The following is a 287480-nucleotide window of genomic DNA, read 5'->3' as shown; positions in this document are numbered from 1 at the left end:
ATGTGTTTAGACAAATTGAATACTTGTTATTGACTACATCATAACATTTAAATGGTTGATCGCTCTAAATACCTTGGATTCTGAAATAACTACCCACAAGTGAATGTCAACACATCCACAATTCCAAAATCTTTTGATAAGTATTTATTCACGTTCACTTAATTTTCCCTCTCCTTTCATACTGTTTATGAAACAACAACAGCCATGAACAGTTTCAGTATGACCAGAATACACCTAACCCGCAGTGCCCTGCCAACACATTTATCTAATATCCACATTCCTGTGTTGTCCCTGGATCAAGAGAAAAATGTTGGTCTAGGATCAACATTGCAACAGACAAATCAATGCCAAAACTTTGAGATTTTTGCTGAATTTGAATAAACTTAGAGTGGCGTTGGGCAGAAATACTGTGGGACTGGGCAAAAGTGACAGAAACGGGAGCGAGCAGTAGTGGTCACAAATTCAGTGGCGCTGGGATTTTAAAAATTGTTTTGCAAAGGACCAATAAAAAGATAAATTGACACAAACCATTACCTTTGCCTGCATCATATGTAGAAATAATGTGTAATTTGTACTATACAGAGACTATGGTGTAGCTTATGAAAGCGGCCAGCAAAGTTCTCTATTCAAGTTCATCCATTCCCTTGCAGTCAATTTAGAAAATGGCAGCAGTAAAAGAAGTAGCTGGAAATGCCTAGGAAATGACAGTACTGATCGAGCCAATCACAGTCATTGTAGACTGCATCCACTCAGTGTTTAATTTAATTTCAATGGAGGTGCAGGCTCAGTTACTGAATTATGGCATTGGGTTTCAGGGAGGTTTGAAGTTATGCTGTACATTACCTGTGGTGCAGATTTAACACAGAAGCATGAATCTCACTTAAAATCAGACAAATGTGGTAGTTGTGTGATATGATTTTTGCACTTTTATCAGGCACTATACATTTATCTTCTGCTGGTACAAAAGTACTTTTCATGGTTACATTTTTTAAGATATTGTCAAAATAGTCCTTATATTAGAGTTTTGTTTTCTAAAAATCAAGAGAATGTAATTGAGGTATTTCAGAATACAGGGTGAGAGATATTTGTAATAAATTCAATTCAATTTTATTTATATAGCGCAAAATCACAACATAAGTCGCCTCAAGGCGCTTCATAGATACAGAGAAAAACCCAACAATCATATGACCCCCTATGAGCAAGCACTTTGGCAACAGTGGGAAGGAAAAACTCCCTTTTAACAGGAAGAAACCTCCGGCAGAACCAGGCTCAGGGAGGGGCGGCCATCTGCTGCGACCGGTTGGGGTGAGAGAAGGAAGACAGGATAAAAGACACGCTGTGGAAAGCACTAAAATGTACAGAGCAATGGCCTTATGAAGGCAAAAAAGTTACTGGATTCATCCTGAGGCTATAGAGAAGGCATTTGACTCTGTACTTTGCTTCTGTGCTGTTGTCTATCCCTGGGAACTATTTTTTATCTGATTTACAGTCTCCCAGGTGAAGCCTGAGTACCCCTTCAGTGTGCAGCTGCAACAAGTGTTCAAACTCAGCCGGCATTGCGTGAAAAAACGTTTTAACCGGTACGTCATCATAGTAGTGGTTAGTCAGGGTATAGAGGTCATATGGGTGATTACTAAAGGGCCAGAATCCATACAGATGTACATTTTCACACAATTCCAGGGCCATGCTAACCATAATGAATCCAGTGCTGAGCCGCCTTTCTTTCAGGCCTTCAGAGCTCCAGAATTGATCCAGACTGTGGAGGTACTGAGCGTTGGAGAAAACAGGTCGAATAGGGCTTTCAAAGTCCTCTATTGTATATGCAGCCCGCTGACACATAGCAGTATTCCTGCCAAAGGAGAAGGCAGGAAGGAGCAGCAGAGAGTTGCCGTACTTGTGCAGACTCTCCACAAATGGAAGGCGACGTCCAGTCAGCGCACCATATCTGTGCAAAAGAAACAGCTGACTTTGAGCAACAACGCATACATAATGTGAGGTGACAAGTAGGGATAGGAATCAAGAGCTGGTTCTCTAAAAGAACTAGTTCCCAGTGTTTGCCTATCAGTCACATTTGTTGTACTTGTCATCAGCTGTTTTAAGTTCATGTGCCAGAGGAGAAAAAAATAGCGGTGTGGCCTACAGTGTAGATTTGGACATTTAATTATTTTTTATTTAATTATTTTTGTTTTTATTGGGAAATACCTCAAATATATACAAAAATTTTAACAACAGCATGCGATTAAGTTGCAGAATGTAATGTCTTTGACATGCTGCTTAGCGGTGATGGTGACTCAGTGCGAAAACAATGAGGACCCAACGAGCCTCAATAAGAGAGTTGATAAGAAATCAAATTGGAAAGTGATTCTGATAATAGAATCAGAATCGTTAAATTCTTATCAGTTCCCTTCCCTAGTGACAAGGAATTATTTCTTTTGCTCACTTTTGGAAAATGATGCTTGGATTTGCTGTCACAAGGCTAGTTTTGCTGCCAACATCTTTCTCATATCCATTTTCCAAAGGAGGTAAGTTGCACCTGAACAAACAAAAAAGTAGACACAGAAATGGTTACGTGGAATTTCCACTCTGGATTTGGTCTACATTGGACACTTTTCTCACCTGATAACAAAGTCAGCAGAATCAATCATTTTTCCACAGCCACTGTCAAACAGGATCCCACCATTCCCAACAACCGAACAAGTGTCCCATTGTTTATTTGAGAAAGGATTCTCCTGGAATAGACAGCGAAAGATAAGGCATTATGAAAACACATTTACATTGTTGCTGATTTCACATGTTGAAGGAAAAAGGATTTTAAAAAGACATTTTATTCTAGTTTTATAGTCTGATGCTTTTTATGCTTGCTATTGCTAATGATAGGTCTGTCGTTTTTATAGATTACAACCATGGGAATATTATATCCAAAAGAATAATGATCACAAAAGTGTATATAAATAGTCATAATTATTAGAAATTATTAAAAAAAAAAAGACAAATAATTGTTTATTGTGTGGGTTTTTTTCTCTTTTGGAAAAAAAAATTACACACAAAAGTAAATAGAGCTGAAACAGACTATATAAATACAGCGTCTTATAAATGCAATAGCTCCTCTAATGGACAGTGTATCAATTGGGATATGCTCCGATATTAAGCATCTCCAAATAAGATCATATTTAAGCTGTTTGGCCTTTTTAGCAGAGATGCAAAATGCTCCAGGCTTTTAATAACAATTTTGCTTAAATATGTTAACGGTACAGATTTTCAGACAGTTTCTCTCTTGTATGGCTCTGCAGACCGGTCAAGTTTGAGGCTTGGGGCAGACCAGACTACAAAACGTGTATAATTATATAATCACAAATGATGAATTATATTTGAGTTTCTTTCTGTGCAGCTATAAATTGATACAGAAAATGGTTCATCATAAAAATGTATGTTGTCATTGAGGCTGTACAATGTTGCTTTTCAGTTTCATAACCATTTTGATTTTGAGGTTGAAAAAATTTCAATGCTAGGGACGATCGTGGCTCAAGAGTTGGGAGTTTGCCTTGTAATCGGAAGGTTGCCGGTTCGAGCCCCGGCTTGGACAGTCTCGTCGTTGTGTCCTTGGGCAAGACACTTCACCCGTTGCCTACTGGTGGTGGTCAGAGGGCCCGGTGGCGCCAGTGTTCAGCAGCCTCGCCTCTGTCAGTGCGCCCCAGGGTGGCTGTGGCTACAATGTAGCTTGCCATCACCAGTGTGTGAATGTGTGTGTGAATGGGTGGATGACAGGTTGTGTAAAGCGCTTTGGGGTCCTTAGGGGCTAGAAAAGCGCTACACAAATACAGACCATTTACATTTCAGTAAATTGCAGATTGCAGTCACTTCAATTCTGTTTTCTTATTCCTCCTAGTTTGAGTGCATAATCCTTGTTATAACGGCTGCTATACAACAAACAAACTGCTGTTTGTGTAAAAATCTGTATATTTTAACCTATTTGAACCGAGAAGGCTGACAGAGAAAGTTCTATTTGCCAAATAAGACTGAAACCAATTAAGTGCAGTGCCACCAATACCCACTACATCATTTAATCGAGAAATTAGAATATTGTGGTCTACTGTGTCAAAGGCAGCAGTTAAGTCAAGCAAGACCAGAACATTGTGGTTACCAGAATCAAATGCCAGTAGGATGTCATTAAAAACCCTTAATAATGCAGATTCTGTGCTATGTATTTAGTTATAAATACTATATACACCATATACACATGCAGAACCCAAGAAAATCAATTGAGATTAAAAAAAAAAATAAAAAAAAATACTGTTCACACTTTTTCAGGTTAGAACAGCACAAACAAAATTATCTCCAAAAGCTCATTTCAAAAGCAAAAGAGAGTTCAGTTGAAGATACAAAAAAATAGAAAAGTTGCAAAATAATCACTGTGTCAGTCAAATAAAACATAAGAGAACCAATGAAGATATCAAAGAAGCAGCACAAACAGAGTTTCCATGAATGAAAATGAACCTACCTTCAAAAACAAGTCGAATAAGTCCTTGTTCACCTGAAGAGTCCTCTTTTCCCCACTGTAAACAATATTCGATCCTATAGGAGTATTGTTCTGTGTCACAATGGCATTGTCAAAGCCATTGCATGCAACTCTCAGATTAGTTCTGTAAAACAACAAACACTCAGTTAACACTGACTGACTTTTTACCAGATGAGTAGGTTCATACACTTCTGATGTTGCTGCATGTTTAACTTATGTTAGTAGTTATTGCCAACAAAAGGAAAGGTCAGTAATCTGTTTCTGAATGTCATGGCAAGGAACAATATTTTTTTCTGTTTATCATGTTCAATGGAAAGATAACACTCGACAGAGAGATAACATGGAAGGACACCTACAGAGAAGGGTGAGCAAACAAGGTTATTTGCTCACCTGTTGTTTGATCTTAACTATCCAACACTATCTTGTTAAGATAGTTAAGATCCACAGTTAAACAAGGGAAGATGAAAAAAGGAGCAAACAAAACAGTTAGATCCAGTAAAAATAATAGCATAAAAAAGTTAACCCCATATGTTACTAGAATTTTCTCATTTTATTTTTTAGGGTTTAGATTAGTGACTACCACCACTGCGAGTGTTGACTCCAAAAGCTGTAAGCAATAAAGACAAATGCAACTCCTGATAATGTTTTATCCAGCTCAAAACCTCTCCATTATATACTTATAACATCATTTGTCCATATGGCAAATATCTCTCTGCTCTTTGTTGTGCCATCAGTTTTCTTACAGTTCCTCTGTCCTAAACCCCTTGTGCGTCTTTACTCTTTCTTTCTTGTCTGTAGTTGATTCAGTTCATATAAAAGCAAACAAATCACACTGTCAGGGCTCTGTGTGCGGGCAGGCGGAGAGGAGGATCCAAGCGCAGGACTCGAACACAGAATTGTAAATCAAAACCTCAGCTTTATTGCTGACATGAAAACCAAACGTGAAGTGCCGTGAATACAGAAACCAAAAAACACACAGGCATAATCTGATGGTATGACGCGACACTGGGTTGAGGACACAGGGCTAATATACACAGGGTGGTAATCAGGGAATGTGTAACAGAAGGGAGACACAGCTGGGGGAGATCAGGGCTAACGAGATGGGGGAGCTAAGCTGCACACTAACATAAGACAAAGACTTTCACAATAAGACAGGAAACAAGAAACCACTAAACAAAGATGCAGACATGACACAGAGACAGACTAGACACTGAACAGAAACTGCAATACACATGAGAACCCAAAACCTAAGAACTGATACCTCACCAAGAATAACTGAAACAGATCTATAATGATAATAATAAACAAAGCACCAGAACATCAGAAAATAATCCATAATGCAAAAATAGACCAAAATATAAGAAACTCAAAATGCTGGGTCAACACTGACCCAGAACCGTGACACACACAGCAATTTCACAGCAGTTATTTTTCTACATGTTAGTTTCATCTATTGTGAAAGAAAAATATATATTACACACACACACACACACACACATATGTACATATGTATATGTACATATGTATGTATATATATATATATATATATATATATATATATATATATATATATATATATATATGTATGTACATTAGGGGTGCAACGATACACAAAATTCACGGTTCGGTTCGATACTTTGGTGTCACGGTTCGATATTTTTTCGATACAAAAAAATGTTCACGCCTTTTTAATTTGTCATTTATTAAAATTATAAATATATATTTTAACTCAAAAGTACAGTTTTTAAATTTAACCCTAACCCTTGTGGTGTTTTTTATTTTGACAGCGAATGCGCACCTGCGGACCACTTATGTGCAGCCCTGGTTATTTAGCTCATCATATTGCAGCCACAGAAATTCTTTTGTCCATGAAACCATAAAGCTGCACTTTCTTTTTGCCTTATAGTCTAATTTGTCATAACTTCTCCGTTTTGTGGTAAGCTTTTCTTTGGCTGTCACTTCTTCACCCTGACCTGTCTTATTTGGCTCAGCAGAACTAAAATATATATGCTGCTGGTTTTACACGCTCACTCACATAAGCTCAGCGATTCTCTGCGCGATCAACCTCTCACATGTTTAAGCTTGCTGCGGGAGATTTCACTTGTCATGTTTGCATAGTAAGCTAACGATTAATAAGACGATGTCAGAGGAATTGGTGCACAAATTATCATCACTCACAGATCAGTACTGTCGCTCTCTATACACAGTTCGCACGATTGCAAAGTGAAAGCAAAAAAACAAGCGCAAATTCAAACGCGATTTCAATATGTCACATATTGACAGTGGCTCACCGATGCCAATGACATAATTACCCAGCTACATTTCTGAAAGAATGCAAAAGCATTGACATATATTTTTCCTTCCTACAATAGCCCGACGGGCAGGGAAGAGATAGATTTTGGTAGCCCGACTGAAAAAATCGCTAGCTCCAGGACGTCGGGCTAGCGATATTGCAAGCCCTGTATCTGATTGAGGAATCACTCATCTTTGGAAAAGAGAGTTTATTACAGAGAAATGTCTCTTTCCAAAATAAAAGCTATACTATCCGCTTCTTCTGGGCTATATTCTCAGCAGCATAAGGAGAATCATGTGCTAACAGCTGTCTAAATGACTCGGCTAAAGTTAGTAGCATGCTTGTTGTTTTTGTCTTTGCACTAGGATGATGTCGGCGTAAATGTGCAGTCATATTCATTGTGTTCCCACTAGTGCTTTCAGGTTAATCTCGTTGAAATGACCTTAACGCCACAACATGGCAAATCTCCGTTAACGAGCTACCGCCGATCGCCCCGTGCATGGGGCTAGACGGCCAACACGTTAACGAGCTAACTGCACTAACACACTAGTTCCCACTAGTAATTGAGCATTGCATGGCACATCCAACATACTGTTTTACTTTAGTCCATGACTCGCTTACCTTCAGGGTCATACGTCACATGAAAACCAAAATAATTCCAAACGCCAGATCTGAATGAGAGTGGGGGAGGTCCATGTTGCAAGGAGAGCTTAACTTCTGTCTTGCTAGCTTGCCCTGCGCTCTTCCTTCTGACTATGCTGTCTGTGTTGAGCGCTCAGTGGATCTGCGCTCGACAGTGCAGCCTAGGCGGAGTAGTCGAACGCAGATTCACTGAGCGTTCAACACAGACAGCATCATCAGAAGGAAAGTTGATAAAATAAATTACAAATGTTGTATTGTTCGATACATATGCGTACCGAACCGAAAGCACTGTATCGAACGGTTCAATATCGATACGAATATCGTTGCACCCCTAATGTACATATATATATATATATATATATATATATATATATATATATATATATATATATGTTCATATGTACATATGTATATATACATATGTAGACATATTAAATATATATGTATACATATATATATATATGTATATGTATATATACATATATATATATACATATACATATACATACATACATATATGTATATATGTATGTATGTATATGTATATATGTATGTATAAACCAGCCCATCATTATCATTTCCCCTCCGGTTGATATACTGGATATCATAGCATTACATCTCATATGCATGACTAGGCTCCTGTTTGCTGTATGGTAATCTTTTTACATCCAATTCGTACTCTTCATAGAAGAAATATTAAGCATTAGTACTTACCTGAATTTTAAGTAATTTTTCTCGTTCTTCTTCCAGGTTTGATTGTAACGCTGATGTACTTTGTCAATGATTTCCCTGTGACACACACACATGTCCAAACACAGTCAGCAGATCATACCTGTACAGCTGACATGACTTCATTTTTGATGATGGCATAAACAAAGAGGTTTCTCAGGGAAACAGTGTGACAAATTATGCTTTTTCTCACTTGCAGGGTTTGCAAATTTCTGACAGCTTTGGGGCATGTTTCTTTTGAGGAGGTGGTTGGAAAGGTTCCTCACAACTGCAAAAGAAAATATTTTGTTGACAGATCAGACAGTTGAAAAATGCAGATACTGCAGTTAGATCTGCACAACAGCTAAGATTACATATTACAACAGCATTTTTTTTTTACTATGGTCGGTTGAGCATGATGTCAAAGTGCTGTTTAAAATTCAACATTGTTGTGCGTTTCTTCATTTTTTCATTTTTTGTTTCGTATGTATTAAAACACGATTCTTTGATCCCCATGATAGAACAGAGAAAACCCGACTCATAGTGTCCAAAATATTTATAATTCTTTTTTTTCAATCATCTTCCGGAAGAAAGAGCCCTGCACAGCCCCAAAAGCCAGTTGCAGAAACTCTAACATTAGAATTTAAAAACGTCTCACATATAGGTGTTATTTTGGTACTTTACATGTCACACAGTTTCGATACAAACACTCCTTATGTGGTACAAGTTCCTCTTTTCTGTCTGGCTTCCTGTATTTATTAATATACTTGTATAGCTCTACACTAACTTCCTGTTTTTCAGTCTGGCTGAGCACTTAGTTTATGAGTCAAAAGTGGCCTTGCTTTACAAACCTTCATTATTAAAGTACATAAAACAATATAATAAGAAAATAAGCACTAAGGATATATTAATTACATGACAGTTCTCCCCCTTTTTGTGTTTCCTAAGAAACACGACATAATTCCTAATTTATCCCATTAAGTTTACTTGCATGTTAAAAAGCTAAAATATAACAAAAGAGATTATGCTAAACAAAACGAAACCTTTGAATTGCCCAACCCTGTCTGTCCCCTCAAAGGGTTGTATGTTTTCAATGTTTCCTTATTATTTTGTCATAATTACTTCTATCCACAACAAATAAATCAAGCTCTAAGACAGCACCTGTGAAATGTGAAATATCCTAAATCTACTTCCTACCCCCCCTTTTTACCCAGAATCCCAATTTAAACCCACTTCTGACTTCCCTCAGTGCTCACTGTAAACTCCAAAAAGATACAATTAGCTTTTTCTGGTAAAAGGTCCTAGATTATTTTGTCAATCTTTGGAAAACATCCTCTATAGAGTTAACCCGTTTCATCTTTAAAACTTAGTCCTGGTTTCTTCGCCCCCTTTAACAGGTCGCGCATATCCGGACTGAACACTGTGTTTGGGCAATTTACATAACATAGAAATCCTACAAACTATTCAATCTACACAACAAATTGTCTGAAACTGGGCGATTCTCTGTGCTCTGTGCTTCTTTTGAGACCCCTTTCTCTGGTTGGTTCTGTTCAGTCTGGGGCTTCCAGGATTCTCGCCACCCCTGTGGTTGCTGTGGTCCTGAAATCTTCTCCTGTAAAGGATAGAAAACAAAACGCCTCTCTCTGCTACACCTCAATAACCTACTGTGTTCATCTATTGTTCCCTTAATTATTCAAAGTTGGTTACAAATATCATGTTCTGGGCTCTATCCTTTATATTAACTTTACTTAATCTTTACTTAATCTTAATTTACTTACTCTCAATGTTCTTTATGTGTGTTAGCAACACTTATAATTTTATTAAACACACCCAGAGTAAGATATACACCATAACCATATCAGCATAAAAACAGACAGAGACGTTCCTCTTTCTGTCACATTCTTCCATACATGGCAATTTGTTTCACCTCCCTTATGATTCCTTGGGACTTACAATTTCTTGACTCTTCTAGGCAGCTCAAATGCAGTTAGAAGCTAAATGAATTCCAGGCCCTCCGCCTGGCCTAAGTTTAAATCATTTGTGTTTGTAAGCATGTATGCGGTTTAACTTTCTATTGCTCCAAGTCACTTACACAATAGATCGTCGGGTCATCGCTCCAAACGAAGCTTAAGACCTTGAATAGACTGAGCAACAACTCTTTCATGAGCACGATCTGCAATGTGTGTATACAATGATTATAGCTGCACCTTTAATAAAAGTTTTAGTCTAATGCCAGTAGCTTTAAAAAACATTTTAATGCAATGTTAAAGCCTATATTGCAGCAGTAAAATATTTTCTTTATTCCCAGGATTATCCTTCCCTCTCTTGACCTTTCAAAAAGAAAGGTCACCGCACTTTGTGTCGTGTCACTCCTCGGCCCATTCGGTCCATCAATGGCATCATGGCCACCGGAACTACCGCTCCGGGGTCCACTGCCCTCGTTATTACCTTTTCCAGCAGTCCTCTGGCACAAGGAATGAGACAACAACCGCGGGTGACCAGTATCCCTAAAAAAAAGCGGCAGTAGAAAACATTGCAGACATGAAAAACCCCTTCCATTTCCCAAACACGGAGGTCATCCAGCTGTCCAGCGGATTGTCGATTCCCGAGTGTTCATGCATGGTTTTAGACAGAGTTTTCAGCCCCTCCAGAACTCGGGTTACTGAGCCATCTGGAGCAGTATTGTTTGGGATGAAGGTACAACACACGTCTCCCTCTAGTACCAGCTCTTTTAATAATTTACTTTTTTAAAGGGAAATAACCTTGGTCACTTGGACAAGTCTTTGTTATTCTATAACTGCATTTTTATATGAAAAGTCTAGCGATCCCCTATTTGACTCATAAATATTACTTGGGTTGTAATTATTTTCCTCTATCAAATTTAATTTACTGCTACAGTGGCCTGCTTTTGTTAATAGTAACATGAGTAACATCCAACATTTTCTCCCCTTTAACATTTGGTATTTCCCCACTATATAATGTACTACCATAATCTACACCCAGTCAATAAAACAGAATTTTCTCAAAGCAAACATCAGCAACCCAAAATCAGCAGCCCCAGAATTAAGTCTTCCGCTCCTCCTGCTCATGGCAAAAGCAAAACAAAGCAAAGCAAAGCAAAGCAAAGCAAAACAAAGCAAAGCAAAGCATCCCCTTTCTCTTGCCAGCGTGGTGAATTGTTTGTCAACATTTATTCATCCCACCCTTGGTCCAGTCTTTATCTCAGTGTCCAGTCAGTCCAACCTTTAGTCCACATCATCAGTCCAGTCACAGTCCATTCACACACATTCACTCAGATATTGCTGATAGTGGAGACTCCGCGCAAATAATCAGATTCTCCACCCTCAGCAACATGAGCTCATTCATTTTTTTTATTTTGTTTGGTTTTTTGTTTTTTAGGAAAAGAGTTCTTTATGCTCTTGGACTGGATTGACTCACTGCAATCCTTTTAGACAGGGACTTACAACCTGATCAGGTCCCCACAGGTAGCCTTTTCCTCGGCCCATTGTAATCTGGAAAAGCTCCCCTTAAATTTATTCTCCCGAAAATTTTTACAGCGCTGTTAATTCAATCTTTCAGGCCTGCTTAGAACAAAAATGAGAAAAAGAGAGCTGATTATTAGCTCATCAAAGCACAAAACATAATCACCTGACAGGATTTCTCTTAAGTGCACTATTACAATTTTAAAGGGCCCAGTTCTAACCATGTCCATGATTAATAAAACTCCCCCTATTAAAATAAGAAAACAACCCCTCTGGCACAAAGAATGAGACAACAACCGCAGGTGACCAGTATCCCTAAATCAACCGACAGAATCAACCCATCACTAAAACAACAACCCCAAAAAATCTTAATCACAGCAAAGTTTTGCTTACTAATTTAACCATATGTTGGCCTCAGGTTCTTCAGCGTCCTGACAGTCTGAGGTCAACTGACATAATTTCACCTGCTAAATACACAGAAAATCTTGTTAAAAGCCGCACAGTTTTGCACACCATTGATATTCTCATTAAGCCCTTTCTAAAGACGTTATAACAATCTATCATCACTAAATACTAAATTTCCTTTCCAAATCTGGACTACTGCACTTAGTCACAGACCTGACCACTTTATTTAATTATCCTGTATGTTACCAAGCCATTCTTTTCACACAGTCACAGTGTGTCTTTCAGTGCAAGCTTCACTCATCCAGTCAGACAGGAAACCCAGGTTCTCCGTTTTCATTTCCCGTCCCCAGTCATTCAACTAATTTGCATACTGAGTCAAATCTCAAGAAGTTGCGGTTTTGATAAATCTGTGCAGCAGCACTTCTAATTCACTATTCTAAAAACGACTTTAAGCTTTAATCACTTTTTCCTTTTCACAAAAATCACTCTATTGTCATTGAACTTCCCTGAGTTATTCCTCAACTTCAGGCTTTAAGTGTGTTAAATTGACACTATTTTAACACTAATGAAAGATAGCAAGTTGATTTTCATTCCATGTGTGTGTGTTATTAATCAGGTTTAATCAATGTCTGTGCAGTGGAGCTGCAGATCCACCAGGGCATGTTCTCAAAGCTGCCTTTCCTACACATTTCTCTGCTATAATTGGATCATTTTCTAACTACTTTGCTATTAGTCCACTGGTCTTTGCATCACTTTTCATCACACTAAGCGACTTGGACAATATGATAAACAGACTCACATGCTCAAGATGCTGTCTAATCTTCATGAGCTCTCTTGTATTTGTAAGTGTTAGTAAGGTTAATACATTTTCTGTTTGTGTGTGTGATTTTGTATATGTTTCTTTTTGCAGTGTTTCAGGCTCCTTCACAATTTTCCCACTTAAGCAGTCAGTTTTCTTTTTCCCAGGTTTGCTAACCCAAATTTTGATTTCCCACATTAAATAACAGCATTCCAACAGTCCAATACCAGGCAGTTCTCTTTCCGCTTTGTCCTGCATTCTCAACTGTTTCTCTTTAACTGCCATGTTATTGCTCTTTGGAACTGCATTCCTTGTCTTCAGTTAGGAGCGAGAGCTCGCTTGTCAGGTTTAGTGACACATGTGTGTTTTCTATTCATTCATGTAATTAGTAGCTTATGTATTTCTTTCTCTCTCTCCTTTTTTCTGGACATTTCTAAACCTCCACCAGTTCAGCCTCAATTTTCAATCCAATTCCCCATACGCTCTCACTCCAACTCGTCTGGGCTTGACCTCTGGGCTTGACACATGGCGCTGTAAACAATTCAACCAGAAACTTGGCCTGAGCGTTTCCAGTGATCTTAACCTATAACTTTCTTCCGACTGCCGACTGCTGTGGAAAATTGATCCAGGTCTGCTTTGCACCTAAAACTGACAAAACTAAGACATTTTCATTATTATCATCACTGCTTAAACAACACACTTCTCTCTCTCTGGCCAGAAACACCAATTTATGTCATGTATTCATATTCATAAGTGTAAGCGTGTCTTCATTGCATCTATGTATTTGTATTCATATTAAGATTGAGTGTAAGCTGATCTTCATTGCCTGTATGTGTTTTTATAATCAGGTTGAATTCATGCATCTTTGCACTGAGCTGTGGATTCAAACTGTCTCACTTCTGATTCTCTCCAAAAAAAATTTCACATGTAACAGTTTGTGTATGTGTGTTTTCTATTCATTCATGTAATTATTAGTTTATGCATTTCTTTCTCTCTCTCCTTTTTTTTTTTTTAATTTACCTTTCTGTTATGATGCTCTGGACATTTCTAAACCTCAGGGACAGGGACCAGTGAGAGGTCAAATGATTTAAACTTAGGCCAGGCCGAGGGCCTGGAATTCATTTAGCTTCTAACTGCATTTGAGTTGCCTAGAAGAGTCAAGAAATTGTAAGTCCCCAGGAATCACAAGGGAGGTGAAACAAATTGCCATGTATGGAAGAATGTGACAGAAAGAGGAACGTCTCTGTCTGTTTTTATGCTGATATGGTGATGGTGTATATCTTACCCTGGGTGTGTTTAATAAAATTATAAGTGTTGCTAACACACATAAAGAACATTGAGAGTAAGTAAATTAAGATTAAGTAAAGATTAAGTAAAGTAAAGGATAGAGCCCAGAACATGATATTTGTAACCAACTTTGAATAATTAAGGGAACAATAGATGAACACAGTAGGTTATTGAGGTGTAGCAGAGAGAGGTGTTTTGTTTTCTATCCTTTACAGGAGAAGATTTCAGGACCACAGCGACCACAGGGGTGGCGAGAATCCTGGAAGCCCCAGACTGAACAGAACCAACCAGAGAAAGCGGGACTCAAAAGAAGCACAGAGCAGAGAGAATCGCCCAGTTTCAGACAATTTGTTGTGTAGATTGAATAGTTTGTAGGATTTCTATGTTATGTAAATTGCCCAAACACAGTGTTCAGTCCGGATATGCGCTACCTGTTAAAGGGGGCGAAGAAACCAGGACTAAGTTTTAAAGATGAAACGGGCTAACTCTATAGAGGATGTTTTTCCAAGATTGACAAAATAATCTAGGACCTTTTACCAGAAAAAGCTAATTGTATCTTTTTGGAGTTTACAGTGAGCACTGAGGGAAGTCAGAAGTGGGTTTAAATTGGGATTCTGGGTAAAAAGGGGGTGTGGGAAGTAGATTTAGGATATTTCACATTTCACAGGTGCTGTCTTAGAGCTTGATTTATTTGTCGTGGATAGAAGTAATTATGACAAAATAATAAGGAAACATTGAAAACATACAACCCTTTGAGGGGACAGACAGGGTTGGGCAATTGAAAGGTTTCGTTTTGTTTAGCATAATCTCTTTTGTTATATTTTAGCTTTTTAACATGCAAGTAAACTTAATGGAATAAATTAGGAATTATGTCGTGTTTCTTAGGAAACACAAAAAGGGGGAGAACTGTCATGTAATTAATATATCCTTAGTGCTTATTTACTTATTATATTGTTTTATGTACTTTAATAATGAAGGTTTGTAAAGCAAGGCCACTTTTGACTCATAAACTAAGTGCTCAGCCATACTGAAAAACAGGAAGTTAGTGTAGAGCTATACAAGTATATTAATAAATACAGGAAGCCAGACAGAAAAGAGGAACTTGTACCATATAAGGAGTGTTTGTATCAAAACTGTGTGACATGTAAAGTACCAAAATAACACCTATATGTGAGACGTTTTAAATTCTAATGTTAGAGTTTCTGCAACTGGCTTTTGGGGCTGTGCAGGGCTCTTTCTTCCGGAAGATGATTGAATAAAAAGAATTATAAATATTTTGGACACTATGAGTCGGGTTTTCTCTGTTCTATCATGGGGATCAAAGAATCGTGTTTTAATATTTAGTGTTTCCGCCCGGTTCCCTTTGCAACAGAGAGAACAAATGTGGCCGAAGGTTGGATCTGATATGAGGCGAACAGGAGACCGGTCTAAAAAGATTTAAAGGTAGGCACAAACCTGTTCAAAGAAAAAGCAAATTTGTGCACATTGGATGAATTCTAAATTATCTTTTCGCTGAGTTGACGATCTTAACTATTAAATTGGCTCAGTAGTGGTAAAACTAAATTCTTGAGAATAAAGTAAAGCTTTGAAGTAATGAGAAACTTTGAAGTAATAAGAAACTTTGAAGTAATGGTAATGAAACTTGGAGAATGACAGTACTGATTTAAAGGTTACAGGTTATTTCATGGTAAAAGATAAAGAGAATAAGGTGTGTTTGAGAAAATATAGGTAACTGGTCATTTGTTTGTGGGATTTAAGTCCCTATTGAGTATAAAGCCAGGCTTAGACATCAATAAAATTGCTTGTGTGGTTTTGTGTGGTGTTTTCTAAGTGAATAAATTGTGTAGAACTGGGATGGGGACCCCTAAGAAGCGCATTTGCTCAGAAGGTTACGCTTCAACTCTGTGCCCGGACGCGTGTCAGAGTCCTCCGGAGGAGGATTAGTTCGGTTAGCCACCGCGAAAACATACATAAACAACATAAACATAAAGGTCGGGGGGGGGGGGATTTCATCACCCCCACCCGAGATTGGGTACATAGCCCCAAGTGCGATAGGAAAAGGATCGTTGAGTGCGAGAGGAACTGTCCTGAAAAATAGGATCATGGCTAAGCTTGAAACCTGGATCCCCCCCCCCCAAAGATTACGTGAAGTACCCTCAGAAGGTCTGCTAGGTCGTATCTGTAACCGGAAGGTCGCCGGTTCGATCCCTGGGCTCTCTGTCCTGGTCGTTGTGTCCCTGGGCAAGACACTTTACCCTACTTGCCTACTGGTGTTGGCCAGAGGGGCCGATGGCGCGATATGGCAGCCTCGCTTCTGTCAGTCTGCCCCAGGGCAGCTGTGGCTACAACTGTAGCTGCCTCCACCAGTGTATGAATGTGAGAGTGAATGAATAGTGGTATTGTAAAGTGCTTTGGGTGCCTTGAAAAGCGCTATATAAATCCAATCCATTATTATTATTATTATTATTATTATTATAGATGATGTTAATGCAGCACTACGACCACGATTACCGACACTAACAAGAAAGGCCTTGGGGTCCGGTCCCCTCCAACTACCAACCAATAACCTGCCTCAGTACTACATGGAAGCTCCTGTCAGGCATCATATCGGCTAAGATGAACAGGCACATGGGTCAATACATGAGTGGGGCACAGAAAGGGATTACCAGAGGCGCAAAACACCAGCTACTGGTAGACAGAACAGTCAGCCGAGACTGCAAGACCAGACTGACCAACCTGTGCACTGCCTGGATTGATTACAAGAAGGCCTATGACTCAATGCCCCACAGCTGGATACTGGAATGCCTTAGAATTGTACAAGATCAACAGGACCCTAAGAGCCTTCATCAGGAACTCAATGGGGATGTGGCGTACAACACTAGAGGCCAACTCCAAGCCCATAGCACAAGTCACCATCAAGTGCGGGATCTACCAAGGAGATGCTCTGTCCTCACTGCTGTTCTGCATAGGCCTGAACCCCCTCAGTGAGATCATTAACAAGACTGGCTACGGATACCGACTACGGATACCGACTACGGATACCGACTACGGAACGGAGCAGTTGTCAGCCACCTCCTATACATGGATGACATCAAGCTGTATGCCAAGAGTGAACGAGACATCAATTCACTGATCCACACTACCAGGCTATACAGCAATAACATTGGAATGTCGTTCGGACTGGAGAAGTGTAGTCGAATGGTAACAAAGAGAGGGAAGGTAGTCAGAACTGAGGGGATTGAACTACCAGAAGGCAACATTGCAGACATAGAGGACAGTTACAAGTACCTGGGGATCCCGCAGGCGAATGGGAACCATGAAGAGGCCGCTAGAAAGGCTGCAACCGCCAAGTACCTGCAGAGGGTCAGGCAAGTCCTGAGGAGTCAGCTGAACGGTAAGAACAAGATCCGGGCCATCAACACCTATGCCCTGCCCGTGATCAGGTACCCTGCTGGGGTAATAGGCTGGCCAAAGGAGGAGATAGAAGCCACTGACATAAAGACAAGAAAGCTCCTTACCATGCATGGAGGGTTTCACCCCAAGTCCAGCACCCTGAGGCTGTACGCTAAGCGGAAGGAAGGGGGCCGGAGACTGGTGAGTGTCAGCACCACAGTCCAGGATGAGACAACGAACATCCAAGAATACATTGGGAAGATGGCCCCAACTGACCGAGTGCTCAGTGAATACCTCAGGCAGCAGAAACTCAAGAAAGAGGAGGGAGACGAGGAACCATCATGGAAGGACAGGCCCCTGCACGGTATGTACCACCGGCAGATAGAGGAGGTGGCTGATATCCAGAAATCCTACCAGTGGCTGGACAAAGCTGGACTGAAAGACAGCACAGAGGGACTAATCATGGCAGCACAAGAACAAGCTCTGAGTACAAGATCCATAGAGGCTGGGGTCTATCACACCAGGCAAGACCCCAGGTGCAGGCTGTGTAAAGATGCCCCAGAGACAATCCAGCACATAACAGCAGGCTGCAAGATGCTAGCAGGCAAGGCATACATGGAACGCCATAACCAAGTGGCCGGCATAGTGTACAGGAACATCTGTGCCGAGTATAACCTGGAAGTCCCGAGGTCAAAATGGGAGATGCCCCTAAGGGTGGTGGAGAATGACCGAGCTAAGATCCTGTGGGACTTCCAGATACAGACGGACAAAATGGTGGTGGCTAACCAACCGGACATAGTGGTGGTGGACAAACAGAAGAAGACGGCCGTAGTGATCGATGTAGCGGTTCCGAATGACAGCAATATCAGGAAGAAGGAACACGAGAAGCTGGAGAAATACCAAGGGCTCAGAGAAGAGCTCGAGAGGATGTGGAGGGTGAAGGTAACGGTGGTCCCCGTGGTAATCGGAGCACTAGGTGCGGTGACTCCCAAGCTAGGCAAGTGGCTCTAGCAGATCCCGGGAATAACATCGGAGATCTCTGTCCAGAAGAGCGCAGTCCTGGGAACAGCTAAGATACTGCGCAGGACCCTCAAGCTCCCAGGCCTCTGGTAGAGGACCCGAGCTTGAAGGATAAACCGCCCGCAGGGGCGTGCTGGGTGGGTTTTTTTTGTGTGTGTGTATATATCAATCATGTTTAACCTGAGTAGCAAAAGACTGCAGGGGGTTGAAAACAATGCTCGCAGACTCTATCGAGCCTTGACCTCCCGGTCAGCTATCGCGCTGGTGGATAACAGAGCTCTCCGAAAACGTGGAAGCACTTTTGCAAATATGTAATATTTTGATAAATTAAAAAAACTAGCTGGCTCTGTCTCTCTCTTAGTTCAACATTCCGAAATCCCGATTTTTAAATAAAATGATCGCATCAACCCGTGAAAAAAAACCCCAGTAGATGCGTAAAAACTAGTTAGATTAAAAACTAGTGGTTTGATTAAATGAAACGCTTGTGAACAGGCTGACATTGCCCATTCAGAAGAAATTCCCATTTGTGCCATTTTTAAAATAAAATGCTTGCATCGCTGCATGCTGAGACATTGTCAGAATCACAAAATTAGTGTGATTAAAACACTTACCAACACTTTTGACTAGATGTAAATAAAAAGCATTCCAGCTTTGTTAATGCACACTGTGAAGCAAAACGGCTTCCACCCCTCCATACAAAAACAAAGAATTGCTCTTAAGAACACATATGTCTGCATAACTGAATGTTGAGACACGCCAAAGCCATAAAATAGTTTAATTAAAAACCCTATGGTTTGTTTAAATTAAAACCCAGTTAAAAACACATAAACTCATATAACCTCTCTGACGCCCTGTGTGTTTCCACACCTGAACGCGCACACGCACGAAACCGTCAAACAGGTTGTCAAACCGGTTTGGTTGGCCGTCATATTGGACTAGTGCCATCGTATTACTACTAACACTGAAGAAGCGCTTTACTTTTGACACTTTAATTAATTTAATGATACTATGTTTACTTCTTCAAGAGCCTCTTTAGTTTTTGCTCTTTGAGCACAAAGGTAGTTATGTACTTACTTGCTGTCCAACACGTACCAGATAAGGGTGGTTATCACGGTCCCCAAACTGAGGAAAGTGAACATGAAAGACAAGAAAGACTTCATATGATGTCCTCTCATACCTCTCCCCTCCTGTTAGTCTTACACTTCAGTCTGTCCAAATTTTCTCTCTCCCTCTTCCTCCTTCTCCCGCTTTTACCTTTCACAAAACTCACTTTTTTTTTTATCTGCCCTATTCCAGTTGCTTAGGTTTTCCCACTCCTACTCAGATTGCTCTACCTCAAGCATTACATGCCAGCTCAATGAATACTATGAATCCCACTATGAACCCTAACCTGTTTGGCGCCCTGGGCGAACACTCCCCCTGCCACAGACACAGGTATGAAGAGAGAGAGAGAGAGAGTATGCATAGTATGCAAACGGCTACCAAACAACCATCAGAATTCGTCATACAATGAGAACAGGACAAATCAACAATTGACAATGACTAATTAATACTAAAATCTGTAGCATATTGTATTGTTTTTGGAGTTTAGTCTGTTACTGTTGCTAGTTTTACCATTTCTTCTTGGAGCAACTGTAACCCACATAATTTCCTTAGGGATTAATAAAGTATTCTGATTCTGATTGTTTCAGGATACATGACCTGCCATTATCCAATCACACATCTGCTTACCTGTATCTTTTGCTCGTTTCTCCTTCTCCTCTTTTCTATTTTTTTCTAAACTGAGCACCTGATGGCTTTGAACTTTTCTTGTCCATCTTCCATTGATTTTCATTTTGCACTCCAATATGAACACCCATCTCTCAACCCGAGGATCACCACAACATAACCTAACAGACCTACACCTTAGTTCACAGATTCACTTTGTCTAGGGTGCATTTCTGAGATTTCACACAACCCAGGATTCAAATCATGAATACATAATGGTCTTGGATTTACAACATTATAAATGAAATGTGCTCTATTTGGAAGCAGACGGGTTGTGTGTGAGACTTTAAATCATCAAACTGTAAATTTTAAATTGTTATTGATCCCTTTACCTCTAGTCCTAAAGCGTATATTTATTTTCTTACTCTTCTTATATATATTGTTTGTTTACTTGCACTGCTGTAACTGGAGCCTCGTCGTCTTGTCTCTCTATATATTGGATTGTATGTAGCGGAGATGACAATAAAGTTTACTTTGACTTCGGCAGCAAGCAGGCGCACCGAGGGCTCTCGCGCTCACTTTTCGCGTATAGAATTTCGAAAAAACATCAGTGCAAATTATAAGTCTGTATTATAATGTCTGGTGTTTTCGTGTTTGTTGTTTTGTTTTTATTTTGTTTTATTTTGCGAGTTGGTTATTAGATGCTGCTCCAGCCGGTCAGTGAATCCCCCGCCGCCCCGCCCTCTCCTCCCTGCGCCGCAAGCAGCAGGCGCACCTCGCAAACGAAGGGCGCCCTTACTCCCCGCAAATGGGCGATAGAAAACCGATCGGTGCGTATGCCATTCCCAATATGTGCTGGCTGACGTTGGTGGAGCTTGAGTACGAGCATTTTTTATTTTTTTTGGCCAATGCCGCCCAATCAATCAGATGAACTCTTAATACCAACCAAACGCTTATGAACACATAAAAGCTTTCAGCTGGTGTTTCTCTAAGTAACGAACAGCTGGAAAAATGAGAGAAGTGGGAAGTGATGATTTACTTGCTCTCTGTTGCCAAATGACTAATGTTAGCAGAATTAAATTCTTGCAGTGATTAGATTAATACTGGCAAAGCCCTTTTTTCAAAATTAACTTAAAAAAAGCATGCCTTTAAAAACACATCTGATAATGTATTAATATTTTAAAATTGTATTTAATCTTATATTTTACTTAAAACTACATTATACAAGCATTTCACATATCAGTACATGCAAGTGTCCACTTTGTGGCAGCATTTCTTCATCACTATGTTGTCACTGTCACATATATATTATACCTGCACATTGTTTTTTGAAACAGATGCCTCCCAAAACAAATATTTTTAATCAACTATTTGCTCAAATTGCCACAGATATTCAGGTATTCTTGTGTATTATGCTTTTGCTCCCTACCAAGAACTAACGCCCCAGTTCTTGACTGTTGTTTATTTTTGTTCATTTTTATTCTGACAGCTTGGTCCTTCAAGCTGGATCTCAACATTTCCCCCACTCACCTCGGGAACATGACCGAGACCATGCATAGGGGAGTCTGGGGCTCCACCCCAGTATTGTTTAGAAGTGCTGTTTCAGAATGTAGAGAGCGGGAGCTAGAGGCAACTGAAAGAGTGACGAGAATCATAAACCAGAGGAGCAACTAGAATTGGGAGCAAGTGGCCTGGGACCGCGAAAAGGAAACCTCACATGGAAAATAAGATAGGCCTACTACTAGAATCCGGGACTCCGACTTTTCTAGACTTTTCTAAGAGAGACTAGTCATTTAAAAGGGTGTGATCAAAGCCCAATGATCAAACACCACTGATCAAAGCCCACTGATCAATGGCCATGAGCACCATTCACAGAGAGTTGGGGAATGGCTGCAATCACAGCATTGTAAGATGGCGAAAGATGTACCCTTAGGCCCCCTCCTCGATTCAGAGATGGTCTTTCCCTTTTCACGTAAATAGCCTCCTTGAGCCTCCAGGGGAACCAGTGTTCCTCTGGTTTGAGCGCTGGCCTGTAGGTGTAAATACACTGTGGACTCCTAGCCTGACGAGTTAGCTCTTCTGTGTTGTGCCATCTGCTTCACCAGAGGTTGTTTGGTTTCCCCGATCTATAAATTTTGGCAATCCTCCTGGCACTAAACAGCGTACACTATGTTACTCTGTTTGTATCGGGTGACCCGATCCTTGGGGTGGACCAGTTTTTGGTGCAGCGTGTTTTGGGGTTTAAAAGTCACAGAGACATGGTGTTTAGAAAAAATGCATCTCAGCTGGTCCGATACTCCTGACACGTACGGGATCACTAAGGGTTTTCCCTTAGGCAGCAGTTGTCCTTCTCTCCTGGATCAGCTGGAGCTTTCTTTTGGTGCCTTACCAGTTTTGATACATGTCCAGCAGGGATAACTACATTTACGAGGGGGCTTCTTGATCTGATGTTCTTCTGCTTCCCTGGCTGCTGTGGCTGTGGGGATGGTGTTCGCTCTATGTTGTAGTGTCCTGATGACACCCAGTTTGTACTCCAGTGGATGATGAAAGTCAAACCTTAAATATTTATCCGTATGCATAGGTTTACGGTACACGTCAGCTTTTAAATGTATCCCTTTACTGATGGAAATCTCACAGTCTAAGAAGGCTAACCTGCCACTTTTCATATCCTCCCTGGTGAATTTGATCTGTTGGTCCACCGAGTTAATGTGATCTGTGAATTGTGGTACGTCCTGAGATTTGCATATTAATGATCAAGGAACTGACCTCACAGTCACCTGCAGTCAGCTGAGACTGAAGAAGTCACTTGGATGAGTTGAAAACGCTACATCCAGACAAACAGAATCAATCTTTTGGGATTTACTTACCTGGATGATTGAGCATGCATCAAGACATGTCATTTAAGGGAATGAAACACATGAAAAAAATGTTGAATAACAAAACTGTGATTTCCTCAAATTCTGTTCCACAGCAGGAACCAGGACCTTCAACAGAAAAGGGTGAAGCCAGGAGACTGGGTGTTCCTTAAAGTCATTAAGAGCAGTGAAAATAGTGGAGAGAAGAACCTGGATGTGTCTAAGCCATTGTAAGTCTGCCACACACGTCAACCACAAAGACAACAAATAAAGCTGAGGTAAAGCAACACTTTCAAATGCACTTTAAAACTATCTATGCAATGGAACCTGTACCTGTGCCCTAGTTTATCTGGTTATATCTTTTACTGTGGTTTTAGGCCTAAAGGCAAACACTTTGGCATCAGAAAGTAAACTTTCTCACAAATTCTATAAAAGAGACCTACCCACATTTGAATGGCACGTGTATATATATATATATATATATATATATATATATATATATATATATATATATATATATATAGACCCCATGGGGGTTCCAAGAGGACTCCCAGATGAGTTTAAAGCACATAACCAGATAGCTGCAGGGTTTTAATCCATGTTCTGGTAGCTAACTATTATTAAAATGTTGATTGGATAAATTAACTGTATTACAAACAACAAAGATTCTTGAATTACTTTAGAGTTGCAAATAAGAGACTTTTGGAAGAGCAGAAAGATAATATACTTTAAAGGCATGTTGAAAGTCTTATCTTCAAAAATAATAAAAATAAATAGAAGCTTAGCAAGAGAAAGAACTCTTACTCTTCCCAAAGAGCCTGAAACAAGAAAAGTGGAGAAAATGAGGAGGAAAATCTTGTCCTAAAGGAATTGCTAGACAATATAAACCCTTGTTTTAAGGGGGGGAAAAGACAACATAATTCCAAACTTATTAGACTATAGTGGGCGGGATGCAGATGTTGAATTCATCTATCACAGGGGTGGGGAACGCCAGGCCTCAAGGGCCAGTGTCCTGCAGGTTTTAGATGTGTCCTTGAACACAGCTGATTTAAATGGATAAATGACCTCCCCAACATGTCTTGAAGTTTCCCAGAGGCCTTGTAATGAACTACTCATTACTACTGATTCAGGTGTGTTGACCCAGGGTGATATCTCGAACCTGCAGGACACCAGCCCTCGGGGCCTGGAGTTCCCCCACCCCTGATCTATCAGAATAACTCTGTGACAGGATGTCACATGTTGGATTTGATTAAATATTTGTAGGTTTCACATAAGACCAAACAAAGTCACAGTGTAGGATGATTTGTTTTCCACCTTCAGTAGCAGGTAATTCAATTGCACATCAGCAGATTCTGCTGATCGACGCCATGCAGGACACCACAACATGACACCACAACATGACACATCAACAGGAGACGAGCATTTTAATAACCTGATCTTTATTAAGCGAATTAATTTAATGTTAAACAGACTTCCTTCATAACAATATCATGCACATCAGTTATATCGTTTTACAAAAATTGACATCATGGCATAATTTTACTGGCAGCTAACCCACGCTGGTTTTGTTTTCCAGAATTGTCAAGATGATTTTAGCGTAACATATTCAGGTGGAAATCTAAAAAGAAAAATATAAATAAATAAAAAGGTCCCATTCCCAGAGTTAAAGATGACTATTCTACTTCAGGTTTATGTCTTGCAAAAATGAGCCAACATTCCCTTCTCTAAGCAATCTTGCCAAGAAACATCTGGAACTTATTACATCATCTGTACCTTCAGTTAGGTTTTTCTCAAAGACAAAGTTAGTGAGCTAGAAAAGAAGTACAAGAAAACATTTATTTTCCATTAATAATTTGTACACTTTATTTTAAAAAGACAAGTGCAATAACAGGGAAAATGTCTTGTTATTATATTATTGTTTCTGAACAAAAAAGTGGAGTGTGCCATGTGAGATTTAGAGCAACAAATACTTCCCTAGCAGTCTGTCTAATTAAATATCCAGGCCTAGTGTGTGGTTTCCCCTCATTACAGGCTACAACTTGGCATGCCAACGCACTCAGTACACTCTGACAGCGCCTCAGACAGCAGCTCCATTACAGACTACGGGAACCTGGACACCCGTATCTCATAAGGGTGGGAGTACAATACTGTACAATAGAATACAATAAAATTTTCAAAATAAGATCCCACAGGTTTCAAAGTGTCCGTGATGGGGTTGAATTAGGATTGTGATTTCATGCATGAGGTGGGAAGTTGTAATATCTAAAATATTTGACCAATAATATTTAAGAAATCTACTGTCAGATCAATTTATTAGACATGCAGTCCTTTAAGGTAATCAAAAATGCACCTCTCTGAGAGAATCATACATTGTCGTGGTCCCTCGGTCCTACCTGGCTGACATATCAGGGTTTATTTTGTCTCTCTCTAGGCTTCCGTTTCTTTCTCCTCTCTTCTGTCTGTTATTGTTTGTTGTTGTCTGTGCTGTGAGGCAGTACTCATTCGTGTTCCTACCCTTGAGTCTACACACCTGAAGATAATCAACCCCCTCTGGCCTCTGATCTCATCATCAGCCATTACTTAAGGTAGTCATTACTGGATTGTTGAACTACCTTGTTAGTTAAGCACCGGCTCCTAGCTTGTATTTTGCTCGTGTGTGTTTGCCTCAAAGGATCCGACATTGTCTTCTCCCTCTGCACAGACCTTCCCTGGATTCCCCTTCCTGGAGTGTGGTGAGTGTGCCTATTTTGAGAGAGTATTGTACTGGAGAGACAACTGAATGTTTTCGGATGCAGTTTCACCATGGACCCCTGGAGACCCATTTTTCCACCTGCACTGTTATTTATAGCATATTCTGGTGAAAACGCTGTAAATAGAATGCACTAAACTTTTAAATCATAAAACATCAATTATCTGTCTGCATCACTAACAGCTTTAAGCATAAGAAAATTAAGTTGTTGTGAACCCATGCTTTCATTTAGTGTGAAACATGTTTAACAACCATTTAGTAAATACAATAACTGAGGCCTTGGTTATAAATTCCACGTTACTTTCCATGTCCGCAGGTCTGCTGGACTCTACTTGAGTCAGAGTGACTTAACTTCAGGAACAGCTATGAGGGTGTGTGCATGGCATCATGGGCCTGCCAGTTTTTTGTCACTAATTGCACATTCACCCCAGATGGCAAACTTCAGATAAGTATGACAGGAACAGCTACTCAGCCATGGTGTCTCCAGCTCTCTGCACCAAGGTTTAAGTGACTAAGCTCCCTTAACCTTATAGTTAGAAGAGAAGGTTGTATGTTACTTTTCTCTGGTAGGGTGTCCCTAGGCAAATTAGACCATTTTGATTTCTTCCTATGTTTCATTGGCAACCTAAAGGTTGAATGCATAGCCATCTATCATGAAATCTTCTATCTATTAGGAAGTATCTCCAATGGTTTTAAGTCAAGTGTCTTAGTGCCCTAGTGGTCAGTATATTGTTAGGAGTTCCACAGAGATATATTTTAAGAGCTCTATTATTTACCATTTATATAAAGAATAAATCTGTCATGTATATCTTTACACTATTTTATATGCCACTTGAGAGCTTTTTCTTTTATCTGGACATTGCAAAACTGTTGTCTTCTTTTGCTATATTTCAAATCTACCAAGAAGAGGCCAAGAAATCTATCAAGAAATGGAATGCTCATCATTGCTACAGTAATTACAATCGCTGGTCATAGGACTTTCTAATATTAGCTGTGCTTCTTATTGAAATCTGTATTTAAAAACACAAAACAGGATTATAAAAATAATAAAAGGGAAACAATGCATATAAATATATGTATATATACACTAACCACAAAAATGCCCAAAAGACAGCAAGTTTTTAAGCACTTGAGATACTAAATCTTCCAACTGAGACATCCAGATAAATCTTTCCCCACCTGGTTAGAGAAGTGAAAGGCGCCACACTTTTTGATATTTATGTATTCATTTGAATTTCATTTTCCTTTTATAACATACTGTTAAAAACAAAATATACAAATGTTCACAATATGTTGCCGTTGCTACAAGAGATGTCAGGTGTGATAATTCACAGCTTTATAATGCAGTGTTATGCTAAGAAACCTTGCATAATACTCCACGTAACTTGGCATGCACCTCACAAAACATGTAACTACACATCAGCGCCAATGTGTAGTTACACCAGAGGATACCCACAAAGGTCCAATGTCTCTTGTGGAAGCAAAAGCGGGACCTTAATGGCAGGAGGCATGTCATTTTAACATCGTGGCTTATTAGGGGCATTTCTGCATGACAAAAATCAATGCTAATACTTTAAAAATACCAGCCTAAAAGGCAACATTCTCACCTACATCAGACACACCTAAATACTGGTACAAATATTGCATAAGAAATTGTTCTGAACAGAGGTTTTCACTCTAAGTGCAAATTTTACAATTACATTTTTACATTTACAATTAACAATGAGATAAAAAGAACTTACACAACTAACATTTTACCAATAAATGTATGTTGCCACTTTGTGGCAGTAAGTTTTTTATCACCGTCTGGTCACTGCAGTGACGAAGCATAACACACATTTGTGTGATTTTATCAGGCACTACACATTCATTACCAGCTGGTACTAAAATACAAAGTGGTTAATAGTTTAAAAAATGTCAAAATAGGCCTTACATTCAGTGTATTCGTTTTCTTTCTAAAAAGCTTTTCAGCACGAAGGTCTTCATGTAATGGAGGTATTTCAGAATATAAGGTGAGATCAATCTTTCATGAGGCACTAGACTGAGAGCAACTGCCTTACACAGGCATCAAACTGCATTAAAATCATTCCAGACTCCAAATGGAACATCTGTTTAATAAATAGGGTTAAAGAGGCACTCATCAGTGCAAATGTCTTGGTTGCTGGAAGGTAAGGAAGGTGTCTATGTGGCCATTTTCCATCTTTCCACTAACCAAAAATAATGTCTAAATTTTCTCAAACACATATGAAATGAATTGAGTGTCTAACTTCATCCTGAGGCTATAGAGAAGGCACTTAATTCTGCACTTTGCTTCTGTGCTGTTGTCTATCCCTGGGAACTATTTTTCATCTGATTCACAGTCTCCCAGGTGAAGCCTGAGTACCCCTTCAGTGTGCAGCTGCAACAAGCGGTTAAATTCAGCTGGCATTGCATGAAAACTCGCTTTAGCTGGTTTGTCATCATAGTAGTGGTTAGTCAGGGTATAGAGGCCATATGGGTGATTACTAAAGGGCCAGAATCCATACAGATGCACATTTTCACACAATTCCAGGGCCATGCTAACCATAATTAATCCAGTGCTGAGCCGCCTTTCTTTCAGGCCTTCAGAGCTCCAGAATTGAGCCAGACTGTCAAGGTACTGAGGGTTAAAGAAAACAGGTCGAATAGGGCTTTTAAAGTCCTCTATTGTATATGCAACTCGCTGACACACAGGAGTATTTATACCAAAGGAGAAGGCAGGAAGGAGCAGCAGAGAGTTGCCGTACTTGCGAAGACTCTCCACGAATGGAAGGCGGCGTCCCACCAGGGAGCCATACCTGTGCAAAAGAAACAGCTGACTTTGAGCAGCAACTCATAAGTAATGTGAGGTGACAGCAACTTTTTTTCTTGCTTACCTCTGTGTGAAGATGCTTGGGTTTGCTGTCACAAGGCTAGTTTTGCTGCCAACATCTTTCTCATATCCATTTTCCAAAGGAGGTAAGTTGCACCTGAACAAACAAAAAAGTAGACACAGGAATGGTTATGTGGAATTTCCAGTCTGAATTTGGTCTACATTGGACACTTTTCTCACCTGATAACAAAGTCAGCAGAATCAATCATTTTTCCACAGCTGCTCTCAGACAGGATCCCACCATTCCCAACTACTGAACAAGTGTCCCATCTCTTATTTGAAAAAGGATTCTCCTGGAATAGACAGCGACAAATAAGGCATTATAAAAAAAAACATTTACCGTAATTGTCGGGCTATAAGCCGCTACTTTTTGCACAAGCTTTGAACCCTGCGGCTTTTAGTCAGGTGCGGCTTTTCTATGGATTGCCCATGATTTTTGTGATATCGTAAGACGATTTGTTTTATTTGTTCCGCTGTTGTACGGCACTACGTTGCCTGGCGGAAGGGCATGTGATCAGACACACAGTATCGGGGTTCAAGAGTGGTATGTTGGTCACATGTCCATCCGCCAGGAAACATAGTGCCGTACAAGTAGCGCGAAAAACAAACTTCAAAGTAGCGCTACGCGTTCAGCGGGAGGCGTGGATGACGAGCGGCGATAAACTTGCGAAAAGCAAGTTATGCTCAACTCCACCAGTGGAATCTGACAGCGTGGACAAGTGTGAAAACATCCATGATCACCAACAGATTTTGAAGGGCTGGACTACTGCATGATGGAGAAGAGGACACCTCCACGGCCCTTCTGAGGGTGTTTGACTCTGACACTGACAACGAGGATTTCTTTGGTTTTGAAAGTGACAACGAAGGAAAGGAGCTGAGAGTGGATGAGTAGCCACCCTGAGCCTGTTCGTTTCCGACACTGGAGAAGAGGACTTTGGTGGTTTTAGTGCGCAGGAAGAAGAGAAAGATGGTGGTGAATGACTGACTTTTCTTTTTGTTAAAGCCGTGTCGCTGCACCTGAGCCTAAAAGGTAGTGAGAATCTATTTTTCTGGTGTACTGTAGGTTATTGTTATGTACTACATTTGTTACTCATTTATGAAGCACAGTACATGTTTCGTACTTGTAATTACCGCTACTTGTACATATACCTAAAAAGTTATGCAAATATGTACCCATAACTTGTTTTTCAAAATATTAATAAAAGGGGCGTGTCTCCAAACAGCCATCTCTTTCCTGACAATTCCCTTTGTGCATATTCTCTTACATATGATAAGTCAACATTGAAACACCTGCGGCTTTTAGTCAGGTGCGGCTAATGTATGTACAAAACAGGATTTTCCCCTGATTTTAGCTTGTGCGGCTAATATTCAGGTGCGCTTTGTAGTCCGGGAAATACGGTACATTGTTGCTGATGTCAAATGTTGAAGCAAAAAGGATTTATATATAATCTTTCCTCTTCAATTCACACATGTTTTCTGTCAATTTAAACTGATACTGAACTAAATCAGCATTTGTTGCTTTGCTGGTTGAGATGCTACTATATCACCTTAGCTTTTGTGGTTTGGTAGCTTACATATTTTTATATCGCTCATTCTGGATTTGACTTTATTTTTGAAACACTTCAAAACAACATAACAACTGACCGAATTGCAGTCGAAACAGAGTAATTCAAATGTTTAAAAAAATAAGATAACAAGAACAGAAGAATAAATCAGTACAGGTACAAACAAAGAGCGAGAGGTTAAACACAGATAACAACTCACACTGGGTTAAAAGCCAAGGAGAAAAGCTGTGTTCTTAAATGATTTTTAAAAACAGCAAGAGATGGAGCCTGCCTGGCAGCTCATTCCACATTTTAGGAGGCAAAACTGCGAAGGCTGTTTCTCCTCTGGATTTACAAAATGTCTACGGGACAATCAAAAGCATTTGGTTATCTGATGTAAGAGCATGTGAAGGCATGTAAAGGTGAAGCAGCTCAGACAAATAAGAAGGGGCAAGACCATTAAGACACTTAAAAACAAATAAAAGAATTTGAAATGGATGAAATGACTGCATGTATATATTTATGATTAAGATGGCGCCGGTGAGGTCGGCTGCCCTCACGACTGCTCCAATACTTGTACAGCTGCTGTTATTGTGTATATATTTATTTATATTTCTTCATACATTCTTATATAGTTCTATATTGTGTATTTTGTTGTACAGTTATTTTATTTTCAACTTTAATTTATATATTTTATCTTATTCTTTCCCAGTTAAATTTACCCTTCATTCTAATTTGTGTTGTACAGTTATTTCATTTTTAACCTTAATTTATATTTTATTCCTTCCTAGTTAAATTTACCCTTTTTAATTTTTCATATTTATTTCCTATCTTATTCATAGCCTTTTCCTTTTTTGTTTTCTTTAGGTCACGAGCAGTTGTCCAAGCATTTCACTACATATCGTACTGTGTATGACTGTGTACGTGACAAATAAAATTTGAATTTGAATTTGAATTTGAACTTACATATGGCTGTGTATGTATTTACATAAGCAACCCCCGGGCCCTCCCGCCACACACACACACACACACACAAACAAAAACAAAAAACCCTACCTTTGTAAAAATGCTGAACAGCTCTTTGTTCACCTGTAGAGTCCTCTTCTTTTCCCCATCATAAACAAGCTTCAACCCCACTGGAGTGTTATTCTTGGTAATGATGGCTTTGTCAATGCCATTGCACTTACGTCTCAGATCAGTTCTGGGGAACATAAAAACACTTTGTTGACACAGGCTAGCTATTTACCAGACAAACCGGTTCGCAGTTATTAACTGGGAACAGAAATATTGCTTTTCTCAAAATACAAGCTATCTGGATTGTCATATAATTCCATATTATGCAGTAAATTAGAAAAAGATTTTATGAAATAACATTAGTTTATTAAAAACATGACAATGGTGGGATCTCGAATAAAAAGAAATGTTAATGCCATTATAAGAAATGCATATTAGCCATGTGTCTGAAAGCCTGTGTGACATCTAAGAAAACTGTCAATCGGGCTCGCTCGGGCCACTTTGGAGGTGGGGTGCCCCCGGCCTCTAGGCCTGGGGCTCGGTCACTCAGGCACAGCTGGCTGCCGGCGGAGCTCACGGGCGCGTCACTGCAACTCCCCCTGGCTTCTGCTCCGCGGCTGCTGAGTGACCCCTCATCTGGGACTCTCCTCAGCTCTTTCTGGGACAGTGGCGCGGCTGCCCCTCTGTTGGTCTTCCTTGGTCTCTTGTGTTCTGGGGGCCTCTGGATGTCTGGAGTTTTGATCTCCTCCATACCTGCTTCATGCCCTGGAGGATGGGGCTGTGGCCCCCCCACACCCTCTAGCAGATCATTACATGAAGGAACCTTTTAAAAAAAACAAGCGCGTCCATGCTCACAGGTGTACACACGGGTGATCACACCCACAAACTACACCCTTTTTGGCTCCTACCTCAAAGCACACTGTGTTCTGTTGATCTTATGTGCTGCACAATAATGTTTAATATTTAGTATTTACTGTCATATTCCCATATATCATTGTGATGTTGTTTATTCTATTACTCTTGTTCTCTTCTGCTTGTTTTCTCTCTTTTTTTTCTCAGCAGGTGATCCAGGTGATCGATATATGCATTTTCTTTTTCTTTCTTTTTTTTCTGCCCATTCTGTTGGTTTTTGTTTTTTGCCCTTCTCCCCCGTCCCTCTTCTCAGCTGTTTCTCTTTCCCTCTTTCTTTCTCCCTTTCTTTCCCCCAGTCAAGTCTGTCCCGTATTCAGCAAGTGAAAATAAAATAAACAATAAAAGGTGAATCAAATGGACCATTATGGCAAGGCTGGGATGGTCAATTTGGTAAAGTAAATCCGTTGGGCATCTTTCTTTGCCTTTAGACAACAATTCTGATGGCAAAAGAGCCAAACGGGACAGGCAAAAAAAAAAAAAAAAAAAAAAGAAAACTGTCAATATTTAAAGTTGATGCTTGTTTAATTTATACTAACAGACATTGCCAATCTAAATGAAACCACTGCTATCGGTCCCTTAACATAATGCCAAGGAATACCATTTCTTTAATGCTTTTGATTCTCTTCATGTTCATTGAAGTGTTCAGTGAAATAGTTCAGTGTGAATAAATAGACAGAGAGAGATGAGACATCAGTACACCCACAGGGCAGGAGAGCATACAACAGGTGAGTGAGGGGAGGAACAAACATTGATCAATATAAAGTTAAACAGGAAAAGGTTAAAAATAAAATAAAAGAGCAGTGTATTACAACACAGTTAGCTTTAGTAATCGGTATAAAAAAAATCTTTCTTTCAGCTGTAGGTAACAAATACAACAACAACTCCTGTTAATGTTTTATGCAGCTCGAGCTAATAGAAAGTCTCAGTCACATAGTCTTAAAGAGATATTTACCCACATGGTAAATATCTCAAGTATTCTTTGTTGTGCCTACAGAGATATTCTGTCAAAGTCATCGTCCCTCATTGCAGGGCTCCTTTGGTTTAAGCTACTGGCTCACTGACTCCTACATGAGGCTGATGACACCTGATACCTGATAGGCTGATACCTCAATCAAATCTTTGCATTAAAAAAATCCCGTTATCGATACACTATTTGAATATATTGTGGTAGGGATCATATTATACTCATCTGTGACTTTAATTGTATTTTATTTTTAATGAAAAAATTTACTCGAGCAGACACACACACACTCCTATTTAGTAAAACGTTTTACTTTGATTTGTAATTTCTATAGAAAAAAATTGGAAGTGTTTGCAAATTGGTTCTTACCTGAATTTTAAGTAATTCTCCTCCTGCTTCTTCCAGGTTTGATTGTAACGCTCTTGTACCTTGCTAATGATTTCCCTGTGAAACACACAAACACACAGTCAACAGAATCATATCTGCACAGCTGACTTTGCACAGCTCATTTTTGACGATGGCATAAACAAAGAGGTTTCTCAGGGAAATTCTGAGACTGTTATGTTTTCTCTCACTTGCAGCCTTTGCAAATTTCTGAGGGCTTTGCGGCATGTTTCTTTTGAGAAGCTGGTTGGTGAGGCTTCACATGTCTGCAAAACAACACAAACAAACAACAAAAACAAAGAAAACTGGTCAGATTAAGTAATACAGATCAGGAAAATGCAGAAAAAAGAGATGACATATTATAACAGCATTTCATTGTTGTTGTCAGTTGTTCACACATCCTGGGTGGAAAAGGTGTGATTCAGAGTGACGTATTGTTCCAGTCAGTGTCAAGCACTGTACTTAAAACTTGCTTGTTGTCCTTTTTTTCCAGTTTGTGATACTAAATAATTATAATACGTAATATAATATAATTATATTACATCATATCACAGCAACTGTTCCTACTTTTTACTCAACTAAACTGATCCGACAACTTAAGTAATTATTTACAAAGGACAGTTGGACTGAATGATATGTTATCCTGGCTGTTATCCTTCCAACCTCCATAAAGATTAAATAATCTTGCATGCAATTGGTGTTCATGACTTAAACACTTCTTCGTGCAAATGATAGCCTCAGTTACCTGTTCCTAGCTGGCAGCAGTGACAGTGTGTGGTCACCTGCTGCTGTAGCCCACCTGCTTCAAGGTTCAATATGCTGTAAGGAACCTTGGAGTCATTTTTGACCAAGACATGTCCTTCAATGCACATATTAAACAAATATGTAAATATGTAATATGCTTTCTTCCATTTGCACAACATCTCTAAAATTAGAAATATCCTGTCTCAGAGTGACGCTGAAAAACTAGTTTCGTGCATTTATTACTTCCAGGCTGGACGACTGCAATTCATTATTATCAGGATGTCCTAAAACCTTCCTGAAAAGCCTTCAGCTAATCCAAAATGCTGCAGCAAGAGTTACTGACAGGAACTAGAAAGAGAGAGCATATTTCTCCTATATTGGCTTCCCTTCATTGGCTCCCTGTTAAATCCAGAATTGAATTCAAAATCCTGCTCCTCACATACAAGGTCTTAAATAATCAGGCACCATCTTATCTTAATGACATTGTGGTACCATATCACCCCAGTAGAGCACTTCGTTCTTGCACTGCAGGCTTACTTGTTGTTCCTAGAGTATTTAAAAGTAGACACCATCTCTACTTTCAAGATTAGGCTTAAAACTTTCCTTTTTGTTAAAGCATATAGTTAGGGCTGGACCAGGTGACCCTGAATCCTCCCTTAGTTATGCTGCAATAGGCATAAGCTGTCGGGGGATTCCCATGATGCATTGAGTTTTTCCTTTTCAGTCACCTTTTTCACTCACTATGTGTTAACAGACCTCTCTGCATTGAATCGTACTTGTTATTAATCTCTGGCTCTCTTCCACAGCATGTTTTTATCCTGTTTTCCTTCTCTCACCCCAACCAGTCACACCAGATGGCCCCGCCCCTCCCTCATCCTGGTTCTGCCGGAGGTTTCTTCCTGTTAAAAGGGAGTTTTTCCTTCCCACTGTCCCCAAAGTGCTTGCTCATAGGGGGTCATATGATTGTTGGGTTTTTCTATGTATGTATTATTGTAGGGTCTACCTTAAAATATAAAGCGCCTTGTGTGTTATACTTGTATAACTATGCATGTGACAAATAAAGAACCTTGAACCTTGAACCTTGAGGCGAGTGTTGTTGTGATTTGGCGCTATATAAATAAAATTTAATTTAATTTAATCTTCAGTGTACCCTTTCAAATAAAGATGTCTATAGCAAATACTTCAGCTTCTACACCTCTTTTCAGAAGATAGTTCTGCTTCTTCTGCTTTTTTCAGCAGAAAATTTCCGCTACACAACATTCTCACTGCATTCTCACAGGAAATGCAACTTTTTCTAGTTTTTACTATTACTATTGTTGTTGTTGTTGTTGTTGTTAAATAATGATAAAAAGAAACATTTTATTGCTATTAATAGTAGCTATGTGATATTATATCAAGACTTATGTTTGGATAGGGTTTAAAATATTTAGTTTAATGAATCAAAACTAATTCAGTCCTACCTAAGTGGTAAAACGGAATATACACAATAATGCAACAGCCATCATACACAGCACACCATATCTATGTCAATCTTTGACAGGGGTGCGTTGGTCTAAATAAGGCTTGCTATTCAAATAATAAATAAATAAAGCAATGCATATTTACATTTACAAATTTAGCCACAGTTATAAAACTATAGAATTATCTGTCTTAGATTGCAGAAAATTTGTTTTGCAAGCTGATCGATGAATATCTTTCATTTCATAGAGACTTGGGGGGTATTTCTCAAAGTCTGTCCTGCTTAAGCTCAATGTATGTCTCAGTCCGGGGGTTACGACTGCTGCAGAAGGATCGAACTAGAGTGAAACGAATTAAACTGAGCAATGAATACAAAACTGTATGAATTAGTGTAACTTACAGTTTAAGTGTATCAGCAGAATTCAGCTAAAGGGCCACAGTAACTTTCCTGGGCGAGCCTGGACTCCCGAGGCCCTTAACCCTTACGCTGTCTCACTCAACAGCCTAATATCTAAATGTAGCTTAAATACAAGAATTTTATCATGTCTTTTTCAACACTTAACACCTTTTCTTTTTCATATTTCAAAAGGTTATTACATTTTCATATTTCAGATTTGAGGTATATTTCTTCAGCTCCAAAAAGGCTGAATATATTATTTAAATATCTAGGCTACAGGTCCATATGTCCCCAAACCTTGACCCCAAGACGCTGGCAGTCGCATTATTTATCAGAAAACATCATAACAGAAATACTGAAAAAGTCCTTTACTTTTGACACTTTAGCTTCACTTTAAGGAAATGTGCTTAAGTGTGCCTATGTCACACTTATTACTATTTGGCAGATTTATTATTGTTATTATTATTATTACCATTATTCCCACCCCATGCAGCAGACTGTGACAGCACTGAGCAGCTCCTTCAGTGGGAGACTGCGGCACCCACGGTGTGGGACGGAGAGATTTCGCAGGTCTTTCCTCCCCACTGCTGTCAGACTCCACAATAAAGACTTTAACTGATCAAACGCACACATCCACACATGTGCAATAACACTAAGTGCAATAATCTTTTCTGGCATCGTTGTATTTTTACTCAGTTGTATATAGCATTTGTATTCTATTTTTATCTTATTGTATATTTTTTTCTACTGTATATAATATTTTATTTTATTCTATTCTGTACAGTTGTGTACTGTATTTATTCTTATTGTATTCTAATTTTTGCTTCATAACTTTTGCACTGTCCACTTCCTGCTGTGACAAAACAAATTTCCCACATGTGGGAATAATAAAGGTTATCTTATCTTATCTTATTCCGCCTAAAATTTTGATCACGCCCCACAGCTTTGAGACAACCCCCAAATTTGTTATACCATTTCATATGGCTCGATAGGGAATGGTGTGCTATGGGAAAGGGCCTGAAAAAAGGTCCCAACCCAGGCCACTTTGAAGGTCCACCGCTCGGCCATACTTTGTCACAGAAACATCATTTAAACTTCTACAGGTCACAAGACTATGGACTTTTATTGACCAAATCCATGTTGTGAGTCTGGAGAATAATTTGAAAAAAAGGTCTTTCTCTTCCTTTCCCACCCAAACCGTTTGCCCTACATGTATAATTTATATATCAAAACGTAGCTATCGTTGTCTACTTTCATCCAGTGTCTTCCTCACTGAGATCATATTTACGTTTTTCACACAAATGCCATCAAAGCGCAGCCTCCTCCCTCTCTGTCCCCATAGACGGCCATTCTAAACCTGCTCTCAATTTTCGGTTCAAATTTAACATCAGAGCGTGTCTTTACACTGTCACCACGTCAGTATAATACACTTTACAGGCATGGAAATTTAATATGTTGTAGTCTGGAAGTTCCTACCACTCACAGTGAAAGAATCTTTGTGATCGGACCTACAGTTTTCTCTTGGGAATAATTTGTTTCAGAGTTTAATTCCTGTTTGCCGTTCTCTGTGTTTGACCCCAAATGCAGTGTGTGTGTGTCCCAGCCCCTCCTGCCACTCACACGAGTTACTATAGCAACCAGCCTTAACAGCTATGAACTGATGACTGTTTAAAACTCAACAGTTTTTTCCTCCAACCACATACATCCTGTCTTCTGACAACTACCTTTGTTAATATGAGCTCAAAACATACTCTGACGAGTAAAATTAAGTGCAAAACCGTCCTACCATTGTGAATGTAACCTACAAGCATACTTTAACAGCTACAATTAAGTGGCTAATCGTCCTACCTTTATGAATATGAGCTAGAAGCATACTTTAACAGCAAAAATTAAGTGGCAGATCACCCTACCTTTGTTAATAAGCGCTAGAAACACACTCTGACGGGTACAATTAAGTTCCAAGCCATGCTACTTTTGTGAATGTGACCTACAAGCATACTTTAACCGGTAAAATGAAGTGGCAAACCGTCCTGGCTTTATGGATATGAGCTACAAGCATACTCTGATGGCCAAAAGTGGCAAACCGTCATACCTACTTAAATTTATGCTGGAATTACTCTGTGACAGCAGAAATGTGCATAAACTACTTACGGTAGGACGTTTCGCCAAAGTAGGATGGTTTATCAGAACACCGGCATAGGCACAATTAAAGTTTCTTCAGAAATGTTCGCTTTCTAGTTTCACATTGTTGTTGCTACTTTTATAAGGTGAGCACAATCGTTCTTCCACAGCCTCTTTAGTTTTTGCTCTCTAGGCACAAATGTAGTTATGCACTCACTTGCCGTCCGACTTGTACCAGATGAGAGTGGTCATCAGGCTCCCCAGACAGACGAGAGTGATCATGAGAGACAAGAAAGACTTCGGGAGCTGTCCCCTCATACCTCTCCCCTCCTGTTAGTCTTTCCCTTTAGAGGCCCACCTTTGTCTGTCTCTCTCCCTCTCTTCCTCCTTGTCCTGCTTTTACCTTGCACAACACGCGCTTGTTTTATCTACCCTGTCCCGTTGCCTATGTTCTCATATTTCCAAACTCGGTTTGCACTGCCACGAAGTACTTCACAAGCACACACGCCGGCTCAGTGAAGGCTGTTAATCTTTTTCCTCATGCCTGTCTGCTGTTTTACGCACTCATCACTCCCGCCTCCCTCGCTCACTCTCTTCCTGTCTCATTTGCCTCTGTGGTTCAAATCCCTCCTCGATAAATTAAGCACCAGAAATGCAGTCATTTCTGTCTGTCTAGTATGATTTCTTTTCCGCCAGACTGGTCGAGACAAGTTTGAGCCCCTGTGCGCACTTCTGTTACTCTTGTTTCCTCTCGTTACACTTTGGTGGCAGTCAGCCGAGATGAAACCGATAGAACATTCCTCCACATCCCTCTTAAATTCTCGCCACTTCTGCTTTGCTCGTCCGTTTCTTTATGTTGTCGCGCACCTTTTTTGTCATTTGCTCACACGAGGAAAGTCCGCCATTTCTTCTCAACTACAGCTCTGTTTTATCCCCATTCTCTCGGGCTTCTGTGTGTACTTTCCCCTCCCTCTGCCCACATTGGCTAAACCCCTCTCCCCTCTGCACTAAAAGCACGTAGTAACATGAGTGCCCTGTACTGAATTAGCTCACAGTTGTCTCTTGACTCGACTGGTTCGTGTGTGGGTGAGTGTGTGTGTGTGAGAAGAAACACGTTCAAAATCAATGAGAGTCAGAGGAGGCAGGAGCCTATGATCGCCCCTCCAATCAGAGGGGCTCTTAAAACCTACCAAACTCTTATTAACGCACACAAAAGCTTCTTTGATTCGCGTGTGAAACTTTGCAAGCTTACAGCTGGTCTTTCTCTATGTAACTAACAGCTGGAAAAAATGAGAGAAAGAGGAAGCCATAATTTCTAACTTTTTTCTATGTTGCCAATTGTGTGGTGGAAGTGGAATTAAATTCTTGGAGTAAATCATAATGAGGATTATGTTAAACTAGTTGCATTTATGGGAATTTTTTTTCACAATGAATAACCATAAACAGATGGTTACTCCCACACTAACTCCAGTTGTCAGTGGTAAATTTCTTTCTCTCTCTCTCTCTTTCTCTTTGCAATAAAGGCATAATTCCTACATGCTATGGGATACCAGTTGTATATCACAGCAACTTCACTTTAAGTTTTTTAAGTTCTTTGGAGTTTTGCATCCATGTTTATTATAAGGCGTTTTCTGTTTGGTTTCAGCTGCAGCTCATAGGAGATGATGTCATTTCCACTCAAACACCCCATTAGCTATTTAAGCACATTAAACATTCATAATGTTTTAACAGAGGAACTTTCCTCAGCCTTATGCAGTCCTGTGCGTGTAAGAAGCCTCAAGTCTCTCTAATGATGGAGGATTGTGTTGTTAACTTTTTATTGTACACCTGTCATGAGTAGTAATGAACAGGGTTGTAGCTGTGAATGTCTATATGTTCCCAAAGCTGCTCTGTTGGATTAAAATCTGATAATTTTGGAGGCCATTTGAGTACAGTGAACTCATTGTCATGTTCGAGAAACCATTTGTGAAACGGCATGTTATCCTACTGAACATATTGGCAGATAATGTACACTGGAACATGGTTAGCACAAACAGGGTGGGGATTTGAGACTTTGCTCAGTTGGAACTAAAGGAGCCAAAGTGTGCCAAGAAAATATCCCTCACATTGATACACCCCGACAGCAGCAGTCTGAACTGTTATACCGTTGATACAAGACGGGTTGAATCCATGTTTTCATGTTGTTTACACAAATTCTGACTCTACCATCTTAATGTCACAGTAGAGATCAAGATTTTTCCAATCTTCTTGTCCAATTTTGCTGTTCCTATGTGAATAGTAGCTGCAGTTTTACATTCTTTGGCCATGATTATACTCAGCTGCAGACACTGACGCAAACAGCTGGAGGCTCCAAGTCTGAGTAGTCAATGGCGATGTCAGCGTCAACCTCAATTTTATTTCTCTAGGACATTGCATTGTATGCAGACATAAAGATAGAAGCATGAAAATCAGGTCTACAATGGCTTAAGGCAATAAAATAACAACAAAATAAAACTTTACACAGATAAAATACAATTTAGTGTTCACATACACGCACAGATACACACAATTTTTGACAGTAGCCCCAACGTGTGAGAATAAAAAGTGTTTGAATATGTTTTTTTTAAATGTAGATAAAGTTCTAAGTCAGTGGGCAGATTGTTTTTGAGAAACAGTAACTGAAAGCACCCTGAGAAGAGTTTTGCACCTGATGACCTGAGGGTCCAACTGGGTTATAAACACTAAACAGTCAGAGATGCACTCTGAGAGCAAACCACTGAGTTCTCTATAAACTAATACAGCTCTTCCTGTTGTATTTCTTTGAATTCCACTGCCTGAGGCGAATGCATAGTTCATGCATGGTTCATGGTGCTGTTTTGTTTGCTTTAAAGAACAGTAACTAATAACATGAGTGCATCATCTTATCTTTTTAATGATTGTTTGAATTTTTGTTTTTTATTTACACTGCAGGACTTAATAAAACTAAATAACTCTTCAAGTCATTCAGCTTTATGAGATTCATGATTCCTTTGATTTCTTTATTCTAAGAATGAGTTTGATTTCTTGTGACTAAAATGTTGTTTCCCAGTCATGTTTTCACAGTTATTGTAGAAAGATGACCGCAGCACTGCAGTTTTGTTTCCTGTCAGGTTTTATGGCATTTGAGATGGTTTCTGTTTAACTTTTAGTTCAGAATTGCTGTTTTTCAACTCCTAGAGTTTATTTGTGTTTAACTTCTTTAGTCTGTCTTGTCTTCCTATGGTTATACTTAGGGGTGTGAGTGTGTGTAAAAATGATAAGGCATGCGTCACTGGGTGAATGAGACTTGATTTTTATTTAGTTTAGTTCTTTTTTTTTTGTCGTGCATTTGGTTCTTCCTGCACACACTCCAAACCCATGATTGGGAAGTAAAAGCAACATTTAACCCAATTTGTACATCAAATACACAGTGATTTCTTCACTGATGGACAGATCATGTGACCCCGGACTCCAGTAAGCAGCTGTAATGTGTTTGTCCAACACGTTCTCACTCCCAACTCGTCAAACGTGTGACGCATGGTCAGGCTCCCTCTGCTTCACTTATGGACGCGCAGGGTACCCCTCTCGCGTCGGGAATTGACGTGAAGGGTCCTCCGATTGAAGAGATTGCCGCGGAAGTGCCTGTTGTCGGTATATTTAGACATTTTCCAAATCACATTGTAGTGACGTATACAGAACACAATAAATTATATAATGTAAAGAACTACCTGAAAAACAGGTAGAACGATACTTTTGTATCGTTTATTGCTTTTACGGAGGGAGTGATGTATGCTGGGTAATGGCACAGCTAGCTACTGGGTGACTTTATTCACCCTGCTTCGGCTGTTATCAGTCCATACAATGGGCGTTATTAGCACAAATCAGTCTCATAGATATGGACCATCTCCTGCTAGATTGTTTAGAAGGTTGTTATCATCCATCCAGATGGAGGATCACTAACAGGAGCGTGGAAGACTCCAGAATCCACTCTGGCTGGAATCCGGTGGATATGCAGTGTGTACAGGTAAGACCATTTAAACGGACAGCATTTATAGAATGACTATTAAAAGTCAGCGAGTGTCAGTAATGTTAATGTGGTTATGTTAGTAATACACAGAGTGCTAATATAACAGCTTTAAGATGCATTTGTAGATATTATTACGTGTTTTACCGTCTTTATGGTGCTAGCTTAAAGTTACGGTGTGAACGTTAGCTTATATTGGAGTAAAGCTGTTACTGTTTAAACGATGTTAGCACAGAAATATTAGCTTCTGTCATGACTGATGAAGTTACTAGTTAATAAAGTTTTCAGTAAAGTGTTTAATCGCAGCCACAGATTGACAGCAAATATCTCGATTAGCTTCAGTGCATCTATAATAAATATGTGCAAGTTTCAGTGCTTCGTTTAAACTGTATGATACTTATACTGACCCAGGGTCAGTGTAAAATACAATCCTAGCTGTGTGAACAAAGCCTGGCTCCTTTAATCATGCATGACAAACCTCAGGATGCAGGTTATTATTACTCTTTCCTGCTGGCACACCTGTCACACCTGAGAGTCAGCTAGAAACTTACAGTGACGTGGACATCATGCAAAGACGGCCAGACTCTGGAATACTGCAAATGATCAGTGACTCAGGTTAACACTAAACTTTAAACAGTACCTCTGTGTCTCTGTGTGCTGAACATTTAGGATTGAGTCAGGCTGCATCAGCTGAAGCTGTTATTTGTATATATCCGTATTTTTTATTCAGGTGTGGGGAAAATACGTAAGACTGCAGTGAAGCGATGCACCAGATTAATCCCTGGCCAAAGGTATCGTACTTAAATCAGACTACTGATCCAGCCACATCAGCCTTTTGTGAGGTCTGTTTAAAGTAGACTAAAAATGAACTGCAGGTTCCTGAGAGGTGGACTGTGAGCACAGAAACACATGTTCATACATACAGCTGCAGCAAACTTACATTAATTTTAAATAGCTTTGTTACTCTGATGTCTGTCTCTGTGTTAGTCCTCTGACAGACTGGTGACCTGTCCAGGTGTGCTCTACCTATGACTACTGGGACAGGCTCTAGCCTTTTTAATAGAAATTTTCTGTTATTCTCATTTAAAGTATTTAAGTGCTTATGCATATGCTTAGTTGTGACACTGTTATGGACTGTTCAGTGAAAGTTTCTAAAACTAGATGAACTTACTTCAGCGTCAGCAGTTTGAGAAAACAACTCCCTTTACAGGTGCTGATAAGGCCAAGAGCACAAAACAGCATAATCATTGATCTGTTGAAGTGTGGTAGGATCACTTTGTAACTTCCTCCCTCTTCCTTGGAATGCATAAAGGAGTAGGAGCACCACTTCTGTGGCAGCGCTGACATGACTGAACTGTGATGTTTGATGTGTGTTGGCGCAGTAATAAATAGCTTGATCACAGCTCTTTCTGCGTTGCAGACTTTATTTTAAAAATTCCACGACACCCCCCACCCTCCCACTGTGAACATGAATTGAATATTCAGAAGACATTTGTTTAAATAGTTCTACAAATCTGAGCTGTTGTGTCCTTGGATTGTGTGGTAATAATATTAGAGCCTGCAATCTTTCTTACTGAATCTCTACTATGAGTCATGTTACCTGAGATTAATTCTATGTTTACCTGTCAGCCTGGACGAATGTGCTGTGTGAAGGAAATTAAATTAAATCAGATCTGAACTGCGTACATTTAAGGAACCTGTTCATATTTAATTGAAATATGAACCAGTGATTTTCTGATTGCTGATTCCAAGAGAGTCTTTGTGGAAATCCTCTTTGGCTTTTTGTTATTTTAATTCTCTTTTCTGTTTTCCAGAACAGTTCTCCACAGTCACTGTCCACATGGGTCAGTGGGACCAAGAAGCACTCTGCTAATGTGTGGACTCTGACCAGCAACATCCAGCAAGACCCAGACAGCGTTTTCTATCTCCCAGGTGGAGTTTTTTGTTTGTCTGTGACTGGAGAGTCAGATTTTTGTTGAGCTTCACACTTGCAGAGGTAAGTCAGTTTGCAGAGATCCCTCCCACCCTGGCTTTTATGTGCTAGATTTCTTATCTGAAACAGTAATATTTCAGTGACTGCTGCTTATACCACAGGTTAATACACTCTACTGATCCCTGATAGGAGAATCATCAATTTTGCCAACAAAGAAGCCTGGTGGATGTTTGTTTACAGTCTGATGATGGGACATCATGCTCTGCATCTTTAAAGTTTGTCTCTTGATTATTATTCATACCCAGTACAGGGCTCGCAAAATCGCTAGCCCGACGTCCCGGGGCTAGCGATTTTTCCAGTCGGGCTACCAAAATCTATCTCTGCCCTGCCCGTCGGGCTATTGTAGGAAGGAAAAATATATGTCAATGCTTTTGCATTCTTTCGGAAATGTAGCTGGGTAATTATGTCATTGGCATCGGTGAGCCACTGTCAATATGTGACATATTGAAATCGCGTTTGAATTTGCGCTTGTTTTTTGCTTTCACTTTGCAATCGTGCGAACTGTGTATAGAGAGCGACAGTACTGATTGGTGAGTGATGATAATTTGCGCACCAATTCCTCTGACATCGTCTTATCAATCGTTAGCTTACTATGCAAACATGACAAGTGAAATCTCCCGCAGCAAGCTTAAACATGTGAGAGGTTGATCGCGCAGAGAATCGCTGAGCGTTATGTGAGTGCGTGTGTAAAAGCAGCAGGATATATATTTTAGTTCTGCTGAGCCAAATAAGACAGGTCAGGGTGAAGAAGTGACAGCCAAAGAAAAGCTTACCACAAAACGGAAAAGTTATGACAAATCAGACTATAAGGCAAAAAGAAAGTGCAGCTTTATGGTTTCATGGACAAAATAATTTCTGTGGCTGCAATATGACGAGCTATATAACCGGGGCTGCACATAAGTGGTCCGCAGGTGCGCATTCGCTGTCAAAAAAAAAAACAAAAAACTGCGCACAAGATATGAAGTTGCAACGCGTGTTTGCATACATAAGATTTTCTGGAGGAGGACAGACATTTGTTTAAAACTCTTAAAGAAGCTCCTTTAAGCAATTACTTTGGTCTTCCTCCACCTCCAAACAAATGTCAGAAGGAGTCCGAACCACAAAAGAAGCGCGTATTCTCGGAAAAGTGGTTGCAGGAGGTGAGCTGGCTTCAAACAAATGATGAACGCACAGAGATGTGGTGCGGAATGTGCCGTGAAAATCCCACTCTAGCGGACAAAAACAGTGCTTTTTATATGGACGCAAACGCGCGTTGCAACTTCTTATCTGGTGCGCGTCTTTTATTTTGACAGCGAATGCGCACATGCGGACCACTTATGTGCACCCGTGTAAATAACATAATGTTCTGCCGGGTGTGTTGTTGGTTTTCTCTCGATTTCTGAGTCGACAAGCGCCTTTGTTACTGGGACCAGTCATTTTAAGAAAGGCCCCCATTAGAACCCATGAGAAATGCAAGAAATGCATTATTGCTCAGTCTGCAATATCTTTCCCAGAACAAACACCAATTGCAAATAACATACTAAAAATAAACCTGAAAAATCTGTTTAGAACAGCGTACTATGTTGCAAAGAGTGAACTACCACTGGCAAAATTTAGCAGTCTTTGCAAACTTCAAAAAGCAAACGGCCTAGATCTTGGTTCCACTTGCCTCTTACCCGTGACTTCAGTGGAAATTTTAAATTCAGGATCTGACACAGACTGATTCATGTCCTACACAGTTCTTACAAGTTCATAGAAATTTCTGTTCAATTAGAACCAAGTATTTGAGTTGATGATTGTAATTTTTATACAATGTTGTAATTTGTTTTTCAACAATTTTTTGATTAATGTTTCGTTTCCTTTACAATATTATACATTAAAGTATAATATTGTAAAGGAAACAAAACAGGAAACAAAACATCAATCAAAAAATTGCTCTCTTTTTTATTCGGGCTACTTACATTTATTTTGGGCTACCAAAAACTGAAGAGTCCCTGCCCAGAGGGCTACCAGGGATTTTGAAATTTTGAGAGCCCTGCAGTAATGTGAAGTATGCTCATATCTACTATAACTTAACAAACCTGGTGCTCTTCATTTATGGAGGCTGTTGAGTCTGAATGTTGGATATTGTGTATCTCGTGTTCTCTGGGCTTTGTTGTCCTCAGTCTTTTTGCAGGATCAGAAAACAAAACCAGGAGGCGTGTAAATGTTTCTTCTCCATGATGTTTCTTCAAATGTTTCTTCTGGATGATGATAAGACTGTGACACGGGATGCCACCTTTGGTCTTGTGATGAAGCAAAGCTCAGGAAGAAGTGTGATTAAATGGTACCCACATGTGTGCTGCTGAGAAGGATGTACAGGGGCACCTGCAGCCAAATCCAAGCTTCAGGTTAGTTGTAGTTGCAGAACACTATAGGACTGAGACAGCTGAGGCATCAAATGTTTGATTAAACGGATGAAAAAGAGAAGTTTCTTCCCTATAATTATCACTTCTTAAAATCTGTAGCAACTTCAAGTCTGTCAACATGCTGAGCATGCTCAGAATGTGACAATATATTTTTGTTCAATATTTAATTTCTTTCAGTTGCAATTGTTAAATGAAAAAAATATAGATATTCTTATAATTTAGCAAACTAATTTATCAAAAAATATATATATATACATATATCTGTATTAGTTTTAATAAATTAATTTGAAAATACCATATTGTATTCATACAGAATCAGTTTGGTATCATTGTTTGTCTGATTGCTGAAACTAAGAGCTACTTTGATCTGTTTAGATCTAAAGTATCCAAAGTTGAGCTCTAATGTTTCTTCACCCCTGTGTGTGTGATATGTGATTCCTACATGCTGGCAGAGCAGCAGTTTGTGCTCACAGATGGTGACGGTGTGGAGAGACGGTGGTGTTTCCTCAGAAGAACCAGCAGAGTCACTTGCTGACTGATGCTCGTCTGCACTGCACAGAGGAAATCAACTGACCGAGGTTTGTCCAGTGACGTGTTATGAAATGTATATTTGTTTTATGCTTACAGATATGTTTTTCTTGACAGAGGCTCTGCAGAGGTTAGACAAAGCAGAGAAAACATGTGCTTTACATTTTACTGTGATTTATTGAGATATTTGTTGCCTGATGTTCAGCAGGAATGGAGAAATAGAATCAAAGGGAGATGTTTTTCCTGTTTTTGTAATGATGTAAGTAAATCTTCAATATTATTTATTTGCTTGGTTATATTAGGAGTGTTTCTGAGTGAGGGGGAGAGGAGTCATCATCCAGGTAAAGTGACGTGGATCAGTGGATACACTTGTCTCCCCTTTAAAGGAGACGATCCAAGTCATCCTTAAATGTTAGCGCTTTCAAATACACAAACATTTTTAAAGGACAAAAATGAACATCCAACTTTGACTGTAATACAAAATAAATCTTTGCATGTGTGTTTTCAAACTCTCAGATGGGCAGTATATCAGTCTTGGACTGTCTAACCTGCCGGAGCAGCACTGAATGACCACCACACATGAGCATGTTCCTGCAACATTCAGCATCTGATCCTTCATCTGTGTGCTTCTGCTTTTGGTAAGTAGAGTTACCCAACTCCAGTAACTCTAAACACATGCCATCCATTTCTAACGGCCTGGTTATTCCTGTCAGTTACTTTAGAAATCATGTGTTTTCTTCTTCTTCCCCTTAATGTTCAAGTGTCACAATCCTAAATGTTCAGCACACAGAGACACAGAGGTACTGTTTAAAGTTTAGTGTTAACCTGAGTCACTGATCATTTGCAGTATTCCAGAGTCTGGCAGTCTTTGCATGATGTCCACGTCACTGTAAGTTTCTAGCTGACTCTCAGGTGTGACAGGTGTGCCAGCAGGAAAGAGTAATAATAACCTGCATCCTGAGGTTTGTCATGCAGGATTAAAGGAGCCAGGCTTTGTTCACACAGCTAGGATTGTATTTTACACTGACCCTGGGTCAGTATGAGTATCATACAGTTTAAACGAAGCACTGAAACTTGCACATATTTATTATAGATGCACTGAAGCTAATCGAGATATTTGCTGTCAATCTGTGGCTGCGATTAAACACTTTACTGAAAACTTTATTAACTAGTAACTTCATCAGTCATGACAGAAGCTAATATTTCTGTGCTAACATCGTTTAAACAGTAACAGCTTTACTCCAATATAAGCTAACGTTCACACCGTAACTTTAAGCTAGCACCATAAAGACGGTAAAACACGTAATAATATCTACAAATGCATCTTAAAGCTGTTATATTAGCACTCTGTGTATTACTAACATAACCACATTAACATTACTGACACACGCTGACTTTTAATAGTCATTCTATAAATGCTGTCCGTTTAAATGGTCTTACCTGTACACACTGCATATCCACCGGATTCCAGCCAGAGTGGATTCTGGAGTCTTCCCACGCTCCTGTTAGTGATCCTCCATCTGGATGGATGATAACAACCTTCTAAACAATCTAGCAGGAGATGGCCCATATCTATGGGACTGATTTGTGCTAATAACGCCCATTGTATGGACTGATAACAGCCGAAGCAGGTGAATAAAGTCACCCAGTAGCTAGCTGTGCCATTACCCAGCATACATCACTCCCTCCGTAAAAGCAATAACGATACAAAAGTATCGTTCTACCTGTTTTTCAGGTAGTTCTTTACATTATATAATTTATTGTGTTCTGTATACGTCACTACAATGTGATTTGGAAAATGTCTAAATATACCGACAACAGGCACTTCCGCGGCAATCTCTTCAATCGGAGGACCCTTCACGTCAATTCCCGACGCGAGAGGGGTACCCTGCGCGTCCATAAGTGAAGCAGAGGGAGCCTGACCATGCGTCACACGTTTGACGAGTTGGGAGTGAGAACGTGTTGGTTTGTCACAGTATGTAAAACTTCCAAGTGTCAAGTGTTTTGCAGATAGCTAAAGTCCTGGGAAGATAATGTGCATTTACACTTGGCATACATCATGAGGCACTAGCAGAAACATAGGTAAAATGTTGTTGTTGTTTTCCATTTGCATGGAATAACCACAATAAGGACTAGGCCACGACTAGAAAAGGGGAAGCCAGTGTCACGTCACTAGTGTATCATAGGGCAGTCAGACAAACACGTTGCTTCAGTTGCTGTCTGATTATTCAATAACCCAGACGTCTGGTTTTCCATCATTACAGGCTGCCCTGCTGCCTCCCACAGCGGTCATTAGCTTGTTACAGACAATGCCAATTCCATCCAAAGACTCCATTAGCTATTTAACCACATTAAAGGCAAAGAAGTAACTTTTCATAATGACATTCATAATCTTGTAAAACAACAGAGTTCCTCACCACCGTGTAACCCTGTGCCTGTGTGAAGCCCTCAGGCTTTCTAATGACATAAGATCGTGTTATTAACTTTTAATTATACATATGTCAGGAGTAGAAGGAGAAATTGGCAAATAAATAAATAAAAATAAAAAAGTTCTGTGCAAATTTTTCACATGTCTAAATTGGCTTACACAGGATCAGCTGTGAAGGTCTGTATGTTCTTAAAAATTGGTAAACACAGTTAAAATGTGCATGTGAGAGGACAAAAGCAAATTTATTACAGTTTATTGCAGCAGGGAGGGTGACAGTGGATGAGCGATGGGTTGGAGGAAGCAAAGGATGGAAGGTGTGCAAAGTGCTTCCTCCATAAAGTCATGCTATATGCAAATGTAACAAGACAGAGATTCTTTGTTGTGCAACAAGTCACCTTTTAATAACAAATAACTTGCTGGTTATCTGATTCCTCTGTAAAACTGTGTCATTAATGGTGTAATAAAAGACCAAATGTAAGCCTGTTCCTCCATGTCTATACAAGGTGGGAGTTTTGCTGAAAGTACACTGAGCTTCATTTCAGGCTTTTAAGGTCAAGAGGCCGCATGCTGCAAACATCACCAATCTGCATGTTTCCTGCCAGCTTGCATGTTATTCTTTGCAGTGCATTCTCCTTCACGATGCTTTAATAGACAGCAGAATCCATGGCTCCATTTAACACAGCAAGTCTGTCAGGTCCCAAGGCATATAAACAGCCCCAGACCATCACACCTCCACCACCATATTTTACTGTTGCTATGATGTTCCTTTTCTGAAATGCTGTGTTACTTTTACACCAGGCCTCAAACTTTCCAAAGAGTTCAGCTATTTTCTCATCAGTTCACAAAATATTTTCCCAAAAGTTTCGAGTTTCAAATGTGAGATGAGCCTTTGTTCTTTTTGGTCAGCAGTGGTTTTCTCCTTGAAATCTCCCATGGATGCCATTTTTGCTCAGTCTGTTTCTTATTGTTGTATCACGAACTCTGACCTTAACTGAGACAAGTGAAGCCTGCGGTTCTTTAATGTTGTTCTGGGTTCTTTTATGTCCTCCTGGATGAGTTGTCGATGTGTTCTTGAAGTAACTTTAGTAGGCTGATCACTCCTGGGAAGGTTCACCACTGTGCCAAGTTTTCTCCACTGTGGTTCACTGGAGCCTTAGAAATAACTTTGTAACTCTTTCCAGGCTGATAAATGTCAGTGACTTTGTTTCTCGGGTGTTTCTTTAGATCATGACGTAATGTGTTGCTTTTTAAACTCTTTTGGCCTGGTTCACTTTGTATTTACTCAGGCTATCTTTGTCTAATATTTACAATTTGTTTAATGATCTGAAACATGTAAATGTGACAAATATCCGAAACTCTAGGAAATCAGGAAGGGGGCAAACACTTTTTCACACCACTGTATACATCAAATGGGGACACAATATATTTCCAGAGTTTCAGAAACACAACCAAAACACCAAAATAAACAAAACAAAGAAATAATCTTTATGTCCAAGCAAATTAATCATCATCAAAATTAATCATCTTACTTATCAACAATTACACGACATGCATGAAATATTACTTATCTTATCAACACAAGGAGAAGTCCCAGTGATTCTGGTGTTGGTGGTGGTGATAAGCGTGCAGTAGTAGTAGCCAAATTAGTTATTAGATATTCTGGTTCCAGCTTCTTGTATGTAAAGATTTTTCCATCTTTGTTATAAGCAGTATTTACGTGGGTTGTTGTTTACAAATTCAGGCCATTCCTGCTTATTGTTACTTTTTCTTTTTACTAAATTTTATTCTATTTATTGAAGACCTAAATGCAGGATGTTGATAACACAATTAACCTAAGGCAAGCTTTTAATGCTAATGACACAAAGTCCAGCAGGAATCCAGGAAACTCAGGACTCAGGAAGACAGAATGAATGTAAACACCCAGGCAAGACTAGAAAACCAGACATTGGAAACACAAAGCTGGAAACAAACAGCAAGCATCAGGAAACAAGTAAAGAGAGGGATGACTCAACAAAGGATGAGGGGAGACAGAGACAACAGACACTAACATGCAAACTTGGCACAGAAGTGCAGAAAGGGGAAAGCTAAGAAAACAATAACAGAGTGTACAAAATAAATCTGAGGCAGAGAACCAAAAACTGACAAAAAAGACTGGATACTTAGAATGAATAATAATTATCAAACTAAAAACCAAAAGGAATGTTAAATAATAAAAAAAGAATTCAAGCCCTCTTGAAAAACTCTCTGTCCAACGCCCAGGACCACGACATTCATAATTAATTTAGGTTTGGAACAACTAAACCTTATTTATTATTTTGATTGTGCTTTTTTTCTCCCTAATTGGTTCCATCTGCCGAGGCTTGGCTCAAAACTTTCTCTTGGATGTCATTATGGCCTTTGGGACTTCTTGGTCACTTTATGGAATATTTGGTGAATTTTCTCAAGCTGCAATCCTTTAAATTTAAATTGTCAACTTCCACGGCTGTGACTATCAATGTCTCCGCATGGGAGTGTTGCAGAAGACATGGGCCTTAGGGAGGGAATATTGGGGTCGTGTGGTTTGAAACAGCTGATCCTTGTGCATTCCAAGGCTGTTTAGTGGTTGGTATTTTTATGCCTCAGTGATCTATTGCCTCCCTGTACAGCTCAGAAAAATCACAACCAAAACACAAAATAGTCAAATGATATCAACAGGCAAGCACATCTTGAAAAGGAACCTATAAGCGACAGGGAGTGGAAGTGCATAATTTACACTTCCCCCAACATGAGAGACATGAGTCTCTGTTCCAGAGTATTAGGAGTTCATCATTAATTTTTGTGTGTTAAACAAAAACCTTAAGCATAAGAACATATAATGGCAAATCAAAATATTGAAATCAATCTACAAACACAGATTCCGAGAAACAGTAGTTCACTGTGCAACGCAGTGCAACTGCAGATGCTGTTCATTTAACTGTGACTAAAAGTTGCAAGAGTGAAACATCTCTGGCAGGTGGTTCAAATCAAACTTTTGAGAAATCCCATGCTGCAACCACTAGATGGCAACAAACCTTGAAAATTAACAAAGTTTATTTGCCCATTTATGGATCAAAATTATGTACACGTTTGACAGGTTCATTGAGAACACATGGAAAATCCATCAGTTTGAGCTGGTTTGGGTTGTGGGTCAGTAGAAGTCATAACAGCGGCCTAAGAGAGTTCACTGAAGGATTACTGTTCTTCAGAAAGCAGGAAATAAAATTAATCACAACAGGATTAGTCATGGGGGACAAGGCATAGGGGATGAAGTTAAATTGTATAGCCACATGGAAAACTAATTTAGAGAGAAACATGACTAAGCAAGTTCCAAAGGATGTGAGACCCATGATCCAAACATGGATCCACAAAAAACAAGCACATTCATACACATTCAGTCAGTGACAATTTTCTGCTTCTTAAGACTTACAAGTATTACAGCTTTTATTTACCTTTGTGACTTTTCTCATTTTAATTTTTCTAACACAAACAACTGTAAAAATGAAAAAAAAAACCCATCTTTGTAGAATGCAGTTTCTATACTGAATAAATAAAACCTCTCCTTCAGATAGATAGATGGATGGATAGATATGTTGAATTGAATTTAAGGGGTAATTTGCTGGTTCACAGTCATGTCCTTGCTCACAAGATAGATATTTGCCCTGTGTATGCATATCAGTGTGTAGGTATGAACATACTTGTGTTTGTGTAGATGGGCGACTGACAGGACAGCTACAAGTAAGATGAATATTGCTTTCAATTATTAGACAGAATGCACTGGACCCCCCGGCCATGAAAATGAATGCTTGTTTACTTTGGAAACATCAGTTTGACAAAACAATCAATTTAAAGGCTTACTTTTTTTTAAATTTTTTTATCTTTTAATAACATTTTCTTTTCATCATTAAAATGATAAGCTGATTTTGATTTAATTCTGTTCAACCAAAGTTACCCAAGATGATAAAGGAGGTGAAAATTCAGTGGATAATAAGTGTGCGACAGTCATTGAGAGTACTTCTTGCTCTTCTGTGGACTCTACTCTACATTTTGTAGTCAACACTGTCATATATAACTTTCAGTGTAAAGCACGGTGCAACTTTCAAGTACAATCTAGAATAATACAAAAACAGTAAGCACTGGCTGATAGAAAGAAAAGGAGCAGTAGTAGATTCTTGTTTCACTACTTAATATACTACTTTTGTAAAATAACTGGGTATAAAATATTGTTATTAAATTCCCTATACAATTATTACAAACACACAAGCCTTATATAAACTGCATAGACCACCTCACAATTAACTTTATCCATCCAGGTCCAGAGCTGCATCGTCCTCCACCAACAAACTGCAGTATGGACAAACAACTCAAAGGTTGACTTTGAGTTGTGTCAGTAATATTTCTATTTCTGGTAAAAATGCAGAGCTGTCTTTCACAGTGTATGGCTGCGTATACAAATTGATAATGTTAAACATTTTAAATTGCATTACAAGCATCAAGCAAACATGCTGCTTAAACATGTTCACCACTATGCTGTTTATTTTTATAACCCTGTATCCTTCCCACTCACGTATCACAGCAGTCTACTGAGTGCCTACTAAACACAGAGCTAAAGCAAATTTTTAGCTCTGTTTCTGAAATTAATTTCCGATTTCATTCGACCCTTTATACCCCCTTGTTTTTTTAAAAATGTCCCCTGGAGACAAGAGAATACAGATGCTTTCTTATTTTTTCATGTATTATCCACAATTCATGTGTAGGACTGTAGATCAGCCAGTAAATCAACAGTTTTGTTACTATTTTTACTTTGTGAACCAGGACAAAAAGCAGTACGTTGTCACTGCAGAGTTCATCTTTATAACCACATAAATTTATTAGAAAAAAAAAACAAAAACAGTGTGGGTCAGGGGGCCCAATGACCAAACGGTGGTTAAACAAAAGAAATGGTTTGTTCAAGCTTTTCTGTGATAATTAGGCAGTGCGGGTTTTAGGAAATGTATAAACTTTAAAAAATGTATTTTTATTACATAGAGTACTAAGTTATTCAGTCATGCAACTCAAAGAATGACTCAAGAGGTTTAGGAAAACAAGGCCATCCATCAACTTTCTGTGGTCTAACAGAGGCCCCGCACTCCCTCTTTCTAGTGTCCTCTGGTGAACTTGTCAAAACAGAATTACATGTGAGGCTCAATCACTTAAATGTTTATATGGTAAACCTTTTATCAGCAAGCAGTTCATTTTGCTTCTAATGTAAACTCCACCTATACTGTTTTATCACTGGTGTAACTCTGTTGCAGAGTAAATTAGGATTAAGGCCATATTGTTACAGCTTCGGGAGCCTATTATCACTTTGTGGAAGCTAGAGTAACTTAAATAATACAAGAACTTCTTTCATTGCCACTCTGGTAACTACTGATAGCAGTGGTTAACTTTGGGACCAGCAATGTTGTGCCACCCTGCTGGGTTTTGCTTTTTTTTTTTTTTTTTTTTTTTTTAAAATCAACAGATCCAACATATTTTTATATACACTGAACCAGCACTAAATTAAGTGGAGAAATGCTAAACATGAACTTTCAGCAAAAGAATGTAACCACTTGGCACACATACTTGATAACAGGTGTTAAGTATATGCGTTTGGTTTTTATTGCCTATTTATTGAATGTACGTGCACACAGACAGATGGATATTTGGTCGCATGTAATAAAACATGTCACAGTGTGTTAAGCCTTAAGGTTTTCTCAATTAAAAGATATTGCTAATGCATTAGTGCAGGGGTGGGCAATTCCAGGCCCCGAGAGCCAGTGTCCTGCAGGTTTTAGATCTCACCTTGGGTCAACACACCTGAATCGCAAGATTAGCTCGTTACCAGGCCTCTGGAGAACTTCAGGACATGTTGAGGAGCTAATTTAGCCATTTAAATCAGCTGTGTTGGTTCAAGGACACATCTAAAACCTGCAGGGACACCGGCCGTCGAGGCCTGGAGTTGCCCACCCCTGCATTAGTGTCATCATGATGGAAGTAAACACACAAGACTACTGTTGTGTTTATGTACACTTTTATTATCAGCACTTGACAGGTGGCAGTCAGGCAGGACATAAAAAGCCAGATTACTTCTTTGTCTCCTCCTCCTTGGACAAGTTCTTGATGATCTCCTCCTTCTTGGCCTGGAGACGCTCCTCTCGGCGCTTGCGGGCCTCTCTTGTCTTGGAACGACGAGCCTCGGCCTGATCGCTGCAGGACAAACGGGAGAGACACGCGTGTTCATACAGTGCATAATCACAGCCGCCACAGCTATTTTACCACAGATGTTTAACATCAGTGTGTTTTCTTTTTATTTGACCAAATCCTTAAAACTGACACACTAAAGACTGAAAACATCCTTTATGTAAGGGCGGAACAAAAACACTGATCTTTTAGTTCTTCCCTCACAACTGCTAAATTATATAAAGATGCAGGTATAGTCAACACAATCCACAGATCATTAGCATTGCTAACACCCAACAAACAAGACTCCTTCACAGTCGCTATGGAGTTTTTCGAACAAACCGATCTAGCGTAACCAACCCTCTGCACTTAAGCTGCACAGGCAGCAGAGCACTTTCTCTAACAGACTGATTCAGTTTTTTTGTCACAAGAACAGACACCGGAAATCTTTCAGACCTCAAGCAGTAACTCTCCACAGAGCACGTCTGTGTAGCAGATAAATCTCTGCTCTTGTCTGAAGAGCTTTATTTCAACCCTCCACGGCTACTTGTGCTTCTGTATTTATCGAGCCATTTTACTTCAGGTTTTGCCCTGCAGTTGATTTAGATTTTAATTTGCTGAGCTTATTCATTTCTATTTTAGCTTTTCTTTTGACTTTACTGAAATGTTTTGTTTCGTCTTTCTAGACTTCTCGTGGTCAGGGCACATGTTTTAACCTGGGCTTTCAAAACAATCCAGATGCCACAAATAGACGTCACTGTGCCAATTAAAGATGTAAAAATACTTACGCCAGGAGCTTCTTGCGGGCCTTGTCTGCCTTCAGCTTGTGAATGTGCTCCATAAGGATGCGCTTGTTCTTGAACACATTACCCTTAGCCCTCAGGTAGAGGCTGTGGTACCTGAAACGGATCATGTGGAAAATAAATGAAGGGCATCACAATTAAATAAAACAAAAAACAAGAACAACGCCCACCCACACAAAGTGAGGGAAAAGGATTTAAAAGCAAATTCTTTAGCCCAAGAATAATTCTATAAATACCAGCACATTTCACTGAGCTGACTTTATTAACTAAAAATCAACTAGATTTCAGAGAGTGTCCAGAGAGTCTTTATTTAACCACTGCAGAACCTACATGTGCCTGTCAATCTTCTTGGACTCCCTGTAGCGACGCAGCAGACGACGCAAGATCCTCATGCGGCGCATCCAGGTCAGCTTCTCGGGCATACGAGCGTTGGCAGTACCCTTTCTCTTACCTGGACACGCAATAAAGACACATCAAGTACCGATGATAACGCAAACAAAATTTTAATTAGCTTTGTCGTTCAATATCATCTTAAAAATGTAATCACTTTCTGCTTTGCTTTGCAAGTTTTAACCTACCGTAGCCTGTGTGTCTTCCCTTGCGACGCGCCAGTGTGTTCTTGCGGCAGCGGGCCCTGGAGTGGACCGTAACAGGTTTGCGGATGATAAGACCATCCTTTACCAGTTTACGGATCTGCTGGCCTGAAAATGGAAGAAAATAAAATGAGACGATGGGATGCAATGAATACCACCTTTGTGGTTTCTACCTATCAAAGCAGTGCTGAGTATGATCCTCGGATATCCACAATTCATTCACCAAGTACAGAAGAGTGTTAACTAATATTAAAAATTTCCACCCCCAAAAAAACCAAACTAGAAAGTAGAACTGCTCCAGAGCGCTTATGCTGCAGTTAAATACTAGATTATGTACATCACTTCATACTCACGTCACTGACTCATATTGGTTTAATATTGCTCCAGTAAAGCAAAAAAAGATCATAATTGTTTTGGTCAACACTGTAATGAATTACTTAACAAGCATTAACCTAACAAACTATTAAATTATTGAAATTTAAAAAAATGAAACCAAGATTAAAATCCCACCGTTCTCTCAGCATCAGTATTAAGAGTACACACTGTCTAATTTCTGCAGTACATGAAACAGCAGTATGACCTAAAGAGACTGATGTATAGTTGAAACACTAGTTTTTTAAAATTAATATTAGTGAAGTGTATATACAAATATTTAGCAGCTCCACCTAAATCCCTTCAGATGGGCGTCTGACATAAAAACTGCCAAATCAAACTGAGGAGGCCTGCTGCGTTAGTTTCCAGTGTTGATACACATTAACACTGGAGTTCACCTGTAAGATTGTGATGTTATAAATTCGCTGTGCATCGAGTATGCAGGGAACTTAATTTATTTAGCTGAGCTGATCCTCTGGCTCAGTTTTGGTCACACACGTGTAGATAACTTTGCATGAGCCGGTGAACTTTTAAACTGAGCCGCTAACAAGGCTTAAAGGACAAACTACAAAACTACTTTTTGTTCTGCTTACGGGAGTTGGCGTTGGCGATCTCGTTGGTCTCATTGGGGTCCAGCCAGACCTTCTTCTTGCCGCAGCGTAGTACGCTGGAGGCCAGCCTCTTCTGGAGCCTGAGCATGCTGCGGGAGGCACAAACAACCACCGGTCAGAATTACAGCTGAGATTAGACCCCCAAAATTTGTTCCTGTAGTCTTAAAAGCAGAATGTCTTTTTAAGGCTGTAAAAGTGTTGTTAACACACCAAAGAATTACGAGAGGATTAGTTAAAAGCTAGCTGTACGGCTAACTACCAGCCGGGCTGACAACATGGCCTCTCCGTCTGCTACATCGTGTTACACAAAGCACCGTAAAAACATGCCATGCTAACTTTGGACAGATCTATAAACTTTATATATTGATAAAAAGGGACTTTGCGTGTCTTAATAAAATGGTACGATACTGAAAACTGCGCATTTTAACGCTTAAATTTTGACTTTTACTATGGAATCGCCTCGGCTCCTACCTCATGGCTGCTACTTCAGTAGGAAAAGGAAGGCTTCAGAGACGGACCGGAAGCTACCATTTCTGAGGAGAGTCCATCTCTGATCTGTGAAACAGCTCGATGTCGACCCATACAATAATGGACATTATTATCACTTTAATTTTTACATAATGTTACTATATATCCAAATTGGAGCAATAAATACATAGGAAAGTGACAGAGAGAAAGGAAGTCTTTATCGCATTTTAAAAGTTTATATCGGTGACATCCCCTTTTGCCAAATAATGGCACTGCCCAGCATTGCTGCACTGCATTATGGGTGGAGAGGTAATTGGGTGTTTTCTGACGTTACACCACATGATAGCGGTGTTGAGACACAAAAACTCGAACAAACCATGAACGTTAAAAAAAAAAATTTAAATACATTTTTCTATTCTTAGTTTCACTTTGAATCCTAAAGGTTTGTTTTTCCTTTAAAAAAAATTACAGGACAGCCCCCTTTTATCATCCTGCAAGTGGCGTTGCGTTCGAGTCAATGAAAGGACAACGTAACTAAAATGACAATGACATTTTTTTTAATATTAAAAAATTAGTATGCCATATAGTAGTATATCATGAAGTCATTAAACGTCTGGAATATTGATCTGGTCATATTAGCAGTTGTTAATCAGTTTCAGCTGCTTTGGTGATAATCAAACCAACAACAGGTGCACTAGACGAGAAGCAATGAGACATAACCCCTGAACAGGAATGGTGTTACAGGTCACTGACAATTTTTCACTCCTCATCTTATCTTTTGACTCTTTTTTCAGTAATCTCGCATTTGACTAGGGTCAGTGTTAAGACAAAGGCAAAACCTGGACCATACCGAAGTGGCACAGGTATGGTCAAGGTTTTGACGTCAAGTCCTCAGGCCACCATCATGAGGAGTATTTGTGATTGCTTAGGCAGAGACATTAACACCAGTGGCCTGCTGAAGATCATTTTGGTTCATTCAGATGGTTTGAGGACCTTCTTCAGTTCTGTCTAGCTCTTCAGAGAGCTATGTTGGGAGAGACTGCAAACCTTCTGGCAATGGCATCCTCTAATGAGCCCTGTGCCTCTCACATATCAGAGTAGGTTCACACTGAGCACACGTGATAGATCTGGAAGTGTCTGGAGAAGCTGTGGAGAACGTTATGCTGCCTGTTACATCATTCTTCATGACTGGTTTGGTGGTGGTCAGTGATGTTGTGGAGAGACATATCCATAGAAGAACACACAGTGCTGGTGCAGTAGGTCCTGGGTTCCTCTTGGCGCATAACAACACCCAACCACGTGGAAACAGTATGCACTCTCACCTGACTTAAATCCAGTTGAACACATCTGGGTCATTATCTTTCTGTCCATCTAAAACCACCAAGTTGCACTCAGACAGTCCAAGATCTCAGTGATGGCTTGGTTCAGATATGGGAGAATATCCAACCAGAATGCATCCTTCATTTATTAGTTTAGCTTTTCTCACAACATTGTCAGGCATGCACACAAACACATAGGAACCATACAAACTACTGAGTACCATTTTGAGTTGCTGCAATAAAATTTTGACAAAACAAACTAGCCTGAGGTATCACTGTTCACTTTTATTTTTTATTTTTTATTGGTTATCTTTGAATTTAGCCCTCTGTAGGTTGATCATTTTCACTGACATCAAACAATGTGGTCTCCTTTCGTTCCATAACCAGTGTAGAAAAATAATTGCTATTTCCAACAAAAAGAAATTGCAAGGAGAAACGTTTCCCATAATATTGCACAAAATATAATTATCTTCACACTGTCTGAACTGTGAGTGATGTAGTGTGAAATTCACCATGTAAAGGTGTAAAAGCCGCTGAGTAAATAATTAACCTGCTGAGTAAAATAGCAAAAGTGTGATTGAGAACCAGGAGTGTCAAGAATGACAAATAAAGATCATTTTCAGCTACTCGAAAACATATAGTTTGAGCTTTGTTATTCTACTAGAAGCAGTCTTTGGAAGATTGGTACACTGTGCTCATAAAGGGATGAACATGGTCAGCAACAATACTCAAGTAGGGTGGTATTTGAATAATGTCTGATGGGCACAAAATGTGCCACAAAGTATCCCCCATACCATCACATCACCGCCAGCAACCTGAACCACTGATATACAGGATGGGCCATTTATATGGATACAGCGTAATAAAATAGGAATGGTTGGTGATATGATATTAAAGTCCTGTTTGTGGCACATTAGTATATGTGAGGGGGCAAACTCCTCAAGATGGGTGGTGACCATGGTGGCCATTTAGAAGTCGGCCATCTTGGATACAACTTTGTTTTTTCAATAGGAAGAGGATCATGTGACACATCAAACTTATTGGTAATGTCACAAGAAAAACAATGGTGTGCTTGGTTTCAACGTAACTTTATTCTTTCATGAGCTATTTACAAGTTTCTCTTTGTTCACAGCCATTGACATGTCGAAGAGGTTAACACGTGAGGAGCGGATCGAAATTGTGTTGATATCTGGTGAACGCAGTAACCGGGTCATTGCAGCAGATTTCAATGCAAGACACCCTGCGAGACCACCCATCTCCCATGCTACAGTTAGCAAACTGCTTGCTAATATTCGTCCAAAATGCAGCTGCTCGCCTTCTTACCAGAACCCATAAGCTGAAGCATATCTCCCCTGTTCTGGCCTCCCTTCACTGGCTTCCTTTGTGTCTTTAAGCATTTATTGTATGTTTTTAAACCCCTTAACGGATTAATATTACCTTGCTGATCTTTTAACACTTATATATCAACTTATATATGAGTGTCTTCTTTAAAAATAAAGTTGGTTAGTGAGTGGGATTCTTGTGAATAGACTTACAAAAAATAGCCATCTGATACATTACCATTTGACCGGCCACTTAGTAAGAATGCTGTTATAGTATCCTCTGCTTTTCATCCACACCAGGAGCAGCAGCCCATCACTATGGCAACACTGCAAACCTGTTGTGTGGGTGAATGAGGACCACTTGTGTGACTTCTTCACCTCAGGTAATACGAGTGAAAATCACCATCTGAGGGGGAAGTTCAGCACAAAGTACTAGATCATCAACTCTCCTCCTCACTGCAGAGGAATGTGTCATCCAGCAAGAGAGAAAACAATCTATAAACTCCATGAACTTTGTGTTGGGCCACTGTCTGCCCAGGAAGAGAAGCAATATAGCTCATCTGAACTGCCATGGCTTTTCGAGGCCTCAGTGCGTAGTCTCTGTTGTCCTCTGGTGCAAATAACACCCCAGTTTGAGTTACGTTTTTGCTTTGCAGGGGAAACAAAAATGCCTTCCCTTAACAAATATCGAACAAAAGGCTGCTCATTTGCAATGCAATCTTGCATCTAATTAGCATTATCGGAACCTAATGCTTCAAACAAATTATAATAATGCTAATCTTGATTCTATCTAATAATTCAGTAAATGTGTATAGATGTACAATGAGCATCTCTCATTTCTTCTGAATCCACAGCTTAGAATAAATAAGTGTTTCCATAGCATTTGTTCACTCACTCCTGACCAAGACACATTTTCAAATTTAAATCAGCCCTGCACTCTTGCTTCCCTCAAGATTTGAATCCCTGCCATTAAGAGGTGCAATTAATTGGCTGTTGTTATACTGTAACATTTAATGGGTCAAAAAGTATTGATTTGTCTTCTGTAGTATCAACATCACTGAAAGTCTCTCTTCACTGAGCCAGTAAGGAATCTACTGAATCCTCCTATGAGCACCGGGATGCTACAGTGAGTGATATTTTTAATGTTGAAATCATCAGGATGTCAATCATAGTGAGTTTGAACTCCTATTTGTGAGATTTCATTCATATTGTTTATGAAATCATCACTCACATAAAAGGACACAAAAACACAGCAGGCAGAAACCAAAGAGCCGAGAAAATCACCATGTACTGAATTAAAATGTCATGGCTGCACATTTATTATAGTGTTGATCCTTGTGGAAAAGTAAATGGATACTAGAGCTGACTACCTTGAGCTACCTTGGGTAGCAGTAGAGAGATTAAAAAAAAAAACACGAGAGGCTAGATAGAAAGTCCTGTTCTCCTGCTGCACATTATGTTCTTCTTGAAGGAGGATGTCAGCCAGTCGCTGCAGGAGAGTTAAAGGGACTGTTCAGAGACATGACTACCATAATTTCAGTAAATATGTAAAATATGATAAAATATGAATATAAGTAAAATATGATCCGTTTTTGCTCCTTCCTCCTATGCTAAACTGAGCTCAGCGGAAGTATGACCTGCAGCCGCAGAGGACGATCTTGTGAGTGGGCATCAACTCGAATCAGGACGTCACACTGATTTCCCCCCAGAAGGGCTTTATCAAAGACTGCTGCAGGTGTGGGGTTCATTTTCCTTTATGACTGGTTGATACGAGAGGAGGAGGTGGATGAATCATCCCTTTGTTTATTCAGATTTACACGGATATCATCAATGCTCTGTGAACTCAGTGTTTATTACACTTCCGTGACTGTCGTCATCTAAAACTCATCAACACCCAAACCTAACGATAATTTTGGGAACCGGCTGCTCATTTCGATTTCAGCCATGCACTTGAGGTGGGAATAATTCGCTATAACAGTTGGCCGTATAAACATCTGAAAATGCCACACTGAATAATATGCAGGAATCAAATACCAAATGGGCCCTCAGAGACTTGCGCTTGCACTTGACGTTTTACAGCCTTTTAAGGTGTTTCAGCTCCTTTTTTAGGGGACACTCTTTGACTTTACAATCTCCATGAAGTATCACAGAAATGTGGAAGTTTGCATCAATAGATGTGAGTTAAAGCTGCATGATGAGCTTCAGCGAACAGCTAAAAAAGCTGAAAAACAGATGCATCAGACAGCATGAAAAAAACATTTTGAGATTAAACTTTTCTAAAGATCTTGAATAGTATAAATATATTTTTTGGTCAGATTCAGTATACAAGACCTTTATTGTCAGTGTGGAAGCAACGTCACATAATGTATAGGAACAGAAGTGTTGGACCACACCACTTAATCTTTCAATTAAAGCAAAGCAAAGTGGATATTTTTAGGAGCCAAAGCAACTCAGACACAAAGTGGGAGATCAAATAAAGTTAGTGGGTCCCTAACTAGTGTGCAAAAGTGGCCAACCATCTGCTGACAGAGTTCTAAATGTCCTCTGTCTTTAACATCAGCAGAAAAACTGTGCACCAGGTGCTTCATGGCATGGGTGTCCATGGCTAAGTAGCTTCTGGTGCACAGTTTTTGTCATACACCGGTAAAATTGAACATAAGAATATTGCACATCAGGACTGTACATGAAGTACAGTTCAGTGGTGTTGCAGCTGTTGTGAAGAATTTGAGTTTCAATCTGTTTGTGGATGCTTTTATAGCACTAAAGCACCCGCCTGCTGCAAGGAACTTGAACAAATGGTGTCCAGCATGTGTCTTTGTGAAGTTGCTCAGCACTCTTCAAGCAGTGAGTGATGCAGAGATGTTCCAGAGATGGCTGGCAACAATGTTTTGTGCTGTTTTCAAAACACACTGGAGTGGCTTTTTGTCAGCTTTGGTGCTGCTACCTTACCAGGCTGTCATGCAGCTTGTGAGCGCAGTCTGTAAAATTTGGCAAGCCATTATAGGGGGGAGTTGGCTCTCTTTGACTTTTTTAATAAATAAAGGTGTCATCATCCCAGGAAAGGTGCTCAGTGATGTGAACCCCCAGAAACCAGAAGCTGAGGGCTCTTTTCATGGTCTCTGTATTGATGTATAGATGTATAGAGGTGTCTGTGGTTTTCTTTGTAGTCCTTGTTTGGTGGCATATTTGGTGTGATCATGTCCATGATTTCCTCAGTAAATGCATGCTAATAATTCTTTATTACTGAGGTGGGAGTACTGTACAATAACGTTGGTTTTTTTTGTTTTTTGTTTTTTAATATATCAAAAATACTAGCGGACAAGAGAGTAGCAGAGGAGGAATATTCCAGCATTGAGAGCACATTGCCAAAAAAAGAATTTCTAAAAAAGAAGAAACTAAGAACTGTGACCTGATGCCTGAGTCGAGTTCAGCAGAACACTTTCGCAGCATTTTAAAGAGAAAGACAAACCAACCAAACCCTTTAGCAAAGAGGGTTTAAAAAATTGTTTGAACAGCGGAACAGCAACAGGTCTTCATAGATCTGTACTGTCCTGCATGTCAAAGACAATTTAATCTGTCATTGAAAGCAAAGGCAGAACAGGATGCAAATTAATGAAATAAATAAAAGATTTAAGTAATTAAAGTTGTACTGTTACACTGAGTTCCTACTGTGGAGCCTGCACTTATTACAGTAAATGCAGTTAAATCAAATCAAATCATGAGACTGCAAAAGTTTCCCCTCAACTCATGTGTCATGCTTCTGTTACTGGCTTCCATCTAATGTCTGTCCAACAGATACATTTAATATCGGGGCCTTAGGCTAAATAATGCCATCAAAAAGTCAAATCTGAGCAATTGAAAGGTGGCAAAAACTTTGCTTTCACTTTCGGTCTAAAACAATGTGCCTTAATAAAACAGGTGCATGCTACCTGCTCAGCATCAAATGACAAATCGGGAAATAGCTAGCTGAAGAGGTGGTTAAGGCATGGATGTTTTTAAGTTAGAGGACAACAAAGATAAAAGGTATTGTTTACTGGATGTGTACTCATGGGATGGTTTGCCTATGCATCTGCCCACAAGTGATGATTTGCATTTAGCTGTCCACTCGTTTATGTCTTTTCTGTTGTTGTTCCAACTCCAAGAGACCAAAATTATGTTTAGTTTGGTGATTTTGAAAGCTTTAAGTTAATCATTTATAACTTTTTTTTACTAGATACATTAAAACTGTGAGATGATAGTGATTCGTTTTTTAAAAAATATTTCTGTATTTAGCTAGGTAACGCTAAATTTGGGCCCCGGCTCCCTCCTAGCAAATCAGACAGTCTTACCTGCTTCTGGGTCAGCATTATAGCTCAAAGTTTATTTATTTTATTTTATTTATTTATTTTACCCAAGGCCACATCAACATCATTCTCCTCTTCTTCAAATCATAGAGACGTAAGGCATTGAGCCTCCCTGCTGCTTCAACAAACTAGCTGTCAAATTGAACTATTCTCACCCCCCATTACAGCCCCGCAGGACCTTTGATTCCTGGATCCCGGTGCGGGGACCAGTGGCTCAGCTTGACAGCCTATCCACACCCACAGCATCCATCGCTGCGGCTCGCTTCTCTCCATCAATCGATAAATGAGGGTGGGGTCTGTTCAGTGGGGCGTGGATCTCGGCTTCCAGCTGGAGTCTGTTGAGTTGAGCGCACACAAGGAAAAGAATTGACGTCAAGACAGAAAGAGAAACACAGAAACCCGAGAGTATTTAGAAGATCCTGCCTTCAAAATAAAAGCCTGCCTGCGCTAGGTCGACTGATTTTGTAGCCATTAGTTTCTACTGTTACATCTTTCACAAATATAAATTTAACAAAACTGGTACCATGTATTAGTTTTAGCACAAGTGTTTTGCATTGTTTACACAGTGCAAACAGTGAAAAAAAAACATATTGTACATAACCTTGATGTTGATAGGCAGGTTGTTTCAACTCTCAGGGAACAGTTCATCTGTTTCAGGACTCATTGTTCTTTTTTTCAGCTGAGTGTAATTCCTTATGGCCAGCGTTGGGGTTATTATTCCAAAAATGTGACATATTACATGTTAATTACATACTTTTAAAAAGAAAAAGCCCAAGTAACACACTACGCCGACACGGCTTATGACTGGTTGTATGTTTGGGCCTATTGTCCTACTGCAGAGTAACACTTTGCATTACCGATGCCTTTGAGCATTTTGCTAACCCTGAAAGCGCATAAGGACCACAGGGGTCAAAGTTCATAGGTCGTGCTGGATCAGATGTCCCCAAAGCATCCCTTAGTTGCTCTGCTGTGTGTTCAGGCTGTTGGTGGGCTCTTTGCAAAAGCGGGTTCTGCCAGAGGTCTCTTACTGTGAAAAGGGAGTTCTGTCTCCCCATCACTGCCAAATTTATTTCTCTCTAATATTCTACAACCTTTACCTTCTTATACATAACAAACGTAGTTTTGAACATGTGCTATGCGGAATAAACATCGAAAACTTTCAAACAGGTAAAAATAACAAAACTTGTAGTGATGCTTCTTTCCTATTCAAAGAATTTTGTTTTGAAAGCAGGATAACCGGATGTACCCGTGCGTCACACCCATAACTTGACTCTTGTGTAAAAGCCTGGTGCGACAGTGTGTAACGCTATAGGCTGGAAGGAGGCAGCTGTTGCCATTATATTATCAACCAGCTTAGACGCATCAGCGGCTTCATTCTCTCCGAAGAAAAAAAAAAAAGATGAGTCGATCGACACCATCGTAAACACACGAAACTAGAAACTAAAAATAGATTTTTAAAAAGTTAAATCAAATGGTACAGAAAAGTAGTATGTCCAGGACGCCTTCGACCTCAACCCAGGAGATCCAAATGGACATGTTCGACCATCACCCACACACACAGGTAAGACCAAGACACGGGAAGAGGGTAAAGCTTAAATATTATGGGAGTATTATGTTAAAAATCCCACGTCTACTATTTTGAATTCATACTCTATATGATGCTGGTGAACATTAAAGCTGCTGCACTTCTGAAGATTAACAGGTTGTTCTCCAATTAAGTCGATAAATTTGCCGAGACGCTCGTGTACGTTGCACGGATGAATTTAGTCAAATTAATGATTTTAAGAAGAAGTGAAATGGATGAAATATTCTAGTTTTTCCTCACTACGGATTTTGATTTATAGCTACATCCTTGTTCTGTGTTTAATTTTTTCTGGCGTTAATAAGTCTGTGCTATGTAACTGTGATGTGACGCTTGTTTATATGCCGTCTGACCAGAGGGTTCCCAGGAAAACCACGCCTTTGTTTAATTGATGTCTAATTATCGAGTAACATGTTGAATTGACCAGCTTCTTCTTTTTTGCGGGGGGGGGGGGGATTTAATAATTTCCATAAATGAAAGAGCGACTTGAGTTTTTCATAGGTGGAGTTGGTTTATGTTGTTGACATTTTTCCCATTTTGTAACCCCTCCTCCCAAAATACCAACAAATAAACAAACAAACATAAAATAAAATAATAATAACTCATTGATAGCTTTTATCTCCCCATGATGTCACCTGTTTTACAGCCACAAATACAGAGTGGCTTAGGAAGTGACATGGCGTTGTGGGCATGTTTAGACATAAATGGATGACAAAAAAAAGAAAAAAAAGATGAGAATATCTAGAACAAACACACCCACGCCGGGCTCAGTCATTATCTCTCTGGAGAAGGGGAAAAAAACAGAACACCTCACCATCACAGACAACCAGCGCTTCAAACCCTGCCAAGTCCCGCTCTCTCCTCTTTACTCCCACTTCTCCCCCTCAGCTCTCCATCCACTTTGAATGTGCCACTATGCCCATCCTGCTCTCGCCTTCTCACCTCATGTGAGATGTCTGTTTTTAGAAATCAGATCTTTATCTGCTGAGAGGCTGTGGTGAGAAGCAGATGGGCACGGCCCTTGTGCCAGGCAGATTAGATGTAAAGTTCATGTTGACCTGCAGTGGGCTACGCTGTTATATGCACTTGTGTTTCTGCTGTAGAGAGAGAAGAAGAAGAAAAAAAGACACATTTCTAATATCCTGCAGGAAATGGCCAGAGTTCTCTCACCAGCAAGTTCTTTAACACGGAAGAAGAAATGAACTGTGTGCCGAGAAATTATCCAGTTTCGGAGCCTGAGGGCAGCTTAGATTAAAGATTGTGTCTGCTGACCGCTGTCACATTGCAGATCAGTTGGGCTCTCTGAGCACAATATTGTATAGAAGGTTCTGGTTAAAAGAATGAAATATGTTTGTGATACCTTTCAGTGTTCCACCCTCCACCCCTTATACTCCCTGCCTTCCTGCTTTCATAAACAGCACCCTCCTTAATTATACACTTAATCTGGGAGGATGTTTACCAGCAGGAAGCTTCCCATCCCACTTCCTTTGGCATTTCTCTGCTCTTTGGTGACAGGAATCAGCTCCATCATGGCTCCAATCATGCAAACATGCATGCTAATGCATGTATGCACCTGATATCACACACGCTGTGAGATGTGATAAAATTTACCAGCTTAATTGCTGACAAATTTAGTGGCACAGGAGCTTCTCCAGCATAGCAAACAGTGGGATCGGGCTGTGAGGCTACTTTTGGGTTCAATATTAACTTTATTGTCCCCAATGAGAAATTGATTTGTGGCATGTCCACTCATCAAACAATACAGATATTTTATTATTAAAAAAAAAGAAGCTGGACCTGAGTCCTCCCTAGAATCTTATCAGTCTGGTCCTATTGAAAGGCAGATCCATACAAACCAATGGTAAATGGCCTGTATTTATATAGCGCTTTACATATCCAGTCATCCACCCGTTCACACACTGGTGATGGCAGCTACATTGTAGCCACAGCCACCCTGGGGCGCACTGACAGAGGCGAGGCTGCCGGACACTGGCGCCACCGGGCCCTCTGACCACCACCAGTAGGCAACGGGTGAAGTGTCTTGCCCAAGGACACAACCACCGAGACTGCCCAAGCCGGGGCTCGAACCGGCAACCTTCCGATTACAAGGCAAACTCCCAACTCTTGAGCCACGATCACCCCAATGATACAAAACATTAGAACAGATTCTATAAAACCTTTATTTTAAAAAAGGGTCAACACTTCAGGTGAAACATTAAAAAAAGTTCAGCCGTTGTTGGACTTTTTTTTGTGTGTGTTGTAGCAGCAAAATGTGACTCAAAGGACAGAACATTACCAAGAAAAACAGATAAACATGACAGTATATTTGCACACAGGTCAAGAACCATGGATTTTGTCTTGTATCGCTAGGAAAACGAAGAGTGTTTAGCTTGTTTCAGCGAGTACACGGCTGCTGTTATAAGAAAGATGTGAAACTGAGACTATCCAACCAAATTATCTTACTACTGCCTGGATATCAAAACACAATCACCTCTTAATGTTAGATGATAACTCACACAAAATCAATAGGATTAATTAAATTACACATTATACATTTGAGTTGATTGGCGGTTATTTATACTGGATGCATATGTTTGAAATGCTGTCTGCAATATAGTTCTTCATGACCCTGATGAGGGCCGCAACCTGACATGGTAAGGTATTAAAGTTGTTCCTCATCATACAATTATTGCTGGCGCTTCAGCGTCTTTAGGCGATGAGCCTTCTCCATGCACCTTGGAAGTAGGTGAAGTTGTGCCAGAAATTAACTTTGTGTTTTCACTATGTGGGATTTGCCAGTTGGACGCTCTAAGACTAACAGCCAAGCAAAAGGGGGATGTGAGCAGCACCAAGATTAAATGTTATCAGCTGATGCACAGAAACTGCAGGCTGCAGAGATGTAACAGAGCAGGAGCAAGACCCATGCATGGAACAGAGGGGGCATTAATGAAAATACCGACAAAGTCAGATAAACCGTGAAAAGGATGAGCTGATGGGAACGTGGGTTGCAAAGCGGCTTACAGAAAACAGCAACTGTAGGCAGAGTGAAGCACCCCGAATAGCACATCATGTATGCCTTTTACTGATGTGGACTGACATTGTGATTGTGAATATTCTTATAAGTTAAATATCCGAATACAAACCAACATCTGTTTGATATTTTTGCGTGACAAAATATTTTCATGAACGCACACAGCACATCTTCAGAGAAGTCATGATTCTTGGATTCTTTCAGTCAGTGTAGGTGGACAGATTTGCCAGCAGTGATGTCATCCTCTATTTTTAAATCTGAGCAGCACAAAGTACAGCTGCCCATCCACATCATTGACAATATATTGTATCAACACTTCATATTTCATTTCAATATTAAAACCCACTACCCATGTTAGCCGAACATTGAAACACAGTAATTGTTGTGGGTTCATCAGAGGTTGTCTTTTTTTCTGTGGAACATCCTGTGGTGTATTCATCCTATCCCATCAAAAATACTAAATCAAGCATACCACAGAAGGCTCTGTAGATAATTTTTTGCGCTGTTGGAGGCTTAAGATTGATTGAAACGGATTCCTGAGCTGGATTTTTTGGAGAGGAGCATGTAACAGATGTGTTCCCTTTTATTTGTTAACACTGGAAACCTCTCGGCCGCAGCGTGCTTTTATGTTCGCACCAGTTGGCGCTGGTGTAACAGGTCATGTTTGTTTAAAAGCAGGCGTGACAGCATCATTCATCCAAGGGCCTCGGTTTGCCCCGTTGAACATAATGTGACAGTGATAGCAAAATACTGAGTCGAGGACACTCACTGTTGGCTTGTAGTTAATCTGTCTCTGGATCCCACCTGCCAATTCAAGATTAGCCAATATATACTGACATTTGGGAAGTTTTGAGGTAGTTGTTCAGTGTTTACAATGGTGAGCATGTTTGTGTACAGGATCTGGGGGGCTGATTGGAAACAGTAGCAGGTAAATGCAGTTGTTTCTCATGGGAACCATAAAGCAAACAGATGGTTTATTAGAGTGTCACTGAAGAGAATATGTTAGGGTTTCATGCTGATTACTGACCTTTTGTGTATCCTTTTAAGAAAACTCACACCTCTTTTGAATTTTTATGTCTTTTTTAATCATAAGTCATATCTTTTCATGTCATGAGCAAACAAACATCTTCACTGGTGAAACTGGCTTTGTATTGGTCCAAATCAGCTACCTGCTAACATGGACAGATTAGCCAATTGTATCTCAGTCACTAGCAAAATACGATTGGAATCCATATCAGCTTTTATTGCTTTATGCTTTTGTGGATCCAAATAAAGGGCAAAAAAGGAAAACTCAAATTTTTTTTCATCCTTTTTTAATTTTACTGGTAAGTTTTAAGCTAAAATTAGCCCATGTTACTCATTTCATAGAAACTCCATGCCAGTTCCCTCAGGCTGTTTGAGACAACCAATACCTCTTTTATGGTGTTATTGTATTGTACAGTGTGTTCATACACTGGGGATTATGGGCATTATGGGGAAAGCAATCCTGAAAGAGAGATAGTTTATTCTGCTGTGTGATAGTTAACATTAACAGAGGATAGTTTTCACTAGAAACTAGAGTGAGTGTTTTGGAGTAGCTGTCTCGAGCTAGTTTCCTGTTGGGTTTGTTTTGTAAACTAATGTGAAAAAAAGAGAAAAAGAATCAAATAGACATTTAGTGTGTTTTTCTCAGGAATCACATCAGATGCAGATGATCTGTGTAAACAAGATAAAATACACACCCGTGCAGTCCTTTAATGGGAAATGCCACAGCTGTTCCTGCTTAAACATGCTGAAAACTAGGGGGCATCCGGATTTGAACCGGAGACCTCTTGATCTGCAGTCAAATGCTCTACCACTGAGCTATACCCCCTGTGAGTATGCAGCAGCAGGAGGATGATTACCTGAGGTGTGTATTAATGTGCTCTCTATGTGGTAGCATGTCTTTTCTGTATATTAATCGACCATGTTTATTTCCTTATCAGCAGTTCGCTTTTCATGCTGAAAGAACAACAACGCCATCCTTCTGATTGCAGACAAATGCGATTAGTCGGCATTGCGTTCCCATGACAATGTGGGCAGGGTGGGCTCATAATGCAATGTGTGGCCTCTGCACAACCCGGACAGGCCGTTTGCCAGGGGTCTACCAATCAGATTACAAGGTCCCATTTTGCATCACAACATGAAAAATGACATGTAATGAAGGCAGTTCACGAACACGCTGGACACATTTTCTCTGCTCGACTTCCTCTACGGTCTGGGACTTGGGCTGCTTTATCTCTGGCTCCATCTAACCGCCTGATCATATTCAGAAGCTTTTACAAACGCTGCGCCAAATGTTAATGGCTGCCATGCTCCTCGGAAACAAGGTTTTTCAAGAAATATGTCAAGGTAATTATTGTAAAGGAACATAATTAAACCTTTTCTGTTTTTTTTCTCTCTTCTCAAAACCTTCAGGGAAAGTACGCCAAGAGGAAGAGCCGATTTAAGCGCTCAGATGGAAGCACCTCATCTGACACCACCTCAAACAGCTTTGTCCGACAGGTAACATTTCACACCTAATCCTTCCCTCAGACTTAATGAGGGCGCCGGACTTGGCCTCATCTTGTTTAATGAAGAATTACAAGTTTAATGGAATCAAGTGAGAACTTTTAGTGCCTTTGCATTTCAAGAGTTGCTAATGAAAACTCGTGGTTTATTGAATTTATTAAAGTTTTTATTCCCTTTTTTTAACATATGCAAATTGAAATGTTACAAGAGATTATTTAAATGTGTAAATCAATACAAAACACAACACAGTGAACACATTGTAACAAAAAAATAGCTAACATATATCTGTAGTACAATATGAAATAAAAGTGTAAAACACAACAGGGCAAAGAATGAAAAATAAGAAGATAAAATGAGTTAGTGGTACTGTTAGTTTATCACATATACTAAAAAAAGAAAAAAAAATACTTTGTATTAAGTCCAAAGCTCATAAGAATTTCCATGGAAATTGTTAGCCCTTGTAATTAATCCTAATCTGACTCTTCCAGTGCCAGAGAATGACTGCAAAGCTGTGTTAAAGCCTGCAAAAAATGTTGTTTAGATACATTTACATTGGCAACAGTAATCCTCATCCACTTTAACATCTGTATAATAACAATATCTACGGGTGACTTTATTGCACATAAATTTATCCACCGCATCCACAAGTAACTGAAAACATCAACAACATGATCCTCATGTAGTTAGATATTCTATTTAACCTCTCATTCATTTAGTATTATAGTTTTTCACAACTACCATACAATGCCACTTTTATTTAAAAAAAACAAACAAACAACCAAAACCACATTTTTGGTCACATTTTGTTTTAGTCACATAAAACAAACTATTTGAATATGTGAATTTTCCAGATAAGTAACATTTATCTGGAAAATCATCATCACTTACAACATATTTATACTGATACAGATTGATTGATATATTTATATTGAATACATCACTGATGCATTTAACGCCCATTTAAAGATTTACTTTAAATTTAGCAAATTTACAGATTTTAACTTAGAAATTTACTGTAAATTTCTAAGTTAAAATCTGTAAATTTTGTATTAACCTGTAAATTTGTATATTTTACTGTAAACCTACTGTCATTTAATGGTCGGGCATTGCACAGCTATTAGCATTTCACCTCATGTCATACTGTGTATGGTTGTGTGTGTGACAAATACAATTTGAATTTGAATTTGAAAGGTGAGCACTGAAAACATGTTTTTCTGAAACATAAATTGCCCAATTATCAGAAGTATTCAGGATTACTGCATCATAATCTGTTTGTTTCTGAAAATCAGAAACAAGAAACAGTTTTGGATTCTAAACATTCTCACTGTATATTTTTCTCTGCATTACTTATATTTCATTCTCTTCAAAGTAAAAAAATATAGTTTTTATCCCATACATATGAATTTAAGTGTAATGGTTGTACACAGGAGGTCTAATAAACAAACATAATATTTAATATAAAAAAAATTGTTATGGCAGCTAGAATAAGTGTGGAACCAATAAGTGTTTTATTGCAGAGTTAAGAGTAGGTTACATTTTTATGTTTGCAGTTCTTTCTCTCTTTACCTGTGCATGTCACAGGCAGCACACACACTATATAAATAAACATTCATGATATGATAATATCTTACTAAAACCCCTGTGGATGCAGCTGTGCATCACAGCATTATTCTCAACTAGTTTGAGCTGAGCGACATCTGCACAGATTCCTCCAGGTCCGACTGTGAATCCCAATCCCCAAGTCTTACTCGTGCCACACCAATGCCCTCTGATCTGACCCCTCCTGGCCTGTTGATGTGTGTATACATGGATTTCTCTGTCAATCAATGCATGTAGTGAACAAGTTATAGCTTTAAACTTGTCCAGCTGCAGATGTTAATGTTCCTGCTCGGAATGACTGAAGAAGCCTTTCTTCTTCAGCTGTGAACATTTCTTCTCCTCGGGGGGGTTGAAGGAGTTGGTTTGGGTATCACACGCTCATGACCCACGCAGCAGTCCTTGTCTGGCTGTGACATTTCTCAAAGACATGCTGCGCCGCAGCTAAATGAGCCCCCCTTTTCCACCTGACCTCTTCATTTGAGAGAGGGAATGATGCGCCGCGAGCTGAATGACATTTACCTGTTCAGTACTGGTGTTTCTTCAGAAAAAAAAAAAATCTCACTGCCGTGTGGTGAACACAGGGAGCTCAACTCCCCTGTGGTTTCTAAAGGTTAGCCACATCCCTTGCCTGCACATACCCCCCTTCCCAATGCCTTGTTCTTCATTAACTTTGTGACTGTGGACTACAGGTAGACAGGGTTCATATCACCCACGCTGTATAACGAGCGCATTACCTATATAGTAAGGATGATTTCATGCTTCATGATATAAATATGCTCCCATGCCTTACACTACTGCACATCGGATCCACTCATCAGAGTTGTCAGGGTTGATATTGAGCTGTCAAAATGTTGCACATAATGTAAAAAGTGATTTAGCAACTCAACTGTTAAGTGTATGGAGTGTTTCCACGCATGCACACAATTTTTTAAACTATGTTAAGATATTTTTTAAAGGTGTTTATTCCAGAAAAAGAAGCATAAAGAGGCGTTATATAGGTTTTTCATACATATAGCCCTTATTAGCTGAACAACTGAAAGCAGAGCCCTGTATAGGCTTTACAGTCTTACACACACCTACGCAAGTGCACACTCGTTCTTTCACACACACACACACACACACACACACACACACACGAATAGACGAGAGCCACAATCAACCAACAGTGGAGCGGCTGGTACACTCGGCCTGGTTTCCATGGCAACCGGGCTACTGAATCTCTCCTTGTGTGCAGGCACAGTGGGATGGAGAGACGAAGGAGAGCATGTTTAGATGGGGTTGTGTTTGCTCATGTGTGTGTGTTTGTGCGTGTGTGTGTGTGTGTGTGTGTGGGTGCAGCCTACATGTTTGTGCAGTGTCAAGTTCAACAAAAACACACTCCGTCTTCAGGTGTGTGAATACAGGCAGGGACTGTCTGCTGCTGCGGCTGCTGTTGTGTGAAGTTGGGATTATTGTATTTGCTCCAGTAGTATTTGGTGATGATGTCAGTAAACAAAATACTTTTTACTTGCATATTTATGTTCACCTTTTTGGATCAATCATGTCATGATCTCAAGCCAAAACACCCTCATCAGGGACTTCTAACACCCCCACCATGGACTGCTCTCCCTGCTGGAAAGAGGCTCTGCAGCACTCGGTGCAGGACCACCAGGTTATGCACTTGCATTTTTCCCGAGGTCATCGGAAGTGCTGAAATCTAATTGGATACCATGTTTCTATATGTTAATTTCACCGGTTGCTTTAAGCATTGCATTTTATATGGTAATTTTGAATTCTATATATTTTTATATATTTAGCATAGGTGTTTATACTTTCACCCTGTGCTGAACCAACTGCAGTGAAATTTTGTTCCTTGTACGCTTGCTGTACACTGAATGACAACGAGTCTGTCTGTCAAATTAACAACCCAAAAAACAGACACAGCCATCACTGCTTCGTGATGCAACATCAGTTTAGAAAGGCTGTTATAATAAAAACATGACTTCTAATAAGGACACAACAAGATCCTTCGGACAATGTGAAATCCAGCCTGAACTTCCTATTCCTCTCTAACCCTAAACGTCTACATGAAGCATCTCTTACAGAGAATGAACCCAATTGTATTTTCTGGATTTAATCACCAGTGATGTCCAGTAGTTTAGTTTTTAAGCCGATGCTGATACGACTTTAAGTTTAAAAAGAAAACAAACTGAAAGAAAAAAAATCTGCTAAATGAGGATGACTATATTCAAAAGAAGACTCCTATTTCCCTCTGCAGGAGGTAATATTAGGCAGTCTGGCCCTGTTGGGGGGGGCCTCCCCACCTCTCCACATGCTTAAGTGTAAACCATAAAGTGTAATTTACAGTACAGGGTTCAATCCCTACAGTATTGGACAATGTTGTTGTTTGCATTTATACTTGTGTGCTGGTATGTCTACATTGTCTGCCCACAAGTAAAACACAGGTGTTCATAGTGGACTTGAAATCCAATAATCTTGAACAACAATTACTACAGGACAGAAAATGCCAGAAACCATTCTGAGCTGTCGGAGCTAGAAAAATTAATAAAACAACATATCTTTTGTACACTGTCAGAATACTAACTATTGCATTACTGTAGTGAGCATGCGATTAGTGCTTTTACTGAAATATTATCCTTGAGCTTGTCTGCATACAAATCACAGTAGAGAGCAGCAGCAAACCGATGCACAGAACAGAGTGGGGATAAAAAAAAACAAAAGGTCCTTTTGTTATACCAGACATAGCATGAAAGTTGGAGTTGAGGTGGAGGTAGGTTGCAGATGCAAGACAGCAAATCTTTATCAGAATAGCTATGAAAAAACAGAATCAAGCTGTTGCAATGACCCAGTCAAAGTCTGGACCTCCACCTGATTGAAATGATGTGGAGAGCTGTGCATACACGAATCCCTGCTAACCTCAAGCAACGTTGTAAAGGAGAGTGGGCCAGAATTCCCCCGTTTTCACAGTAGTCCCTGCAGTCGAATCAAAATTTTCTTTTTAACATGATTGTATATGATCTTCCAGTTTGCAGGTCCTTGATAACCAAATTTATATTGCAAGATGTGAGCTTTATCTTGATGGAATAGCGTTGTGAGTTCACTATTAAATGTGCAGGATCCCATCATTTACACTCCACAGAAGCATACTCTGTGTGATTAATGTGATAGATAACTAACTGATAACTGCTGTTGAATAAAGCAACATTGTGATATGAGAACTTCCACCTGAATAAGACTCACCTCAGTGCAAAGTTCATTGCATTGCAGCAAAGATATGACATATTTTAGTAGGTTGAGTCCTAAATTTGCATTACAAGACCTGCAATATTGTTTCAGTTAGTTAGTTAGAGTTTTGCAATATTTGAAATATGTTTCACTCATCAAAAAAAAGCCATATAGGAAAATTTATCCACAATTTGAATGTCTTAAAAACTATTTGAATCATTTAAAAAGTAGAATAAGTCAGACTTGCATGTGGTTTTGCTTTAAACACAGATTCATTTCTGACATCAGAATACCAAGACCCATTAATCTTCCCATAGACAAATCCTGGCTTGGTTGCCATATATGAAGACTTTGAGTGTTTAGATCCCGGAGAGATGCAAGCCGTCCTCCTGTCAGATCTGACATATGAATCCCAGCAGAGAGCCCCAGTTGCTGCTGTGTTTGGCTGCTCGAGGAGCCAGCTGGTATATGTGTTAGCAGCTCTCTGTTTTTTCACCGTCTCTCAGCTGACTCTGTTGTCACCGGTTACAAACACAAGTCAGGAAGGGGTGGTGGGGCCTATAGCCATGAAGAAGCCCCTGTCATTGTGTCAAAGGTTGCCCTCTGGTGGACACAGTAGACTTTTCTACCTGCTGCCTCCACAACACCTCCACCTACAAGTATCTGCTCTCCAACTGCCTCCTTTTAGCCTTTTAATAGTGTCCTATTTTGGATAATGTTTAAAATGTAGAAGGTCATGGGGTATGAGCGGTAACTATTCAACAGATACTTCAAAGGCTCGAGTCATCAAGCGCCAGTTGCTTCAAAGTGTCACAGCCCAGATCGCTGCTCTTCATGTCCTCCATTCCCTAATGCTGCACTGACTACCTCTCTTGTCTGTTTTACCTCTGCTCATATCCATATTATTCCTCATCTGATACCCCTGTTTCCAAGAGATAGACAAAGAAACAGAGAGAGCTAGAGAGAGATTGGGAAGAATGAGATCAGGACAGAGGCAAGGGGGACTGAAGTAAAAAAGAGAGAGGGGAGGGGGTTTCCCTGGGCACTGCCCCAGTCTTCTCCCACGTCAGCTGGGGCACTGAATGGCTGACGACTGCATACCAAGCCTCCTTCTGGGTCTCAGTGTGTTCACGTCCCTGTTTCTGCCCAGCCAGGGCTAAATATATTTCCCCAGTTTGCAAATGTAGCACAAGTCCTGCAACCTGACCCCCAGCCAGTTCCAGCTCCCTTCCTCTACACAAGGTTCACGTTCCTCTGGGTTGTGGAGGTGGGGGGTGGATATGTGTGTGTGAGGGTGTGTGTGTGCGCGAAAGGGTTGGAGGTTAAGAGAGCGCTCACTTAGTTTCGGGCGCACGACACTCTTTTCTGGCTTTCTCTCCTGTCACACACACACATACACTCACAAATACACACATACACTCATGCACTTGTTAAGCTAGACACTCACACTAGGTCCCACGATATACACGTTACTCTGTCGGCGGACTCTGGCGTTGCCCCCTTGGTTTGCCGTGGTGTGGCGAGTGTGGCAAACGAGGTATGGAGAGGACTGAGAGGATTCAAAGGCCTGTGTTGGTAAGAAGGATCTGGATTAATCTACAAGCTGTGCACTTTCTGCTGTGCCTGACTCAAAGTATGTAATGCAAGTGTGTATCAGTTTCCTTTCTGAATGGACTAACTTTTGAAAATTCAGCAGAGGCTTTGAGTTATGACTGGAGAATATAACTTTGTGTACCGTCCTGATAGCGTTATACAACCTGCTCTGCGGTTTTCTTTGCTCCCCCTTGACTATACGACTGTGCGATTCCATTTTGGGCCGGGCCACAGCTGCTGGAAAGGCGCTGTGTTTTTAATTAGACTTCCAGTCCTCACCGTTGCGTTTGAAGCTATGTGGACTGCCTCTCAGACCAGGACTGTGGCCATTTCAGGGGGGTTTCTTTTACTGCTGTCCCTCAATCTCTGGCCTCGGTTGAATTGTTGATCACTGGTGTTGGAACTGCAGAATATTTTAAGAGAACTACGACTTGATATCGTCCTTGTTGCGCGGGTTTCCATTATGTTTGTAGTTGGTTTGGGGCAATAATTGAGTTAAACTTCAGTTGAATATTTTTGTAATGATTTGCAGCTAAAAAATGTTTCCTCTTTTTATTAATCAATTTATAGCAAACATTTGATCATCTACTGTCAGTAAATAACAATATGGGAATGAAAATACATGTTGAAATGTTTCAATTTTCTAGAAAGAAATCCTGAGATTTGTCATTTTATCTGATCTCAGGTGTGATTGTATTAACCCTTTTTTATTAGAAAGTAGAAAGAATAAATGGCACCACTGTGACGTTTCTGTAAATTGAGCATTGACAGATGGACAAATGAAACTTATATATTGTGTTGTTGTTTTGCGAAATTATTTTGTCTAAATTGAATGAGCAGTTTTGTACATAGGGACGCACATGCGCTACACAAGTCATCACTTTGATTCATTTATATGCAAGTGAGCACTAAGGACTGAGGCTCAGGAGTTTCCAAATTTGATCTTGATTTAGGCTGTTTATGTTGCATTGCTAACATATTTAATTAACTTACATAATGTTTTGTATTTTGTGTGTATTATAGCATGTATATGTCTCATTAAAATCTGCTAATGAAACTATGATCTTTTGCATAAGAATTAGCTTTAAATTGTAGCACATTTGTATGTAGCACATTTAAACACAACAGACATTGTCCAAAGCGCTGCACAGCAAGTAAAATTATCGAAACAATACAAATCTTTTAAGAACAATGAAAAGAGTCATAATGATGGTAATTCATGTATTCAGCTGTACAAGCTTCAGAAATTAAAAATTATTAGAAGCTACTGATCAAGAAGACCTAAGTGAGCAACATGAGACACAGACATTGTAAAAGATCTCATAAATAACCAGGAGCAAGCTCATGCAAGCCAAGCACTTATATGTGAGCAACGGTATTTAATTAATTAATCCTGTACTTCACGGGAAGCCAGGGAAACGATTTAAGAATTAACTGTGATCACGCTTCTGTGTCCTTATCAGGAGGCTAGCAGCAACATTTGGAACCAGCTGTTTTTGCTCCGTCCGACGTATAATTTGTTGCAATAATCCAGTCCAGATATAATTAAAGCATGAATAACTTTCTCTAGGTCACCGATAGAAAGAATTTTTATAGCTTTAGTTTAAGGTCCTAATTGAAAAAAGCCGGCTTTAATAAGTGATATGTAAACATATTACCAACAAATTTCTTTACAAGTGAATTTTTGCACTGCACAGTAATGTCTTTAGAATTATTTTGTTTTTCCATCTTACTTACATTTACACAGTTGGTTCATTATGTACACTATATACATTTGGTCCCAGTCTAATGTATACAGGCAAATATAATAATCTTTATACTTTAAAATAATTAGATTTTTAGATTTCTAGGGAGTTTAAATGTCGTTAATAATGATCACAGTTTTGTTTCTATGGTAAAATAAGTGAAAGTATAACAGAAAATCTAATTTTTGGCTTCTCCCTTATTCTCGAGGATCATCACAGCAGATGTCCTGAGATTGATCTTTTGCTTGTGTTGCTTGTGTTGTAAACCTTTTCTCTATTGGTGTCAGAATTTGGCAGCCTGTGCTTTCTTGATTTATACGTCTCAAAAGCAATGAAGAAAGATTTTCAATAATGATAAACTCCAAACTCCAATGGGTTTTGTCCATCAAACAGTTCAGTATTAGAACACTTGCTTTTACACTCCAACGTTTGCTTGTTTGTGGGGATTTCTGATGAGTTCACTCCATGACTCATCTTTCTGGTAATCTCCATTCTCCGTCCATCTGGTTGCCATGACACTGCTGTGACAGAGAAGGGGCCATGGCCATTTACAGCCACTGGCCATTAGCTTCAGCCAGGAAATCTTTGGTCTGTGAATAGTAGGTTTGTGAGACATATATTTTGCTACTTCACCATTTCTTCCCTCCCACCTCTCTTACTGAGTTAACCTCGCCCTGGATGTGGTATGAATACACAGTTGGCTCTCAGACTTCTTACTTGTATCGTTGTGTTCTTCTTCTCTTAACTCTTTGATGACTGTGGCCCCGAGGAGACACTGAGATAAAGCGGATAGGAAAAGAATATTAAATCTTGTGGTTTTTCCATGCTTTTTTTTTTCATTTACACATCTTCTGATGTGACAATTGTGAATGCATTTTTATCTGAATAATTACCAGGGCAGAGGATCACAGTATGTGTGAGCTTTCTGAGGGTAATTATTTCTTTCTAACCCATTGTGAAGTCTGACAACACCTGTGGTGTTCCTGTTGTTTGTGATACTCACAAATTAACATGTTTGACCTCTGCACTGTTGCCTTGCATAACAGAAAAACACTGCTGATGATCTGCTGTGTTTTTCTAAAGATGTTAGGAACAAACATGGGGACAAATACAACATCAATGCCAAACGAAGAATTTCATTTTGTAAGCTGAGGCTTAATGCATGCTACTAAAATATATCTGCTACTACTACTACTACTACTTTATTTCCCAATTATAAGTAACTGCAAAACTCAGCCAATCAACTGATCTCAGTGCAAAACCACATCAGATGATTAGTCAGGTAATACCCATCTATGCATCCAGTTAGCAAACATCACATACGGTATGCTAGTTAAAGGAGACCTCTCTTTTTTTCCTTTAATGTCCCTGCGTACAATTTATAAAAACCCCATAATAGATTGATGTGTACTAAACTGTTCCCATGAGGGAAATGATTCAAATGCAACATATGGAACTACATTTGTAGTTCTCTATGATGTCATCTCCGACACACAGCCCTGGCTGTAAGCACAGAAGCCCCACCCATCTGCTGTTCGAACATTTTGGAGGGTGGGAGCTAAAAAGGTTATTTTTAAGCTGCTTTAATAGTGTCTATTAAATAAATATAAAGTTGGAAATGAGCACAAGAGGTCTCCTTTTATGTGATTTAGCCTGGAATAGCTGCATGCCACTTTGTAACCCAACTCCTCCTTTTGATGCTGGGCCAAACTCAATCAGGAACTTCAGGTTTGTCGCTGCTGGTCTCTCCGTCAGTGCTTGCCTGTGAAAGGGCGAGGAGATTTCTGAACAGAGCCGACACCAACAAATATAAATTACTTCAGATGGAAAGAACAGCTCTTTTTTTTTTCTTTTTTTTTTTACCGTAGTATTAACTGATTTCCTTACTGCAGGGTGACTCTTTTCAACCCTCATTATTCAAAGCACTTGCTTTTACCATCCCGCCGTCGCTCCTTATTCTATTACCCCCCTACGTTCTGTTGCACTCCCTCTTTACCTCCCCCCCTCCATTTATTCAATATCAATGCTAAGGAGGTGTAAAGTCATCATGATGGCAGCCACTGTGCAGAAAATGGAAGGAAAACAGTTCATGTTCGGGACCATTACTGAACTTTACCTCCCTCTCTTTTCTTTTTTCCCCACTATCTGCTCCTTCTGTGAACAAAGGTTTTTGGAATTTCATCCATTAGATGTGGGAAACTGTAGCATTTAAAAACATTGATATTATATCTGCTACATCCCTTAAAAAGCTTACCCAAAGCCCATATTGACATGTTATACTAAGGCCTATTGACTAGACTGCGGTCTCCCAGTGTGAGAAAATACCACATTGATCACCTGTTGAAATGCTTTTATACAATTTCCCTGCCTCTTATTTCACATCAGGGCATTTCATTTACTATTGATTCCCATATCTTCTTTCTGTATCTCCTTTGCAATACAGCGCTTTGTGGCTGCCAGTAATAAGCTGCAGCCATGGTTACTATGACACTGCTGGGGTCTCTACTAGGGCTCGGCCAATAGGAAAGCAGCTCTGCCATCAGGTGGCCTGTAGCTATTTTGAACAGGAGCTGTATGTGAAGTGAAGCAAGCAGCTAAATTAGAGACACAACTCATTGACTTCAGAGAGGGAGACGAGGAGGAGGAGGGGAGGGAGGGAGGGGACTGTGGAGGTGGAGGAAATTAGTTCATTTGTTTGCTCAGTCTGTCCACACATTTTGATGGAATTGACGGGAGAAAGGTGTAGAAAGGTTATCAAGTGGTTTCTATTTTTTCTTCTCCTCGTTTCCACTTTTTTTGGGATAAAATGTTGACTTTTGTGTCCTTCACATTTATTCCTGGCTGTGTGTGACACGAATCAAGTTATTCAAGCACAACTTCATAGTGATCTCTTGTCCCTCCCACTCCCTCTATATTTTGCTGCATCACCGACCTGTTGTACTGAGCGTGTTATTCACAGGTAGTTTCCAACGTCATTTCAGCTCTTATTCTCTAAAAACATCCCCCTGGGTTCCCTTCCAGTGTCTGTTAACCTTCTCTTAGGCATTGGGATGCACCTCTATGGTGTAGAAAATGACTCAGAGTCACTAAGTACAGGCGGCTATCCTCATTAGATGCGGCGTACCACTCACAGGATCATTCTTCCTACTTGAGTGGGATGTGGGCGCACCGCTTTGAGTGTTCGAGTAAATGAAACAGGAAGTGTGGATGGCTTGTAAATGCCCGAGGACACAAGGAGTCACTGGCCATTGCCTTGGAAACAGGGAGGAACTACATTTAGTGTGCTGTTGCCAAGTCACAGAGGGCCTCGGTATGACAGGTGGCAGAGCTAGAATCAACATTAGTATGTGTGGTTTCATTTCAGATCATACAGAGACACGTGAATGCTAATCAAAGGCATAGAGGAGCATTAACTATGCGTAAATGGACGTGCAAACATTCAACCACCACATGATGCTTCACATATGAGCAGCTTCTTTCTCTGAGTAGATATGTTACAATTTATATGAGTTGTTTATTCCTGTTGAACAGACAAATTAAAGGTTTAGGAGCATACAGTTTGTGTTTCTGAGAGCAGTAGTCTTGGCTCCACTGGTGCTGCTATGTTAACTTTTCTTTTAAACCTGTAATAGAAGGTTTTTTTGCTCTAACTTGTCATTATAAAGTAAATGTTGATTGCACATTGCAGTGACTGCAGAACTGTACAACAATAACCCCGCCTGCATTTTGATTGGTTCCCGTAACTCTCGCTTTTACCATGCAAATTCAGTAAACCACCAGGGATGATATTTTCCAGGAAAATGTAGTCTAAATTTACTGCACAAAGAAAGTGTTTGCATTTTGTACCAGAGGTGGTTATGTCATGTTTCTCTGCTCATTTCTAATATGAAATCAAACATCTACCTTCGTCTTCTTTCCATTTTCTAAAAAACATAACACGAAACCAAACCTGCCTGCTTTCTTGTGATAAGATAATCTGCTTTGATATTTTCCTCATTCAATCTTTAATGTAATCCCTTTTAAAAACACTCACTGGCCCCTTTATTGGGTGCATGTGTTCAACTACTTATCAAGTAGTTCAAACTGAGCATCAGAGTAGGGAAGAAAGGTGATTTAAGTGACTTTAAATGTGGTGTGGTTGTTGGTGTTGTTGGTGCCTGGGTAATTCAGAAACTGCTCATCCACTGGGATTTTCCCATAAACCATCTCTTTGGTCACTTTGGTCCTGTGCTGGGTATTTTAAAGTGCTTTATAAATAAAATTGGATTGGATTGGAATTGGATCTCTGGAGTTTACAAAGGATGGTTCAAAAAAGAGAAACTATCTCTGATATCTGCCTTGTTACCTGCAGAACTTCACTGTAACCTCTCTATACAACAAAGTTACACAGAACACCATCTCTGAATGCACAACATATCAAAACTTGAAGCAGATGGGCTACCTTAGCAGAGGACTGCGCTGCAAGCCACTCCTGTCAGCTAAGAACAAAATCGGACAACAGAAGATTGGAGAAGCATTGTCTGGTCTGATGAGTGCTGAATTCTGTTATTGCGTTTGGATTGTAGGGTAAGAATTTGATGTAAACCCAATGAGCGTTTGGATCCATCCTGCCTTGTGTCAGTTGAACGGGCTGTTTTTTAATGTGTAATGTAATTTTCTTTGCACAAAAAGGGGCCAACCCTTATGACCAACTGAGCATCATATAATCTAAAATCTTATGGAATGTTTCCGGCACCTTGTTGAATCTATGCCATAAAGAATAAGGCAGTTGTGAAGGCTAAAGGGAGTCCAATCTGGTAATTACCAATTGTACCTAACAAATGTGTGTATGTGCCTAGTGACAAGAGCAAAATAATTGTGATTTCTCATTGTGCAGTGCTGCTAAGATGGCAGTGTAACTGTATTAATATTAGCATTGGTGAGTCTGTAATTGGTGAGTCTCAGTTGCAGAGGCGGGCGAAGTCATCATACTTTCTACAGTCGTTGCAAAATAAGAGGCCTCAAGCAAATATGTGAGTTTTAGACTCATTCATTAATGTTCTGTAGTTAATAAGAGGAATCAGATCATTTGCACTGTCTAATTTTAACTTGATTTATGTTCATTTATATTAGAGTGTCCTTGGGTGTTTTTAAAGGCACCTATAAATAAATTGTATTATTATGATCATAAAACTTACATACTGACAATTCACTGATTGGCATCAGAAATCGTATGAGCCTTTGAAATACTGAATGCAAAAGGTTTACTTTAATTGAACTAATTACAGCTTAATTATTTTAGGGAAATGTTTTTTTTTTTTTACTAGATATTAAAAATTTAAAAAGAATGTAACGTCCCACCTGCTGTACTCCAAAGAACGACCCACTGGAGAAACACTGGAACAGTTATTATAAAAGTGTGGGAAAAGCCTGCAGGTGAAGTCCTGCAGTATAGGAAAGGAAAAATCTATATTTATTATTAGGATATATATTTATATATCTATAGTTATATTTTAAAAGAAACAGAAGTGATTGATTACATGAAAATCATTCTTTCTTATTTAAACAATACATAGTCTTGATTCGTCTTGTGTCAGTTTTGGAAAAGAAGTAACAGGATGGAACAGATGTAACAGTGGCTATCAGGAGCCTGAAGTAAAGCTGTTAATGGGTCTATTTCCATTAACAGTTTTTCATAATCACTGAGAATACAAACTTAGGCCTATGTGATGGTTGGATTAAACTAGATAGTTGAATAAACTCACACAGTTACTTCTAATGTTTTCTTACCATTAACTTTGCAAAAGTAGGATAAATCACATGTCCTGTGTTGTTGTTGGTTGCTAAGCTTTAAGGAAAACAGAAAGCAACAGCAGAGCCAACAGTAAGATTTGACCAGTAATGCACTGAGTGTAGTTACACAGTGAAAAGCACTGCTAGTATACTCACGTTCTCCAATCTGTGGATTTATAAAAAAAAAAATTTGTTGACATACTTTAGCTCTAATATTGGCATCAATACTGAAAGAAATTCCTAACAATAGCCGGCCACAGTCCAAAGATATCTGTTATACTCACTGTTTGTCTGAGTACACATGTGCAGGGAATTTTTCATCATCATTGCATATGCTGTATGTCATCTTTGTTCATTCTCACCTCTATTTTAAAAACCCACACCTAGTGACTCATTTTTTCTGCCTGGAACATTCATTTGTCCGCATTTTTGTCAGTACCTCCCACAAAGCATCAGGCAGCCTGTCAGCTCAAAAACGAAAACAGCAACAAGAGAACAAGTGGGATTGTTATATAAATTGAACACTCGAACACTTCAGAAGTTCAGGCTGCCTCCCTCCCTGCGCTGGACATGCTGAGCAGTACAGCGGGTCGACTCTGCAGGCTCGGAGGAGGCTCGGGTTTTTGATTGTGGCATGGGTGTCTGAAAGAGGGTCAGCAGGAGAGAGTCGAGTTACAGTGCATGAGTGGTGGATGTGTTAGAAGCTGTAGCCACTTCATGAGAAATTTATATCCTCGCTGATATTATAAACAGTCCTCGAGCCATTTTTTTCCCCTCTCCACATCTTTCTGTCTGTACTTGACACACCCACACATGCTGAATCTATTGTGCCTGTGCAAAAAATAAGATTTAACACCCCGGCCGCTCTCGATGCTGCGGTGGAAGTGTCGGCAAATGAAAATGTTATGCATCCTTCCAACCTCGAATAACACAGAGTCAGCTTCATGCAGTGTGATGGGCGGGGTTCTCTTTGTGTTTATTTAGGTTGCACTTCACAAGGTGGTCTTGATATTATAATCTCAGGATATTAAAAAAACAGGCTGCAACTTTTACTCCTCATATTGAGGAGCAGCTGAAAGACACATACCTGGATTTAAGGTGCAACACGAGTGGACTGATGGGCATGCAATTCATCAGTTAGACTGCAAACCTCATGCTTATTTGGTCTAACTCTGCTTTCGTTATATGAATTCTTTGTGCATTTCAGGGCTCTGCAGACTCCTACACCAGCCGACCGTCGGACTCGGACGTGTCCCTGGAGGAGGACCCTGAGGCTCTGAGGAAGGAGGCCGACAGGCAGGCTCTCGCCACACTCGAGAAAGCAAAGGTCAGAGATCAAGCCTTTCACATCCATCTCTTATGCTGTGTGCTCATCCTTATTGAGTAACTGTCACGTGATTAAGTGTTTGGACACAGTTAAATCTCTTCAGCTGTATCAGGCACCTCTAAAGTGTGATTTAGTGAGCTGCTCTGTGCATACTAATACCTTTTCTCCCATCTTGGCTCCAGACCAAACCAGTGGCATTTGCTGTGCGTACAAATGTTGGTTACAACCCAGGCCCCAATGATGATGTTCCTGTGCAGGGCATGGCCATCTCCTTTGAAGCCAAAGACTTCTTGCACATTAAAGAGGTTTGAACTTATTTCATTCTCTTATTATAGAGTCATTTCAGTACATTTTTCACACTGAGAGTAATTTCTGTGGCTTAGAGCACCAACGTTAACTAAAGTTAATGCTTTTGAGTTCGAGTGAGGATATTTTGGATTTTGGATGGTATTGGGAAAAGAATGCCAGTAGCATATTGGCCCCATCCAAAAACTGTCAGTGGTGGTGGGTGGGAAACCAATGAGGGATCATGCTACAACTTATTGCACTGCCTCCTTCTTTTGTAAAGCCTAGCCAGGCCATGAGTGGGAGTTAGCTGCAATACAAGCTGCAGTGCAGTGAGAAATAGGTGATCCAAATTTGGGAAAAAATGGGAAAATATTTGCTAAATAAAAGTAGTGCTCTGATTTGTTTAATACTGTTTAATACTTTGAGTGACTCAAGATACAGAATTGTGTGTTTTTACCAAGTTTGGGCTGTCATTTAGCTTGTTTTACAGTTTATATTTAGTCTAAAGTTTCATATAAAACCTTAATAATCATATTCAAAAAGTTTTAAATGATGAAAGTTTTAATGCAGCCCTATTTGGGAAAAATTTCTGGCTGCAGAAATGCTCTTGTGCTCTACTGGAGAAGTGATGATTCACAGTTTAAATTAAGCCTTATTTAGCTTATATTGGACCTTGGTGCCGGCCCTCTTCTGTTTGAGATGAGACACTTTAACTCCTCTCCTTTTAAGGCTGCTCTCTCCTTAAGCCATTTCTTCAGATAGTCCTCCCCCGGCATTAAGAAGGTTTGAAACTATAGCCATGTTTGTACAATGGTGGATTCTCATGTTTAATATATCCATGGCAGAAAATAAGGGTCAAATGGTAAAATATATCTGTATAAAATGCTGCATTGCCCTCTGATGCCTGTCTGTTCTGAATACAGAAGTACAACAATGACTGGTGGATCGGGCGTCTGGTGAAAGAGGGCTGTGAGGTGGGCTTCATTCCCAGCCCGGTCAAACTGGAGAACACCCGTCTGCTGCAGGAGCAGAGGATGAGGCAAAACCGACTCAGCTCCAGGTAACAATGAAGAGCGAGCTCTTTGTGTCTGCGTTATCAGCAGCACAAACAAGAACCCACTCTTTAAAACAGGTCACACATGAGTCACACAGCACTCAGCGGCAATGTAAAACATACTGAAATAGACAAAAGCACTGCTGTGAGTCACTCTGTTACTCAGTGCATCTATAGTATAGTATGTACAAAAGTCTCTATAGTCTCTGTATTTACACATGCAGTAGAGGAAACAGATTTTAGTATACATATTAGTTGAATATGAATTTCTGCACAGTCAGCAGGTAATTTAAGCAGTTTTCCACGTGTTCTCTTTGTTTTTTAATGTTTACATTCGCATCATTATATGTAACAATTCGTGTCTTCTTCTTTGTTTAAGGTAGAAAATAAAAATGAAATCAAAAGGAATCATGTATCGTTCTCCAAGCTATGATTTGTGCCCGTTTTTCTGTATTTCAGTAAATCTGGAGGAAGTTCTAGTCTCGACGTTGCCACGGGAACCCGCAGGCCTACTCCACCTGGAACAGGTGAGGTCACAAGGTCGCCCTGTCACGTGGAAACATAGTGTCTGTCTGTGCGTGTGCGTTTGTGTGGGCACCTGAAAGGGTGAGAGAGAGCGAGAGAGATAGCAAGATGAGACGGGCGCCTGATATTTAGATGAAGATTTTAATTGGCTAGTTAGTCAGGCATGATGATGAATCACAGCGTGTCTCAGTGGGTTGCTGTGTGAAGCGAGAAAGGTCTTAGGAGGTCTGTCATTAGCACACAAGACGGGACTGAAATAGAGCCGAAAATGAACTTCACTCATTAAACTTGTTAAGTACGTCTGGCTGACAGAGAGAAGGAGAGACGGTGGAGGAAATGGGTAAACATAAACATCTCTTGATTGACTTTAAAAGGCTTTGCATATCTGTGTAACAGAAAAATCATCTCTCTAACACACCTTGTACATCCTAAGTTGTTGTTCTGACTCAAAGTCAGAATTTGACATAGATTCGAGATATACTAGAGAGAGAGTTAGATATACACACACATTTTAATGAGCTACAAATTTGCTACTTTTGTACAATTTTGTTACAATTACTCAACCCTTCCAATATATACCTTTAAAACAAGACACCTGCAAGGCCCCATTCACCCTCCCTCATCCTTATAGCAACACACACCCTGTCTCCACCCCAAACTTCCCTCTTTGCTTGATTCCTTCTTTCCTACCTGTACCTTTTTCCAGTTCCCGCTGCAGCCATCCTTCTCAACGGTTCGTTCACATCTTTACTTCAGGTTTTGTTTCTTTCTCGTCGCACCAAATTCACTTTCTGTGCTCTGCCTCATAAAATTGTGGTGTGTTCTTTTTAAGACTCTTGTAAGTGTCGTTTCCAGTTTAAATCATACTCTGTGTCACTTTTTTCCAGTCTCTGTGCCATCTCTTGCCTCTCTCTGGATGCATCTCACACTTTATTCTTCCCCCTCTTGCCTTTTCTCCCTTCTGCTATTCTCTCTGCTCTCATCCTTTTTCACTCCACCTCATCTCGCTTTCTCCTCTTTCTCCTGTTCTTTTGTTCCGTCTCTCCAACGTCCACCCTTCCCATCATCAGCTCACGTAGACATGTCCACAGTGGCCTTTGACGTTGACCCCCTCGACCTGGAGGCTGAGGAGGCCCCTGAGTCCCAGGGTGACCCTCGCTCTTCCAAGAGCATGTCAGGCAGCGTAACATCCCCCCAGGCCAACATCCACCGACTGCCCTTCTTTAAGAAGGTAACATTAGAGGGCAAGGTGATCTCTCTCCTCCTCCGTCCTGCATTTGCCCCCCTTTCCTCCAAGATATCCAGGTTTAAGCTCTCCTTCTTCCACTCTACATCTCTCACTAACCTCTCATAACTGATCCGTCCCTGCTGCTGCTATAGATCCAAAATCTAACACTGTTTGGCCCCTCAGGCACCCACGGTTACACTGATATGTTTGGATGTGCGTTTCTGTGCTTGTTGAGCTGGGAGAGGCGTTGAGCTAACTGATCCTCTCTGAAATGGCTGCTGCTGGATATCAGTCTGAATCTGTTTGAAAATGAATTCACAGAGGAGGCAGTCAGTGTAAACTCTGCTTTAATCAACAAACAGCTCCTCTCCCAATTCCCCCACCCCTCTAATCCAAACCTGTCAATAACTAAATGTGCTCTTGTGTTTTGTGCTTTTTTTTTTGTCTCCTCTGGCTTTTGTGTGGATTGATACTGTAGGTGGCCCGGCTAAACAGAAACAGAAGTCGGTGAGTGTGGCTTGTCTTCAAGACTAACCTCTAGCATTTCGTCTTTTTTCCTCCGTCTCCTCGTCTTCTGTTTGTTGTCTCCTCTTTTTATTCTGTGTATCACTTCTGATGCTCGTTAGCGCAAAAATATTCACTGGATCATTTGTAGATTGTGGTGACACTTCTGTCATTTCCTCAGAGCGTGTATCACAGCTGTTAGTGTGCAGATGCAGGTGCAGAGCCGTCCCAGACCCTGTTAGTCAGCACGTGGCTATAATGCGTCCTGACATGCTTTCATTTTCATTTGTGATGGCTGATTTGAGTCACAGTGGCCCACAATCAGCAGTTTTTATGCTTTTCAGCACAATTTCAATCACACGTAAAGGCTGAAGGCTGTTGCGGTAGGAGTAAGAAATACAAGCAACACCATTCGCACAGCAATACTTATCACAGCAATATCTCATAAGGTTTAAAATTCATTTCACGACATATTATTATCAATTTTTTTATTCATTATGCACTTTTAGCCCACTTTAGGACATTTGTAACTCCCAGTCATTTCAATTAAAAAATGGAAATTGCACACTAATAAATGAAATAACTACAGAGCACAAGAGAAAAGAAGCCTGAAAGGTTTAATCAAACATCCCACTCACTGAAGAGAAAAGACATTTTTATAGCTTATTATTATTAACCTAGTGGGGGGGGGCAGAAACACTATATTCACAAGAGTAAAACACAAAAATGAGGAGTTTAGCTAAACAGCTAGGGGAAACAAACAGGAGAGAAAACATGATGCCAGATAACATGAGAGTATAATCAGACATCTGCAGTGAGGACAAAGGGAAAGAGGCAACTGTGGTTGCAGCCATATAGTCAGTTTCAAGGTTATTAACTGAGCGAAGTATCTACATAACAGCCGTAATAACATCTATTCATCTTCTCTGTATACTAAGAAAAGGTAGTTCAGTACTTACTTTATTACCCCCTTTAGCAGCAGATATATTGGACAAGGAAAGAAGATAAGCCGTCCCAGAATTCATAGCAAATGCATCATCATACCATGACGATCAACAAAAGTGCCAAAGTGAAACATTTTGTGTAAAAGTTTTCATTTTGTACTATAGGATGCTAAAATGTTTCATATTTACAATAGCAGAGTGTTAAACCCACAGCTGAAGCGATGAAGTGATTTGAAGGGAATTTGACTTTACTCAAGGAGTAAAATTGTAAAATTGAGAAAAGTGGTTATACTGGCTAAGTCTTTAGTAAAGGTCATAAGAAAATAAGATTTATTTCCTAAAGACCATAAGCTTGCTTTTCTTTAAAGTATGAGTTATGAAAAGAAAAGGGAAGTAAAACTAGAAGAAGAACCACCTTTAAAGTAAAAGAGGAAATGACAACTGGGGAAAACAGGTAACAGGTACTGATATACAGACAGGAGAAAGCAAGTGAGGGAATCCTCAAGCTACACTACTACTATTACTATAATCACAAGAAGAAAGGACAAGAGCCGAAATTGAATGATATCAACAACAAAAAAAAACTGAGATTGTGACATGAAAATAATGCAAATGGGATTCATTTTCTCCCTGGCTGACTAAAATACTTTAAGTTCTTTCTTTCAATTTATGTTTGAAACCTAAACAAATATGGCTCGGCCCCCACAATAGACTGGGAAAGCTATCCAGTTTATACGCCACCTTTCACCCTCTGACAGCTGGGATAAGCTCCAGTCCTTCCATGGCTCTTAAACTGGATTAGCAGACATGATGGATATGCAGAAGCACATGTAAGATCATTGAATATAAATAAGATATATTTTATTTACGCCAAAGCTGTGAAATTTCTTTGTTACAGTAGTTAAAAATGAAGCCGGGGTTAATACCCATCAATTCTTCCATTCCCATCCAATTCTGGAGCTGAATCAGTGTCATAATAATATTATTGCTTATTATTGCAATATAATATAAGGAAAACTGCATATCTAACATTAAAGGATGGGTAAGTCGGGTAATTTGATTTCAGTTTTCCAGTTTAATCTTTCGTCTACGAGAGCTCACACAAGTTTTCTGCGTGATACCTGATGGAAATTCACAATCATCCTTTGCATCATTTTCGAAAAGTATTGGATATAAATTCGATTTTTTTCTGTTGTATAAACATGAAACTGTGAAACGAATATCTACACGCTGGAACTGTATAACGTGTGATTGGAGAAGAACAATAAACCGCGTGTCATTCCTCTCCGTGCTAAATTGTTCCCTGCGCTCCTGTTTTTCCCGAACGAATGAGTAGTGTTGTGATGTTCAGGGCTCCAGCGCTGCCCCTTTATAGACAAGAGCCATTTGGAAGCTTTTATATTATTTATTTTTAGCTTCTGTGAATACAAATTGGGTGAAATGAGCTTCCGTTGTTCTGCTTTATGTAATGTAATGTAGAAGCGGGACACTTCAGCACTTTCTCTTGCCTGAAGTGCTGTACAGCGTGCACAGGAGCGGGGGCGTGCTTGGAGTACAAATGTAGAAAAGGTTAAAAAAAAAAAAAAATCCAGTTTCATTGTCAGAGTATATCGGACATGTGACTCCTTCCATCCATTTCTCACTAACAGAGGACAGAAACTAATGAATCAGTTGATAATTTACAAATGAGCCTAAAGTTCAACAATGCAGGTGGAAATTTGATTATAAATGCTACACTGATTTTTTAGTTTTAGTTTTTTTTAAATATAAGAAAGTTGATTTTTTTTTAACCATAAAAAACTACTCGTACTGCAAACAATACCTTGCAGTAATTATGTGACAGTGCAGAAGGAAAAGAAAGAGCTCCAAAGGATGACGTTTGTCTTAAGAGCTGTGACGCAGTCGCGAGATTTCTCCTGACAACCTGGCATCTGGGTTAATTACGGGCACTTTAATTATGTGAGACTGCAGACTGAGAAGTAGAAGCCAAGGCTTTCGGTGAGAAATTGATCCCTGACCCTGAACATTCATAGACACTCAACAACGCAAATGGACTCCAAACTTCTGAAACTCTCCATCCATCAATCTGACTGCTCACAGAAGAGAAGGAGGGTTTATGGGGAGTGGGCGGGGCTGTTTTGTGTCAAGTTAATGTTGATTTGTGTGTGAGTATAACCCTGTGACTGCAGGTCTTCTAAGGTCTTTGGAAATGTGCTGAGTGTATAACGTGACACCAACTCACGTGCTGTGTTGTCCGTGCTCAGATGGAGCATGTCCCCCCTTACGACGTGGTTCCCTCCATGAGGCCCATCGTCCTAGTCGGACCTTCACTCAAAGGCTATGAAGTAAGAAGAAGCAGCGCATTCTCGGCTTGTAATTTCTACTTTCATTGGATATTACTATTAAATATTACTTGTTTCTGATGTCTGATGTTTTACTAGGTGACGGACATGATGCAGAAAGCACTTTTTGACTTCCTGAAACACAAGTTTGAGGGCAGGTAAGAATGGAGGCTTACACCCATCCAGGATTTTTGTTTTTTAATGATTATCCATAATCATATACACTCCAGCCACTTCATTAGGTACATCTTGTCCAGCCCTTTAACCAGTTTGCACCCGATAACTTCCTCAAGTCTTCGTGGCATTTATTTAACAATGTGCTGGAAATATTGCTCAGAGATTTTGGTCCAGATTAACATGAAACCAGTTCCGGCACACCCCAAAGATGCCCTATTGGGCAGAGATCTGATGACTGTGAAGGCTGTTTGTTTGTATTTGTGCTTTATTTGTTTTGTGTGTTTTTTTTTACATCAAATTCTGACCCTACCATCCAAATTTCACAGCATAAATTGAAATTCAGTAAGACCACGCAACTTTTCCCCCCCAATATTCTGTTGTCCAGTTATAGCCTCAGTTTCTAGTTCTTAGCTGACAAGAGTGGCACCCGGTGTGGTCTTCTGCTGCTGTAACCCTTCTGCTTCAATGTTCAACATGTTGCGATTCAGAGATACTTTTCTGCAAGCATTGATTTTAACAAGGGGTTATTTGAATTACTGTTGCCTTTACTTACCTCAGGTTACAGCTTGAAGTAGTCTTGTCATTCTCCTCTGACCTCTGACATCAGCGAGGCATTTGTACCAAGACAACTGGATATATTATATTATATTATATACTGGATATTTCTTCTTTTTTGGACCATTCTCTGTAACCCCGAGAGATGGTTGTGTGGGGAAATCCCAGCAGATCCTGTAGATTAGCAGTTTCTGAAATAATCAGACCAGCCTGTATGGCATCAACAACCAAGCCACGTTCAAAACACCTAAATCACCTTTCATCGCCATTCTGATGCTTAGTTTGAACTTCAGTATGTCATCCTGACCGTCTACATGCCTAAAACACTTCGATTAGATACTTCGATTAGTGAGCAGTTGAACAGTTGTACCTAATAAAGTGGCCCATCAGTGTACATGACATTACTGGATCATAATATTGATTCATTAAGGTGTATATCCCTTAAATGTTATAGCCTGAGATGGATTACAGAGATCAGTATTTGCATTAGAAGTGGAAAGCACTGTAACATAATTACTTAAATAAAATAAAAGTACAGTAAAACTGTATATGAGTAAGTGTTCGTAGTTACTTTAGATGTCCTATTTATGCCTTCATCCACTGATATTGAGGATTGAAAGATGAACAGTACGCTAGTCTAGTTGGCGGTACAAAGGAAGGCCAATCATATTTCTGTGTCACTCCATGCCCCTCCCCCCTCTGGACACACCCTTGCAGCCATGATAGACTCTAAATGTAATAGGTTTCTTTTTACTGACCCAGTAATGTGCTGGCTCTCTGTTTCAGGATATCCATCACACGGGTGACAGCAGACATCTCTCTGGCCAAACGTTCAGTCCTCAACAACCCGAGCAAACACACTATCATTGAGCGCTCCAGTACCCGCTCGAGCCTGGGTAAGAGGACGCTTTTGTTATCCGCAAACCACAACAGGCAGAATCACACTGAGAAACGCAACGCAGACAGTTCGTGACAATTAGGATTTTATTTTTACTCTTTCAACAGCTGACATATTAAAGTTTAGGGAGAATATTAGTGTAATGTATTTTTGTTCATCACATCATGTTACTGAACATCTTTCACTGTCCTTCATATCTATATTTCTTTAAGTGTGTCTCTCTTTTATTTAGACAGACAAGAGTCCATTAATATTGCGTTGTTGTTGTTGTTGTTTTTTAAATACTCAACAGCAGCTGGGAAATTACATTTTTAGCAAACGTTACTAAAACAGGAGAAACATTGCATTTGCTATTTTATATCAGCCACACAGGGAATGTTGGACTGATCAAAAAGACAGTGTGTTTCTGTGTGTGGACATATCTCACACAAGCTGACTTATAAATTATTAAAGGGATGACTGACCCCAAAATCACATTTACATATTTTCCTCTTGTCCGTAGTGCCAATTATTCATCTAGGTTGTTATGGTGATTTGCCATTTTTTAAGATTTTAAAGGTGTCTGCCCTCGCTTGCATATAATGAGACTAGATGGCACTCAGCTTAAATTTCCCTCAATCATGACCCAGTTCCCAAAATATGTCCAGAAGTCTTGTTATAAGCAGTTTTATCTACAGTCATGTGAAAATACTGCTTATGTAGGACTTAAGAGGGAAAGCAGCTGCCAGATCCTGCTAATCAAATCCATAAGCACCAGTGGTGGCAGTGATTGAATCGATCATGAAGTCTAGAGTCGAATGTGAAGCCATCTGCCATCAGCTAACGGTTGGCCAAAATCAGGTCATGCAACAGAATGACCGAAAAGGCATAAAAGTGTTGCAGTGGCCCAGTCAAAGTCCAGACCTCCACCTGACTGAAATCCCGCCGGTGCCTTAAACAAGCTGTGCACAAACAAATGCCAACTGCCAATGGCTGCCCCTCTCTGAGCCTGGTTCTGCTTGAGGCCTCTTCTTGTTAAAAAGGAGTTCTTACTCTCCACTGTCACTAAATGCTTGCTCACACGGTGTCATATGATCGTTGGGCTTTTCAGCATTTTTTAGAACTTCTATCCGTTCATCCATCTGCCACTTATCCAAATCAAGGTCGTGGGGGGTTAGAGCGTATCCCAGCTGTCATAGGGCAACTGAATAAGGTGCCAGTCTGTCATAAGGTTGACACAGAGAAAAAACAGTCATTCACCCTCATACCTATGGCCAATTTACCTTGGAGATAACAGGTAAGCATCACACACAAGGGCTGGTATCTTGAGATCTGAGGAGCTCACAGAGAAATGGCCTAGATAAATAAAAAGCACTGCAGGCACTACACAAGTTAATATATTTGATTATGGGGTGAGCTATAACTTATAGTCTTTAGACCAGCGGTCCCCAACCCCCGGGCCTCGGACCGGTACCGGTCCGTGAGTCGTTTGGTACCGGGCCGCGAGAGTTGAGGCTCAGGTGTGAAATGTATGGTTTTCAGGGTTTTTATCGGTTTTCAGCAATTATTTTGTTATCGTTTTTATCGTTTACTCTGTTTTCCTGGGTCTTTTCACGTGTGTTATGAATAAATCTTCTTTTTTTCGGTACCGGTACTAGTTTTATTTTGTTGTATTTATCCGCGACACCTTAAAGGCCGGTCCGTGAAAATATTGTCGGGCATAAACTGGTCCGTGGCGCAAAAAAGGTTGGGGACCGCTGCTTTAGACAACAGTCATACTCTTCTTCATACAAATATCAACTTTAAAAACTTAAAGACAGACTTTTTAAAATTGGGATCAGTCTGTAGCTGGGTTTAGTCTTTTTATTTGACTTCTTAATAAGAAGACAAATGTAGAAAATCATCAGACTTAATATCTTTTAAGCTTTACACATTAAGAATATGTGTAAAATAGCATACTGTCTGTATTCAAGCACAAAATGAAGCTCTTGAAGCTGAATGTTTGAGAAAAACATTTCAGCATCTGTGTCGTCAGAGGTGTGGTTATCAGTGACATCACATGGAGGACTTTTCTTTCAAATGTATACATGATAAATCGGAATATTTTAGGTTAGATAATTACTAACGATCAGTTCTAGCAGTTAACGTACTTCAGTTTCAAGTTTGAGGTGTATCATCCAAAGACACGAGACTGTCACTTATTTTCTTTTTACACCTGCTCTGATTGCCTGAGTCTGATCTGGCCTCCTCTCTCTCTTCATCCTGTCTACACCCATCCTCCCCCCTTTCTCTCCCACCACCCATCCTCTTCCTCCTCTGTCTTTTGATTCAGACGTACTGGGTACGTATGCTCTTCCCGCAACAAAACAATGAAGCATCTCTTTCTCTTTCCTTCCCCTCCCCTTTTTCTTCTAACTATATTCATCATCTGCTCATACATCGTTGTCTGCCTGTCTGCTTGCCTGTCAGTTTCTCTGTTCCTCATACTTCTGTGTGACAGCCTGTAGTCTCTTAACAAAAAGAAACCAATTACAAAACCCAAGCAGGAAGAGATCCGTGGGAGGGCAGCAGAGCGGCTGGTAGCAGAGAGGGAAGACGATACTCTCCCATCCTGCTGTCACCCTTATGTTGTGACTCATAATGCTGTTTATCTTCAGTCATACCCAAGGATAGCATCTATTGCAGCTGGACCTTGCCTTTTAAATTCACTCTTGTCATCACGGGGGAGCAAACGTCTCTCTGAAGTTAAATCCAAATTCGCAGAAGGCTTTGTCGAGGTTAATGGAAACCTTGGCTGCTGTTTCTTTGTACAACTTAAAAGTTCACGTCTCTTGTCATTCTGCAGAGACCCCGTTTCGCCTCCGGCTTTAATTCTCTATCCTTTAGCCCTCTGGAGGCTGCTGAAATGTGCGGGCCACGTCTCTGTGCAGATTGCCTTGCCCCTGTTATCTCTCTTTGCCACTTGGGTTGGCAGCGCACAGACACCTCGGAGGCGCTGAGGGTTGACCAGACAGACGAGGAACATTCTGGTTTTCTGTTTTAATCTCGCTCCTTACACGTCGACAGGCTGATAAAAAGGCGGAGCTGTCTTCGAAATGCTAAATAACCAGCTTTTATAGGCTGCTGTTGAGGAACAATGAACACAACGTTCAGCATTCTACAGCCTTGAGTGGTGCACCTGATAGTATAATTACCACTGTGCCTATTAGTGCTAACAAAACAACTAATGTTCCACTTCATCTATTTAATGAGGTTGTTTTTTTTGTTTGTTTGGTTGTTTGTTTTTTTGTCGTTGATGTTTCTGTTTTAGTTACATGGTGAGAAATTGTGCCCTTATTGTAAGTTATTTCAAGTACCACAGGCATCTCATTCTTAAGTGCCTCCTTTCTCTGCACCTTTTAAAAAAGCATTAAATACATATCTGAAATGTCAGGAGGGGGCAGGAGAATGAGGATGTTGGAGCGCTCCATTTAGCTGTGCATAAATGGAACTTTTAACTGTGGTCCGATCTGATTCATACGCTTGGAGCTGTTTTGTTTTCCTCTTAACTCCGACATGCATGAGTAAGAACTAACACGTCTGTTATGTACTTGTGCACAAAGTTAAGGGAGATTGGCTCACATGCAGTGCTTTAACTCCTCAAACAGAGATCATGTATCTGTTTTGTTGTCTCACTGTATTCACGTGTCTTGTCTGTTTCCTGGGCATTCAGCTGAGGTGCAGAGTGAGATCGAGCGTATCTTCGAGCTGGCCCGAACTCTCCAGCTTGTTGCTTTGGATGCCGACACCATTAACCACCCCTCTCAACTGGCTAAGACTTCCCTGGCTCCCATCATTGTTTATATCAAAATAGCTTCCCCTAAGGTATGCCTGTTTCATTCATTCATTTAAACCGATTTTCATACTTAATTTTGGAATGACTCTACCGTCTTCTGATTCTGATAGCAGTAAATATTGTTTCAGTAGACACGGTGCTCTGCTATCTCCCTGCAGGTTCTCCAGAGGCTCATTAAATCCAGAGGGAAGTCCCAGGCTAAACACTTAAATGTGCAGATGGTTGCAGCAGACAAGCTGGCTCAGTGCCCACCTGTGAGTTTTGCTTTGCGACTTGTGCTTTTTTAACATATTCTCATCCCCGGCTCATCACACCCTGACACTCAGTCAAATGAATTTGAACTCATCAAGTACCCCTTTGGGATTATTTTCCAACGGTATCTGACGATAACAGCTGAAAGAAGACAGGTTCGAGGCCCTCAATTCAGTTTAATTCAATTTTATTTATACTGCCCCTCATCCAACAACGGCTGCTTTTATTCTGAGTGGGGGGCCCTATAAAAATAACAATCAGACTACACCTTATGAGCAAGCACTTGGCAAGTGCTTTTTCCATCACAGTTTTTTGGGGGTTTAGGCATAAAACCTACTTGGATGGATTTCAGGAAAAGATGTAAAAATTTATATCACAGTACTTTCCGGTTTTACAGAATACCACTTATGCATCTATCTTTACATGAGCGGACTTTGACATGATTTTACAGAGCAATAAATGAGCTACTCTCGGGCTTTGCTAACAAATGATACATTTTTGGCACAGAGCTATAGAATCGCTCCTTAACAGGCTGCCTGTTATGCTTTTACGATAGACCTGATCGTTCTGTCTTGAGTAATATTTAGTCATCATCCCAGCTGGTTCCCTGTCGCTGTGTGTGGAGGAGCATAGAGACCATAGTCTGTATATGGCTGTTGTGTCAGCCATTGGTTTAGGACAATGCATTTTGAGTTCTGTCCACCTCCATATCAGTTTTTTTGAACGAGCGGGTTCTAAGGGCGGCACGATGATTCAGTAGTCAGCAGTGCTGCCTCACAGCTTTGCCTTTTTGTTTGGAGTTTCCATGTTCTCTGCATCCTCTAACAATACAAATACATGCTTGTTAAATTAATTGGTGACACCTAACTTACTCTAGGTTGGATGTAAGTGTGTGGTGTTTGCATATTTATAAAAAAAACAAGTTATAAAAATGCCAAAAATATCTTGTAGAATTCAGAGGCAAAACAGAAGACAGATGGAGAGGCATTTTCTTTAGGTTCAGAAGTGGCTTAATGAACTCATGTTGACTGTGAGCTCACATATCCACAACGTATTTCCGCTCCTTTTGCAATTTTCAAGTAGGGTCTTGCTTTAAAACTAGCTGCACATGCTACCTAGGCTTAAAGAAAAGTTGAAAAGTCTGACCTCCATAGGCCACATCATTCACTGTCTTCCCCTGTGATGCTGGTTGCCATGATTTCTGCAGAAGCACTAAACTGCAGTGAACCGAATAACTACATTCGGTTGAACTCTCACTGAAAGAACTGATCAGAAATATGGTTGTTTAAGTTTTTCATTATCAAACTGTATGAATTAGTGTAATTTACAGTCGAACTTCCCCATTAGAATTCAGGTGAGGGGGAACAGTGACTTCAATAAAATAAAATAAAATACCATACAGCTGTTATGAAAGGGAAAGCTAGATATAAACAGTTTTTTCCAGCAAACCGTAAATCTGCTTTTTAATACCTTTTTTTTTTTAAATGCCTGACTCTTTTGTTGGGTTAGCCTCAAATGGCTACTAATTCCTTTCTCACCACTGGCATAATTTTTCAGATAGAGTTACCACTTGCTTAAATGCTGAGGCATTCTACATATGATGTCTTGAAAGGCGAAGCAGATGGTTTTGTGATAAAACAATTGGCTGTTACTAGAATTCATGTAAAGACAGAAGGAAAATTCACTTTGGTACAGTGAAATAAATGAAGAGCTGTTTTTTGTTGCAGGAATTATTTGACATCATCCTGGATGAGAACCAGCTGGAGGATGCCTGCGAACACCTGGCTGACTACCTTGAAGCCTACTGGAAGGCAACACACCCTCCAAGCAGCAACCCTCCCAACCCTCTGCTGAATCGTACCATGGCTACGGCAGCCCTGGCTGCCTCCCCAGAGCCCGTCTCCAACCTACAGGTACAGGTCCTCACCTCCCTGCGCAGAAATATGGATCCGTGGCCTGACATGGACGGCACTGTAGCCACTGAGGGGCAAAGAGGAAGAACATGCTCTCTGAAGTCCAGTAGCACAGGGGGGTGGGGGGCGACTCCGGCAACTCAACCCAAACTCAGCAGCCTGTTCCTTTTACCCTGGAGTAGGAGTGCACTAATAGCCTGTTTATGCTGTATATAGGAAACCGCAGATACATCTGTGCAAGAAATTAACACCCAAATGAACCAACAAGGATCCAATTTTCCACACATGAACAGCTAGCCTAAGAACACCTACGAGTAAAAATGATGTAGTCTGCATGTTAGCAGGTCAGCTTTTCCTTCTGTGCACTGTTTAAAACTGTGAAAACAGCTCAGCTGAAAGCACACTGGACTCAAGGAATAACCTCAGAAGGTACCTCTGCCCCCACAATCCCTTCTATTTTACTGTAATCAGACGTAAAATAGCGTCTGCTGCCCCCACCCTGCCCTCTGCAGCTCTGTGGCCTCCTTTTCTTCAGCGCTTCTAGAGGCTGAAATCCAGTTTGCTGTCCTCCTCTCTGTTGCCATGGTACCACCCCTGAAAACAGCAAGTCATGTCCGCCTCTTCAAATAGAAACGCTTAGTTTGGTGGAGGCTGTTGCTAACACTCTGTCCGGTTTAATCAATTTATCTTAAGAGTGAGAGCAAAATACTAATCAGTTTTCATTCTGTTCTTCAGTTGCTACTGGCTCCTTATCAGCTAACATGAGCATGCATGCTGTCAGATTAATTACATGGCACACAAGCGACAGTCTTGCACTGAATGGACACAATTATGCAGGGATCCTTGACAAAAATGAATGAAAAGTATTTAAAAAAAAAAGATTCAAACTGGATTGAATTTTTAAATTTAAGGAAAACTGTTTCAGGATAAACATGTGAGCTATATCATTTTGCTGCTTTGTTCTGCCATGAGCTCAAACAGCCAGCAGATGGCACTATTGTAATTGTAGATATATAGTTTAGCTTCTTTATAAGTTGCTGGGATCTGTTTTCGTTTGTAGGTTGATATCATCATTTTATAACAGTCAATTAGCAGAACTAAACAATTTCTACTTACTGATTAAATTGTGTTGTTTGAGTATAGACTAGTGTGTGTATGCACAATGTTAATGTGGAATGTGTTTCATATAAGTATCTTCAGCACTAATGCCTTTAAAGTCATGGATTCTTAAGCTGGAACAAGTATGCATCTTTGTTCTTTCTGCCCTGTCTGCTAACCCTGCTAATTAACTGCTGACACCTTGGTGTGCTGTTTGTGTCTCTGCATGCTTTTCGTGTGGCATGGGTTCGGCTCGCTGCAGGGGGCGTACTTGGTGCATGGTGAGCAGAAGCGGGAAGGGCCTCTGACAGAGTGTGGTGGGAGCGGCACGCTGCATGACTATCAGACAGACCTGGGAGGGAAGCCCCAGCAGCAGCACCAGCAGCAAGCATACCTGCGCTCCTCTCGTGGCCAGCTACGAGGAGGCAGCGGGCGAGGTCTTTCACGGCAAGACACCTTCGACTCGGAGACCCAGGGCAGCCGGGACTCGGCCTACACCGAGGCCGGTGACTCCTGCATGGACATTGAGACCGACCCCTATGAGGAGCCTGAGCCCTACCGAGGAAGTGGGGGCAGCCGCCTCCACCTGGCGCAGCATCTCGGCCGACAAGCCTCCTGGGAAGACGAAGGTGCCGAGCCGGACCAGGAAAACCGAAACCACCCTCCGATGCCGAGCCAGACGCATCCGCATGGACGTGCCAAGCTGAGGGAGCGTTACTGCCAGGATCCTGTGGACACAGGGGCCAACATGAGCCGCAACAAGAACCAGGATGACTGGGGGAGGGACGTCTACATCCGCTGAACGGTCATCATACCACAGAGCCAAGGAAGCCCCTGGACAGACTGAGGACAGAGGGAGAGGAGGGGATGGAGGGGAAATGCTCTGGTTTTTGGGTTCAACAGGAACTGAAGTGTAGGTTTGGGGCCATGCCGGTCAGGCTAACAAAAAAATCTGTTTACATCCCAGTACAATGTAAAGAAATACATCAACTGCCAGATGCCATTCTCATCAAGTTCTTCTTGTAATTCAGTTTATTTACATTTAGAAAAAATAATATTGGTCTTTTTTGTTTCTTATGTTAATACTGCATGAATATCATGGATTTCTATACTCACAGCACAAGGACAGTAATTGTTACGACTCTGATCTGTATGATTCGATCCTCTCTTCGATTGTAAAGTGCAAAGGTCGGTAGAGCTGTAGTGCATCACGTCTGTCCTCTGCAGTCTTAAACAGGGTCTAATGTCACGGTTCCCATGTATGTACAGTGTCAGGGTTTCTCTTTACCTTACGCTCACTCAGTGCTTTTGGCTTTCAGGGTTTCCTCCCATACTGATATCCAGAAGTTTTGAGTCTCTCACCTCCACTTTCTTATCACCCAGACCTTAAAAAGTTGGTGGAGAAGTTGCCATATTTTAGCACGTAAATTTATCAATGTTGCTATACTCATGTCAGTGCGATAACAATGAATAATACACTCCAAAGATGTTTACTTCTTCCCTGACCTGGTTCAGTCACCATACCTGACTGTATATGTCTGACCCAGTCCTCCCATTTCTGTTATCCTCTTCTTCATGGGTGCTGAGGGCACCTCCAGTTGTTCTCTGGTTTCCAAATGTGGTGCAGATTCAAAGTAGTTGTGTGAACGAAACGTCCTGCCTTAGTCACTCCCACCCCTTATTTCAAGAAAACTCCAATCACAAGTGCCGGAATGTCTCGCCAAGCCATGTCCGCCGCTGCTGCGGTGGGATGTCTTAACTCTTGTTACACTCGTTTTCATACCATATTTCTGTCTCTTTGTGTCTCGTGGCTGCTCCGTCCCAGCTCGTTGCTCATCTCTTTTTTCTTTGCACCAGCTTCGTCGTCTGTTTTTCAGGGCTAACAGTTATATAAAAAGTACTTGTACGTGTGGTTAATCACTTCGAACTTCCACCCAAACAGCTCGCTTGTCTAATATTAAATACCACTCTCTTCTTACTCCTGATTTCTGACTGAATTAGTGTTGGGTTTTTGTTTTTTTCAGTGAACATTTGCATTATTTTTTTCAATCTTCAGTTCTTGTGAGCTAGTGAGAGGAGTATAAAGTGGGCGGTGGGGGGGGGGATAGGATCAGCTTTGGTCTTTACACAGTTATCTATAATGGAGAATCCATGAATGTCTTTGGTAGGCTGCTTTGGCCCACCCCCGTCTTCAGTTGAATAAATAAATATTAAATAATGATCAGTAAATAATGTTATTGTTGCGTTATCGCAATTGTTAAAATGATGAAATAACATGTATCATTGGTGCCTGATTGTAGCTACATTTTGCTTTTTCTGCCTTTCATTTTTAATCTGTGGATAAATTCGTATTTTAATTAAAAATCGAATAAGAAAATGCCATTGTGTCATTTCATTGTTACAGTGAGATGTGATGAACAAAAACAGCTGTCAAAAATGCTAAATGTCTGCACGTGTATGTCTGCGTCGTGTTGTTTATTCCACTGGATACATGTGAACACATAGTTCAATACAAATCATAGAGTAGATTAGTTTTTCAATAAATTACATGACAATTGATATGAATTGATACAAAAATTGATATGAAAAGCAAAAGACAGGCTTGCTGCTTCCATAGGAATTAAGAGGGTAAGTAGCAGCCAGGTACTGCTAATCAAATGCACTTAATTAATGAATCATCAGCACCTCTGTGGAAGCAGATATTTTGATAGTTTGCTGGTCTGGAGCATTCAGCTGGGTGTTAACACAATGCCACAATTTCTCCAGGAATGGATGTCTCAACAAATTCGCCCCATGTCAGAAAAATACCCAAGAGCTACATCTCAAACTTGACAGGCTTCTGTTAGCAATGCTAAATGCTAAAGTGCATCATAGAATAATTAGAATTAGAATAAAGAAGGGTATGAATTGAAAGGTCGCCAACAGAAAGCCTCTTCTCTCTAAAAAGAACACAGTATCATAGCTTCACAAAGATGAATCTGAACAAGCTACAAGAGTTGTGGAATAATGACCTTTGGATAGATGGGACCAATGTGGAAATGTTTACCCATAATGCACACCACCAGTTTAGCACAAAAACATCATAGCAACTGTGAAGCACAGTGGTGGAGGAGGGGCAAACTGTGCTTGTTTTGTTTTTGCAGCAACACGACCTGGGCACCAACCATGTAGTCAACCATGACCGCCTCTGTATACGAAAATATTCTGGACACAAATGTGAGGCCATCTGTCTGACAGCTACACGTTGGACCAAACAAGGTCATGCAACAGGATAATAATCCCAAGTGCAGTAACAAATGGCTGAAAAGGAACAGAATCGACTTGTTGAATCAACCTAAGACCTTTAAAAAGCTGTGCAAAAACAAATCCCTGCAAACCCCAATGAGCAGAAGCAAGGCTGTAAAGAAGAGTGGGCCAAAATTTCTCTATAATGATGCAAGAGACTAACAAAGTCGTGCTGAAAACAACTACTCTGCATTATTCTTGCTAAAGGTAGTTATACAAGCTATTGCTTCATCAGGTTGTACTAAGCTTTTTCATATGACTGTCTTATTTAAAAAAAAAAAAAAAAGCCAACACCACCCTGAATGTAGAAACTATCCCATACTTCTGCTGGGTGTAAACCTGCAAAACAATGAGCCACAAGAACGTTGACAGATTCCGAGAATAAAAAAAACAGTTTCACTTTGTATTCACAGAAACGTAATCTCCAAAATACTCGTGTCAAATTGCAGCACATTTCAAAACACCTGCATTTTCTGAAGTGCAGTTCTGAAGTGCAGCTGGCTCACTCCAGGATGTGGTTTTTGTCATCGTCGAGCTGATGCTCTGCACAGGACAAACTGTCACAGACCTGAGACACGGTTTCCATCTGTAAATCGAAATGTGAGACTTACGTCAGAGCGTTGCTCAACAGGGTCAAAATGACTGTAATAACAAACTGCTAAAAACTGACAGAACGGGACAGAACAAATATGTAACACATGTTTGCATGTATAACTAAAACTAAGGGTAAACTTCCATTATTATAATTAAAGCAGGATAATTTTAAAGAAAAACACAAAAAGTTATCTGCAGTATCACTGCTTCAGATTTTGAAGTGTACACATGTGGAATGACATCTTTCAAAGTGTTTCTGATGACTGTTATCTGATCATCTGTATTAACAATAAGGACCATATCACGGTTATAAAGCAGAGTTAATTTCAAGTATATACTGTCTGACATGCAAGTTAATTTTAAAAAAATCACATCGTAGATCCTTTAATGTAGCAAACAGAAATACTGGAGAGTGATAAGGTAACATTAAATGCTTAATTATAGTGGAAAAGAAATGTGCAGCGGTAATAATCACAATAATAATAAAAAAAGATGATGATGATGATGAAGATAACAGATACCATAACTGTATTCCTGATGAGAAAGTGTGCTTATGTGATTACTTTTACCTCAATAAACTAAAGAAAATGCCTTTCACCTTCAATATACATTCATTTCCAGAATGAAACCTGGCAATTAATTTCACTTAAAACACTTCAAGCTATAAATAAATTATAGGGAAATAAATACAGGTACAATACTTTGACTGAGGTGAATATAAGTATGCCTCATTACTGAATCTCTTATGGGTTTGAAATTAAGACAAATCTGTCAGATCAGAGGCCCTAATATGCAAAGAGGTCATCAGTGTTGTGATTGTGTAACTGGAGAGTTGAGAGTAGAACTGATATAAAATTGTTTGGACGGTTCAGTGGAAATCCCGGGGAATTCTTTGGTTGAAGCCAGTTTTGCTTTCTGTTGGTTTTTACAGGCCGACAAGTTCCTGCGTTTCTCAGAAAGGAAGGTACATAGTTTTACTTCCCTTTCCATATATAGACCGGACATACGCGTGTCACCGACTGCGTCATTATCCCACTCGTGCCGTCGGTGTGGCAGGACTTGTAGGTTGCCTTCAGGGACTATAGGTGAGCTCAGATTTTCGATATTTAAGGAAGTAAATAAATTGTCAGCACACATAGAAGCATTTAATGTACGCTAATATCTCGTGATGACGAAAGATGATTTATCTAGGATTTTTCGGTACTTATTCGGCTTTTACAAACATATTCTTCCTCAGTTTGGAGCACAAGTAGTTTTCTACAGACCTGATAAAGAGGTCACTACTCAATGAACGGGCCAAAGAAAGCGATTTGGGAGACATTTAAAATATATTTAGAATAATTGGCCCAAATAAAAACAAAGCAAAACAAAAAAAAAGTTAAATGCCAAAGTAAATAATCACATGTACAAAGAATCAGCATCAGAAATATTATTAATCCCAAAGGAAATTATGGGCAAGGGTGGCTGCTATTTCTATATTTTTTTCCATTTTGTTAAAATGAGGGTAGAATAAATAAAATTCTATATAGTAGAATATAGAAATGCCAGGGTACATTGTATTACAGCTAGGACAATATTTCTGTCCAGGGTGACAGGGTGCCCCATTTATTTGGTACAGCCCAGTATTTCACTAATATTCTCAATTATGGAGTCAGCGTCTCACAATTTAATTGGCTCTATATAATAGTGAACACCTCTCTCTCACTCGTGCAACAAAAAGATATGTGCTGATCTGTGACAGCATCCCTACTAAAACACAAGCAAGTAAATGTGTGAAAGTACAAAGACGACCACACATGACTCCAAAACAATCTCAGTCTTCCAGTGATGCTTTTAAGATGTTGGGAAAATCTCATCTGAGCAAAATCTTTAACTTACAATTATTTAAACAAAAAAAAGGAAAGAAAAAACAGCCTACCCACTTGCATCTGTAACATAATCCACACCGTCCCACACAAACCCCAACTTACTTTGTGGATAATCTAGCCCTTGGCGAATCCCTCACCGGCCCACGTTTTGTATTCCCCACAGCACTGAACGCACCATCATTACTATCTACGCTGCTCGTGACTCACTCGGCAAAAAGTGCAGACTTTCTGAGGAGGAAGCGCCGCCCACAAATGGTATGCCGAGGCAGAAACTGATAATAGATCCCGCAGCAGAGTCAGTCTGACAGTCAGCTTCTAATCGATACTGAAGTCTGCTTCCTCTGGATTTCTTTTGTATTCATCGCTCATCTAGCACTCACACCTGTTGAACATGGGATATCTGCTGTCTAAGATGATGGCTGTGTTCGGGGACAAAGGTACATGTGCTTTAATTCTTGTGTTCGTCTTGTTATGCCTGCATTGTTGCTGTTTAGATGAATTATAAAAGCCCGTCGGTGTGTTAAGCTCCTGTATCGGGTAATATGTGATAATTGTGAAAAACAATTTGACTCTAATGTTTGATCACCTTACTAAAAACTGATTTCCTGACACAGTAAAGTTTCAGTCCTTTCTTATATACGACACTTAAACCAAGTGTTGGACGTGTTTTACTGCAAGAACAGTCTTTTGATAAGAGATGTGAATCTGTTCAGCACATCACCCTCATGTACCTGCCTTTTATCTTATCTGTGTGTACATTTATCCCTTGAGGCTGAATTTGCAGTGAGCATGCAACTTTAACATGTTTAACTTTCCTACAGAGCACAAAGTCATCATTGTGGGTTTGGATAATGCTGGGAAGACGACCATCCTCTATCAATTGTGAGTGATCTGACTGCTTTCTGAGTCTTTCAGCAGTTTTTTAAAATCTGTTCTCACAGTTTAATCTAATTCTAAATGCATCTTTTCCCTTTTTCAAATACATCTAGTCTGACAAAAGAAGCCGTCCACACATCACCAACTATTGGCAGCAACGTCGAACAGATCACCGTTCGGAAGACTCACTTTTTGGTTTGGGATATCGGAGGACAGGAGAGCCTGCGAGCTAGCTGGTACTCCTACTATGGCAACACAGAGGTATGGCTCACCTACACTCTTCGGATCCTTTCTATCTCTAAAAAACTTTTAAAACACAGTAAATTTTTCATTGAAGTGCATTGGAAGTGATATTAGCAGTTCCCAAAATAAATCCAGAGAAAGTGAAAGCTTTCGAAGTGCTGGCTGCTAATGCACCTGCATCTGTTTTAAGACTTTTCCTGTGATCCATTGTTTACAGGTACTGTATCTTTAATAGAGCATTGTAGACATGCTGTGCTCCCTCTTATGAATCAAGCGTCCCATAGATTGGGTCCTGATAAGAACGACCTTATAACAGGTTTAATAACTATTATTTCCCTTTCAGATCGTCATTCTGGTTGTGGACAGCACTGACCGGGAACGACTGACTGTAACCAAAGAAGAACTTCACCGAATGCTCGCACATGAGGTAGGATCTTTAAAACATAGCGTAGAGACTGACTTTATTAAAACATTTAGGGAAGTTACTTGGTCATAACTATATTAAAAGTGCCTTTTAACATATTTGAATACTGCTTACGGATGATAAACAGGTAGAGGAGGGTTGATCATACTTTGCTTTATTGTTTAAATATGAAGTGTTTTGCCTGTTTTCTTTGAAAGCTGCTTTGACGTACAATCACATTGTTGTTTTGTGAAGCTGCCCTCTTTTGGCATTTGTGTTTTGGTGTTTGCCGTTCACTCCCGCTTTCAGACATTGATTGCGTAATAGATGTGAAAGCAGATTACTCACCCATGACATACTGTGATGAGGAACTTTCTTCTTATAGTCAGCATGTCTGTGCGTTTCTATGTTCCGCTGAGGTTGCTGTTTGTTTTTAACAACATCGCCTGTTTCCAGTGGAACTTGAGTGCAGACACGGTATCGGTAACCCGTTTTTTTATTCTTTTTAGGACCTACAGAATGCAGCCGTTCTTATCCTGGCCAACAAACAGGACATGAAGGGTTCCCTGACAGCGGCAGAGATCTCCCAGTTCCTCACGCTCGACTCCATCACAACACACTCCTGGCATGTTCAAGCTTGCTGCGCCCTGACAGGAGAAGGGTGAGTCTAACGCACCTCCAGCTCTCAGTATCACCGACTATTACTCAACCTTCACAAATATGTGGCGTAGTTAACAGAAACATGCCTCTGCATACCACTGCTTCTGTTGAAATAACAGCCTTTGAAACACTTATCAAAATGCTTCTGATCTCTCCCTGCAGTCTACCTGCCAGTCTGGACTGGATGAAGTCGCGGGTTGTGGCAAACTAGAAGAAAACAATGGATTAAAAGTCCTGAAACTGAACCAGCCTCTCGGGCACCGCAAAGGCTGCAGTGTCAGGATTATTTACAGTGTTTTGAGCCTGTGACCACGACATCTGTGACAGAAACTGCCTCACCACGCCTACAGTATGACTTACTGACAATGTGACATCCTGAAGAAACCTGCGTTGTGTGTACCTCAGCCTCGGAAACATGACAACAGACAAGCTTCAAAAACTGTTTGATTGTTTGATTATATTTTAGTAATCTGGAGGTTGTGCACTGAGGGAGAGAAAGTGTTAGTAATGTATTGACATGAGTGGCCTGTGTGTAAATGAGAACAATGTTTGGGCAAATTATCCTACCTCACCAGAAGTATCACGTTCCACTTTAACTGTCAAGAGTGACTAAAATGTTATTATTTTATTATTAGAAAGGAAAACAATAAGGCAGGTTGACAAAGGACAATGATTTATAACACTAAGTCATATATTTTCCTATTAGTATCTTAATTTTCTAGAACTGATCCAGTGATTCCACAGACGCTTTAAAACAAGACAATCATAATTTCATTTTGACTTAGTTCTCATAAATGAAGATTTTTGTTCTTAGTTCACAAACTACTGATTCATCACAGTTTACCAGCAAACAGTAAGACTATAAAGAAAAAAAACAAAAGAACATTATGCAGCTGCTGTGGTTTTCCTTCTCAGGATTTCTGCAATGTTGCAAAAGCCTACAAGCCTGCATCTGATGTTAAAATTTAATTTAACGCCAGCAAATGATTTTAGCTTTATTAAACCTGAATATTTATATTAATTTATTCTTTTTTTAATGCTCTTGGACTGTGTACTGTATATGACAGCGATTTCTTGAATGGGAGAAGGCGCTAGCTGCTATGAGTCATAATTTTGCAATGTACATACTGTATAGTTTGATTTTTTTAAAAATAAATGTTATTATTGCTATGTGTGTGTTGTTATTTTAATAAGCATGGGCAGCATGCTATTGAGGTTGTTAACGCTAGTTTACCTTTGGCTTCCTTTGTCTTTACCATCCTTGTCTCTGTCCCTCCAGCCCTCTGTATACCCTCCTTAACTACATTCACGAATCTTCTCTGTGGTCTTACTGTTTTCGTCCTGCTTGACAGCTTCGTATTGACACGCTTTGTTCTATATAACGTTTTTCTTGTTTATTAAACAATAGCGCCTAAACTACAACGTTACGATAGCACTAACACGACTTCAACAACAAACGTGGCGTTTTTCACTGGCAAAAGAGCAAAATTAGATTTTAGGGGGCATCCGGATTTGAACCGGAGACCTCTTGATCTGCAGTCAAATGCTCTACCACTGAGCTATACCCCCGCACGGTATGACGAGCGGCCCGCTCCTGTGTTAGATACAATAATAATAATTCTATTTTCTTGTTTTGGACAATTCTATTTTTTTTGTTTTCATAATCACTCGAAAATCTAAATTCGAGTTGATTTTGACGACAGCCGTGGTATTTAATCGCTAAATAATAGACGGTTTTCTGACCGCTAGAGGGAGAAATGAGTTTACATTTATGGCTGTCACTGTAACTGGACGGCGAGAATAAGAACACGCGTCACATTCGTGACAATAAGCACAAAGGGGGTAAGTTTGCATATTTATTTAGGCAAAAAGAAAAAGAAAATGAAAAAAAAAAAAACAACGAAACTTACACACTTTCATCATCACGTGGTTTAACATCACACGGAAAGTTATTAAACATACAACAACAATCCTTCTAGATGCAAACATCATCAGCTGTTTTAACAATGACTCAGCATAAATGAAGAAAAAAATGATGTGCAGAAGTGACTTTTTTGTGAAGTGAAAACTGTGGTCACCTCAGCACTGTGTGACTATCACCACAGCTGAAGACTTTGTGATTTTTGAAGTACCCGTTGTGGCTGAGGAACAACCAGTGTAAGTCTTAAGTCACACATGTTTACCTACCACAGAGTTTGGGATTTTTTTCTTTAGACATGAAGCCACAATTTTTCTGTCCTTTTTAAAATTTCGATTGCCAAATAACATTTTTCTTAGACTTTTATTCTGATATACCACCTTCAAGTTACTGAAATACACACATGTGCAGGACAAATATATAGGATAAGGTTGACTTTTTGTCCCCTTACTCTTTGATTTGTTGGACCTCAGCGAAGCCCTCGATACAGCTGATCATGGGACCTTGTGTTGTGGTAGCTGGTATTTAACATATACTAAACTGGTTCACTGTGATAGTGTCATACTATCACAAGTAGCTGAGTAAATTTTTGATCAATCTTTGATTTTTGAAGTTCACATCAAGTCTCTGACCTGCTCTTTTTTAATTTTTCCATTTAAGAAACATGGCTAAACTCCTAAAAAGTTGTTCTCAAAAAATGGACTCGACTGTTCATCTCTTGCTTGGAATGTTGTGATGTCCTGTTTTTTGTGGTTGTGTCCTAATTTTGACTTTCCACAAGCTAGTTTTATTGATGCTGCTGTCAAGAACTTTGAGATTTCTTATCTTGAAAAGCATTATATAAATAAATGTTACTTTTAAACTTAAATCAATAGGCTAAAATAAACACAGATATACTACTAAAAACATATCAGGCCAAACTAAAAATTCCAAAAGGTCACAGGAAATACCTAGAAACATGAAAAGTACCATCAGGACAGAAAACAAGGACTCGAGAACAGGAACTGAAATAGATAGGCAACTGAAAAGAGGAAATGGGAGAGCAGACAAATGCAGCAATCAGAGGGTTTCCAATAACTGATGACAGCAAAATACCATTATGCCTTCGTGAACTTTCCCAGTCCATGTCAATAAAAGTAGAATATTTTATTTATCAAGAAACAATGTGTGATTTAAATGTTCTTTTATGTTTTGGAACAGTGCATACAGTATATATACCAAAAACTATACTAATAATTCAACACAGGTGATACTAATGAAAGCAAATGCAAAGCAAGGAGAACTGACAAAGAAAGCTGTAAGTGACCAGAACAAAAATCCACACGCAAGTGACACAAGCAAATTTAACTGAAGCATTTTGCTACAGCTACTTGAATTACAGCACATGAATAAACCCTTTGATGAACGTTATAGCCTAGGCTGGATCAGGTGACCCTGAGCTATCCAGTCATGCATCTTTATCCTCAGGCTGCTGTGAGACTCTCCGTGATGCACATACCTTTTCACTCCCAATGCTTTTATTTTGCACTGCTGCAGTCATTAACTTTTGTAGTTGTCCTGTTTGTTATTCCTGGTTTCTCTGTGCTCTTCTTTTCTCTTGTCTCTGTCAATTCACCCCTAACCCGTGCCTGGTTCTGCCAGAGATTTCTTCCTGTTAAAAGGGAGTTCTTCCTTCTCATTGTTGCCAAGTGCTTGCTCATAGGAAATTCTGTAATTGTTAAGATTTCCCTCTATTATTATTAATAATAATGCTATTTTTAGTATTATTATTAATGAAACCGTTGCTGTGATTTGGCACTACACAAATGAAATTGAATTGAATCTTGCACACTTATTTTCTTTTTTCCAAGGTGATATGTCAAAATGTCTTTTATGAAACATACCCATTGAGCTTGGAAGGTTCCTGTCTGAGGCTTCACTTTAGCTTTAACTGAAAGTCAGAAAATAAAAACAATAGCAATATTTTTAAAATGCACATGGGTATGTCAGCATTGTTTAAAGAGAGCCTATGAACCCAAATGATCCTAAGGGATGTTTAGCAGGCAGCAGTTCCTCTTTGCACGTAATTGCAGTAAGTTTCAAATAACAGGATACCCCTTGTGAATGCAGTAGGTTTTTAACCATTGTGAATATTATGGACACCAACATTTTAATAGAGGAAAATTTGGAAGATGCATATTATCCGTTTATTTACTGTCCTCACATTGTCACTGTGTGAAAACTGCCACCTGCTGCTGTCATGCTGTATACTGTGTTTACAATCGGGATTATGAGACATGGTACTGATTATCTCTCCAGCTGTGAATCTAATAAACTCTCAGCTGTCATTTTCCCTGCCAAAGATTCCATGTTTGCTCGCATAGCAGATAGAGATAATTAAATAGAGAGGTGGTGGAGTGAACCGCATTACTTGCAAACTTTGCTTTTTGCCAGTTTGCATGTCATCTAAAGCAGGCCTTTTACAAAACCGCTGGAAATTAAATTCCTACAAAGAAAGTTTTGTGTGCCATGTGGGCTACGAAAGGTTAATGACAATGTTTAGGTTTTAGGTCTGGCCATTGTTAGCATCATGATCGCCACGTCTAATCTAAGATGTCAGATTTCTGACCGTCCTCACAGCCCGTTTGGACAGAGGGAGGCGCCATTCTGCTGCTGCCATTGTTGGTCTTACTTTTATTATTTCTCTGAATGATGCTGTGATTCCAGAGAACTTCACTGAGGAATGAGCAGAGTTGCTGTGTGGTTAATATAAACAGAAAGGAGGCAAACTCAAGGTCCAGACCTTTTGTGGACCCCAGCGAGCTGATCTCTGTGTCTTTGCAATCACCATGGCAGCAGGGGAACAACGTTGAGGAGGAGAGAAGGGGTGTAGTTACAAACAGGGTGGTGTGTGCTGGCAGTGAGATCGAGAGTGGAGAAAGAGGAGAAAAGAGGAGCAGAGACGAGGCTGTCATTTTTGCTTTTGTCTTTTTCAGGTCAAACATGTGTCTGAGGTTGGTGATGCTATTTCTCTGTCTCTCCCAAACACAGCTTGCTGAAGTTTGGGTTCAGCAGCAGACAGGTGAGCTCGGTGTCTTTTTCATGCATCATCATTAATGCTTTTGTTTATTTTGCCTGATTTTGTCGCAAAGATGCTTAAGCCTGCAGGTGATTTTTCTCTGGCAGCTTCTCCAAATATATGTTTTTAATCATTTGCTGTATGCTTTGAAGCCAGTGCACTGGTATTTATGATTAGCAATAACAGTCGTTTTCTCATTTACTCAAAAGCTAAGCAAACATTCGCCATTCTTATTTACAGAATGTGTGTTTTTAACATTTTTATCCTGATGTTGCACATGCGACTCTGCGTGTTAATTTAATTTGCTCTAAGCCACAGAACTTCAGTAGGAATCTTTACGGAGAAGCAAATGGGTATACCATGCCCTTTTCATTTTACACACAACAAGTGAATGAACTAGTTTACAATAAAGGGCACAATAAAAATACCCTCTTCCACAAGCATGCGACAGAGTCTAAACAGCAACCCACAAACAGCCCGTCTCAGGTTAAAATTAGATTTAGACTTGTTTTTCTTCTTGCATCCCTGCAAGTTTGGCACAACTTTTTACGAGCCTGCTGCATGGACGACGTGAGTCTATCGCTTGCATTTCCATCGCGAGATATACAAATATGTCGAGTAGTGGTTGGGAAACATGTTAGCTGATTTGGGAGTCTGAATGGTTAGTCTCTGGAAACTCCCTTCTTGCATCCCAGCTCATCCTTTCAGCGATTCCTGAGCTAAAACAGCTGTCTGAGAAAGAGATATGATATAAACTGAAAATTGGTCATACTTTTTCTTCCTCGGGAAAGAGCTCATCAGAAAGCTTATTTCATTAAAACAGCGGAAAGTTTGAGAGTTCTTCTGCATCATAGTGTTGCGAAGGAGGGACTCCGTGTTCTTGCAACATTAGGGGTCAACTGTCTCTGTTGATCTAGCATAATCCTCCTTTCCTTTTCTTAATGGTTCTTATCTGAACTGCCACTCAACATTATATACAGTTCAACCTTTTTAAAAAAATCACTCTGGCCCGAAAGCCATCAACATCATCTGAACCAGACTGTAAAAACACAGAGCCCTGAGGTGAAATGAATCGTGCACCCAGAAATGACCTCAGTGTTTGGCCTCTCATCATTTGTCCTGCTGAGAAGTTTGCTTAACAAATAGCCTGAAGTTAATCCAGGCATTTTGGAGCAAAGTATAAAAAAAATATTACAAGAAAGAGAAACAAAGTGACAGATTGTTTTCTAAGACTGAGCCACAGATAGGATGTTATTGTCTGCGGGCCCTTATTTTATAAAAGTCATGTGTAATGTCACTGGCGATAGCAAAACACGGATGTGTTTTAGGAAAGTGGCAGGAACAAAAACAGCCATCTGCCAACAGCTGAGCAACTTTGAATTATGTAGTTATTTGGAGAAGGCTTTGTATATGAAATAGCTGCGGTCTGAGCTTTGTCTCCTTAATTCATTTCTCTTATCTGAAAATGAAAAGCAGAAATGTTTTCGTGTCTTGAACGCAGAGATTTTGTTTCTCCATAGCAGAAGAAAAGTGAGGTAATCAGTACATTTGTTTTCTTAACAAAGACTTGTCTCTTGTCTTTAAAGGCTCAACATGAAATTTGTTGCACCCTCTTGGGGTTATTGTTTGACATGTTTTATATTCTGGGTGTTATTTTTAAAGGATGTTCCTCTAAAATCATTAAACTATTGCAACAGCATGCCAGCACATGAGAGCGAGTCCACTTATCAGCCATCTCATTAGAACTGGGAGACTTCAAGTTTAATATGTGCTTTCTATTGAAACTGCACTTCTACAATTCAGACACGCTCTTTGAAATGAACCAGGGGACGTTTGGTGCTTCATGCCAAATCCTTCAGCCTCTGCACAGGAAGGGTGTGTCCTCTCAGACCACTCTGAGCTGACCACTTGCAGAAAAAGGCAGCTAAATGTAGTGGTTTGGTAGCTCCTAAAAGAGTGGGCAGAGATCAGTTTTCATTCCAAAACATCTGCCTATTTAGTGCAGGGGGGGAAAGGTTTCTCTTTTACCTCATGAGGCTTTTATTTGGTTATCCTTTATCTTATTCTTTTAAACGTTAACCCAGCAAACAAACCTTTTTTTTTTAAAATAATCAAGTTAGACCAAACTCCATCTATATACACGTGACCCGTTGTGGCTTTCTTCTTTAATATCTTTTTATCCAAACTCTGTGCAAATGTTAATTTTCTCAGGTATTACCTTCTAACCAGGGAATCACCCGAAACTGCACAAAGCCAGAAAGACGCACTAAACAAATCTCGATGCACAGTCACTACTCAATCCTCTCTCTGTTGCACCTCCTTTCTTGTGTGGGTCTTTTCGTGAAGTAATAACATTTATATGCTAGGTTTCCACTCATTTTCTAAAATGTTTGGCCATATGTTTAAACATTTTAATGAAAGGCTCAAAATTTTTTAGAATCAGCCTAACCTTAGTCTAAACAGTTTTTATAGCTATATCTTGCAATTCCAAAGATAATTCCAGTGTTACAAATTAGTTCAAGTGAATCTTGAAATTAAATCTCAAAGCATGACTGAAAAGGGGGGTTTCTATTTTCTTCCACTGCACAATCTTCTATTCCAAGAAATCTTGTTAGACACCAAGCAGACTGGACTGCATTATGCAGTTTCAGCTCACTTGCAGAGTCTGACTCAAATCTCACTGCTTTGTCTGCCAGTAAATTCAATAAAATGCCTAGTGGGGGTCATGATGACCCAAGTAGATATCATAGCTTCATATTCAGTACATGCACTCCTCCCAGCTTTTGTTATACTAGAATATGTCCATCTGCTGCACTGCAGACATCATTTGCGCTCTTACCTCATAGATGCCACTACAGGGTGGATCTGGTGCTCAGCGATCACACGTCTAGGCGTAATATACAAGCTGCCACGAACACATTGACGCAGCACTTAATTGATTGAAAGGGTGGAGAGTAGCATAAATACAATGAGTTCCCTATGAGGTCAAAACATTTGAGCTGCCACTTTAGAAACTTGTTAAATGACACAGTGTAGCTTTGGTGACTGTGGAAGACATCAGCATTATAACTGTGAATGCAGAGCGATGTTTAAAGCAGGCCTCGCCAGTGTCCCACACAGTCTGAACTCTGGGGGTTTGGCACAAGACAAAGCTGAGGGACCAGCAGGCCTGAGCTCTCCTCCCACACTCAAGACAGAAACGCAGGCATCAAACCAACATCAACTGACATTTCGCTGGCAAGAGAGGAGCTCCACTGGGTACTGGCACCCATTGAAACTCGGTTATGGAATTATGGCCAAATTGAAAATGTCTGAGTCAATATATAAATGTTGCTTTCCTGATTATTGTCTGACTTTTCTTTGCTGAGGCTTCTTTATGGAAAACTGCAGCAAGAAAGGATTCAGATCTACTCTATTAATTTTCTCATTAACACAAGCTGGGGTGGGAGGTGTCTGCATGCAAGGGAGCCCTCCCATTGTCCTCAATTAGACTTGACAACATGAGCACAACAAGAGTTAAACAACACACACGGTGTTTTACACTGAACAGATTGAGTTCACTCTTCAGCTACATACACCCTTTCTGAGCTTTTGAAAAAAGTAAAACCTGTACTAAAATTTCCAGGTAAATTACAATACACAGCTGTGATGTTAGGCTGCATTACGCTATATTCAACTCAGGTGTGCAAGACTGAGTCACTGCAACAGGTGGCTTTAGCTTTTCCATACCAACGCACTAGCGGTTTCTATTTTGATAACTAATACAAAAGAGTGTAGGGTGCAGGTGGCTAGCCTGACTTAAGCTGAAACTAGTTTCTACTGCTGCAAAGAAAAATAAATGCATAGTATTGTCCCAGCTTCAATTCAATTGACGATGAAGCTGCAACATTTCAGCAGTTCAGCTGTGTTAACGTTTAAGAGCTTCTCTGTCACGTTAGCTCATGGATGAGTTAGCAGTACTTGCTAGGATTAGCGTGACCTGGAGAGCAAGCAGGTCCATATTACCTAAGTAACAACCTAAATTATGGCGTTTGAATGTTAGTTTACGGAGTGTTTGAGCGTAGGTTTCCCAGCCGGACCACTGCAGGTCCGGCAAGTTACCTTGCTCATTTTTAATCTGCTCAATTGCGAAGACTCCCTGCAAGAAGTCACCGGAGCAACAGAGACGAACTCTTCGCGGCAGCCAGGCTGACCACGGCAATACATTAACGGTGATTCTGAAAGGAAACTGAGCTTGACGGGGTGATTAAGTTGGCTTTTTTTATATAACCCGCGACCTTTCCAACGCTACTTGAAAAAAAATCCCCTGTAGTTTGCTGAAAGCCTAAAACAGCAAACGTTACGTACAGGCGACGACCCTCATTTAGGGTTAGATGAGACACCCCGCAAAGAAGTGGCACTGCCGGGGGTTTATATAGGCTGCTGCGTGACGTCATCGTCGTGTCCCGTAATCTAGGTAAAAATCCCGCAATCAACTGTCGTAAATAGAGCAATGACTGTAGACAGATGAATGTATCTTACCAGGTTTAATTTTTCAAGGCAGGAAAACTGGCAAAAAAAAAAAAAAAACATATTGCACGTAAGGGTTTGCCCTTGATGTTATCCCCTAACTAAACAATGCAAGCTGATTCAAACCAGAATTGATTGACAAATGCCAGCAGGAAAACATTTAAATCACTTTATTTTGAGAAACTTGCTAGTCCACAACTGAAATTCATTAGATGGCACCTACAAAACACCAAAGGCAAGGTTAACAGTTAGGAGACCACTCTAGGATGCTGAAAACGCAGCAGTGTATTTTGACTAGGCCATAAAAGGAAAAGATTAAGACAGAGGAACTTAAATATAGGCCTAGAAATAATTTTGAGAACTTAGTAACATCTGTTAAGCATGATAGAAACACATGATTGATTGGGGGTCCTTTGGTAGCAAAGTGAACTATCTGAACTGCATAATGAAGCCAGTTTCCTCCTACAACAGGTCAATGGCAGCTGCAAACTATGCAAGGACTATTTAGAGACATTTTTAAATTTAATTGTATTTATTTATTTTTGCCATTATCTTTGAACTGATTCTTTAGAGCTGGGAGGAGACATTGTTCATTGTGTTGCTTCATGTGTAGACCTGCACTGGTTCCAGACGTTGTGCAAGGACAAAGATGTCCACAGGTTTACATCCAACTCTCAGTATAAACATACCAGCAGACATGCATTTTCCACACTCCATAAGAAATTACAGGATGGTGTTAAAATAAACACCTAAAATTAACCAGGAATTTGTGGCTTGAAAGAAAGACAAGTTGTCAATTAAAACACCCAGAATTTTAAAACAAGTCCTACCTACCCCAGTTTGCTTACTACAGTATGGTTTTCTTTGTTTATAGGGTCTGACAGTTCTTTCCGAGCGTCAGTAAATATTATTTGTATCCTATTTATTTTCATTCAACAAGGGCATTTAACTCACAAGGCTACAGCTGATACCGGCTTGGCTGACTGACTGAGCACTAAGCATGACCATAACACCTTCAGTCTGAATAAAAATGAAGTGTTTCATGTGCATTTTATTTTTGAAGGCAGTGAAATGAAACCAGCAGGTTTATAATCTGAAATGCATCCTGACTAGGGCAGCACTGTAAAATCATATGCATTATTTTGGACAGATGATTGGTACAGTGTGGTCCCACAGCACCACGAAGAGTCTAATGGAGGTGACAGCAATGCTTATAGAACACTGAGGTCATCTTCGGGCCACACTAGAGTAAGCAGGGCAGTTCTGGGTGGAGGACTAAGCATCACTACCCTCCCAGACAATATGACACGTGTAGTGGTAAGTTATACACCACAGTGTTCCTTATTACTGTAATGGTTTGTGGCGTTTAATATGTTCTTGGCTCTTACCTGGTTGTATTTGTTTTACTTGGAGTTAAACACTGCCCTCTTTTGGAAAGAAGCATTTACTCTTCTCTGCTTACACGGAGAAGCTGTGCCCAACACCTGAAATTTATTATTTAACCGTGTTCTCTGGGAACTTTTAATCCTTTTGCGACATACTCTGTCAACACACATCATGCTTTTAAAGCTCTAATCTCTTCTGTTTTCTGCATGGAAGGAGGATTCTGGCAAATATTACACATGGCGCATCTTTGGTCCAGAGGACCAACGTACTGAGAACCTGTGGATAGACATGAATGATGTCCGGCATGGTCAAGTCAGAGTCCATGGCATTCTGTCAAATTCATACAAACAGGCTGTGGTGAGTCTCACACACAGACATAAGTGAACCGTCTTACTTTCTGTTTCTTTCTTAACCCATAAAAAGCATATTAATGACGTAAAATTTTACAGAATTAAAAATTAAAATGATTTGAACCCTTGAATAGAATTTCTCCTGGTTTGTAGACTAAGTGGCTCACTACAACATTTCTTTACACCTGGTCTACAAAGTTGGTATTTGTGCATGGGGGTGTAGCTCAGTGGTAGAGCATTTGACTGCAGATCAAGAGGTCCCCAGTTCAAATCTGGGTGCCCCCTACATATATATGCACTGCTTACTTTGTTAAGCTGAACTGCTTCTTTACTTCCATGTTCAAGAAAACCTGCTGGAAGCAAATGGGTGAAAGAAACAATACAATTCATGGGAGCTCTCCAAAATTGGGCAATAGAACATTTGAAAAAAATTGCCTTTTTTTACTCCAACATTTGAATGGTATGATCAGGATTTGGCATTAACAACATCAAGGCATGAATCCTTTCTGCCTCACCACTGCCAATATTCAGGCTGGTGGTGGTGTAATGGTGTGGGCGATATTTTCTTGGCACACCTTGGGCCCCTTACTACCAACCCCAACTGAGCATTATTTACATGAGTCACCTTGCATATTGTTGCCTACCATGTCTATCTCTTTTTGATCGCAGTGCACCCTTTTCAAATGGCTGCTTCCAGCAGGATAACATGCCACAACATAGCTCAGATCACCTCAACCCTGTTTCTTGAACACAACAGCGAGTACCTCTGCAATCAACAGATTTAAATCCAATAGAATACCTTTGAGATCCAATAAATTTGCAGCAACTGTGTGCTTTAATGACAATATGGTCCTTAATCTATGAGGAATGTTTCCAGCATGTTGTTGAAATTGTGCCACAAAGAATTAAAGCAGGCAAAGTGCTGAATCCAGGCAAAGCATTCATCACAGCACTAGCAAGCTGTACCTAACAAATTGGCCAGCAAGTGTCGCTTGCTCCACATTTTTACTGTATTTTTTTCACCGTATTTCTTTTAAAACTGACAGTTTTGGTTCATCATCCAGCTGAAGTATAAAAAAAATATGTTCCTGCAACCTGGCAAATACTTAATAATTCTACATTAATTAGAAATACCTGAAAATTTCCTTTAACATTTGATATGAGACCAAGCCAAGATGAAGTTCCCTTGTAAATATGTGGTTGCATGGAAGCTGAGGCACATTAACATATTGGTAAATGTGAGGAGCTCCAAAACTGACATATAATAATACACTTTAAATATAGAAAGGTGAAAACTACAAAGAGTGAAGACTGATGGTAAATGGTAAATGGTCTGTATTTGTATAGCGCTTTACTAGTCCCTAAGGAACCCAAAGCGCTTTACACATTCAGTCATCCACCCATTCACGCACACATTCACACACTGGTGGACTGATGGAAAAAACAGAACTGCAGCACTTTGCCACTGCAGATGTCCAGGTTATATATGGTGAAACAGCACTTGTTTCACTTCTCAGATCACATTGAAAATGTATACCTCTGTTAAGACAGAGTTGACAACCATTTGGAAAGTCCCAAAACAGCTTAAGCGTGTTTTGATGTTGCTGCAACTAAAATTGAACATGATAATTTTTATATTTGGTTACAGCAGGATCATGTTCCCGCTCTTGATCCTAGTCATGATAATGTGAGTTTTAGGCATGAATTATAGTGTTTTGAATGTTAGTTATTTAGAAGAATATCTGTTTTGGAAAGTTAACACCCAGCCAGTTCAACTGTCTGTACTTACAAAGCCAAGTTGTTGCTATAATTCAGTTAGTACACTGAAAAACAATTACATCAGACAGCATGCTGGGAAAATGTTAATCACAGACAGGCTGCTTCCAGTCACATGTCCAGATCCTGTACACCCAATGTGTTGTGATAAGACCAGTTGCTAAGCTCACATGTAGGGGGTATAGCTCAGTGGTAGAGCATTTGACTGCAGATCAAGAGGTCCCCGGTTCAAATCCGGGTGCCCCCTTATTTAGATTTTGGTCATGACAAACTGATGTAGTTCTTGTAAGATAACATACAGGATTTTCGTCACATTCGAAATACAGCTGGTTATAAAATTGAGTATTGTGCTCATTTACAGTTACATGTTTTTATTATTGTACTCTATCAGAGAAGCTCAGCATGTTGCCCAGTTCAGAATGCTGCATATTTATCTTATATGATCTTTCATGTAGCCATGCAGCTCCTTTCCAATAAAGCCACTCTCCTTTTAGGCCATCATTTCTTCTGATTAGCTGCCCCTCACGTACAGCAAGTGGGTGTTGCTTCTGTGCTCATAGCTAGAGCTGTGTGCCTGAGATGACCATATTAAATATATTCCTTTGTTCTTTCTCATTCAAAGGAAGAAAAGTAGAAAAGACTGTGTGAAACAGAGCAGTCTGAAAGTCTTTTTAAAAAAGAAAGTAGAACAAATCTTTTTACTGAGAGATTTGTCCAAAACAAAGTTTTTTCCCAGAGATTTTGAAGCTTCTTTGTACCATATAAGGAGCAGCTGGGGTGCTTTTAACTGCAGAATAACAAATCAAAACATGACAACAAAGAAATTTCTTCAATCTGTTTTTTTTTTTGATGACAGATAAATCATTTTTTTTAATCTCTTCTTTTGTCTGTGTCTGTTTGAATCTTCTCTTTTTGCAGCGAGTAGCCCTGTCCTTTGACTTTCCTTTTTATGGACATTACCTGAAGCAGATTACCATAGCAACCGGAGGTACTTTTTGATTTTCTAACAGATGTTCAAGTGACCTTCTGCAGTGCAGTAAGTTGTACACAAATCTTACATATTTTTCCTTCTGGCCTTTTTCCAGGGTTTATCTTCACAGGGGACATTACTCACCGTATGCTGACTGCAACACAGTACATCGCCCCTTTAATGGCTAATTTCGACCCCAGCTACTCCAAAGAATCCACTGTGCAATACCTTGATAATGGTATAATACCATCTGACATTTGAACATGTCCTTGAGTATGAGATTGTCTGATCTTTCTGTTTGATTTCTATTTGGCTTTCATTATCTTCAGGTGAGGTCTTTGTGGTCCAGTGGGAGCATGTCAGAATCCCCGGCAAAGAGTCAGTAGGAGGTTTTACCTTTCAAGTTGCTCTTTACAAAACAGGAACCATCACTTTCAGCTACAGAGACGTGAGGAACATTTCTGCTCTTTGCTCTTACTGGCATTCTCAGATCAGGTCACTTGATCTTATTTTTGCAAGTATTAAGTGAAACTTCTTTGTGTTTACCAGATACCTCTGTCGGTAGACGTGATCAGTTCAGCTGAGCACCCAGTGAAAGCTGGGTTATCTGATGCCTTCATGGTCATGTCGCCGTCTTCTCAGTCAGCAGGTCAGCAATAATTGTGCACTATAATAAAGTGCTACCATAAAAAAAACACATATAAATCATAATATTTCCATTTCAGATCTCCCACGGCAAATGATCTATGAGTACCATCGAGTTGAGATAGACGTTACAAAGATTACCAACTACTCTGCTGTTGAGTTCACTCCTTTGCCTAGTAAGTGAATATCTAAATCTCCAGAGATTTCTTTCCACAGTCAAAGGTTTAAAAATCAGCAGTGTTTTCCTTTTCTTTCCCTGTGCAGCCTGCCTTCTGCATGACAGCTGTGAGCTCTGCCTCTCAGCCAGCCAAACCTCTGGTTGTAGTTGGTGTCACGTACTGCAGAGGTGAGTGGGGAATTCTGCAAACCGACAGTGTTAGCAAAATAATCATTTAAATGTCTCCTGTTTTAGATGCTCAGACGGCATGGACAGACACAGACAAGAATGGCTGGATTATGCTTGTGCAGAAGAGGTATAGTTGGACTAAATATCAGTTTATTGTATTGCATTGTCCACGTTTCAACATGTGTTTATCATTAATTGCACTGTCAACTGTATTGGCAGAGCCAAGGCGCAACGTGTGAGGATTACTCCAGGAATGACAACTCCACTGGGGCCTCCATCACGCCAGAGATCGAGGACATTACCTCTCTGACTCCACAACAAAAGGGCTGTGACAGTGACGGTGAGAATATGGAACTAAACTCTGTGTGTTTGCTCAGTAAAAACAACAAACAGAATCTACAATGGAATAAGTATTTAAACTTTTACTTTCAGATGAATCTAAACATCAAGTTTTCAAGACTGGTAGTGGTGAGTACCACTTGTAGAAACTGGTAAGATTAGGTCTGGGAATGGATTCTTAAGAATTTGTCTTAGTTCCAGATGTAAAAACTGATTCTTCAACCAAGAGCGTTGGGTTTGCTAACACAGGCTTGGTCGCTGGCTTAGCATCTGCCCTGGTGCTGCTCTTGGCCCTGATACTGGTATCTCTTTACATCAGCTACCATCCTTCTGCTGTATCACCACTTTACCTCATTCAGGTGAGTTCAAAACATATCCTATACATGTTCAGTCTGAGTCAAGCTGATGTTCATATTCTAAACAATGATAATAATATGAGTATTATTATTGCTTGATGCATTTCAGCGACGCAAGAGCTACTGGCCCTCCTTGAAGTTTCAAAAACAAGAGTCTGGTTACACGGAAGTGGAAGGAGGCGGTCATGAAAAAGACAGCATTGTTGAAGCCGGGCCATGTTAAATCCATGTGAAGGGAATTATGGATCACGCATGTTGTGCAAATAACTACATTGGAAATTGAGTTCCAAATAAAGGATTAAAAGTCTTTTTTAAAAACATACCTTAAAAGGATGGTGCTGTTGTTGAACATTATTTAGAAATGCAAGGTTTTCATAATCCCTCCACTGCATTACACTGTAAAATGCATGCCACTAAGCTGACATACATAAACTTTGCAGTTTTTTCATCAGATAAGCAAAGATATGAGAGAGTGAGCTTCACTTTCAGTTCCTGCTGCTCTTGATTGCGATTGTGATGCTTTTGAGTTCCACTTTTTTGTCTTGCTCAAATGTAACCCTATCATTTCCTGAACAGTACTCCCGCTTGAAATGCATGCTTTGTTGGGGGGGGGGGGTAACTAAAGATTCTGCATTTTTCTTCTATGCTGTACATAAAATAAGTGTAAACAAATAGTCTAATGTTGCAGCTGGCTACACACATTAAATAATGTAGGCTGATACGCAGATACAGTGCAACTCTTTTGTCAGCAGATGTCACTCTAAACAAAAGGATCACATGAGCAGTGAAGTAGGGCATGTAGTGCAGTGAACGTGGCAGATGTGTAAAATTTGATGTGAGAAAACTGGACTGGTGAAGCACAAAAAAGGGGGGAAAAAACCCTATAAAGATGATAGCACAAGTTTTCTATGCGAGCACAGATGGCGCAAATACGGTTAAGTTTGATATGCAAATGCACAGGCGTCGATTGGACCTTCATACTGTTACAGAAAACTGAAATAATGTTGCTTCATTTCCAAGTAAAACAGTGCTATAGTCCCAGTTAAATATATAAATGTACGAATGTTCTCGTTCCTTATTTTGTAGTAATATTTTTTCTTTTTCAGAAATAAAAACAAACATAAAAAAAAAACAAAAAAACGGATCCTCCTACACAACCTCTTCCCTTTCTGCTCGGACACGCGCAGTCGAGGGAGGAAGAGAGGGGGGCGGCGGGAGCGCGCTTTCCGTCTCTGGTTAGTGGACTGACAGCCAGCTGTGCAGCTACAACGACAACAACCTCCTGGATTTCTTACATACAACTAGATTAGAGTTGGTCTGCTACTGCTTCTAATCATACATTATAGCTGTTTTTCGGAGCAAACACTCGACGGCACACAGCTACGACCAGTATCATCGGCGTTTTCTGTGCTAACTAGCTAGAAGAGCATTCCTCCAACATGAATCCGTTGTGTAGCAGATGTAATCTAGTCGTTTACCCCACGGAAAAAGTGAATTGTCTGGACAAGGTAAGAACCGAAACCTTCTCGTTTTCGTATCTTTCTTTCTTAAATTAATGCTGATACACTGCCGTGGAGTGGTGCAGTGACTCAACTTATTTCAGCACCCCAAAAACTACAAATTTCACATATTTTTGTGAATGAATCGAACACCCCAGCTGGACAGGTATTTCGCTAGCCTTGCAGGCTAACGGCTAACTCACGTCTGGAAGGCGGCGGCACAACAGTGCGTACACTAAAATCAAATTAAACCGCATTGTGGTATTGGTGGGTTATCTTAAGGGACCGGAATTTGTATTTTTGTCCCAAAGATGATAGCCTCAAGCTGTGGTACGGATTTACCCCAACCAGCACTTCACAGTGCTTCCGGAGAGCCATGTCTAGTCTAGGCCTGGCTCCAACCGCTGCTTTGACGAAACCTGACAATCAACGTTTTTAACCTCGATGGCAGATTCATTGTGTGTATTTAAAAATTATCTATTAACGCACGATTTATAAAGAGAACGGTATAGTCCCGTTGTCATATTTTTCGTGTCCACTGTTGTTGAAGACAACGTGGACTGATGTGGACGTGTCTGTGTCTAATTCACTGGCTAATCCAGGTCAGGGATGATTAGTCGAGCAGCCTAGTTAGTTTTTAGGCAAAGTAGACGTATAATCTAATCAATTGTAGCCACAGTGGATCTGTCGAAGCTACCAATTTACACGGGAGCAACAACTGGTGTTAACATGGTGCTGCACGTCGTCTTCCTCTTTCCCTTTCAGCTTTGATGAGGCAAAGGTGTCCAGAATGTGTTGAATATTGCAGCAATCACTTTTAATGTAAATCTGTAAAGAGAGATTGCACTCGCTGTGTTGATCAGGGTGGGGTCTGGTTGCTTGATATATGATCCATAGGTTATATTTGACCAAATAAGGACCTGGGGCAAGTACCTAATTTGTCTAATGGAAGTCTGAATGGTCAATGAAAATCAATGCCTGTTGAGTTGTCTTATCTGTTGGGCTTAACAGATGGAAAAGCTATAGAAAGACACATTCACAAAGCAGTTTATCTAAAGGAACATCAGCTCTGACTGGATACGTTACTGCTCTGCTTCACGGTTGTCTTCCCCAAGTGCCCTGTATTCAAATACATTTACGTCTTCCTGCATAAGCACCGTAGTACAAGTCATTTTAGCATGCTAGAAAGTTAGTGTAAATGCGAGTCAAATTGCCTGAACTACAGCTTGAATGCAGGCTGTAATTCAGCCTGAAGGAGCGTGCATTCCAGCAGACAGACACTCCCGTAAAACGTGCTCTGTCAGTGGCCTGCTGTGCTATCTCCCTTCTCTGAACTGAGCACAGGAGTGTAGCCCGCCGTCTGTCTTAGCTGCCATTCCACATCAGCGCACACCCCCTTTTAGACATGCCAAAACAACCTCCCTTTCCCCTTCTCCATGGGACACACACACATTGCCATTCTATTTTTGTTTTAAGCAGCAGAGTTGACGATTTTTTTTCATGTACCAGGCTAGCTCAGGTGAATGCTCAGGGGCCTAAGGGCTCTGACACGTCTGTGTTTTTAATCTAAACCAAGTATCTTAACCTGACAAGCTTCTTCTTTTAATATCCCTCTTTTGAGAGGCTAAACCACATAGGCTTTTTTGTCTGACAGCTGCATTCCTGTATAGCGGGGTAGGGCCCCGCGGGCAGCCGAACACACGTAAAGACAGGAAGTGAATTTTAGTTCAAGCTGTTGTTGGTAACGGTTTTGCCTTGTCATTTGGCTTCCTTTGACTACCTAAAATGCTTGCTGGTAGTAATGAGACGAGATGCATATTTGGCTCTAGTGTCCGACTCATATCTACCAGAGTGGCTTTTTGTCGCTTGAGTTGAGGGGAGCTTTTGAACTGTAGCCAGTGAAACTTTTAACAAGGAAGTGTTTTTTAAAACCACAGGCTAATATGCAAATCACACTAGGTCCACTTTAAGTTGATATGCAATTCTTGGATACATAAAATTATTGGTGTGTTTTATTAAGCGATAGATTCAACACCTTAGCGGGAAGTGTGGATTTTCAAGTTAAACTGAGTATCTGTGCAGAGTCACAGAAACACTCAAACAAGCTTTGCAGGAGTGTCTGTGAATTTATCATTGCCACATGCTGTCTGCGTTTTGTATGACTGAAATATGCAAACTATTCCCACCCACAGGTGAAATGAAAGTTCTTGAACATCTTTAAGGGGGTTCATTAATAATTAACTGTGACGTATGTGTGGTTGTGTTCACAAACTAGCTGAACTGGTTAATCAGTTCTGCAGTTTAAAGCTTTTTCAAATGTATGTAAATATTGTGAGAATGTGCGTTATGACGGCTTGTGTTTTATTAAGTATGTAAAACATGCACTACTTCGACATGTTTGGCTTGTGAGCCTGTTAGTTGGGTCAACATATTTTGATTGTTCTTTGGAATTTATTTGTTGAAGCATGTCAGACACAGCTTTTATGCAACCAGTTATCTCCCACATGGTATCAAGTTTAGTAGGTAAGTCTCAGCCTAACTCTGAACAAGCAGCCTTTTGACAGAAAGCCAGAAGAAATACAGATTAGCCAAAGCCAGATGGGAACTTTATTTATATGAAAATGAAATGGAAAACTTTTATGGCGCAAACAAAGAAGAAATAGCATTGTATGTGCTTCATAAGTGCTTTTTATTTGTTATTTTATGTTTAAATGATTTCACATATTTAAACTGAGAATAGTGTTCTCGCAAACTGGGGAAAATTGAACAAATATCATGTCTTAATATTTGTACATGGCAATATATGATGCTATGGATATCTCTTTATTCATATAAGTAAATATAGACATGCAATACTGTAGTCACTCTAATTAAAAGTGACATTTCATAAACATTTCATAGTTTGTTCATAAAAGCAGGCAGTTTCCCAATGACATGTTTTGGTTTCTTTGAAGTGGGACTGTTTGAGGACCTGATCCACAGTCTGTGTGTTACCTACAATGATGGTTAACGGCTCAGAAGCTAACCAACATACTGCTGTGGATGGAGTCCACACCAAATTGCATTTATCCTCCTGAAAAATCAATACTGCTTTTATGTATGCTATATTTAGAAGTTTTTTACTGCTTTATCCACCATTAGACACCTCTTTCAAATGAGGAACTGAAGGCGCTGTGCTTGTAAAAGCGACCAGTCTCCATTGAAAAAACAGATCTACCACAGTCTCTGCTCAGTTAATGTTATAGTGTGACTTTAGTTTTTTAATAAGGTAACTTGGATCCAAACTAATATGCTAAACATAAACATTTACAGCAGTAGACCAACACCACCTGTTACCTGCTTGGAAGAACTGCTGTTTTCATCAACAATCTGGTCGTTTCAAAAAAAGAGCAATTTCTTTCTTAATGTCTGGTTTATAACTTCGCATCTGACACGTTTTGTTGCTCTCTAACCAATCTTTTAGAGTTATGGCTAACTTGTGTCCCTTTTTTTTTTTTTTTTACTGTCATTGTTAACAATGTGGTTAGTGTGTAATTCCTCTGCTGTGGAACAATAGTGTCTAAGATGGGAGCTTCAGTTGTACTGCTCCCTTTCAATCCCTGGAAATTGTTAGAAATCTGGTTAATGGTAATGTTGTTCAAATTGAGGCGCTCTGTACAGTTTATACTCAAGCGTGATATAAACTCTTTCTATGTGCCGAGATGTGGTTTATAATTTATAAATTGCTCCTATTAAAAAATCACAATAACAATTTTCTGGCTTGCAGAATAGTCTCCCTACTTCTAACATTAAACGCCTTACTGTTTGTAGGTTAGTCTTATGCAAATTTGTAATTCTGCAAAAGCTACACAATGTTGTGTAGGTTTAAAAAAAAATCTTAAAGGTAAAGTAATGTCTGTATTTTCACTCTGTTATTCTTGCTCCAATTTTTGCTCCTTACCTTAGTTTCAGAGGAACCTGTCTGCTGCCTTTGCCTATATTTAGACAGATTATTTTGAGAGCTGATTCATGTTATCCAAATGTCACAAGAGTTGAGGACTCTGTGCAGCCACTGCCACCAGTCACATCTCTTTGATGACTCAGAGTCACAAACACGCATTAAACTCACAATCGCCTGAGGTGTTGACTCGACATCAAGTGGCCAGGTACTTCTGCTTGGTGTGAAGAAGCCAGCGCACATGTGGGGTTGGTTGTCCCAAACTATTACATGCTTATTTGTACCTGCACACATTTCTTGACTATAGGTGTTTACATCTTGATTCTTGGGCCACAATTTTGTTCATATTTTTGATTTTCCTTTAGAAGGGATTGGGGGGAAAAGAGGAAAAAATAGTTTTCCCATACATCTGATGACTTGATCATGATTGCATTCTGAACAAAAAAAAACCAAGATTTCAGCTGCTTTTTGGTCACATTATTGACCAAAATGATTTTAAAGGAATGCGAAGAAGTATGTTCTGGCTTTTTCCATACCAGCTCACCTGGGTTCTTCAGGTTCATGAATTTTCTTGAACCTGAAAAAAACATGGAAATATCTGTTCATGGTACATAGCAAAATTCAAAAAGAATACCTGGCCATGTGATTTTCAGCATTTTTGAGTTTCTTGTGAACATTAGCCAACATATATTGTTTATTTTTGTCTGCACCAAGGGACAACATTGATAAATTCCTGCATGTATTCAAATAGATAGATGCCACTAAGTGTTTTACAAAAATCTAAATGACCTATCTAAGAATCTTAGGTTAGAGAAAGTTAATGATATACAAATGTCTGCTGCAGGAAATTAAAAACTAGTGGATATAATTATTATTAATGAAAGCATCTTTTTTCTTCTAATATAAATGTAAATAACCTTTTACCCTCAACAAATCTCACACAATTTCGCACATTTCACATGATTAGAGAGTTTATATGCAGATTATTTACACTTAAGCAGAAGTGTTTTGGCATTTCTTATCAACTCTGTCTCTTGTCTTTTCTGTAGTTTTGTTTCCCACACAGAAATATGTGTATGTTACACATTACAGTCTGGTGTAGTTTGAAAAGTTAATAGCATACTGGGGCATAGCCTGTCAAATCACAGTCTGCCTGCTGGACAGCAGCAATGCCCTGGGCCTGGGTAAAAATTAATGGTATCAGTTGGGCTAATAATTAACCTGCCTACATTAATTAGTTAGTTTCCTATAATAGCACCAGCCAGATGTGTGAACTTTGTCTTTAGGCATGTGCTATCTTGTGGAAGACTAATCATTCACACTCGCAGAGCTGCTGTGCACTGTGGTGTGTGGTGTGTTGGTTTTGGCCACTGTTGGAGACAAACAGCCCTCACAGCATGTTTCAAACTATACCACTTCCCAAATTGTCTGTACTGAAGTTTTAATTTCTGGATATTTAGCCATAGGTAGGGAAATATTTCATTATGGTACCAGGAGACATCCTTGGGTGCACTAAATTCCTCTCATGTCTAATATGGTGATTAACAGAGGACGGAAACATGCATATCCACTTAATGTGGAACATAGATAGTAATGAAACTGTTTTTGTGTTAAAGTCATAATGAGACTGTCAATTAATCAAATGGGAAAGTAACACCAGCCAAGCCCTTGAAAATGTGTCTGCTTTAGTGTCACTTAGGAGGTGCCCAAATGGTGTTTCCAACCAATATTTCTATTGAAATCTATTGAAAGCAGTCATTTGGTTTTGTTTGGTTTACTATTGGACCATGGTGAGTGAGTAATCTGCCCTAATTATGTGCTAAATGTGAAATCAGAAGTGGTTGGCACAACAGGCCTGGGGTTGCTTTATGCTTTAAGCCGGGCACTTCTATCAGAATATTTTTAGTATGTTATAGTATGCATCTGGTCAGACTCTCAGTAAGTTTCCTCCTGATTTGTCTGCATAGACTGTGTGTTTAAAGGGTTACTGACCTTCCATACATCTACATGGGATTTTACTTGGTCCATTTGTATTTGACTCTTACTGAGAGGAAGCTGTGAGGCTGAGTGAACGTCTCGGCTCGATCGTTGGGTCCACGCTGACACAAATACATCATGCATTAACACATATAACCTACATACAGTAATACACACATCCACCGACAGGGTTAATTCTCACGCACACACAGACACAGGCGTACATACACAACTGCCCTTGAGCTGTGCTGATGCAGGGAGACGGAGCATTTTTTTTTAAATGGTGTTTTATTTCTAGGGCTCTAGTTCTGCAGTGTCCTCATTTTACAGCTGACTGCCAGATCCTGTCTTGGCACCCAAGAGCCAGGTTTTCCTGGAGCTGGACAGGGCTAACTGCAGGATGACCTCGCTAACACATGGCTGGAATGTTTCTCTCATTCACATATTTTTGTTTGTCCATTTCTTTCTGACTGCTACCTACTCATCTTTTCATAGATAGGTGATAGCAGTTTGTTGGTGGTGTTAAAGAAGGCAGGGTTGAGTTGAGGGTTCACCCATGGTGCTATGTGCATGTATGGGTTTTTGCAAAAGGGATCTTATCAGTTGCCTCCCAGTGAGTCTTTAATCCTGCTGTTCAATGCCACTACCATTACCAACACTAGTCCTTGTTCAGCAAGCGTGACATAGCAGTACCTGAAGCAGTTTTGCACCTGCTGCAGTTTCTTGTTTAGAGTAGCTCTCCAGGTCATGTAAAAAGCTGCAGTCCAGCATGGTGGAGATGGAGGTTGGTGTACTAGTGTGGAGAGCCACTGGTCACCCAGCAGATAGGGAAGGCCTTGGTTTAGCTGGTTAGGACCAGGGATGACCATGATATTTAAGTTGTAAAACATTATAATATTTTCACCTCAGTATTTATCTACTTTTTGTCTAAAATACAAATGTTCTTTTAACCAGTGTCTGGTTGGATGCACATTACCAAAAGAATACAGGAATTAAACTTAGACGCAGTGTTTTTGTGACATGATAAATACGCCATTCACAGAGAACCTACCAGGCTCTACCTTTGAATGTATGTCAGTAGTCTTTAATCCCACAAAAACAGTGTTGCACTGTATTGCCAGGGATAGATTTCTAGAAACAAAACAAATCCTGTTTTCCTTGCTTTTCTAACAATACCACTGAAACTTAGTCAGCTCAGGCATGATGTCACTTCCAATTCTGACATTTGACTTCAGAGGAAATAAAAAAACTCAACAGTAAGAGAGAACTTAATCCAGCATGAAATGTACCAGGTAACGTTATCATGCTCCAAATCTGCCTTTGGGATAGTTGGGGAACTTCGAAGTTAGATAGTTGTGGAAGAATATCAACTAGTATTTTTTTTTTTTAATGCATAAAATGCCCAGCCACAGTTGGCAGGTGACACATTTCCAAATAAAGAGGGGGTTTTCCACTAGTAAATCAATCACTCTGTTCTCTCAGATAGATGGGGAAAAAAATAACCAAACACACTTGGAGGAGTGTCATTGTAACTAGGTGAACTGCCCAAGTAAAGTCAATATATAAAGAGTGTGTTCATATATCATACCATTACTCAGAATGTTCAGATTACACTAAGATGAGTGGCTGATATTTGCATTGTATCACATATTGGTGTTGAGTGACCACAATGATGTCATCTATGGCCACTGCTACGCCTAAAGATAGGTCTGCTGTGGGCAGTAGGCTAAATGCATACTAAGCACTTAAAGTGTCATTGGTGGTCCTTTACTCTGTCCATGATGTTTAGGCTATAAATTTGAATATTTAGATCTTGCTGGAGCTGTATAATTTCCCCTCTTCAAAAGGCTTTGTTTCCTCGGTGCATTTTGGCACCTGTTTAGAGTCGTCTGCTAGTGATTAGATCAGTTGAAGAGACTGTTTGCTTTGAACTGCCTGAGTAGGGTGTCTGCCACCCGAGAGGGTCATGTTGTCCAAGCAAAGGTCTCGGTTGATGAGGGTTGCCATGGTGGAATCTGGGTTAGCAGGTTGGGCAAGACTTAGGGATAGTTTGCTAAACAGATGAGTTCAGCAAACTTGTTCTCAAGGTCAATATTTATTCTAGGAAACAACGGGAGTATCAAGGTCCATGCTCCGCTCACGTGTGTGACTCAACAGAATTTTCATTTACACTTGTCTATTTAGGCTCCACATGGATAATTTATTACTAGTTTATTATTAAAGAATTGGGGGATTTTGGAAGGGATAATAATAGAGACTAATTAATAGTGACTATGATACTGGGCTGCTGCGTTGGAAGTAGATCAACCTGCAAAGATGGCTGCCAGCACAGCTGCAGATCAGCTGAAGCTATAGGAAATGGAATCTGCTTGCAGTATGCTGCTGTTTGTGAAGGGATTTGCCATTGCAGTTCTAGACAGAAGAAGGAAGAGCAGGAAAAAGTAACATGATGTGTCCATCTGCAGTTCCCCCAGGCTTCAGCTGGGTTGTAGTGGGATAAAGAGTTTGCATTCGAAGGCTTGGCACAGTGCGTTTGGCTGTGGATCACAGCTCCGCTGAGGAGAGCCGAGGCCTGATTTCCACTGTGTGCTGCTTCTTTTGTATGCCTCAGTACAGTATTGCTTACCCCCAGCTACAAACACATTCATACACTTGCTTGTTGTCAGTACACACCTCTCTGGGTGGGCTGTTAACATCCAGACAGAACAAAAGTTGATCTCAAAATCAACCTGAAGCCATATCTTTTGATTTGATAATTTCTGAAGCCTCCATTGTGCTGCATGTTTCCACTCATAATAGTGCCAGGATTGCATTGTCGATCTACAGCGTACATATGCAATAACCCTCAACATCATAGTGATTTATTCCAAGCACCCTGTAACACATCAAATTGCACAGCACACAACAGAACCTGATGTTGTATTTCCATATGCTTCTGTGGTTTTATCCTCTGCTTTGAATCATCTTTTCCTTGTTGTTTGTTTGGAAGACTAGTGTTTAGTGTATGGGCAGTTGGTGTAGAAAGTGATAAAGAGTAGGTGAAAGAAAGAGAGGGAGGGCAAAGCGCCTCAAGGCCATGTTAATAAGGACTCACTCTTTCTCTCTCACTCTCTCTTTATGTCTCTGCACTTCTCCCTTCATTCCCTTGATGATAGCAGGAACAGCCAGATCATTGCTTCACTGTCTGGCGTTTTCTTTCTCTTGCCCACCCCTCCCAAACATGCTCCCTTCCTCTTGCTTTCTCCAGCTCCTTACTTTCATGTTTCCTCCCTCCTCTCGGTTTTCTCCAATCTTCAGTCCCTCTCTCTGAATCTTCAGGCTGCAAATCAGCCCAGTGCCAGAAGAGTGAAGAAGAGGAGGCATGAGGGCGAGTGGGTGGTAGGAAGGGAGAAAGGGTGGCTAGGGAGATGGAGGCACAACATTTTGTGACAATGGTAGGGGAGTCGAAGAGTGGCCTGCACACCAAGCAGAGTCTCTGTAGCAAGTATATCGCTGCTTTCTTTGCACTTAACCTCATAGCTTATGGTAAAGGTGTGAAAATTTGTGACCACAAGAAAATAAACACATAAACTGTACAGCTATCCTTTTTTCGCTCACACAAGAGTATCGAGACCTGCTTATAAATAGCAAATACAGTTTGGTAGCAAAGGAGAAGTTGTTTTGTTTCTGACTCTTCAGTGCCAGCTGACGCAAAACTGCATTGCTTCACTTTTTTCACACAGACCTAACAGTTGTCCTAACTCTGTCATTTCACTTCCCTCTGTTTGCTGATGTATCAGCGTCTCTTTGTATACAAGTAAAATAAATCGAACTCTCCTTGCTTAACTTATTGTGTCCTCTCTGTTTTGACAGTATTGGCATAAAGGATGCTTCAGCTGCGAGGTCTGCAAAATGACTCTAAACATGAAGAATTACAAAGGCTTCGAGAAGAGACCATACTGCAATGCGTAAGTTGTCCCTAAGTTAATCACTTTGTGTGTGTCAGTGAACATGTCTCATGTTTTGCACTCAAGCAATTCAGCTTGCATCCCTAAGACAGAGTGACAGCAGTGTTTAATTTGTCCACAGCCTGAAGTGGGACTGTGTTTGTGTGTGTGTGCTGCGACCCAACTAAGGCCCCTCTTTCCCTCCCTTGCCGGTTATCTGTAACTATTCCAGCTCCCCCTTCAGAGAAAACGCCTCGATGTGGTGTGGGAAAGTGCCTCCCTCCCTTCTCCTCGGTAGGGAAGGGGGGGGGGTATCAACAAAGGAAATTCCTGAAGTTCCTCTACAGTGACACAGGCGGACACTGAAAACTACCATGTCCGCTCACGCTTAAGCACTAAAGGCTCATCAGGAATTTGTGGAATTCCCCTCTCTCATTACTTGTAATGATTTTCTTCTCCTCTGTGTGTGTTTGTGAGAGCTTGAGTGGAAGTTCAGAGAGGGAATGAAGGCAGGAGGCGTGGCTTCATGTTCTGACAAGCTCTTTTGCTGAACTGCCATTTTATTGTTGAGGAAATGACTCAAGACAACATGCTACCATTGTCACTTTCAACTTCAGTGTGAAAATAGAAGTAGTATGCTTGTTATTGTCAGCAGTGACATGTAGGATTTAGCTTCCTTTGTGATTAAAACCTTTGTTCGTTGGGGTTTTTGGGGGTGTACATTGACATTATAATATAGCCATTCCAGAGTTAAATGCTTCAAAGTAACTGCAAGTAAGTGCCAGAGGTTTCAAGATGACTGTCAAACTAGAAGCAATTAGCAGTATCTCTCGAGCAGCTGGAGGGACACGAACATGTCGTATGTTTCATGTCATGGTGCGTATTGGTGCAGAAACAGAGTAAGAAAGGCATTTGAGAAATTCCCTGCCTTACCCCGTTTAAAAAAAGAAACTGAGATAAGAAAACCAAGTGTTGAACTGATTTGCTCATTTGATTAGAACTGCACAGTCCAAACAGACAGGAGTGTAGAGTCTAACTTGATCGACTGGTAGAAACATACAAATGCTAAGGAAAAGTCTAAATGTTATGGTTTCAGTTTTTGTTTTGAAACCACATTTTTCTTCTCAGTGTATTTGGCTGCTAAAAGTTGTTGCCTGTGCATGTTTTTTTTTAAATTTCCACATAAGCTGCTAACAACCATGTGCCCTGTCCGGTAATACAGGTGATGGCAGCTTGGTGTGGCCATTTTAAAAAAAAAAAAAAAAAAAAAAAAAAAGTTTCCTTGTCTTTCTGTTCATTGATCTGAATCTGATTCCTTTTCTTCTCTGAAGTTGGAATATGTCTAACTGCTTGGGAAGCTGCAATTTAACCTGAGAAAGCGAGTTAGAAATGATTAACTGCCAAATGTGATAAGCAAAACCTGCCTTTAAATGCAAATCATTTCTGGGTTAGACTGCTGTGTAGGTCAGCCAGTTTATACAGTAGACACGTGTATCTATCATCATATTTTGACCTTTTTTAACTGGAGAAGCAAAGGTCTTACTGCAGCAAACAATAGCTCCAAGCTATAGTGGACTTTGAAACTGAGCCAACCAAATTGAATTGAACCTCTGATGTTTAACAGTTAATACTTGAGCTTTTCCTACTGAAACATTTACATCGTCTCTGCATTTTTGTTGTCCCTGTATATAAATCAAAACTGCCATGTAAGCAGAACAATTAAAATACAATTAAAATAAAGCCATACAGGTGCTGTATACTCGTACAACTGTGCCTCCTCTGACTTTCCCTGTTGGCTTGATTTCAGCCGAGGTCTAATTATGCCACAATGAGTGTAAACACCTGTTTGTAGGCCTAATTATAAGCTTATATATGATGATAATATGTGGTAATGTTAATGACTGTTATTAGTCGTAAAACATCTGTTCGTGTTTTAGTGTGTAACTCAGACTCTTATCACTACTTTCATTCACATTTATATTTAGCTTGTTGGCCTCCTACAGCAGGTGACATCTCATCCTACTATCCCATTTGTTTACTAAAAATTAAAATGGCCTCTTCTTTTCCCAATTTCTGCTTCCGATGTTCCTTTGGTAAGGCAGGGAGGCCCTTCAGAGCCTGTTTATTATGCCTCTTTCCGTTTGTTTAAAACAGCCTTGTTTGAGTAAACATCATCAGTGGAAGAGTTTGCTGCTACTTCAAGAAAGAAATGCAGCTCGCATCCCCTGTTATTATTCTGTGGGATAACGACTTTATCATTACTCCTCTATATTTGTACTTAGTAAGTGATATAGGCGCTGTTTATTTTCTCTGTATTCCCATCTACCTCCTCCCTGAGAATCTCTGGTTAGATAGTTAGAAGTGGTGGGAGATTAGGAGGATAAGTAGAGAGGATAATTCATTATTCCCCCCAGAGACTAAAGGAGCCAAATAATAGGATACTACCTTAATGGCTGATGTGATATTCATTTGAGCATCACACAGTGTTGTTATAGCATCTCATGATTCCTTGATTTACTGTTATTTTTACAATGCAATTTCCTTACTTCCCCTGGACTTGGGCAATTTTCTCTATAGTCTAAGTATCTCGCCACCCTCATGAGATCGCTCATAACCAATAACCACCCTCCATAATATACATACTGTGTTTACATAAAATGAGCGATTTAGATTACTGTAACTCTTGACTATAAGTGGGTGTATATTAGCTCAACAACTACAACTGTAAGGCCTCCATTTGTCTGGCTCTTGTTACTTTTCCCCCCCATATTCTTTGGGCTTATATGTATCTAGTATCTGTGTCTACATTTTTATGTGCATAAAACGGCACACCCTCTTTGCTTTTCACCATGCTGTCCCCCCAAACACACACAGCCAAGCACACACTATCAGTGCATCAAAGAGTTTGACAGGAACTCTTCAAAAGGAAACGTTTAATATGCACTACAAGCTCATTCATTCCAAAGAGGGCAGAGTTGCAAACTTATGTTCTAAGTGTCAGTTAGAAATTTATTACATTAAATTTTGCATTAATGTAATAATAATAATAACAATAATAATAATGGTGATAGTGTGGAATTAATGTACAAATGTAACAACAAGTTTTTTTTAAAAATCCCCTTGATTGTCACACGGTAGCTGATTATAGTAAAAATAATAATTACTATTATTTTGGTCAGTATGACAGTCCAAATCATATTGCATTTGAAAAATGTTCTTTTTAGTTAGTTAGGTTTTGATGATTGTGTCTTTTGACTCTGGCTCACAATAGCACCTCTAGTCTTTGTTGGCTCGCCTCCACTGTTTGAATGTTTCCGGGTACAGATGGGGGTGAAGAAAGTCCTGGGCCATGGTCGAGCACCGGGTAGAAATGAGAGCTTCGTGGCTAAAATGGATGCAAACGAGTAATCCTTTTAAGCAAATTATTTTTGAGTTCATAATTGATGCGGAAAAAAATGTAATTGATATTAAAATCTGATTTATTGTCTAACTCTATTGTCCATTGTCACAAGATAACTCAAGTTGATTTATTTTTATGCTGGAAGCTGACTGACAAAGAGACTGTTATCTGCTGCACATAGTGCAACTGTGTGTGTGTTTGTGTGTGTGTGTGTGTGTATTTTTGTGAGGCTGCTGTTCAGATTTCACAGTTAGCTGCCCCTCAGTTACGCATTGAACTTGTTGAGTAGGATGCTGTGTAAATGTAGATGAAATGTTCTTGCTGAATGATTCATTACAACCTTTCCAGGTCTCACAGGGTCAAGCTGGCCACAGCATCTCCTGGTTCCACTATTCAAACAGGCCTCTCCTCCATCACAGTAGGCAGCTTGTGTGTGTGTGTGATTACACATGCGTGGCCTCCTGACTACCCCACTCCCCTCCATTTTGATCACTCCCTGTTTAGCATTTGTGCATGTGTCACCCCTTCCCGTTTGCGACTTATTACCTTGTTATACAAGCTGACAGACAGATGAGTGTTCTTTTGACTCATTCATAGCCTCAAACTTGCACAGAATCATAAGCTTGGTTATACACACCGACAGAAAGACACACACACACACACCTCTCAGATCTCACTGAGTCACTAAGCTTGTATCTGAAATTTAATGGCCCTTGAGTGCAACAGTTTACAGATACAAAGGTGACATAAACACAATTAACACAGATCAGTTGCAAACTAGACACGCCCAGCTTTAGAAACAAAAAGCACATATTAGTTTCCCAGCTTTGATAAAGGCACACATACCCGGACAAATTTAAGGGATAGATTGCTTGTAAAATGACCTGTAGGGATGCTTGATAGCAGCCAGTTTGTAAAATTTTTCTCCATAAAAATAGGCATTTGTCAGTGCAACTAGCATATTCTCAGAAAATTGCTAGTATGTACAAAGTACTGCTATTAAAAGGACAGATTCTTTAAAAATTATTTATATAGGGTCAAGGATCTGTAACGTTGTTGATGGATAAAAAAAAATTAGAGCAATAGTACCATGGCCTTTTTTCCCTTTAGACCACAAGGTTTTTTTGCTCCTTAATTTAGGATTTAATGTGGTAATTAATGTATGCACTCAGCTGTGAGTTGCTTGTGTACGATAAACAAATGATGTTAGTGCGCTTCTATAGGAAAATGCCTTTTTGCTTTTATCACTACATGTCTGAGAGCAGTGAAAGTGTACTTTAATTTGCATGGTTTGATTAGCTCACCTCGCCTTAGGTGCTAGGAACACAAACCACTACATCTAAATGTGTAGATAAATGTTGCTTCAGCAAATTGAGAGCCGTATACCTCTGTGTGTGTAGATGGACACAGAAACTCTGTTTGGGTTGAAATTCCAGTTCCAGTTTCTGCTGTTGTCCAGATCTGACTACTTTTTTTTCTACTTCCCGTTCTCCAAAATTGTCCCTTTTTAAAATTAGCTGGTGTATGCTGTAATTAGCTGTTGTCAAGGAAACCGTAAACATATTGCCTAAGTGGGTTACCCAGAGGCATGAAGACCGGTTAAAGATTTTTCGAGGTCACCCAGTGCTAAGAGGCAGGCTGGGAACTTCAGTTCATATGAGCAGTTAGATAAGCTGTTTGGGCTCTTCCGCTCCTGCTGGACTACTGCCATGTTCTTTTGCAGCCTTAAGGACCACACTGAACTGGCAGGCACAATTATTTGTGGACCTGAAGGCTACTTGTACTCAGAAGCCTCCAGTGTATAAAAACACTGAGTTATGCCACATATACACGCACATGCACACATTAACTAGTGATTGCAGTTCATGCAGTCATTATGTAAGTATGTAATGAACAGCTTTTGCTTGGTGTGCTGCATGTGAGCATGCTTATGCTGACCAAAACAGTATTTATATTTGCTGTATGTTTTTCCAAACAGAGCATTTTCTCCTAAGCAGCTGGAGTTCCGATGGTTGTTACGGATCTGAGACTGCCAAGAAGATTCCCAGAATCAGTTGAGGGGGGAAAAATGGTCCCTTTGCGGTTTGCTGAAAGGAGCTGCTTATGACATCATTCACACTCGCCCATGATCTCTTTGACTCTGTTGCTGTGTTGGGTGCATGCTGTTCCTCTAGTGTGCCTATATGTGCATATATGTGCATATATGTGTCAGGGTTTTTTTTTTTTTTTTCACACCTGCTATGGTTCGCCACAAAACATTGCAACCTTGAGCTCACACCTAGTTTCCTCTTTCTCAGAGTACCTTGGCTCTCACTGACAGAGCGTTGTGTGTTATACTGACATGCTTTTTGTATGCAGGGGCTCTTAACTCAACCTCAGGACCACCTTGAATAACAAATGACCCCAGAGTGGGGCCACAGACTGCACACTGCTTGACTTGTGCTGTTTTTCTAGGCTTGAGCGTCACAGTGAGAGTCTCAGTGGAAGCTGGCAGCTGCCTATGTGTGTCTACTATGTATTTACAATCTCTGCCGTTCTGTGTTTATTTTACAGACACTACCCCAAGTCAAGCTTCACCTGTGTGACTGACACTCCAGAGAACCTCCGCCTCAAACAGCAGAGCAAGATACAGAGCCAGGTAACCCATTGGGAATATCCATAATATTCACTGCTGAACTAAACTTCAGCTGTACAACATACAGAGTATAACACTGTGCCATGTGTTTGTGCGTAAGAGGCAGTAGAAAAGTATGCTTAATTTAAAAATTCAATGATGGTTAAACTTGGTAGTAAGTCTAACACGACCAGCTTTCAGATTACATTCTGTCTTGCTCCATTTCAGCGTCCGTCTGCATGCTCGCTGCTTTAAAACAAAGCCCTGAGAAATCAAGCATGAAATTGACACAAGTAACACATTTGAAGCTGGGAGGCCCATAGTCATGCAAACTAAAACTGAGACAAACTAGAACAGAAACAACACAGCATTTATAATCAAAAGATGTACAGACTGGAACATATGAAAAGGGGCCTTGCTTAAATGTGTTTTGCAAGAATTTTCAGTTTCCTTTTATTGAGATTTGAAAAGAAAAAGTCTTGTTAGACAAGAAGACGTTGCGACATTTATGGCTGTAATACTGAATGTAAGCTCATTTGCTCAAGAACCTCATTATACCCACCATCCAGTGCATGTCAAAAAACACTCTACAACAAAGTTCACATCAATTTGCCCACTTTTTTCTGACCGCTGTTTCTGTTGTTCCCTTACATCTTTATTTTTTATTTTTTTTGCTGTCTAGTGTATTGTCCACTTCCGCCACAGCTGGGTGGGTGCATGAGCGTATTGTGTCAGCGTTTGACATGCTCCCATGAATGTCCACTAAACAAAAGACTAACTGCTTATTTTAAATAGTTTAAATTTAGCTGATTCTTTTTTCTTTTTCTTTTTTTGTAAATTAGGCTGGAGGCTGACAGCTATAGTCAACCTCACTTTTTCTAGCAGTGATACCCACTTGGCAGTGTTTAAAGTGGGCAAGATAATTGATTCCACTACCTTTATGTTGAAGCTTTGGTTACTAGTTATTTTGCAAATTATTCATATCAAATGTAAATTACTAAAACAAATATGCTAAAATCTGCTATCTTAGCAGTATACAAAGTGAGTTGGTTCAAGAAGGGCAAACTGTTGCATTGGACGCTGTCCGTGCAGTTGTTTCCAAACATTTAGGTTAAAAGTGTTCAGTGTGTTTGTAGAAGGATGTAAACGGGGAGAAAATAAGGTGTAGTATCTAGGCCTTTTTTAATATCCTGCTTGTTTGAGGATTCCCCTTCACCAGTGTTCATGTGTTATAGCCTTTTGTTTACCATTTATGATGGTTACAAACTGGATTATATGGACTTACATTTTTGTGCTTTTATAGCGTATCATATTGATGTGGATACAATTTGCCAACATTCCTGTACTTTTAAAACCCACACCAAATTATTAATGCAGTTTGAATACTTCTTGTTGTACAGCAACACTCAGGGTTCACTGAGCTACCCAGTTTCTCTGCTCCTATTTTTCTGCAATTAGTAGCTTATCTTGGTCTAATTTGTAACCACAAAAAACACTAAGGTTGTTCTTGCAGTTGCTAAAATTACAAACACCCAAATGAATTATAATATGTTATAAAAAAAAAAAAAGAAACCCCACTGACCAAAATATCCTCCTTAACTGGGTCATTCCTTATTGCCTTAATAGAAAAGAGAAAGCCAGAATAGAGAGTCGGGGAGATTTGTGCTCGCTAAAGACGGTTTTCCTCTTGAACTGCTTGCAGTTAAATTTGGATGTCAAATCATAGATAGAGTAAGTTTAAAATATTATTATCTCTGTCCACAAACTTGTTATAGTAGGCATTCCACTGCCTTAAAATTTGTCATTTTCAGTTTCACTTCTCCAAATAATAGTAAGATGTCTGGGCTTTGTATAATAGAATTCCAGGAACTTGTCTACGTCCACTAAAGTAAGCACAGAAAAACACAAAAAACAACACACATTAACGCAGACGTACACAAAGATTAGAACAAATCTTTCAGCACAGTTTTAGTCTCTAATTAGAAAAAACTATGTGAGAGGTACAGCTGTTGAAGCCTCTTTACTTTGGAGAAAGAAAACGACACACAATCCACCAGGAAACCTGAAGGAGAAGCTTGTTTTTGCAGCTTGTTGTAGAAGAGAGAGCGCTGTACAGAGAGGCAGGCAGGGCATATCCATATCTTATCCAAAAGTCTGTGTCAAACACTAGAGATGAGTGGGGTGTGGATGTGACAGGGGGTTTTGCAGAGTATAGGGGTTTGGATAGCGGTCATATGGGGAGGGGGATGACTGAGGAATCAAGGGACAGATGGTGTTTTTCTACATGGATTGTGCATCCAAACAGCCCCCACAAAGACTCCATAATGCTGAGAGAGAGTGTTATGCTAATGGTTTACTGTATCCAATAAGATCCATATAATAAATGCTAGTGCATGGGTGAATTTTAATATTTTTATTTATTATTTTTCTATAGCATTTAACAGTTATAGCATGCTTCATGATTTGAATGAAACACAAACATCAGAAATGTGCCTTAAATGCAGAGATGCATTCAAGCATGAATTCTTATTTGTGATATAAATCGATGTTTAAAGAAAGGCTACCATATAAAACGAGTTTTCAGCAGGTGTTTCAAAATGAACCACTGAGTCAGCTGAACTGATGAATTGTAGATTTAGGTGCAACAACCTTAGAAGTGCCTCTGGATGTGAAAAATGATCAAGGAATAAGGTCTTCGTGGGTCTGCTGTATAAGGAAAAGTCTGGCCACTGAGAAGTACATGTGAAAAGTGAGCTACAAAAAACTGTATACACCCAAGTTTTTGGGTGACGGTAAAGGTTTGATTTTCTCAGTTAAAAGGAAAAGTTTTGCTGGTGATGACGGGTCAGTTTAACCACTGACCTCCACAGTGGAAGTTTCGGGGGCAGGAATTTCAAATTTATCGAGGTTGAGATGGACAAAGAGCAGTGTGGGATGTTGTGACTTTTATTTCTCTTCTCATTTGCAGTTTAATGTCACAGTGGACAGGAAAATATGATTTGTGACAGGGGGGAAAAAACACATGAGCCTTAAATTTGTCAAAAAGATTTTTTTTATTTTATTTTATTTATTTTTTTAAATCCCTTTAGCAAAGTTGTCACCTCCGTGCAGACATTTTTGTGTTTTTTAGCTGAAGGGGTTGATTGTGCTGTCAGTTCAGCAGACACCCTTAAAGAAAAAACATCCTGTTAACTGCTGAATCTTTTGAGCTAAAGTTGTGTTTTTAAGGGCGCTTTTTAGGTGTTTCTGTGTCATCAAATTAAAGTTGAGGGGAGGTTTGTTTGTGGAGATCAGTAACTGTCTAACCCCTCACCACCACCACGCTGCCGCTACTGCGTTGCTACGAAACCTTATTGCTATGGTAGCAGGGTTTGTCACACCTCATTACTAGACTTTGTGGGGGGAAGACGGAAAGAAACAAGACAGAAAAGGAGAAAAAAAAACTAGAGAGAAACGAATTGGGAAGGAGGAGAGGAAGAGCTATGAATTGCACATGAGAAGAGACGGGACGGCACCAACCAGAAAGAGGGAGGAGTGTGTGGTGAGAGAGTAAGAGATAAAAGTGAAATTCCCTTAGGAAGGAAGGCTGGTGGAATGCAAATTGAAGCAACGAGAAAGATTATAATGAGGAAAAGCTCCAGCTCTATGGGATGACTGACTGTTGCCGTTGAAGCAGTAAAATATGAATGAATGAAAAAGGAGCACAGCAAGAGCAGAGTGTGGGTGGGGAAAGAAAGCAGAGGTATGATTGGAGGAGAAGAAGCTGTTGCATAGATCCCAAAAGACAAAGGAGACAGGCTTGAGAAATTAAAAAAAACATAAGGGGGATCACATATTGAACAGAGAAGAGCAAGGAATGAGGGACAAAGATGGGTCGAGGTCACATTAATCTTCTTATCTGTGTGTGCATGCCTCAAAGCTGTATACAATTCCTCATTGAACGAGGATCAGCTATAGTTTTGCCTCATTTTCTCAGTGGACGTCACACCGAGGGTGACGGCAGATATGGACCAATTACAGCGCATCACCTACGCACTCGCGCACATTAGCTGTGAATCACAGTAACATTGTGTCATCACAAGGCTCCGGGAGATGAGAGGGAGGATTGGTCACTGTATTGAGCAGTGTCAGGCATTATGTGGATATCTGGGGGAGAGGATGCAAGGGTGAAGCTTTGTTTCCTGGTAATGGACTGTGCAAGCAGGCGCCCTCAGTCTTGGAGGAGTGCAGGAAATCAGTGCAGTCACCATGGAGGCAGGGACAGAGTTTCGGTGTGGGGGGTGGAGTCTAAAATTCTCAGAAAAGATGACAGAGAGAAGCGCTAAAATGTGTTACAGCTTTAGTTCAGAAATAAAATGTGTTTTCCTGTTTCAGGTTTGTTAAGTGGTGTATGTGGTTGTGGCTTTGAGTGATCACCCACGGTGTAGCAGTGAGGGAGAGCTTTGTAATTTCTGATTCCCATCTGACGTTACATGGGCAGGACGTTTCCTCCTCTCTGCCCCTTAGGGTCAGAATAGGGTGGGAAGGCTGGAAAATAACACACACACACTGACACTGTTTGTTGCACAGTACCTCTCATTTTAACCATATATGGTTACTACCACGTCCTGCATGTAAGGCCTTCACTCACTCAAGCAGGCAGGAAGTTAACGTCACCACAGAAGACAAAGCAATATGTGCAGGGCAAACCCTACTCAGTTTGTGCATACAACACAAACAGAGAGCCTACTTGATGCGTACAAGATTATTGAATTTGCAGAAAACGTAAAATTTCACTAGTAAAGGCCAAAAGCAACTTTGTTGTATTGTCGTCAAGCTTATGCTTTATAGTGAGAGATATAAGTAAACAAATACAATTAAATGGTCATAAAACTATAATTAGTAGTTTATGTGATTGATCCAGTTTGCGGATAATTGTGTCCTGTAATTTTTTGGGTGCTTTTCAAACTGAAAAAAGGAAAAAATGTGAAACATCTTGTCGATCTCAAGAACATATCACAAAATAATCCATATTCAGATATTCCTCTGGATGCAGGGCCCCGAATCATGTGTGGTGTGAAGGGAATTTTCAGCCTCAGAGGCGGTGTGTAGATTTGGGCTGCTGTTGTTGTAGAATCTGGTACATTTGTTTAAATTTCAGCTAGCCTTCTTATGGAAATACCCAAGGAAGAAGATGCAAAATATAAACGAATGTCAGTTTCCCAGAGACGACTTGTCAACATTATCATGTTAGTCCATCGCATGTTGTTGAGCTGTGGTTGAGCTGTGATCGAGCTGCCAATAAAAGAATTTTCTTCCTTCCTTCCAAAGAATTTTATCAACCCAAAGCTTTAGTTCAGCAAAACTCAGCACTGACATTAGCAAAACCAAGAATTTTATTTCACGATTTTTAATTTTTTGTTACTTTTTCCAATTATATATGAGTTGTAAATTAATTTCAGAGGTGCAGGAAGATACCAAGTCTCCATTATGAATCCTCAAAATGTTGAATATGATTTGTTGAAAGAATCTAGGTCACTGCATCTATAAATAACCATTTCCACTGCATTTGCTGGATTTTCCTTGTTGACTCACTAAACTGAAACTGTTGATGTCAATATATAATTCATTTTACATGTAATTTGCCTTGCGTGTTGACCTTGCCTTTATTTCTAACATGATCCTGTTTTGTTGTGCAGGTTCTTTACAGGGAGGATTTTGAGAAGAATAAAGGGAAGGGTTTCAGCGTGGTCGCAGACACACCAGAGATGCAAAGAATTAAGAAAACGCAGGACCAAATCAGCAATGTAAGCGTCACCAAAACAAGTACTCCATTCACTCCACTTGTTTGTTTATTTCTCAACATCTTAATAATAAAGCAGACTGAATATTTGGAGCTCTTTCTGCGTTTCCCCCACCCTGACAGCCTGGTATGAAGCCAGTCTGCTCTGTGTTGATTAGTTTCCCTGTGTGACTATAATCTCTTTGCCAATATTGAACTGAGGATTTCTTCTGTGGAGAATGATTGGTCTACATGAAGTACTCAGCAAACGGCTCTTCAGTTCTTTAAGATTTACTGATTTCACTGCTTTAAAGGAAAGCGGTGGCATTTTTAATCTTTTGGGTGTAAATTTTTAATTGGGACCAAAATGTTTGGAATGGGTCCAGTTATTGAGTGAGGACACTGTGAATGGCTACCACAACATAAGATTTAAGATCAGCCAATACGATTAAAAAAAAAAAAAAATCAATATTTCTGCATTACCTCGTTGTCTAAAGACTTTTTAGAATCTTGAGAATCCACCAGACTCAGTTAGTCCACTCCGAAGTTCACTTGACTTAGTCTGAATTGTTTTCCACACTCGGAGTCTACTGAGACAGCTACTGTGGTACTTAACTTGCTAGGTTCTCCATGTTGGTCAGTCATCTACTCTTACCAGTTTCAGTTACAACTCCCATAATTATTCATCTTTTCACTAAAATAAATACCACTTTATATGCATCTATCGATCTAATCTAGTCATCTATGGCAGCGGTCTCCAACCTTTTTTGCGCCACGGACCGGTTTATGCCCGACAATATTTTCACGGACCGGCCTTTAAGGTGTCGCGGATAAATACGACAAAATAAAACTAGTACCGGTACCGAAAAAAAGATTTATTCATAACACACGTGAAAAGACCCAAGAAAACAGAGTTAACGATAAAAACGATAACAAAATAACACTGAAAACCGATTAAAAACCCTGAAAACCATACATTTCACACCTGAGCCTCAACTCTCACGGACCGGTACCGGTCCGAGACCCTAGGTTTGGGGACTGCTGGTTTAAGATATGGCAGCCTGCTTATCAAAATGTCTCTTACTAATGGATAAGCATTGCTAGGCAACTGAGCATGCTATGATTGTTGAGTGCAGCATGGGAAATTAGAAAATTGTACAAGGAAAGCAAAACAAATAATTTGTTAAAAATGTAGCAATTTATATTGAGGAAGGAGCAACAGCACCAATCCTGATAGCAGGCATCTGCGAAACAACTGTAAATCCCAGGGGACAGCTGTCTGTGCCACGCCAGGCTGTAATCACAACAATACATTTTCATTTTATTAGCATTTTTATGATCTCTGTTCAGATGAGTGTTTTGATACTGTTTCAGAAATAATCTCAGCGTGTAATAACTTGCCCTTAAACACGTATTACATGACCTTTAGCGAGGGCTGGAGATGAAGCAGAGTAGAGAAAGTAAGTGGCAGAAAATGTGAAAAATTAAAGCCAGAGGTTTATTTTTTTTATTTAAAACAAAAAAAAAAACTTGATTTCCTTTAAAACTTAGTCATTATGCTTCAAATGAAAGCTTTGGAAGCCACCAGAATAACGTGGCACATTTTTGGTCATCATTTTCTGTTACATTACCTAATTGGTCTCACCTCCTCCAGCTCAAGCCTCAGAGAATTTCCCCAGATTAAGATCTCAAGTTCTACAATTTTTTTTTTGTATACTGTTGCTTTTAAAATCTTTTTGTCCTCTTACTTGCTCTTATTGCTCCTTATACATGGTAAAGGAGTTCTCTCCCATTCACTTTTCATTGGGTCCAATCGCCTTCACTTTCCTCTCCCTCTGCCCCTATTATTGATTGATTTGCCATTTCTCTGTAAATATACGACAGGAATGTAGAAATGTTTATATTGTTCACCTTGTGTCCCCCAATCTGCTTAAGTCAGCTGCAAAGACCTTCGTTTCTATGTGAAAAAAACTGACAAAACAAAGACACCTCTTCATACATACCGAGCTCTGCACTGGCCTCGCTAATGGCATAATTGGTGTGGAGGGTGATGGATAATTACAGTTTTCATGTGATGAAGATCTTGCATGTTGGAGATTAAGGAAGTCAGCAAAGCAGGAAAACAAACACATATATTATATGCGTTTATGGGCGCGCACACAAGCCACAATTTCACTGTTTAAGGATAGATTTAAGCGCATCGTGAAGTGGCTTTAGTTGAAGCTGATAAACGAGACATCTGCTTGCAATCAATTTGTCATTCACAGCCAATCATAAAGGAGCCACTGCAGATGAACATTAGTGTCTTTTATTTCTCTTCTCTGGACACTGAGAAACAAAGTGCAATAAACCCTCTTCTAGTCTCATCTCTCTGTTTTGGCCTTCTCTTTGCCACATCTCTCGGTCCATCCTTCTATATTTCCTGCCACCAGCAAAGATTGAGATGAATCAGGGGGGATGGTCGGGGGTAGTTCAGCAGCAGCTAGGGCAAGTCCTGTAAATCCACACACAAACACACCATCTGTTCAACCTGCTTCTTCAAAACAAACTAAAATAATCTCTCTCACACACTCTCACTTAGCATATTGCACTTGAGAATAGCCACTGTGTTCTCCCAGTCACTCGCTTCACTGTCCTTGCACAAACACTCCGTCGTCCCATCCAGTCGGTGAATACACTCCTCACTGACGCCAGCAGCACAGTGGGCTCTTTGAGCCGGGGCATAAGCGGGAACAGAATACAGGGTTGTAAATCTTGACCGAAGAACTGTTGAGTAAGTCTGTTATCAGTCTGGTAATAAGGAGACGGGTTATATAGAGCAGTCACTCAGTTTCTGTTTCATCAGTGCTGCCTGTTTGATTTTGAAACACTGAACACAGCCTTTGTCGCACTGGCTGGAGAAATGGTCATAAAGTCTGCCTAAACATCTAATTGTGCTGCTTTTTTGTTTTTGTTCAGTTATAACTCAGCGTATGGCTTACAGAATGAAAAAAATCTATTTTTTCTCTATTCACTTACTCTTGAGACTGTAGTACTTTAATTTAAACTTGATTCCATTTCATATGCTTAGTCATACAACCCCACCCTTCTCCTTTTCCTCTCAGTAGTTCCTTTTGAGTCTTGCTCTGTCATTCCAAGCGAGTGTGTAAGACTCGGGGATTTGAGTGACTTGTTCTCTGTACTCCTCCTCTGCTCTTTCTTTCTTTTTTTTTTTTTTTTTTTTTGTGTGTGTGTGTGTTTGTGTGTATGTTTCACCTGTCTGATGTGTCAACAAGCCGTTGCTATACACCTACGTCCTTACACTGCTTCCGGTACCTGAGATGTCATTTCCTCTCAACATCAAGCTGCTTCCCTGAGCATTTGCTGCAAATAGTGCGCCCCACCTATCTCCACAGACACTGAGAAGCTAAAGAGCAAGTGGGAGACCCCTGGTGGATAGAAAAGGAACTGTACATAGCTACAAGTCCTTTTTGAATCTAGAAAAGACTTGAAAGGATTTGAATCTCCTAAGAGAAGGTGCGTTATTCCTCATCTTCATGAATGACCTGTTTGTGTTTGTGCATCGCAGATTAAGTACCATGAGGAATTTGAGAAGAAGAAGATCGGAGGAGAGGGTCCACAACATCTGCCAAGCAACCCCAGTGCAGGTATGACCAGCAATTACTAGTAAATGTAGCAGAGAAGTAGAAGGCAGAAGTGAAGAAAGCACTGTCTGAATCCACAAAAATATTTGTGTAGCTGGAAAATGTACATGAACTAGAGAACAAAAAGCATTACATTTTTCTTTAGCCTTCTTGGCTTGTCTGCGCTTGGTTCCTCCCTCCCAGAGGCTATAGGAGCTCAAGTTCTTCACTGCACTCCTCTGCTTTTTAATCTTCTTAGCCATAAATGACTACATTACTGCAAGCATAATTCTGTTTCACAATCACAGCTGAAATCATAATTGTACATAATCTGTTTTTATTCATTACTCAAGTCAAACAATTGTTTGCTGAAGCTCAGGCACAGAAACTTTGCAGTAATAATTGCAAACAACAACAGGAGCAGTTATGTCAGAACAGTGCTTTCAGCATTAGGAAGAGGAATGACTAGTCAGCCTGCTATTTGTATTTCGTGTGCCAGTTCGACACCTTTACACAGAAGGTCATTGTTTAGAGGGTTGTGAATCAAGAGCATGCGTGCCTTGGCTTGCCATGTAGGATTTGTTTTTTTTAGCATTTACTGTAAAAGAGCTTTTGCACAAACAAACAATAAATACACAGCTTGTATGCATAGAAAATACATGGAAATGAATATCTAATTATAGACTGTACTGAGTCAATGTTTACAAACTTCTGAATTTAGCCTTTGTGGAGCTTTTTACATTTTCTCAGTGTTCAGTAGTCAGATTTTTCTCAGTGCTTTTTTTTTTTTTTTTTTTTTTTTTTAAACCTGCGTCTTAATATTCCTACACGTATTTATTAGTTATTATAGTCATTTATCTAATTATTTATGGGTCGTGTACCTGAATTGTGTAGTTGTGAACTTTATGTATGTGCAACCTACTGTGTGTAACCAAGTCAGGTCATTTCTGACCCCATTATTTTATACAGGAGAACATTTTAATAGGTATTGTGTTTATATTAAATATACTATTACCTGTTAAGCGAGATTTTTTAATTTAATTACAGTTCTGTCATTTTTATGCAAATATGGTATTGTACAAACAAAATGATCTTTATTTACACAATTTATTTATTGTCTCTCGCTTCTTAAAAGACAGTTTCTCTTCATTTTAGAACTGCTAGAGAAGAAATGCATTTTAAACGGTAACATGTGTTTGAGTGGCACCAAAACAAAGATGAGCTGGTGACTCTTTAATAACGTTAACAACAACAAATTGACTAAAGTATTAAGAGTGTTTTGTTTTTATTTTTCGCATCCTTTATTACTTTGTTTGTAGTTAAAACAAAATGTATGCAAACATCTTGAGTTTGTATAATAATTAAAATATTTTGTGTATTAAGTGATCCCACCCTCCTTAATCCTTGCCACAGCAATGGGGAAGTGCTCTTAAAACTTTGCAAGGTAGCAGAATTTGATGCTACTTTTTATGATTTAAAAAATCACAGAGCCACATACTGCCATAAATGACCTTTTGTGTAGGTTAAAGCACCAATTATAAGTAGTACTACTTATGATTCTAACTCCTTCATTATCCCTGTACTTCTTCACCAGGTGGTTACCAGCAGCCTGCAGCCACTCAGAACTACCACTATGATCCTGCTCCTGAACCAGTGCGCCAGGCAGCCGCTGCCCCGCCTCCCAGTGCTGGGGTACGTCCTTCACTCTTCTAATTAAATTCACCGATTCCAAAACCTAACAAGAATCAGAAGATTTGGTGTAATTTAATAACACAAAAAGCAAAACACATTCTTTCCAAGATGATTAAGCTCATTGTCAGCAGACTGTAACCGTTTATAAACTAACCAAGCTCATTCTTTTTTGCTGACAGAAGCGATACAGGGCAGTATATGACTACTCTGCCGCCGATGAGGATGAAGTTTCCTTTATGGACGGAGATGTGATCGTAGACGTGCAGCAGATTGATGAAGGCTGGATGTATGGCCGCGTGGAGCGTACCGGCCAGCAGGGCATGCTGCCTGCCAACTACGTGGAGGCCATCTGAGCTAGAGGAGAAGAAAAAGAGGGAGAGAAAAAGGAGGAGATAGAGAAAGGGAGGGAAAGTAGGAAAGGAAAAGCCCAGTGCCATCTCATCTTAGCGCCGCTTTCTCTTATTTTTACTCTTGTTCCCTAACCTGCCCTGAGAGACCCTGAACCCCTTCCCCCTCTACATCCCTGCTCTGCTCTCACTGTTCGCCAGCCACAGACACACACCCTCTATCTAGCTGTCTGTCCTTCTGTCTGTCTATCTGCCTGCCTGCTTCTCTATTCGTCCGTCTGTGCTAATGTCTCTCTATTTGGATGTTCGTCATCCTCTTTGTCTTTGTCCCCATCCTGACTCCACTCTCATGCAGCTGCAAGTGGGAATGGAAAGTCCTCAAAGATGAATTCACAGTTCATTGCAGTATGTCAGGGGTCCGTGCCGTGTCACACAGCTCCATCCTAGCTACGCCACTTAGCAATCCTACCACTAAAACATGCAAAAATAATGAAGAAAATGTTTGTTTGTTTTTTGAAAAAAAGATATCCCTGAAGTGAGTAAACCTGCAGACACAATTCAGTGAAGAAACTAGCTCAAAGTGTGTTTGAATGGCGTTTTAATGGGTCCATTTACTTGTCTTTTTCTTTCTTTAATTTTGCAGCGTGATCTTGGCCAGACTGGAAAAACAGTGTATAGAATCTCAGTCTGTCTTAGCGTGATTTTTTTTTTTTTTCACTTGAGTACATTCCTTTAACCTCCAACGCTGTTGCTGTTGCATCAGTCAGCCAGTTTTCAGTCTTAACAGAGAGGTTTTTTAAATATATTTATAGATGGACACACATCTCGCCAGTCTGCTCAAGTAGGCACCCTCATGTTCAGCACTGTGCTGTTGTCAAACTGGAATAATGACCTAACTGTAGAGCACCTCCTGTTGAGCCTTACACAGGCTTCCTGGATACAGGAGGGATCAGGGACACGTTAGGGGACTTCATCAGTCTTTCTCTTGCAGTTACACTGAACACACGTCTGCATGTACAGTATACACGTTTATTCCTGATTTTGCAGCCTAAATGCCTTCAGTCCTGTGAGAATCACAAAGATATGGTGATCAAGATTAAGCTGTTTTGGGGGGGAAATGGCTCTTCCCCTTTGCTAAGAAAAAAAAAATATCACCATCACGGAAATCCTTTATAAAAGACGAGGCCAAGCACAACTCGATATTGTGAATCGTTTATTTGAAATTCATTCCACCGTTTTTGAAAGAGTACATTCCAGTCTTTTTTTTTTTTTTTTTTTTTTTCCCCTCATTTAATGTGAGATTTTTTTTTTTTTATGGCTGTGGTAGATGTTGTCATTTTTCTCGCTCTTTTCTTCCTGAACTGTCCTTGTTGTTATTAGATGTTTGTTTTGAGAAAAAAAAACAGATCTGTGTATTTAATAAATAAACCAGCAACTCGGTTTGCAAGACAGAAAAGGAGTATTTATGGAGACTCTTGTAGTCACTGTATTAGATCAGTCATGGGATAATTACTTGGAGTTTCAGGACAGCGCTAACTGCTTGTTGTTAAAGACAGTTTCATTGTTCTGCAGCTTCAAAGAAGGGAGAATTTAGAAAAAAAATCATTTAAAATACACCTGAAAGTTGATTTTTATCGTATGCTCTGTTCATTTTAAAGGCAGGTGCCACCTGAGCCAGGGCGGCACATGTGGCAGGCCAATCCCGACAACAAGCCAGCCACCGCTCGCTGGCAGCTAAATGTTGAAACTGGTTCTTGAGCGTAAAATGAAGCGTTTGCGTTGCTGGCTCTTCCACAGAAAGGCTGCGACACAGTATTTCTGTTAAAACCATAACACGTGTAATTGTCATTATTGTTGCCATTCCTCTGTGGTGTAAATAATGTCACAGGCCCCTGACCTTATGCACCTTTCCCCTTTTCTTGCAGTTTCATTCTCCTGTGATGCACTGTGACTGTCACAGACATGAGCGATCAGGGTGGGGCCATCCTTACAGTGGAGCTGGGGAGCGGGGAGGGAGGGGATTTCGGCTTCATTAAGTGAAACAAGGCTCTCACTATGTAGCTAGATGACATTGTACAATTGTATATGTATCATAAATGTAAGTTAGGGGGAATTGTTTTTACAGGTCACGGTGCTCTGGGAAGTGGCTTGCCTGCAGATAAAAGCGTTTCAATATTTTTGTGAATGTGGAGAAGTTCTGTGATTTTTAAAAGCTGACTCACGGTTGATGCACGTTGTCAGTTGGTGTTGAACAATCAAACTCTCTAATGTCATGAATTGTGACAGTGCTGATGAAAAAAAAAGTCACTGAATTAGAAAAAAGACTCTTCTAATCTTCTAATAAATGAGAACGAATGAACACTGTACAGCATCTTTCCTGCATTTTGCATTAATCTCTATTCGACAACAGGATATTTGCAAAACAGACGCTAGATCGGAAAGCTGGTTTAGAGCTCACGGTTGTGTGTATCTCTGGGGTAAATTGAGGAATTTTGTGGTTTGGCTTTGAGTGAAATGATTGTTGTTCCTGGCTGATGGTGCATTTGCTCAAATTTAATTATCAACGAAACTACTCACACTGGTAAATTCCGGATTGCATCCAGTCCAAACTTATCTCAAGTGTGTTGATTGTTGTTAGGTGGTGGTGTGGATGAAATGAGGGAGGGAGGAGGGGAATGGCCAAAGACAGCCAGTATTGTTTAAGTGTGGCTCAGGATGGATTTGTTAAGGCACTGTGTGTGCGAAGATGTAAGCGTGCGAGGCTGGGGGGAGAGGGGGCGACTGAGGGTGGCGATCCTCTCGATTTCCCAGTCTGTGAGAGGCGGCAAGTTGTTTGTCTGACCTGGATTTTAGTCAGGAGTTAACCTCTTCGCGCCAAATACCGCTCCTCTGCTCTGGCATCACTACTGAACCCTAACTTCATATCATAACCCTGCTTCCATTCAGTTTCTGTCTTCTTATGCTGTCCAACCTCCTGCTGCAGTCCCTCTTTCCTCCAGCCTTCATCGTAGGCTCCCGCTCTTCTGATGAATCATTCCCTGCTTCTATGATACTGGTTATATACTGTAGACTTTGCAGAGTGAAATCATATAATCCACAATTGCAGGTTTAGCATTCAGACCAGTTTTTGTGCATTCCATCTTAAATTGTTTTTGATATAATTTTGTTATTTTTTTAAAGAAAAAAAAAATATACCATATGCATATTGACATACACATGTATTCAACACTCTGAATACATCCTCAGATTAAGGACCTGATATCATCTCCTGTTGCCCTGATACAGCACTTCAAATTGTACTTATGATTCTGCAGATTCAATAAAATGTCATTTTTTTTCTCAAGACTGCTCTGTCTGTACAGTCTCTTCACTTGGACACATGAATAGCAACGCAAACGTAAAAATCTACATAGGTGTGCAAGGCCCTTTTTCAGCAAATGTCACATTATGTCGCTTCTACGAATTTATGATGCAAAAAAGGACAATTGCTAAATAGGAAAACTTTTTCATGTTATGTTGTCATACCTAAAAACCATTGTGCTGATTAATGAAGTAATATGTTTAGCTGAGTCTTTTGGGGGTTTGGTTCTAAGTCTCAAAATGGTTCATTAAAGGACCTTCATTAGCGTGCTTGTGCTAATAAATTCAAGCTATTCCACGTGGGACAAGAAGAAACAGTATTTCATACAACAATTTTCACCACTCACCTTGCAGAAGAGGGAAAACCGGCTCCAGCCAGAATTCAAAAGAAGTGGGAAACACTGGTGCATAACTGATAACACAGGCTCCTCAGAGTCTCTAATTTAAGACTTTGAGAATCTGGCAGGTCCTGAACTGCTAGCTTTATTAAATATGAACTGCAAAGCACCCTTCTCACCATTCAAGAAGTGAATCAGGAATGTTTCCATATCTAAAACCATACTGGGTTTGCACTAAATCAGTGGAGATGCCCTAACCAGGGAGAAATGGATTAATATTGTCCCTCATTTGGCAGGTCTGTCAGAGAAACTCAGAACCGTAACAGCCCAGTGTGCTTCAGACCTAACAACACAAGACGAGACAAAACAACACAAGTGTACATTGTGCAACATGTTGAGGAGCGTTTGGACTTTTACACGGGCGAGACCAAAGAACCACTCGTGACACGTCACACAACGCAGTTATACATCTTCAGCTAAAGCAGAGAGGACACGGGAATAAAGGAGGCTATTTATGTCCACACTGAATGACTGCTGTTAGACTGCTGGTGTCCTAGAGCACCAGTCATCAGTCACCTATAACACAGTCTGGAGATCCCTTTCCAGGTGATTCAATCCCCACTCACACCATAACCCATGTGACCTTAATTATTTCCAACATGACATGGTAGGACAGTGTCTCCAAAGGATTCACACCTTGGCCTCTGTGACAGTAATGACCTACCTTGATTCACACCTGGGCTCATGTAACTCACAATGACAAAGATGGTGACTCTCAGGATCTCTTCAATGGAGACAATCCCACAAGGGGTAAAATACCCAAGACTCTCCATTAGTTTCTAGAACTAAAGAAGCCACTTGGATGGGAAGTAAAATGTCTTCACAAGCAGAAAGAAGTCCATTTGCCTTCATTTCAAGTGCTTAAAAAAACAAAAGACCTCAAAAAGGAAAATTCTGAACCTATTTGTGAGAGGTGAGACAACTGAAAAGATGCTGGGGGGAGTTTGATGACCTCTTTCAAGCATAATGGGGGGGAGATGTGGTGGTAAATGGGAGATTTGTGCAGATTAAAAAGGATCTTCAACGAGGATGGTTACTGGTCCATTAGGCAACAAGATTTGAACATAGTTTGATTGAAGCCAGTTTACTTATAAAGCAGGAAAAGGTCAAAACGATGTAGTTATCAGGGAGAATTACTGGTTCAGTTGTGGTATGTGGAACATCCTGATTGGCTATTGTTGTTGTTGATCTTGTGAGAAATAAGAAGAACCCATCAAGCTAATTCAACTTGTGGAAGGTTCTCTACTTCTGTCACACCAGCCCTTTGGATGTCCTCCTTCACTACAACCATGAATCTTCTCTGTGGTCTTCCTCATTTCCTCCTGCCTGACAGCTCCATATTCAACATCCTTTGAGCAGTATATCCACTATCTCTCCTCTGCACATGTCCAAAACATCTCAGCTTTTCCTCTTTGTCTCCAAACCGCCCACTCTGAGCTGTCCCTCCGATGTGCTAATTTCAGCCTTGGCCATCCCAATGAAAATCTTAACATCTTCAACTCTTCCATCTCCAGCTCAGCTTCCTGTCTTTTTATCAAAGCCTTTATCTCCAAAACCATACATCATAGCGGTCACCAACATCGCCTGCTAGTCCTCTGTCACAAATCACCCCTGAAACTCATCTCCACCCCCTGGCTACGCTCTCTGCTTCACCTCTCTGGCGACTGTCCATTGCTTTGGATGGTTGACCCCAGTTATTTACACTCATAGACTCTTTCTACTCTTTGTATGTTCTCTCTTGCTTCTCCTGACTTAAGACTTTGTTATTGACTTATTATTGATACAAACTGTCCTTTTGGTCACAAAGTAAAGATTTTGGGGGAAGTGATCCATGGAGGCCAAACACGGCCTTTCTTGGGCAAACGTGCCTGAAAGCCAAAACTCCGGGTTAGAAAAATCACCCTGTGCTTCTTTTCCCCCTTGCACGTTCGCTTTCTGTGTAGGGCGGGGCGTGTGGAGCTCTCCGAGTTCCTCCGATCTGTTCCGATCTTCGCCGATCTTTTACCCCGGTGGTAAGGTCGCTGTTTGTGCTGCGTGTTCTCCTCACATCCGCACAGTCTGTCTCCGACCGAGCTCCCATCATGGTGGACATCTTGGTGTTGATGTTTTTCGCCGTTATGGGCCTCGTCTTCCTCTCCTACATCATCTACATGCTGTGATGAAGATGCGTCCTGGTCAGGCGGTGCTGGAGCCTAACGGAGGATGTTTGTTTTTCCTCTCCTGCATCCCCGGTTTACGCCACAAACAGAGGTGAGTGTTGTATTTGCAGGTGTTATTAAGCGAAATCCTTCTGTGGTGGAAAATGAGTGCATATACCCGAGAAAGGCCGGTGTTCCTGTTGCTGTATCGATTTTGGGATGATTGGTTTCTTTCATCGCCGTCAGTGTTACTAAGTTGCCAGCGACAGACCTGTTAATGCTTCCCATGTTTCAGGGAGTAGAGCCACGGCCAGGCCATGATGGTTCCCTTTGGAGCTTTCATGTGGGGATGAGAGGAGCGATCCAGGCAAGAGAGGAAAAACAAATGGAGAAGAAGTGGAAGCCAAACTGTTTTGCACTCTGCAATCATTCCCCTCCTTCCTTCTTTGGAACAGTCAGATCTGACCAGGATGCCCAAACAGAAATTTTAACCCTCATCATCATTTTCTGTGGTACTTCTGTGTCAGTATTACTGTTTAGAGGAGTAGCGATGTTACCTGCACATAAGGATCCAGGATGGCATTCATAAAGGTGTAGAATTTGCCTTTTTTTTTTTTTTTTTTCACGATGTGAGATTATTTATTTATTTATTTTTTTAAGGATGGATTTGATTTGAAGTGTTCAGTTTGACAGTATTATCCAGATGTTTTATCAGCTCTTTTTGCACAGGTTTGTGTTTCAGCAATCAGTTGGAGAGCCTCAATCACTATACTTTCCTTCTCACTGTAATCATCATTGTCCACTAAATTAAGAGGAATGGAAAGGTATTTGTTGCACTATATCAGTTGCTTTAATGTTCTGAAGCTTTGCAACTACATTGCTCTTTTTCTGTTTTTGTCCTTATTTTTTTTTGGCCACAGATGACATCCACAAAGAGGTGTTGTTTGTGTATATCTGAGTTTCATATTATCTGTTATTTTTAAATAATGTTCACTGATGCGCACACAATTTTCTGATAATCGTGAAATGTCAAATAAAGATGATTCCAGTAAACCCAGCTGCCTTCTCTTTCGCTTTTTGGAAAGCAAAGTTGAATTCAGCCTTTTTGGGCATTATCAACTGTCACGGTCAGTTTTCAAGAAGATGACAAGCATTTCATGGTTCGAGCTTCTCAAATAGATGGAGGCTTTCCTGCTTATTCTTAGGTGTATTAAGTTTAATACATTTGCTCTTGGAGTGACAGACCAAATCACTATTTGTTGTTGTCCGCAGATACTTTTATTGAAATTTATATTGCTTGAGTGGTTAATAAGCAAAAGCAGGGCTGAGGTTGCACCAGACCACTAAAAGTGGATTGTGTTGCCATATTGATGTAACCACAGCTGGAAATTACAGGAAAGAATAATCCTGGGGGGGAAAAATAAGAAGAACTGTTGTCCTCCGCAATTCAATATTAAAAAGGTCTCCAAACAAGAGTCGAATGTAAAGGCAGAGGCTGTAAAACATGTTCTAAACCACTGGTTAAAGTCCAGAACAATAGGGTCAGGTTAAACTTCAGCAGAAAACCTCTAAATGAGCCCACAGAGTCCTGAAAAAGAATTCCTTGATCCAAGCAGATTGAAGAGCAGAGTGTGGCTCATGGCCATAGCATTGTACGCTTTTTGGTCACTCGAGACACGACTGAATATAGAGAGAACATATTTCATCCCTCTGAAAATGGGGGACTATGTACAAAACTCTCTATAATTTTTAATTAATACAAAACTTCTTTCAAACTCATTGAATTAAACCTGAAAGTCTGCTCTTCAAGTACATGTTGATAGATTTAAAATCCACCGTGGGAGGTATCCAAGGGCAAAATTACAAAAAAATAAAATAGACCTAATTATGCTTTTATTATGAAATTTCTTAGGCAATATACTTCACAATTTTGTATTTTTTTTAGTCTGGTATGTTTATTTCTCTAAATAAAAGGCATATTGCACACACAAAAATTCCACTCGAGTGTTCTGTGAAGTAATGTCATGCTGTAAACTCTGCACATCACATCCACATTTCAGCTACTGAGAAAACACTTGAGCAGGATATATATTTTTAACCCTTGAGCATGTTGGAAAAATATTAATTCTTCTCTAAAAAGAATGGGTATGACCTGAAGGATGACTAACAGTACCATATTCCATGCACCACATTTCCTGCCAAACCCGCCCCACGCTCTGTAGCTGTTGTGGATTTTTGTGCCAGATGCTCTCCTGCAGATGGTGCTGTTGACCTATAGCAGGCTGTGGGGCCTGACCTGAGAGCAGCTTATCTGTAAATAGATCAGAACAATCCAGATGCATATATGGAACAACAGGTTACAGGAGGTGGGTGGATAAAGAAAATACTCACGTGAAGTTTTTCAAGTTGATCACAAAAATGCTTGAATTCCAGCTAAAGGCATATTTTAGTCGCTACTCAAACCAAAGTGTACTGTTACACAAAACAGGATTTATTCAGAATTTTCTATTTTATCAACAGATGAAGGCTCCTCTGTCTTATTTCTCAATGAGGACTCTTGACCAGTTGCATCTCTCTGCAAGGTCACAGGTCAGCTTCTGCATAACAGTGGATATCTTACCCTAACAATTATTTTTAATGAATCCTGAAAACACGTTGTAATGTCTCCTTTAAGTTATATGAACGTAAGCTAGTTAAGCTAGTTAAGCTAGATTAGCACAAAGTGTAAAAACATGGTAACATGGCTAACCTGGTTCACCCCTTACTCAAAACGTTTAACCTGTATGAATTACACAAATATAACATAATATGTTAATTGGCGAGCTGTAGAGTTGCTGGTATGTAGATTTAGTTTAGCTTTTGTTCTCACTTTTATGCTAAGATAAGCTAAATATCAGTAGCCATGCAGTGTAAACATAGCATAGCAATTTCAATCATATCCTTTCTGAAACTATATAAATCTATTTCCTAAATGTTAAACTGGGATGCATCAGAGTCGACCCTGATGAAAGCGTTGGTCAGTCAATAAAGTTGTTTCTCTTCCCTTAGGTGTTGCTGGAGTTCCTGCATTGTGAATTGTTTCATCCTCTCCATGCACCTTGGAAGTAGGTGAAGTTGTGCCAGAAATTTTTGCTCTAAATGTTAAACTACTCATTAATTCCTTCCCACCTCCTCAAAGCACTTAGCTAAAGTTTCTCCCACATAGGCAGATAGAGCCCCTCTGGGGAATGATCAGAATTCCTCTGCTGATAGTATAAGCTACCGCTCTCACCATTACAATACACCCACTGTTTTATCAGAGAGCACACACACACACACACATGTGCAGTCATTTTACTTCAAACAGCATCTTTGGCACGGCCAGATCAAATGACACTGCAGCAAGCTGACACTACACTTGTGAGTCTTCATCTGGGTTAGAAAGAGAATGAAGCATTGAAGCTGGACTAAAGGAAAGATTTCAATCACACTCCTGTTCGCCTCATATCAGATTGTGTCACAGCTATGTTTTGTGTCCCCTGAAGCTCGACAGGCCAGAAACAGGTGCTCTTTTGTTTTTCAGCTGCAGAGACCTTGACTTTCCCCCGGAGCCATAGTTTTGGTCTAATGCAGTAACACAGGACATTTATATGTGCTTGTAATTACTTTAAAAGGAGAAAAAATAATATAGTACCCTAGCACTGCTACAGCTGCTGACAGCATTCCTGGCATTCCCGAGGATATTTCGTTGTCTTTTATATTTTTGCTTAATTCTCTGGATAGCTGGAAGAATGTGCACAACATTACATCATGTCCAGATGCTTCCGGTGCAGACTTTGATGGCTGAAATGTCATCGATTTAAAACCTAAATGTTTTTAGGATTTAAAGACAAATAACGTGGTGTGTTTTAAGTGGTTCGTTTTAGACTTCTTACTGTCAGAACATTTTTTTTAATGCTTTTTTTCACCTTGTTCTCCATTTGTCAACTCTGCAGCTTAAAAAAATGAACCTAAGGAGCCTTTCTGGGAAATAAACTGTAAGTAATCACTCACTAGAAGAGAACTGGGAGCAAACTGAACACAACACAATCATAAAACACATCAAATCGTTGAGTGGGAATAACAAATAATATAAGGAAAGACTTTCCCGATGTGAAGTTTCCTTTTAAATTAATCCTGCACAGTTATGGAAAGCCAGGAGGAACACATGCACATCGACAGCGTAATGCATAAACTACTGCCTGCTTAAATAAAGGATAATAAGTTTACATCTTTTTCAAAAATCTCTATATTTCCATTCATGAAGGCGTCTCCTGATTTTAGATGGTGATGATAATAGATGTTGTGATATGATGAATCTAATGTATATGTATGTGTTCAAAGTTCAAATATCAGGACCCGCGTGACTAGATTGTAATAACATCTCGTATCTGTGGCACCTTTAACCTCCGGCAACTTTTTGCCAGTGAGCCGGAGTTTGAGATTGAGAGGATAGAGAGTGTAGTGATAATAATACAATAGGTGAAGATGGAGGGAGGTGGAGAGGATAGAGGCAGAGCAAATAAAGAAAAAAACAGGCAATGAAAGAAAAGAGAATGAGGGAAGGGAAATGGGGTGCCTCTGTGCTTATAGCCGTGGCCTTCAGTGTTAGAGTTCCTGTTGTTGTGGGGTGGGAGTTTCCCTCTGTGGCGGCAGTGAGGGAAATGGCAGAGGATGTCTTTTTCCTGGCTGACCAAGAATGCCCGGCTCTCGAGGTCTTTTCTCCTCTCGTGTGTGGTTTTTAGTCATTTTTTGCCAAAGTTTTTAGTGTTAATAATACAAACATCTCACCACAAACTCCTCGTTTTCTTTTCATTTCATTTGGAACACTGATGCATTGCGGGTGAACTATTTTCTCCCTGGGGGCACAGGGATATCTGCTCTTAAACGCCCAACAGATCCTGACAACAGATTGGACTACACGTCCCAACATGCTCCCCTCACAATAGGAGGCGGGGGCCATAAATCCTGCCAGCCAATGGTTTTACGTGAAGGGGTTCTGTGGTTGGTGAGCTGCACGGGCAGCTGTTGTCAATGGCAACAGAGGTTTGCAGGGAAGCATGAGCTGGACAGCTGGTAGAGGGTCCTCTGCTAGGAGTCACATGAGCTCCCGGCAGCCAATCTCAAGCCTTCCGCCTTCCTCTATCGGCTGCTTCTTCTCGCTCATTTGCTGTTCTGGTTCTCTTCAGCTGCAGCGGGAGGGGGAGGGGAGATGGAAGGAGAGGAGGGAAGTGGAGACAGGGAGAGGGAGGGAAAGGAGGCGAGGCCAGCGTACACAGGGAACGAGTGAAAGAGAACGAAAGCGGAGAGCGGGAGTCTCTTCCTTCTGTGTGGCCATCAAGCAGAGAGCCGAGAATTGGACGTGCACACTGTTTCCCCTCTAGCTGTCACCCAGAGCGGCAGGGGAAGAAGAGGAAACAGAGACAAGGACAAAAGATGAGTGTCTAGCTGGATGTTTCAGGCTGTCACACTCAGAGACAGAGTTATGCCTGTGTGGAGAGGCGAAGCAGCAGCAGCAGCGCTCGGCTGCCAGGCTGCCTCGCCTGTGTGACGAGAGCAGGACTGCATTTCTGCTGGGAATACTAAACCAGGAAAAGAAAAGAGAGAAGGCAGGCAGCCGGTGATCTTGTGCCATGACTGGGAAGAAGAGGAGGGAGGAGACTCGTTGAAATCATGGACCAGGTGAGGATGGAGATGAGGAGGAGGGGAGGGAAGGAAGTGAAGGGGAAGTGAAGGGGAACACCACCTTTAATGTGCTCCACATATCCACACCTCTCTGACACAAAGCACGCAGCGCAGACGCAGCAGCGGCTCCTGGTTTATTCATAACATGCATCACAACTGTTTTCATTCCCTCGAGGCAAAAACAAACTGCACAGCACGCTGCCGAACCCACGGTGTGTGTTTTCTGATTCACCCCCGGCGAGCTGGTTTTCACTCTGAGTGGGTGGGGAGGGGGGGGGAGAGGCCGGGCCGGCAAAGGTGTCGCCACCGGCAAGTGGCAGGCCTCTGGAGAGATGACACAGTTCAAAACATCACCGGCTCATATCTTAGGTGAACACTTTGGAGATGAGCAACAGAACAGAATGAAAACAGGGGTGTGGCTGATTTTTACAGGATAACATGTCGTGAAGCGAGTGGCACCTTCACCTAGAGTCAGACAGGAAGGAGTAAGGGGATGTCGTGCAACAGTGTTCACATCCAGAGCGTTACTGATAGAGACCGAGGCAAGCCGAAATATTGTGTACTCATGTCACAGCCTTTGCAATAGGTCTCATCGCCTGCGCCACATGTTTACTCAACGCTGTAACTTGATGCATGTCGAATGTCCCTCTCTTGCGCCCTAAACAGACAGTGTTTGTGACTGCTTTGGTGTATTTTATGACCTGTTTCTCAGAGCTCTGTTTGCAGGCTGATTGCTGCAGCTGTCTTTTGGTGTTGTCTCCACGGTGGAGGCGAGCAGCTGCTGGTAGTTTAGCAAAATGATGGATGGTTTAGAGGAGCAGAGACAAGAAGCAACACCAATCAAGTCTCCCTCCCTCTCGCATCTCCCCTCCATTGCCCTCAAATGTGTCTCCTGCTCATTGATTACCTCATCCCCCGTGTCCACCCTCCCCCTGTCTCACTCTGTTGCTTTGCGTCCTCTCTTCTCCTGAGAGGGGATCTGGTGTGAGCATCAGGTTTGCGATGAAGAAGAGGAGGGATTACGGAGTAAATAGGTGACACACCCAAAGCCCAGCCCTTGCCTCGGGGTTAATTATTCATGCTGTCCATGGGTGGGGGCGTGCCTGTCCTGTATGTGTCTGCCTGCTCAGGTTGGGGTGATGTTAGCCCCCTTGGTACAGCAGGGATGATGTCATGACTGCTGCTAGCCAGACAGTCAGAGTGTCTTTGTTATTGTGGGTGGAGATATACTTAGAGGCAGGGGTATAAGCTAGCAACCCAAGCAGCAAACTTCAGGTAGTAACAGAGAGCTCACGATGTGTTTGGAGGACCTAAAAATGTCACGTATGACTTATTAACCAAGTCTTACACACACATTCTCATGAAAAGTGTCAGTTCACCTTTGCAACAACAATGACAAAAAAAGAGAATGGTGTCACTTACTGTGCAGTATAGATCACAGGAAACAAAAACTATTTATAAGACTCCGCAGTGCTGTGAAATGCTGACACGGCGTGGCCTTGGTGCAGTGCTAAAGCTGGGTCAGTGTCATTTTAATAGATGGACTATATTGTGATGTAATGTATGATTATACAGTAGCACTTTCCTGTTCACATGACTGTGAAGCATTATCTGTTGTTTTTTGTTTCCTGGGTGTGTTTACAGTAAAGCAGCCGCGAGATGGTTCTTGGTACACAGTCTAAGTCTGAGAAACGTTTAGAGATACAGTGAGAGTTGGAAGCCTCAGCATGCACTAATATCACCGTGTGGATGCAAAAGAGGCATGCGGGCTTTACTGCAGTCATCGAAAGGCTTGCAAAGTTTACACGGCATCGTCGCACGCTTTTGTCCTTCTTTCTGTTTGTAGCTGTCTATTGAAGGACACGCATGTACATTCGCAGTGATAAGGAGGGCAGAGGCTCAGTGAGGGACAGGAAAAAGGCTTGTGAGATAAAGCGCCTGTGAGAGAGAATCCAGGGCAGCAGCGGGACACCTCTTACTCTCAGAGTCCGTCTGCGATGCATTCTTCTGTGTCCGAGTGTTGCCACGATCCTCATCCTCACTGCACTCTCTGGTTTTATAGGCTTATAAATGTTCTTAGTTCAGAGCACCTACTTTCATGAGGATGATTAAACTATTAGACTAACTGCAAATCAGCGTGGGTCATTAGTGCTTTGTGATCAATAGTCATTAAGGGAGACATGGGCAGGGCTTGTGGTGACTGCTGGCGTGCGAACTCGAAGGCCGGAGATGGAGTTGCATGACAGCATCCATCACGCAGAACCACATCACTCTTTCTACTGTAACATCCTTGGACTCCACTGGAGTAAATTTGCAGGATTCACAGTTTAAAGTAAACCTTATTTATCTTATATCAGGCCTTGGTGCACTCCCCCACACTTCTTCCACTCTCTAAAACAAGTTGTTTCAGCTCGTCTCCTTTTACGCCAACTCTCTTCTGATTGTCTGCATCTTGCAAACTAACTCTTGGTGCAGCAGGCGGTCTTAGTCGTGTGCCTGACATGGCTATATTAAGGATACCCACTATCTTTTTTTTATCATTCAAATCCAAGAGATGAAACCCCCCCCCCACAAAAAAAATTATTCTTTTGGCTCACCGGCACAACTTGCACATATGTTGAACTCATTATGTGAAACTTAATATGAGCAACCACAACTGCAGCTGTTTGTGTATGACAGAAAATAAGGCAGAGCATGATAGATACATTTAAAAGTGTGTCACTACATCAGAGGGAATCCCTGATACAACTGGATGAGGCACATTCATGTGGACAGGGGTGACGCTGTTGTGTTTGTGCTGCTGTCTGAGTACAGCTCCCTGGAGGCTCAGTAAAGGAGGTTGGGCGACATGTCTAACTTTAGTGTGTATATGTGTGCATATATATATCTATGTGTGTGTGTGTGTGTGTAAGTTCCTGTGGCTGTCAGCCACAGTTATCTGGCAAATTGCTTTGTCTGTTTCCCATAGATGTGACTGAAATGGAATGCAGTCAGAATTAGCTCAGGGCAAAGCAGCCACGGAGGGAGATATTTTATGAGAGTGAAAGTGTGTGTGCCTGTGTGTGTGCGTGTTAGGGAAGAAAGGGTCTTATTAGGTTACAAATGAGATAGTGAGAGAGAATGTAAAAGACAAATGTGTGAGAGGAATGGATAAAGAAAAAGAAGGAGTGTGTGTGTGTGTGCTTCATGGTAGAACAGGTGGTCTAATCTGATGTCCCACCCATGGCACCCCGAGGCCTCCTGTCTACAGCCCTTCAGTCTTTGCACTCTGAAGAATTTCTCACCGCGGGGCAGCAAACAGTGAGAGACTGTTAAAGATCAACTTTGAATGTGCGCTTGCATCCAAGCTGAAATCGAACAGTCACCAGACGTGATATTAAAACCACGGCCACAAAAACAGCTCTGACCTACCCTGACCTATCAGAGCAAGGAGTCGGGACCTCTGTCTGGCGGCAGATCCTCTTATGGATGCTTGTTACAGCTGGTTATGTTTTCTGTGTGTTGAAGTAGTGTGAAAGACCCAGAATTTGTCAGCAGCGTTTTTGCATTCTGCTAAGATGATTAATGCTATTCATTCATACAGTCATTCAGTGTTTACATTGATATTTTTACCCATGTTTAGAGCTTCTCTGGTCTCAGTATGAGTTCTGTAACACTGAGTGGAGGGGAGTTACAATGACATATATCCACACTGCTGTAGGAAAGCAGAGTTCACAGAGGTACATAGTTCCTTGCAGACATTTTTGGTAAAAATGGCTGTCGCCATATTATGCACAGTCTCTGCAGCAGCAAGTAGGCTCCAGTACTACTACATGCTTATCAGTGTAATACTTTTCATGCAGGCTTCCATTTCATGTAAACCAACCAAATCTATAAAAGGAAAAAATTAAACTAGAACCTCTCAGAACCTGTAGTCAGCTTCAGTTAGTTATATGTGGAGCAGCACAATGGTCTGCTCTCATTGTTAGCTCTGCAAAAGACTGGCAGCCAGCTGGATTAGGATCCACCCCCCGCCCACCCATGACCCTGAATTGGATAAGTGATTAAGAAAATCAATTGATGGGTGGGTGGCTGTAGTATATTTATCAAAGCTATGAAAAAACATTGCTGTCATAGTAAAAGAAGCTCTATAGACCGAAGTCAGAAGAGACAAACAGAAGTCGTTTTATCATTTCCAGCATTTTCAATCTCTTGTAAATTTTTATGTACAGAAGCCGGCCACCAAACCCATTTTAAATCAACATTAAGCGTCACCATCCGAAGCTTAAATTCGGATTTTTTTCCAGCATGATTTTTTCTATAACTTTCCTTTGAGCCTGAATATGATGAAATGTGTGCATAATAGCATACTGTTAGCCTTTTTCCTTTAGGCATCCAACATCTTGGAAGAAGTGTGAGCTTTTGACCCACCTCTGTGTCTATACTGAGAGATGTAGCTCAGTAATTTTATCATAACATGAAGGTAACATTTCGCACAATTTGATTAAATATACAAAAGAAATTAACTTGTTCTGAGGGAGTCTAGAAGAAGCGGCTCGTTGATTTTTCAAAGAGAAAACTGTAGATTTGTATCTATTCTGTAGGCTCTATTTTTCCACAGAAATCCTTTCAACTCATTTTTAAGACATTTAAAATGCAGAAATGCATTTAAACATATTGTAAATATCATGTTCATGTCAGGTATAAAGAGCTGTTTGTGCATGTGGAGTATCTTAGCACAGGGCTCATGTTCTTAATTCAGTTGAATTTTTAAGGCTGGAGATAACCAACTGTTCGAGGCCAGCAGGCAAACAGTGCACAGATTGTCCCGTGAAAGAAAGTAGGACACCCATCTCCAGCAAGTAAACATCTCCCGCTCAGCTTAGGACCTCAACCTCAATGCACTTAAGTGGCAAGCAATGAATGCAGATGGCAGGAGCGGAGGAGGGGGGCGTTCTCCCGCAGGGGTCAAAGGTTAGCCAGTGTGGCTAAAGCCCTTCCTGTCAGCAGCACTTTGCATCAGTCCAGCCCACGTCAGGGAACGGCAGGATGATGACACGGGACGAGAGCAGCTGAGCAGGGATAAACCAGCCAAAACAGAGGAATGAGGTTTATCGGTTGCATTGGGAGACCGTCCAATTAGGAAGCCATTTGAGTCCAATTTAACCTAATGGGCCTGTTTGGCGTGCTCAGTTATCAGTTTGACATGTTTTCGACTCCCTATCTATTCCCACTCCTGCTCTGTCATCCTTGAGTCTCAGAGCAGCTGACTTCAGTGGTTGAGGTGCTGCACGAGGATGTCAGTCTGTAATGAACAGCTGCTGTTTCATTACTTTGATCATCTAACAAGCTAAATGGATGCTCTAAAGTTACTGGGCGCCACGGCAGCATATCAGTAATGACCTGAGCTTCATGACCCGCTGACCTCTTGGCCTATTCTCCTTTGTACTGTCCAACTTTCCCTTCATTCACCGCAATGACCCGACTCTATCACATCATGAGTTCAGACTCTCTTGTTGTATTTTGTGGCTCTCGTGTCCAGAATAAACTGTTCCCTTCCCCGTTTCTCACATGGCCACATATTTCTTTCCATTTTTAGGGCTCATTAAAATCCTTGTCATCACTTTAAATCACATGAAACCCCATAGATGGGAATAAAATGAAAAACTCATCTGAGATACATGCAAGGACCTAATTTTGTTTTTATTCTCCACCCTCATAGTGTATCTCACCATCTCTTGTAGGTATGGAGCCCCCTTGTGGCATCCAGATGCCACTGTGGCTCAGTTTCTATCTTTCAGGGTTGGGAGCGAGGATTATCTATTTAGGGAAATCTCTGTGGTGAGCAGCAAAGGAACAGATGGTTATCCTTTTACAGAATCCAACCTAGAATAAGACGATGTTTGCTTATTTTGTTATTAACAATGATGATGGTGCACATTTACATTAATTCCACGAGCAAAGTATATAATCCTCTCTGTCTTGGCCATTAAACACTGCAGGAAAAAAGCGTCACATCTCAGTTTGTTATAAAAAGCACTGCCCTCATTCTCAGATTTATGGTTAATACTTGTAGATCAACATCTTTATTAGTGATCTGTGTTTTGGAAAACAGCGCTGACTTTCCTTTTGAATTCAAAGATTTTACAAGTGAGCAAATCCCCTCCTTTTATCTCAGTCTATGGCTTTAGTTCAGAAACGTGACAAAATCATTTAACACATGTGATCCAACTGTTTTAAGCACTTATAGATGTTTATATTAAAAAAGTGGTGACCTCTCTGAAGGTTAGAAATCTGTCAAAACGTTTCTCTTGTGTGGTCTCACGTCTCCTCCGAAATGAGAACACCCTCCTTTAAGGCCATGTCTAGACAAACTTATCTCTGAGTTTTAAGGCCAGAGAAATGCTGGGATTAGGGTATGATCCCTTCAGGCGTACGGGATTATTCAGTTTACTGTATATACTGCAAGAGGTGTGGCTTTATGTGCACCACAAAGCAGATCTGTCATGGCCGTAAGGTCCTTGAGACGATTTTTCTTGCTGCTTCAGAAAGTCTGATGATGTTTATGTTGTAGATTATAAGTTATGAAGACCTTGGGGGTGCTTGATTGTTCTGAACTGAGTTATTTATGGTCAAACTTGCTCCATCTTTTTGTAATAAGTGCTTCTGTGAAGGCAGAGGATTAACTTCAAAGACTCAGATCCAAAGACAAAACACACTTTAATCCCCTAAATGTTTTAGGAGAAGGAAATAGTCATCCTAAGATGCCCAAAATACTAAAGTCTAAGGATGTGACCATGTGACGTTAAGTTACAGGACTTCTTTTAAAGGTATGAAAATAAGGAACAAACATTTGCCTCTGGATCTGGAGCTTATGTCATTCTATTAATATACGAGTTATTTCTGGATCCTACTGATTCATCGGTAACCAGCAGAGAAATCTGATGCAAACATGTTGAATGATATTACACTCACTGATTCCCGAATGTGACTGGAAAACATATCTCATCGTCCGAGCTCATTGCCATTGTTTTCCCTCATGCCACAGGAAGTGATATGAGAGAGAGGAAAAAGATCTGTGAAAGGTAAAGAGGCAGCAGACACATTCAGCCAGCAGGAAGGAAACTCCGTGCTCTGCTACTGGAACCATGAGTGTCTGTTTATTTTATTTCTCTGTCTCTCAGAAGAGATTTAAGGGAAAAGAAGAGGTTGTCCTTTTGAAGAATGTGTGCCAAGCATTTATAGTAACAGTGGCCATTTATAGAAATAGTGGAAACCCCTGGAAGCTATTTCAGCCCTTGTTGTTTTTCGTATTTGTCTGGAACTTTGAGGAATAAATTGATGGGGAGACACACTGGCGATCTCAGGATGCTAATTCTCCACTCATGTGTACTGACACTCACACCTGAACATCGATTAGTCTTCTTGTTAGACTCTGGGCATTTCCTTCTCTTTGTTCCTTTATCTCAAACACTCCCGCATGGCTGTTCTTATCAGCTGTCTCCATGTTAAGGCCTGCTTCTGTATCAAAAAGAAAACTCCAAGAAGTTGAGGCCCAGCAGTTCATGAGTGGAGATGAGATAATGTATAAGCTTGTACAGGAAGATGGGACTTAAACTCTCTTTACAAAAGGCTTATACGCATAAAAACCCATAAACCTCTATCTTTGATACAAAGGGTTCTTTTTGCGGTGGAAACTGGATCGTGCACTATAGGATATGGCGTATCAGCATGTCCAGTGTAAACCCCAGGCTAGCGGTAGTGTGTGGCTTGCATGTGTGTGTGTGTCTGCAATGAGTCACTCTCTCCATCCTACACCCAGCTCAATGTCCGCTCCAGCAACAAAAGCTCTGAGCCTAACCTGTCTCTACCTTTGCAGATTGGGTGCCCACAGGCCTTTAGTTGTTTATAGAGGAATGAGCGAGGCAGCTGCAAGAGCGAGTGGGGATTACAGTGAAATGTAGAGATGGGTGAGGGAGGCCTACAGGTCAATAGAGAAACAAGGAAAAGAGTATATGCTATGTTATAATATCAAGGAGGTTCGCTACTGACCATAGCTACAAAAAACAAAACAAAACAATGAGCTTTCAGTGTGCCAAGCTGTTGTTCCCTCTGCTCTTGGTGTAAACCTAAAGCTTTCTGGGCATTACCTGACAGAGGGGCATCAAACGAACTGGTAATTCAACAGTCGTGACTACGCTCCATCCCTAGCACCTAGTTCCCAAAATACCTGTGATGTTACCTACTTGGTCCGTCTAATAGTGAATTCAAATTGAGCAGGTTAATAGTGAGAACAAGTGTGAAGCAGACTATCTTCTGATGTGAGGAAGGGCAACAATGTTTCTCCCAGAGTTGAAGTTCATTTGGGAAAACGGCTGTTTATTATTTTTCGACAAGCACAGTGCAGAATGACAGGAAATGAGCAGAGAAAAGGGAATAGCTTGCAACTTTTGGGAACTGAAATATGACCATTGCACAATCTTAGTCTATATATGCTTATCCATATTAATAAAAACATTACTAACACTTTCCCTGTTAACCTTCCTGTAAGCCCCGTTACCACTTACAAATGACGTCACATTCATCCGTGTGAATCTCTTTAAGCATGCAGAAATAAATGGAAACCAATTGCTGCAAAATGGCTACAAAATCCAAAAGCACAAATGAAAGGTCTGCATCATTTTGTAAATGAAGCTCTTAGAAATCAGTGTAGCGTGAATAGAAAGCATCTTCTGAATGGGGTTCAGTCGCTTGGCACAGCATCAAGCGATTACAAAAGCTGCGGCAAAGGCTGCAATTCAGGCTCGGTGTTTAACTACTTTTATTTATGTAGCGGTATGCGGTACAGTTACAGTCCCTCTCTGTCCGTTTAAGCTGCCTGGTCAGCTGTTTCCTCCTCTCGTGCCAGTTGTCCGGCCAGACAAAGAGGACTCCTCTGTCATGCGGGGGGGGGGGGGGGGGGGGGTGGGGGTCATGGCTCTGGTTGGAATCCATGGGGTCACCGCTCTCCCTCTCAAACTTCCCATAACACCCTTCAAAGGAGTGCCACGGGAGCTTTTATGTCTCAGAGTGAGACATACAGCAGAATTGCTTTCATAACTACATCTTACTCACACATACATAAATATTTCAACCTGTCTCTTTCTCATCTTTGACACCCACGTTGCAATCACACGCTCACATATGTTCAGATGTGCTTAGCAATGAGCAGCTGAGAGAATTACTACAGCGTAAGCATATGGGAGGTCAATTTTTAGGTCATGTTTCACGCTATCAAACCGAGAACATGTTAATCAGCCTTTTATTACATTTGAAACAAGGATTTAAAGACGGTTACTCTTTATAATAGATTTGAAAGCGAGTGGGAGATAGTGTACCTTGGCAGGATTTCCACAATGTGTCCTTTTGGCTCTTAGCAGTAGGAAGTACCATCATTAAATGCAACAGTATCAAGGAGACGGATATAGAGCGACTCTGTAGAAGCTTAAGGAGAACGATGTTGAGAAGTTCTGGCAACTAGACTCCTCAGACATAAAGTAAGCGTGTGCAGAGGGCGTTACGGACATTTACTGAGAGGCTGGGCACAGTAACTTAGGGGAGGTGAAGTGAAATAGAGGAGATATGAAAGAATTAGGAGATAGAAGCCTTGGGCGTGAGGACTGGGCGGGGTTAGCTTGGAATAAATGGAGTGATAACAATGAATAGTAGCATCCTAGTGCACAAGCTGTGCGAGGTGGCCTAGAATGGTATGAGGAATGCCCACCCACCATTCCATCCATCCGTCCTGCCGCCTTTACAGCCTCAGCCAGGCAGCGTCGGGCCAGCGGAGGGAGGCGGGAGTCGAGGGGTTGGGGAGCGGTCGAGCGAGCAAATAGGATGATGGTTGTTTATGGGTTGGTCCCACAAGGCGTCGGGCTGTGCGCGCGATTATGTAACGGCTGAGGAGAGGCTCTGGATGCTCTCTGCTCATCCCCAGCTGACCCTCGAGGGAAAGAGATTGGGGAGGGAGGGGTGTCGCCTCACATCACAGTCACAGATCGGGGCTTACTCAGTCAGTCGTGGGGGACATACCCAGCGCCTGAGGATGTGTGTCAGTGAGTAAGCCCGACTCAGGGATGCGTTAGCCGTCAAGTGGAGGAGAAAAAAACGCTTTCTTCTGCCTGCACTTACTACTCCTTCCTGTCCTTCAACAACAACCTTTTATAGCCACCTGCTCAGATATAACACACAGCACCTCAAGTACACAAATCTTTCTCTCCCCCTCCCTCCCTTGCTGCACCTCTTTACTCTCAGCCTACCAGCAGCCATCAATAATAGAAAGCCCATTTTGCTTGCCTGACAGGGAAATTAATGTGTTGCGTGACTGTGGATCTGCATGCAATATGGGATAAGATGTGGACAAGCCCCAACTCAGGAGGGGTCTCCAACATAGGATCGCTCTTCCCACAGAAGAATGTCACGGCAAAGACTGATTTATGCCTCCGATTGCTCGAATTAAAAACATACTGACCGCAGAAAGAGGCTGCAGAGTTAGATCCTGATCCCAGGTCAGAGAGAAGATATAAAGTGTCCAGCTGCACACCCCTCACACTCCATGAAACCCCCCTTTCCCCACACCAGAAACCAAGCTTTGTGAACCAGACCGTCTGCACCATTACCCTTCTTGCTCTCGGAGACCATCTGCCCTTCTCTCCCACCTTAAGACGGGGATACTCCAGCTAAGTCTCTTGCTCCGCCATGGTGGATTTACAGACAATCTGATATTCACTGAAACTACTCTGACCGCTGTAGATGTGTAACCTGGGGGTGGATTTAGGACACATATGGTAATTGTCTGTGTCAAATGAGGGATGAGTGAAGGTCATAGCTCTGGCTTTCGAAGAGTGTCCCCTGTAAGCTTTTGGCAGGGATTGTGTGTCTCCAGGCAGGCTTGAAGCAGAGGTTGGAGTCCATGAATGGAGACTGAGCAGACATGCAGAGATGAAAGCTGAATTGGCAGCTGTGGCTCTTGGCGTGGGAAGAGTCCCGTAAGCGGCTTTTTCCCACTATGATTCCAGTTGGTTTCCTCACAGGCAAGGAGGTTTTGAAGTGGCTCCCTGATACTCATACCCCTTCAGAGTAATAGCAGCCACATGGGTCCGCCCCCCACCCTTAGCTTTGAGTCATCACAGCAGCCAAAGACCCCAGTCTCAACAATTTTATCTTCTTTTTAAAAAATTTTATTTATTTTTTATCCATAGCTCGTGCTGAAGTTTTTATTTGCACTTTATATGATGCCATGGAGCATATGTAGTTACACTGTATCCTCCTGGCGGCAGACTACACTTCCTTTTGTACTTATGAGTAAACTTCCTCTGACTACATCTATTGATTCACATGAACTGCATCCAAAAATACAAATCTCAACACTTTTCCGAGAATACACAGACTGCTCTGGGTGGGGAAAGAATTAGAACAGCTATCAATGAATTATCCTTTCAGGCTTTCTTTAGCCTTTTTTTTCTGTCATATCCACATTCCCGAGATTCTTGCTACTCCTGAAATTATACCTAATGCATTGTTTTCCCAACCCTGTGATTACTTTTACAGTAAATACTCATTGGGACGTTGCTTTTCTGTGTGATCTATGATGATTAGGCAGCTAACTATTTGTTTAAGCAAAATGCCAGAAACTGACTCACTCATTTCTTTATCTAAATCTGAATATTTGCTGTTTAATTGAGCTCTGTTGAATAAAGTGAGTATTTTGTGGGTTTGAACACATCACCTTGGGTTACAGAGGTGATTTGGTTCCCTTATGACAACATTCACAGTACAATTTAATCAATAAGACATAATTTTGAGTCAGACAAATACTTGTAGTGCCTACTGTAGTTTACGTTTTAGACATTTTAAGGGACAAACTGTGTCAGACTGTGATATTGTTGACATTTCATAGGTTCAGCAAAGAAATAGGACGTTTATATTGTATGTTTTGTTTTTATACTTGAAGGATTCATAGGTCAGCGATAAGTGGTTTAACAAACAACAACAAATTCCTCAGTTACAAGGAGTGGACTGAAAGTGACTGAAATGGCAGCTGGAAAGCCAAAAGGAAAACTTGAAAGCCTGTTGTTCAAGGCCACTGTAAAAGTTACAAGAAGGTCTGGCTCCTCGAAAGCAAAATATAAAGCAATGTGTAATAACTATACATTTACAGTCACTTTCCAGATTATAGGAGTGCGTTTAAATTTAAATCCATCTTTATACAGTGAATTGAATATTTAGTAGGACATAAAACTTTTTAAAATAGCACCACATCAAAATGATGGAGCATAAAAGTGTTGCATATAAGAATACAACACTGGTTAGATCTAGTTTGTCAGGTCTCAACCGGGGATAAAGACGCAGTTTCACTTTTAATTTCACCGATAATTATTGTGACACAGTGACTTTTATACGCGCTGCTTTTGCATTTTCACAGTTCTCGAATTCAGTTTCTAAGGTACTCCGATCAGAGCTGTGTTGGGTGTGCTTTTGGCTTGGAGCCCTCCTCTCGTTCAGCGCACAGCCAGAGGGAGCCCGCATGCTTCGCGTCTGCAGGGCGGAGCGCACAGATTTATCCAACGCACCCTCATTTAATTTGACTCTCTCCGTGTGAAGTTTAGTACTCTAAAACAGCTCACTTCCGGTGCAGATAGCAACCATAAAAGCTTAAAAACGGCTTTAAATCGACTAGATGCCTTCTCTCAAACTCATCCACGTTTAGAGCATTTCTATTGATGGCAAGTCCAAAATTGCCTCCCCCCCCCTAGCGAATAAAAATATACTGTTAAATCTTACGATAAATGACTACAGCACTAATGTTTATCTACAGCTTCCAGAAATATTTTTCTTTTGGAAGTTGTTTCTTTGAATTTGGGAATTTGGACACATTCCTCTCTCCAGCTTTACTTTGAAGGCGGAGTCTCTTGGCTTCCTGTGCACCCCCTCTTTGTATTTTGATGCCGCTACAGTCAGTTTCCAGGCAGGGCGAGTTCGCAGGGACTTAGATATGTACAACTGATGCGGTCTGCCGGAAGAAGAAGGAGAAGAAAAGGAGGAGGAGGCGGAGGGGCAGCGCACCGGACTGCCGCAAACAACGGGAAAAGACTTGGGAGTTGTTTTTTTTCCTTCTAGGAGGAAGGAAGCTGGAAAAGTGTCGAATATATAAGTTTGTGTTTGGAGCATTGTTACCCTCAGAGCTCCCCGTCTGCCTGTGCGGCAACAAATCTGCCTCTCCTCGTTGCAGCCAAACAGTTTCTGCTGTCCAATGAATGGAGTTGCTTTTTGCCTTGTTGGAATACCTCCCTACTCTGAGAACCACGTAAGTACGCCGAGCTGACAGTGTGGTCCTGCTCCTTACTTGTCGTTAGAGGTATTGATACTTGGACATATTGCGCTGTGGAGCGGTGCGCGCTCGGGCCGGTCAGAGAGCGTGATTTCCTAAGAGGATTAACTGTAGTTTACATAGCCACTGTGTACACACACACTCACAGTCATACTGTACAGAAATAAGTGTTTGATCAGAGTTTTTCTGCGGCTTTTGCGTCGCTGCTGTGGACTCAAGTGGTGCGCAAAGAAATGAATTTAATCAGCCGCTTTACGAAAGTGAACGTCCCGTTTTACGCCCGGGTGGGTTCAGTCTTTTGTCCGCGTCTGGAGTGCATCGGGACGCGGAGGAGCTGTCAGTCCAGACGGGACGTCCCAAATGGGGATGGTGTGTCACTCCTCCACTAGTATCGAGCTTCTCCTCATAAATCAAACATATTAATCACGCGGATTTGGCTGCATGGGGAGTCTTAATTGATTTAGCTCCATCAGGGGATGCTACCTTTAATCAAAACTGGTGGTCTGCTGCTTTTAATCTGTTACAAATAAGCTGTAAAGTGGTGGGAGATGACTGCTGACACACGAAGTGGTGGTGTAACAGTAAATGAGAAGATGGGAAAGGTGTGACTTGGTCTCAATAAGCATCACAAGATACCGCGGCCACCATCACTCACTTACAGCAGCTGTTTTAAGCCTGCAGAGATATACATGCAATGGTAAGTTGTTGTTTTTTTCTCCTGAGCAATGCTCTGGATGTCTGTTGGTGTGGCTCTGGAGCTGTGCATTGAAGCACTCATAGTGAAGTCATGATGTGAGAGGAGAGGTCTGCTTGCATGTGTTTGTCTGCTCAGATTTAACCTCTGAGGGTCCTTATCATCTTGTGTGATATGGCTCCACCGTGAAAATGCAGGACTAGCAGATATTTCCTGTTCTTTGGTAAATTGCATTTATCTTTGTGTTTGACAGGGTGACGAGGTTATGTTTGCCAGTATCTCTGCTGTGTGTTGCAATATTGCTCTGAAATCATCAACCTCCGCTGTCACTCTCTAAGCTTGCTAAGTACACGAGGCTCCGAGCCCTCTCAGCAGTACCTCATCCCTGCTGTTCTGCCCCGGTGCTGGAGTTGTACAGATCCCCTCAGCTGTACTGGACACTGAAAGACAAGAGTTCACGTTTAAAGAGCTACAGGATCCACATTAGGTGGCACAAGTCAGAAGACTGCAGTTCATATTCTGTTTGGTTGGTTTGTGTTTTGCACTTTGTGTTGCTATTTATGTTAACTTCCACTCAGCAGTTAGATTCAGACACCAAAAACTACTTGGTTAAGTTTAGAAAAAAAATGTTATTTGGGTTGAAAAGCTGACATTAACCTTGTATGTTGAAAAATGACAGTGTCTTTAAATATTATTTATTTATTTCTATGAATGAATTCGGAGCGAAAAACCTGTCTTACTATTTCCTAAACCCAGTGATCCCAGACCAAACTCCCATGGCACCAAGTGTGCATGCATTTTTAAAGCCGGCTCAATGCGGACTACAGATTAATATAAGAAAAACAACTTGTGCATTCCTGATCTACACAGCTGCGTTCGGTTTACTGGCCGGGTGCTGTGTGTGTCTGCTCAGATTTAACCTCTGAGGGTCCTTATCTCCCTGAAATAGCGGATATTTGCTTTTGTTCTTTGGTAAATTTCATTCATCTTTGTGTGTGTTTGACAGGGTGACGAGGTTACGTTTGCCAGTATCTCTGCCGTGTGTTGCAATATTGCTCTGAAGGAATCAACCTCCGCAGTCGCTCCGCGGCGCGCTCAGTCTTGCTGTAATTAGGAATTTGTCTGTTTTTATAGCTCGGCTCTACATTTTTTCCCTCCTCTCTGTTCTTGCAGAGTTTATCACCTCCAGCAAAGAGCAACACTTCCTCTTGTGTGGTCGCACATTGATTGAGCCTCTGCTGTTTTATGTCACTGCAACAGAGCTGCGAAAGCCCCTTCAGACCCACTGAATTCACTTTTATCTGTTATGTAGTATCACAGTAAAACATGAAACACTTTGATGCCGTGCGTGTTCCCACATAAAACTGTAATTGAAATGAACAGGAACTCATAAAATTCAAAGGGTTTGATATCCCCCAGAAAGACTGCCTTAGCTGTCTCTTGTTGCAGAGGCTTCTGTGCTGAGTTCAGCTCGTCTCATTTCAGTCCCTGATCTGTTCTAAACCCTGTGCTTCAGCCAACACCCTGCTCTTCTTTTTAGCAGTGTTTTTTTTATTTATTTTTTATGCGATGGTGCAGGAAATGAGTCGCATACATCCATCAGCACAGATGGAAATGATCGGGATTGTTCTCCTCTCTTGCCCGAGTATTGGCAAGCGCACAATTGAACATTATTCCTTAGCGAGATGCAGGATGACACTAGAATCGAATAAAATGTCTAATTTGTCAAAATGAGGCGCAAAGTGAATCAGGCTTTGTGTGTTCCTCCAACATTCGAGCACAGAGAAGAGGAAGGGTGGAAAGTGTCTGTGTGATGAGAGCAGTTATGATGTTGTCCAGTGGGACTGGTTTAATGTTGTTAGCAGTTCTGCTCTAATGTAGCAGTGCAGCGTTTGCGGGTGAGATCGATACCGGCAGCGGAGAGCAGGGAGGGGGAAGAGGGCAGGATGAGCGGCACTCCTGATGTCTAATGCTGCATTGTGCCACGTGATGCTGGGATATATTGATGATGGGAAAGATGAGAGCACTTTTATGAAAATCTTGCCTTGAGCTGGTCGATGTTAAAGCTCACGTTTGTCCCTGCGGCACGCCTGTGTTTGTTCACTGATACACTGCAGACTAACGCAGCATCACCCTGTAGCTGTTATTATGTGCAAATCCTTCAGTTCTCTCTACCGATCTGGAGACAGTTATCACACTGAGGTCCAGTCTCAGAAGTTGCTCATTGCCTCAGAGAAAACCTCTTCTGGCAGAGGCAGTGGATCACAGGACAACCACCTCAGAGAGGCTGCAGACCTCAGACCACAGAACAGTCTGCAGGTCCAGGATCAGCTCCTGGTCAAGGCAACGTTAACTGAAAGCATCTGTAAGAGGCTGCAGAGGAAAGCATTTCAGTGATCATTAGCAGATGGCCTCACCACGTAGTAGGCACATCGCACAGCAGATGCTGCAGTGCTGACTATTTTACAGATTTTCAAAACGGTTAGGCTTTCTTGGACTTCTTTTTTTATTTTACAAAATATGCATTTTCCAAAAAATGTTTCGCTTCCATTCACTGCTCTGTACTGTTAAAGTAAACGTTGGTTCACTTTACCGTCAAACAGGTGGTAAGTGTCACCGCCACCATGAAGCAGAGTCACATCTGTAGGTGAATCTGCTAACAGGACCTTCAAGTTTTAATATCCACATTTGGATCCGAAGTATTCGTACTGAGGAAGTGATAGGATGACATTATCGTATCGATATTTGTACTTTTAGTCATTTGGTTACATTGTTTCATTTTGAGGATGGTAAAACAAAAATGTTTAGGATCAGCTGCAATGTACTAATACTCCAACTCATAGGCTAATACGACATATAAGCTGTGAATATTTCTTTATTACACCATATATTGCAGTTAAATTGTTTAATATAGCGATTCAATTGTTAACAGTGGAGTCAAAAGATAAGCCAAGTCAGGAAACTATACAAAAAAAGCCCCAAAATGCATTAATCTCTCATTAAAGCTGTTCCACGATTGTTGTGCACCTTTTGTTTTTGTTATTCCAGCCACGAAAGTAATTCCTTTGCTTGTATTGTGCATTGCATTATGGGACAGGATTGTCCACAGAATCAAACAGAATCGAGCAGTACCCAAAATATCGGCGAAGCTACACAGAGCACTCTGTAAAGTAAAGTTTGTGTTTTCTCTGTGTTATTGCAGGATGTGTTGCTGAGATTTGGTGCTGTATAAAAAAAAAAAATCACTTAAATTGAATGGACCATCCTACATCAGTCAGTTCGTACCTCACACCTCCTCCCCTCCGCCGTCACCCCTGCTGCATTCCTCTAACCCAGAGACAACAGCTGCACCGCTGCTCTCACACCTCACATCCACAGTTATTAACCCTGTGAGTCCGTGTGTGTGTTGACACATGTTAATGACACTCAGACACAGTCAAGCACACAGGTGTTCGTAAAATTAGCCACTCCTGCTTGTTTACATCCTACTTAAAGGGTCAGAGTTACACCTAAAACTCATAATCTGTGCGCAGGTGCATGAAACGTACACACAACAGACACGCACAGATGCTTTTTGGCATTGGGGCCAGTCTGAAAACTAGCTCTGTGAGAGTTTTAATTTGGCCTTCTCCCCCATGTGTGCATGAGGAAGTCCTTGATGTTGTACAAACATGGGCCAGCCGGTATAAAGGTAGGCGAAGGACATCAGTCATCATTGACCTTGTTTGCTGTGGTACAAGGGGAGCAGCTGTTGTAGCTCTGCAAAGCAGGCGTGTTTCTGCTACTAATGGCTCCTTATTGATCTTCCTGTAGGTAGTCAGCCAGTCTGCATTTCTCTCTGCCATGGTTAAGCATCAGTAATTGGTTTAGTTTTGTTTTTAAAAATTTTACATTTGTATCTGTTTATTATGCAGTGGATGAAAGGTGAGGACTTTTATAGGGTGTGCATGATGCTCTGTGCACATGTGCAACATGTTCTCATCCCAGGATGCAGATACTGCTGTTCTGTCCCGGTGCTATGGGAGTTGTAGAGATCCACAAGATCTCTTGCTGCAGAGCCTCAGCAGCACTGGACAGTGAGGGATAAGAGTTCATTTTTAAAGAACTACAGGATAGCACAAGTCATAAGTCTGCAGATCACTTCCTGTTTGTGTTTTGTGCTTTGTTATTGGGCTTTCACTCGCTATTTATGTTCAGTTTCACTCAGCGGGTAGGTTTAGACGCCCAAAACTACTTGGTTAAGTTTAATGGAAGTGGAACTCAAGTTTGTATATAAACCATCATAATCAAATAACTTGATATTTGTGCTTCCTGGGAGGCATTGCTGTTCTCTGAAACTGGCCAAAGAATTAAGAGAATTTCTAATTATTTACACACTGGTGAGACGCTCTGCTGGGTGAAAAGTGACGGATCTCATACCTACCTAGCCCTTCTCTTGCAGGGCACGCTCGGCCTGTGTTGTGCCTCAACTGGGAGATTTTCCTGTGGCGTCTGACTGGCAGGCGGTGGGAGGTTTGGTGTAAAACAAAGCCTCTCTCTCAGAAACAGATGAGAGCTAATTAGATTCAGCCTGTCGATGGTCTGGCATGCGTCAGTACCTCTTTGTATTTGTGCCTACAAAGATGCTGTGTTGGTGTGTGTCTCGAAGTGTTGTTTCTGCAAAGGAAAATATGAGGCTGTTGTACAGCACATTACATTGCATGAGGGGTTTATTGTTGACATATTGAAGAATGAAGAGCACGCCAGGTCTTGTTTGGAAATGCAGACTTGACTCTGTCTGTATCTGCTTGCAGGATCAGTCTGAAGGCAGCAGCTCAGGGTGAGGTTTGACTCAGGGTCAAGGTTCAGAGGTTAGGGGCCCCACTCGTCACACACTTGGCCCCCAGTAAAGAGGCTAAAGAGGCAGGCGGGAACGCCTGTCACTGTGTGCAGCAGGGGGGCACAAGGGTTAACCAAGGGCTCCTGTGTGACTGATTTACATTCACATCATCTGATCCTGCATGTTGTTTCGTCTCGGTGTCGACTGTGCACAGTTCTACTTTTCTTGCACATGTTCTGTTTTTGCAAAGAGAGAGCTGTCTTAAGAGCGAGTGTGTGTTTGCAGAACACTATATGGAGCGATGCATCTTGCTCTCATCAGCTGTGCACTTCTTTTCTTTTTTTTCTTTTTGCAAACAGCGGGGATTGCACTGGAATGTGAGAGAGACTAGGGTGGAGGAAGGGTAAAGAAAAAGGGAAGATAACAAAATCGGGAGAATCCTGATGAGTCATGTGAGGGGAAGCACTGAAAGGTAAAGAAATAGGAAAGAAAAAGAGGTTGTTCCTCCATAACTTCCATATAACCACCCAACTTCTCCCTCTCATCATCTAATATGCACCATTTGCACTGATTGCATAAGTGGATGCATAACGAGCCCATTAAAATCCTTTTAGTTTCAACCAACCAGGCTGATTAGAAAACATCAGAAATTGTGTTTATTTTTGTTTCAGTGTGTCTTCATGATACGAATCTCCAATTACACGTGATGGCTGAAGAGCGCTAACGTAACTTTCTTTTTCGGTGTGATGCGAAATGTTAAAGCATCCAAAGAAGAAAAAGAAGAAGAGTTGTGTTTGCTTATTAGTGAGATGATGTTTGCTCACTGTATTTAACTTCTCAGAAATGCTGCTCTGTTGTTTATACTGTAAATGACAGCCGGCCAGGTACCGTCCATCAAAGCTGCAGTTGTGAGTTGATGAACTGTGAATTGCAGGTCACACACACGGTAGATCGCTGTTTTTTTTCATTGGAGGTTGAGCGCTGACTCACTAACCTCTATCTCTGTTTCCCAAACATCCCAGGCCGCAGTGCTGCAGTGTGCATGCACGCGCAACAACAACAGCAACGGTGTGTTTCGTGCTATTTGTAAGCGGTCTCAGACGGGAAGGCTGTTTTGACAGTCTGGCGAAATCATGGGACAGAGATTATCAGGAGGCTAATGAGCCAAGGATGCTGGGAAAAGATAAAGCGCTGTGGTTTTCCTGATGCCTGGTGGTTGAGCACAACATCGTCTCTGTTTACATATTCGCTTAGATTCTCTCAATGGATAATCCTAGTCATACGATTTATTTGGTTTGCTGGTTTTGTGTGTAACATTACTCTGAGATGTTGTCTCACTTTGTTATTGTGCAGCTTTAAATCAGTAGCTTGATGCTGCTTGTTATTCGGGTTTCAACACTTAACAAGAAACTACAGTCAGAAGAGAAAAAAACATCCTTGCTAAAAAAAAAAAAATCCAAGTTTTAGCTTCAAATTTTGACATCCATCCATCCTTTTTTCCACTTATCCACTTCAGGGTGATGGTTTTGGGTTGTGGGGAGCCTGGAGCCTATCCTAGCTGCTATAGGTAAGAGGTGGGGTACATCCTAGACAGGCTGCCAATCTGTCAAAGAAAGCTGGGACAACTAAGGCTAATCGAAAAGCAGCAAATTTCAACCTACACCTCCCAAAATATTCATATTCTCTTAAATATCATTAGATATGCTAAAAGTATTGTAAAGAAAGAATCAGCTGATTCTGATGGGTGACCAGCTGTTACAGACCCTTATTTACAAGGAGGTCACTACAGTTTGTACCTTCTTGTTTGATTTGGGAAAGTTTTTATCCCAGATGCCCGTCCTAATTTAACATTGAGGGGTTTGTGTATCCTTGTCTGGTGGAAGTGTAAACTACTACACTATGGAGTTTGCAAACTTAAAAAATTTGGGTCCCTTATTTTTCTTTCTTTTAATTTTAGAGCAAAGAAACCCATATTTAATCCAGATATATGGATTTAATTTGAAAGTGAAATCAAACAAAGGAATGTGGCTCAGGAATGTGAGACACAAAAGCTTAAAAAAAATGGCTGATTGCTCAAAATCAAAGGCGCCAAACTAAAGGTGAAATCCAAAAATGATTACCAGATATGGACTAAAATTTTGAGAAAGCTATTTTTGGATGAAAGAAGAAATACATGAGCGTAAGAAGAGTAGAGCACAACATTTAGTTTGCTGGGATATGGTCACCTCTGCGACTCCCTGATAACTGCCGCCGCTAGGGAAAAATTTGTATTAACAACTGGTGAAAGAATGTTTGCAGATAAATTGGCATTTTCCATGCAAACTACAGGTAACTTTGGCAGTCTTTTTGCAACCAAAGCAATGGCAAGGAGGTTTTCCAGACTGTATATCTCTTTGTGACCTATTTCACATAGCATCAGCCAACAACCACTCACCAGCTGAGCAGGAAATAGACATTTTTCCCTAGCAACCTGGGGTTAAAAGGGGGTCGCTGATCAGTCTCTAGGCTGATGTGACTGAAGCCTTACTTGCTCAGGCAAATACACAGCAGTTGTGTTCTGTTGGCTGAAGGTTTGCATGAATTCAGATGCACTCAAACTCAACTCTAACTCTGCACACATTGAGCTTCATTATTCTCACTCGTATCTCTTCCGGCTTCCTTCTCTTCTCTACTCTTTGTTGGTCTTTTTCCCTCTCTGTGTGTGACTGTGTGTGTCACAGTTCTTATTAATAGAGTAGTACCTTTTTCTTCTTCTCTGGCTTCTTCCGAATTTGAAGCTTTCTTGTTTTTTCATTTCCTTGTGAATCGCTCGTTGCTTTGATCCCCTCTCTGCTTCCTTCTTTGGGCATCTCCTTTCAGGATACTCTGCTGCCGCCGCTGCTTTCAATTCTGTCTGTATGTGCCGTCTGTGAGCAGAATGTCATCCTTAAAGCAGCGGGTATTCACATGTAGGTTTTTGCCATGAAGGGTTTGTTTTTGTACAGTTCTTGTATATCCAACCCCCCCACCCACCCACCGCCCTGAGTTTACAGAGTGAAAACTAACAGTCCAGTGTGTTTCTGTTAACTTTCCTCTTCACTATAAGCAATGGCAACGTGTCTTCAATCCGAATAACAGAGTGAAAACATATGCGAGTGTATGATTCCTGTGTTAACAGTTGGAGGCCTCTCCAGGCGTCCCATTAGCTAAGCAAAATAAGAATACAAGCGCGAGCCTAATTTCCTTCAGGTGGCAAATTTGACCTTCTTTTCTGAGGTGATAGAAGTCATGAGGCTACAAAAGGACAGTTTATTTCTGCAGGGTGAACAGTCTCTGGGTTGCATTAAAAGGCTGCTAATACAGAGTGACAGAGGTTAAAGATGCAGACATAGCATCATCAGCTTGGCATATGGATCTCATCGTTGCTCGGAGCGCTCAAAAGGGCAGTGCCTTTGGGATCTGCTCGAATATTAGGACTAAACAGGGTTTTACATCACAGTCAACAGGAAGGAGCAGATGAAGTGATAGCGTGGGACGATCGCCCTGTATTCGAAACATGCCAGTCAGTATCTGCAGAGCATCTCTGCTCTGCTGGGGAATGCTGAAGAGAAGAGATGGTTTGCAAAAGCCCCTTTGGATTTAATCTGAGGATCGGCAGGTTTATCTCAAAGTGAGAACAGAAGCTGAAGTTACTGCCAGAAAAATCACGCCTAGCAAGTTTCGCTTGACCTCTGCATCACATGTGTTTGGCTGTGCTTCAGATTTGACTAGATTGAAAAGGGGAAGAATTGATGTGTCTGCCTCCAAACTCCTTTAAACTGTAGTAATTGATTACGTGCAGTTGCTATCTTTTGCCCGGTGGCATCATGCGTACACTGTTAAAGAGGGACTTTGTGAGCCCGTGGAGAGTCATGTGAATCAGAACACTGATCTTAATTTGAGATGGTCTTTGTGAAATATTGGAAAATCTTGCTGAACTTTTAGACAGTGGGAATTTGTCCAGCTGGGTTAAGAGCTGCATCAGTGTACTCGTGCATCTGCAAAAGCAGTCTTTAAAACTATTTTCACATCCCCAAATACCCAGATGTAACCCACAGATTCCCAGGTGATCAGATTCCATCTGTGAGACCTAAACATAAGAAAAGTTTTCATTAACTTAAACTATTCTTCACTACTCTGAGAGCTCCCTAAATGGCTACTCTACACCCCAGACTCAGCTTTGAGAGTTGCTGGATTGTACAGTCCTGTGTGAATTTAGTGATGGAGACTTCCACGGCGTGGTGTGAGCGGTGGTGCATGGCAGGAATGTAAAAACCAGATGACCACAAATGGAAACTCCAGGGCTGATGGAGGCAGTCAAGCAGGCCATCTCGCTAGCTCTAATAAACACTCTGACTCCTTTCTGCAGTCGTCTTTCTCTTTCTTTTTTAACTGCCTCGCTCAGTTTCCCAACCTGGCTTAGCATCGCCTCCACCACGCCCCACATGTTGGACCGCCGCCTGGTTTTTGTCCCCCCTAGGGCTGAAGCTTAAGTTCAGCTTCAGCCAAGGAGAACAGCAACGTCATCTCCGAGTCCCAAAGTTATAATTTTCATCTGTTAATTATACAGAAGCAGAGATGAGCTAAATATATACATGTGGGTCTGAAGAGGGAAGCAACCGAGAAGAGGGGGCTCAAAGTACGGCCGCGCTTCTTCCAAACGCGGGCGAGGGGGGTGGAGAGAGTCAAAAGGCCTGCTGGAGCCCTGTGGTTTTCTGTTGCTGAGGCCTGCTTCTGAAAACAACCAGGAAAGAAAGAGAAGAAAAGGGAAAAAGGGGAAAAAGAAGGGAGGGGTAGCAAGGGAGGGCATCTTACTGCAGTGGAGCTCAGACGTGACGCTCTGATTGCTCCCAGCGGTTGTGGTCAGTACAGTGGAGTGGTGAGGGGCGGGGAATACAGTGCAAGGAGTAAAGTTAGCTCTCTGCCAGATGTCGTCATAGATCCCGTCAGTATCAGAAGACTCGTTATACGGTACAGCTGGGAATTTACCTGATAAAACCCAGCCGTCGCCTCATAGTGGCTTTCAGAAGCAGCAGGATGTGGCTGTTGTTTCGGTCCTCTTTGTTTCATGTTCTTTGGCTAAGCGTGAGGGGACGCGACATGACTAAAAACACCGTGGAAAGAGAGCAGATCTTTAGCAAGAACCAGTGTGTTTTGATTTAAGCGTTCTTGGTGACTGCTCGGCCGTCACACATCTTTCATGCATCAAAAGGTGGAACGTTTTCAGACTTCCAGATTTCAGACATGTCTGAAAAGAGAGGAAGGATCTAGGATTCACACCTGGCTCTTTATAATGAGCCAAGTGGTTTTACAGTCTGAGAGTCTTAAAGTTCAGACCTATAGTAACTATTAAGGTCAAACATAGGCAACTTGATAGTATTCATGGCAACTTTGAGCTCTCACCCTTCACTAAAAAATAAGCGGACACAAAAAGTTAAACTGTTAATGCATGCATGAAATATCCAGTAAGAGACGAAGCTTCTTCTTCATTTTAGTTCCGTTTTATTATCGAAGTGACCTGAACATAAAACATGCAGTAGACTAGAGGAGCCACTTCTCGTTAATTAGGTTAAAGTGGAGCACCGTCTCTCCACTTAGTGTATGTCATAGTGTGTGTGTGTGTTTTGCCTGTATGCGTCATCGCTCTTTATCACATGCACAAATAGAAACCATCCTTTCCTTCATACATCCAGTTTTGATCCCATGCAATATGGCCTGCGGGTCTCTCCTTGCTATGAAAAATTTTATAGCCACGAGAGACCCACCCATTAAATTTGAGAAGTATAAATGCGACACTATCAGATGTTGAAACTTTTTGAATTTGCTTCCAGAAAGCCCGTCCAACAAAGTTCAGACGGGGAGAGCAAAAGCCTGCAAAGATTGTGTCATGTTAAAACAAAACACCGGCCAACAACATGAAGAAGATCATCCCAGTGGAGCTGAGGACGTTACATGTAATTGGAGGAGAAGTTCATCACTGTGGAAGACTTAAGAGGCATTCACACAAATATATATGGGGATTAAATAAAGATTCAGATAATCTGAATCTTGTAAACTGCCTGTGGATGGTTTTGATATTCAGGCTGTTTACAGGAAAATCATTTTATAGATCCAGGAGCATTTTTGAAAACCATGTCAGTGAATAGTTGGTTCTTTTATCGTAAGCGATGCAATTCAAACACACTCAGAAACAGTGACACTTACTTTGTGCCTGAGATTATTTTTAGGGGTTTTCTTGGCTTACTTGCACATCTGTGAAGGCAGCATTAATGCTGAATGATACATACATGCTGCAATTCCACCAGCATGCTTTTCAAGACAATACCAAGATATTGTCCATGTGCTCAGTTTGCCTGCCTGCAACCCAAACCTGTTACTCATTAGCAGAATTTGACGACTTATTTAAAAAATCTATACCAGAGGAGTCCCCGAACTCTTGAGTATTTATTTGCTTTAAAGAGTACACCTCTCTTCCCAAGCAATCCCAGAATTCTGTTAAAAGAAGAGGTGATGTGCACGTTTTTGGAACGCGAGTTGTAAAACAGGGCAAAAATCCATAGGATAGATTATTCTCAACACTCACTTACACATCTCTTAGTGTGTTTAATCATTTGTCAGCAGACTGTCTGTTAATGGATTCATTTCTTAGCCTTTAATTAGCTTGATTGAGCAAAGAAGTGACATTTTTGTGGTTTAGCCTCCAGCTGTGCAGTCTGGACTGTCGTCGTTTATGTGCTGCGTTATTTAAATGAAACAATAGAGGAGGTATTTAGAGTGCGTCTCTGCGTAAATACGCGCCTGCGCCGCCGCTGTCTGAGCCCAGATGTTTAAATCGTCCTCTCCTGTCTCCTCTCCATCTGCTCTCTTCAACTTCCTGACTCTTGCTTCTGCTTTAGATCACTCTCTGTCCTCATTTTTTATTCCCTCCAAGTTTCCCCCCCTTTACCCCGGTGTTCGCTCTCCAACATCTGTCAACGCCCCCACCCTTTCGTGTTCTGCTTCCTGCTCTGTATCGGGCATTTTTGTCCACGTAGATGCTTTGTAGGCCGGCGGGCTGACTCATGTATCCCAGCGTTCCCTTGTGGCAGAAGTAGCACAATAGGCACATTTTTTGTGTTATAATTTCCAAAAAATGGGTTATATGAATGAATCATTTTGCCTATACATTGAATTAATTAATCAATTCTTGTGAAAAGGAGCAGATTGTCACCTTTGGGAAGCTGGAGTCAGTGCTTTAGCTCACCTAGTTAAATGAGTTAAGAAGTTATTATCAGTGCTAAATGATTACCTGTGATTTAGGTCCCTAATTGAGATTGTGTTGTTACTATCAACTTATCTGATGTGTTAAGCCAGCCGAATGATTGTTGATTAACACTGCAGTAAAAGAGTGACATGCTATAACACTGAAAGCCAAAGATTCACTGGTTTGGCAGGTTTTGTAAGACTTCCGTTATGATACACCACAGCTTCAGATTTCACGCTGTTGGGCATCAATGTTTTTTTTACTATTTTCGGGACTAAACAGACATTAATCTTAACCTGGTTAATTATAAAAATAATCTTTTTGTGGCCTGTTTTTAAAGCAGTGTAATGTCGGTTCAGATTAAAAGCTTGACTCATATCAGTAATTACAGACTTCTTGTACATTATTAGCTTCATGGAGCTAATAATATCTTAAGTGTGTGAGTGAGTGGGCGGGAAAAGGTGACTAAAGAGTTGATATTTCAGTTCTCAGCCAGCTCACTTGGGCTGATGTCATGTGGAGTGCATGCATAATGCAGTGGGTTTAACACAGAAGACGCTTCTTCTGGTTTGCAGATTTGAGTCATGCATTGTTGTTGTTGTTGTTGTTGTAAAAGTCCTCTGGCCAGTCAGGGAGGGTTAGACCACCCCGGTACCACCTCAGCTGTGTGTTGATTAGATATCTGACCCTTGCACGTTTCGTCTCGCTCTGCACCTGCTATCGTCTCCGAGCTTTGCACAACAGAGACCACAACAGGTGTGACCTCCCTAATATCCAGCCGCAGTCTCCCACCCCGAGCTTATCCATTTGTAACTCATTTACAACCACAAATCGCAGATAACGGCTTACAGGTCGGCTTCTTGCACTTCCTCGCCCTGGGCACACACTCATGCCACCTATTGTTGTAAAACTTTACATTTACATGTAGCTCATCACCCTTTGCTCTTTCCCCTGCGGCCCAGTGCCCTCTGGGCTTTCCCCCCCCACCCATCTGCTTTTAGACTCTGGGTTGCAGCTGCCCTCTAGTGTCTGCTGTCTGCTCACTACATCATGAATGCTGTTACAAAGGCCTATAGGTTCCATGGCATGGGGATTTACTGGAGATTAAAGTTAAAATTAACCATCTTAAAACAGCTACATCCCCTTTTTTCACACAAGCGCTTGCTTTTGTACAATCCACTTCAGCAGATTACACTTAATGTCTGTCTAGACGGAGAAATCGACTCCATGCTGATGCCATCTAGAGCCAATTATTGAACCGCTACATGTGAAATGTGCTCTAATAAAACTCATTCTTTTATTAAAATAGCCTCATGTTTCATAACTGTAGATTATATTTAGTTAAACCTAAGAAATACTGAGGCACAGAAAAGTTTTTCACAGCCGCTTTGTGAACACTCTTTTAAATGTTTTCTTAAAGCACAAAGGCAAAAACAAAAGTCCCCAATTCTTGGTGGGAAAATGGAAAAGACAAACAGCTTTGTTTAAGGAAAAAGTGTGGCTTTGATTTGTTTGTTACTCATCTTGGGGGACCCCCTCGGAGCTTGGTAACCGTGGCGGTGCATCGGGCATATATTTGTGGTAAAATCTGAATCATTCCTTAGTTTCCAGTGTGATGACACAGATAACTCATGTGGGCTCCTTTATCGCCTTTCCTGGCACATGTTGAGTGTGTCACCGGAGTTTGTCTCACCAGAGGCGACGGGATTTTCCTCAAGGGTTTCCAGACGTCAGATTATAATGATATTAAAGTTCTTTATCTATGTATTGTCTTTGTTGTGTCAGTCATTGTAAGCATCAAACCCCGTCTGTCCTTTTCTGACCCTTTTTGTGCCTTTTCTTGCAGCCTGTGTTTAGAGAAGACACCCTACGGTTGTGTCTGCAGCGCGGTTTGTTAGCGACAGGCCAACCGAGCGCTCAGTCAGCACTCTGAATGGCTTCACTCTGCTCTTTCCTTGCCTTTTTTCTCCTCATCACAGCTCTGTTTTGTAGATGCAGCAGAGAAGAGACAGACTTTTGTTTTGCCTTGCGAGGAAGCTGCAGTGGGGAAAACAAAAAGGGTAGGGAGGCCACTGTGTGTTAATCGGTTGGCTCACTGTCATGATCCGACTATGAGAGGGATTAAAACATATCGCCAGACTAATCTGTCCCTTACACCAGCGGGCAGTTTTCACTTTCCACAGATGTGTTTGTTGTCGGAGAGCAGTGAGGGGCAGAGACGTCGCTCCTCTGAGAGCTGCGGTGCATGTCGGGCTTTGATTTCCTGACATTTCCAGGAGTTTCGCGCTCCCAGGTTAAGATCTAAAAGAAACGGGGGGAAGAAAAAACCTCGAGTGCTGTTTACTGAGCATTCAAATCGTTACAAGCTAGATAAAAAAAAAAGGTATGCTGTTATGATTTAAATTAAGCCCATATGCAGGTGATGTCTGCCTGCTCGGGCATGTTTCGGCTAACCAGTAGACCATGTGCTTTTGTTCGAGCTCCTCACGTGTGGCTCACATCAGATAAACTGTAACTCAATGCCTTTATTTTCATTTTTCTTTTGCCAGCCATCTCTCTTTTTTTTCTCACTTAACCTCCTGTTTTTGTAAGTGCCGTCATGGTTCATGAAAGGGTGACCGAGAGAAAGAGAGGGTGTGAGACAGCCAGAAACCTTTTGTTTCCAAATTAGGCACTCCTCCCGCCTCACTAAAACTAACTGTTATTGTAAAAAGTGCCATATGAAATCCCATCTCAGTGCTGCCGCTTTGAAATGGATGCAGATTTTAAATCCCCGTCTGGCTTTTTCTTTCTCTCGCATCTCCCCCTCCTGGTGATGAATCGGACCTCCCCCTGGTGATCCAGCAGGGCGGTTCCGGCTGGTGGTGCATTGAACCCGAAGCTCTGGTCTGAACCACAGAGAGAAGACAAACCCCCCTGCAGCCACAGCCTTCTGACTTTAAGTGGAACCATAATTACATAGCCTAGTGTATTTATACTCAGCAGTGACTCAGTGGGACATGTGGCATGTGCTTGTGTGTATGCATGTGCACAAGAAAACCAGCCTTTTGTATTCACATGTAACTGGTTTCTGTGTGTGTGTGTGTGCCTGTGTGTGTAAGTGAAAGTCTACTGACTCAATAAACTAACTGGGGATAAAGTGAGGTGTGGATCCACCTCAATGTAGTTTGTTATTTTTGCAGGAAAGATCATTAAAAGAGCCACTATGTGACTCTTGGAAGTAGAAAAATAGAAAATGTGTGACGCCCATAAAAATGATGTTCGTTATTATGATGACGTACGAATTAGAAGCAACTATTAAGGATGCATATCAGTCATGCAGTGCAAGCGCCTTGTTGCTTTAATAGGCCTGTTGCTAACATGCAAAAAATTGAACAAGATCAGATGTTTGCATGCTGTGTATGAATACATGGAGCTTATTAATAAAAAAGCTTTTTAAAGCCTTTCCAATGTTTGCTGTAATGCAAAATTGAGAACATGAAGAGCATGGCCTGTGAGGGATATGTGGGTGACTGCAGGCCAATTATAACATTCTGGACTCTTGATCAAAGATCTCCCATAATGTAAATCAGAGTTTTATTGTAAATAAATTACTCTTTACATCATTCAATGACTGATCCCACAGACTGCACATAAAACATGGTTGTATTGAACGCAGGACCACTGCAGGGATCTCGAAGTGATCACATCTGGATGAGAGCGTAGCTAGCTTGAGTAGCAAAGCGATTAGCATCACACAGATACTTGTGAAAGAATGATGCACAGAAACTAAACTGCTTGAATTTCATTCACCAAAACTGGCGTGTAGACTTTGACTGACTGTTGTCCTGTCACTCAATGTTGCATAATTTTGCACCATAATGAAATTTAAATTGGTAAGTAGAGATGTAGAGAAGGGAGACGTTAACTTCACAGTTAAGGAAGTATCTTTAGCCTTTCCAGATTTGCTTCATTTTTCAGCCTTGCATTTGCAGCCTTACATTGCACATTGCACAATATCTTAACTTCCTGGAGTAAATGTAACATATCTTCCTAACGCACATGTATACATCCTTGTGTGTTTGCACAAGATTAACAAAAAAAAAGAAAAAGTGACCCACACGGAAGAGAAACGCAGGATATCATATTAAAGTGCTAGATGACACCGAAACGCTTTGAGTTCATATTTTATATTAACTGTGTTTTATATTTTTTGGTACTTTTATTGGACACGCCACTATTATTCACTCTTCTTGGGGTATGTTTCTGCCTGTGAAAGTAACAGACTCGTTAATTTATCACCTCCTCAGTGAGTATAAACTATCAAAGCCTGCAGTGTGTGTTCTTGTTGGCATAGTGCGACATATCCAGAGGGTATGGTGTTTTTTGCGGATGACGGCCTTCTCCAGTCGAGTTGGAACTTGCCCCGCTGTTCGGCAGGTGAAACCTGTCTAACCTCATCGGTAACGGATGCTCGGCAGGTTAACAGTGACGACAACCGGAGGGGAACGTTGGCTGTCTGTAACAACAACATGGTTACCTGTCTGCCGCTCTCGCACGTACCCTGGACGCCTGGCTGTTTGGTGAGAACTCACCCCTGACTGATTTAGTGGTTTTTAGGTGTCACTGTGTTGTATATGGGTGGATCCTCTGGGAAGGAGTGTGTCTGCACGTGAGAGTGGGAGTATAGGCTTGACAAAGAGGTCATATTGACATCCAGTAGCGACCGTGTTATTTTCAGAGCTTTTACAACCACAGCAGCGCCCGTTGCTCTCCTTCTCTGTCTTTGGCAGCTTTTTTCCATGTTCTCTCATTATCATTCTCCCTCCTCTGTGTTTTCCCCTCCTAACTATAAGAAAAAGGGAGTAGAAGACTAAGCATAGCAGCCGCAAATGTTTTTTTTCCTCTCTTTGTGCTGCAAATTGGCCTCTTTCTCTTTTCTCTCTTTTTTTTTTTCATCTCCCCTTTGAGTGGAGGGGAGGCGGTGGAGGCAGGGCTGGCTTTTGTGGAGTTTAGCAGCGGGACCAAAGCTCTGTCACTGTGTTTGTGTCGCTCACACACACACATGTGCAGCACACGTGCAGCACAGGAAGGATCCAACGTGGATTTAACCTACCAGCAGCAACCCTACAGGAGATCTCTTCACCTGGACTGTTAACAGCTGACCCGCTCTCGGTTTTTCCCAACGTATGGCTTCAAGAGTTCCGCTTTACAGTGCACAGGTGTTTGTTTACTGATGACAGTCAGACCGGTTCATGTGGAAGGAGTCAGTAACTGTCTGGATACAGTCCGAGTAACAAAAACAAGGACTAAAGAGAAAGCAAAAGAGGAGAAGCAACAGAAAAGCAACAGATCGAGTAGCTGATGGTCGCTGTGATAAAGTAATTATTCGGGATTAAGATGAGAGAGAGATGAAGTTTGTCTGGCACTAGAGGTAGAGAGGGAGGGTGAAAGGAGAGAGTGGGGGCAGTGGGAGGGAGGAGAGACAGAAGATCCAGCCCTCTGGGACAGCAGTTGTGTGTTTTGGGGGGTGGACAGAGTGGCTTTGAATGCAGAACATCACTGGACACCGACAGGAGGGCTGCTGTCAGTTGGTCTGTGTGTGTGTGTCTGTAGTGAAACCAGACCTACCTCTGATCCCTGCACCACACACACACTCCTCTATCTGCTGCCTTTTTCTTCCTCTGGTTCGAACCCCCCAATAGTGCGGATGAGGGTCTTGGAGAGCTGACCGATGGAGGTCAGGAGCGTCAGGCTGTGATGTGTAACTTGTTGGATTAAACTTTCCCGAGGCTCAGCAGCAGCAGCAGCAGCAGCAGAAATGGACTGGAGCCAGGAGGCGTGAAGTTAAATGACTGGAGAATCGGAAGACACTAAAAGCAGCCACCCTGTCTTGGCTCGATTGTAGGTCTGTGTCTGGACACCGTCCAGGACTTTGTGTTGGTGCTTGAGTGTGTGCAGCCCATGTTGGTGGCGAGCGATGCGGATCTGACCAAACTCAGCGCTCCGATGCCCGCTGCTATGCTCCCGTGTCCTGCGCCAGCCGGGTCTGACTGGAGCTTCCAGAACCCGGTGGGGGTGGACTGCAGCTCCCCTGAACCTCGTTGCATTTGGCTGGCGGTTCTACGTGGAGGCACGACCTCGGAGCCACCCACTTCGCCACCTGCCATGCCTATTGGGCACAGCCAGAGCTCTCATCAGCCCAGGGTAAGAAAGGGGTCACCGGTCTTCACCCATCTAACGTTAAGATGTGGTGACTGTGGCTAAAAGCATCAGTCAGTGGCTGCTGTTAAATGACAAGTTGAGTCCAAATTAAATGCTTTAGCTAGATGACTTGATGAGGATTTCCATCAGTGTATTGATCCCCATCACAGCTTCTAATAGCAAGATGTGAAATTTGTAGGAATTTCCTGTTTTATCTGTTTTTAAAAATAAGATTTATCAGTTAAAACTGTACATTGCTTGTTTGAATAGTTTCTCATAAATTTTTCTGTTGTCAAATGAATTGACCAGATTGCTTATTTAACATACTTCCTGCTAAATCCTCGGCCACTTTACACTCCAAGACATCGGAGATGTTTTTTGTCGTGCTCGTGGTGACTTCTGTGGTTCTCCAGAATTAACACAGCAAACAATGATATCAGCAATACTCTCCAGAAACCACTGTGTGCAATTAGTCATGCATGTCAGCAATGCTTCTCTGTAACTGTACTCATTGTTTGGAGCCGGTTAACCCCTCAGCTGTTGGTAGATTCTTTAAAGTTTCTGGAGAAATGCCTGTGTTGCCTTCAGGCTCTTTTGTTTTGGCAGGCACACTTTGTTTAGACTTCTTTGAGTGGATCAATATAATTAAGAAAGTGTAGTTTTTACCTACAGTCAAGGTGGCTTTTAGCTGCAGTTGGCCTGCAAAGACCACGTACACACCGGATTATTGAATTTGTTGTGGACTTGTTAATTCTGAACAAAAATATACTTAGAATTATGAATTTAAGATCAGATAAGCTACGTTTAGCAAATAAAAATATTTCCCAGCTTACTCACGTTTTCCATCCATTGGATTAGGAATGGCTTGCATATTGACCCTTTTCTTCCTCTGGGGAGCTTCTAATTACTGGCTAAGCACAGTTTAAGGTGGCGTCTAAGTACCACTTTGATCGAGGTGTCATGCAGTTGTACAGCTGTGCATCCCCACCCCCAAGTCCCAAATGCCCTCAGAATTCAGGTCATTACTTCCTCATTTAACCGTGATCATTTATGTGGAATATCACATCTTTTTTCACTGCTTTTTTTTTTTTTTAATGGTTCTCATCATCCCCTTCCCCCAGACTCATTGACACAGTTTAAAAAATGCCATAATGAGGAATGTAAGTGTGGGGGGAGGAAAAGGAGAGGCTGTATGGACACAGCTGGGACAAACAGACACTGTACACTGTTTACATTTTAGGAGAGGGGGAGGAAGAGCAGTTGCACCTAGCCGTCTCTATCTGTTACTTTAAGTTGAAATATGCACTTCTACTATCTCTCTGGCACATCATATGTCTGGTATCTTGGTCTGCTTTATTATCGTTGAGATTTATTGCGTTTGAGGGATCACAGGATTGGCGCATTCAATTCTTTTTGCATTTTTTTCCTTTACATTCAGCTGCCGGCACGACCGCAACACCCTCACGAGTTGTAAAGGTGAAAATCTGTCATGTAAAAGTGTGATAAAGTGCAGTGTTTTGTTGCACTTTCACCTCTTTGTTAAAGCAAAAAGTCGAGGCAGCGAGGATAAAAAGTCCCTGGTCAGATTTAAACCCACGTCACAGACTAACTGCCATGTGCTGCTGCCCACTCAGCTATCAAGTCATGCTGTAAAAGTTATTCTAAAACCGCTCCTCCTGGAAATGATTCTAGGCCTTGGATTGAATTAAAATAGCTTAAATGAACTTCACTGCTACCAGTGATTCAGGTTTCACTTGGACAAGTAGGCATGTTTTGCTATTCAACAGAAAAAAACCCTGTTTAACAGACATTGCATCATCACCTGTTGGCCTGGTTGAACTGGACTGGACTGTGGGGCTGGACTGGTTTTTCAGCAAACATTCTGCATTCACACACGTTCGCAAGTATGGCCCCTTAAACATATCGTTATATAAATTACAGAATCCGCCGGCTTCCTTAAGAGAGTAAAGGTGGATATTCACGTGCACGTCATACATTTGTGAGACATAGGATGCTCGTGGAGGTGCAGAGGTGGGGGAGCGCTCTCTGTGTGTGGCCGGTGAGTCCAGGAATTATCAGGATGAGATGGTTTGGCTTTTTTTCGCGCCGTCCCCTCTCCTGTTCCCTCTTGGCAGCTCGGCTCCGGGCTGCGGACGCAGACAGCTATGACCATCGGGATTAAAGGCTCGTCAGCATTTGTAACAGCCGCAAAGCTCCACTTTTCAAACAGGTTGCAGCTCTCAGCTGTTTAAAAGAGCATTATTGTTCTGTCCTGCTGGGGTTTTAGCAGGAGCCGGGCTCCCTGACAGTCACTGCATTCCTCTGAACTGCTTTACCTCTGGATGGAGCGAGGACAAGAGTGTGTGTCTGTGTGGACGTGTGCTACCCTACACGTACGCTGTTCCCGACGATTATGCCGTCAGCTTTACAATATTGTCATGTCCTAGAAAAGCCTCTTAAGACTCAAAAATCCTTTATTACGGGATTTCAGGGAAGATTACCACCCCCGCTGTTTATTTATAGCGTTTTTATTCTCTAATAAAGCTGATGGGGCTCTAAAATTTTGGCGCCGCAATTTAAACATCAAACATTTCCTCTGGATTTTATAGATGCAGCATGCTATGTTGTCCTTGAGCTGCTCCTTTCTTGTCTTATCAGTCCTGCATCTTAATTATATGGTTCTTAATTGAAATCAGGAGGAAAATGTCCTCGGGGAAGAGCCGGCTGCTGCTGCTGTGTGTTGGCAAAGCACACCACTTTACCCACTAAACATTCACTCAAAGGAGGAAGCTGCGGTGTGACATTACAAGCTTTTCTGCATATTCAGTTGTTTCCAATGAAGCATTTTTTTTACTCTTTTTTTAATGACATCATCTACAGGTGATAACAGGATTCTTCAGTTCTCTGTACTCGCTGAAGTTTATTTGCTAATCAGCCTCGGCAGGTAATACTTCTTTCGGCGAAAACAATGTGAAACAGTTTAAGTTCCCACTTGCAGGGCAGGAAATACCAAATGTCTTCTTTTCTCAGCAAAACAGGAGCGAGGTTTCCCTCGTCTGTGCATCCAGCCTGCGTAGGAAGTCAAGATTAGACTGCAAAACCGCAGAAACAATTTTCCAAGTTCCTTGTTGGTTAAACTGAATGTCCTGTCCCGGAGAGGCCTGTCAGCGAGCTTAAACTGTTTTTTAATTTTATTTTGGTAGCGGTGGCAGAGGAAACTGGTCGAATCATGCTCAGAGGGCATGAGAGGGGGTTCGTCTTGTTTTAGGGGGAAAAGGTTGAGTCTAGATTCGGCAGAATGGCCGAGCAGAAACACAGCCCACACAGTCCAGAGCTGCAGAGTGGGAAACTGTCCTCCTGGCTCAGAGACCCAGGCAGACCCTGTGTGTTTTGGGTAATCACAGGGTTCAGTATTCTCAGCGCCGGGAGGGGCCATGTGGTCGAAACCGGCGTGCTGGAGCCTGTCCCTCGCTGGGGCCCGATACTCCTCCTCCTTCTGCGTCTCCTTCTCTCCTCATCCTTCTCGTCTCATTCACTCTATCTGTGCTCCCGCCCCTCCTGTGCCAGTTGCTGTGTGTGTTTCAACTTGTCCAAAATCAAACCGCGCCCTCCGAGGAATTCACTCTGTCTCTTCCTCCTTTCACCCCGTTGCTCTTTCATTTCCTCTTTTTTTTTTTTTTCTTTCCTGGCCTTTTCTTTTTCTTTATCATTTTAATTTGACACTCCAAGCACTCCCCTGCCTTCCTCACGCACCTCTTTATGCGGCTCGCATAATAGGCCTCGCTGCATGCCTCTCTAAGAAAATAGAAGGGTTATTTTACATTGTTTAGACTGCCAGACTAAAGATCCAGCTTTGAGAATCTATGGATATCACAGTCTGTGAAACGTGCACATCATATCTTCCAAAATAATCTTTTGTGATTGGAAAATAGCCAAGATTAACCAAAATTATATTCGTTTAAGCGTTTTAACCAGCAAACATCTTGATGTTTCTGAAAGTAGCCTATAAGTGCAAACTTATTTTTTGGTTTCTTTTTTTTTCCCTCGATGGAATGTGAAATTAGAGGAAAAGAACATGTGCGGTAAATGTCGGCAGAGCCAGGTTTCCATTGCAAGAATAGAAGTGGAGAGAGAGGAAGAAGAGGTGGAAGGGAGGAGAGGTTGGAAGGAAGGAGAAAGAGGGGTGAAGAATGGAAGTGCCTCCATAACTCTCCGTGGTTATATTTGTAGGGTTATCCCGCCCCACAGTGCTGCCCCACTTCCTGCCTCAAGCCTGCCACTTCCTGTTGTTCTGTGGCCATGCGGAGATTTGCCAGGACAGGCCTGTGCGCGTTATTGTGCTTGCGTGTAAGCATGTTTATCGGGAGGACAGGAAGCGGAATGTGGGGTGTGCATCAAGATGATGTGGTCTAGAAATACTAACCCACTGACACGAAAACATGTATGCAACATACACAATCACAGAATCTGAAGACGCGCAAAACAGTTTAGGATTTCGACTTTTAAGGGCACACTGACTCATATCTCAGTGTGGTTTGAGTAATCTGAATCTCAGAGCATTCACTCATTTTTCATATCAAGTGACATGCACATCAAATCACACCTAAAATGACATCTGTGGCCTCTGTTTGTTGATTCATGGCTTGTACACTCATAAAATAAGTCCCTTTATTAGGGCTGTGCGATATGACCAAAATCTCATATCCCGATATAAGAACTCTATCGTCCGATAACGATATAAATCACAAAAATGTAACATTTTCTGTAAATTCTGTGAATCTCGTGCAGCTCGACTTGCTGGAAGTGTTTCCAGCTGCGCGTCATGTAGCTGGAGTCGAGTGTTTTAACCGATGCATGAAACGATACATTTTTAGACATAAGTTGTAACAGCCGCCGTTTTCTTTGTGAGTATTTATTACACGGCGTGCTGCGGGGAAAAGCCTGTTCTAACGTTTGAGTCTAAGGTCTATTTTTTAGCACCTGGCGGCTCTTTTTTTTTTTTTTTTTTACTTCTCATTCGTAAATAATCTGCTCTTTCACGTGATTCAGTTTATTTTGAAAAGTCTCAACAGGATCTTGAGCTTTATTGTGAAAGGTTTATGTGGAACATAAACAAGCAGACACGCGATGGTGTTACCATTGTCGTTGCTAACCACAATGCATAAAAACAGGCGCTTGTCCGTCCTAGTGTGGTTATATTAAATATAAGAGAAAGAGAGAGCTGTAAGAAATTAATATAGCCACTACAGTGACCATCAAAACGATGAAAAAATATTGCCGTAAACAGTTTATTTTGCGACACTATGAAACAAACGATAGCGTGTTTTTATATCGTCATCCGATATATATCGTTATATCAAACAGCCCTACCCTTTATTGTATCTTTGGGGCTGTAATGGCATGTCACAGAGTGACCTTTGATAGGGATGTTCATCCCATATTAAATCAATAAAACCTGTGGAAAAAACATCATAAGATAAGTAAAACATCCAGTATACAGATGTTTTTGTTAGTCATTAAATTAGTTAAAATGTGCTGAAGATTCTGTGTGGGGAGTAAAAATTCTGTTGTTGCAGGGTTTTAAAGGCTTATAGCACAAATTAAAAATGTATATTCAATTCAGTTTTATTTATATTGTGCCAAATCACAGCAGCAGTTGCCGCATGCCTTAGTAAATGTGCAAAACCCAGGTGAATGTGAAGGCGGTCAAGCAGGTGGTACTTGTTTGTATCCGTTGACAGTTTTGTGCATTGATGTAACAGTTAGTAGGTGAGAGGTGGATCACATTTACTTTTAATAGACTCCTGTAGCCTTTCTCAGAGTGTATGACGTTAGCATTTAACCAGTGTACGAACTTATTTGGGCAACCTTTACCTCTGTCATCATTTACTTCGTCTAATCTAATCTAATCTAATCTTCAAGTAGGATTAGATAAAATGTCATCATTTAATATGGTGTCCTCCTGAGCTCATCGTTGATTTAACCAAAACAGTGCGTAGGCGTAAAAATGTGCGCAATGTGATTTAAGATCCCCGTGCAGCTCCTGGTTTGCTCGTATCAGTGTCAGCCCTCATCTTTAGTTAATGAAAAACAAATCAATGTCTTTTTTTGTCTAAATGATCATTTACTAAGAAGAAAAATGATCTGACTGTTTATAATCTGTCTTTCTGAAACTGTTAAAAATGTTATTTTTGTCTGCTGTGCATTGCATTTTTATGCTGTAGCATCCATCAGTAAGATGCTAAGAAGTTATTTTTACCATCAGTATGCAGAAGATTGCAGCTTTAAACAAAATAAAGCACGGCACGGTGACTGAAAGACCGGGCTGACTTGGTCGGACTAGTCATTACAGTGTTTTAATTTAAGTTTGGGAGAGTGTGAGAGTGCAGGGAGTTCAGTTTTACTAAGAAAAGTTTTGCAGTGACTTGATGTGTGCAGCAGACTTAAGCTGTGAGCTGGCACTCAGATTCCCTTCTTCCTTCTCTCCCTCGCTCCCACTCCTGCCTGTTTGGTCAGGTGATTGTGTTTGACTGACAGATGTGGGTCGATGGGGCAGCAGGCGGGTGATAGTTCTCACGTGTGTCTGTCAGCTGAGCTTGCCGGACTTATTTACTCGGCAGCAGGAATGAGAAATTTAGAGAGCTGTGCTGAAAATCTGCCTTTATTCTCCACTCTCAGAGTCCCTGGATCTTCTCTCCCTAGAATAAGACCAAGGTCACTGTAGTCTGAACTGGGTGATAACCGCATTTCCCGCTTGGCCCCGTCTAGATATGGCCTCTTCCTGATAGTCCCCCCTGCCCTCCCCCAGGTGTGTTTATTGACTATTGTTCTGAGGCTGGGTGGCATGCAGAGGCTAGCAGACAGGACTTCACAAGGAAGCTGCTAATGAGCGGTCCGGCAGCGGCGGAGTTAATGTCACTGAGTACAGAGGCACCTTGTGCTTCTCCAGTGAGCCATAAATCTGGACAACTGCAGGTTTTTCTCGAGTGTTGGTGCGAATAATGGGAAAGAACTGATATTGCTGACATTTCTGATGCCCGTAAATCTTATTAGAAGCAAATATTCCAGCTTACTAAATGACAAAATGCAGTCATTTTGTATAAAATTGCTTTTCCTGCTGGGGGTAATGTTTTTAACCAGATCTCTTTGTGTTTACAGGCTAAGGGGCGGAGGGATGGTTTCTCCTCAGCCGGTGACAACCCTCGGCCGCCGATGGCGACCCGGCCGGGAAGGGAGGGGGTCGGCATGGGCTGGAAGGGTCCCCGGACGCTGGTCCTCCATAAGAACTCCCAGGGTTTCGGTTTCACATTACGCCACTTCATCGTTTATCCTCCAGAATCCGCTTTGCACACTAACCTCAAGGTGAGAGTCACAGATGTCTGCAGGTCCCTGAAACACTAGAAAATGCCTTAAATGTTAAAGGTGTTTAAAAGTGTTGAATTATGTTATAAAAATACCAGTTGTGCTTCAGGGCTTAGTGTCACAAAGTACTTTGTGTTTGTTTTTATAGTACACATGGTCTCCATTTCATCCTAGCTGGCATTTAAAGGGGTTTCGAAGGCCTTAGCTTTAACTCGCTGAACTCAGGAGAGAGCCAATTTGAGCTCAGAGATAAAGCCAATCATACTGTGGCTGCGGGTCAGCGAGGTTGAGCGGAGCAAAATGAACACAAAGACAAAGGGAGAAAACAAGCCTGGGTGATTAGAGACAGCAGAAGACGAAGAAACCGAGCTGTTAGAGGAAGAGAGGCACAAGATCTGGAGACAGAACAAGGACCGGGGCTTAGATTTTACTACTTTGAGGAATTTAAAAAAACACCTTCATTTTACTCCTGTTTGTTTCACAGGCCTGTTTTTGTCCCTGGTGAATTCAGGCTTGTTCTGGTGTTGGGAAATGAGCCCGAGTGGTTATTTAGCTGTTTGAGGTGTGGGGGCAAACGTCTCCAGATGTGAAATTGAGGGATGTGGAGGCTGGGGTGGGGTGAGCCAGCTGAAACAAGGCCTCTATTATTTTTATACCACCCCACCATCTAGCAGCTGCTGATAGGAACACGAATTGAATGGGATCTGTTGTCTTATCCTGGTACCACTCACTGGCAGCCGGGCCGTACCATGCCAGCCCTGGACAATGGGCCCACTGCTGGCCTTTGGCCTCATTTCTGCCCTTGTCTCCTCTGCCTCAGAAGGGATCACATGTTGTTTTTTGGACAATTAGACTCACAGATCTTTCTGTTCTTATCTGAAGAGGCTTCATGGAAACCTCCCAAATTAACCTCTTAGTGTCCAATTAGTACAGATTCACAGGGTCTGTGACTCATTCATGCTCTCGATTTATAGGTCCACAGGTCGTCTGGGTCGTGGTTCTAACAGGACCCTTCAGCGTCTTCACAACCTTCTCTTGACACTTCCTCTTATTAGGATGTAACTTGATTTTTATTCACTTTGGGAAAAAAACAATATTTTATTTAATGTGAAATGAAGTGAACTAAAAAAAGAAGTAACTACAGTACCACAGATTTCTTTGCTACTTAATTTTTTTGCTTATTTACTCTGTGTAGTGTCAAAGTACTTGTTACTGAGTTACAGCATACAGCAGTCATGCTATTGCCATACATATAAGCTGAAATAAACAAAAGTACTCATTCGGATAGGGAGGACATACACTGGACCTATTTTTAGATGCTACCTCCTTTTATTATTTATTATATCCTGAAGCCTGTAGTAGAAGATGTGAAAAACAGCTCTGCTTTTGTTACCTGGTCAAAATTCACTCATTCTGAGGAGACATTTGGGTGATCTGTGGTCTTTAGCTACCAGCCTTGTGTTTCTCGGCACATTTTGCACATTGCTGTCACATTTCTTTCCTTACGAGCAATAAATTCCAAGCAATGCACATATTTGCCACCGTTGAACTGGGAACTGAGGAGACTGTTTTTGGAAGGGTTTATGTACCTGCATAACCATTTGATCAAGGAGAAGTTTCTTGGATTGAGAGGTCAAAGTTCAGTCGCTTTCCTCGGACTTCCATGACCTGGATGACTGAGAACCTCCCCAGATAACTATCCGTCCAGTAACTTTGATCTTAATACTGAATTTTGGACCAAAAGTGTGTTACATTACATTAAAGTAACACGTTATTAGTGTGATGATACAGTGAAGAATTGCTGTTTTATTATCACTGAAAACTGGGATGTACCTTGTGAGCAACAGGATGGATACGGATGCATTTTTGTGTAGGTTTAGAGTCTTTTCAATCCAGTGCCAGACATCCGCATAAATTAAGGGATGAGTAATTTTCCAGATGTATAGAATCCCTAGCATAGACTTTTGTGTCCACCTCTTCCCATCTCCTTCCGGATGTGGTGAAATTAGGACTGGCCGGGTGGTGAGTGTCCCCAGCTATGAGTTCTATTCTGGGGTCGACAGCTATCCTTTCTCTGCCTCTAAACCCTCCACCATTGTCTGCAGAGCCCGGAATGAGCCCACTCAGCGCAGGATAAAGCCCGGCAGCAGTCAGCCCACCGTGCCCCTGCCCACAAACTGTCCACTCAGCTTAGTGTGTGTGTGTCTGTGCGTGTGTGTGTGTGTGTGTGAAGGTGATCAGAGAACCTGCAGCTATCAGATCTCACCACCTCGTTTCTCACTGTCCCCGCCTTTATTTACTCGCTGTGTGTGTGTGATGTCATGAGCACCTGCAGATTGTCAAACCAGATAGTCAGTATCTGTGCTGGATCTGCAACATTAAGAGCTCATGAAAACAAACAGGTCGGTGTCAGGAGGTTTGGCATAAATTGTCAGTGAAGTCACCGACACGTGAGGGAAAGCTGTAAACAGTTGATCTCATCCTTCCACATTTTGGTTTCTGTTCAGAAAAAGGTCACCTGGGGTTGAGACCTGTGGCCAAAGTTAGAAGCCGTATGCTGCTGAAGTGTCTGTGTTTAAACCAGGAGTATGAGGGCCCTGTATGAGGCCTTTCTACTACATGATGTAAACCCCGAATCATCACTTGGTAGCATTCCTGCCTGGAAAAGTAGTGATAGCTTTTGTTTTTCCCCTCAGTTTTGTCTAAAAGTTGAATGCTGAATGGGCATGAAAAAAAAAGCACTTTATTATTGGTTGCAAAATTTTCCATGTGGCACAGCCAGTTTCCGTCCTGCAAATCTTTGTATATGGTCAATTTTGTGACAGTGTCTGAAGTAGCAACTTTCCCCACATTTCCAAAAGTAAAACCTTTTTTTTTTTTAAAGCTCAGCGCTTGCGTTGCATCACATGTCGACCTTTCTGTGCATGTGGAAAAGTTTACCCCTCGCTATCAGATCTCTCTCATCTAGAACTTCTTAAACGCGGCCAAAGACCATCTCAGCAAATGTGTTTGTAATTACTAGGACAACAATAAATGTCTCTTACAGGAATTTTACGCTTTAAATTTGCTCTAATATGTGTAATTCTGTCTTTCTGTTTGCAGGATGAGGAGAACGGTAACGGAAAGGGTGAGCTGCCTCTATTTTTTGCCTTCTCAGTCTTTTATTAGTGCTCCAGTTAAAGCTTACTACAGGGATAGGGATAATGATGATGTAATTGAGGCAAGACCCTACTGTACTTCCCTCATGTCTCGCCTGCTCTGCAGCCTTTATGCGCCACCTACAGGACGCTATCCAGTACTACATCTAAAAATCCACCTGCAGTTTGACTTCTGGTTCTCCAGCTTTTTCTAGTTTTCTTGACTTGAGATGCTGAAAAAAGTGTGAATATTTATCAATAAATATCAATGAGAAATTTAATTTTACATAAATAAACATGCAGTAGTATAAGCAGACTCTTATTTATTTTCCCTGAAAAAAAATTTACCTTAGTTTTGCAACCCACAGTCTGACAACCTCTGAGTTAGATGCTCATGGACGTATTTACTCGTCTGAAAAAGTGCTACTTTCAGCTGCTGCCTGGTTCACTCGGGGTTGGGACAGAAGGTAGCTCCGCATATGTGAATTGGAAGAATTCAACAGGAGATGCTCTTCCTAACACAACCCACGAGGCATTTGTGCCTCCTCCCGGGATTCACCTGACGAGGGAGTTTGCACTCGTGAGGTGAACGCGTAAACAACTACACTGTGGAGCCACGTCGCTCGTGTCAAAAACAAACCCTTAACAAATATCTGATGGGCGCTGGTAAAAAGTGTCAGCAGTAACTGTTCGTAGGTGTAGCGCAGCAGAAGGGGAACAGATTTGTTTGAGCCTGCAGCTTTACTCGGCGCTTCTGAAAGATTTGTGGGTGTAGCGCTTATCAAACAACCAGCCTGGCGTGGACTCCCAGGTGATATTCATGAAGTAATCGCAAAACAAATACATCAGAGAGTACATCTGTATATCAATGTCATGTCTGCTTAGATATGCATGTGAATTTACCCAAATGAGTTCATGCAAAAAATGTAAACTAATGGATTGTTGTACTGTGCACCTCCAATACAGAACGGCATTTTATTCATGTTATTTTACTATTATTTACTATTTGACTATTGTTTACAATATTTGGATGATTAATAATATTATATAATATTGTATAATGGTAAATGTTCATGTGTAAGAAAGGTCATACCCACATGTGCATTTCTTTTTCTTTCCTTGTGCATTAACTGAATCTGTCTATGTCCTGATCTTTGCACATCCCCTCTTTTCTTGTTGTCATTCAGGGTTTCAGAAAGGTCAGTTGGAGCCAATGGACACTATATTTGTGAAGAACGTGAGAGAAAAGGGTCCGGCCCATCAGGCAGGCCTGTGCACAGGTAAAAGGAACATGTTGTGCAGGAGTGAGGACGCCTCGATTTGCATTGGAAATCTGTTCTGCGTGCAGGTCACGTGACGCTGCACGAGCATGCAGAGAGAAGTTGACTAACAATAAAAACAAAGGAGACGAGAGTTATTACAGAACGAGAGCTCAGTGTGTGTGAGGTTTTCCTCTTGTGTATTTCTGTGACAGCAGAGCAAACCAGTACTCTGTGTTAAAGCACCAGCTTGATTTAACGCAAACTGACGCATCCACGGAGTTGCACGCTACCTCAAACGTATGCAAACACACGCCCTGCGAGCACCGCGTATGCGTTTCAGCTTGCATAAAGTAACCGCAAATGCATATAAAATTGGAGCAGGTAGTTATCGGACGCCTTTCCTCAAGGCCTTGGTTCACAAAAGCTGAGCTGTTCTAAACATACCTGTTCTTTATGCTTGAAAGCTATTTTAATTTTATTGATGTACTTTTTTGCCTTTAAGACATATTGAACACCACATGAAGTGAAAAAGTGTGAGATTAAGTTCAAGCTGGCTTTTGATGCCACCCAATACAGGTGATTTGCTTAATGTGGTTTTGGTTTTGCTGACTTTAGACAGCCCAGAGTCAATTATTCAAAAAGTTCACTACTTATTTTTCACTCCGGGTCATTATTATTTTGATGTCTGCCTTCAGGGAATTTACCCCTTACCCAGTTTCTTTATCATTTCCTCTTGCTTTAAAGGTCAGAGTTTACTGATTCATTGTTCTCAAATGTATCAGTGATATAATATGACAATCTGTCCATGCTGTGCAGGGGATCGTCTGGTGAAAGTGAATGGAGAAAGTATTCTAGGAAAGACGTACTCACAGGTGATCGCCCTCATTCAGAACAGGTAAGAATCCCTTCCTGTGAGCCCCTTCAGAGCCTTTTAGGTGTTGATTTATTGTCCTGTGTGAGAAGTCATAGGAGAGTGACACAAAAAGTGGAGATATGTGCACTGACTCGTGTATATCTTCATGCTTGCCAGCTTACCATCTGGCTATAAGCCGAGCTAGGCAGCAACAGGAATAGCTTGTTTCACCCTGAGATATGAGAATAACCTCATGACAGATCAATGTGACGCATCCAAATCATATCTAATGGCCCAAATGTAATGTAGGAGGGAGTGCGTGACTTCACCTTTACAAATATACTTGTTTAACTGGGCCACAGGTGTTTGTTTTTTTTAAATAACATAATTTCATCAGTCTAAATGCTAAAAATTCACACAAGGGCAAAAAAAAACATTAACTAAAAAATCCCAACAACCAACTGTTCTGATTGGCTTTCTGCCTTTCACGTAGTTTGTTAGTCTTTTGCTGCATATTATGAGTTTTAATGGAAGGTATGAAACATCAAGTGACATACCTCAGTTCAGATTACCCGATGGAACTGATTCATTATCCTCCTGCTCAAATCAGTGCATTCCTAACTGGTATTCGTTTAAGAATAGCTGGAGTTTTTTTATTAAGGTTTCTTTTGTATTTGATTTTATTGTATTTTTATTTTAGCTATAACAATCCACAAGTACAAATGTTGCCTCTGAAGTCTTATTCTTGCTCTTGTCTCTTTTTTTGTCGCACGTGTCCTGCAGTGAGAGCGTGTTGGAGCTCTCCATTATGCCAAAGGATGAAGATGTGCTTCAGTTGGTAAGTGTGAGTATGAGATTTTTCACACATATTTTACCCCACCCCCACCCCCACCTCAAATACACACACAAAATAAACCCACACATATTACATGCATTATTTTAGGACACTGCAGAAGTCTGCAGAGATGATTCACAGCGTCACTGTTGAAGAATTTCAAGATTTTGTTAGACTGGCTGCAGAGTGACTCACAGGCTCTCCGCTCTGTGTTTAGATTACAACACATGATCATTTAAAACCACTGGTATCTGTCAAAGTTTGTGCTTGGGGAAAAAAAAAAAACCCAACCCAAAAACTCTGTTGTCGCTCACACACCCATGTTCCGTAAAACACATTTTTATCGCTCCACAGGTTGCTCTTCCACAAGATCCAACATGCATCGTTAAATGCCCCTCCCATTAACCTGGAGCAACTCGTCAACACACACAAATACCAGATGAGCTGATTTAACTGGTCTTTCTCACAGATGCAGAAACATCACCGTTCCTCCCAGAAATGCCCCAAACTGCCCTCTCCTTCCAAGCGTCCTGCCGTGTCTTAATATTATAAACCCCCTCCTCTGTTGTCTCGCTCCTCCCCTCGCTGCTACGCCTGTATTTGCTGCATTCCTAGCATGACCTCACCAATCCCGCGCACCTCCCTCCACACTCCCACAGGGTGGAGTAAGATGAGGAGGAGGAGAGAGGGAGTTTGGAAAGATCTGAGAGAGGCAGAAACAAGTCGATAGAGCAGATAGAAAAGTCACAAATACAAAGGAAAAGAAAAGAAGTTAAAGTCTGGATGTTTTAGGACGAGGACGCGGTACAAAATGAAGAGCAGAATGTTTTAGCTGCAGAGCTGTCGCATCCGCGGTGTTAGTGAGCTCTTCTTTTTCTGCTTGTGTGGCTTCGGTCTTAACGCACAAGCTGTGGAAAGGCTCTGGATTCTGTTGGACAGCCTAAACGTTTCATTAGGTAAACCTTTAAAAGTGTCAAACTGTCTCTGATTTCAAATGTCTTTGTCATGCGAGTTTAAAAATAACTGGAAGTAGGTGTGTTTTTGGTTTAAATATGGCAGTGTGGCCGATTCCTGAAATGATCGGGTAATTTAAAGCTAGTTATTTACATTTGGATTCTCCTAAAGCAGCAAAGTGTGTGTGTGTGTTTTGTATTTGTTTAGATAACATTAGAGGATACTTTTGTATTTATAGCTAGCTGCAGTGCGGTGAGTGTTGTGGCTTTTTCTCGGGGGAATGCTTCCAGTTTGGTAGCTAGTTTGTGTTTGTGTGGAGAGCCGAGGCCTCGGGGACAAACTGTGGCAATAACTCAGAAGCTTCCCCTTTCAGGCTGTTGTTGTGTGTAAAGCAGCACGACACTGTGCCGTTGTCAAACTTGTTTACAGGAAGAGGCAATTTTTGTTTAAACTTCTCATTCCACACATACACACACAGACACACACCTACCTACCTACCTTTGTAATTTCCCATTTCTTCCTGTCACGTCTGTTCTCACGGTTCCTCCATCTTCCCTCCTTTCTCTAGGCGTACTCCCAGGATGCCTACCTGACGGGTAATGAACCGTACGCTGGGGGAGCTGAAAACCTTCCGCCGCCACCCCCCCTATGTTACCCACGCTCCAAGACGACGTCGGTTTCTGGAGCTCCCCTCTCATCCCCCATGGGCCAGAACCAGCTGGATAACTGGAGTCGCTGGCCAGGTTCTTCCAGCCCCTCATCACCCTTGGACAACCGATCTGCTGTGTGCAGCCCCGCCAGCTGGCAGGAGGGGCTGCCAGGCGAGCCCGGTGGTGTGGGTCACAGCAGTCCAGCCCACCGCACAGAGGAGATCCAGTACGGTATGACCAGCCAGCAGCCTCAGGGCCAGATTAGGGGACGCTCCTACTCTTCGTCTTCCTCCTCCGGAGGCCCTTTGTCCAGCCCGCTACAAGTTCACTACCCCAACCACCATGGTGCCAGTTCTTCACAGGCTCAGCCACGCAAGTCCAGCTCAGCCTGGACCAGTCCCCCTCAGCCACAGGTCAGCCACAGCCGCAGTGACCGCTGCCAGCAGGCCCTCTCTGACTGGTACTACAACCAGCAGCCGGATCGCTCAGTACGCAAGATGCAGACCCGCCATCGGAGCTACTCACAAGACCGGCTCAGTGAATCAAGGAGGCAGCAGCAGCGTACAGGTGGCTGGCCACACAGCGCCTCCCAGGACACTCTGCTCTTACTTCAGCAGTCAGGACCCGGACCCCAAGGGGAGCCATACTGGTCCTACGGAGACCACACTGCCACTAACTATACTCGAACACGCTCTGAAAATTTGCTCGCCCTCTACAACCACCATGGTCGCTCGTCAGAGATGTTGGACCGAGGAGCAGCTGGACTGGTCTCGCCTCGGATTGACAGGCCCGCGTGGCTCCAGCAGGCCCCCAAGCCTCCCCCGAGGACTGACGCTTACCACAGGCAGGGCAACCATTTTAGCGCAGCACAAGCTCCTCAAGTGTCCCGGCAGTCACAGCCAACCTCTAAACACCACCCACAGACCCACACCCAGCCACAGCCGGCGCCCACTCAGAGCAGGCGGCTTCCTCCTGGACAGAGCGTGGACGACCAGCTGGTGGGCTACCGTAGCTACAGCCCATCTTTTTACCGCAAAACAGGCCGCATCCTGCAGCAGGCTCATTCGTTCAGGGACCCTTCATACTCTGGCCCCCACTTAAACTGGAACCCAGTACCTAAAACCAGCCCTCCAGAGGGGACGCCAGCACCTCCCACTGCCTCCACCACAACTCCAGTTGCCTCCGCCACGCCCGAATCCCAGGACAGAGGGTACAGGCCAACTAACCACGAGAGGGAACGAGGGGCAGTGGAAGGGCAGGCTGAATTGGTGGCACAGACCCAGGAAGTGGTGATGAGGCAGAAACCCCCCACGGGGCGGAGGAATGTCCAGGGTATGCGTCACCCTCACTACGCCCTGCCTTTGGATGGGCTAGAACCCTCTTTGTTTTCTCCTGATCCCAAAGACTCAGCCCCAGCTCCCGGTTCCACAGGAGATGTAGCCTCAGGCAAACCAAATGGAAACCTTGCTCCCCTCCCACTAGAGGATGACTCTCTGGCCTCCATCCCCTTCATAGGTGAGTAGGGAGCCTCCAAGCTTCCTCCCATGTCCCTTCTCCTACTTCCCTAACACAAAAAACCCCCCACACTGACCTTGAGATTTCATTAGTCGCCCTCTAAAATGTAATCTACACTGAGTGTTTATTGAACGTTAGCGAAAGCTTAACCGAGAGGAAATGCAAAGCAGATGAAAATTTGAATTTGTGTGTTGTTTAATTTCCTCCTCGTCTGCATATTCAGACGCCAGAGTCTTCCCAGACGCAGTTTCCGATCCGTCTGTGAATGTTTGCGTTGGGTAATTGCGGTATTCCCACAGTCTTACGCACCATATTAGTCGTATGTGCGATGGAAGTTCACTAATCCTGCTGGCTGCCCTCCTGACTTTAAGGTCACCTCACTGTGCTGAGGAAATGAGGTGGAGGTCTGGACTTCCTGAATGTGGGTTGTTGTTTAGAGGGATCATTTTCAATTTCACATCGGTGGAGTTTGATTTTGTGTGTTGAGGCGTGACAGGAGCTCAACAGCTACTGACAGTGGTTTTAATCTAAACCAGTAATACTAATAACGAGCTGTCATAGCACCGTCCGAGCAGGACATGCAGTCTTTTCTGTTTGTTTTCTACAGTTATGGCCTGCATATGTTGCCGTCAGTGGGAGTTGACTGCGATCGTGTTCGAGCTTGTTTCTTGCTCTGAAAAGGCTCAAACAGAAGGGGCCCTGTAGGCTTCTGATTAGATTCTATCACTTGACACGGACATTAGTCAAAGTCAAACCACAAGCAAATGAAGTCAGCCGGTGAGGCTGGACTTGCCTATATCGCCCACTCGCAGCCTGGGGAAAACTTGCACTAATGTTGAATAGATTCAAATCAGCTGACTGGGAAGCTTTGACCCATCTTGGAATGACTGTGGATATTTGAGCCAAGCTGCGCTCTGCCCCAGAGAGTCATTTAAAGAGAGAAACTACAGGAAACCAGGAAGGCATCTCTCGTCCTCTCTGTCAATCCGTCAGAGCACATTCTTGCCTCGTACTTTCACCTGAATTAAACGAAACCAAGCAGCCAGAGCAGCAGGTCAGGACATGTTTAATATCCATAAACTGAAACTAGGATAGACAAGAAGTAGTTGTTCGTTCGTTCGTTCGTTCGTTCGTTCTTTCTTTCTTTCTTTCTTTCTTTCTTTCTTTCTTTCTTTCTTTCTTTATCTAACTGACGCAGATGCTGATATAATCTGAGGCTGTTTAGGGACATGCAATTTCATGGGCTGTTGTTTTTCTTCTTCTTTTCAAAGCATGGGTGTCTGTGAGATAGCAGTTCAAAGGCAAACCGTGTCTGAATGCAGATACTGTATGTTTTTATCAAATCTCGTACACCATATTGAATTTTTCCTAAATTCAATGAAGTGTTTAATACTTTCTGTTTCTGGTAGCTCCTACAAAATGAAACGACAAATTATATCGAATGCTGCTGCAGGATTTTATTGTGCGCCCACTTGGAGTCTTTGTAAGCTGTAAATTGCCAGGAGGTTTTTGTCATGGTCCTTGTGGGGAACAGTGGGGGCTCCCGCCTTCAATGCAGCTATTGTACTGCTCTACTAGATGAAGGGTTTTATGTGGGGGTTCATTCTATGACTGTCTTTACTAGCTGGACCCTGGACATGATGGACTCCGTGTACTGGCCTGTGTACTGGCCCTCTGTGTTTTCTTACAGGCACCTGCTTTCAATTACTTTGTATTGAAAGCTCAATTCTCTCTCATTTTCTTGGTCTAAACTTCTCTACATTGAATTACAGTTGCTACATACACGTTAGTTTGATAGTCAGTTAATTCTTTGAGATATTTCGTAAGCAGGAGTACAGGTAGTACAGCTAGTAAAACATGCTGCAAAAACTCAGGCCTCAGACTATTTATATTCAACTCTTGGCTCTGTATGATGTCAGAGAGAAGGAATATCCCTAAGAAACTCCACATGGAGTTGAAACCTTCTAGTTGTGAGGGACAGCCAGTCAAAGGAAAGCTGGCATCTTTGCCCTAAAGGGAGAGGAGCTAAAAGGGTTGGTTTCAGATAGTTCAGAGTCCAGCCAATGAGGCTCAGTTTAGATGTAATAAAGATAAATAAGAATTATTTGGAACTGTATATCATGCAGAGGATAAAAACTAGAAATCAAGCACAATAGGTCCCTCTTAATAAAGTAAATATTCCAAAGAGGAATGAGTCTTTAAGCATTTCTTCTATCTTCACCATTCGTCCAGGACAAATCTGAGTCAGGAATTCCTCCTTTACTATATGTACTGTAGAGCAGCAGCACAGTGTACTTCAGTATGCTGCTCCCCTCTGCTGGTCTGTCTCTGTGTCGTGTTTCTGAGCTCACTCTGGCTGCCTGTTAATGACGGCCTTTGTTAAACCCACAGCCCGGCTATTTCTGGGCCATGCTGTAAACAGGCAGATTCCTTATCCCAGACTGGGAATGTTTTCCGCCTTATGTCGGCCTCTAAAATGCACAGGAGTGAAGAATAGAAAAGCGAGGGCGGGAAGAAGAGCATGAAGAAAGGGAAGAGACGAAGGATGTTAGAGGACTGGACTGTAAGAAGAGAGACGGTTATTAAAATAGGGAAAATTAAATATGAAACCAGTGCAGGGTTTTTCTAAAATGACCATGTGGTGGTCAGTTGAAGCGTGGCGGAGTGAGGCTGTGCTGCCCTCTGCTGTTTCCTCCGAGAGCAAACCAGAGCCTCGACGCATTTCGGTCCTGAGAGTTTAAAACATCACGGCAAATCCAGCTTCTCCTCACTGCATGCAAATATCAGACCAGCCCCTAATCCTCGCTGTCAGTCAGGAAGTGTGAGCGTGTTTGTGTACGAATGTTTCTGTGCGTTAGTTTCATATCCCTTTACCTGAAACTGCTGATGACTAGTAGCCTGTTTGATCCCAACCATTTTATGCCTTTGTCTTCTTAAAAACTACGTTTCTTTATCAGCATAAAAAAATCCCCAGAATTCTTATGTTGGAAAGAAAAAGAAAAGATCATTCATGCCCAATAATTTATTTTCTACCTTTTGGACAGTAACGGTTTCTCTTGCATGTATCAGATCATGCCTGCGCTGGGGTAGATTTCACAAAGAACTGAAACCATGAGCCAGTAAACCTGTAACAAAACCCCCTCCTCTCTGTTAGCTACTGAACAGTTCTTCCTATGGCAGCAGAAGACGCAGGTATTGTATTTTCTGTAAACTTTTTGCCTGTTCAGCCATGTTCCTGTGGGACTTTTTTTCTTACTGTAGTTGGGTCGCAGCTATACTTACTTTCCTGAGAGAGGACAGGAGCTTTCAGTGACTTCTGCTTCATCTGTGTGTTCTTAAGTGACCATATAAATGTATGTTTCTGACTTTCTTGTACTTCTCACGGGAATCTGGAAGTGCATCATGTTAAAGTATTGTGGTAAATGTTTTAAGGTGATAGTCAAATTTAAAGTGAAAGAAACTGTGAAAAGCGTTTTTTTAAGTCTCTCTGATGGTAATCCCCCAATTCCTCATCATTCCTCTACCTTAAAACCTCTCCTCTCCTTACCTTCTCCTAACCCAACCCATTTTTTTTCTTACCTCCTCGCCCTTTTTGCTAACACCTAACCCTTCTCCTTCTCTTTCACCCTTTCCTTCCTTCCCTCCACCCGCCCACAGACGAGCCAACCAGCCCCGGCGCCGATTTGCGCGCCCGGCACGTGCCGGCGTCCTCCGTTGTCTCCAGCGGCATGAGTTCAACGCCCGCCGTGGTCAACAGCCCCGCATCCCCCACCTTCACCTTCCCCCTCACTAGGCTCTTCTCACACGACTGCAGTGAGTGCCCCCTCCTCCCTCCCTTCCTCGCCACTGCATGCAGCCAAAAATTAAGATTCTCCTTTTATTTCCAAAGTGGATTTATAAAGCATGAGATTTGAAGAGAGTATACAATTTTATAACTGCTGTAATCTCCATCTTATGAAGCATTTTGTCTCCTTATTGTGTTTTAACTGCCTTATTTTCTTAACACAAATGGGGGGGGGAAAGCTGAAATCTTGAACTTAAGGATGCACTTAAGTTGTGGAAATTTACGTTTTATTTTATAGAACTGAAAAAAAGTTTGTTTTTATGAGAAGTGAACTTTAAAATCTCACTTGAATGCCTTAAAAACCAAAATAGCTTGACAAGATGAAGTTTCAGCAGTTTGCATGTTGAATTTGTAGATTGGACTTGAACACATTGGTTTAGATCATTTTTTTGGTCACAATTCTAAGCGTCCATGAAGCCCAATCTGTGTATTTTCAAATTAATTTAGCCCATATTGGTGGTGTACAAACCAAGACTTGCATGATTGTGAAAAAACTGCACAAAAAAATGAATATGGGTGTGTACACCTGTATGCCAGAGGTGAGCAAACGGTCCAAGGAAACCAGTCTAACCCCCGCTCCTCTAGCTCATGTCCCTACTCACCATCTCCACCAAGTCGCTGATTCACTCGCCCTGTTAACCCCCCCCCCACTCCTCCACCACCTCCCGCTTCCTCCCTCACTGCCCCAATCTCCTAATCCAACACCATCCACTCTGGTGATTGGCATTACATCAACATTCTTTCTGTTTTTTTTTTTTTCCTCTTCCTCTTTCTTTCTGCTCTCTTCTCTCTCTCTCGTTCTCTCCATTCATTCATTCATCCCTCACTGAGCAGGCAGTATTAAATCCAGTCGCCGTTCCTCCTATGTTCTAGCCATCTCCAGCGAGCGCTCCAAGTCATGTGACGAAGGACTCAACACGTTCAGAGAGGACGGACGATCCTTGTAAGTACTGCAGATCCCAGACACCTGATAGAAATTATATTTCACATTATTAATATTAACGACTCTTTGTTGTGATGTTATATTCAAGTAGGAGGCTTCCAAAAAGAGTGAAGAGCTTCTTCACAGATGGGGTGAGTTCCTCACTTTTTATTACTGCACATAAACTGACGCGATCTGTAAATACTTTGCATGTTATCTTAAAATTCAAAGACGAAGCTAAAATGCAAACAAATGCAACTAAATCATTATCAACCCACATTGAATTTAAACTAGTCATTTGTATTTATTTAACTAAGGCAATGAATTAATTATGGCAAACCAGCATTAATATTTTTAAATGCGGTCATACAAAAAAATGGATGGATGGTTGCACAAACATCTAAAACAAGTTATTATAATCATTATAATTCTCATTATCAAATTCAGGCTGAGGTTTTGAAGGAGTTTCAAATGACTTCTTCCTGCCACCGCCGAGCTACAGAGACACAAATCATATTAAACTTTTGTCATTAAAACCAGTGAGGTGTTTTTTCTGTGACACGCTGCCATAAAAGAGTCATAAAGTCTGAAATGAAGTGTTGGGACACGTGGCTTAAGTTTGCCAACGTTAAATATAATTTAACTACAGCTACCGTGAGCTGGTTACACTGGAACACTATGAGTGTGTCTTCTGTTATTACAGCTTTTTAAATCAGCTTTTTATTTGTGCAAGGAAAGGATTGTGTTATGTTTTAATAAAGCTTTTATCAGGTAATATTTGGCCATATACAAAGACACATAAAGGTGCGATAGCTGATAGTTGAACTGGTGGTTCGTCCGTTGCAAAATTCTGCAGTATGGAAACTACTGCAATCTTCTGCCAGGTCAGCATGAAGAGTACAGTTTTCTTTGAAACTGTTGCATGGTATTTTTAAAAGCAATTTTAAATTTAAACAATAATTAGCAACACAAAATAATATGCATTGATGTGTTTTTGCACATTATAAAAGAAGCTTGAGAGTTAAAAAATAAACAGAAGGTGAAAACTAGCTGAAACCACTTTGTGAACTTTGAAAACTAACTTTAAAAGAAAAAGTAAGATGCTTACTTTTGGTTTCTGTTAAAAAAAATGTTATACAACCAAAATAAAAAAAGACTAAAACTAACACTGAAACCAATAGAATCGAAACTAAAACGAAAGATTTTCAGATAATAAAAACTAACTTGAAATGAGAAAATCCGCTCTAAACACTAGCTAACTGAAAACAGAAAGTCAACAAATTTCCTGAAAACTTTTCCGATTGCGTTTCAGTCTCTGGACAACATCGGGACAGCGGAGGAGGTTCGGTCGAAACGTCACTCCACCTCGGAGCTGGGAAACATCACTTACAGCGATGTACGGCGAGAAGGATGGCTGCACTACAAGCAGATCCACACCGAGAAGGGCAAGGTGGGCAAATCGAGCTTGATTACAAGAGAAATCTGGGAAAGCATAGCAAAGGAGTCGCATCACATCTCCTCTTTCCTTCACAGAAGGTAGGCAGCGCCATGCGCCCGTGGAAGCGCGTCTTTTCGGTTCTTCGCTCCCAATCGCTGTTCCTCTACAAGGATAAGCGGGAGGCGGTGCTTCGCGGAGCCACATTTGGAGGTTCGGCCGAGGATGAGCAGCCGATCAGCATCCGGGGCTGCCTGGTGGACATCGCGTACAGCGAGACCAAACGAAAGCACGCCCTCCGGCTGACCACCCAGGACTTCTGTGAGTACTTGCTGCAAGCGGAGGACCGGGAGGACATGCTGAATTGGATAAAGGTCATCGGGGAGAACAGCAAGATGGACAACGAGGTCAGAGAACACACTTTTACTGGGCAGATTTTCAATAACTGTATGCATTTAATATGTTCTCAGTGAAAACCTCAGACTCATAATGCAGGCGTGTTTATTGTCTCGCAGGAGCTCGGCTTTTCCAGGCAGGCCCTCATTAATAAGAAGCTTAATGACTACAGAAAACAAAGGTGAGTCACCCGATCATGAATATTGCTGTCCTTTCTCCTCATCCTGCCTGGATATTCCCCTCCCACACACCAGTCAATTTTACTCTAACCTGTCCTGGATTTTTGCCACCGGACGAGCAGATACAGCTAAATTTAAATGAACCACAACAGTAATACCTACACTGTCTCTCTGTCTCCCCCTACAGTCCAGCTGTCAACAAGCCAGACTCCTCTCCCAAGTTGTCCCGTATGAAGTCTCCCTTCCTGCTCAATAAGACGGAGAACGCTGCTGGAGCGCCACGCTCGCCCAAACCAGAAGGCAAAGGTCAGTGTCGGGGAGACTAGAAGCCATCCACGCTGGCATTCGGCATTTGCTGAATCCTGGGCTCTAACTTTGCTACTGACTTTGTCTTCAAACTGATCTTTGGATCAAAACTATAAAGAATTAATTGGACCAATTTTGAGTGTATTTGGAACTCGTCAAAGTTGTGAATAACTCATCATTTAGTTGTCATATTCACTCTTGTTGTGGAGGCACCTTTAGTCAACTGCTTTGTTGTTTCTTCTCTTTTTTGTCCATATTATTTCAATATTTAATTATACCATGCTAACACAAAGCAACTATACATAAGACTGACCTAAAAAGTGCAACTCTTGCCCAAAGTAAGTACTAACCTTTTCAAATGTTTAGAGATTTTTTTGTAATCCCATTCTATTAAAGCAGTCTGCTGGTTTTCAAATCCTTTTTTATTTTTGTTTTAATGGGTGACAGCGTTTGGATAAGAAGGTGTTTAGTCAAACATGGAAGTTGCTAAGTTTCTGTTCAACCTGCCTACAGATGAGAGCAGCCCTCCCAAGTCTCCATGGGGAATTAACATCATGAAGAAAGCAAAGAAAGCTGGGCCCAAAGCTTTCGGTGTGAGGCTGGAGGAATGTCAACCTGGTACAAATAACAAGGTTAGCCGCACTGACCTCTGTCACCACCTGAATGCGGTAAAACTGTTTTCCTTTTCCTTATTTTCTGTGATCACACGTTTCCGTGTCTCCTTCTGCAGTTCGTTCCAATGATTGTGGAGATCTGCTGTGGCCTCGTGGAGGAGATGGGTCTGGAATACACCGGCATTTACCGAGTCCCAGGGAATAACGCCATGGTGTCGCTGCTCCAGGAGCAGCTCAACAAGGGCGTGGACATCAACCCTGCAGAGGAGGTGCAGAAATATAAATATACATTCAGTCGTGTAAAAAAAAAAAAAAAAAAAAGAAAGTGCAGCCTCTTTCATTTCTGAGATTTTACATATCAGCACATAAAAAAATCATCTGGTGCTTCGTAGGTCTTAAAATAGCCTGTAAACGCAACATCAGATGAACTTCAGTGCTGTAATTTATTTAGCAAAAAATAAGCCAAAATCCAGAAGCAGTAAGTACACACTTATTGCTTCACAGGTGCCAGGTGCTGCTAATTGAATGCACTTGATAAACTGATCATTAGCAAGTTTGAGCGCCTCGTTTCCAAACAATTTGAAGTCTGTTATTGTCCAAGAGGTAGAAATGGAAAACCTTCAAGAGTCTTTCCAAAGATTGTTTGAAAAGATTCCAGGAAATTCCTCGATAACAATGTGAGAGGCTTCTAAAGTCATGCAGAAAACCATAACTTAAAGTTATTGCTCCTGAATGTGTTTCTACAAGCCTGCTGAATCATTGGGATCTGCTTTTTTTTTTTTTTTTACATGATCATAGAAGGCAAGAATACTGTCGATCCTCAAAGAGGGGAAAAAAAGAAACAATTAACTGGCACTTTTAGTACAAAAGGTGATTGGTAACGATATCTGAGTCGTCTCTGTGTGCTCTGTCGTCTCTGTGTGCTCTGTCGTCTGCAGAAGTGGCAGGACCTCAATGTCGTCAGTAGCTTACTCAAATCCTTCTTCAGGAAACTCCCAGAGCCACTCTTCACCAACGGTGAGACCAACAGGTTCCAACATGCCATCGCAAAACATCGCTATGCAGCCTAATCACACAGCTTCATCTGACTTATTATATCTTCTCATATCTTAACAGACAAGTACAACGACTTCATCGATGCCAATCGGATGGAAAATGCATCCGACAGACTGAAGACCATGAAGAAGTTGGTACGTGTTTACCCGCTTGGGTTAAGTGCGCGCAGAAGTCGGGCAGGTTAAACAGGTTTACGGTTTTGACGTTTCACTCTGTTTTCCTTTCATTCGTATAGATCCGCGACCTCCCAGATCATTATTACCACACTCTCAAGTTCCTGGTTGGTCACCTGAAGACTGTAGCCGACAACTCGGATAAAAACAAGGTGGGATAAAGGGAATTTGTAAATGCGGACGAAATGTATCACCGTTAAGTATTTGGTATTAATGCCATCAATATGTTCCTGGCGTCTCTAGATGGAGCCTCGTAACTTGGCTCTCGTGTTTGGGCCGACGCTGGTTCGGACGTCTGAGGACAACATGAAAGACATGGTCACTCACATGCCCGACCGCTACAAGATCGTAGAAACGCTCATACAACACGTGAGAGATGCAAACGCGCACATACAGTATAATTCACTTACATCCTTAATAGTATCCAAGTCATGCTCAGTATTTCTTTCTCCGGCTTTCTTGCAGTGCACCTGGTTTTTCACTGACGAGCTAGACAAGGATGAGAAGGTATGCTTTCAAAAGGCAATGATAGATGCTGCAACTGACAAAAAAAAGTGCAGAATGTTTGGCACAAAGTTGCAAACGTCACTGCAAATAACTGCAAAGCAGCTCTGCGAAAGAATCTCTATTGCTCTAGAAAATGACAGGAAAAAAAGAAAATCCACTATTGCGGGAATTTGAAACATTGTATCCAACATTTTAAGAAAAATGACTGGTTGAGTGAAGAGTCACATCATTCATTATTTCTTTTTATTTGGTCATTTAATATTTTTTCATGATGTAATGGAGCTCTCTGACAAACCCAACAAGTCACTCTGCTGTTTGGTGGCGACATTTAATTTTTAATCTTTGTGAAATTGGAAATTGTTGAGACATGCTTTCAAAAGCAAATCATTCAAGACTTATTGACCTTTCTAGGAATCTTCTTCCAGTTTCAATAACTAATATTTCCCTAATGATAATTGTCTCATAAGTATGCAGCAGCCGCTACACTTGATCTCCAGAAATGGAGCTGAATTAATGATAGCTGCATTTGAGCTCTTGGCCTAGGGATTGAGATGCTAGCCACGTCCCCAATTTGAGTCTGTCTCACTCTGTTCTTCATTTGCTGTCATGTACTGCCCATAATAAAGACATAAAAGGCCCCTAAAACTACGGCGGATACTTAACAGTTTATGGATGCAATGCTCCGAGTTTTTAAAGTAAATCTACCCCGTCCCTGCAGACACCAGTGGACACGGAGGACGTGCAGCCCGCCCCCAACATCGACCACCTGCTCTCCAACATCGGCAGGACCGCTCTGCTCGGCGAAGCCTCGGGTGAGCACGCTGTTTACAGCTCCGCCTTTCTGTGACGAGCCGCACCAGTAGCACTGAGTTAGAATTAGTAAACGCGAAACGAATGCTGCTGCTTTTCATTTAAAGCTGGAAGTAGGTAATTCCTCACTTGCGTGTTGAATGTTGTGCGGCCAGGTTTGTCTAAAACAAGACAACAGTAATACATTTATAAATATTAAAAGAAACCAATGATCACCGAAGTTCCACTGAGAGGTTTTTACAATTAATCTGAAGGAATATATTTCTAGGACTAACAGATTTAGTTTGCTTAAAGGCAGTTGATAGAATTCCTGGCCTGATTCAGAATTCTCCTTGGAAGTTTGTCCCAGTTTAAAGTATGATTTCCCTACTTTCCAACAGAACTGGAAAGCAGCTCAAGGAATGAACATCCGTTAGCAGTTTGAGTGTTTCTGCGTTTGATAGTGTGCCTTTACTTCTCTTCTTTCTGCTGACCTCTTTTTTTCCCCTCCATGTTGCTCACCTTTCACTTTCTCTGTACATTTCTGCATTTCCTTCTCTCAGCTGAGCCTGTGGAGCAGCCACTGCGGTAGGATGGCACTGTTTGTGTGTGTGAGTGTGTGTGCAACCAAATCAGTGCACCATACTGTGAAAGTAATAATAATGGGTGTGAGAGAGTGTGTGTGTGTGTTAGCGGTGGTGATGGTTTGTGTCTCCATGGTCTCCATTACCCTCCTGAAAGTCAGCGTCTCCCTCTCAGCGTCAGACTGAAGTCTCTGTAAAAACATGTCACTTCAATGTCGGCCCCAGTCTGACTAATGAATTAATGGATGACTGGATGCTCTCTGAGTGTTAAAGCTGCTTTATCTGACACCGGAGTGTAAACTGTGCTCTGTCACTGAGAGACAACTCCTTCACTGGTGGCCTGCGCCTTGCCGAGCACTGCGCTGCACTCATCCTACAGGCAATTTCGGTCTGTGTGGCCCCATCGTAAAAATCCTAACATCACTTCTGCCTGTAAAGGGACTCTGCATGGTGCTGTTTCATTGTTCCATTATCCCTCCAAAAGAAAATATTTTATGTAAAAGCTTCAAGATGGCAGCTGGAAGCTCCCTCCTTGTAGCCAAAGTGAGTGCAGACGTAACAGGAAGTCTGTTTAGCTTGGGGTGGACTCACAGGGACGTGTCCTCTCATGTATTATCGGCACAGTGTGAACTAGGAATGTCTAATGTGGCACTGGTATATATGGTAACAAGCGAAGCATCTCATATTATTATCTTTTAAAAAGAATATATGCAAAATAAGGTTATAAGGAAAATTACGTTCACGGTTTGTTCCGTACTTGCTTGTCAAACTGTAAAGTTGCTATGTAGGGCAACATATAACTGTATTTGAGTCAGGACTACTATAGTCTGTTCTGAGGTTTCCTAACAGCCAGCCTGCATACAAGCAGGAAGAGCAGCAGACCTGGCTTCAGTTGCAAAGGATGTGATACTCATGTAGTCAAACACATTGCAAAAAGAACAGCTGGGGTGGAGATGGGTTGCAAAGCGGCTTAAATTATGCGCCTTATATGAGATTTGCCTAGAAATGTATCAGCTGATGTAGGCTTGAGATCAGTTAATCTGCCAGGGCTGCACTTGAGCTTCACTTTGCCTTACCCCTGAGATCTAAGTTATCATCAGTGATGATCCTAGCTTTCACTTTAACCCTGTGCTACTAGAATGTCTTTTCAGTCAAGGCCAAAGAAAAATCCCAATTTTTTCCAAAAAGTACTTTTTGCTTGTCTCCAAACATAGGGTTAGGGTTCAAAGGTCGGACTGGGATCATCACCAGTGATGGTATGGAGAGAATACTCGAGTATCCTACCCATCAAATTCATATTTAACATGTGTAATATCCTAATAACGTATACCAAATCTATACTAATCAACAGAATTATACAGACGAAAACAAAAAAAAATGTTCAAGAAGAAACAACAGAAATCCTGCGATCCTCACATTAGAAAAGTTCAGATGAAAACGATTCAAAAGGGTCGTCTGTTAATATTTAATTGTTTCTGTCTATAAAGTCCGCTCATAGCTGTCGCCATAGTTAACTTAAGAGGCCAGATTTTCAATAATAGAACTCAGGTGTTGTTGGTTTTATGGGTGATTTACAAAAGTTGTTTTCAAAATCCAGACGCAGTCGGTTCATTTCTTACTTTGCTCTCTAATTGTAAATAGTGACAGTAGTTTCTTTATATGCTAAAGCCAGTTTGGGCTGGCATAATGCGTTAGTAATGCGTTAGTAATGTGTTAGTAATGCGTTAGTAATGTGTTAGTAATGCATTACTAAAAAATGCGTTGGTCCTATGTGCATCAGAATTGCAGTGGGTAAGTGATGTTAGTGTAGCAGTAAGAAAGGCTGTGTTACATTTTGAATGTCATCACTAGCTTTCTGGTAAACAAGAGAACTTCTCTAAGCTGAGCAGAAAATACACTGACGTGGTCATTACTGCTGAGTCCCTGAGAAACAGCTCCATCCAGAAAACCTTACCAACCCTCCCCGGTTTCTCAAGAGATTTGGGTGTTCCCTTTACTACGATACACGAAAGACAAATCCAGGGCTTCATTCCTGCATTCATTTGTGAGGATTGCGTTTCTTTTCGTACTGCTTCTTTCACTGACCGATGCCATCCGTGTTTTTCGTGATGTCATCAGTGTGTGCCGTGATTTTTCTAATGAGGTTTCTCCTCCAACACCAAACCCTGCTTCCCCCACCCCAATCATTGTTTTCCCTGAACACAACTCCAGTGTGTGATTCAGTGTTTTTGTCCTTGTTATGGTCCGAGGCCACAGAGGAAAACAAGTTCCTTTAAAAATCCATCACAGGAATTGGAGATACAACTGCAGCTGCACTGCTCACTGCAGAATAAACCGTTGTATAGAGACGCAATTGTGATTTTTTTTTTTTTTTTTTTTTTTTTTTTTTTTTTCATTTAAGGTTAAGGAGCAGAACATCATATGCATAAATTGAATCCAATCAAAACTGTTCAATCTGCATCTGCCAGGTCATTGTCGACCCCTTTATAGGGGCTTAGTTAACTTGCACTCTTTTAACAAAATGTTCCTCTACAAGAAAATAGAGTCTAATGCTGTCAAAATGTATTAGACCTTATAGGAAATCTAACATCTTCTTGTTTATGAAAATGGTTTCCTATTTGTTATGTGACCAAACAAAACTAACCCTAACCCCAGACAGGTTGCCATGACCTCGGCGTTAGGAGGTTAATCTGAGTCCCTGAAGCATCCATCACCATAAAAACAGCACAGAATGAACCACTGCCTGCAACATGTGAAGTACTGATTAAAACTTTTTGCAGTTTTCTGAGAATAAACACAATTTTATCCAAAAATTAGCCGCACGTTAAGAAGCAATGTCCCAGGCGGTGTTGTCCACTTTGCACCTGATGGAAAACAACCTGCTTCATAGCAAAATCAGCATTAAAGTCTGTAGGAACATACAGGGAGCAGTGCAGGAGCAGTTATTTTATTTATTGTTGTTTTTTTCCTTTTAAAAAATAAGTGATGATCACAGCAACTCCCTCTGTGTCCTCCACCATGACTGTTCTGGCCTTTTGTTTACTTCGTCCGTTCTGACCCACAAATGTCTCCATTTCCTTTTCCCCAGATTCAACCAACAGTGATTCAGCGAAATCAAAGGTAACCTCTCCTCACATGAAGCAAGCCTGATTGTCCAACCTCCTGCACGCACAGATTCAGCAGTAATATTTCCTGCTTTTTCAGGGGTCATGGGGGTCAAAGAAGGACCTCACAGCCAAGGAATTCCTGGCTCTGTCCATCATGTCAGCGGTTACTGGCCGCAAACGCAGGAAGCGCCATAACGCCCGCCGCGTGGGCAGCAGCACCGACGACGACTCTGAGCATGAGCCGATCAAAGCTGGACATTTAGGGGCAGGAGAGGAAGAGGAGGTGGAGTCGCCAGTAGGAGACACTGCTCCTCGAGCAGAGGGAGAGGAGGATGATGACGAAGAGGAAGAAGAGGACGAGGAGGAGGAGGAGGATGAGGAAGTTGTAGAGAGCGGAGTGAAAGAGGAGCGACAAGAGGAGCCGGCCGTTAAACCCAATCGGTTGTCCTGTAAAGTGGAAGAGGAGGCGGGAGGAAGGCAGGCAGCCATGTTAAACGAGGAGGAGGAGGTGCAGGCGGAGGTGAAGGGGCCTCAGTGGCGAGCTCCAGAGGATGCTCGCTCTATAGTTTCAGGTTACTCCACCCTCTCTACTTTAGGGCGGAGCTTGGGATCTGAGGGGAGGGGGGACGATGCTGATGATGAACACAGCGAGCTGGTGAGCGAGACAGATAATGAGAGCGGCTTCGCCTCGCGCTCTCTTACACAGGAGAGACCCGATAAACACCCGGCGCCACCTGTAAACACGCAGCTGCTGGCGCCGCCGCGAAGCTTTCTCTACACACACTACAAAAGCCCGGCTCTGTCAACCGGTAACATTCTCACCCCACCCACTTCCCTCACACAGACACCAGACTCCGCGGAGAGGAGCGACGGAGGGGCCCGCTCCACCACACCTTCTTCCTCCTCCTTCTCGTCGTCCTCCACCACTCACAGACTGCACTCGCGGCCTTCCTTTAACTCCCACAAGCTGATCCAGTGCGACACTCTGGCCAGGAGGAAGCTGAAGTCTGAGAAAAACAAGACTCGCTCCCTGGACCTGATGGAGTCTCCCGAGGGCACGGCTCCATCCGAGGGCTCCGGCTCAGGAACGGAAGGTGCACCCACAGCAAAGAGGGATACCTCCAGAACCAACACTTCCTCAGGCAGCAGCCAGGAGAGTCTGCGCCCAGCCCGACCCAAGCCTGCCGTGCTGCCCAGCGAGGCCGCTTCCTTCACTCCGACCGGCCCGGGCGGGAAGTCGCTGGCCGATCAGGTCCGCGCCCGACTGCTAGGCTCAGCTGACAACCTGCACCGCGTCGGACTGCGGAAACCACCGTCACCCGAGACGCGCAGGAAGAAGCGGGCTTGGCGCAGACACACTGTGGTGGCTTCCCCGACTGAGATGTCCGATAAGAGACCCCAGCTGATTGTCAGCGAGTTCCCCTTGTCTCCTATCAATCAGAACCAGGTCAAAACACAAGGGCTGCCTCGGGATGCAGAAGGTCTTGACCAAGGACCGGCTACACGTCAAGCACCCACCTCCAATTTCCACCAGTACCTTTGAACCCTGACCCCAACCACCGCTCCAAGAAAAGAGGCCAAAGCTGCTGATTCTCAGTTTGTGCGTAAGGATGGGGGAGTGGATGTCCAGCTGAGCTGCTGACGGCCTGCAGGTCAGTAAACTGGCAGCAGTGCAAACGGGGATGTGGTTGGTGGACAGGTGAAAAACGGCCCACCTTATTTGTTGTTGTTGTTGTTGTTGTTTTTTTTTTACTTTTCATTGAGCTCCGTTTGCATGGCAGGGTGCGTTCCAGTGTTGCCAAAGCTTTCATTTTCTTTTTCCTTTAAGCGTGCTCTTATAGAAATGATAGGACAGAGACACAAACAGACGTCATCACGGTCGACGTAAGAGCCAAGAATTCTGATTCGAGTAACAACTGAGCATCCCTCTTGTCTTCTCTTCCTTCCTGTCTGGATCACAGATGACGTAAATTAAAAGTTTAATCGACCAGACGAGGATGCTGAAATGCAGCTTCTACAGTTATTAAAAAAAATCAAAGAAAATCATATAAAACAATTTCAGGAGGGCAAACAACTGATTCTTCATATCAGTCTTCCTAACGTTTCCCCTCTGACCATTCACACTGTAAAACTCCACCAAACTTCAGCTCACATGAAATGCAGTTGTCTCCCTCTACTTGTTAATAATGTTTATGTGTGTTTGCCCAAAAATATTCGTGACCATGTCTAAACGTGCAGGTGTTTGTGTTAAACGATTTTTGTAACATTTGTACAAAGCCTTGTTAAGTTAACCCTGTAAATATAAATATTATGTTATAATATTTGTTTGTACTTTTTTTTTTTTTTAGGTCTTTTTTTTAAGGTTTACAAAAGTGCAAATAAGTGCACAGTCGTTTTTTTGTTTGGTTTTGTTTTCAAGATGTTACTTGAAATGTTTCCCTTAATATATTATTTGTTTTTGTTTTATATTCAATATATATATATATATATATTAAATATATATATTTTGTATTAAAGTAAAATTTATTGCAATTTCACCTCTTGGGTGTACCTGTTTAAAGGAGACGAGATAAACACGACTAAACGTATTCCTTATTTCCTCATAGATGGCCTTTCTGATTCACAGCACTGTGCAGGAAACCTTTATCTCACGAGATAAGTCTTATAATAAAGATTATCTCATGGCTAGTTACACAAAATGTACACAACACTCTGTAGTAACAACATGTAGCAAGTTCTGAATTTTAATCAGGTAATTATTACGTGATATCGGACAGTTTGCAGACAGCTGATCATGCCGCCAGGGCTTCAAGTCTGGCATTACTGAGCATTGCCTCAACAGATCAGCTCATATTCACTGAACACAGGAGCTCAAAAGAAGATGCCTGACAGTGTTTAACAGACTGGTGTAGGATTTTTTTTTTATTTTTGGTGTTTTCAGCACACAAGGTCAGGTTCTAATAAATCTTCCCTGAGTGGGGAAATGGTACGTTGGAGGAAATGAAAAAAGAAGAACAAGAGTCTGTTGTTTCTGTCTCGTCTTGACCGCAGAACCAATTTGCAGTAGCGAAAAAGACACGACCCGAGCGAGAGGTGCAAATTCAGAAGTCACAAAAGGCTTGCTTGTTTCCCTGCGACCAAATAATAACCCAGTGAAAGAGAAGAAGAATGATAATAATAAATAGGTTCTAGTCTCGTCTTACCTCAAGGTTTTTTCTACAAGTGCCTGATTTCTGGAATGTGTTTTTGTTCTGCAGTGCCATGCTCGGTTCTTATCCTTCCATTTCCTTTTGTTATTTCTGGGTCTCCTCCCCTCCTCAGCTGTGGTTGACGGTATAATTGAGGCACTGACCCAAAGATGTGTACATTAAATACAAGCAGTCTAACAGAGAGGCTGTACAAAACAAAATAAAAGAAAGAAAGAAAAGTAAAGCACACTTCAAGCCAAGGACACTTCTATGCACTCCCTTTGCCTTTAACAGAGGAGGGGAAAAGCATAGTATTCTCTCAGCTGCTTCTTTTGTTTTTTTAACAAACTGAGGTCACCTCTCTATGCCTAATAATCCACAGTGTGTGAATAAGGTACACCTAACACACCCCCACCCTACAACTGCATTAGGTCATGCCAGACAGCATCCAGTTTCCTAAAGATGAACAAAAACCTCATCAAAGGGAAACGTCGACAGTCTGAAATGTGATTTTACCTTTTGTGTCGTTGTTGTATTTTAAAAGCGTTTCTTTTTTTGTACATACTATCTTAATATGTAACATATTGTATTGTGTACATTTGGAATTGCTTTCGAGTATGACTAATATGAAAAATGACTGGACTAAAAGAAAAAACAAATAAAAAAACATGGTTGTCCGCCTGAACTCATTTCCCTCGTGGCTGTGTGCTTAAAAGCAGGTTATATGATGTAAATAAACAGAACTATGTTTAAAAAAAAAAATGTGTTTGCGTTTGTGACTTTTGTGTGTGCGCAAAACACATTTTTTACAGTGGAGATGTGCCTCACATTTTGCAGCGCAGGCATCTTAAAATAGGAGCTGACTGGCTCCCCCTAGAGGCTTGAAGAGGAATAAGACATAAAGGGAAATGGAATCTGGAGTGTTGAGGGTCTTTATTTTAATTTATGGGAATGTTTAAATATTTATGGATTCTGTGAGTAGCAGCTGTAATAATGGGATTCTATTAAAACGGATGACCCCACCAAAGTAAAGACACACTTTTCATCACATTCTTAGGCTTTGCAAATGAGCAGCACTTCTCACATGATCAGTAACCAACCTTGTCTGCATGGCTGTCCACAGGCTCTTCAGGAACAAGTCTCACCACTCGCCAGACATTTTGGAACCCCCTTTAGGCATTTATTTGCAAGATATTTCTAAATTAACTTAATAAAAATGTAAGTTACACCTCTACCACCATCTACCCTGCTACATAATTATCCCATCGATTGCAAAACAAATCTCTGGGTGCCATGTCTCTTTGTGTCAGGCCTGCCTAAACTTGTGAAGTTACTAATTTTAACTGGGGGCGGGGTGTAAATATATATTATGTGATTGGTAGCTGTAATGATGAGAAAATTCATTATCAAGTCAGAATAAAGACAAATTTTCTGCAGATCCTTGACTTGCAAAAATAACCACAGTGTGTCTGTATTACAACCTAGAAAATTCAGTAAAATAAACAATAAAATCCCACTTGCATATCTTCCTGTATACCTCCGAGTGGACTAAGCTTTCATAAAGAGCATCTCATCCATATCCCATCCCCCCTTCTCATGTAGTCTTCCATTCAGAGGCCACTGATGCCTTGTGTCTGGCCCATATCGGAATCCTCGCAAGAAATCTGACCAAAGCCACTGACAGCAGCTCCTAGCTGCAGCTTCCTGTGTTTGAGGACAGGCTGAACAACACATGGCAGTCTGATTCAGAACTTCAATTTTTATATTATTTTATTGGAACTAAAAGGTTAACACACAACTGTTAAAATGTTCACGCTGAAATCTTTTTTTTTTTTTTTTGCAAAAAAGTATCTGAAAGGATGGCCCAATTAGCTGCAAGTTCTTCTTGTTCAGTTTCTGGAGGGGGGAGAAAAATAATCCGACATACAATATTTGCTCTTAAAATTAAAAACAGAACAGTTTATGTCAATGGATACCTACAAAGTTGAGCAGAGGAACAAACGGAAATTTCTTTTCAAATACCTCTTTATAAAAAAAAAAAAAAATTTTAAAAAGAAAAAAAAAGAAAAAAAAGAGAAAAATCAAATTTGAAATATTTACAATTCTCCTTGAAAACAATAACCGAATGGGACATTAACAGCTCAAATAGAAAGGGAAACGTCAAATATTTACTTATTTTGTCCAGGTGACAAACTGCTTACAGAAAAACTTATGATAAATTCTTTTAAAAATGCAGTAGTCCCATGTTTTACCTTATCCAAAGGATTTTAATTTGTAGCGACCTGGCCCCTGTCCTTGCTGGGCTGGCTCTTCAGGAGCAGCTCCATGTTTTGGGCTTTCAGTCTCTCCAGTTCCTTCTCCATCTCTTTGACCCGGACCGAGCAGTTCTGACCCCCGGGCTCCACGGCGCGTCTCAGCCGGTTGTTCTCCTCCTCCAACCGGGACATGCACTTCTCCAGCTCCAGATACTCCTTGACCAGCTCCTGCTTGGTCATATTCTGCAGGCTCTCGACGTGATACATCTCGTAGGTCTCGGAAAAGTCTCTTTGGAGGAACTCTCCACCCGCGTTCCCGGGCCTCCCGATGCCATCGCTGCCCCCGCCGCTGCCGTCATCGTAGTCCTGGTCCTCGTTTTCCAAGACCTCATCCTCGCTGCCAGTGTCCTCCATGCAAACCCCGACCCCAGAAGGCCGCCTGACCCCCATCTGGGTGTTGAGGTCGGGTTCCTCTCGGTCGTGCTCGTCCATCAGGAACTGAGTTGTGTTGTAAGGGGCAACCGGGAGCCCTTTGGCGAACATTTCCTCTCTTATGCGCGAAGCTCTGGCAGTCTCCTTCTCTTCTAGGGCTTTCTTTTCCTCCCAGGAAAGTTTGTTATACGGCTTCCAGTGGCGCTTCTTCTTGGAGGTCCTGCGCCTGTGCCTTTTCTTGCCTAGACGCGCATCTAAGCCCGTATCAGAGTCGATGTGCAAACTATCCACTTGTACCTGCAGCCGTCTGTCTTGGCCGTTTTTTCCCTGTGTGGTGTGCTGGTCTCCTGTCGCTCCTTGGATGCTGCGTTTCTGATGAGGCTGAGTTGAAATCGGGCACTTCTGGACCTCGTTTCCGGCTGCTAACCCAGGGCACACCTCCCTCTGCCCGCCTTTCATTTGCCGTAACTTGTCTGTGTTGATATCCTCGCAGTTCTCCGCCCGCTGCTCCTGCTTATGCTCGCTCTGTCGCCCCCTGTCGCCGTTTTGTGGTCCATCATGGTTTCTAGCTGGGAGATGCTCCAACGCGTCTCCACTGCTCCCACCTGAAGGGCTGGCTGAAGTTTTCAGGTGATGGGTCGTCTCCTCTGGCTCAGTCATCCTGGTGTTCCGCTCCTATGGCTCCACTTTAGCACATTTTTAGATGATATTCATGCTCCCGTGACTGAGTTTAAAAGTTCGTTAAAAAGACGTTAATTTGAACAAAAATATTCTACAATCTCGCGTAATCACTAAAGAAACTTTTGAGATTGTTTGCGTTTGTAAACAAACGCGCGCAAAGTAAAAGTAAACTTCCGAACAGTAAACACTTGTTACTCCTCCAAGGGTTTGTCAGAGCAACTGTCGCTAACTACCATTAACTGTTTCGATGCTGTCAGAGTTATAGTTCACCCGGAGACTGCGTTCCGCCGTCACAACAGTGTCCAGTGTGCCGCTCAAGAAGAGGGAGCTCGTGTTTATATACCAGCTCCGCCTCTACCCGTGCGCATGCTACTGCTTTCAACTCCTGATGGATTGTGGGGTATGACGTTTTCGTTTCGACGAAGCCTTGGCGGAGACCTTCGCACCAAACTACATAGCCCACAAGTCTACCATAACTGGCGAGCTTCTTGACCAATCAATTAAGAGGATCTCGAGTCCGCTAAAGCCTACCCTACTCTTTGTTGATTGGACCAGAGAATAATTTTGCTGTTGCTAAGCTCAAGGTATTTTCTGATTGGGCAGATCAATAGTCAATCACAGGACCGTAATCCACGCAAAGAAAGCAGTCCCGGGCATTTTACGGACGCTACTATTTACAAACGAAGGGGTTGTGTTTGCAATTGAAGAACTACAAGTTAATCTGTTTACATTTGAAATAAGTGATTTGCAAACTGGAGCAAATATGCGTGGTTTAAACACACAATAATAGGCTTTGTTTTTATTTACTCATCCAGCCAACATAGGACAAAATTACCCATACAATTAACCCCCCCCTGTATTTTAAGCTACAACAAGAAACTGTCTTGCGGAATCTAGTCCGTCTTCGACGTTCATTTGAGAAACTAAGTAAATACAGCTTATTCAAAACATAAATTTTTGTACATGTCAGCTGCCATAAAAATGCGTTGCTCAGGCGCCATTTGAGAGATTGAATGTTTCCGTGTCAAAAGTCTCTTCTGTGCGGAGTGATATGTTGTGGGGCAGAGGGCCAGGGGAACTCTGGAATCAGCGTAAACAAACGACATTTATTGTGAAGCTGCCGTGGAGAGCGCTGTTCCGAACCCCTCGTTGTTAAAGGGTGGGTCAGGCGATCTCACACTTGCTCAATAATCCTATCAGCAGTTGACGAAGTGGTGTAGATCAGCGTTTGAGTTTTTCCGCGGAGCCAACGTTCTGATACGCAGTGTTAGTTTTACACTGTTGTCTCGTGTTAACGGCTAAGGAGACGCTAGCTAGCTAACGTTAGCCAAACGTTAGCCAACGGGCGCTACGTGTCGTGGCTCCCAAACTAAACACTACACGACTCCACATACATACGAAGCCATACGTACTACAACAAAAATAAACTTAACGTTTAACTCATTGGTCACAGAAAACGCTCCCAGTCGGTGTGAGTATGACGAAAAACGCCATACTGCACTAAAGCTAGGTAAGCTAACGTAAGTTAGCGTACGCTACCGTGTAGCGATAATATAAAAAGTATTAAACCATGAGTGATAGACCGTTTTTAAATAAAATTGTTTGGCTTGTGTCAGTTTGTCGATTCAACTGCAGCAAAGCAAAGCAACTACAATGCGCTGTGATACTGGTAATGATAGCCATCTGCTAACTAGGCCAACGTGTTCATATGGGGCCCGCGTAATTCCTGGGCTGTTTTATTCCGATGTGATTTTCTCGTTTAATTAAAGCGATTAGTGTACACATTTCAAGTACTGCCACAGTTAGTCGAACTTTACAAGTCAGAGTACCGAAAATATACACAAACAGACTGAAAACATTCGTTTTTTGAAACAGTCCTTCACACGAGACGTTTGAGCAACTGTCTTGCTTTCAGGAAGTAGACCGCGCCTGATCTTTCCAGTTTCCCTTTAGTTAACTAGTGTTAGCAAGCTCTAGATGGGTGTAACTCGCCAAACCAATAATCTTCTACACTATTCACAACTTTTCTGTATTGTCGGCTTGTGTGAAATAAACAAATGGAAATAAAATGCTGTGGGGAAAAAGGTTGAAACCTTTATGTGGAATATGTTAATGTGGTTAATTTATTTTGTTTGTTTTCTGATGCACATTATTTACATGTGCATACTACATGCATACATATTTGATGTCACAATGGTTAAAGAGTTAGTCATTATTCCGTGTTAATCCTTAACTGTGCATGCTTCACTGTGTCATCCACAAATTGTGTCCAGTTTTCACAAAGCAGTTTGCTTCCATTAATGGAAGAAGTGGGTTATTCAGTCTGTGGCCTTATGTTGGGTGACTGGTCTCTCCTAACACTGCCAGTGAAGACTGGCTACAAACAACACAGGCCCACTGTTTCTACTAATAGAAGCAGGCAGAGTTTCAGCTTTGGCAAATAAGCAAGGCAAACTGGGAAATCCTTTGAGAGGGGAGGTGATCTGTTCTAGTTAATATGAAACCTAATGACCATGGAGATTGAGAAACAGTACCAGGGCTTCCCATATTCTCAAATCAAGGAGCGGTGCGCAGCTACAGCACCAGAGCTGCTCCTGCATAGATCACAGCTTGTGAGGATTAGCAGGCATGACTTAATCTCTCACCCTGTCCAACATAGTAGTTGCTGCAATTGAGCGGAGATGAAAGATATGTGTAATATACTATTATACGCTGGTGCACGGGCCTGAAGAGGAGGTGCAGGAGGAGTTTGTGCAGACAGCAGGTCCAGATGGGTGTTTTAGTAAGGGAAACAGTCAATCCACCAGCTTCATTAAATGACCAGGTTAAAGAAACATCACCTTAGGCTCCATCCACCCAGCCTACCAAACCTGTACGTGTGTGTTTGCTTTGCACATGGCTGTGACTCAGCTCTGTCACTCTCTGCTCTCTGTTATAACTCCATTACTAAGACTTAATTAAGTTTGCAGGCAGTGCTCTGGTACTGTGAGCACCATCTAATAACCAAAAAATTAAAAAAGACTGCAGTGCAGGTTTTCACTTTCATAACCAACCCTTTAAATCCGTGCAGACAGCATGAACATACTGGCCACAGATGATGAATGTGGCATTACGGAACTGATTGTTGTTGTTGAGAGCTAAGCAGTTACTTTTAATAACCAACAGGGGACGCCAGCTCCTCAGTCACTGGCATTTGAATGGGGAACAGTTTTACTAAAGTGGAAGCACTTCTTTCTGCTCTTGATCTCCATTTAGAGGAAGGTGTTTACATATTTGAAAGTTTGCCTGAACAGTCAGGGTCATATGTTTGCTTTACCTCCTCTGAAAGAAAAGATTTCAGCTGTTTAAATGTTTGCTGAGCCTAGACAAAGGGTAACCTGCTCTTTGCCTGTGGACGTTAATCACGCCACTATATTCATGTAAGTATGCAAGCTTTTTAAAATTTATATATGAAAAGGTAGGTGAAACAGCACAATTTTTCTTTTTGGAATACAGCATGGCATCGGCGCAAAATAAACTCGAAATAAACATTTCAAACAAGTCTATATTTGGGTTTATTTCTTTTATTTACAAAAAACAAAAAGGTCCCATAAAAAGTTTTTTGGTTTTTTTTGAAGAACAGATTTAACCAAAAAGGCTTTGATACGCAACTGTTGAGACTCTGTGCGCACATAGTGCGCTTTAAACCATTTAAACAAGTGTGTATACAAATTAATGTATGGAGGGGGACTTGACCATACCTGATCCACGACCAAGGTCCCTTTACGTTTTCGTTGGGGCAGGAAGAGGAAGAGGAGGAGGAGGAGGAGTAAGGTGTTGGCTCCAGAAGCGTGCGACTCGTTTGGAGTCCTGCGCACAAACATGAGTAGCAAATCTGGGGAGGGGACTCCTGCGGTCGGTTCTCTCTCTCTCTCGCTCGCTCTCTTTCTGCGGGCTGGGGGTCTGTCTGGGGCGGTTTAAGGACACCTGCAGCCTCAGCTTCCTCAAACCCCTAAAGTTACAAGCTTAAGTTTATTTCGCTGGAGTTTATGTAGCGATCATGTTAAGCGTAGGCACCGGCAAGACCAGTCCCAGGGAGCACAGGAGGAAAGTGAATGAGAAGACGACGGACCTCATCAGGAGGCTCGGTAAGGACACCTCCAAATCTGACCTGCTCCTAGGAGTTCACCGTCAGCTCCAGGCTGAAGTGTTTTGTTTTGTTTTTTCGCTCATTGTTGGTACAAACTTAACTGAGGCTTCAGTGATTTTTAGTCACCTTGTTTGTTATGTTGCTTTTTTCTAAGACAGCAATTATAATCGGTAGCTATTTATGCCTTCATAATTCATAACATAGTTTCTCTTAGAAGGCGGTGTAATTCGAGAAATCTTTGCATCTTTCTGAAAAGATGATTCATTTCACCTACTTTCATTGATAATTGCTCACTTCTTATTTACAGATTGTTTGGTTTAATTTGTAGTCTCGTTAATTCGTGTCATTCATTTACTTCCCCCAGTTTACAAAAAATACATTAACAAAACAGGCATAACAGGTTTGCTTTTTTTAAATGATGATGTTCTTAGAAAGTGAGTAATGACCGAGCTTACAGATAATGGCATCAAACAGAAGCGAAGTTCTGAGTATTTGTGGGTGTAGTTACAACGGTCATGTGTTTATGAAGAGTTGCTCACTGGACTACTGCTCTGATTCAGGCTCCTCGCCATTCCCATCTCAGCCTACTCCCCTCACAGTTCAGTCCCGATATGTCACTGCCCCTTCCCAAACTCGCCCCAAAATAGACACTTGCTGAGCAGCCATAGCGCACCTGTCAGAATCTCTGAGAAGACGCTGATTTTCTGGAAGGCTGAACCAGTGTTAACGACGTATATATGCAGGCATACAAAATTAGCTCACAGACAGAAATGTTGGATGAAATCTTTGCTTTTTATTTTATTTCTTTTTTTTTTTCTTTTCAGTTTTATATGTATAAAGGGGACGTATTATGTTTTTTCTCCCAACCCCATATTTTTAACTCCTGGACTTTAGTAGAGTAGCTTTGCATGACTCACTTGTAAATATTTATCTTGAGGTGTTGCACTGGCACAATATGATCCAGTAATAAGCTGTACTATATCAGGGATTTCCACTCTCATTGATGTACAGTGGCACATAGCCAAGAGTAGAAACCGGTCTGAAACTGAGCATTCAGAGCAGCATGAAGCCTGAAACTTTGGCAGTGTTTCACATGAGCACCCAACATTGTAACAGCATAAGCATGAGGAATGCACTCATGACTACCTAATTAGGCACATCTGTTCAACTGCTTATTAAGACAAATAGGTAATCAGCCAATCACCTGGCAGGAACACTGTGCATTTAGGCATGTAGACATGATTAGAACAACCTGCTGACGGTCAAACGGAGCACTGGAATGAGGAAGAAAGGTAATTGAAGTGACTTTGAACATGGCATGGTTGGTGGTGTAAAATGGGCTGGTCTGAGTATTTCTGGTCTGCAGTATCATAATTATTTTTGGTCAGTTTTAAATCATAATTTTAACACAATTACTGAGGAAGTAAAACCAACTCTTTTTCTTAATATCTTAACAAAATAGAGTATTAAGTATTTTATTGGTCAACTGAAACAGGAAGTCCAGTTAGCTGACAAAGAACAGCACAAAGTAATCGAAACAGGAACATATGAGGGAGGCACTGACAAGCTGACACAGTACAGCACAACAATGAGCTAAGAAAACCATAAGGGATTAAATATGCACGTGGGGTAATCAGGGGTATGGAAAACACCCGTTAACACAGCTGAACCTAACTGAAGAAAACGAGACAAAAGATGCAAAATTAAATAAAACACACGAGAAACTAACTAAATAAAACGAGGAATAACTAAACAGAGGCTCTCTAATGCAGGGACGGGGACTAGACAAGATACAGGAAACGCACCAGGAGAGGAAAATGTGAAACTTGGGGGATTACTGATAAACAGACTCCGGATCATGACGTTAAACTCCAGGAAGATAATTATAACAACCCAGAATGGGGCATAATAATTGTTTTATCTGCAGTGGTGTAGTGGTTGCTGGTTTGATTCTTGCCAGAGATACAAGTCTTTTGGGGTTGGCGTCCGTTTAAGAACTCTGTCAAATCAAACATGTGGAGTTATCTGCTGTGGCAGCCCCTAGTGGTAAGGGGGTGGCTGGAAATAACAACTTTATTTATCCTAAAGTCGCTATAGGCCAAAATTGTGATTGAAAGCAAAGACCTTAATAAGTAAAAACAGTATGCAGAAATAATCTCTTATAAATTCAGCTCTTCTTGCATGTTTAGTGAAAACAGAAATGCAGAATTTTAATGTTTTTGCAACAGTGTGTAAACATGGATCCATACTTCTGCAGTGGCACCATGTTTAAACTCTGACACTATGCACAGACCTGTTTAAGCATTACTGAAGTCTGAAACTGTATCTGCGCCTGAAAACGCAACACTGGCATTGCTATATTTGAGTGTCCCACTAATACTTAATAATAAAGCAAGTGAGGTCACCCAAGTAGACTCACCACCACCACTTGTTGTCATAAATTTGTCAGGTGACTGTCCACCCACCACGTTTTAGCCGCTTTCACATCAAAGCGAAAACACCGAATAGTTTCGCAATCTGCAGGCGGGACTGACCTAAGTTCAAAGGTTTTGTGTCATGTGGTGTCACAGGACTGATCCGCCTTCCTCGTTCAAACATTTCTCACTCACAGTGAGCCAAAGTGACGAATGTGGCCTGAGAGGCAGAGATTTGTTAGTTTTGAGATAATCCATGTTTGAATCAGACTAGCGCAAACATGGATAAATATATTCATTGCCACAGACGTCCCCACAGGGGTTTTGGGGGATTTGATTTCAGGGAGAGAGTCTGCGGCTGTTGGCAGCGCTGTTAACGGTGGTACACAGCAATTAGTTTCTTGTGTGAGCCAACAGCCTGCATAAGCCAAGGATTTACAAAACAACATCCATGATGAGTTTCAGTCGGTTTAGACCGAAGAGATGGGACAATTTCACACGTTGCATCTACAAGATGAATGTAAACACGATCGTGAGCTGAGGTGATGTTTTCGGAGGCCGCTGCAGGGAATACGTGGTATCTGTTTGGTATCTGAGTAAACTCAGCTGTAAATCTGAGAGCTTTACATATGCTTTATGTCTGCGATTGTGGTCAACAACATTCCCGGCCAAACAGGTCACAATCAACAAGGTTATCATCTGTTATTCGGTTTGAATGGTCAGGTGTTTAGAAGGATTTAACCTCAGTGGGATCTAACTGAGCCCCAACATACAATAAATAGCATCAGTTGTGTAACAACAGACACTTATTCCGACTGTGAATAACCTTTTTTTTTCTAAATAATTACAGCTCCGCTGTTTTTGTGTGTGCAGGCTCACATTGTAGCAAAGAAAAGAATTGCCAGTTTATTAGACAAAAGGTAAAATATATACTGACGTGTTCAAGCTAAAGTCAGCTCTATTCAACTCCATTCAAATTTCAATTTTTTTTCAAGTTGTGCACTGTCCAAAAGAAAATAGGAATCCCCTTTTCCTTCTACCAAACCATACTGCTCTCACAGTCTGGTTTTCTCCTGCCTATGGGTAAGTCTGCCAACCTCAGGTTGGAAAACAGTAAATCAACAGTAGAGGTTTGACTTTAATGTGGCTTAAAAATCACGATCATAGCCTTGTTAATATGCATTGCAACCTTAAATTGTGCTTTGACGGCATATTTAACCACATATTGGCAAATAAAATGACAGTTTTTTACAAAAGCTCATTTATTTCTCATTAAATATTTTTTTAATATTTTACTGGAATCCAGATATTGTTCAGAGCGAGTGTAGTCGCACACAGTGAGTCCTGCTTACTGTGTGGTCATAACTTGCTTATTAATGAGCAAATAAATGATGTTTCATTCATTATAAGAGACAAAGAGAACGTTTGACTAAAAGCTGCTTGTTTTCGACTGAATACAAAGAGGCTGCTCTGCTTTCATGCTCAACTCTCTGCTGTCCAGAAACCATTGGCAACGATTCTGCATTTCCAAATAACACTCACTTTTTTCTACTCAGTCCTTTTTTGGGGGGTTAGGGGGGGTTCACATCAGGAAATTCCACAGAGAGTCCCGAATCCAAAGAAGGAAAATACGGTTTCCAACTGATCATTTTTCTTCTTTTGAGCTGGAATCTCATCATTTTGCCTAAACACTTTTTGATTTTGGAGATGCAGACTGGATCCCACTGTTTGCCTCCTAGAGGGGACAGCTGTGCGACAGAGCTGAGAAACTTTAATTGGCCCGTATTAAATCTACAGCCCCTATACTTGTCTATCTTTATGCGAGAATCCATGCTAGCTGACTCTTGTGACTGCTGCTATGCTGACAGAAACGTGAACCGTGTCCCGGGAGGAGCTGGTATGTGGGCCTGAGTGAAGAGGACTCATGCAAGCACAGTGCACTGACCAGCTGATATAGTTATTTGGATTTTAATCCTCCTTTCAGCGTTAAAGCTACACTGCTGCTCACAGTGTCAAAGCACCCTCGGAGGAATCTCCATTGCTGAGTTAATTAAAATGTTAATTGTTTTCCGTTATTTGCTTTATCCACTTGCAAGTGGCACAGTTGTAGAGATAGATAATGTCAGTCTGTTGGGTTGAGACGAAAAGATCTCTTCTAACTATTCATTGTATTGTCATGAAATTTCATTTACTTTCATGTTCCCCTGAGAAGGAATCTTATTGGCTTTGGTGTCCCTTTCTCTTTCCTGCATGAACGTTTGGTTAATTGACATTAAATATGCGATGCACACCTCTGTTACCTCCATAGGAGATGAACTGTGTTTTTCAGTCCTAGCTTTTACTGCTTTGACTGAGGAACTCATTTACAGGAGGCAACACTTTTTAAAGCAATGCTCATTAGTAGCATCCCTCTTAAGTAGGCTTTTAAAAACTCAGTGTACAGTACAGCGTCTGGGTTAACTGTCCCAGACACCATTATTTCAGCAAATTATAAATACCTGTCTAGCCATAATTTTGGGATCATACTTTTTCAAAACTACACAACATCTTCTTTACTAACCTTGTATTTTGGATCGTGTCATCCCAGACATTCTCTTGGCTGCAGTTTCGGCAGTTTTATGTCTTCTTCCTGCCGCATTATCACAGTTGCCTTTGCCAACTGGAGAAATTGCAGATGTTGCTCCTCACTGAATGATCCTTGAGTACTTTTATTGAAAACCCTTTATTTCTAAGAGAGTGCCACTGTGCCAGTATTATCCTAAGAATGCCTGATTTGAAGTGGTACAAATATTTGTTGAGCCAATCATGTGGCAGTGATTGCATTATAGTCATGTATACACGGTTAAGATAACCCCCCGAAGGTCAAACTGAGCATCAGAATGGGAAAGAAAGGTGATTGAAGAGATTTTGAATGTGGCACAGTTGTTGGTTCCAGATAAGATGATCTCTGAGTATTTTAGAAACTGATGATCTACTGTGATTTTCTGCACAGTAATTCCTAGTGTTTCCAGAGAAGAGTAAAATATTTCCAGAGAGCAAGACCAACTGCATGACATTATCACGTCAAAATAGACCAAATCTCTGAGTAATGTTTCCAGAAACTTGTTGAATTGATGTTATAACTAGCATATAGGCCGTCACAGGCCCGGCCTGGTATTAACAAGGTGTACCTTGTTAAAAGTCAGCTCATTTGTATGTGTTAATTAGCCAAACTTTACTAACTACCAAAATATAACCGGTGTTTAGTTTTCATCTTTATGCACAAACTCTAGCAGTGCTTTAAAGTTTGGTGATTTGGAACTACTTCAGCCAGAATAAGCTAAGCTTTAGCTTCTGTAGATGTCAGCTAGCTGACTTGTTTACATGTACCTGCTGACAAAACCCACTCTCAGTAAGCGCCTCTTTTTGATGGATATCTGGACTCTATCTTGATTTAAAGATAAGGTTTAACAGTTGTACTTTTTAAAAACCCTTTTAAATTGTCAGTGTTGCCTCAGCGGGTTTTTTTTACTCCGAGTGTGCTGTTACATTAGGCTTATCAAGCAAATTAGCATACTTTTTCTTACAACATCATCATTAAAATCACAGCTTTAATTAATGACTAAATATCTGTTGGTAATAGCTCATTAGCAAAAGGTAGCAAATCAAAATGGCAAACTAAGACAGTAAACATGGTAAATATCAGTAAACACTGACATATGTGAGCATGTTTCGTACAATAACATTAGAACTGGGGCAAAAACACTTCTATGCTACAGACTTTTCAGCCTCTTTTAAAATAGTACACCAACATGCTAAACCGAAATGTTAGACATTTCAGAGAGTACTTTCACACTTATGAAGAGGCTTTTCAGAAGCACACCAAACTGTACCAAATTTCTTAAATCTGTGGATAGGGCTGCTCAATTAATCGAATTTTAATCACGATTTACGATCTGGGCTTTTCAACGATCATTAAAAATGACTGAGCCATTATTAGCCCCTCCCTCGTGCTTTACTCTCGCGCTGCTCCATGTGGCAAATCGAGCGCACCTCTCACCTCTCTATTTTATTTAGGGTTCCGGAGTCTTGTTTTGTGTTATGCTATTTATTGCACCAAGAGCACACTGCAAGTTCAATAAACACAGATTTTGACATTTTCATTTTATTTTGTATTTGCAAACTCACTTTAAGTATCCACTTAAAAGTCATTAGAAACATGTTATTGTTAACTCTTTTCCTGTGAGAGCTAGCCGCAATAATTTGTTTTGCATATGAAACTGGAGGAGTTGTACTTGCATCTTTGCCATCAGCTTGTTCCTCGGCCTACGGGTTTCCTTCCACATTAAAGCTTTTGCAGAAAATTGCCATAAAAAGGCGCTTGAGGAACAAAAACATAATATTCCAGAAACACGCTTTGCCGATCCGATCAGCTGTTTCGTAATCACTTCCCACATTTGAAACAAGATTGTCAGCCCGAACTGTCACATGTCCGACATTTCCCTGTCGAAAACCGGAAGTGACGTCATTTTCGCAGAAAATGTAGTTTTTTACTTGTAGGCCTTAAAAGCCTATACTGGTGTTTTTATAAGTCATGTTTGACTCTATACTTTTCTGAATAGTTTCTGGAATGCTTAGAACTCGAATTGCACTGCTGGAAATAGTTTATTTTGATGCACATGCTGTTTTCTTTGCAAATTTGCATCATAGGATTGTTTTTCGTTTTTCCTGCTGTATATAAAAATTGGTGTATTTCAAAAATAAAACTATGAAGACACTCAAAATAAATTTCCTGTTGTTATAAACTATTTTTTTGCAACTTTTTTGTATTTAACACTTAGACCCCCACGGATAGTCATTTGGCCATTTTCTACCTTTAAAACCCGGCGAGCAGCCAAATGGCTTTTAGCTAAGCTTTAGCTTCAGCCAAGTGGAAGCTAAATTGTCTAGTCATTCATATGTAAATTGGGTCGTTATCTGGGAATTCTGGAGGGAGGGGAGTGGGGGTGTGTGATTGAGGGCCATCTAAGTTTGCCATCTTAGGGAGAAATCAACACACATGGGTATATGTCCTTTGTTGCTAAGATTTATTGATAAAAACAGTACAAAAAACCAACCATTTGTACACATATTTACAAATAATAATAAAAAGTGAGTGAGTACATTTCAACATTTTCAGCAATCACTCACAATCCTGGCACTGCCATGGTATCTGTAGTTTGCATTTACCACATGTGTATCTGTTGCAGTGAACACATCGCACAGTGGCATGATTGTTCTTGCATTTGTGTGTTTGTGTCCCAAACTTGTCAGGTTTACTTGCAATATACTGCAGGAAACAGCACCGAGTCTTTGATGGGAAAAGCTGTTCATCAACGGTGATATGTAGACCAGGGTTGTAGCACGTGATGCAGTTGGTGACAAATGATCCCCACACACTGGAAATTGCAGCGAACTTATCAGTCTTTGCTCGATCACTGCGGGTGGAATTGTCATCAAAGCGTAGGTGTTGCATGATGTCTTGGAAGCGGTTTCGTGCCATAGTTCCAATTATCTGTGGGTTTCCCAGGTTTGCTGACCAGCAGTCACTACCAAAAGGAAGCCAAGCCCTGTCACCCTTTACAACAAAACAAAATGTTGAAATGTACTCACTCACTTTTTATTATTATTTGTAAATATGTGTACAAATGGTTGGTTTTTTGTACTGTTTTTATCAATAAATCTCAGCAACAAAGGACATACACCCATGTGTGTTGATTTCTCCCTAAGATGGCAAACTGAAACACTCCAAGTTGGTGACTTTTGGAGATTTATTTCCCTGGATGATTGAGAATGCATCAAGATGAAACACAAAAGGAAGTGCACAGCTTTTAGCAGCTCCCCCACGCCCTCAATCACACACCCCCACTCCCCTCCCTCCAGAATTCCCAGGTAACAACCTAATATACATATGAATGACTAGCCAATTTAGCTTCCACTTGGCTGAAGCTAAAGCTTAGCTAAAAGCCTACCAGCCATTTTTTGAGGGATAAGCCTCTTAAATTTCCCCAAATAGAAATATATATTGTTACGGCCCTAGCAGGGCCTCCTCCTGAAGGTGCCTGTGTGGGCGTGTCCCACTACCTCCTGCCTGAGATGCCACCTTTCCCTCCGGCGCAGCTGACTCCCATCAGCAATTAAGGGTATTTAAGCCCCGTGCAGGGTGAGCTCTGGGCCAGAGTGCCATTTTGTGTGGGTACAGCTAGTGAGCTGAGTGTTTGCGGTGATTTCTAGCGATTTCCAGCTAGTGAGCTGTGTAGTGTGGTTTCCAGCTAGTGAGCTGTGTAGTGTGGTTTCCAGCTAGTGAGCTGTGTAGTGTGGTTTCCAGCTAGTGAGCTGTGTAGTGTGGTTTCCAGCTAGTGAGCTGTGCTTTCCTTTTGACTTTTTGCTTTATTTGACCAACGCCTGAGTTTTTGTTTGTGTTTTGTTTGTGTTTGATGGTGATAGCGGCTTGTCCGTCTCTTTTAGTTGAATTACTTCAATAAAACTGTTTTATTTAACTGTTTCGCCTCCTTGACTCCTTTTTCTGACCCGGTCACTTTTGTTACTTCCCCCTCACCGCCTAGACCCCCCCAGGGGAACGTAACACAAGTGGGGGCTCGTCCGGGATCTTTGAAAAGGGAATTCTGTGTTGGATTTGGGTTTTTTTTTTTTGATTATCTCACTTTGTCACCTTTTAGAGATTCACAACTTCCCAGTTTAGTTAGGTGAGTGTCCAGCTGAGCTTTGTTTTAAGTTCTTCCTTCGGGCACTCTTTTGTTGTTTTGCCTTTTTTATTTTCGGAGTAATCCTGGGCGGGGATTAGTTCCCTGTTGGGGGTAGGCAATTCAGGGCCCCGGTCGCTGAAGTTCTGCCTTTCAAGTTGCCTCGAGCCCAGCACGCTCCAGAAGATAGGTAGGCAAGTTTGTTGTGCTCAGGAACTGGGTAGGTCGTGTGTTGTATGGGTGTGTGTAGCAGAAGGTAAGTTGGTCAAGGAGAAAAAGTTGTTCGGTTACCATTAATTGTTGGCTAGCCTGTGAGAATTGGCACAGGTGCGTGTGTGGTGGTGTGGTTTTTTTTTTTTTTTTCAGGCTGGAATGGCGTTCCAGTTGAATCAGCTGGAGCTGACGAGCACTGGGCCTACATCTGTTGGTGAACAGGTGTCCAGAGGCTCGTTTATGAGCAATAACATCCACCTGGTTCCCGTTTTCTGTGAGTCCAATGTTCATAGCTTCTTTATTGCCTTTGAACGCATAGCGACCGCACTGCAATGGCCTCAGGACATGTGGTGCGTGATGTTACTATGTAAGTTGACAGGTAAGGCTCAGGAGGTTTGTTCTGCTTTGTCAATGGAGGACTGCTTAGTTTATGAAAAGCTTAAAAGTGCTGTCCTCCAAGCCCATGAACTCCTACCTGAAGCCTATAGGCAGAACTTTCGAGGTTTGGGGTTGGCACAGGGTCAGTCCTACCTTGACTTTGCTAGGGAGAAGGCAAAGCTCTTTGATAGGTGGTGTTCTGCGAGCCAGGTTAACGACGTGGGGTCCATACGTGAGCTTATGCTGGTGGAAGATTTTAAAAACTCCGTTCCTGAGTCTATTTCTTGTTATTTAAGTGAGCAAAGGGTTTCCACTTTACAGCGGGCTGCCATACTGGCAGATGAGTTTACCCTAACTCATAAAACAAACACGGTGGAATGTGACATCCCTTCTCATGGTAACACATCTTGGAGAGCTAGGAGGGAGCCAGCTAACAAGGCTGAAAAGGTTGTGGTTTCGAGACCCAAAACGAAGCTTTGTTTCTTCTGCCACAACCCTGGACACGTCATTGCTGACTGTTCAAAATTGAAACTCAAACGGAAAGCCGACTCAAAGCAAAAAGTGCCTGCTTTGAGAAAAGCTAGTCGTGGTTCTCAAACCGACCAGGTTGGCAGGCCTAGTAAAAGGCTACACTTGGAGCATAATTGCTCAATCGTGTCATGTAGTCAGTGTGAGAGGTCACCTAACCCTGAGCTGCTGCTGGTTGACAATGTCCCAGTTCCTCAAAATGACCTGCAGGTGGACAGATCATGTATAACACCACCACTCAGACCTGCACCCCTGACTAACAAACATGCCAGTACCCGTGACCTGAGCAATCATCTGAAAACTGTTGCAGTAAGGTTTTCTGACTGCCTGCTGTGTTCTCCACATGTGATGGCTCAAAGCCCTAGCTATCACATGAGACGTTGTTTTGAGGGTCTGCGGCCACCCTCAGTAAGTATTTTGAACCCATTGAGATGGGGTTGGCAGCTTCCGCGGGCAATGCCTAACCGTTGCTACGCGGTTTGGTAGGTGGAAAGCCTGCATTTCGTCCTGACACGGCTATGGACTCACTTTTTGTTATTGTGATTTGACAAACCAGGGGTTTGCATTTATGGGAGGGGGTGTTACGGCCCTAGCAGGGCCTCCTCCTAAGGGTGCCTGTGTGGGCGTGTCCCACTACCTCCTGCCTGAGATGCCACCTTTCCCTCCGGCGCAGCTGACTCCCATCAGCAATTAAGGGTATTTAAGCCCCGTGCAGGGTGAGCTCTGGGCCAGAGTGCCATTTTGTGTGGGTACAGCTAGTGAGCTGAGTGTTCGCGGTGAGTTCCAGCTAGTGAGCTGTGTAGTGTGGTTTCCAGCTAGTGAGCTGTGTAGTGTGGTTTCCAGCTAGTGAGCTGCGCTTTCCTTTTGACTTTTTGCTTTATTTGACCAACGCCTGAGTTTTTGTTTGTGTTTTGTTTGTGTTTGATGGTGATAGCGGCTTGTCCGTCTCTTTTAGTTGAATTACTTCAATAAAACTGTTTTATTTAACTGTTTCGCCTCCTTGACTCCTTTTTCTGACCCGGTCACTTTTGTTACTTCCCCCTCACCGCCTAGACCCCCCCAGGGGAACGTAATATATATCGATATATATATTATTATATATCATATATATATCTATATATATATATATATATATAATTATATATATATATATATATATATATATATATATATATATATATATATATATATATATATATTACACAAAACGATTTTCAACTTTTTTTGTAGTTTATTGCACTTTTTTGCAATTAATGTAATTACTATGGACTTAATGCATACATATTATTAAAATATGGGCTATAACAGTTGTATTGATGTATAGCAACTTGAAGTGCTCCCAAAAATGGCACTACAGCATGTAAAAAAAAAAATATATATATATATAAATATAAGCTCTGGCGGATTTGGTTCTATGGTAGGTCTTAAAGGGTTAAATAAATATCGTCAAATAATCGAGATCTCAGTGAAAATAATCAGTGATTATCATTTTTGCCATAATCGAGCAGCCCTATCTGTGGATATGGCCACACTTGGGGACTTGCAGCTACTCGCACTTTGCATTGTGGGCAGATAATAAAATTATACAGGTAGTAAAACAAGAATGTGGCTGTAGCGGGAGAGGGAATAATAAAAAGTGAAGCAGGAGGTTGAGAGAGAGCTAGTTAAGGCTGTTTGGGTAGCTTAGCGTGGTCACTGACCTGCAGTTAATCAGGTCCTTGTGCTGTGCTTGTGGGAATGCCTTGCATGTGGTAACAGCTTGGAAAAACAGGCTTGTTATGGACGGCCTGGCAGGGGGAGTTCTTTGTTTTCAACCCTGATGGGGAGAAATCCATGGTTTCACCCAGTGCGCTTTCAGGGATAGGGAGGGAGTGGAGGGCAGTTTCTGTTTGCTATAACTTTGGGGGTCCATTACTTACTCCAGAACTTGGCACTGACACGATGAGGACTGTGATTTAAGAGCTAAAGAAACAAATGAAGCCCTTTCTTTAGACATGAACAGAAAAGACTAAAGCCTGAAGAATAATTTGAGCAGTGAGTGAGAGCTGGTTTTGGCTGTTTCCTTCAGCAGTACTAAAAGGGAAGGTTCCATAAGAGAGCCCGTTTGTTCTTGCAAAAGACTAAACATGCCATGGCTGAATGCTGTTTAACACCTGTGTTAGTTGCATTACTATTGCCTAGTAACGCAACTAACCTATGCCTATTCAATAGGCTATTTGCAGCAACCAAGTTCTTAACATAACTTTTTAAACCAGTTGTTTGAAGTATTTACATATTCAGATACATTTACTTTATTAAGAATCCGTTAAAGTGAAAGTTAAAACATTTTCAAACCCTCCCGATGAGAACTGTAACAACTTAACCTTTTAACCTCACATTTACTGAAATGATTAACTAAATGAGAAAGCAGCAAAGTCACAAACATGCATAATTTAAAGGAAACACTCCTTACTACTATAAATACATTTAAAAAAAAACCTGTTGAAATACACAGTGGAAAAGTATTTGACCTCGTCCTGATCATCAAGCAAAATGTAAAATTAGACAAAGATAACCTGAGTAAATACAAAATGTTGCTTTTAAATGATGATTTAATAATTAATTAATTAAAATAAATCTATCCAAACCTACTTGGCCCTAAGCATAGCTGGACTGGCCATCGAGCATACTGGGCATTTGCTGGAGTTATTCTGTCTTTACGCTGTCAGCTGCCTCTTCTTTGCTCATTCTTTGCTCATTTTTTCCCCTCCCTCTCCTGTTTCTACTTCAATGAACACGATCATGAAACTGATCAATGATCAGCTGATCAGCTTTTCTCTCTTGTTTGTTTATCGCCCACTTTGCGCCAGAAAGAGGAAACCAGCGGATGTCGCGTTAAACAACAGCTCCACGTTTAAGCTTGATCAGCTGTTGTTAGAATTTATTTAATATTAATTTCAAGTATCAGCTGATGTTTGCTGGAACCACAGCTGTTAAGCTGCTGGTCATGATATGGTTTGGATATGTGGTGAGAGGGAAACATGAAGATGAAACCAGGAGATGTCCTTACTGAATCATCAAGCTGAACAGGTGATGGACAAACAGGTTTACCTTTTAGGTGACATGAATGAGTTAAAGGGAAGTAATGAACTGTTTCGGAGAGACAAATAACACCAGGATCCTTTTTTACGCTGACAGCTGGTAACTATGCAGGGGCGGATCTAGCAAAGTTTTGCCAGGGGGCCAGGTAGGGCATTAACAGGGAAAAGGGGGCACAAAGAAATATGTTCTTATTCTCATTTAAAATGTCTCGCTTTTATTAAATAATTATCTGAAGATTACAACCAAAGTTTTTATCTGACGTAAAATGTATAGAAATCATACATATACCAACAAGACAGTGTCCATCACTTTCACAACAGCGTCTGTTTTCATTCAAAGGCTTTATGGCTTTTCCTGTAATACCTGGGGGGCCGGTCTCTAGTCAAAATGCCCGGGCCAATTTTTTGTTCCAGTCCAGCCCTGGCCCTAAGTGAAAAAGCAACTGCTCCCGGAATCTAATAACTGGTTGTGCTACTTTGACAGGAACAACTGCAATCGAGCATTTGCAATAACTGACTGAGTCTTTCACGTCACTGTGGAGGAACTTTGGCCACCAGATTCAGGTCATGAACTGATGGCTGGATTTCATCTTTCAGGATTTTCTGGTAGAGAGCAGAGTCCAGGGGTCCATCAGTTTTAACAAAGCAGCCTCAGCCCATTATACTACCACCGCCATGATGTTCTTTTTATGAAATGCTGTTAGTTTTATAGCAGATCCAACAGGACTCATACCTTCCCGAAATGTTGTCTTGTCTGTACATAGAATATTATTTCCAGTCTTGGGGACCATCAAGATGTTTTCTGTCAAATGTGAGACAAGCCTGTGTGGTTTTCACCTTGGAACTGTCCCATGGATACTATTTTTGCCCAGTCTTGTAGATCATGGTGTGATAGGTTGCTTTTTGAGATTTTCTTTTTTTAGACTACTTTACTTTGTCAGACAGGTTCTATGTAAATGATTTTTTGATTCACTGGGTCTGGTTGTAGTTAGGCCTGTGTCATGTGTTGCTGTGTGGCATCCAGAGGTGTGGACCCAATATGCGGGACTCAGATGGAGAACTGAACCTGACAGCAGCTTTATTGCTGAATATGCAGGAAACAAGGATACAAGGAACTTAAACTGAACACACCGGGGAACACAGGTGAACTAAATCAGGCTAACGAGCAAAACTCAACACAACACACATAGGACGAGAGGCAGGAAACAAGCTCCAGACACACAAACTTGATCCAGGGAAGAAAGTAAACAAATGGAGACAAGACTGAGGGGATACGGCACTAAAACGACTGGACACGGAGAAACCAGACAGACAAGGGGACACGACTGGAGAAACAGACAGGGACCATGTGAAATAAAAAAACAGGTGATGAAGTAAACAGGAAACAGAAATGCAGACTAGACACAGACAAAAGTAAACAAATACAGAGACGGAGACTGGACACAAACAGACAGAGAAACAACCAAGGAAACAAGACTAAGACAGAGTGGACAAAAAAGGGAACTGACTCAGCCAAAAAAGAGACTTAAAAACTAGAATTATAAGCACTGGGTGGAAAAATACTAAACACCAAAGCACTAGGCAAATAAAAAGTTATCATTATAAGTAATAATCACATATAAATCCAGAAGCGAATCAAAAACTCGCAAAGCTCAAAACACACAGATTCTAACAGTCTACGTGTAGCTCTTGAAATAATTGAATTCACCTTTTCAAAACATAAAGTTAATCACAGTTCATTCATGGTTTAATGAGAGGGGCAGACTACTTCATCACATAGGGTCAGGTTGGTTTGGATAGCTTTTCCCCCTTAATAAATCAAATCATCATTTAAAAACTGCATTTTGTATTTACAGGGGTTGTGTTTGTCTAATATGAACAATTCATTGATCTTAAATTTAAGTGTGACAAATGTGCATTTAAAAAAAAAAATACAGTAAGAAAGAAAGAAAATAAAAGATGAAGTGGGCAGTTTTCACACTCTGAGCCCTCTGTGGGTCTCTCATATTTGAACCTTCTGAATGAGAGTGGAAAAACTGCTGTGTTTTCTGCTTTGTAAACAGACACTGCTTCAGCCTGAGCTGTGGATTTATTTTCATTCCCAGTTGCTTCTGCCATTAATGAATAATTTAGTCTCAGATAAGTCTTAAAGTCTGTTATGTTACAATAAAGGGCTTTTAAAATTTTCAATGCGTTTTTTCTTCATTGATTATATGGCCTGACCAGTTCCACAGCCAAGTGGTGATATATGCTTACTATCTAAGGCACCACTGAAATTGTGAATCTTGCATCTCCAGTGACGTTAATAGCGAGGAAACACTAATACGAGCAATACAGCTGGACAAACATTTTCACAAGCCGTCCATACTCCAGCTGTTATAGCAGCTTTCATTCCTGCTGCCTTTTGGCCTGCTCCTGCCCCCGGAGAGAAGTAAATCTACAAACTATCATGACTGAATTACATCTCATTGATCAGCTTTCTTTTAAACTGACAGTGGTTTATTCACCCTAAAGAAAACAGATAAATACTACTAAATGATAAAGTCATGGTTTTTTTTAGATGATCCATGAACGCTTGACTCACACGCCAAAAGCACCGGTCATTTTTTCCAAGGTTTGTATATATAACACAGCCCAAGGTTTTGGATATAAGAAAAGATGGGTTGAGCATATTTGTCCAAGTATTTGTTCAAGGTCAGTTTTCAAGTAAATAAGATGGCTGAATGAAAGGCAGGCATTTTTAAAACCAGCAAACACTCTCAAGCTCTCAAAAAGCTCAAAGGATAAACAGAAAAGGACTGAATAAAGCAGATAAACACGAAAGCAACTATAAAGTCACATTTTTTAAAAAAAATTAGGTGATGACATCTAAGTACTGAGACACATAAAAAAACACATTTTATTTTACAATATTTCTGAGATTATTTCAAGATGGAGTGATATTTTAGTCATGCTAGCATCTAAGGCCCCAATCACAGAGGCCTACAGATCAGTCTGTGACCATCTAATAGGGAAAAATGCATGTATTGTGCAACCAGTTGGCAAGCAGCTGGTGGGAGTTGCTAGTGTTAATTTGATTACAATGCTATACCAAAAACCTCATTTTGATTGCTTTCACTAGCAGTTTGCTGTGGTTACGGCAGTTTGGGTGTAAGATGGCAGCTTATCTGTAAACACAAACTGCTTGCCAAGTGGTTGTGAAACTGTAATTGTGTTGCAAATTGGAAACGGACACCATTCACCTTCAAAGTCAAAGCTACACCTGTTGCAATGTGTTGGCTTCAGCGCTGACGTGGAACTTTTACTCTGGAGGTGAACGTTCTACATTTCTGGTTTCCACCACACTTTTTCAAATTTCACTACCATTTAGAGAGTAAATAGTGAGTGTTTTCAGACAAATCAGCATCTTTCATGCAAACCACAGGTAACCACAATTATCTGCTAGCAACCAAAGCAATCACAACAAGGTTTTTGATAGAGCACCCTCTATCAAAACAACCAGAGGTTTCCAAAAGGTTGCCAAACACTCTCTAGGCCTAAGTGACTGATGGGTAAGATAGCTAGGCATGCTAAAGCTGCAGAAATGGCACATACTACAGTTCTGAAAATGTAAACAGTGGTTTAGGTTGAGTTAAGTCTCCAATGACTTTGTTTGGGCTTTTTAAAAAAAGCATATCCTGTGTTATCCTCTTAATTTTCATTTACTCTAATATGAGGCTCAGTGGATTGCATGGATGTAATGAACATTTAGTCTCCCTAGTTATAAATGGGGGAAGAAAAAAAAAGTTCTTGAGGAAATGGTGTGTGGACAGATTTGTTTGCTTTCACTGCCAGCGCTGCTGGCTTACTGATTTGCTCTGCAGGAAGAAATGAGCAAATAATAAAACAGGCGATTTAAAAAGACCAGCCAGGATATCACTGTGTTTACAGGTCCGAAGGCTGATTGCTGTATGTAGCTGAAGTAAAAAGATGAGAACTGCCTTATTTTTTTTAAAATGTTATTTTAGTATTATTTTAAAACTCTTTTATGCAATATCAAAATTAGCGACTTTTGATCAGTTTCCACCATCACAGTGTCTTAAAGCATGTTCAATCATCCAGGTAAGTAACTCCCAAAAGGTTGATTCTGTTCACCTGGTCGTTGCATTTTCAGTGTGAGAAATGTTTCGTCACTCATCCAGGTGACTTCTTCAGTTTCAGCTGACTGAAGGTTTCCCCAACCTTATAAACAGTACACGGCACAATGACTGAAACTGATAATTTGCATATTAATGATCAAGGAGCTGACCTCACAGCCCATTGTTCAGTCAGAGGGCTAGTTTCAGTTATTGTGCAAATGTACTGTTTAAAAGGTTAAAAGTAATTAGAAATATCACATAGCAGAGTAGCCACATGTGATTTAATTTTTTTTTACACCTATTAGTAATGCTGATGAATCTATGGTTCATATGCAGTCAGTTTTAAAATGAGGTTCAAATATGTTTTGCAGCTCCACACAGAACTTGTTGGGCAAAAGTTACTCAATAATTGTTCTTTTGATAGTAACGGTTGTTGACCCCAGGATATGTCTCTACACTCCTTACATGGAATGACACAAAATTTTGTAGACCCTTTATGGCTTATTGTCACATTTGTAATGCCTCTGGCTGAATGTCATGAAGTGTACTTTAGAGGTGATCCCTTTTGCTTCATCTAGGTCAGACTTTTGATCAAAACCGATGAGATTCACATCAAACACGGGCAATGATGTCTTGAGCTTTTCACTGAAGTTAATGCATGTTGCATGCTAACAGTACGTACTCAGAACCCATAGTTCACTTCATAAATCCACTACAGACTCACATGCATAATTTGTGACTCTCCATAGGGTAGTTTTGTCTTAATTCAAACTGCTAATTGTGTACTTATTGGAAATGATGATGATAACAAAACACTAGCTGCTGCATTTAGCAAACATTTAACACTTGTCAAGCTACTGACCAAACTCGTTAGATATTCAGTGTAGAAGGTAAGTTTGTGTGCATAAACTTTAAACAGCAGCACTTCAAGCCCTTATAGAAATCTTCTTCTGTCAGTCTTGATGCATAAACATAGTAAACATTATGCTGTTTGCGTGGGTTCTCTGCAGGTACTCTGGCTTCCTCCCACAGTCCAAAGACATGCAATTAGTGGAGTTCGGTTAATTGGTAACTCTAAAGTTGTGAATGTGAGTGCGAATGGTTGTCTGTCTTTATGTGTTAGCCCTGCGACAGACCAGCAACCTGTCTAGGTGGTACCCTGCCTCTTGCCCTAAGACAGCTGGGATAGGCTCCAGCCCCACTGCAACCCTCAAAAGGATAAGAATGGAAGAGAATGGATGGATGAATCTGTAAGCACTGTCATTTTGTGCTAAGCATTTCAGTTAAAGCATTGCACTGTCATTTGTCTAAAGTTTCATAAAAGTATGCCCTGTGAAGCTTGACTCACTAAATAACTGTCAGGGGAAAAAAAATCATACTGGAGTGTTTATTGAACCTTCTGACAAAAAAGAAAGAAATGAGATATCAGTTTGCATATGTGACTTTTAATTTCAGTACCAGTTTTACTGCATCTGGCATTTGTGCAATCTATTGCCCAAAAATGTAATGTGCAATTAATTTTAAGTTTTGTTGATGATGATTTAGAGGTCTCAAACACTGACATAAACTCCTGTATCAAATATAATATGTTTGGCATTAGAGTTAAGGAACTTGGGAAAACAGATGTGCACTTATGAACCTGATTAAACTGATCAAACAATAGGCATGTATGTGACAAGACAAGCTGAACTTAAGTTGCTGATGATGCATTTGCACAGTGTCAACCAGAGTCATGCATGCATTAACAGCTCTGTTTTGTGAATGTGTGTATTCTCCAGGGCTTCATGAAAATGAGGACATACGCGTGATGATGGCAGGTTCCAGCATGCTGAAAGTTCGGTCTACAAGTTGGCAAAGGAACCGAAGCATGCGGCTGCTGGAGGACGGACTCACCGTGTGGTGCGAGTCCAAGAGCTCCCGCAAAGGCAAAGCCCAGCAGACATGTAAGTTTGTCTGAAATCCAGCGTTATGGTCAGAGTACTCTGTAAGGAGAGCTCAGTGTGTGGCGGGGTGGAGGGCTGGCTTGAGCAGACATCATGACCTAATGAAGAGGAGAAGTGAGCTAGTTATGAATAGGAGTTGAGGAGGAAAAGGAGCTTTGATTGTGAGCATGAGTGAACTAATACGATAAATAGAAAGGAAACTTAAGTAATGGAAGAGTGTACGTGAGAACAGCGCAAACTGAATTATATTTAAAGCAAGCAACGTAAGCATCCCGCCATTAGTCCAATAGAAACTGAGATGTGATTCAGTGCGCTCATTCAGCCTGCACATTGTTTGGGGTTGTTGAGCTGCTTTATCTTGGCTCTGTCTTCTGCCCTCTCCCCTACTTTGCCCATTTAAAGACAGTTCTAGTTTCTCTGGTAACTGAGGAGGGTAATCATGTGATCTGTAGTGGTTATGACTTACCAATTCAAGCTTCCTAATATACATTTAATAGTCTTACTGACACTTAGACCTCCGACAGAAATGGGCATGAGCTCTTTGATGGGATCAGTTTATAATTTACCAGCGCATAAAACTGGATTTAGCTTCTGAGACTGAAAAGTAAAGCCAGTGCAGAAATTTCTTAAATGTGCATTTATTCCTTTAGTTTCAGAAAGCATTAAGATTATTTGAAAGTCCTCAATAGAACATTATGGTATCAGTAGCCTAATTTAAGTATTATTTAACAGAAAATGCATGGTATGCTTCAGGGTGTGACTAACTTGTGATAGGCCCTTTAAATATCACTCCAGTGATTGTTTGACATGTGGAAGGAGAGTGTAGCTGCTCTCTAGAAAGTCAACACAGAGGAAACATGCCTGTAGGTTACCCTGGTTGAGAGTGGTAGGTCGAGATTCCCCCATGTTTGAATGTTTCACCTTGAAAAACAAACGTCAAGCTAATGATCAATGTCCACGTTTAATTGAATTGAGTGTTTTCTGTTATAGCGGGTAAACAAAACTGATATTACATAGAATCCTATAGACTCAACTCCCACTTATAAAAGTTTGGGCCTGTTATCACTCGTTGCACAAACTCCTTAAGGTTATGTACACAAGGTGAAAAACAAGATAAGTTATAGTTGGAGGTTTGCAAGTTGCTTAAGGGTAAAGTTAAACTGCAAAAGCAGATGAGATTGTTTTGGGTTTTTTTTTTGCTGTTAATATTTATTTTCAATTCCTTTAGCGATCGGACCTCCTTGAGTACCTAAAGCATCTTTTGCAAAGCACCATTTTCAGTAATAAAATAGTGGGGGAAGAAGTTAGTAGACTTTATACTTAATTTCACAGCTCATCCATTATATTATGTAATGTTATTATAATGCTTTGCTTTTCAGCCCACTGTTTTAAACAACTAGTCATGTAGTAGCTATATTAGGATGTTGTGCCAAAGCACACAGGGGAAAGATAGTAATGTCTTTTATCTAGTTATTCAGGGAATCAATTCATGGATGTCAGCGCAGTATGTAGGACACAAATCTTGTTCAGAGCGCAACTCTTCTGTCACGGCATCAGAGGGTTGGACTGATGGCCTAAATTACCGAAGCACAATTCCTGGAAGAGTTAATGAAAGTAAAAGAGCAAAAGAGACTTCGCAGCAGCATCTGTTCAGTCTCCCATTCCATTTAGGTCTTTGTAGCTAATTCTTTCTGTTGAAATGAAAATTTACTTCAAGGTGGAAAGCTTTGAGCACGTAATATGAGATCAGCTTTGTTTTCTCCCTTGTTGCCTGACCTTTGGCTCTCCCACCTCTGTGCTGTTTGTGCTCTCCACCCTTATGTTAGAATGCAGTTTAATCCTAACCCTTCCCGCTTGTCTCACAGCGTGTGTGGTTGGGCAGGTTTGTGGGTCAATGGGTGTGAAGGCCGTTTTGATTGTGCCAGCCATGCCGCAAATAGACACAGAGCGGCCGAGCTGCAGCGTGTAACACTCCATAGAATGATGACATCAAGCAGCGTGAGAACAGAGTGACCACTTAAGACACTGGCAGGCTGCTGAGGACCAAATCTCTGTACGGGATAAAGGTCTGGCTCTCTTCCCTCTTTCTAGTCTCCCAGGTCTGATTTGATCTAATGTCTGAAGTTCAGGGTTGCGTGTGATCCTGGCGTAATATACACCACCTAAAACTTCACACTACACATAGGCACACACCCACATGTATATGTTACTTTTGCCATGGCTCCGAGATGACCACAAAGGAAGAATGCGGAGTAATTTCGAAGAGGTGGATTGCAGAGGCTTTTATGACCTCTAGCAAGAGAATGAGGTTATTGTCAGAGAATACTTATTGCCCAGCAGGCATCTCAGTGCAGAAGCAGAAGAGCTCCTGTGCTGAATAAAGTTCTAGTGTTAGAATAAACTAGGAGACACTGTGTGTTAGTGTCAGCCTGTTTGCTCCCCTTGTTTATAGTTGTAAATCTGAGGTTTTTTCCCGGGCCAAAAATGAAGACTTGCAGTGCAGTGCACTTATGCTCTTTAAGGATGTTGAATTGTTGAGATTCAAAATGTAAAAATGCATATGCATATTTTTTGGGAAAAAAACTCCTTTCCCCTTTTTGAGCTGGAAAAAAAGTAAATAAAAACAAATAACGTAAATCCTATATTTCCTTACTAAAGTACAAAGAGCATATAAAATGTTAAAACTTGCAATGCTTATGAATTTTTAAGTTTTGAAGCCAACCCCTTGTGAATATGGGAGTTTCTTCTTCCTTCTTCTTCTTCTTCTTCTACTTCTACTACTTCTTCTACTTCTTCTTCTTCTACTTCTTCTTTGGAATGCCAAAAGCTTTTAATGACTCACTGGTCTGAACTGTGGACAGACTGGATTCACAACCGGCTTTACAGAGTGATGTCGTGCAGAATGCAGAACATGTTTGCTACCGTCACGCTAAAATAAACAAGACCTCGTTGCTGGTTATTTATATTCTTTTTAGGTGTGGTCCTTTGGGTGCAGATATGTTTTGGGGCTGTCTTAATATTATGATGATGCGATGTACCGTACATCCAGCTGCTCCTTTATTTCCCACACCCATCCCATTTATCCCAGGTTGGAGCTGGCAATAGGATGCTACTTTTGACCCCTGGTGGTTGGGTTTTGTGTTTCCTCCTGATTGTGAACATGTAGGGCAAATGTGCTATTTGCTGTGCTACGGAAAATGTATTTACGGTAATTGAGAAATCCCTTAATTATTTTTTACTTTTAGATTAAGGAAATAGCCCATTTGAACTTTGCTGAATATAATAATTTTCTTGGTAATTCTTAGTCAGGCAGGTGGAGAGCCGCTGCAGGTGGCATCCACACAACCTTTTGAAAAATAATAATAAATAAATAAAACTTTGAATAAATAGGTTTTAATTTTATAGGGAGGGGGGGGGGGCACAAGACAAGATTTCATATATATTTTGCATTATATTTTATCTGATACTGAATGGCCTCTAGCAGCACAGTTAGATTTCTTTTTTTCATGCCTCATACTGTAAATGAAGCCTGATTCTTAAGCTGTCAGTACAGGAACCTCACACTGAAGGTCTAAGTCATTACTCTCATGTCATTTTTTTTTTTGTTTTGTTTTAAAATTAGTCTGCTGACGAACATGTGTGGATATAATATGTTTCGCAGTCTCATTAACGTGTCACTCGCATTCTCTAAAAACGCCTCACACTTGACCTTTAGCTGCTTCTTGTGCAACCATGGTCTCCTGCTGAAGCAGTTTACTCATCGATATTATCGCTCCTGTCCCAGTTGCAGTGACGGAGGTGGAGTGTGTGTGTGAAGGCTACCAGTCGGAGGCACTGAGGCGGCTGTCTGGAACCCTACCAGAGAACCAGTGCTTCACAGTGGTCTTCAAAGGAGCCAGGAAGAGCCTGGACCTGAAGTGCCCCACTGCAGAGGAAGCTCAGCACTGGGTGCGAGGTCTCCGCATGTTAAAGGAGCGAGTGGCCAGAATGAGTCAGAAGGAAAAACTGGACCAATATCCTGCCCAATTTCCAATATGCTAGAATAAATATAGCGTAGCTGAGGCAGCATTGCTATGGTGACTGACTCTGCTGTCACATGTACCGTCCTACGTACACAGCATAGCTAAGGTGAGAGGTAATTGCTCGACAAAAAAGCCTTGTCTAAATATAGGCCTGCTATCACTCTTAATTATAATCTCTCATAGCCAGAGGAAAATAGCAGTGTAGTGTTCAGGTAGAGTATAAGATCTTCCCCGTTGCTCTGTTTGTTTCTCATTTTGTTTTCATTGTGAAATAAAACTCATGTCAAGTGCAGCAAGTGCTTTTCACTTAATGTGGCTGTGCAAGGACACCATAAACTGTCAACAGGTTAAAAATTGACATTGAATTGTAAAAGGCTTTTGCTTTAATGGTCCAACACAATGTGAAAAGCACTAAATGCATAAAGATGAGTCAGTTGCTGATAGTTATCGTGTCAAAAGGCTATAGCATTATCAGTCTGGAAAAACACTAAGAGACAATTCCAGTATCTGTTTTGGAAGATGATGCTTTACTTGACTCAGTTTCAAATCAAATTCATGTACCAAATATGCATTTTGTCCTTTAATTCTTGCTAGAAAGGGTGAGTATGAAAAGGAAAAATACAGACCCTTTCAATAACAGCAGGATAGAATAAAAAAAGAGATCAAATATAAGAAAAAGAAGGTTTAGCAAAAATAATCTCCTTTGGGAAAAGAGCAGGTATTAAGTGGATTTATAACAAATAAAACCCAGTAACATCCCATATAAAAGTACCGTCTTAACAGTTTGACTCTATGCTTTAGTCTTGCTTGATTTCTTAACTCCCTACACTTGGATTCGAGGGTACCTCAAGCGAGCAGATCAGAACAACGACGGCAAGATGAGCTACGATGAGGTCAAACGGCTGCTGCTGATGATCAACATTGACGTGAGCGAGCAATATGCCCGCTGCTTATTCAAGGTCAGAGTCATGTGATGTTTTAGTACCTGTATGCTCATTAAACTGCAGCACTGAGTGTAAAGAAGTGAGGGAATTACAGAGCTGTAGAGTTGTTGCTATCTGGTTAAGGAGGTATCATTTTACTCGGACACCCTGGAGTCCAGAGTCTGTGTTCAATTACCAACCCCAGCAGCAAGCCAACCACCAGCCTCACTCCACATCTTTACCCCCTCCCTCTTATCTTCCCCACAACAAATCACGAGCCATTTATTTCTCTTTTGTGCAGGGATTACTACCTGCTATGTCCCTCACTTTACTATTATGGCAGAATTGTTAGTGTTATTCTTCTTCTCTGTGCAGCTTACAGTGCAAAGAAGCATGTTTTCAACGTAGGTGCGCACAGCTGCGTTGAATTATTATAGAGGTGCTTTTCCCACAGGGAGTTTGATGCGCTCCCAAAATAAAAGCGAACAGCCTTTGATATTGTCTATTTTCTTCTCTGTGTGTTCACTTTCTTGGCTCTTTTTAACACACACCTTTTCTGTGCATCTCAGCGGTGTGACCAATCTGGCGATGGCCGCCTGGATCACACAGAAATCGAAGAGTTCTGCAGGGAGCTGCTGCGACGGCCTGAGCTAGATGCCGTGTTTAGACACTATTCAAGTAAAGGTAGCGTGCTCTCCACTGCTGAGCTGCGTGATTTCCTGGGAGATCAAGGGGAGGACGCGTCGCTGGATCATGCTCGAAGTCTTATACTCACCTATGAGCTCAATGACCGGGGTAAGTTGTAAAAGCACTCATTAAAGGACTCAAAGGAGGAACCCAAAATATTTATATATAAATACATTCTGAATGTGACTTTTGATGCCGTCTCCATACAAAAGAAATGGCGATTTAGCCTATCACCATAAAATCTGAGGCACAATCCTGCTGCTGTGCAAAAAAAGCAATCCAGCAGTGAGAGCTCGTTGTTTTAAGAAAGAAAAGTTGTGCTTTGTTTCGCTTTTCTTATCACTGAGTTATTATAATTCAGCCATAATAACAGTACTGATTATACTGTATGTGCACTCACTAACCATTTTATTAGGGATGCCTTCTTAGTACCTGTTTCGGCCTCCTTCTATGTAGCATTGATTCAAGAATGTTCAGGAAACAATCCTCATTTTTGGTCAAATCTGAGCATTAAAACATCATTTTAACATGTAACCTATCAACATCACGCTTTTTATTAAACTTCATTGTGTACACCTAATACTTACCTCAACCGGGCTTTTTAGGTCTCATCACCCAAAGCATTAATAGTGATCAGGAATGGTATGACAGAGAGGCTCCTTGCATGAGTTCCTTAGATTGCATTATATATATCTATTAAAATATAGATTTAGTGTGCATATAACTCTACACTCTAAAAAAAGCCTTGTAAACCTTGTATGTTTATAAGAGGTCCACATGAAACGGTACATTTGGAGCCTAGGTTATGAGTTGTGCCTGTTTGTAATTTGTTTATCTGTCTCTGGTTTGTGCACACCAACATTGGTTTTCTTTTTTTCCTATAACCTAGTTATCTATTTTCAGAGGCCCCACGTGTTTGGTGGTTGTGGCCAGTGTTGTCCTGTTTACATGTCTCATGCTAAAAACCAACTTCAGCCTAATTTTGGTGTCATTTAAACTGAGTTGAACTAATTGTTAAATACAGGAAAAGTAAAGCTGAATGCATTTCTACCATATTATATATCATTAATTATGTAAATCAACAGGATAAAAGAAGAAATCAAACTTTAAGCAACTTTAGGCCTGATTCTCTTTCCACAATTTTGAGCTTTTTTTCCCCTCCATCTGTCTTCTGCTATCTAAATGATGGACATGAAAACGTGAGGTGGTAAGTTCTGCTGTCCACTGTAAAGGACACTGAATAAGTTTTGTTCATGAAAACAGTAAAATTACTAAACATATCAGAGTTGATACTCTTAAACTGAGGAAACCTTTTAATTTTCTTTTAGCAATAATATCATAACATCTGTTTAAAAAAATCAAAATTATCCCAGCTGTCATTTGGGAAAAGGCAGACTACACCCTGGATTGGTCAGTACAACTAATTCCCTTGACAATAATTACTGTAAACAAGAAATAATATTAACCACAAGAAGAATGTAGTTATGACTCAACTGTATGACAGAATTTAGTTTCAAATTAAGACAAGAAATTATTCCTTAGATTGGATATATATATTTAATAGAATATAACTTTTTATAAACCTCTTATGTTATTGGGGTGCGACCGTGGCTCAGGGGTTTGGTAGGCGTATCTGTAACCGGAAGGTCGCCGGTTCAACCCCTGGGCTCTCTGTCCTGGTCGTTGTGTCCTTGGGCAAGACACTTTACCCTACCGCCTACTGGTGTTGGCCAGAGGGGCCGATGGCGCGATATGGCAGCCTCGCTTCTGTCAGTCTGCCCCAGGGCAGCTGTGGCTACAACCGTAGCTTGCCTCCACCAGTGTGTGAATGCGCGAATGAATGAATAGTGGCATTGTAAAGCGCTTTGGGTGCCTTGAAAAGCGCTATATAAATCCAATCCATTATTATTATGTTCATGAGAGGTCTCAATAAAAAAAAAAAATAGTACATTTGCAGCCTAGGTTATCTGAGTTGTGCCGGTTTGTGATTTGTTTATTTGTTTGTGCACACCAACATTGTTTTTTTTTTTCTAAAACTTGGTTATCTATTTTCAGAGGCCCACCTGTTTGGTGGTTGTGGCCAGTGTTGTCCTGTTTTAATGTTGCATGCTAAAAACCAACTGCAACCTAATTTTGGTGTCAATTAAACTGAATTGAATTCAACTGATTGTTAAAGACAGGAAAAGTTAAGTTTGATGCACTTATAACATAATATATATTATTAATTATGTAAATTAACAGCATAAAAGAAGAAATAATACTTCTGGCAACTCTAGGTCTGATTCCCTTTCCACAGTTTTGAGCTTTCTTCCTCATGCTGTCCTCTGCTTCCTAAATGATATACATAGGCTGATATGTTATGCCATTTCATGTCTTCCATGTATCCCTGCTTTCTTTTTACTTGTTTAAAGCCCTTCGTTATCCTGTTAAATCCACTTAAAGATTACAAATTGATGGAAATAAAATACCATTTATTACAGCTCAGAAGAACCTGCTCATGACACAAAATGGTTTCACCATGTACATGCTGTCTCTGGAGAATGATGTCTTCAACCCTAACCATGCCAGAGTCTACCAGGACATGACCCACCCCCTGGCCCATTACTTCATCTCCTCGTCACACAACACTTACCTTACCAAGGACCAAGTCACCGGTGCGAGCAGCACTGAGCCGTACATGAGGTATTGAGACAGAGAAGAATGCAACATTGGCCCTCAGTCAGTCTAGTGAGATATGTGCCTGTGGTTTCAAATGAATAAATCTGTCACTGTCAGGGCTCTAATTCAGGGCTGCCGCTGTGTGGAGCTAGACTGCTGGGATGGAGATAAAGGTGAACCCATCATCTACCACGGGCACACACTCACCTCCAAAGTGCCCTTTAAGGAAGTCATTGAAACCATCGGTCAGTATGCCTTCAAGGTAAGAGATTTTGTAGCTTTCACTCATGGAAATATGCAGTTATGCGTTGTGCTTACAGCTGTGCCAACCCACTGCATTTCTTTTGGTTATACACCTGACTCTGAGGCAATCCTGTGGTATTTTGTATAGTATTATACTCTTGAGTTTTGCATTGCTATAATGTGATCTAATTGCATTTTAACGGCTTAGCATAAGAGTTTTCCTGTGTTTCTCCCTGCAGACGTCCCCATACCCTCTAATCCTGTCCTTGGAGAATCACTGTTCTGTGGAGCAGCAGGCTGTCATGGACAAACACCTCCGTAGTATCCTGGGCAAAAAACTGCTCACAGAGCCTCTCAGTGACCAGCCACTGAGAGACCTGCCTTCTCCCGAAGTACAACAACCACACACATAGAAGCACAGCTGGACCCATTTGCTTTTCTAATAAAGTAATTTATTCCAATGGCATTCCTTGCAGGAGCTTAAGGGGCGCATTTTGGTAAAAGGAAAGAAACACACTCCTCACCTGGGTGAGCTGGTGAAGAACAGCAGCTGCACCAGCTTCTCTTCGAGCTCTGAAGATGAACTAGCCAGCAGCATTAAGAGCACACCCATGAAGGATCCTGCAAAGGTCAGTTCAAGAAAGGCTTGTTATTGAGTCGTGGAAGCTGTTAACACAAACGCTTTAGTTAATTGACCAATTTTCTTTGCATTGCTTTTTCCAGGTCCGTTTGAAACTGTGCCCCGAGCTATCCGACCTGGTGGTTTACTGCAAGAGTGTCCCCTTCCGTGGGTTTGGAAATGTGTCTGAAAAACCGCCAAATGAAATGTCTTCTTTCTCTGAAAACGATGCCCTCAAGCACATCAAAGAGTCTGGTACAATAGTGGAGATAATTGCATCTTGACATCAGATAGAGAAATTCAAAAAGTTTGCCAGCATCGTGTCTTTTGTGCAGCTGGTTCAGCTGGTTCTACAGAAATTATAATTAGCCCTCAACGTATCATGGCTTGTGGATTTCTGTCTTTTTATTTACAGGGAAGCTTTTTGTAAGACACAACAGCAGGCAGCTGAGCCGGATCTACCCTTGTGGCCAGCGCCTTCAATCATCCAACTATGATCCTCAGGAAATGTGGAACTGTGGATGCCAGCTGGGTTGGTACTCCACACTGAAAGCTACGCTGCTGTTCAGATGGAAGCAAAAAAAAAAAGTTTTTTAAAAACCCAGAGACGTGTTTTATTTCTGTAAACTTACTGTCATGTCACATGTAACCTGCTGACATCTCTGATTCCGTTAATTTAATCCCATGTCCCTCCACTTTCCTCTTTCTGCCGTTAAGTGGCTCTAAACTTCCAGACGGCTGGGGAGCAAATGGACCTGAACCAGGGCCGCTTCCTCGCAAATGGTCGCTGTGGATACGTCCTCAAACCCAGCTTCCTGTGCAGCCCCACATCCAACTTTAACCCAGAAAACACGGGAGGAGGCCCCGGTCATACCCCGACTCAGCTGACTATACGAGTGAGTAACTGTTACTAAGTTAAGGGAAATGAACATTATAGATAGATAGATAGATAGATAGATAGATACACAAAAATCCAAAGAATTTAAATTCATCATGAATATTTTTTTTAAAGCATATAGATTTTAATAACCACAATATATGTGATGAAGTTTTTCCAAAGTTTCGTTCAGATGTGCCTACCTGTTAAGGAGGAGATAGACGTTATAGTAAGATTTCTGTACCAGCTGTTCTAAACTTAACATAAAAAGTAAGGAAATTAGTGTTTGGTTGATTATTTCTTTGTGGTAACAATACTTCTTGGTAATAAATCTTATATACCACTGGAAGGATACCACATTTGTAAGGAAAATGCATTTGTGGGTTGAGCAGTAGTGTTGAGAATGTGGGTTGCACTCATGAAAAACTTGCCAAATCTTCTCTGCCAACGCCAAACAGCTTATTCTGCTAATAACTCTTGTTTGGTGTCATTTGTTGGATTGGATAATTGAATTCTGAAGAAACAAGACATATTGGGAGTTTAACAGCAGTAAATGCTGGTTGAAAAATGTCATCCCATCCCACAGCAGTGTGCGACCAAGCTGGTCACCAACATGAGGAGTTGGAGACAAATAAAGAAACTTTCCAATGGTATACAGGGAGTGCAGAATTATTAGGCAAGTTGTATTTTTGAGGAATAATGTTATTATTGAACAACAACCATGTTCTCAATGAACCCAAAAAACTCATTAATATCAAAGCTGAATGTTTTTGGAAGTAGTTTTTAGTTTGTTTTTAGTTTTAGCTATTTTAGGGGGATATCTGTGTGTGCAGGTGACTATTACTGTGCATAATTATCAGGCAACTTAACAAAAAACAAATATATACCCATTTCAATTATTTATTTTTACCAGTGAAACCAATATAACATCTCCACATTCACAAATATACATTTCTGACATTCAAAAACAAAACAAAAACAAATCAGCGACCAATATAGCCACCTTTCTTTGCAAGGACACTCAAAAGCCTGCCATCCATGGATTCTGTCAGTGTTTTGATCTGTTCACCATCAACATTGCGTGCAGCAGCAACCACAGCCTCCCAGACACTGTTCAGAGAGGTGTACTGTTTTCCCTCCTTGTAAATCTCACATTTGATGATGGACCACAGGTTCTCAATGGGGTTCAGATCAGGTGAACAAGGAGGCCATGTCATTAGTTTTTCTTCTTTTATACCCTTTCTTGCCAGCCACGCTGTGGAGTACTCGGACGCGTGTGATGGAGCATTGTCCTGCATGAAAATCATGTTTTTCTTGAAGGATGCAGACTTCTTCCTGTACCACTGCTTGAAGAAGGTGTCTTCCAGAAACTGGCAGTAGGACTGGGAGTTGAGCTTGACTCCATCCTCAACCCGAAAAGGCCCCACAAGCTCATCTTTGATGATACCAGCCCAAACCAGTACTCCACCTCCACCTTGCAGGCGTCTGAGTCGGACTGGAGCTCTCTGCCCTTTACCAATCCAGCCACGGGCCCATCCATCTGGCCCATCAAGACTCACTCTCATTTCATCAGTCCATAAAACCTTAGAAAAATCAGTCTTGAGATATTTCTTGGCCCAGTCTTGACGTTTCAGCTTGTGTCTTGTTCAGTGGTGGTCGTCTTTCAGCCTTTCTTACCTTGGCCATGTCTCTGAGTATTGCACACCTTGTGCTTTTGGGCACTCCAGTGGCATCTTGGCAGCTGCACGCTTGACTTTTCTCAGTTCATGGGCAGTTATTTTGCGCCTTGGTTTTTCCACACGCTTCTTGCGACCCTGTTGACTATTTTGAATGAAACGCTTGATTGTTCGATGATCACGCTTCAGAAGCTTTGCAATTTTGAGACTGCTGCATCCCTCTGCAAGATATCTCACTATTTTTGACTTTTCTGAGCCTGTCAAGTCCTTCTTTTGACCCATTTTGCCAAAGGAAAGGACGTTGCCTAATAATTATGCACACCTGATATAGGGTGTTGATGTCATTAGACCACACCCCTCCTCATTACAGAGATGCACATCACCTAATATGCTTAATTGGTAGTAGGCTTTCGAGCCTATACAGCTTGGAGTAAGACAACATGCATGAAGAGGATGATGTGGACAAAATACTCATTTGCCTAATAATTCTGCACTCCCTGTAGGATTTAGTGCTAAGAAGTATTGTTAGAAGAAAAAGGAAGTTTCCTTCCTTTTTGTGGCAAGTTTATTTTTCATAGTGTCATTTAGTTCTTGTTATTACTGTCCATACTTCAATTTTTTTCATAGAGGAGAGGCCATCCTCTGTTGTTCCTCTGGAAGAGTTCCCTTATGTCTAATCTAGAGTCTAAACATAGAGCTATTGTGTGCTATCCAGATTGTCAGATTTTGCAAAAAAGTTGCCTCCAATAGACTTTTTTTTATACATTTCTAATGATAATTTCATGCACAGAATGATGAATTATGTTTTGCTTTTTCAGATAATATCTGCACAACAGCTGCCAAAAATCAACACAGAGAAGGCGAGCTCCATTGTGGACCCACTAGTGTGGGTGGAAATTCATGGGGTGGCTATTGATAAAGCAAAACAAAAAACCCACCGCATTGACAACAATGGTAATATTTATTTATTTATATATTTATCCACAACAATAAAATTTTAAAAATACATTTTTATATGTATTTTTTTTTTGCAGAGTGATAATATATATGTTATCTATGTATATTTAAATTCAATGCAGGCATTTCTGTAAATCAGTGTTACTTTTATAATGCAGTGACAGGAGACAAGAGATGATGTCAGAAAGCTTCTTTGTACCTTATTCAAATCTTGGAATATATACATGTGTAGGAGTCTTTTCAATCCAATGCCATGATTAGTTTGTTTGAAAGGTTTAATGCACCAGATGGTGTATTTACAGCTCTTGTGCGCCCTCTGCAGGTTTCAACCCTCGCTGGGACTGTACTCTGAGCTTCCAGCTGCAGGTCCCTGAGCTGGCCCTGGTGCGGTTTGTAGTGGAGGACCACGATCATGCTGCCAAAAATGACTTTGTGGGGCAGTTCACTTTACCTTTTACAAGCTTTCGCATAGGTGCTTATTAAGATTTAGTCTACAAGTCAGTCTTCACTCTCGGATGTTCTTTTTAATATGTGTCATACTCTTTTTTTTTTTTGTTTCTTCTCCCCACCCAGGTTATCGACATATTCACTTACTGAAGGCAGATGGTTCTAGCCTTTCTCCTGCTACACTCTTTATCCATGTCAAAGTGACTCGCAGAGGTGTTCCTGTCAAAACTATGGCTGAGCGTATTGCCGCTGCCAAAGGCAAAGCGTGACACACATCTGAACAAGACAATCAGATATCTGGACAATGAAGGACCTTGGAAGGAGGAGCTCCGAGCGTAAACAGACAGAGACAGAATGCTGCCGTTGTCTTACAGTTCAGACCCCAAGTGGTCCAGTTTGCACAAAACCACTTCCCAGTGCTTGAAGAAAGGTGTCTGTCAGAGATGGACACATGCCCTCTGGTGACTGTAATTCATAACAAAAAAATGTAGAAAAAGGGACTGTTAGAGAGAATGAAGATCATTTATTTTATGTCATAATTTTATTTTTTAACATGTTTTTTTAACTTGAAGGATAATGATCGCTTAAGTAAAATAGCACTTCTTAAATTGATGCTATAACAGAATTGCAATGAGATGTAAACCAAGTGTAACTAACTGTGTTTGACAATATACATAAACATCAGTGTTTTAGATGTTATTATTGGCACCATTAACTGTGCTGTAATACAGATTTAATTTTGTGTTAGTGAGTGCCCCAGGGCGCCATGGCCCATGCTGCCCAGGTACAAGTACTTGATACTCCAGATATCTGGGCACTTTTTTTTAAATTCTGTCTGGAAGACAAATTCTAACATATTCTTACATCTTCCAGCAGAACATGACAGACTTAACTTGCAAAGATAAGCTTTTTTCTTAAATGTGTTGTATTTTATCTTAGCATCATTTCACATATGTTCAAATGTGCTTGTTTAAAATCATATTTGACTTTTAACGATACAGTATTTCCATATAAGCTTCTTTCATTTTGTCAACTTTTGTCTTCGTATTCAGATCTAGAAAAAAATGCTGTTAAAAACTAATTGCACCAATCTAATACAACCACTAATTACTCCAGGCTACAGTGAATCTTTTAATATTCTTATAAGGAGGTTCACTGATAATAAAATGGTCCAGCGATGAAAAGTAATTACTGTAATTACAGTTTTAATGGTCACGCTGGTTTTTGAGAAAAATGTAATATGTATTTAATAGTGGGTGAAGTAAAACTTTGCTCTCTTAATGTTTAATATAGAAGCTTTGGGATGCGTTTGAGTGGTTATGTTTGCAAGAAAAATGTTTTTATAAAGCACTTCTAACAATTTTTTTCACATGCTGTCAAAAGATACAAGTGTCTGTTTTAGTTTCAAAAGTCCACAGTGTTGTGTGTGGACACCTGACACTTTAATAAATGCATAACCAGAAGGTTCTAATCTGTGAATTTTTGTCTGACTTTTCTGTGGTACTCTAAAGCTGTCAGCCTAAAACATGATAAATCTTTATATTCCAACATTAGAACTATCAATGGATATGTCCCTGCCTGATTAGGCCAAAAGTAAAGACAAAAAAAATGAAAACTCTTAGCAATATTTATGAAATTTCACATTACACAGCATGGCAGCAATTTCTCCAACAACTGGACTTCTTTTGTTTTTAACATCAGCAGAAATGGTTCAAAAATACACCTCAAATATATTAATATAGTCCCTGTTGATATTTAGGTCAAAATGTTGCATTGCTAACAAAAAGTAATCACACACGGCTCTCTGAAATAATCATTAGCAAATATAATCATGTTATCGTCTCATATGACTGCCACGATTTCTTATACTGTGTATGTTGCAACTCTGTGGGTATTTTGTCCAACTGTTGTTGCCGTAGCTGTAGCTCCATTGCTGTAGTAATTATTGTTAAACACCGTGTCACTACTTTTAATGTATTCATGCAAAACGTCAATAGAAGAATATCCTGTTAGCTTACTTTATGCAAAAACTGGGTTCTTTAATGCTCCTATCAGGGTTTATTTATTATGAAAATAGATTAGATGTGGGCCTAAAAGGTTTTGGCTGCTTTGGAGGCGCTAATCACTACGCAGACTACGTAAAAGAACAGCTAATGTACATTTTTACCTAACTGTTAGTGCATTTTAACTGACTTTCAAACAAGAAATATCAACGCCACAATGCTTAATCTGCTCAGATGGTCTCATTAAATAATCCACCTAAATCTGAGCATGATTTTGCCTTCTTACTCACCCTGCTGTAATATTAATTTATTAGGCCTCAGATTATCTTGCAAGATTCACCATCTTACACGTGTTTCCACTCCAGTGATTTCATTTGCCTTTGGGTTGTATGGGCGCCACATGGCTGTTTGTCTTTAGAGGGAAAAATATATTAAATACACAAAAAATCTATTTTTACTGGGGCTGTGAGAACTTAAAAATGGACGCTTTAAAACGACAAACCGTGCCCGCTCCATTACGAGCCTTCTGTTTATCGTAAATATTTGGAAATGATCGGGTAAAAAAACACGACCATGGCTACGCCTCCACTGCACGTATCAGCCAATAGCGTCGAGACTATTTTAAAGGTGTCAAGGGGCACGCGGTGGAGTCTCACTTCCTGGTTGAAGATGGCGGATGAGAATGAGACAGCACCGATGCCGGAGAAAGAAGATGTAGAGGATCACGCACACTGCAGCGACTGTGAAAATGAAGAGCACCACTTTGACGATGGGTAAGGAGGCATGCTTACTCGGTCGGTGGCGTAAAATACGTCACGGCTCTGGAGATTTTAACAAAATTAACTTAAACTAAACCTCGGTGAGCAGTCGGGATAGACGGCCATCCTTCGACGTTGTCCAGCCCATTTTCTTTCATCCTATTGGTTAGTAGCAACGTTCGCTTGCTTGTTCTTTCATCCCATTGGCTGAGAAGGATGTCTTTTCCAAATATAGGCTGGACTTAGCGTTTTCCTAAGTATATGGTTAGAAAGGAGAAAGCAAAGTGCGTTTTGAAGCCAATTTTACACCAAGACGCATGTTTCTGTTACTCATAAAACTTGCAGAAAAAATAAACTTTTAACTAAATTGATAGTTTCCGGTGTTCTTCGCATGCCGTTGCTGTGTTGACGGTAAATGATGCAAATCACGTTTGCGCCAGCTGACATGTAGCGTATTAGCTTGCATGCTAGCGTACCTGGCATTGTCTGTGTGTGTGTGGATTCGGTGCAAGATCAAAAGTGAAACAAGCACAAACGTGCATGCAAAAAGCACTCAGCTTAAACATAATATACCTGGGCCCCGGCGTTGTGAAGTGAGGGCTTTGAATTCCCTCTTTAGTCACAGAATTGTTCACGATCTTAAAGCAGCCTAGCTCGGTTGCTCTTATTCAGTACAAGCTTTGATAGAAACCCTGTTTTTTTTTTTTTTTCTTATTGTATTTTATTTTTTTTTTAAAGAGAGAAGTGGTGTCACATATGAAACCGCGTGTCCGCAAAGCAGCTGGCCTTTGTTTTTAGTAGAACAAGTGGAATAAGAATGCGTCTCTGTAAGATAGTTTTCGCAAACATCTGATCACTAACTGGAGGAAATCTGACTCCACAGCCACGCGTTTCCGTTTTTAGAGACACAAAGAAGCGAATAAAGATAAAATCTGAGAAATAAATTAACTTAATGTTGCAGAATTCTACCTCAAACCCACGTTGCTGTATGGCTAAAGTAGGGTGACCATATTTTGATTTCCAAAAAAGAGGACACTTGGCTCAGTCATGAAGGATTTGCTTAAAGAAACATATTTGACACATTTAAAAGATTCCTTCTCTGTGCAGTTAATGGATTGTGAATTGTAAACTATGTCATATAGGCTTTTACAAGTCAACAAGTGCAAAAAAAACTTAAAAATACCCGAATTAAATAATGGTACAGAAATAATGCCTCATCTGCATAAGAAAAATTACCAGTACTGGGTCTGTACGAGTGAAATTTCTTTTGCAGTTCGTCTGAAAAGATGCACTTGCGCTTTGGGATCTTTTAAACAGTTGCTGTGCGCTGTCTGTCCCGTCTGTGAGCGCAGAACAACTCAGAAAGCAGCAGTTTGGGGGATGATGTCACACACATGGGTCCTCTGTTGGAATATAGGAAAACCCGGCCTTTTTTATCAATCTCAAAAATCCCCCCGGACAGAACGTGAAAAGTGGACATGTCCGGGGAAAAGAGGACGGTTGGTCACCCTAGCTAAAGTGAAACATATTCCCCTGCAGGTCTTTGAACCTTCCTGCACTCAGAAACAATTGTTTGGCCCCTTAACTGCTCTACCCTGTTGAAATGGAAAGTGGGAGAACAAACCATTGAATGTTTTGTTGTCCATTGTTCCAGTCACTTGCTGGGCTCTTGTACATACAGTACATAAACACACACGCACAGATACTCTTCTTCTAGATGTCATCTGATTCACCATCTGTGCTGGTGTTTTAAATACAGGCTGCGTACTGGCCTGCATTTCTCCCCTCTTGGACACTAATGAGATTATCCTGTGTAAGTATGTTGCCAGAAGATGAAGTAGCTGGCTGGAGATATGTGGCTTTTCTGGTTGGAGCAGATCAGAAGAGAGGGTTATTCTGAAAATCTGCACTCACTTCTAAACATCCTGCAAACAACTTGGGAATTTCTGTATGTTTTAGCTGAAGGACTGGTTTTATTGTGTTTTTAGCTGCCCTAGAGCTACACCTCTTGTTGTTAGTTTAAACACACAGCTACTCCTCGGCTAACAAGGCTTTGCATCAGCAATGAAATGTAAATTGTGTTGGAAGTGTCGGTGGTTTAATAAGCTTGGGTGTTGTTTAAAAGCAGATCGCAGAAAATAAATTTCCACCATGATTTTCTTTTCTTCTGAGATCAGTCTTAAAAAGGATGCCATCTATTTCTGTCCTGTTCCAGTGAGAGGGGTCTTGGGGACGACACTGGCGCCAAGAAGAAGAAAAGGAAGCAAAAAAAGAAGAAGAAATCTGGTGCCACAGAAGCAGCTCAGGACCCCCTTGCCAAGGCATGAATTTATGCATTTCTGTCTTAATGGGTTATAAACCCAACCTAAAAGGAAAGGAGAAACAGTCCAGTTAAGGTGTAAACTACTAAAATCACAGTTTAGATACAGAATGGTTAAAGACTGTTTAGATAGGATCGACTTCTGTTTGTTGTTGTCTTGTTTGATGTATATTTGTGTTTACTTCCCAAACAGGTGAATTCGTTGCCAGCTGATAAGCTACAGGAGATCCAAAAGGCCATTGAACTGTTCTCTGTTGGCCAAGGTCCAGCCAAAACCATGGAGGAGGCCACTCGGAGGAGTTACCAGTTCTGGGACACACAGCCTGTGCCCAAACTAGGTATGGTTACAGATGGCGTAGTTCTGTATTTCATGCCAATATGTAGCTTATAGGTCAAATCTTTAGGGATTGATAAAAGAATGTTTTTGTTGTTGTTGTTTTGGGGTTTTTTTTTCTGCATGTGGACAAAAGTGGGCTTACACAGATGGTCAGTTAACACAGAGTGAACAGAAGGGAAAAAAGGCTTGTGCTTATGACTCAAGTATGCAAAAGCTCGGTACAACAGCATTATTTTGCAATCTGTTGGTGAAATGTGCCTGGAATTGATGATTAGGCATGGTTATGAGGAAGCTGCATATCTATTTCTCTCATTTCAATATACCGCAGATGTGCTCTTTTTGTTTGCAATCTGGTGAATCGGGAGGCCATTTGAGTACACTGACCTCGTTTCATGTTCAAGTATCCAGTTTGAGATTACTTGACCTTTATTATATGACATGGTAGCCTACTGGAAACAGCCATCAGAAGATGGGTACACTATGGTCATAAAGGGAATCACACTGTCAGCAACAGTACTCAGGTAGGCTGTGGTGTTTAAATGTTGTTTTATTCTGAGGGGCCCAATGTGACCAAGTAAGCTTTCCCCACACTGTTGCTTCACTGCCAGTGTCCTGAGCTGTTGGCAACATAAATCTATGCCGAACTCTGACCCTACCAGCCGAATGTCACAGCAGAAATTAGGACTCATCAAACCAGGCAGTATTTTTCCTGTCTTCTGTTCTGCAGTTTTGGTAAGCTGAATTTTAGTCACAGTCTCCTGTTCGTAGCTGACAGGAGTGGCACCCACTGTAGTCTGCTTGAAGGTTTGACTGTTGTGCATTTGGAAATGCTCTGCTGCATAGTTTTGTTGTAACAAGTAGTTAATTGAGGTCCTGGTGCTTTTCTATCAGCTCAAAGGAGTCTGGCTCTATGCTCCTTTGACATCATCAAAGCGTTTTCTCCCAAATAACTCACTGGATATTTTCTGGCCATTCTCTGTAAGTCCTAGAGATGGTTGTGGGGATAATCAGTAGTAGATCAGCAGTTTCTGAAATATTCAGACCAATCCATCCAGCACCAACAACCATGCTACAGTCATAGTCACCTAAATCGCCTTTCCTCCCCATTTTGATGCTTGGTTTGAAATTCAGCAGGACATCTTATCAATGTCTACCTGCCTACATGCACAGAGTTGCTGTCAGGTAAAGGGCTGATGAGAGATTTGCATAAATGTTGGGAATGTGAGGTGGCCAGTGGATATGTGCCATTGCTTTCTGGTCTTCTAAGAGTGACGGTCTAAAAGAGTGTATATAATTTGCAGGTTTTTGTGCTTTGTCAGACTTCTGTTTACTTTTCCTTCAGGGGAGACGGTGACATCACACGGCTCCATTGAACCTGACAAAGACAACATTCGAGAAGAGCCCTACAGCCTCCCGCAGGGCTTCAGCTGGGACACCCTCGACCTAGGGAACCCCGCTGTGGTAAGAAAGCATATAAACACAAACACTCACAGCAAGCATGCACAGGAGGAATTTGTCTTTCAGTAACAAAGTCCTGGACTCGTGGTGCTTTGCACTACATTTTGTTAAGAAACTAGTGTTTTGTTTTTTATTCCAAGTTTGTCCTCTCAGTAATTATGTGACTGTTTATGCAGAAGTGCTTGTTGTTTAGTCAGAGTGTAGTAGCAGTCCAATCAGAAACTTTGTCCTTTTGTCAAATGTTCATTGTTGAAATGTGGTTTTGTTTTTTAATTTGGTGCTCTTGACTTTTTAAGATGACTCTTATTCTTTTCTTCTCTCTACAACCAGCTCAAGGAGCTTTACACCCTTCTCAACGAGAACTATGTTGAAGATGATGATAACATGTTCCGATTTGACTATTCTCCTGAGTTCCTGCTCTGGTAATTTCTCATATTTAAATATTGTTCAAATATTAATACAAGTGCATAGAAATGTGTGGCATTTTTGACTGACCTTGTCCTCCTCAGGGCCCTGCGACCTCCTGGCTGGTTGCCTCAGTGGCACTGTGGAGTGAGGGTTAACTCCAACCAGAAGCTGGTTGGCTTTATCAGTGCCATTCCTGCCACCATCCACATCTATGACATGTAAGTAAACAGAATAGTTTGGCGGGGGGGAGTCAATATGTTATCCTCCGTCCATTATTTACTTCCCGATGGAACTTGTTTTGTTTCTATTACTGGCCTATGACTAGTATTTCTAATAGATTGTATTCAGTGTGTTATTCAAATAAATAAATGTCTCATGATTGGGTTTTTTTCTGCTTTAGAGAGAAGAAAATGGTTGAGATTAATTTCCTCTGCGTCCACAAGAAGCTTCGCTCCAAACGAGTCGCTCCAGTTCTGATCAGAGAGATCACCAGACGGGTCAACCTGCAGGGAATCTTTCAGGCAGTGTATACTGCTGGAGTGGTACTACCCAAACCTGTGGGCACATGCAGGTGGGTGTGACAGGGATATTTTCTAACCCCAAGCCCTAGGGTTAGATTTCATTCACTGCTTAAATTGGTACTTAATGACGTTTCCTTCGTGCAGGTACTGGCATCGCTCTTTGAACCCTCGAAAACTAATTGAAGTGAAGTTTTCCCATCTGAGCAGGAACATGACTATGCAGCGGACCATGAAGTTGTACCGCTTGCCAGAGGTTGTTGGCGACTAACACAAATTTTCAGTCACTTTAGAAATCACCTCTTTCTTCCAGCATGTCTTTTAATGTATTCGTCCTTGTCATCGCTCTTTCAGGCCCCAAAGACTTCTGGTCTGCGGCCAATGACCAAGAAGGACGTGCCCGTGGTGCATCGCCTCCTCCGTGAATATCTGAGCCAATTCAACCTGGTGCCAGTCATGAATCAGGAAGAGGTGGAACACTGGTTGCTGCCCCAAGAGAATATTATTGACACTTATGTGGTGGAGGTAAAGAATCCAGAAAAAATCTTTGAGGGGGAAAAAAAAACCCTTTAAAATTCTCTCCAAGTAACTAAGGGTTACTTTGTTGTCATTACAGAATGATGGCAAAGTGACAGACTTCCTGAGTTTCTACACTCTGCCCTCTACCATTATGAATCATCCTGTGCACCGCAGTCTAAAAGCGGCATACTCCTTCTACAATGTACACACCACCACCCCCCTGCTCGACCTGATGTCTGATGCCCTCATCTTGGCCAAATCGGTGCATGTTCAATCTTTAAAAACATGTTCTCTGAAATGTTTACTTTCAAAAACCTAATAATTTTTCCTGTTTCTTTATTCAGAAAGGGTTTGATGTCTTTAATGCACTGGATCTAATGGAAAACAAGACTTTCTTGGAAAAGCTTAAGTTTGGCATCGGTGATGGGAATCTACAGTATTACCTGTACAATTGGAAGTGTCCCAGCATGGGGCCGGAAAAGGTGGGTTTCTGAAATGACTTGTTTCTTTTAAAAGATTTCGTTTTGGGCTTTTTGCCTTTTCACTGCAAACCTGTCACTAAAGAGTAGACAGGAAATGGGGGATGGAGTGCAGGAGAAGATAGGGCAAAGTGCTGCAGGTTGGCAAATGTGGGCTGCTGCATTCCTGTCATATGGGCACCTGCTGTAGCACAAATATGAAACTGTCTTAAGGGAATTTTAATGTTTCAGGTTAATTTACCAAAAGATATAATTGTTGTCTGCATTAATTTTGGGTATAAATTGTTCTGGTATCATTGTGCTGCTCACATAAGTATTTGCTTTTTATGGTTGTTCATGCAAGAGACTGTTTAACCTGTCACTGCAGTTGGATTCACACTTGTATTGCAGTTTTGTTTGTGGCATCATGTATTTTATTTTATTTTTTTAAAGGCTAATTGTTCATGTCTTTGTCATGCATCTAGCTTTTCTGTTACATTTTCATCCAGTCTCATGCAGTACTACTACAGATGCCTTACATGTGCCATAGTGACTCCTGCACAAACCCAAGCTACATTTGTGACTGTTTTCGTAACGGCTCCGTTGCTTCTTTTCCAGGTGGGATTGGTTTTGCAGTGACATCCCTTCTAAATGCAGAAAGCAAGTGGCACCATCAGGTGAGGAGGTGGCACAATCGCACTGGCCACCTGACAGATGAACTGATGACCTCCTACTTTAAGAATGGAAACCCACCGCCCATTTTTACTTTTTGACCTTTTGAACTTTGACCTGCACTACCGCTGCCAGGCAGGGAGGCAGGGGGGAGTCTTCAGCTCTTCCCTCCTTCCTCGATCACATGGACCTTAAGCCATTGTAGTTACCATCCCAAACAACTGTACATCTGAAAGCTGTCTTGATTGTACCATACTCGCACTCACAAGAACAGTTTGCACAGGTTACTGGATACCAAACGCTCATTATTGGTGACAAAGCATACCGTATGTGTAAATAATGTCAAACATAACTGCGAATTACACCCTAACGCATACAGACTAGAGCCTACTGTTTGTTGGAAGTGCTTTTTGCAACTACAATAATTCTGTCATCCTTAAGTTTTAGAGATAAAAATCAAAAGGATCAAAATTATTTTAAAGAGAAAACGGCTGAAAAGGTGAGATAATAAATACCAAAAGTGTACACAAGAATAAGGGCTTCTGTTTTAGAGTTTCCTTGTCAACCGTTTTTTGTCGTTTGTATTTTGCTCATCAGAGTCGGTTCTGGCAGTAATGGAGGCATTTGAGCAAAGCTTGAAGATGAATTCCAGAGAAGGCATTTATTTTCTGGAGTTTCTTGTCATTAACTTCGCCACAGCTTGCTGCACTAACTAGAACCCAGTTACACAGACTGATTAACAGTTCAGACAAAAAAGTCAATCATTTTCTATGTGGTTAGACTGCAATGGAGAGGTTTAAGGCATTCTGATCAACATTTATAAGCAGGGATACAATTTATAAGGACACCTTAAGTTCACAGGGCTCCAGTTGCAAAATCCACCTTAAGAAATCCTTCGATTTGGCTCTCACTGTATACAAGTCTTAAGGTCAAGGGTTTTTTAAGCTCAGTATGCAGATTTTGCTTGAGGGAACCACACAGGATGTCTTAAAGAGTCAAAAACTTAATGTATAAATGTTGCAAACTGTAATAGACCATAAACAGTTGGAGACAAGTTTACATATTTGATGAGCTGACATCACTGATAAGGTACTTTTCCCTGCTACAAGTCCACAATATTATTAACAATCATAAAATTTTGCACCTCACACATCATATTTAGCTTACACTGACCATGCCATTAGGTAGAGTAGGTGGGTGTTGGAACTGGACCTGTGAACAGCAGTCTGGACTTGCAAGACCTGCAGCGTGGATGGATGATAACTGGGGAAATGCCCCAGTTAAAATATTTTGTAAAATGTTGGTTCTATTTGCAAACGGATGTAAAAAAAAATGAATAAAAAATGAATGGTGCAGGAAATGCATGAAAAATATGTAGATGTTTCTTTTAGGGTTGGAAGGGTGTAGAGCAGGGGTCGGCAACCCTGGGCACGCGTGCCACAGTTGGCATGCGAAGGGTTAAGTGATGGCAAGACCATAGCTGGACTGGCCATCGGGCATACCGTGGCTTGATGATTTTTTTTTTTTTTTTTTTTTTTTTTTTTGTAACGGTATAAACAATGAAAGTGGTGGATTGGCCAGATGCTGGTCGGTGTGTAAAAAAACTAACTCATTTGTTTGGTGGTGGCTATGCCGGAGCCTCCACAGATTCAGTAACATTAATACGTGGTGGAGGCCAGCAGGTGGATGAGAGAAAGGGGAGGCAGGAGAAGGAGACCCGAGGCGGCCGCCGGTCCGAGTGTCAGGTGAACTGAACTTCAGGTAAGAAGTTATGACCTGCAGTCTGTCTGGGTCAGATATAAACCAAGTTTAGGTGGAGTTTATTTTCGTTGTGCTGACTTTTTACAGTCAGTTACAATAACTCGTACTGCGTTCATGACGGAGTGTCTATACAGCTGGGTGGGTGCTATGATGTTACTGATAGTGAACTTTAATTCACAAGCTTAGTTAGAGTTGCCAACCATCCCATACAAAGATGGAATCGTCCCGCATTCAGAGAAAATATTAGGCGTTTGGTGTTGAGCTGAGAAGGGACGCAGTTTGTCCCGGACTTCAGCTAGAATGGAAAAAGGCACAAAGGTGGATTTATTCTGTTACTCTGCACAGCTGCCTCTTCTCTCCCCTCTCTCCCCTGTTGCTACTTCAATCATAAGCTGATCGGCTTTTCTCTCTTGTTTGTTTATCGCCCACTTTGCGCCAGAAAGAGGAAACCGCCGGATGTCGCGCTAAACAACAGCAGCAAGTTTAAGCTTGATCAGCTGTTGTTAGAATTTATTTAATATTTCTTCCTAGTAGCTGATGTTTGCTGGAGCCACAGCTGTAAAACCTGCTGGTCATGATATCGGTTTGGATATCTGGTGAGAGGGAAACATGAAGATGAAACCAGGAGATGTCCTTACTGAATCATCAGAGCTGAAGAGCTGATGGAGAAACAAGTTTACCTTTTAGGTGACATGAATGAGTTGAAGGGTTGGGTTGAATATTAACAAACATGCCATATTGGCCCAGTTTATTTCTCTTATCATTGTTGTGAGGAGACCATAAATAGCGTTTGTATTTTCTGTTGTACAGTTCATTTGCTATTGTGGAGTTCTTGTTATGAATAAAAAGTGTCTTTTTTTTTTGTTTCAAAACAGCTGATAACTATTCGCTGATAGCTGCCAACATCTGCGAACAAATATTCTATAAAGTGGTTCTATATATTGTGTAACTGTTCATATAGAGCGTTATTAAATTGATTGCTAATGCAATCATATGGCACACTGACTTCTGAGGAAATTTTAAATGGCACTTGTCATCAGAAAGGTTGCCTACCCCTGGTGTAGAGCTTACTGTGAGGGTTTTGGTAAAGTCTGATTAAATGGGTGTTAAATATACAGTGGGGCAAAAAAGTATTTAGTCAGCCACCGATTGTGCAAGTTCCCCCACCTAAAATGATGACAGAGGTCAGTAATTTGCACCAGAGGTACACTTCAACTGTGAGAGACAAAATGTGGAAAAAAAAATCCATGAATCCACATGGTAGGATTTGTAAAGAATTTATTCGTAAATCAGGGTGGAAAATAAGTATTTGGTCAATAACAAAAATACAACTCAATACTTTGTAACATAACCTTTGTTGGCAATAACAGAGGTCAAACGTTTAATATAGGTCTTTACCAGGTTTGCACAGCTGGTATTTTGGCCCATTCCTCCATGCAGATCTTCTCGAGAGCAGTGATGTTTTGGGGCTGTTGCCGAGCAACATGGACTTTCAACTCCCGCCACAGATTTTCTATGGGGTTGAGGTCTGGAGACTGGCTAGGCCACTCCAGGACTTTCAAATGCTTCTTACGGAGCCACTCCTTTGTTGCCCGGGCGGTGTGTTTTGGATCATTGTCATGTTGGAAGACCCAGCCTCGTTTCATCTTCAAAGTTCTCACTGATGGAAGGAGGTTTTGGCTCAAAATCTCACGATACATGGCCCCATTCATTCTGTCCTTAACACGGATCAGTCGTCCTGTCCCCTTGGCAGGAAAACAGCCCCATAGCATGATGTTTCCACCCCCATGCTTCACAGTAGGTATGGTGTTCTTGGGATGCAACTCAGTATTCTTCTTCCTCCAAACACGACGAGTTGAGTTTATACCAAAAAGTTCTACTTTGGTTTCATCTGACCACATGACATTCTCCCAATCCTCTGCTGTATCATCCATGTGCTCTCTGGCAAACTTCAGACGGGCCTGGACATGCACTGGCTTCAGCAGCGGAACACGTCTGGCACTGCGGGATTTGATTCCCTGCCGTTGTAGTGTGTTACTGATGGTGACCTTTGTTACTTTGGTCCCAGCTCTCTGCAGGTCATTCACCAGGTCCCCCCGTGTGGTTCTGGGATCTTTGCTCACTGTTCTCATGATCATTTTGACCCCACGGGATGAGATCTTGCGTGCAGCCCCAGATCGAGGGAGATTATCAGTGGTCTTGTATGTCTTCCATTTTCTGATGATTGCTCCCACAGTTGATTTTTTCACACCAAGCTGCTTGCCTATTGTAGATTCACTCTTCCCAGTCTGGTGCAGGTCTACAATACTTTTCCTGGTGTCCTTCGAAAGCTCTTTGGTCTTGGCCATGGCGGAGTTTGGAGTCTGACTGTTTGCGGCTGTGGACAGGTGTCTTTTATACAGATGATGAGTTCAAACAGGTGCCATTCATACAGGTAACGAGTGGGGGACAGAAAAGCTTCGTACAGAAGACGTTACAGGTCTGTGAGAGCCAGAGATTTTCCTTGTTTGTGGTGACCAAATACTTATTTTCCACCCTAATTTACGAATAAATTCTTTACAAATCCTACCATGTGAATTCATGGATTTTTTTTTTCACATTCTGTCTCTCACAGTTGAAGTGTACCTCTGGTGCAAATTACTGACCTCTGTCATCA

At 41.1% G+C, this 287480-nt stretch overlaps 11 protein-coding genes, 1 long non-coding RNA gene and 4 other non-coding genes across 40 annotated transcripts; 9 read left to right on the top strand and 7 right to left on the bottom strand.

Annotated features, from left to right (window-relative positions):
* Positions 1-1257: 1257 nt before the first annotated feature.
* Positions 1258-19941, bottom strand: LOC120741986 (alpha-2,8-sialyltransferase 8F-like). 2 transcript variants are annotated; one of them, XM_040045136.1, is made up of 7 exons: positions 19638-19941; positions 8374-8448; positions 8166-8240; positions 4499-4640; positions 2617-2729; positions 2441-2533; positions 1258-1945 (listed from the first exon to the last, which is right to left on the bottom strand). In XM_040045136.1, exons 1-7 carry the CDS (start codon positions 19718-19720, stop codon positions 1468-1470), a joined length of 1059 nt encoding a protein of 352 aa, XP_039901070.1. In that variant the 5' UTR covers positions 19721-19941; the 3' UTR covers positions 1258-1467. The 2 variants fall into 2 exon arrangements, with proteins under 2 accessions (XP_039901070.1, XP_039901064.1); XM_040045130.1 differs by having other exon boundaries at positions 19620-19940.
* Positions 9518-13195, bottom strand: LOC120741999. Its single transcript, XR_005697738.1, has 2 exons — positions 12035-13195; positions 9518-11740 (listed from the first exon to the last, which is right to left on the bottom strand). It is a non-coding gene; the product is annotated as an uncharacterized LOC120741999 (long non-coding RNA).
* Positions 19942-24529: 4588 nt separating the features above from the next.
* st8sia6 (ST8 alpha-N-acetyl-neuraminide alpha-2,8-sialyltransferase 6) lies at positions 24530-39310 on the bottom strand. The gene is made up of 7 exons (XM_040045050.1): positions 38499-39310; positions 33753-33827; positions 33547-33621; positions 31347-31491; positions 28927-29039; positions 28751-28843; positions 24530-28672 (listed from the first exon to the last, which is right to left on the bottom strand). The coding sequence occupies exons 1-7, from the start codon at positions 38597-38599 to the stop codon at positions 28195-28197; spliced, it is 1080 nt and encodes a 359-aa protein (XP_039900984.1). The 5' UTR covers positions 38600-39310; the 3' UTR covers positions 24530-28194.
* A 16378-nt stretch (positions 39311-55688) lies between these two features.
* On the bottom strand, positions 55689-68215 carry rpl19 (ribosomal protein L19). Of its 2 annotated transcripts, none has more exons than XM_040045096.1 (6): positions 68210-68215; positions 58216-58322; positions 57236-57358; positions 56988-57108; positions 56643-56753; positions 55689-55881 (listed from the first exon to the last, which is right to left on the bottom strand). In XM_040045096.1, the coding sequence occupies exons 1-6, from the start codon at positions 68212-68214 to the stop codon at positions 55758-55760; spliced, it is 591 nt and encodes a 196-aa protein (XP_039901030.1). In that variant the 5' UTR covers position 68215; the 3' UTR covers positions 55689-55757. The 2 variants fall into 2 exon arrangements, with proteins under 2 accessions (XP_039901030.1, XP_039901023.1); XM_040045089.1 differs by lacking the exon at positions 68210-68215 and adding an exon at positions 58705-58766.
* Positions 66978-106124, top strand: cacnb1 (calcium channel, voltage-dependent, beta 1 subunit). 6 transcript variants are annotated; one of them, XM_040044983.1, is made up of 15 exons: positions 66979-67246; positions 72735-72821; positions 87969-88088; positions 88271-88393; positions 89300-89436; positions 89890-89957; positions 91662-91690; positions 94896-94976; positions 95073-95131; positions 96492-96601; positions 98915-98923; positions 100295-100446; positions 100576-100671; positions 102397-102582; positions 103943-106124. In XM_040044983.1, the coding sequence occupies exons 1-15, from the start codon at positions 67157-67159 to the stop codon at positions 104480-104482; spliced, it is 1887 nt and encodes a 628-aa protein (XP_039900917.1). In that variant the 5' UTR covers positions 66979-67156; the 3' UTR covers positions 104483-106124. The 6 variants fall into 6 exon arrangements, with proteins under 6 accessions (XP_039900938.1, XP_039900917.1, XP_039900908.1 ...); XM_040044974.1 differs by lacking the exon at positions 91662-91690 and adding an exon at positions 91026-91186; XM_040044990.1 differs by lacking the exon at positions 98915-98923.
* On the bottom strand, positions 72079-72150 carry trnac-gca. The gene has a single exon. It is a non-coding gene; the product is annotated as a tRNA-Cys (tRNA).
* Positions 106125-109687: 3563 nt separating the features above from the next.
* On the top strand, positions 109688-112779 carry arl5c (ADP-ribosylation factor-like 5C). The gene is made up of 6 exons (XM_040045104.1): positions 109688-109864; positions 110249-110309; positions 110417-110564; positions 110890-110973; positions 111459-111610; positions 111772-112779. The coding sequence occupies exons 1-6, from the start codon at positions 109819-109821 to the stop codon at positions 111818-111820; spliced, it is 540 nt and encodes a 179-aa protein (XP_039901038.1). The 5' UTR covers positions 109688-109818; the 3' UTR covers positions 111821-112779.
* A 327-nt stretch (positions 112780-113106) lies between these two features.
* Positions 113107-113178, bottom strand: trnac-gca. The gene has a single exon. It is a non-coding gene; the product is annotated as a tRNA-Cys (tRNA).
* Positions 113179-116241: 3063 nt separating this feature from the next.
* LOC120741914 (plexin domain-containing protein 1-like) lies at positions 116242-127987 on the top strand. 2 transcript variants are annotated; one of them, XM_040045037.1, is made up of 14 exons: positions 116242-116588; positions 122245-122411; positions 122694-122837; positions 125525-125594; positions 125692-125814; positions 125906-126024; positions 126126-126225; positions 126302-126397; positions 126486-126567; positions 126634-126694; positions 126787-126907; positions 127000-127035; positions 127108-127265; positions 127372-127987. In XM_040045037.1, the coding sequence occupies exons 1-14, from the start codon at positions 116510-116512 to the stop codon at positions 127483-127485; spliced, it is 1470 nt and encodes a 489-aa protein (XP_039900971.1). In that variant the 5' UTR covers positions 116242-116509; the 3' UTR covers positions 127486-127987. The 2 variants fall into 2 exon arrangements, with proteins under 2 accessions (XP_039900971.1, XP_039900962.1); XM_040045028.1 differs by having other exon boundaries at positions 116244-116588; positions 127102-127265.
* Positions 123044-123115, top strand: trnac-gca. Its single transcript has one exon. It is a non-coding gene; the product is annotated as a tRNA-Cys (tRNA).
* trnac-gca lies at positions 124782-124853 on the top strand. Its single transcript has one exon. It is a non-coding gene; the product is annotated as a tRNA-Cys (tRNA).
* Positions 127988-128478: 491 nt separating the features above from the next.
* Positions 128479-159383, top strand: lasp1 (LIM and SH3 protein 1). Its single transcript, XM_040045077.1, has 7 exons — positions 128479-128770; positions 138528-138622; positions 144555-144639; positions 150294-150401; positions 153945-154023; positions 155594-155691; positions 155871-159383. The coding sequence occupies exons 1-7, from the start codon at positions 128702-128704 to the stop codon at positions 156042-156044; spliced, it is 708 nt and encodes a 235-aa protein (XP_039901011.1). The 5' UTR covers positions 128479-128701; the 3' UTR covers positions 156045-159383.
* Positions 159384-167231: 7848 nt separating this feature from the next.
* On the top strand, positions 167232-233840 carry arhgap23a (Rho GTPase activating protein 23a). Of its 14 annotated transcripts, XM_040044917.1 has the most exons (25): positions 198333-199945; positions 207101-207304; positions 210407-210431; positions 211629-211721; positions 212520-212598; positions 213340-213400; positions 214914-216510; positions 220168-220323; positions 221189-221297; positions 221386-221428; positions 222589-222726; positions 222810-223118; positions 223227-223288; positions 223474-223592; positions 224106-224224; positions 224323-224475; positions 225145-225223; positions 225323-225396; positions 225498-225587; positions 225679-225804; positions 225901-225942; positions 226661-226754; positions 227295-227319; positions 230404-230435; positions 230520-230637. In XM_040044917.1, exons 1-24 carry the CDS (start codon positions 199703-199705, stop codon positions 230417-230419), a joined length of 4056 nt encoding a protein of 1351 aa, XP_039900851.1. In that variant the 5' UTR covers positions 198333-199702; the 3' UTR covers positions 230420-230435; positions 230520-230637. The 14 variants fall into 14 exon arrangements, with proteins under 14 accessions (XP_039900836.1, XP_039900810.1, XP_039900776.1 ...); XM_040044902.1 differs by lacking the exons at positions 198333-199945; positions 227295-227319 and adding an exon at positions 167232-167634 and having other exon boundaries at positions 230520-233840; XM_040044876.1 differs by lacking the exons at positions 198333-199945; positions 227295-227319 and adding an exon at positions 177575-180961 and having other exon boundaries at positions 230520-233840.
* A 100-nt stretch (positions 233841-233940) lies between these two features.
* hexim1 (HEXIM P-TEFb complex subunit 1) lies at positions 233941-237283 on the bottom strand. The gene has a single exon (XM_040045064.1). It carries the CDS (start codon positions 236955-236957, stop codon positions 235878-235880), a length of 1080 nt encoding a protein of 359 aa, XP_039900998.1. The 5' UTR covers positions 236958-237283; the 3' UTR covers positions 233941-235877.
* A 478-nt stretch (positions 237284-237761) lies between these two features.
* Positions 237762-275091, top strand: plcd3a (phospholipase C, delta 3a). 4 transcript variants are annotated; one of them, XM_040044961.1, is made up of 15 exons: positions 237762-240397; positions 260339-260503; positions 264288-264516; positions 265355-265484; positions 266018-266243; positions 268616-268817; positions 268911-269055; positions 269276-269428; positions 269513-269665; positions 269760-269910; positions 270071-270187; positions 270373-270551; positions 273027-273162; positions 273488-273637; positions 273739-275091. In XM_040044961.1, exons 2-15 carry the CDS (start codon positions 260368-260370, stop codon positions 273879-273881), a joined length of 2250 nt encoding a protein of 749 aa, XP_039900895.1. In that variant the 5' UTR covers positions 237762-240397; positions 260339-260367; the 3' UTR covers positions 273882-275091. The 4 variants fall into 4 exon arrangements, with proteins under 4 accessions (XP_039900895.1, XP_039900871.1, XP_039900880.1 ...); XM_040044937.1 differs by lacking the exon at positions 237762-240397 and adding an exon at positions 240861-241105; XM_040044946.1 differs by lacking the exon at positions 237762-240397 and adding an exon at positions 241112-242399.
* Positions 275092-276173: 1082 nt separating this feature from the next.
* Positions 276174-284412, top strand: nmt1a (N-myristoyltransferase 1a). Its single transcript, XM_040045016.1, has 12 exons — positions 276174-276388; positions 278589-278694; positions 278887-279031; positions 280373-280491; positions 280819-280910; positions 280998-281114; positions 281297-281467; positions 281562-281670; positions 281769-281939; positions 282031-282195; positions 282278-282415; positions 283010-284412. The coding sequence occupies exons 1-12, from the start codon at positions 276189-276191 to the stop codon at positions 283028-283030; spliced, it is 1554 nt and encodes a 517-aa protein (XP_039900950.1). The 5' UTR covers positions 276174-276188; the 3' UTR covers positions 283031-284412.
* Positions 284413-287480: the final 3068 nt, after the last annotated feature.

This window comes from Simochromis diagramma, unplaced genomic scaffold (genome assembly GCF_900408965.1).
Source record: "Simochromis diagramma unplaced genomic scaffold, fSimDia1.1 OVJJ01000321.1, whole genome shotgun sequence".
Lineage (NCBI taxonomy): Eukaryota > Metazoa > Chordata > Actinopteri > Cichliformes > Cichlidae > Simochromis > Simochromis diagramma.
This window is presented reverse-complemented; position numbering and strand designations above follow the sequence as displayed.

What these genes read in the sequence shown, in the direction of transcription:
- plcd3a (XM_040044937.1), top strand. Translation starts at nt 241,018, where the DNA reads ATGTTAAGCGTAGGCACCGGCAAGACCAGTCCCAGGGAGCACAGGAGG. An exon ending in CAGAAGGAAAAACTGGACCA is followed by an intron (nt 264,517 to 265,354) that starts ATATCCTGCCCA and finishes AACTCCCTACAC; the next exon opens with TTGGATTCGAGGGTACCTCA. An exon ending in CCACCGCATTGACAACAATG is followed by an intron (nt 273,163 to 273,487) that starts GTAATATTTATT and finishes CGCCCTCTGCAG; the next exon opens with GTTTCAACCCTCGCTGGGAC.
- arl5c (XM_040045104.1), top strand. Translation starts at nt 109,819, where the DNA reads ATGGGATATCTGCTGTCTAAGATGATGGCTGTGTTCGGGGACAAAG. An exon ending in CCTACTATGGCAACACAGAG is followed by an intron (nt 110,565 to 110,889) that starts GTATGGCTCACC and finishes TTTCCCTTTCAG; the next exon opens with ATCGTCATTCTGGTTGTGGA. An exon ending in TGCGCCCTGACAGGAGAAGG is followed by an intron (nt 111,611 to 111,771) that starts GTGAGTCTAACG and finishes CTCTCCCTGCAG; the next exon opens with TCTACCTGCCAGTCTGGACT.
- arhgap23a (XM_040044820.1), top strand. Translation starts at nt 199,703, where the DNA reads ATGTTGGTGGCGAGCGATGCGGATCTGACCAAACTCAGCGCTCCGATG. An exon ending in ATCGCCCTCATTCAGAACAG is followed by an intron (nt 212,599 to 213,339) that starts GTAAGAATCCCT and finishes CGTGTCCTGCAG; the next exon opens with TGAGAGCGTGTTGGAGCTCT. An exon ending in GCCCAAACCAGAAGGCAAAG is followed by an intron (nt 223,593 to 224,105) that starts GTCAGTGTCGGG and finishes ACCTGCCTACAG; the next exon opens with ATGAGAGCAGCCCTCCCAAG.
- lasp1 (XM_040045077.1), top strand. Translation starts at nt 128,702, where the DNA reads ATGAATCCGTTGTGTAGCAGATGTAATCTAGTCGTTTACCCCACGGAA. An exon ending in AAGTGAATTGTCTGGACAAG is followed by an intron (nt 128,771 to 138,527) that starts GTAAGAACCGAA and finishes CTGTTTTGACAG; the next exon opens with TATTGGCATAAAGGATGCTT. An exon ending in CGCAGGACCAAATCAGCAAT is followed by an intron (nt 150,402 to 153,944) that starts GTAAGCGTCACC and finishes TGTGCATCGCAG; the next exon opens with ATTAAGTACCATGAGGAATT.
- rpl19 (XM_040045096.1), bottom strand. An exon ending in GATCGCCAACGCCAACTCCC is followed by an intron (nt 57,359 to 58,215) that starts GTAAGCAGAACA and finishes TTCCATTTTCAG; the next exon opens with GCCAGCAGATCCGTAAACTG. An exon ending in GGGAAGACACACAGGCTACG is followed by an intron (nt 57,109 to 57,235) that starts GTAGGTTAAAAC and finishes TTGCGTGTCCAG; the next exon opens with GTAAGAGAAAGGGTACTGCC.
- nmt1a (XM_040045016.1), top strand. Translation starts at nt 276,189, where the DNA reads ATGGCTACGCCTCCACTGCACGTATCAGCCAATAGCGTCGAGACTATT. An exon ending in TCTCCTGAGTTCCTGCTCTG is followed by an intron (nt 280,911 to 280,997) that starts GTAATTTCTCAT and finishes TGTCCTCCTCAG; the next exon opens with GGCCCTGCGACCTCCTGGCT. An exon ending in TTGACACTTATGTGGTGGAG is followed by an intron (nt 281,940 to 282,030) that starts GTAAAGAATCCA and finishes TTGTCATTACAG; the next exon opens with AATGATGGCAAAGTGACAGA.
- hexim1 (XM_040045064.1), bottom strand. Translation starts at nt 236,957, where the DNA reads ATGACTGAGCCAGAGGAGACGACCCATCACCTGAAAACTTCAGCCAGC.
- LOC120741986 (XM_040045130.1), bottom strand. Translation starts at nt 19,720, where the DNA reads ATGAGAGGACATCATATGAAGTCTTTCTTGTCTTTCATGTTCACTTTC. An exon ending in TGGTACGTGTTGGACAGCAA is followed by an intron (nt 8,449 to 19,619) that starts GTAAGTACATAA and finishes TTTCTTTTGCAG; the next exon opens with TTGTGAGGAACCTTTCCAAC. An exon ending in AAAAATTACTTAAAATTCAG is followed by an intron (nt 4,641 to 8,165) that starts GTAAGTACTAAT and finishes GTTGTTTTACAG; the next exon opens with AACTAATCTGAGAGTTGCAT.
- LOC120741914 (XM_040045028.1), top strand. Translation starts at nt 116,510, where the DNA reads ATGTGTCTGAGGTTGGTGATGCTATTTCTCTGTCTCTCCCAAACACAG. An exon ending in AGTTTTCAAGACTGGTAGTG is followed by an intron (nt 127,036 to 127,101) that starts GTGAGTACCACT and finishes AATTTGTCTTAG; the next exon opens with TTCCAGATGTAAAAACTGAT. An exon ending in CACCACTTTACCTCATTCAG is followed by an intron (nt 127,266 to 127,371) that starts GTGAGTTCAAAA and finishes GATGCATTTCAG; the next exon opens with CGACGCAAGAGCTACTGGCC.
- st8sia6 (XM_040045050.1), bottom strand. Translation starts at nt 38,599, where the DNA reads ATGAGGGGACAGCTCCCGAAGTCTTTCTTGTCTCTCATGATCACTCTC. An exon ending in TGGTACAAGTCGGACGGCAA is followed by an intron (nt 33,828 to 38,498) that starts GTGAGTGCATAA and finishes GTTGTTTTGCAG; the next exon opens with ACATGTGAAGCCTCACCAAC. An exon ending in TGTTCAGCATTTTTACAAAG is followed by an intron (nt 29,040 to 31,346) that starts GTAGGGTTTTTT and finishes TGTCTATTCCAG; the next exon opens with GAGAATCCTTTTTCAAATAA.
- cacnb1 (XM_040044974.1), top strand. Translation starts at nt 67,157, where the DNA reads ATGGTACAGAAAAGTAGTATGTCCAGGACGCCTTCGACCTCAACCCAG. An exon ending in ACCATCACCCACACACACAG is followed by an intron (nt 67,247 to 72,734) that starts GTAAGACCAAGA and finishes CAAAACCTTCAG; the next exon opens with GGAAAGTACGCCAAGAGGAA. An exon ending in GCCTACTCCACCTGGAACAG is followed by an intron (nt 89,958 to 91,025) that starts GTGAGGTCACAA and finishes TCCCATCATCAG; the next exon opens with CTCACGTAGACATGTCCACA.